Source organism: Atractosteus spatula, chromosome 3 (genome assembly GCF_055471065.1).
Source record: "Atractosteus spatula isolate fAtrSpa1 chromosome 3, fAtrSpa1.hap1, whole genome shotgun sequence".
Lineage (NCBI taxonomy): Eukaryota > Metazoa > Chordata > Actinopteri > Semionotiformes > Lepisosteidae > Atractosteus > Atractosteus spatula.
Window position 1 is genome coordinate 59,975,505 of NC_142708.1, and position 288,358 is coordinate 60,263,862.

At 36.2% G+C, this 288,358-nt stretch overlaps 6 protein-coding genes across 10 annotated transcripts; 4 read left to right on the plus strand and 2 right to left on the minus strand.

Moving 5' to 3' along the window:
- Positions 1 to 9,365: 9,365 nt before the first annotated feature.
- Positions 9,366 to 19,165, plus strand: skor2 (SKI family transcriptional corepressor 2). Its single transcript, XM_088911345.1, has 7 exons — positions 9,366 to 11,120; positions 11,739 to 11,802; positions 12,160 to 12,237; positions 14,791 to 14,856; positions 15,204 to 15,302; positions 16,528 to 16,595; positions 19,106 to 19,165. Exons 1-7 carry the CDS (start codon positions 9,366 to 9,368, stop codon positions 19,163 to 19,165), a joined length of 2,190 nt encoding a protein of 729 aa, XP_088767471.1.
- Positions 19,166 to 22,595: 3,430 nt separating this feature from the next.
- ier3ip1 (immediate early response 3 interacting protein 1) lies at positions 22,596 to 26,145 on the plus strand. The gene is made up of 3 exons (XM_088911638.1): positions 22,596 to 22,721; positions 23,440 to 23,541; positions 24,959 to 26,145. Exons 1-3 carry the CDS (start codon positions 22,631 to 22,633, stop codon positions 25,012 to 25,014), a joined length of 249 nt encoding a protein of 82 aa, XP_088767764.1. The 5' UTR covers positions 22,596 to 22,630; the 3' UTR covers positions 25,015 to 26,145.
- Positions 26,146 to 33,901: 7,756 nt separating this feature from the next.
- Positions 33,902 to 39,262, plus strand: hdhd2 (haloacid dehalogenase-like hydrolase domain containing 2). Its single transcript, XM_088911827.1, has 7 exons — positions 33,902 to 33,918; positions 35,834 to 35,983; positions 36,535 to 36,743; positions 37,348 to 37,432; positions 37,979 to 38,195; positions 38,656 to 38,719; positions 39,062 to 39,262. The coding sequence occupies exons 2-7, from the start codon at positions 35,883 to 35,885 to the stop codon at positions 39,163 to 39,165; spliced, it is 780 nt and encodes a 259-aa protein (XP_088767953.1). The 5' UTR covers positions 33,902 to 33,918; positions 35,834 to 35,882; the 3' UTR covers positions 39,166 to 39,262.
- A 1,068-nt stretch (positions 39,263 to 40,330) lies between these two features.
- Positions 40,331 to 54,392, minus strand: katnal2 (katanin p60 subunit A-like 2). The gene is made up of 15 exons (XM_088911154.1): positions 54,294 to 54,392; positions 52,052 to 52,122; positions 51,709 to 51,875; positions 51,386 to 51,425; positions 50,282 to 50,399; positions 49,154 to 49,252; positions 47,650 to 47,727; positions 46,582 to 46,680; positions 46,189 to 46,252; positions 45,673 to 45,791; positions 43,592 to 43,683; positions 42,286 to 42,396; positions 41,632 to 41,794; positions 41,075 to 41,177; positions 40,331 to 40,537 (listed from the first exon to the last, which is right to left on the minus strand). Exons 1-15 carry the CDS (start codon positions 54,390 to 54,392, stop codon positions 40,398 to 40,400), a joined length of 1,563 nt encoding a protein of 520 aa, XP_088767280.1. The 3' UTR covers positions 40,331 to 40,397.
- Positions 54,393 to 56,236: 1,844 nt separating this feature from the next.
- On the minus strand, positions 56,237 to 60,357 carry sigmar1 (sigma non-opioid intracellular receptor 1). Of its 2 annotated transcripts, XM_088911480.1 has the most exons (5): positions 60,297 to 60,307; positions 60,050 to 60,176; positions 59,331 to 59,531; positions 58,535 to 58,627; positions 56,237 to 57,888 (listed from the first exon to the last, which is right to left on the minus strand). In XM_088911480.1, the coding sequence occupies exons 1-5, from the start codon at positions 60,303 to 60,305 to the stop codon at positions 57,659 to 57,661; spliced, it is 660 nt and encodes a 219-aa protein (XP_088767606.1). In that variant the 5' UTR covers positions 60,306 to 60,307; the 3' UTR covers positions 56,237 to 57,658. The 2 variants fall into 2 exon arrangements, with proteins under 2 accessions (XP_088767606.1, XP_088767605.1); XM_088911479.1 differs by having other exon boundaries at positions 60,050 to 60,357.
- A 744-nt stretch (positions 60,358 to 61,101) lies between these two features.
- On the plus strand, positions 61,102 to 151,181 carry galt (galactose-1-phosphate uridylyltransferase). Of its 4 annotated transcripts, none has more exons than XM_088911037.1 (11): positions 61,102 to 61,260; positions 62,448 to 62,617; positions 64,275 to 64,350; positions 67,894 to 67,942; positions 71,372 to 71,501; positions 72,545 to 72,601; positions 88,778 to 88,900; positions 109,499 to 109,631; positions 115,544 to 115,627; positions 146,725 to 146,879; positions 150,643 to 151,181. In XM_088911037.1, exons 1-11 carry the CDS (start codon positions 61,215 to 61,217, stop codon positions 150,724 to 150,726), a joined length of 1,107 nt encoding a protein of 368 aa, XP_088767163.1. In that variant the 5' UTR covers positions 61,102 to 61,214; the 3' UTR covers positions 150,727 to 151,181. The 4 variants fall into 4 exon arrangements, with proteins under 4 accessions (XP_088767163.1, XP_088767164.1, XP_088767165.1 ...); XM_088911038.1 differs by having other exon boundaries at positions 146,737 to 146,879; XM_088911039.1 differs by lacking the exon at positions 61,102 to 61,260 and adding an exon at positions 61,365 to 61,510.
- The last annotated feature ends 137,177 nt before the right edge of the window (positions 151,182 to 288,358 follow it).

Below are 288,358 nucleotides of genomic sequence, written 5' to 3' on the forward strand. Positions count from 1 at the left end.
TATAATTTATAATAATATAAGGGCTTGTGTACTCCAGTGCAAAATCTGCTCAGTCAGTCTGTGGATACAGTGAGATGCTGGTCACAGTTTCAAGATTTCTGTTCAGTGTCTCATCTGGTCACAGGTCAAATGAGTTTTGTCATTTCAGATGAGACTGTACAGCAGATATTACAAGGTCTTCCCACAAAGTCATTTCAGATTCATTGCAGGTAATCTGAAAAGGTAAGGGTTGAATCACTGCATCATTTTACCTCTCATAGGTCATTCCTCTGGGACGAGCAAAGCTGGAGCAAAATTGGCTTTATGTAATCTTTGCTTATCAGGACACTTCATATTCCAGTGTTCGTCCACCTCCAGCATTTCCTGTGTGCTAAAACAAAATTAACTTCAAACAAATTAAATGGCAAATCTGTTTATTGCCAGCAAAAAGTGACCCATAGTGTCAGCTGTAACTTCTAAGGTCAAGCTGCTTATTCCTTGTTGCTCCTGAGAAACTACCTTGTAGTACTTCTAATACCACCTCAGTTTACCGACACTAGACTATTGACCTTTTGGGATTGTTTTTCCTTCATCACAAACAACAAAAGTGGGTTTTACAGAAATAATCTTTTAAAAAAAAACTTAAGCTGTTTTGTCATCATCATCAACAGCTGTACACTCATCATGACAGTAGATTTTCAAGAGGGAGAAGGTTTTCATTCATATCTTGCACCAAACATTACTTACTTTACTTGTTTGTATTTGCGGTGGGTTGACATGCTTTAAAATGTAAAATGCTTCATTGTAACCACAACAGCACAACCTCAGAAAAACAGAAGTGATGTAGAGGTAACCTCAACATGGCCTTGAAGGTAAAACTAGTAAAATGAGAAATTGAGTCACATACAGTATAAACATTTTTCAATGGTTTTATTGTCCATTAAATTAGGTGTAGAAGTGCCAAGTACAGTAACTGAGCTGAGAGTATTGACTCCCATTCATAATTATGTGTATAAGAACATAGCCTACACTATGCTGTATTCTGTTGTATTTTCAATGTTACAAATGTCTTGTTATTGAAGGTCCTTGGCTTGTACTACTCTGCTGTGTGGTTCTAAAGCAGTGGTTCATCCACTTCATGACCAACACCAAACATTGTAATTCGTATTTTTAACTTATCTTTAGTTATCTCCTTGTCCATGAATCCTAACATTTTACTCTATCACAAGTGTTGACACCTTCTTTCCTTTTACGCTCTTCAGGCAAAGTATTAACACATAGTCTACAAGAAACCCTTTCTTTTTTTGCTATTCAGGCAAAGTATTAACACATCGTCTACAAGAAAGCCTTATCTCCTTAATCAGAGATGTTTAATAAGTACCTGTTTTCATCCAAGGAGGACTGTGTTTTTAGTTATGTGGGTTAGATATCTTCATGAAAGTTCTTAACTGAAATTTGACAGGAATGACGACAATCAGGCCTTTTTTCCCAGCCATTGCAAATCATAATCAATCTCAAAGGCATTTATTAAAGCTACTGTATATACAGTATAATAAGAGAATCCGTTTTCTTTTTGCATTTGGCCTCAGGCATCCCTCCTTCACAGGTTACAAAAAGGCAGTTTGCAACGCTCAAATTTGTAAATGTCGATTTTTAACTTTGTCTAATTGAAGGGCTCAATTTCAAGGACAGTAATTACTTTCAATGAAGACCACCGATTTTAAAAATGAACTGCAGGGTCGAAACGCATGAAATGAGGATGCGTACTGTTATTTCTAACAGCCAATTAATAGCTTAATTGTAAGTGAAAATATGCTTTGTACTCAAAGCAGATTCGCGCGAATAAATAGGGCTTTATTTTAACGGGAGAAATGTGATGTCTTGTTTCAGGAAATCCCCAGAAAGGTCTGTGGTCACCCACATGAGTCTCTGTGTCGCTGGTTGATTTGGTCAGGAAAACCGTCAGCCTTTTTGTCAGTTTAGTAAGGTAATACAAGCTTCCACACTGTCTTGCGCAGGTAGGCCTCTACATTTGCGAAGAACTGCGTGATTTGTTCTTTAAAGTCACTGTAGCTCTGTAAGACGTTACGTAAGAAATGATGTCCGGTCTATACATTGAAAACTCGGAACTGCAACAACTGCAACGTTGTTTCCGAACTAAATTTTAATAAAGTTGTTTATATTTTTATAAGTTTGTAATTTCACAATCATCGTTACCTTCAATGTCATCAGCAGCAGAAAGTATGCCTTCTTACAACAACTCACTTGATGCCTAAACCTGGAAACGAAATTATGAAATCAGCATTTTTGCTTGAAATCCTACTTTCGCGATTTTTTTTCACCGGCTTTTTTCCACTTTCCAAAGACATGAAGGGTGGGTTAATTTGGGTCTCAAAATTGTGGCTGTGTGACCTGCTATGGTCTGCTGTCCATCCCACGTTATAATGCAGCCGTGCGCACCATACTACCGGAATATGATCTGGGATTACCAGGAATAAAACAATGGATGGAACTGGCTCAATGAATAAACTCTTTATTTGTATTATGGGAAGCAAAACAATGACTAAGGCGAACAGCTACTAAAACTGAGCATAAAGTAAATTACGATGTGTGGGAGGCCCCGGGTATACAGTATATAACAGAAACAGCAAATTATACTTTACTGACAACACATTTAAAGGATTAGCAGTTTGCAATAGAGCTACTGTACAACGAGGTGACAATAAAAAAGATAGTTGCATATAACAACGCGAAGAAGTTGAATTAGTTTTTAAGCACAATATACTGTAATTCATTGCTAGGGACACGTACAGGTACAGTATGTATGGTGTGGATTAACAATCGGCGCAATGCGAGGTCTTTCCCATGATTTGTAATGGATATGGCGCTTAAATTTGTTATAACCTACCATAGGGTAAAAATCGAATATCGGTTTCTGTCAGGCTTATTTTATCGTAAATCGTAAATCAGAATAAGGCCTTTAGATCATATCTGTAATTGGCAAACCAATAACTAAATAAACTAAAATAAACTAATAACAATAAATGGTAAAAATTTTATCCGATTTTGGTTCAGGGTCCCAGCGTTATGAAGACTGTTGACCACATCCGCATACTGCATCATACCCCAATTCTCTAAAATAGAATTGTAAAAAAGTAATAAAATATGTTTTGGGTATGCACTATAGGTTAATAGGCAAAAACACAACTCATGCCTACTTTTTCCAATGAAAACGTGCTATTAATGTCTCTTAAATTGCATTGTACGGTAAGCCTTTTCAGAAACGGGCATTATGATTTTGTCATTCTGAGATAGAACCTTGGTATTAAATAAGGATTAGGTATTTTATTGAAGGGGAAGGTTTAAAAGATTTCTGTAATAATGACAGAATCTGCATTTAAATACGAAAGTTCGTCCTTTGATTTTATATATGTAACCTACAGCTGTTTTGAACGAAAAGAATTGCTTCAAGATCAATGACCATCCCTAAAAGTTTGTATGGGTTTTAAATCATAATGAATATAATGTGTCTGCATGCTATACGTGTATAATTGCAAAAAGGGGTACAATTTCACGTCATGCTGTGCAAGGAATTGGAGCACTATGAAAGCACGAGGGATAATGTATCATTTCAGCTGGCAGAGAGATTTCTGGTATTTAAAAATTCAAATGAATCGCCTGGAGCATCTTTGATTTGTTGTCTGATTTCGTGTTAAACGGCTTCGTTTTACTAAGTCTTGTAGCCCTTAATTTATAGAATTTTTATAAGGCTGCCCCAATGGGTCATACAGGCAATTCTTTTAAAACGCATGATTAATTTCTCAGTAGAGTAATCACATAACTAATGTCACCTGCATTAGGAAAAGTGTTTTCCTGCATTCTATATATGGTGAAATTTTAATACCGAAATATGTATGCATATTCTGTGATTGCTCAAAACAACTATATGCAGTTACTAACGTTATCGATCTATTAATCTGTACACATGCATACACTATAATTGTCTTTCTCATGCAAAAGAAACTTCCACACTATAGCGCGCTTGAGCTGTGTTGTGGTGTGTTGGTTGGGTCAGAATCGAGACAAAGGCAAAAGTGATCTGATCTAAATGAGATGTTAGATGGACCAGATGGGGCCCTCTTACTGTTCCGTCAATACCCTTTGGCTTTGAAAAAAATCTAACCTTTATTATTCCACTTATTCATTTTATTAATCACAGAACCACGAGGGGAAAATATTACAAATGCGCATAAAAACCATATTTTAGCAAAACCTTGAATACAGAAAGAACTTCAGTAACCTACATTTGTTGTGTCCTCGTTTTTTGGTTGGTATATTAACATTTATCCTTACGAGTTTTATTTTTTGTGATTCATTTTTTAAATTATTCATAAGAAATATGAAGCCTATGAATGAATATGTTCCGATGCTAGGAACAACTTTCCATTACAAGCTACTGTTGTACGCAATCGTTTTATTATCGATGGTGTGTACTATCGAGGTTTCTATATATTTTATGCCTTAAAATAATTTAGCCTTTTGAAGTGCAAGGAGAACTAAATGTATGAAAAGTTAAAAAAAAGGTTAATCCAAAACTTTTAAAGACTCACGAATTAAAGCTTGAGAAAATCCTGTGCATTATAAATTAGTATGTATTTACGATCTAGTCCAGGTCTAACGTTTATAAAGTTACTTATAACATTTTCTGGATAGTATAAAATATAAATAATACTTAAATTACGATAATGCAATATTTACTTATTTTATATTTAAAATATTTGTCTAAATGATTCGTGTGATTATTGCAAATTGCCCTAAACCTTGAACGCTTCTATCGCGAGATCAGACTATTCTGCATTTCATTATTATGGAACTATTTTGTCATTAACTCATCATTTAGTGTAGTGGTACAGTATTTTTGTTTTGTGTTTTACATAAATCTATAGACTGTGCTTGATAATAGATAATAGACGGATTCGACTACAGTTTGACGATCAGGTTTAACTACAGACCAATCGCAGTAATGTTTTGCTTTGTAAGGAAGATAGGAATATGATGATGATAAAAAATAAAATTTGGTTAAGCATTTGTGTGTGAAGAAAATGAATTAGTGTACCGTTTTAAGGAAACGGTCACTTTGTTGCTGTTGTTTAAAGAAAGTTAAACTTTCTTTTTAATTAAAATATCCTAGAAAAGGGAGCATAAGACTCTTCATAGCGATCAATAACAAGATGATGCGCATTTTTATTGTTGTCATATTAATCGGTTAATGTTAGGGTATGGGTTATAATAAAGTATGTGTCATGGCTAGTTGACCCGCTGAAGGGATTGATCGGTAGTCCTGCGTACTATGTATTTGTCGTTTTATTGTCTCTTTTCTGTTTTCACATGATCTAATTCTCCGTTTTCAAATTGATGGTTGGAGTATCCTATTTAATCTTGTAGCCTATTAAATGATAAACAATAAACAAAGGTCTTTAGCCCCACTGTCCTTTCGTGTCACAAACTTGATTAATTAACTGCGTGTTTATTTTGTTCGTGGAAAACTGCGCGTGAGTGATCGGCAGATTATCATTTAAACCCAACAGCAATGCCAGAGAAAACCTAACTTTGCCATATCGTTTTGAAGCCGATTTGTTTGAAACTCCTGAATCTGTCTCATCATTTTAAAAGATTTTGTACGCAAATATATATAGCACATATTGATTAAACTTTTGCCGCAATGCTCGGTATTAGCCCACCTTCCTATACATTGCTAAGAAATACAATGTCATTATAATGTAGTGTATTAAACCCATTTAAGCCTTATCCTTGACCTATGAAAAAAATACTTTTTTATTGGAGTGGGACTGACGGCGTCCAGTATAATGCTTGAGGCTGGGAGGGGTTAACAAGGCGTTCCTTCGTTTTCTTGAAGACCTGGTCTATTCATTACGGGCCGTGTCTGTAGAGGAGTCTCACGTCATTACACTGACTACACTGCAGTTGCCGCAGTATTAAACTGTCACTGGCTTGCCAATGAATAATTCTGTTTGTCTTTTGATATAATCGGGTGTATGGCGTGTGCAGATCACAATAATGAATGTTAAATTCTTAACATAAACGCAGACATAATTTGTATTCGGCAATTCTGTCAAGGTGTATCGAGGCTAAATAACAGAAATGCCTTGTGCTGCATTTTTACAAATGTGCTTACATTCTCAGATATTTAGTCAAAGGTACATTTCTCAAAAACATTGACGATGGCAAATATGACTCGCAGATTTGCACTAACACTTTATTTACATATTTAATTTCTGACTGAAAATTGATGTATTCATCAAACATGAAATAAAAACATTGTTTCGGTTACAATCCAATGTCTTAAAACGTGTTAATCAACTGTATGTAAATGATTTGTAAAGTTATTATAAAGTATGGACAATTCAATTATTAACCACATAATCGAGCTGTTTACCATTTTTGAGGAAGAAAACTAATAATTTAAATATCACTAAAATTCAACAACTCTTGGCATAGAGACTAAGAACTTGCAGAAATGCAGTCGTACCATTAATAAAGCAAACACTACTATTTATTTTAATTTTATCTTTTAAAACCCGCAGGGATGTTCGTAGTCTTGTAGAGGTCTCAGTTTAATACAGGTAGTTTTGAATGGTAGCTTTATGGCAGGGGCAGGAGAGGTCAGAGCTAAGAAGTTCAGACGCACAACATCATTCACAATCTGGGCAGCAGCTCTCCCGCTTTCAGCCTTCCCAACGACATTCTCCTTTCCTCCTCAACTTTGACAAAATGTGCACACACGGTGTGTGTCGACTGCCGGGTTTCTTCATTCAGATTCGAGGTGAACGGCATCCGAGGTAGCCTGGGGCTCGGCTCATGCATTAGCCCCTCTTTAGAGTGTAAAACGCGTTGAGTGGCAGGTAGTGAGACGTCATTGGTTGCTCGGAAAAGCTCTTCAGCAGCCGGACCAGTGAAGAGGCAGAGCTACGCCAATCAACTTGCAACCCAACACACTGGTACAAGCTCAGACAGCAAACAGATCGTTTAAAGGGAATTTGTAACCTGGCAATGTAGAGTATCCACTCTTAAAGCAGTAGGGGTAAGTTATTGGCACTGGAAGGCGAATAATTGTAATTTGGTTGTGGGGACTTTGCGTTTTTTGTTTTTATTTACAAAGAAGATCATTTTTGATTGTCTGTTTGTTCTTGCATTGGAGAAAATGTTGCCCCGCACTTTCATTTGAGGATATATATTTTCCTTATTGTACTAAAGGTAGGGAAAGGTTAGCTTTGTGTTTGTCAGAATGAAAATATTAAAAACCCTTCTATTCTTTTTTAAAGTAAAACCGCTTCCTCTCCTGTTGTATGCGACTTTTGTACTACATAGACTGAAGTAGGTAAAAGTCTATTGTTTAATTTTTATATAACTTTAGAACATTAAAACATCATCATTATTATTATTGAGCTTGTTCTTTATTTTTACATAACAATTCGAACTGTTCTTTGTATTTTAGACTATGGAGAACGCAACGTATGCTTATGTTTTCATTTTGGAAGGGTGTGCATAATTTTATGTCTATAGACTGCGTTTTGTACGGGACGTTTATAAACCGTCCTGACCGCTTTGCAAAATGTTTTCTTAAATCGTTTCACGATTGTCAATTGAGCAGGTTTACAGTTATATACTGTAGTTCTCGTTTGATAATGATTGAGCAACAGGCTTGAAGTGTGTGGAAATAATTTACATACATCTTTCTGCTTTTATCATTGTTGACTTAATAATTTAATCCAGTTAAATGTGTTACATTAGGGATGTTTTTAATTGTCAAATTGTAATAGAATAAGTGAAAAACCTATTTTTGTTTATACATAAAAAGGGGACACCTCTACAGTTCGCACTCTGAGCAGCCCGTTAAACATACGGTGTGTTTAACAACAAATGCAATTTTTAATAGGTACCTAAAGTAGTGTTTTGTCGTTGCAAAGGTCAACATCTTAAATCCTAATTTTTTTAAAGTGGTTGCAGATTTTGAATAGAGTGTTCGGTGATACCGTAAAGCGCTATATAAAATAAAGGTTATTGTTGTTGACTGAATTTAAATGGTAATGTAAACAAAATTTAATTGTTTAGGATTAAATATTACAATATTGAAAAACATTACGGGAAATCTATTATTTTTCCCATCATTGTTTGATCGTCGTCATTACCAATGAGATGAAATTTAAGTTCAATGATGTATATTTTAAACAGAAATAAATTAAGTCTCACCGAGAGCTTAAAATATAAAATTGTAACCACATATTTAAAACGGCAATTAAACAAATACTCGTCTTCACATACAACATTAGTTCAGTAACTTTTCGGAAAATATTATTGATAAAACAATGCAATTAATATTGGTATGTTCTTTTCAGGTAAAATAAAATACAAGTAATATACTGTACATAGACAGAAATTAAACATATTGATTTTTAAGCACTATGTCTTAAAATGATATATTTTTTTATTTCTGTTTCACGTTTTGATTATTACTAATTGTCTTCGTGAAAGAAAAAAAGAAACGGAGAAATACATTCACTTTTCTTAAAAACAGTCGTTAAATTACTCAAATGTAATGCAAAAAGCAAAATACTTGATATACATCTGTTCTGATAGCAGGATATATCGTTTATGAGAACCCTCATAAAATAAAAGACTATAACATTTGTAATTAAAAACAAAATGAGAAATAGTAAAGGATTTGTTTTAGCACTTAAGAGCTATTTTTAGTAGACAAAAATGTTCCTCATAGTTTAGAATATAGCACTGATTGTGAGCTTGAAATCTTCCCTGGAAACCTGGCAAAGCGTTGTTATTTTCTGTTTTATCAAACTCTTGTTTGTGTTAACCTACATTAAACAGTTTAGAGTTTATGCCTACCCATATTTTATTTATTCAACACGTGATTTTGTTGAGATATTTGATTTACAGTACACTTCTAGTTGACCCTTTCGCAAAAAATAACCAAATGAAAGGCTTATATATTTCTTTTGCAAATATTAAATCTAAAATTGATTGTTGTCCTTCAGTCTTACCCTATTTCTCCTTGAATATTAGTTTATTAATGATCATTATTGTCAGTTTGATTTCAAAGTGGTGGTATTTCTTATGTTTTAATTGGGTTCAAATGAAATATCACTATGAATTAAGAACATCGTAAAATGTGTTGTTTACTTGATACTTCAAATTTGGAAGTGCAGCAGTAAGCATTCAAAACCTCCATTTAAAAAAAAAGTAAGAACCCTAAATCTGGTGTAGCACTTTAAATGCTTGGTTGTAATGATACATATTTGTAATGTTTTCTGCCAGGGGGAAAAACAACTGCATAGAAGAACCTCAAAAGAATGGAAAAAAATCAACTCCCTGGACCAAACGACATCGTAATGACCACACCTCCAAACGCCTACCAGCAAGAGCCTATTACACCACCTAGGACCAACCACTCCTCCTCTTTGAAGCCCAACCAGGTTGGCCAGGTTGTGCTATATGGCGTTCCCATTGTCTCCCTAGTGATCGACAACCAGGAGAGGCTGTGCTTGGCTCAGATCTCCAACACCCTGCTGAAGAACTACAGCTACAATGAGATCCATAATCGCCGCGTGGCCCTTGGCATCACCTGTGTTCAGTGCACTCCGGTGCAGCTGGAGATCCTGCGACGAGCAGGGGCCATGCCCATCTCTTCCAGAAGGTGTGGCATGATCACCAAACGAGAAGCTGAAAGACTTTGCAAGTCCTTCCTGGGGGAGAACAGTCCCCCTAAGCTCCCTGACAACTTTGCTTTTGATGTGACACACGAATGCGCTTGGGGTTGCAGAGGAAACTTTGTTCCTGCCCGGTACAACAGCTCCAGGGCAAAGTGCATTAAATGCTCCTACTGCAATATGTACTTTTCTCCAAATAAGTTCATTTTTCACTCCCATCGCACCCCGGAAGCAAAGTACACCCAGCCTGATGCTGCCAATTTCAACTCATGGCGGCGCCACCTCAAACTGACTGACAAAACTCCACCAGACGATCTGGCCTTTGCCTGGGAGGATGTGAAGGCCATGTTCAATGGAGGCAGCCGCAAAAGAGCCCTTCCACATGGCCACTGTTCCTCACTGGGGCAGGTAAAGGCTGTCAACAGTGCACTCCCACACATGATCTCCCCAGATCTTGGCCAGAAAAGAGCCAGATTCGATGAGGATGAAGACGTTGATGGGACTAGCCTGTCGCCCCGGAAAAATCCACGCAGCTACCCTGTCATCCCAGTCCCAAGCAAGAGCTTTGGCATGTTACAAAAGTTTCCTGCTACCTCTCTCTTCCCAAACCCTTACACCTTCCCAGCTTTCAGTCTTTGTCAAAAAAAGGACGACAGCGAGACACCCAACGGGCAAAAAAATAGTGGACTTTCTGGTCTCCTTTGGCCAGGTAGAAAAGACACTTTCTACCCTCCCTTCTGCATGTTCTGGCCACCAAGGACAACAGGCGGCATACCAGTCCCCACCTACCTCCAGCCTCAGCCCAACGCCCTCACCTCCCTGACGGAAAACCCTACATTGCGCCAGGCTTTCCTAGACCTTTCGGAACAAAGCGAAACAGGGAGCCTGGCCAATCCCAGGAGTGGACTGTTCGAAAATGACTGCACATCTGCGACCAACGATCTCCGACCTGTCCCAGACGGGCGGCTCAAGCTGATGGAAACACCTTCTTTCCAGGCCAGGAAGGCCAGCTACCACTCTGCCTTCCGGCCAGTTGTGAAAGATGCTGAGAGCATTGCGAAGCTGCATGGAAATCTGGAGGAATTTGGCTCCGACCGGCATCTTTCTCCAGGGACAAGCTGCAGCTACCAAAGTGAGAGTGGTGACAGTGATGAGGAGCAGGAGGTGGACGTGGAGACCAAGCAGGATGAAGAGGAGGAAGACTTCAGCAACAGGCAGTGCATCCAGCTCCGAGGGCTCACGGAGAATGGGGAGCAGAGGAATAAAGACAGGGTGCATTTCCCCAGTATTGCTGCAGAAGCAGTAGAGGACAAAAATAGCCTGGCTGTCAATTCACCTGCCAGTCTAAAAGACTCCAGCCCAATTCATGCCTCACTGGAAGAGTCAAGCTACAAAGATGTAAATATTCCCTTAAGGCTGTTTAGCTAATTATTATTTAAATACAGCTTTAGGCTCAGTTGATATATATGCATAATAAGATTGATAGTCCTGTTCCCTGCAGAAATAAAATATTCAGCGCGCTTTGATTCTCCCTAATAAGCCGAATCGCATATTGTTTAACAGCTACATTATATTTGTTCTTCCTTTGTCACTTTTCCCTATTAGCCTTCTTAATCTTTAACCCATGGAAAGACTGCATCAGCTGTGATAGCTGAAGGAGTTGGGCACAGCTGTTGTAGTGGGAAGAATTGTTCTTTCATGATGCTAGTTAATCTGGTAATATGGAGAAAACAGCGTGGTTAAATTAATACTGACACACCTCAAATCACCCCTTATTGTTTACGTCCATGTATATACGCTTACATAGTTATATACATTCACAAGCTCCAGATCTACGGTAGCATTACTGAAGGATTTTATGCTGCCTTTCGTGTAGATTGTTCCTTTTGACGTTTTAGTTGTAGGTATGTATATTACACATATAGAATCCCTCAAGAGTCCTTTAAAGTGTGACTCTGAATTACTACTATTTTTTGTAAAGATATTTCACTATTTTCTCCGCTATTTATTTTTCAGGGGCACAAGAACAGAGGGGACAGTCAAACAGCATTTGCTACCAAAGAAAACAGCAGCCTTTCAGGTGCGGGTGCTTTCATTCATCGTGTCAGATATTTTGTTTTCCAATAAGCTAGCAAGGTTTCTGGTTATTGAAGATATTTTCACACCTTGTAAGCCACTTCCTGAAACAGGAATTAAGGAGGTTGCAATGTTATTTGTTTTGGAAAATACATTTTTTGCCTTAAAAAAATAAAATTTGTCATTAACATCTTAAAAGCAGGTCCTGTATAGAAACGTCTGCTCATTTTTATATACTTTTACACAAAAATAGGAAAGGCGATACAAAGATGTTGTTTAACTCTGGCAATTGCAAAGCAGGTTGTCATGTCCCCAGAAAAGTGGAGGAATTAACAACCTTTTTGGTTTCTTGTTCTTACAGAGGAAAACAAAGAACAGAGCAACTTTTTTGTTTCAGACACAGACACTTCTGCTCCTGAATACTGGAGGGAGACTGGAGGTATGTATTGTGCATGTGAATTTCTGTGTTCTGAAAGGGTTATTAATTTTTACGGTAGAATGTTTTTGCAGTCCAAAAAATAGAAAACAATGAGTAGTTTTGCTTGTAAATATGTGTATATACTGTATCTAACTCATGCATGGACTTAAATAAGAAACCTTTAAACTACCAGCTATAACCAAGAAAAGGGAGAAGCCCTTGATTTTATTCCAATGTCATTGCAAATCCATTCTTCTGGGACATGTACAATTTCAAGAAGAATATCAGTGAACATAAGAAAGGCGACAATCAGTATTTGAACAATATAGAAAGGAAATAATTGCATTTTCCTCCAAGAATCCTTCCATTAAAAAGATCACAGCTTATTGCTTTTAATATCTGTCAAAAAGACATTAAAAGTGTTTTATGACATCTATGCCAACATTTATATTATCTACACGATAATGATCTCTTCACATAATGTATAATACATTTTAAAAATTACATGAAACAAATTAAATGAAACCACCTTTGCCTGATTGCTAAATGTCTCCAAGGGCTGAGAGAGGACGTGATTAGAAGTTTTGATTCCAAAGTGTCTATTGCAGTGTCTTAAGGAGAGTTCTGTTTCTTGGGAGAAAAGAATCTAATTTTCCATTTATGTAATGCAAACTGCTTTGGCTTTGACTATTCACGGTTAATTGACTGTCAAACGAGGTTGTTATCCTCCGGCAATGTCTGCAAATTTGCTTGTCAAATGAGACAGAGAGAGGAAGGGAGTGAGAACACTGCAGTTTGAAATGAAGAAAATGTTAGAAGGCTTAAGGAGGAAGAAATCAAACAGAAAGGGAGATTATATACCCAAATGTGTAGGATTGCTTTTGATTTGTCCATGCCTTTGCATTCACACATTGACATACAGTATAGTATACAATATACCGGTGTAATAGATGGCCAAGTTGTATTATTCACATTCTTCCCCTTCAACAAATCCATGCAATACTTTTTTTTTTCAATCTACTCCAATGGGTTTTACTGTATATACAATACTGCGATTCAGTTGCAGCCTTAGGAAATTAAGTCAGGATTTTTCTTCCTTTTCATGCAGTCACTTTTAAAAGAAGCCCCCTTTAAATTCTGATGATATTAATAGTGAAAAACGTCTAGAATACGTTGTGTTGTAGTCACTTACATCAGCCACCCACAACAGAAATTCCCTGTCACTTGGCTCAGGATCACCTTCAACAAGGGCACTGCACATCATGTTATATTAACATAAAGTTATGAAAATTATTTTTTATAATTTTATAATAATGAAATATTTGAAAGTTTACTGCAGGGCAAGGAAGCCCTTTCTATTAATGAGTGCAGAACTGATAACTGACAATTTTAATCTTGGGGTGAAATATTTCCCCTAGGGACCCTTGGAATCTCTCTGAGTTACCCCATGGGTCCCCCAGATCACATTTTGCGAACCATGCATTTCAGGCAGCGATGGAAGAGAATTGTTCTCTAATAAGAATCAAATGTAAAAATGTAATGTGTATCTTAAAATCAAATAGTCTTAGATATTTGTATCTTCTAAACTTATGTGCATTGTACTATTTTTATATCAGTAAGTCCACTTCATGGGTAATATCTTCTTTGCATTTAACGTGAATAACAGGAAATGTTCGAATAATCACTTAAACTCCAAATTCCTGTCATAGAAACCATTGTCCAGAGGTTTCTTCTGACTAATATCAGGGATGCACTTTAACACTAACAACACTAACATCACTAACAGGCTATGATGCTCACCTGTAATGAGACTGAAGTACTGCTGAGAATATGATGGTTATTTGGAACCTTGCAGAAATCTTATAATCGTGCAGTTTGTTATACAGTAAATTGCTAAAATATGTCTTGAAGATTTTTAATTTTAAGTCCCTCCTGGGAGTTCAAGTGTTTCCTTTTCACCTAATAATACTGGGAGTTTGTTCTTTTCTAAAACAAAAGTATTATTGACATGGTGGGAATATTTCATGAATGAACTGAGACAACACAGTTACTGTATTATTCCATCCGTCCTAAGGAGCCTAACCTGGCAGACACAAGGTGCAAGGCAGGACTGCACCCCTGGTGGGAGGCCAGTTCATTGCAAGGCACAGACACACAGAGCGAGACACATTTCTGGGACATGCATTAACCTAGCCAGCATGCCTTTGAAAGGTGGAAAGAAACGAGAATACCCCACGAAAAAGAAGACTCCACGCAGAAGACTCTCTAATCCAGAATCAAAATAAAGAACTGTGAGGCAGAGGTACCATGCTGTCATCACCATAATATTGTATTAGTATTATTTCAAATACAATAATAGTTAAATAAATGACCGGACCACATATATTCAGCAATACATAAAAATCCTTCAGTAAAATGAGGTTAGTTTCCTTGGCTTGCTTACTGCACATATCATCTGCACCATACTGTGAGGAGAATTGAAGACAGTGTTTTCAATGTATCATGACTTATGTAGTGTGTAATTGCACCTCTACAAGTCATAACAATTACAAACATTTTTCCATTTTGATACAGGTGATGAGAGCCAAGAAGCAAATCCACCAGAATCTCTAAAGAAGGATGTGGAAAACATGGAAAAAGGTACAGAAGATGCCAATAGCTTATAGGGATTTGGGTCAGGTTGGTTTGTTTCCGTAGCAAAGAATAAGGTTTTAATAAGGCAACAAATTTCGGCTTAATGTAACTGAGGAGAAAGCCTCCATTGATGGAGAATTCATTGAGGGGCTCCACGTGTTACTGAAGCTAATATATACATTTGTAATGTATTGGAATTATTTGTTATACATTTGTTATTTGTTAAGAGATCACTCTTATGTATCATTGCTTGTCTGGCTTGAGAAATGGACTCCTTGGTGCTCTGCAGGCTACTGTGTTGTGGTTAGCTTCCTGACTGTAATAGCTTCTTTTCCACTGTGTCTGTCTTGCAGAAGAGCTCCAGAAAGTGCTGTTAGAACAGATTGATCTACGAAGACGGCTGGAACAGGAGTTTCATGCACTGAAAGGCAATGCTACTTTTCCAGTGTTCCGTAAGTAAACTTTACAGTGTCCTCCCACCTTACAATCCTTACTCCAAATCATAATGCAGGGTCAGTTTTTACCTTAACAGTTTTATGTTGTCATACTGTCACAGCCTGAGAGTGAGCCTGTCAAATAATAATGTTTTATGTCCATAAGTGGCCAATATGGTTTTTTTACTATAAATATCTATAGACATTCTGATCATTGCTTCTGCTTTGGTAACATGTAATTCATTGGTCATGCCAATAGAACTCTTTGAATTTGTATGTGAACAAATTATATTTACTTTAAAATGGTTATATATGAACTGCAGAATACACATTTGTCAACTGTCATTGAACATGAACCCTGAGGCTGAGCATTTTGTTCCTCTCAGAACTGACTTACTAAGTAGCGTGGTTTCGCAGTAGAAAAATCCACGACTATTTGAAATACAGAAATGGCTGAGGGGAGCTGCGAATAAATGCCTTGGCATAGTTTTTCATAAAAATGTGAGTTTTTTAAAGATGTAAATCTGTTGTTTTTTATGTTATCAGACAGCAGCTCTAGCAACATGAAACTGTTTTTGTCAAGTAAAGAAAACCTTAAAAGGTTTTCCAGGTGTGCCATGAACCCATTTTAACAGTCAACTGCGACAACTGATGTCTTAGTTCATATGCCAACAGTGACATCTGGTGGACATAATATGACCTGGAAAAACATACTCTGGAGCACAGTGTACAGATAGTTTAACCAGCACAGATATAAAAAATATCGGTGAGCTGAAGATATGATTTTTATTTGTGCTCATTATTTCACATATAATTTACAAAACTTTAGAGTGTGCATAAATGGAAAAACTATAATTTTTTCACTGTTTTGATATCTAAAAAATATGCATCTTGTCTCTTTATTTAAAACTTTTTTGTCCAATGTGTTTGGCATGAAAAAGAAAAAGAAGATTTTTCACATACAAATACAGATTTCATTCATATTCCATAATAACAGAGTGCAGACAGAGAATTAAAAGAATGAGCTGTATAACCCTTATCTTAAAGGTTTATTCCACTCTGAAAAGTAGAAAGCAGAAACACAATGTCCTGGATAGTGAAACTTCAGGTTCCCACTTGTACCCTGTCAGAATAAAATGCATTTTTTTATACAAATGTTTTTTTTTCAATCTAAATGTCTCCATATAGATGAAATTATGTTGCATCCCCAAGAAATCTCTGCTTTTATTTTTTTTTTAACCAGATAACTTTCAGGACCAAATGAAGAGAGAGCTGGCATACAGAGAAGAGATGGTTCAGCAATTGCAAATGGTAAGAGAAGAGCACCGATTTAAATTTTTTTAAGATTTATTATAAAAAAAACTTCCCTTCGTCAAACATGCTTAAAAGAGACTTGTACTATACGTCATCTATCTACGTCATACGGCTATCTAGATTAAAAAACAGTCAATTAAATGTGTACATATCAGACGTTACAGATTTACATTGCTGGGTAAGGTCAGATATAATTATTGCTCCAGCATATGCTGGAGACCAGCACGGATAACAATGTAAGGTAAATGAAGTGAAATTAAGTTAGTGGTAGATGCCTCTGTTCAATAAAAGGCAACGACAGCCTGATTGATACGGACACTGAGTGCCCCTGTCTCAGGGGACTTTGTGATCTAGGATGAGGCAGAGGCGCATTCCTTGAAGAGATGATCCAGAGGTCATCAACCTTACCCCTGCTGTGAGAACAGATGAAGGCTGTCAGATGCCTTGACTGTTAATGCGCCACACTTCACATGCATTTAATCAGGGCTGCCTAAATGGCTTCCAATATAAATTCCTATTATACCCAGCTACATAATTAAACAAACTCATCATGAATTCATCTTTAATAATAATAATAATTTGTATTATTATTTAGTAATGCCTTTACACATGGGAGCTGCAAAACTAAGTAGACTAGTTAAAACCAGATACTACAGTATGATCATAAAGCAACATATTTTCTAATGAAGCAAAAAATACAATACTAAATAAGGCAGCCACAGGAAATGAAGCGAAGGATTAAAATGTCACACTTGAACAGCAAGCTTCGGTCACATTATAAAATGGTGTTTATCAGTTAATAAAAGGATTCATGAAAAGGCCAGTATCTGACTGTGCCCACACTGCAGCAAAAACACACACAGGCATGGGAAGCAATCATGCAGTCAATAACCAAAGTCATTGCTTAACTGTGGGACACAGATTTTTTAAAGATAGGGTACTGAAAGAAATAACTGCTGCCGAGATAAAAAACAATATTAACTTTTAAAAATTGCAATCTGATTAATTCAATCTGATGATTTTGTTGTATATGTAATCTTAATACTGAAAGAGATAAAACTTACAAATGGCATGATTTAGTTCATAGCTTCCAAGCGTAAGATTTTATTTGAAGTAGCTTGCATTTAGTTTAATGTAGTGTTCTATATTCAAGATCAATCATTTCTACATCTGTCGAGTTATACCTTAAGAGACTGCACGCTCTCACTGCCATTCTGTGTATATTTATTCTGCTTCATTTGAACATCATTAGTCAAATCTGTGAATGGAAAAACTGTCACATTTGTGGAGAATACTGTTTGTAAGCATTTGTTGGTGTGATATATTTCAAATGAGTAAAAACATCTACTCAAATTCAGACAGAACAAGGAATGCTTAAAAATATTATAGCAGTTTATCAAATCATCTGTCTGCTTCATTACAATAAATGATATTCCATTCCTTCTTTAACTTAAGAATTTGATCAAAAGCTGAAACTTTTTTGTTTATTAATCATACTCATACATCAACACATAAAGGAATCATTACTAGTGATATCTACCAGATACTATGTCACTACTATGCAATGCAAAGTACTATGCAATTCCCTACTTTTAATAAATGATGAATACTTCTATACTGTATCAGCTTTATTATTTTTTGCACTGCTTTAAGAAACTGAAAAAAAGTTATTTCTTAAACAGAAAGGAAACAGAAAATAAGATGAATCAGTGACTACAGAAAATGTCCTTTCTCCTTTTCTTAATGTAAAATAAGTCAAATTTGGTTAGACAAATGGATGAAATTTGCAAATTGAAGAGAATGCTTCAATTTTGTTTCTTGTGTAAACCAATAGATAATGATAGCTTCAAGTGTAACATGAAATAATCATAATTTAAATATTGGAATCAATAGCTTTGTTTGCATTTTAATCCCTTTCATTATGTATGCATAATTATGCATACATATGGTCAGTCAAAAATGGTCAGTCTCACAAAATACAGTTCAGCTTTATTAACTTAATTCAAAGGTTTATTTTCTTCATATAAGCAGAAGCACCAGCAAACCGCTGACAGATCTACTTGACCTAAAATACCACAGGCATGTTAGGATAGGACTGCAGTGCAGAAAAGCTCAGCTTCTATAATTTCCTGTTTCAGCAGAAGTGACAACAGTGCTTTGCTGTTTCAGCCATGGAAGATCTTTTCTTACATCTATACTTTAATGCAGAGTCTGAATTTCATACAAAACCCCCATAACAACAACCTCTCATGCCAATTCCCAGAGCAGAACTACAGCTACATATAATGTACTAAAATTAAAACCTTTTCCAGGTGTAGCAGTACAGTGTAGTTTCTCACAACATGCAACATTTTTGTTCCTTTGAAATTAAAGAACTGGAAAAATGTTACTGTATTCACACAGGTTTCCATTGTGTTCAACTTATAATGACAGTTCACCTTAAACTGGTAGAATATTTCTTTAGCTATTACTTCATCCAATACATCCTTGCATGTATTATGTTCTAGATTCCCTATGCAAGCCTAATAAGGAAAGAGAAAATCGGTACCCATCTCAACAAAAGTTAAAAGGTATGTGGACATCTATGTATTTTTCTATAAACAGATTCATCTCCCTTTCTTAAACTTGCCTGTACTGTATATGCACGTTTGGGATCTGGGATCTGTGACCATAGAATTGCATTAATGCATTATTAGGTTGCATTATTGGACCTTTGACCTGAATTTCTAATGCAATACCCCATCATTGAAAAAGGACACTGTTCTGTATTAAATTCCATCCTTTGAATGAGACATTAAATCTGTGTTTTGCTACTAGGTCATTAAAGATCCCATGTCACAGTGTGTATGAGCAAGGTGTTAATCTAGGTGTCCTGGCTAAATTGCACTTTAGGCTTGCACAATATAGCCAACTTAAAGTTACTCCTTAATTCAATTGGGAAAAAAATAACAATTCCACCTGACCTGCTGTGTTGTGGAACCGCTGGTATGTAATAGTTGCCAGTTTAATGTACAGTAATTAGCATTTATTGGCTTTTAGTCCAAACTACCTGCATTTAAGAATTATTACATGCTAGTCCTAGAGCGTGTGAGTGAACAGAAAAGAGTTTGTAGTATATAAAAATCAAGAGAAATAATGAAGAGTACATGTGTGATGCAGTGCATTCTCCTCTGTTTCCAGGTACCTGAAGTACACCTGCTATTAGCTACAATCACCTGCCCAGAGCTTCCAGCAGATCTCTGGAAGAAATCATGTTATTAACACAAGGGTTCTCCACAAGGCAACCCAGACACAAGTGACCTCATACCCATACACGGACTTGAAAGTGTAAAATTAGCAAAGTTATATTACAAGGATTTTCCAGTGGTAGGACAGGGAGCACTGGTTCTCAGCTTTGTATTTGTTCCTCTTTGCGAAAACAGGACTCCCCTTTCCTCTTTCCTCCACTCTACACCCTGGTAAGGTCAGCAAAAGTTGTAAGATAGACCACCCAAGCCTTTTCATTTTTCAGACTGATACAGTACCTGTAAAATGAACGCATATCTTTTGTTTGCTTGGTCATTAAACTGAAGTGACAGTATCATCCTGCTGTCATCTGAGGATGAAGGAAGTTCATTTCTGAAGAAAACTGTGCTGGAGTGAAGTGAAATGTCACAGAACCACAGAAAACCCTTGCCCATTTTTTGGGACTGTAATTAAAAAAATAATGATAAACCATTATGACAAACTGTTACTGCAAATGTATTTAAATTATGTTCTTGTAGTTTCTTTACTATTTATGTGGATAAAATAAAAAGTCTATAATAAGAACTTAAAACAACTAACTAGGCTTGCTTGTTTTTTTCATGAAATGTTTTGTCTTTCTCAACAGCACAGATATATTTTTCATGTGTAAATACAGTGTGGAAAAATACATTAAAATTCCCTTTTGGAATCCACAATATTATTAAATAGCTACACATTTTCCCTTGTTAGAGAACAAGTTAGGTTTTAAGTATGTGTGCATAAAAATGTAATTTTCTTTTTCATTTCATTTAAATTACACCAACAAAAGATGATTTGGTGTGTGTTTTTGCAGACAGACAATAGAGATGATTTTAGCCATTTATCACTGACAGCAATATTAATTCAAAGCTCACCCTGAAGAAGTGATTTAATGTCAGAACATTCCTCATGGTAAAGTCAGCATGAATCAAAGTACTGTATGCCCACAACATCTGTAAGGATGTGACAGATTGCTTCTTATTTCCAGTTTTTAAATCTCTTAAAACTTTGTCATATATGTGAATTTTGACATTCAATGACCAGAATTACTTAATTATATTCAGAGCTACACCTTCATTTTAAAGACGAAAATATGGTTGCAGAACCTACAAACCTTTCTTTCTGTATTACATGAATGAATTAAAGACTAAAAAGAAAGCTGCATAAGACAGCACTTTGTGTTCATTAGTTAACCGTGTGTACGGATGTTAAGGGACTCCTGGTTTATACAAATGGATGCCATATCACTGACACAACAGGAAATACAATTCACTGAATGAATTGTTAGCTTTATACTAACAAATACAACAATATAGTACCTATCAGAACTTCTGTATTTATTATTCCTTAATTTTGACTTCTTTTTTTGCAAGATGATGCATTGAAAGACATGCACAGCTTCTTTACCAATTAGATTACACAGGAGAGTAATAGATTACACTGGCAGAGCAGGAATCATGTAATTTCATTCTGAAAATCCTATAAAAAGAAATATGAGAAGAAAATAGCAAAAGACAAAAACTAAACCACAGGCAGAAAAGAAGAACACACGGAGCAAGAGAAAAGGCAGGGAAGAGAGGCAAATTGAGCAGATTTTGAAGATCAGAGAAAGCATTTGACCACACAGTCACACAGCACTAGGAAAAATGCAACCTACTGAAGTCATTCCTGCTCCCAGTTATCATTACATGGCATTCAATGGCTGTGTGTATTTTGCAAATACCTGAGTGAAGGTATTTCAGGAATGTTTTAATGCCTAAGTGTATATCTATTAGTTGACCAACACTAGGTTTCTATAAGTTTCCTATCACGGCACTGTTCAGTTTTAGTCTGGTTTAGCTTCTAAAATCTGACAAAATCCTACCCCGAATTCACACCAGAAGCGACACGTCAGCGTAGCATAAGCGACCATCCGTCCAATCCTCACCAATTCCGACAGTTGCGTTCCGTATTCAAATATGGGAAGTCAAAGGAACATGAGAGAAAAACAGCCGAATTTGGACTGCCTGTAATTACAACACAGTGTAGCTTATTAAAACCCGACACGAGGGGTTGGACAAACAAAAGATGTCTTGTTTTTTGTGGCTAAACAACCACAATACTTTACACATGTCGGTGTCATCAGCTAGCTTGTGGCAAAGTGAAAAGTTGCACTGTATCAATGGACCACTCTGGGCCAGCATGACCATAATATTGTTGTAGACTGTGCTTGTATAGTTTACAGGGTATAGAAAGTATGAGTTTTGTGTGATTTGAATGGATCTCTATGGGGTTTACGCTTCACTCACGCGCGCAAGTGGAAAAAAATAGACTCGGAGCGTAAAAAAACGCTGGAAGACGTGAGACGCGGGTCTAGCGGAGCCGGTGTGGATTGAAACATTGGTTAAAATGGAAGCGTATCTGTTTCGTGAGACGGACGACTGAAAAACTCTTCGGAAACGCTTTCAGTGTGGATTGGTAGTACCTCCTGGGATCTGGTCCATTTCCAAATAGCACTAGTGCCCTGTCTTTAGATTCAATATACATTACCATTGTCAGGAAGCAGAATAGCACATGTTAACCTTTTACAGTCGTGTACGAGCGTAAAAGTAAAAACAGTGTTTTGTGTTTAATCATTCACTTGTTTTCTTTCAAAATAAAATATGTCAGAAAAATGAGATCCACGTTTTGGTTAAAAGAGTAACTATCCTGTAATAGCCCGGATTGTCCTTTGCGAGATGCCGTCCCAGCTGACAGGTACACGTCATAGCTCCGAAGACAGTGCCAGCATGGCGTTCACACTCTATTCTCTGATTCAAGCAGCGATTTTATGTGTAAATGCGGTAGCTGTCTTACACGAAGAGAGGTTTTTAAGCAAAAGTAAGTGTATTTTCTAAATGTATTTCTGTAACGTATATAACAATATGATGCACTTAGCTGTTGAAATAACCAAAGCATCTTTAGCATCTTTTTACAGTATAGTATACAGGGTGAGGCAGTACTAACTTTAATGAACATTATTAAATACTGCGAAACTACTTGGTTTATTATGAGTGTACGATAGCTGCCTGGAACAAGTACTACACGATTTTGACGTGTGTACAAATACCGAGTTTTTAAGAAGGCGAGGAGAGCAGTAGAACGTCGTTACAGACAACTCACAAGTTTTTTTAATAACGCACATGAACTCGAATGTGAAAAAGACCGATTATTTCATAAATTATATTTCAGCGGTTACTAAAAGCGATCTTTGACTGTGATTTGTAGTTTATTATTCGCTATCTAAACTGATTCCTTATTGCTTAGCTTGATATTATTGTATTCTGGAATACGGACGGTGACTTCTGATTATTTTTACTACGATTATCCTTAGGAATGATTTAGCTAATGGACTTAGTACTGTTTTTGGAAAATATTTTAAAAATAAAATGAAAACTCAAATGAAGGCTCTCATTTAAAAAATACTTTAGAATATTATTGAAGCTAACGCATTATAATTTACTGTTGTTTTTAACTATAGCCAGTACAAAAGGATAAAATAGATCATACACATAAACAAAACCTTTGGTCTTAATAATTTCACTTTTGTTTTTGTTAGTTGGCTGGGGAGCAGATCAAGGAATTGGAGGTTTTGGTGATGAACCAGGAATTAAATCTCAGCTGATGAACCTTGTTCGTTCTGTGAGGACAGTGATGAGGGGTAAGTTTGTATTGCATTAGCTGAATCAGCATGTTTGTATCTGATGCTAATACAAGATATAAAGAAAGCAAACTTTATTTACATTCAAGCTAGATCATGTAAAATACAAAGGTCATTACTGTGCACCATTCCAGTTTACTTAACTAGATTTGGAGACATACTTTATGGTGGTTCAGCTTTAATTCTCCAGGGTGTAGTTGTTTCCAACATTTTTAGATTTTATTTTGAGCTTTCAGACATGGACTATGTTGTGGGTTTTGAAACTAATCATATCTATTCTAGGTGTAATGGTAACCTCATTTAACATCCTTAAACTAATTAATATAAATTAAATTTTAGAACTCCTCCATTAACCGTGCTTGAGATTTCTATGAAATAAAATAATCTAAAGCCATATTTTCTAAGAAACTCAAATCTCTTAATCGCATTAGTATAATTATATTTGTCACTACTATTGCTGTTATTAGTTCTACTCCAAAGTATTAGTACTAATATTAAATCTACAGCAACATCACTGATAATTTGTATATATGCCCCATTTAGTGTTTTAAAGTTGAGTTTTTTTTATGACTATGAAAAGGGTAAGTTTATTTATTTTAAGGTAAAAAAGGGATATTTTTATTTTCATGATAAATAATACTGAGGAAAGCTAATGATAATGCATGTTGCCATTTCTTGTAACATTATGTGACTGGATACTTTCTATTAGGATAATGTAATTCAGGGCTGGTACTCAGTGTTACTCTTTAGGTAAATGAAGGGCAGCAAAAGCAATAAAACATACATACTGTCTCCTCTCAGTATTCTGTTATTAATAGTTAGGGTGTTCTATGGCTGTAACACTGAGACCCATAATAATTGCATCAGTTGGTTATGTAGATGTTTTAAAATTCAGAATTGTTGAAATGTACAGCCTGGTTTGCTTATCTTAGCCATACCTTTTAACATTTAAATGTATTTGTTATGTTCACCATGTTCGGAATTTGTTTCAATCGTGTTGATTGGTACCATGTTGAATGAAGAATCTAGAATTTATCTTGTGGCCTTGTGAATGATCATGGTACACACTATCCGCACCTCAAAGTCTGCTGTGATGTCAGTGTGGTTTGCTTTGGCAGTGGTCGTGATATGAGGTTTAGTGTTGGGTAGTGATTGTTTTTTCTTAGCTTGAGGTAGAACAGGGGCTGAGGATTTAAAGAGGTTTGAATAATTCAAGGTATAGGCTTTGCATGAGCTCAGCAGCACTGCCTTTAGATTGTTCTGTAGCTGAGAAGACTCAGATGAAGGACAGTCCTTTTTCTAATGAAAAATCTAACATCTGTAACAGGTGAATTGAGAGAAACTAAATTGCTATCTTTTAAGTCTCTATTTTGAAAAAACAATAATGACATTTTTCTTTTTCTTTTCTCTTTTGTAGTGCCCTTAATAATTGTCAATTCGGTGTGTATTGTGCTGCTTCTGTTGTTTGGATAGAGAAGATCTGGAAGAGAACGAACAACATGTTGGACTGAATTCAAAGAGACAATATTGACTACCTTCACCAAACCCAGGGAGAGGTTTTTGTTCCATGTGTCAAAACTCCTCTGACACACTTTCCAGTTCTTACTCTTTTTTTTCTGGTTTAAAAGTTGCCTAAGAATGCTGTCCAAAGCTCTTTTTTTGTAAACCTTTAAAGAATGAAATAATTGCTCAAAGCTTGTTGTTATGAATTCAGCAAGAGCCATATCATTGCTTGTCATGTGTGCCATGTTATAAACATTATAGGAGGTGAAAACAAAATCGGAATGCGCTGCCTCAACAGTTAAATAGACAATAAAACAGCTAAGAACATTCTTGGATAGTATAACCCATGTCTCAAGCACAGTTTCGATTTTTTTCGCTTCTGAAAATAAGCCTCTCAGTATAATCCCATCGGCTTTGACACAGATTTCCATTACAACTGTGCAGAATTTGCTCAGAGACCCGTTTTCTCATTTAACATTTTGTTGATAGGCAGAGGGCTTCCCGAGACCCTTAAATATGTCATGTGTAGTCTTAAGCCTATAAAACACTGTAAGAGTTTCAGTTGTGAAGAAATAAAGCAAATTTGTAACAAGCACTCCAGTCCCCAGTTGTCATAAAATGTCAGCCTTGGCATTATGGTTTTATGCCATTATCAATATTTTCTTTTAAAGCAGGCGGTAAGTTATTCGCCGTGAGCAAAATTTTAAGTAAAAACATCATGGTGAGCAAATCCATCCTAGATTTCTGGTTAAGATTGAAAGCACAAGCATAATGTTTTATTGTCTTGTCACACAGCTCTTGAGGATAGCTGTTCCTACGGTAAATACCTTGCAAATTGTCTGCTTCTTAGGACAATTTTGAGATATATCTACTTGGAATGAGGAAAGGGAATCCAGCAGCTTAAACAAGGAACTATGTTATAATATAAGAAATACTGAGTACATATTCTGTCCCAGAGGAAATTATAAGGGGAGGGAGGTGGGAGCTGTCTTTGGGAGCAGTTATTTTTCTTAAGGCTGTATCATATCATTTCAGTAATTCCATGTTGTGTTGCTCAGATTTCAAATTTCTGTGGTTTTAATAAATTGTATCACAAACCCTTCATTTAGTTTTCAGCTTTGTTCAAATGGTGAAAGTTTGCTGCTCACTTTCTACTTTCTATAATCCTGTGGGAATCTGCTGTTCTAGCCTCTTGGAAATTAGAATCATGTATGCAAAATATTTTTATTTAACTGTCATAGGGCATCTACTGCTATTTTTTTTAAAAACAGGTAAAGTTTCAGATACAGACATTGTCACCAATTCTGTTCATGAGAAAATGTCATCCACTCCCTTCTGGGTTAAGTAGGTTTTAACTATACCTATAAATTAGGTGTGTACCTATTTTATTGCTTCTTTGAGGTGTATATAGATGAAAAGTTGTCAACACAAACACCTAAGTCTTACAAAAGCTTCAAGCTAATTGTGTACCATCTTATAGTTTGTGTCCCCAGTGCATACACAGTAAAAATGTATTCTCGTCTACATTAAATATCATCTGCCTGGTGTTCTCCTCAGGCTTGAATGCCATCTAAATCTTTTTGAATTTCCTGTACAACTATTACAGTGTTTATTAATTCCCTTTTCATGTTGTTTGTGAACACAGTTTACTAATTATACCAAACTAGATCATTAATACTGATACTCCACTAATTGCATAACCACAATTGGAGTATTCAACCATTTTATACTCTTTGGTCTGTATATCTTACTTCGTTACTTAAAATGCCTACTTTCTGCAGTCTGAGAATTATGAGGAGGTTTAATTAAAAACATTTCTGACAGTCACAATTTCTATATTATGCTCCGCCCATTACTGCAGTTGCTTTTTTAGCTAAATAAGTTAAGTAAATTTATTGCCTGGAATTCATACAGATGATCCTGTAATTTTGCAATTGTTATCTTGCATTAAATAGAAATTAGACATTTGTATCTATAATGACCTTATTTGGTTTTGTCACCCTTTTTATGTTTGGATGCCTCTTTAGCACTTTTTCAATCAATGGGCATTACCACTGACTTGTGTGGCAACTCAAAGAGTTTTCTTAATGCCCAAAAGGTGGCATTTCTCATTCCCTCAAGTATGATTTTATGTAAAATCTTAAATTCTTCTAGTACCTGCAACATATCTGCCCCTTCTGTATTAATTTTTTAATCCTTCATCAGGCTAAGACATGATGTCTGTTTCTTTGGTGTAAACTTGAGTGGGATATTTATTTAATACATTAGCCATTTATTTTTTATCATTTATATTTTTATCTGTACTTTTTCCTGATATTATACCCAGTGTACATCTTTTCAGATTTTTTTGCCATCGTAATACTGAAAAACACCCAATACAAAATTACTTTAAATCTCTCTTGACCATATTATACTTATGCTTGTAATATACAGTATCACATTAATTTCTTTAACTGCATCCTATTCTTTTTTGATCATGATGTAAAGTGCTTTCTTCCAGCTTACATTTTCCTCAGTTATTAAACCCTCTTGGCCATGGCTTGTTAGTTTGAGAGATGTTTTATCATTGCTGCTTTGACTCAGTTTGGCAGCACTGGTGGTTTAGACCAAGCTTAAAATCATAATGTCAATCCATCCTCCAAAGAGCAAACCACGGTCCAGTATTTGATGGACATAATGACACCTAATGGACATCTAATATGTAACTATCATAGCTATCATAAAAAGAAGCTGCCACTGGGTTTTGGGTTTGTAATTTGTGATTAGTGGTGACTCAAACTTTTGAGTCATACCTCTATACCTTAATTTTGTACCATTAACACAACCTGTGATTCGGACTCTTACAATATTAGCCTTTTAATGTGAAAAATTACATTTGGTGAAAAGGTATTATTTATTGCGATTTAATACTTACAGTATATGGTGATTTTGAATTAAAATGTTTTGTTCCTTTCATGACTGTTATTAACTAGAGTATCTGCTACTCTTTCATTTATTTTGTCAATGAATTTAAATTAGTGAGTAATTTACCAGAGACTAAATTTACAAATAGAGACTAGATTTACAAAAGCAGTAATGTATATCACTGCACTCTTGAGTATTCTGGGTTCCAGGATTGTGCTACCTTGTACCATTTGCAGAAGTACTGTATACCATCTCATTAACACAACATTTATAGTAAAATGCACACCAAATTAGAAAGGCCTTAAAGCAATTATATTTGTTTTGTGACTGGGATTATAAATGGGTTAGATTAGCACTAAAATGTCAGCCATAATACTGAAGACCTCAAGAGAGACATTTTTGTTATACATGATCATAATTTTTTAATAATGGAAGTAAAGAGGTCAGAACCTTAGTAGTATCAATTCTGTAAGCTGCTGGCAATGAATTTCAATGACATTTACGATATCTTGAATGTTTAGCCCAGGTCTTCAAATATGGATAATATTTTTTAGAATTTAATTTTTTGGTGTTTGTTAGAGGTGCGGGAGTGCAGTATTTATTATTAAAGCTCACATTATCCTTAATATGTAAAAGTTGGGATTTTGTAGAATCACAACCATATGTTTATGAGAGGGATCAACTATAAAACCCGGTTTAATCTAAGATTAGTTTGGTATTTTCTGAGCCTAAAATAACATGGATTTACTTCTTGCACAAATGTATTACAAGTCAGATCTATGTCTGGGATGTTTTAATCATTCAGACTGTAACCTAGAAATATTAAAATTATTATTATTTTTCTGGACACAGGTGGCTAAATATACTGTAAAGTATAAGTATTTTCTTGTTCTGAGGAACATGAGCTCTGAACATCAGTTGTCACTGGTATTGAGTAATAATAATGTAAGCCACTTTATGTAATTTTAACTGTATTTATCTTCAAACATTTAAATATAAGTGAATTGGATTTTGATCCTTTCCTTCCATGGTGCCTTTTCTGCTTGCTGTTTTTATTCAGTTATTTTATTCAGTTATTTTCCTTTTCAGCATACAGTGCTGTGAAAAAATATTTGCCCTGACTCTCTGCATTATTGCATATTTTTCACAGTGAATGTTATCAGGTCTTCAACCAAAACCAAAAAGGACCCTGAGTGAAAAAAACCCAAAATGTTGATACTTATTTCATTCATTTATTAAAGAAAGTTATGCACCACTCAATGCCCCCTGTGAAAAAGTACTTGCCCTCAGTGATTGGTTACGCCACCTTAAGCAGCAATAACTGCAACCAGTCATTTTGTGTAGTTATTGATCAGTTTCTTACAGAGCTGTGGAAAAATTGTGGTCTACTCCTCCATGCAGAACTGCTTCATCTCAATGCCATTTGTGTGTTTTTGAGCATGATAGGCTTGTTCACTGACATAACATTTAGGTTTGGACTTTCCAAAACTCTTGTTTAAATTGTTAATTTTTTTACAATTTGGCTACATTTCTTGTTCTTCAACCATTCTGATGTAGAGTTGCTAGTGTGTTTTGGATCATTGTCCTGCAGCATGACCCAACTAAGCTTCAGCTTCAGCCTGATATTCTCCTGTAGAATTCTCCGATATGATGCAGAATTCACTCTTGCTTCAGCGATGGCAAGTCATTCAGGTCCTGATGCTGCATAGCATCCTCAAACCATGACACTACCACCACCATACTTGACCAATGGTATGAGGTTCTCACTGTGGAAAGCAGTGTTTGGTTTTCACCAGACATAACAGTGCCCATGTCAGCCAAAACATTTCACTTTTGACTCATCTGTCCATAGAACATTCTTCCAGAATTCTTGGGGATCGTCCAGGTGCATATTGGCAAACTTGAGGCGAACACTCATGTTCTTCATAGTGAGCAGTGGTTTCTGCCTTGCTGCTTTGCCATGTATTCCATTTTTATCCAGTGTCTTTCTGATAGTGGAACACTGGCCTTAGCCAAGGCGAGAGAGCCCTGCAGATCTCTAGATGTTGTTCTAGTGCTCTTTGTGACTTCCTCGACAATTATACTCCTTTCCCTTCAAGAGATTTTTGCAGGATGGCCACTCCTGGGAAGATTCACTACTGTCTCCATTTTGACAATATGGCTCTGACTATGGTTTGGTGAAACTGAAGAGCCTTAGAAATAGCAGGAGGTTTTCAGGTTTTTATTTTGATTGTGGCATAATGTCCCTTTAACACCTATGTGCTAAAAACTGTTGGTAAGGCCCAAAGTTAGTTAGATTTATATTGGGCAGGGATGGCATAAAACAGGCCTGATTGTTAATAAAAATATTCAAACAGCTGACCCTAATTATCCCTTAAATTGGGTTATGTTCACTAGGGGGGCGAAGATTGCATGTTTGATTAGGTTGCACACCAAACAAGTCAAAGAAGAACAAAACTTTGATTTTTTTCTCTCAGACCCTGATCTATTTACTACTTTGACCCACCAAAAGATATGGCCAAATTCAAATATGCAAAAAATCAGACAAGAGACAAATACTTTTTTCACAGTACTGTAGAAGAGTGGATTTTCCTTAAAGAACAGTTTTCAATTTTTCTTATAGTGCTGTCTTATAGTTCAATGTTAATATCACGGATTGGGTGAGACCCAACGTCAGGAATTACTTTACTTTGTAGACGACTATGCCACCTAGCAATTACAAAGGATGCTAGGACTCTTTTCCCCTGTCACGGGTTCTGCTCATCTCCCAGAGTCACCAGTGCACATGCAGACCAGCAACAGACACTAGTGCCATTTTAGGTTTCATTACCACAGCACTTAATACATCCAGGGTACATTATACAAAACCAACTCCAAAAAAAACCACACATTCCAGACCAGCCACAATAGACCCCAGTTACCAAACAAATGTCCCAAAATAATGCAGTCCAGCAGTGCTTTTCTCCTTATAGCTCCCTTGGTGGTTGTTAGGCATCTTCTCTGGTCCTGGCTGTCCTGAACAATATTGCTCTCATGCTCCCCCCTACCTTTTGTTGTCCAGTATCAGATGAGTGGGAGGAAGATGATACCTGAGTCATCCTCAGCCACTCCCTGTAGAGTCCCTAGTGTCTGAGGCCTCTCCAGGGTCCAATGCTGTAATCTGTCACACAACCCTTTCTTCTTCCAAAAGTCCTCTGTTTTCTCTTAATTGGGGTTTTGAATCCTTTTTAGCAAGGGCTCTTGCCTGCTCTTGGAGGTAGAAGTGTTCCTGTGATGTTTTGGATGTGCCCAGGACTTGTTCAGGAAATGGCTGTACACAAATGGCCAGATGTAATGATGTATTGTTCAATTGCAAACTGTTCTTTCTTAGAACTCCATCCCCTTGATCACAGGTCCAGTCAAACCTGTCAAACCGCAGAGGATAAGGCATGAAACTATCAACATTAGGGTGTCAGTGGTCAATCAATGCAACATTAACATCCATACAGTCTTAGACACCTAGTGACCAAACACCCACCTTTTCACTCTGTGACATTAACATGGACAAAATGAGAAATAAATCCACTTAAAACTTAGAAAATCAATAAAATGGTGCAAAAATCATTTAGACAATGTACACATACAGAACAAAAAGGAGTTTCAAAATCATAGAAATGAAGACTGAGACAAGAAAGTGTCTGATAGTATTTTTACACTTGTGTAAAGGACAGAGATCTCTCTAAAGAAAGTTGACATATTTTGAACGAGGTAATATTAACACAGCAGTAAAATTACAATTTTTAAAGTGGTCATGGTACAGTTATCTATGGTTTATTAACTTTGTAAAATTGTATGTGTATAAATTTAATTTAAAAGTATTTCAAACAGCTAGCAATTGATTTATTACTCAATAACTTGCAGAATTATTTAGAAAAAATGTGTTTGAAATCAGCATGTATTCATTCAGCGTTTAGCCACTAGTTGAAGTACTGTAACTGTGATAACCTTATGAATCCGAAGACACCAAACATCATGCCAATCAATCTTTTACACATTACCCAAGAATAATTCTGGAAATAAGAATATAATTTATAAAGAATATGAATTTAATTTATGAGGAATAGTATGTGACTACCATACACTGTATAACCCTTAAACATTGGAAACTTGATTGATATATCTAGCAATTATATCTAGTTGTTTCTGTTCTGAAACCTTGTAACTGATAAAAGTTTAATAACATTTTTTTGCATTTAAATGTATTCCTAGGCAAAATACCTTAAATGCAGCAAATATGTTTGTGATTAGTGGAATACATATGTTTTTAACGAGTGATTAAGCTATCCCTAACCCGCTTAAATGATTAGCAAAGGAAGCTATGAACCCTCTCTGAGCAGCATGAGGGAGGATTCACATGGTGCTTGCTCAGTAGATTTCTTCTTTTGAATTAATCTTTGTGTCTGTATTTTCACAATACAGTAATTAAAGAATTTAGTACTTTGAAACTGATAGGTTTTAATATAAATACAGTTTATGGACTACCAAGTATTTTTTTCAGTTTCAGTTTTATGAAAGGGAGACTGAGTTAGGTAAAATGCAATTGTGTGTAGAGTTATCTGACAAAAGTAATTAAGGAATGTTAATTGGTAATTGGTGTTTGAGGATATTTGTGACATACTGTATCACATTATTTCAGTTATCTCTTGTCTATAGTACTTACAGTTAACTTGGTTTGTAAGTGAACCATCTGTAATGCAGTGGCAAAGAATACCTCCGCTCTGTTTTGGAAATAGACTATAAACCTAAAAATCAAATGATCTTGGTATTTGAAATAACCCCCTACTCCCTTCAGCATTAAAAATTCAGTATAATTACAAGAGCTGCTTCCTCAGAATTAAAAACACAGCTGACAAGAATTACAGTTGAGACATTAAACACAAAGTACAGGCATGTTCAACATAAACCCAATGTCATAAATGAAAAATGGCCATGAAAATGATTTCATTAGCACAAACATTTCCCATTAAAATGGCCTCCTATGAGGTGGTTGTCATCCTACATTGGTTATATTTTGGGTGTCCACACTTAGTTTTTTAAAATACTGAGGCATATGATGCCACTATTCAAAAGAATTGAATATTTTCTTGAATCATTCCATCTATGTTTACAACAAGGATTGGTTGGATATATTTTCTTTAACCATACCATATATATGTTTACAACATTAACATGATGAATATGCTGGATTATATTTGATTATGAATAAAAAAAACTTTAGCACATTTTGCATTTAAACAAAGACCTTTGAAAGGTGTCCTGTTATTACAGAGGCAAATGTTAGGAGCCTGTTGGTGATCTGTATTTACTGGTGTATGCAAATATGTTAATATTCAGTTTTTTGGCTGTGTAAAATTTACATTCATTTGTTCAGTTTGGCATTTTTCTGGAGTAATTGGAGTACCTTCAAGGTATAACAGCAGTGTCCGATCCGGGGTTTTAACACATGATTGTTAAATTCTGAATTTAGAGCCCTAACCAGTCCTCTACAGTTATGATTTGCAAGAGGGTTAAAATTGGATAAATTCATGACATATAATAGCAGTTCTAATTATGACTCCTATTGGCCTGATATTGCCTATTGATCTTTTCTGTATTTTAATGGTTAGACCAACAAAAAATATTGTAGCGCTCTCGGGTTCACATGGATATGTGCCCTCGCCACCTCAGATCGGCCCCCCCACCGTTGGGGACTCGAACCCAGGCCTCCGGCGTTACTCAACAAGGACCCAGCCAGCTGAGCTAAAGGGAAACTACTATGAAATACTAATCAAAACCCACAGAATAAAAAATAATAAAAGTTAACTGCAACGTTCTAATACGTCTGAAAGGCTCGTATGCTGTCGGCTCTTCATAGGCGGCTGCCTCAGCTCAACAGTTCAGGCAGGCTCTTCGGAGGTCTACTAATTAACTGAAGGACCCCGCAAAGAGGAAGTGAGTAACGAGAGATACTGTAGGTGATTGGAAACAAAAACATGTCATTAGCAGGACAGTTGCTTGAATGTTCTTAATAAATTACTGTGGGTGATAAAATCTCTCCTTAAAGTTAAACAAAAGCATAGTGTATAGTTTTTTTTTGAGAGGGCTGCCAAATTTCTGCATTTTTAAGCCGGCTGTGGGAATGGTTGGCGTAATTAACGTGCAGTCGTTCTTATTTAGCCGAATAACAAACGCTTGAAAATATCAGTATATATGAGCATGTATATAAATTTTCTCGGCTTTTCTCTCGAATACACACCCGTAAGGGGGATGAAATGCACCGGGCATTTTATAGATAACTCTCCTTCTGTATCGAGGATGTGTGCTCTGTAAATGAATTTGACACGATATTTTAATCCATTGAAGAGCTGTCAAATTTACATGGCATAGAAAATAATGCATTCATCCCAACCCTTATTGGCAGCTATATATCCTTTATCTAATCCGTGGATTTAAGCGTTGAATAAGAGTATTAATTGTGTTTTCAGTGACTGATACATAAATGCACAAATCCAGCATTTCTAAATAAAACAGGAGAAACCATTCTGTTTTTCATAAACTGATAAAATGTCAGCTGTTAGCATTAAATAATCTGCATTAGAGCTGTCATGCTGTGCTACAGATAGACATTTTAGGTTACTGTCCCCAAGTGGCACAGCAGTGGTCTTGATCACAAGTAAGATTTTTTGTTTTATTTTTTAAAGATAATCCTTTTCACTTTATGTTGTGCAGTGGTTAGCTTTGCTGCCTCACAGTGCTAGGGTCTTGGGTACCATCTGTATAAAGTTTGTCTGTTCTCTTTAGTTTGTGTGGGTTTTCTCTGGGTCCTCCAGTTTCTTCCCACAGTCAAAAAGCATACTGGCAGGTTAACTGGCTTCTGGGACAACTGGTGTGAATGGTTTCCCCTTAAGGGTGTACCCTGGCTTGTTCCTGTTGCTTGCCAGGATAGGCTCTGGCTTCCCCAAAACTCTTAATTGAAATAAACCTGCTCCAATTTTGAAATGAGTCCTCACATACAAGCCTCATAAGACTGACAGGAGGGTTAAGCATTGGATGCAGAACAGGTGCAGTTTGTGCTGGTAACAGTGCAAACCTGCATGTCACAGGCCTTGATCACAGGCCTTCAAACACACGCAGCCTCGGTGACGCTGAGGTGTGTGCTGCTGCCTGGTGCAGTTCCAGTTAGATACCTTATTTTTGTCCCAGTGATCTCTGGTCTGTCTATTGTGGCCAGGTTATAACTGGATGAGCCATACTGAGCACATTCTAATCTTCCAATTCTGTTAAAATCCAAATTATTGTGTTGATTGCCTGGCTACCAAAGATGACAGATTTTTAAGAAAAATGGCTGGACAGACATCTGGTGCTCTGAGATATTGCCCTTCCTTTGGTGAGTCACAAGGCTTCATGTGTCATGAACATGAAGTTCTACACTGTGACTGTACTGACGATAGGATGATTACAAAGCCATTTTAAATGGCAAGATTTAAATTAGATTTTAGTGAGCGTGCATATATTAGCATTTTAGACAAAAACTCTGTATGTAAATTTTGTTTTTTGTTTGTCCACTAGGCAGCATGACAAGTTGTGGTTTCAAAACCCGTGGTAGGTTTGTAGTTCTGAAAGGTGGGGATTCACAAGTCGACATTTTAGGAAATTAAAGTGAGGATTAGTCTAACCCTCATATTTTATTGTCTTTTTCTTCCTTAACCCTGGATTTGGTCCTAGTTGCTATCACAGTTAAGTTCAATGTCATGTTCTAGGAGTAGACTAATGTTGTACCACAGAAGAGCACCCCTACAGTATGTGGAAATTACTCACCACAGTAATGATGCAGCATGAATGATACTCCCTTTTTTCTATCTTGCAGGTCTTCTGAAGTGCAGCTATTTTCATTGTCTGCATAGCTCCTGCTGGGCATGGCGGTTCGGCGTGTTGTGAAGGCAGTGCTGATCGATCTCAGTGGCACTCTGCACATCGAGGACTCGGCAGTTCCTGGAGCACAAGAAGCTCTCGCCAGGTTAGTTTGATGTAATGTGAGAAGATGAGGTCGTTGAGCAGGAGCCATCGAAACCATACCAACCCAACAATGTACACCAAACTTTAATTTTCATTACTTATATCTATTTTTTATCTATCTTACCTTTTCAAAATAGAACATTGTGAGTTTTAGTTTTAAATGCTTGTGAAACTGCATGTATCTGTATTGAGAACCACTTATCGAGAAGTGCAACAATACAGAGATGTTAATGGTTGTCTAGGCATCAGTTTTGCTCTGGTTAATACTCAGTGATTGCTAGTGACTTTTGTACACACACATACTTATTTATATTACGTGTATTTCATGTATGCTGTTGTACAGCAGTCTACATTTCTGGAATAGCACTCACATATACAGTTGCACTATTTTCAGTCATGTGAGTGTAAAACTTACTGTATCTATAGTCTGTTGTTGTCTTGGTGTCACTTCTTATGTGAAGTCCTCTTGGCATATTTGTCTCAGCTGTTTAATAATGAAAATATTTGAGTTATATTGTAATATATGACTTTTCCTCTTTTACTCTTCTTTAGATTACGCAGGGCACCTGTCAATGTCAAGTTTGTGACCAACACAACCAAAGAGTCCAAAAGAATCCTGTTTGAAAGGCTGAAAAGACTGGAGTTTGACATTGAAGAGACTGAGATTTTCACTTCCTTGACTGCAGCCAGGAGCCTTGTTGAACAGCAAAATGTCAGACCACTACTTATGGTGGAGAATAGCGCCCTGGAAGACTTTTCAGGTATGGATGATTACTTCCTTGCCTTTTTAATGTACTTTTCATCCCAGAGGATCTCAAAGCACTTTACATATAGGAAAGGGCTGACTACATCCACCATTGAAGTTCTTACATGGGTGTCAAAGGGTAGCCACTATGTGCCAGAAGTCCCACCACACAATAGGTGATGTGGAAAAGTGAGATATTCCTTCAGCAGATGATCTAAGAAGGAAGTTTAAGAAGGCCAAATTGTTTAAGGCCTGAGTGGGATTTAGCTAGGACTACAGAAATGCAGAGATTGTAATTAAAAATCAGTATATCGGTGTATGTCTGATATATCTATGGGCATTATATATAATAATCAGTATATGTTATTCACTTTGTGGAAGTGTTCTCTTCCAAATCTGCCTTTCTTCAATTTTCACGTGTTCTCTGGTTTGTAATTGCATTTTTCCCTGGCTTAGGTTGGTAAAATGTTTTGGTAAGAGGCATTTGCTGGTCACTGAGAAAACTGTAGAAATAAATGTGACACAATGTTTTGTCGTTCAGTCTAATTTAAGATTCCCTGGGGTTTATAAATTAAATGTTGTTTATAAATAAACAATGTTAAGTCTGTTTATTTCTGTAGGAATTGAGACATCTGATCCCAATGCAGTGGTGATAGGATTAGCTCCTGACCACTTCAACTACCAAACAATGAACAAAGCCTTTAGGTAAGACACACAAATCAGATTAAACTTAATGCAGCTAATCTTTATTCCTCTTCCTCTTTCATTTCACAAACAAATGTCAAAAACATATTGAGCTTTGTCCACTACATAAAAATATCTTAGCATAATTTTGGTTTACATTCTGTGAGTAGTGTATCAGTGGTTAGAATAGTGTGATAATCGACTGAACCAATACTTCCCCACAATTCTGACTGTTCTTCAGCACCAACCTCTTCTGGAGACAGGCAGGTGTCCATATGTCTTAATTTCTGTTTGTATTGCTTTGTCTTGCTCCAATACAGCATGTTAATACTTAGTATTCAACATATCTGTGGTCGCCCTTGAACTGCATCAATATCACACCAAAAAGAGTAGATATTTACTAAGTAAGTATTAACCAATTGCCTATTAAGTGGGCCTGGCATTTTGTATTAGTTCATTCCAATGTCCTAGTTCTCAAGTAGTGCATTAAACACTATCAGAATGACCCGCTCTATCAGAAAAGGGATTTTGGGAAGAATAAACAGTTTTGTGTCTTTTTCCCCCAAGGTTAATCCTTGATGGAGCTCCACTGATTGCTATACACAAAGCTCGATACTACAAGAGGAAAGATGGGCTGGCTCTGGGGCCTGGGCCCTTTGTCACGGGACTGGAATATGCAACAGACACTAAGGCCACAGTTGTGGGGAAACCAGAGAGAACATTCTTCCTCGAGGCGGTCCGAAACCTAGACTGTAAACCCGAAGAAGCCATCGTGATTGGTGATGTGCGTGTTAGGTGCAAGCTAACTGTATTTGGTTAATTTGTTATGGTATTGACTGTGATTGTAAATCAAGAAGCAAAAATATTAACCAAAAGCCGCTACTGTAGGGTCAGTATAAAATGTATGAAAATATTGATCCACAGGGATTTAAGTTATTTAAAGAGTTTTATACCCCATATAAACATTTACATGAAAATAATATTTGTGAAAAACCTTAAAGTAACATTTATGACATTCTATGTGATATATATAAAACAATGAGGACATAAAACCTGGTTTATATATTAGGGTTATTATTAGGGTTCATCAGCATGACCTAGCTAGCTTTTACCTATGAAATAGACTGTATATATGTATCACACAAGGAACATCTTTCAATTTCATGGCATGTTTTAAGAGCCTGCTTTCAGTTTTAATCATGACATCTGTTTCACCAGAACAATACTTCTGCTTATGCCAACAGGATGTACGAGATGACATTGGAGGAGCCCAAAACTCTGGAATGATGGGAATTTTAGTAAAAACAGGTAAGTGGGGTGTCAGCAATAATTTTTAAATGCACCATAACAGTCTGATCAACAGTCTGGCATCTTTTTTTGCCAGGAAGATGTAGTAAAAAAGGCCAACCTACAGTATATCTAGTATCAATGGCTGAACGTATTTATGATGTTTTACAAACACATTAGCTGTTCCATTGATACCATCATTGCAGTTCCTAGATACTGTTATAGTGCCCTTGTGCTTCTGCTAATTCATGTTCTTTTTTAATATTGCATTTGAAAGGAAAATTTAAAAAAAAACTGTTGAATCATAGAAAAAATAAAAGTGAGTAGACATGATGTAACTAATACATAGTTTGCTTTTTTCAGGAAAATACAGACAAGGAGATGAAGTAAAAATAAACCCACCACCCTATCTGACCTGTGACAGCTTCCTTCAAGCTGTAGACCATATACTTCAAAACCTAATATAAGCAGGGAAATGGTAAAGATCATTTTGCTCCTTGCAGTTGTCTGAAGCTTGTTAGTGGGTAATTCTTTGTCATATCATGCCAGGCATGTATATGAAGTACATGTATGTATGAAGTAATATTTTAAGTAATAAATATCTCATTTAACATACAATATGTTTGAAATTTGCTTAATCTGTCCATACAACATGATGTTCCTAGGTTAATGTTCAGTGCCTTTTCCTTATTTAAATATATTTGGTAGATAGGAAACACTGATTTATAAAATATTACAAAGGCAATGTAGAGGTTAAATGTTTCAGGTACTAAATATTGTTATATGGGCTAGTAATAGATGGATTGCTGGATAACACATAGGGATTTTTCTAATTCTTGTGATACAAGAAAAATAATTTCTACAAAGTGTAATTTATCCATACACAAGTGGAACAATATCTTGTTCTTTTCACTTTATTTTGTTAGTTTCGCAAAAAGTATTTTTCCCTGTTCTTATATGTATACTACTCTAGGTTAAGAAAACAAAAAAATGAACATTCAAGTAATTTATAACTATAACACAGTATGAACTAGTCATGTTAAAAATTAGATGCATAGAGTCAAGTCAGTGCAGTAAACGGTACACTTCTTAAGAATGGTTTTGAACAAAATCTAAGGACAGGAGTGTCTAACTCTAGTCATGAAGGGCAGCGTTTTCTGAAGCTCAGCACTCAGTACCTCAGCTGAACTAATTTTTGGTATTAAATGGAGCAGTTTACCAGAGCTACATAGCTCTTAAGATGCTGTTGAGTTAAAGAGGCCTATTTTCCTCATGCTTGAATTTGATAACTTTATAGAAAGAGACTATGATTTCCATTGGTCATTCATCGAATTACATTTTACCAAGGTAATGTGTAGTAAAAAATATTGAGGAAACCATCATATAAATGATAAAGTATAATTTATAAGTATAAATGCATCAATTGAATACTACTAAGAATCAGTACTAAGTGGCGTATTTTAATGTAAAAAACCTAAACCTGCTTGGGTCCATAAAACAGTTTACAACTCAACAGCATCAGCTTTTTATATAGAGATGCATTGTACTGTAAATGCCACTGTCCATCAGGCTTTGTTATCCTGGACTGAAAACGTGGCCTTTACATTCTTTACACTTCAGCAGCCTCTTTGCACTTCAGATGTCCCCTAGATGAGCATGTTGTTGAAGGAAACGTACATCTCTTCACACTGACTCATGTTCACACTGACTCGTACTCGTTCTGCCACGCCATGTATTTTTCATTTAAGCTTTTTGCAGAGGGTTTGGTGTGAGCAATGACGTCCAGGAAATCTGCTGTGGTTACAGTCTCCAGTTTTAGCACAGGCATCTCTGTGTTACCTGCAGTCAGTAAGAAAATAAATTAGACAGGGGTTCCTGTGAGTATCATCATAATAAGACAATGTATAATAAGGAAAAATCAAAGGTTCATTGCATGCTGAAAAGCATAAAAAATAAAAAAAAATATTTTGTACTTCACAGTTGAGCTGTTCTTTCAGAAACTCATCTGAATAATGTACTAGTGTACCATGGTGTGTATAGCGTCTAATGGACATCATACAAGGTTGTGTTTCCAAAGTCACCCAAAGAAAAGCATTAACTATTGATTAACATGCACGATACTTTAATTACAAGCTTATGCAGTTGTGTACAATAAAGTACTGCTTCCTCACCTTTAAAAACAGGTCAGAATACTTTCTCAAACTTCCTTAAATAAATGGCTTTTTTTGCAACATATATGGATGAGGCAAGAATACCAAAGAAGAAATCAGATATGCAAACAGTTATATCAACTGTCCATAAGCAGTAGGCAAATGGCCAGGATAGTTGAAAGCTGTACACAGAAAGGAAGATCTTAGTGTAAGAACTCATGCCTACCTGCATGGTGATTTTCAAGGGCATCAAATATTTTTCGTACAGGTCTCATTGCTGCTTCTTTACACACTAATTTTATGTCAGAGCCAGAATAACCTTCCGTTTCCTGAAAGAAATATCAAAAGTTATTTTTAATTTCAATTGACAGAAGTTCTAATGCCTGTCTTTTTGCATCTGTTCAATTCATGAACACTTTTGAAAAACATTTAATAAAAATGCTGCCCCCATAGATCTCTAATTATGTCATTAAAACTTTCAAGCTACGAATTTAGTCATTTAAATGAAGAATGAGTTTCTGAATGTTAAATCCCCCTTTTGTCGAATGTCACTTCAGAATAAAACCAGTCAAAGGGCATATCACTTGCAAATTAATCAGCTGTAAACAAAAAAAATAATTTAATTTGATTTGAACTTGCAAATTGAAAATAATCTTGATGGACTGTAACTTTTTCCTAAATGAAATGGAATATTCATGTTTAAATAGGAAAAATCCTAAATCTCTGGTAATTCGACACAAATGTAAAATTGAATCTAGTATTGTAGATGCTAATTTTTCTTACTTGTCCAAGAAGGCTGTAGTCTAATTCAGTCCGTAGTTCCACACCTCCCGTGTTACTGGATGGAGGCAGCCAGTGGCTAATCATTGCTTGCCTGGCCTCATTGTTTGGCAGGCCCACGAGAATCCTCTTCTCTAATCTGCGAAGCATGGCATGATCCAGCTCCCTGCATCCCCAAAGGATTGGTTGGATTAAAGTCTAATATACTGAATCACTGTGTCAGCAAAGTCACTGCAGTCAACAAGGGAAGTGTACAAGTTCTGATTCTGGCAGAGATTGGACATCATTTGACTGCAGCTTCCATCCCAATGGAGGAAGAAAATCTGTATATGAAAACCTAAGAAATTCCACACCACATTTAACCCTCATTATAAACACTGAGGCGCAACTGTAAAGAGTTACCATTCTAGACCGAACAGCTTTGACATAGAGCTATAGCAACTAAAAAGGTGGAACAGACACTGCCCCATGGAATTACATAGGGCCAATGCATATATATACTGTATATAGAAGACTATATGCTAAGGATATAGAAGTACTGCGAGTTGATTCCTCATCTTTTTTCTTTTGGGTGGGGTCAGAGTTTCTCATTCTAATATGGCAGGACTCTTGAATCTGTAATCAGGCCTTTTATTTTAAATGGAAGGAATTTTTCACCATGGCAAATTGGATGCAGCCAACACAAAGACGAGGTCATCGGACCGTGCCAGGCCATCCATCTGAACAAGAAGCTCTGTTTTCATTCGACGACTGCCCTCGTGTTCGCCCCTGAGGGACCAAAGAGAAACACAACACTGAGTTACTGGACTACTCCCAGTCTCAAACTCCGATAGCAAGACAAGTTTCATTATGATGAATTTTGTCTGTGCACCACATTGTCCCATTACTCAGCCATCTGTTTTTAGTGTGCTTCTCCATAACCAGTGGCCACTTAAAACACAGCAAAGTAGCCAAAAGGACTGAGGGGACTATGCAACGCTTAACACTGAGAAGTAGATAAAAACATTTTTTAGCATTTCCTAACCAAAGTTTTAAGAGACAGCTAAAATGATTTGTAAGCAACATGTATACCATTTAATTCAAAACAGTCTGAACCACACAAAATAGATGATGATGTATGTCAGGAATGAAATGCATTATGTCAAGGTGGTAGTCAAAGTTCGACAAGAAGGAGAAGGCCGGGAAAAGGCAAAAAAAATATTGTTAAAGATATTTATCAAAATATAACTACGGTAATACACTACCTGAAACACATTAGCCATATTAATACTAAAAAATACCTTGGTCTTTTGTTGCATAGGTTTAAAATGCTATGAATCATTGTAAATCCCAGATACAATAGGTTGTTTTTTGCATTTATGTAATTAAGAAAATTGAAGAACAATAAAAAGGCTATCCAGTCCATCATAGCTCATCTTTACAATATTTTCTTTTGCCTAGTCTACATCTGCAAATGACTCTTAAACTGAAAAGCCCTTGTTTGCTTAGGCATGCAGTCATTCACAATATGTCTACTTCACCTTATAAGTTGTAAATCTTTCTTTTACAGGGTGCTTACAGCAAAGGTCACAGGGCACCTACCAATGACATTTTACAAATCCATTCAGTTTTGTTGTCCAAGATGATACTGATCACTACAAAAATTGAATTCATTTTTACTTGCTTGAGATAGAAAATGTCACTGAGATTTATTTAGTCTATTACACTTCTCCCTCCTGGAGAGTAATTAGAGCAATGTGGTGCCCATTATAACCTAACATCTGTTCAGTCGAGAGTTAGGAACATCATAGCCATTTCATACCACTCTGGGAGGTCACAGGAACTTACAGTATGGGAGCACTTTCATCTGATCTCAGCAGCAGGTAGAAATATGCCCAGGAGAAAGACAGTAGCTCATTTGGTCATAAAGCAGAAACAAGACTGCTTCACTTTGGCTACAAATTATTAATGAGATGTCCCATACCCTGGCCCAGTTCCCCTCTGACCCATCACAGAATCCAGCTCATCCAGGAAAATAGTTGAAGGGGCATGATACCTGGCCAGTTCAAAGAGTACCTAAGAAAAGAAAAAATGCTTATTTTACAGAGGCATTTTTCACGATTGTCACCGCAGGAAAATACTTTACACTGAGCTCTGTTACCCCAGGGTGTGAACACAAGGAGGAAGATAAAGAGAAGAGGAATTGACCGATCCTGCTCCTTACACATGTTGTGGAGATAATTATGCTTACCAGCGCAGCTGCTGTTTCCCACCTACTCTCACCTAGTGACACGGATTGTGCAACAGTGTGAACGAGCTATCAACAAAGCACAATGTGGTCACCAAGTGCAAATTTTCTTCCCAATTGTGAATAAATAGAATGGCTGTATATTGTCACATACATAAACAGTATTATTCCCTTATGGGTGGTTAATTTACATGCTATTCATATAAACCAATAGCGATTATGTGGGGCCTGATCTAATGCTTAGCATTGGGAGGTATCCTCACATGCTGTGCTGGTGCATTGGCATATGGAGTAAAATTACCCGAATCATTCTGCAGATGCAATTTCTTTCAAGAATATTTGATTTGATGAGATCCTTGGATCACAAGGAACCAGATGAGTCTCATGAACTGAAACTTTGTTTTTAACTCATTTATACAGTTCAAGTCCCTCTTGTCATATATTGTAAAATGCTTCATTCTGGGACTAGTAGAGACTAGTCCTTTATTGTATCTTCCCTACAGATAAAATGCAAATAAAAAAAAACATGAGTTGAAATGAGTTTTGAGCCTGAAGAAATACTAGAAACTACTACAGCTGCTTATAGCCAGATAAGTCACAACGGCATTGATATATATACTGTATATATGAGCAGAAAAACCTTAAAATCCATTTGAAATTTTAGAGGGGGTCTGTGTAATTATAAAGGATGAAAGTGTGCAGATGTAGAGTAATTTTCAATCAGTTTTTGGTCATACTGAAGTCAAGAAACTACCTTTGTAAATATCCCAGTAAGTTAGGCATTAGAGCAGTCAAACCTTGATGATAAAGATATTGCTGAATATTTGTATCAAAAATACAAGGAAAGAGCAAAGACCATTACCAAGCAATGTTATGAAGGTGGAAAATATATAATCCTTGTGATGTTTCCATCATGAGCTTCAAATGACAACATATATGGTCAAAAAGGTTTACAATAGTATTTCCTTTAACTTAAGTGATGCTACAAGAGAAATGATAAGTGAAATAAAACATATACAGGGCATCGAAACAACTGCAAATAATTCACAAAGTTATCAGGATAATGACAAAATCTTTTGTAACAGGTGATTTTATATTTTACTGAATAAACATGTGATAAATTATTCTAATTTGCCATCTGAAGGTTTGATCAATAGGTGGTCAACTAAGACAGTCACGGATTTGTAGCATGTGTAGCCACCACTGGAATCAGTCATGCTTTGCACCAGGCTATAGATGCTGTCTTGTGGGATTCTGTTCCATTCTTCTCCTAAAGCCTGGACAAGCATGTGCCTGTTTGCTGGTCTCTGATCCCTAGAAGCCACTAGGATGTCAATAGCGGTGAAGTCTAGGTGAGCAGGGCCAACATAGTATTCTCATGTCACAAGAAAGTTATTGTTACACCAGCATGATACGGATTTCCTGCTGAAATGTCATGTCAGCATGAGCCCAGAGAAAGAGCTTGATTCAACACCTGGAATTGATTAGCTTGATGCTGTGAAGTCAAGATGCCACCAGTCACCAAACTTGGGGTTTTATAGTGACTACACACTCCTGTCCAGAAAACTGCACTTCACACATTAATCATGAAAAAGAGTGCTGAATATGAAGTTGAACTGAGTTATTCTCACATCATCATGCCAATTACTTTGGAGAAATGTTTCTGGACGCTCTTTTCTTCCTGTAACAGTGAGGTTGGAAGGCAAACAGCAATTGTTGTAGAATAAAGAATCATTCATAAAAAGTACTTAACAAGACGGGAGGCATGCAAGTGTTAGAAACCCCTGCCAGGAAAGTACAGAGCAGTGCAACCTTACTCGAACCAGCTTCTCGGAGTCCCCCCTCCACTTGCTAACGATGCTGGATGCGGAGATGTTAAAGAACGTAGTGTGGCATTCTGTGGCCACAGCCTTGGCAAGCAGTGTCTTTCCAGTGCCTACAAGACAAGACACTTCAGGGTGAGTGGAAACCATATATAGAGATATTGTATTAAACTCACATTAATGACAGGGAAAGGAAGCAACTACCACTTTAAAAACGGCACTCTGATTTCCTTCATTAAAAAAAAAACTACGGAAGTCAAATAATGTAAAGAATCTAGTAATCTAGTAGGGCTCATAATGAAGGCTTCTAAAGTACTGAATTTAGCTCACATTTTCTGCTCTTTTATTCTATACAGGTAGAGCAGTCTACAAAAGTAGTTTTCTGTGTTGTAATCACAACTCTGCTACATAATCCTGCTATCTCAATGTATGGTATTTTAAACGGTGAACTAACACAGTTATATTAAGGAGATCCAATTCATAGCTTATTGTCAGTCAATCCCTAAATACCTGGAGGTCCATAGAGCAGCAGTCCTTTCCAAGGAGACAAAATGCCTGTGAATAGCTGGGGATACTAATGTGAGAAAAAGGAATAATTCAGAATAAGATATATATGTACATTATATTTTTCATTGCTTTATTTCTACTCAGTTAAAAGTGAAGGAGCAACTCATAGAAGTATATATTATTCTTTCTACTAGTAAAATATTCTTCCACATTTGATTATATAAGTACAGTACTCAAGCAAAAATACTCTGCCATGAGAAGTTTTTTTTTTTCCCGGCATGCACTAAGAAAAAACTCCAGTGTCCTTCCCTGTATCTTTTAGTGGACATACAGTACAATATATAAACACATCTCCAGAGCAGTTTAAGAAATACCACAGCATCAGCACCTCCTTACCTTAATAGGATAGACAACAGCTTCTTTGACTAAACGCTTTGCTGCGTCTACTCCAATTATGTCTTCCCACCTCACATTTGGGTTGTGCAAATATATATCCTTTAAAAGAAGAAAGGCAGTAAATGGTTTCAGAGCTGCGTTTACACAGATCCTTCCAGTGCAACCAGAATGTGCTGCAGCGTTAACACAACAGTAATGGTTCTTTTCTGCCCTCTAATGGTACAACAGCAAAATTCTCCACACATCCTTTTTAAGATGTTAACTCTCCCATTGTTTTTTTTCTTTATTAGTAAATCCAGAGTAGTCAAAACATTAAGACCAATCTACTGTCTAAACCTTTTGGGTCTGTGTTATAATACTTCTTAATTTTTTAATTTTACCTATACTTTAATAGACATACAATGCATACTGAGACTGATAACGGTTCTGAAATATACATACATTCCATTATGTTTCTGGGATTGATTTAACACTATACTCAGCATGAAGCTCAAGTCACCTGACTGTTCAGTACTGTACTGTCATCCCATTGTCCATCATTCTTTGACCTCCAGGCTCAAGACCACCAGAGAATAATTTCAGGATGTGATGTGGGAGATCAGTGGAAAGTGTATTCTCGATTTATCCAACTGTTTGTCCATCTGCACACATGACACAAGTCCTACAGCTAATCCTTGGTGCAACTCAACCAGAAGACTATCCAGGAATTGAGTCTGAGACCCCCTTAAACAAAGGTGGTGCGTCCAAGCTGCTGAAGACTTGAAAATGTCAGTTCTTCCTGAGCAGGACACTAGATGGGCATATGACCTACAGGATATGAATGTCATGTTTGCAAACATGATCACCGTTGGATGTGAGCTCTTGCCGTCACAAATATGTTGACAGAGATTTTTAAATCTGTGCCTTTTCTTCTACTTTTCCTTTAACCTCTACTTCTTGTACATTTTTGGCTCAAACATTTTTAAAATATATGAAGACTGGAGTAATTTCAATGTACTGAAGTCAGCTTTTAACCTTGTCAACAAAACAATGATCATTCTGGGAAGCCATTTTCATGGCCCGTCTCACCCGACTTATTACAGCCGCCAGCTCTCTCATCTCACTGTTCATTCCGCTGAAGGCACTGATAGGCTTCATCAGGCGCTCCTACACGAAAGAAATATATAAAAAATTAAGTCATTCTTTGAGCCCAAATCAAAGAGAGCTCATTTGCCCTAAAAATACTATCTGTGCTTTTTCATTCAGATAAGCAAAAATACTAAAATACAGACTACATACCATACAATATTACATTCTTCTAATTCTTTAAAAACTGGTGCTGTTATGTAGCAGAAAAACCAGTAGACACTAATATTTACTGCTAAGGACTTTGGGAATGTTGGTGTTTTAAATTATTTTTATTTCTTAAAGTTGAAAGATAATAACTTCTTTATAGAATTTTTTTGGTGTATGTTTATTTAAGCAGAGTTTTGAATTGAAGCAGGGTCTCCTGAATAAAGAAGAATTACATTATTTCTTGCAAAGGTAGTTTCTTTTGAAGGAGTGCTTAGGATATTGATGTTTCTGGATAACCCTTTATAGCATTCTACTTTTTATAATCACTCCCACATATCATTTCAATTGTATCTCTTTCCACATCTTTAGAAATGAGATCTGCTTATGGTTTAGTCACAATCAGAATTCACAAGGGTGACAACCTACCGAAGGGTCTGGGTTACTGATCAAGCCATTCATTGTTATTTCATTAGAGGCTCCTTTCACAGCATCTTGAATCAACCCACGATAGTCAATCAGCTGGCCCTGAGCAAAGAAAAAAACCAGGGAGCTTGAGTAAATATGTTTTAATTCTCATAGCAAAGAAAAAGGAAGTCACCTCTTGTATAAAGCAGAGACAAAGCACATGCTGTGTGTTTTATGCATTTTTTGTTGCTTTCTAAAGTGTTTTTTTATAGAAGATATCCAGTCAAGTGGCATCAATAGCATTAATTATATAATTAATAGCATTATCTGATTCTAAGCAAAGCTTTCGAAAGGTGTCCCTGTATAGCCACTTGGCAGAATTCCCTTGTACACATTTGTGCTTCAGGAACTGACTCATGCTGACTTCACCAACAAGGAAATATGAGCAAACCAGCAGCTGTTAGTTTGTCATTTGCTGTTATTTTTTGACATTTTAACATGACCTTTTTCATGACCAAGGGGAACACAGACACAGACCAAACTGTAATTTAATACAAGATTTATTTTATATTTTATTAACTGTTTAAGTGACTCAAAACAAGCTTTGCCAGAATTGATTTTTCACTACATTATTCACAAAGAGTGTGAAGGTTTTTTAGTCTGTGAATGTAAGGGCATGCTTACTCTAATGTTTAATTGGATTACACATTTGGCATAATAGAGTAAAACTTTTCAGAGAATGACAGATCAGTAAAATAAGGTAGTGTGCTCGTGTGTATATATTTGGGTGTGTGTGCACACGTGTTTGTATGTGTATGTATTTGTGTGCATATATGTGTGCTTGTGTGTCTACAGTATATGTGTGTTTCTGCAGTTCTATAGCAATATTTACTTTTTTAGCATGTGCACCCTCCCCTCCCCCATTTCTACTGATCGGGGACACGTTCAATCCAAAATCAGCTGTCTCTGGGGGTGTTGACCGCCCATTCTCCTGCAAAGAGAAAAACACTGATTGAAACAAACTTCCTTGTCATGTTACAGATGGGGATGTCCGATCCTGGTCATGGGGAGAATGGTGTATCTACAGGTAGTTTTCATTCCAAATCAGCTCTTAACTGAGGTAAACACTGGACTAGAGCAATTTAACAGATTCCCTCAGCTCTCTAAATGCTGGTTCTTTAAAGTGTCCTTCACAACTTGCAGATATACCAGCTCCAGATTACCAGAAATGGACGGGACACCCCTGTAGAAACTGATTCACTGGTGCTCTTCAAAAGCCATTTCAAAAGATCTTTCATCCGTAGGTTACTGGAGATTTCACCTGAATCAATGTCTGTTCCCAGTACCTTTTGTTTAAAGTCAAAAAGTGTTCTTTGTAAACTTGAAGTACTTTGCAAAGTATCTGTATCTCGAATTCTGTTTACATAACATTGAATAGTATTATTAGCATAGTACCTTTTTATATTTAGGGTTTGTTCTCCATGGAAACATAAACAATGGTAAAGTGGCTAAGTACTCATTAGTTCTTGTGCACATACTGTATGAGATGAACACAAAGTTAAGCACACAATTGGTTATGAGGCAAATTATACCCACTTCTTTGTAGCTTTTCTCATGCTGTCATGAGATTGGTTTTGTTTGCTGTTTTTACCCATATCTGAGAAAACCTTCACCCATACTGTATGCAGTTATTTCACATGTTCTATTTGACGGTAAAAAGAAAGCATATTTGTTATTAGAATTTCTAGACAGCAGTTAATTTCCCAATTAAAAACTATAGTATACAATGAAATCCTTTTCATCAATAAATTAAAGTGTAACACTGGTTTTGGGAGTGTTTGAATGATATAAATTCTTTGCTAATTGTTGTCCAGAAGTGCTAGTCTTTCAGAAATAGCAGTAATCTAATAATAAACTAGAACACCTTAAGCTCTCTCCTAGATGCTGATGGAAAAAAGGAAAGTGAAGCCCACCAATACTGAGCCCAGGATGATGTACAGATTATGACAGAAACACTCACAACTTTACTGGTGTCCTTTGCTGTAATTTTGGGATCAGTCTTCTTTGCACCCATCTTAGAACTGGGGCGGTGGGTCTGATTTATCCTGGGCAGTGTGTGTGTTACAGAGCTAGAGGATCTGTTAGATAACACATTATTGTAAACACACTGTGTACTTACAGGAAAAGTAAACAGATGGCACTAGCTGATTATCTGCTTGGAGAGTTTTACAACACAGCACAATCCACCTCTACAAATTCTCCCACTTTCAAATTCTGTTGTAGACATGACTCCACAAAAAATACATCTACACAAAAAATAAATTACAACTAGACAGAAAGTCAGGTGAAATATGAGTCTGAGGGGATTATCTTCCCTCCCAAACTTTCATTTTTGAAGTTTTTAGATGTTTCTGTGAATGTAGCGCTAAATTTTCTGACATGATAGATTGATTGTTGAAATGGTGGTCATTATTCAGTATGATGACACCCTGTACATTATTGTATGCACATGCCTGGCTTTGCTCAAACAAGGATGACTCATGGATTGCCTTTTGTTTGCTTAGTAAGATATTATTTAGAATATTTTGTATGATTCTGGTCATTACATAATAAGATGGTACAAAAAGGTGAGATATGGTACATCCCCAGGCTCATACCAATGTCCTACACAGACAGAGTAAAACACCTGAATCGTTTCAGGCTTGATGAACACAGAAGACAATAAGAAACTTGACTGAAGTGTTTAAAAATAAATTCAAAACCTATGTGGAAGTCAAACATTTTCAGGATCAACAGTGCAACATGAACCAGAGGACACAAGTGAAAACCAAGGAAAAGTGCATCTGAAACTTAGAACCTGAGTTACTTTATATTATACAAAAAATGTGGGAGTACAGAACAAGATACTGTGCACAGCCATGTCTTCAAAGCTGATACCCTGGATTCTTTCAAGAAGCAGCTGGATAAGACCAGTTAGCCCCTAGTATGCAAACAAACTAGACAGACTTCTAAAGGTCAGACTATCTGACTTGGCTTAATGACCTCTTCTTGTTTCTAATGAATTTAAAACTTCTCTACATATTTTGTAACCAGAGGAAAATACAAAAATTAAAAGTCCCCTTACCTCTTTAATCGACCACTGATCCGTGGTTGCCTGGTTTCTCCTAAAATGGAAAAGACACATAAAATATATCAAGAATGATATACAGACATTAAGTCTACCATCTTGGAAATTAACAAAGACATCTAAGCCCATTCAGTTGCAAAAGTCACATTACAGAATCCCTGTACTTTTAAAAAAGATTAAAACTTAACACCAACCATTTTAAAATGTCATTCAAGTATTTATCAATGAATGTACATCCAGGGGTAATTTTGTAAATCAATAATAAAAGGAAATATTACAGATAACAGAATTAAAGAGGCCAGTTTAACCTAACTACCTACCTGATTCTGATGATTTCTTAGTAAGCTTGGGATATCTCTGAAATTTAATGAAGTAGTAGCTTTCATATTCCATGACGATAGTCTCTAAGTCTACATTGTCACAGACTTCAAAGCGACGCAAGCTTAAACTAGTCTCCTGTTCGAGTACACCAGCTGTATCCAAATACCTGTGAGGAAGACAAATAAATAACTTTTCACCTTTAAATTTCAGTTAAAACTTTTAACCTTCAACATACAGTAAATGGCACCAGTAATGCCAAACACTCTTGTCACATTTAGCAACAAAGTAATTCAAACTTTTAATAATAATGCTAGAAAATAAAATACTATCCATGTTATTTACCCTTCCTCAGAGAGGTAATGGAAAATGAGAATCAGCAGATTTCTTCTTCTGGCCTCAGTTTTCATTTCATCCTGCACATGCAAGAGAAATACAGTAAGATCAGAAGAATGCTTACAAACAGGAGGGAACCAGTTGGTGCTCTTGCTTTTTTGATGCTAGTAGCTAAATGAACTTTTCATTAAAGGATAAAGGATTGTTAAAGGATCCCCCCCGAGTCATCTTCAGCCACACAGCTGAAAAGTTGTCTCCTCTTCTCTGTCTTAAATTGTGCGAAAGTTAAATTCCCACTTCTGTCTCAGTGTTCCTGTGTTTCCTGCTGGTCTTGAAAACATTTCCCAAGTTGAGGTGATCAGTGCTTTTCAGGAGTATTTGAATTAGATATCCACATAATAAATTCATGAAAGAATCCTGATGCCTTTCAGAGAATCTTGATCTCCATGTTACTGGTAGATACTGGATGGTCAGCAATAAAACATGGATGCTTACATCCATACAGCACCACTTACAATAAGTACTTATCTCTTTATTACAATTTCAAATTATTAAATGCTGTTTACAAAAGGAGCAATGCATACAGTCTTGAATTTCCTGTTGAACCTATTATGTTTTCTGCTTACTGCTTATAACATCACATGGTCTGTGCAGCTTTGTGCCATTTTGTTTAGACTAATTAAGGCAAAACACAGCTTCTGAGAAGCCTTGTGACAGATGTTGAAACAGTCCACTGGGGATTAGCTGGTGTATTGTGAATATGGGTCTCTAGCCATCTGATCCTGGATCACCAACTGATCATATGTACCTTAAATCTCATCTTGAGCCTTTGCGTTACCCGTATTTCGATTTTAGTTTATTTTATAACTGTATTTTTTTATTTTTATAACCGGGTATGTTGTTATAATTTTGTGAGTTCTTGTTCCCTTTTTGCTAGGCAACCTTGTTTTATTGTAAGTCACTCTGGCATCAGTCAATCACTAGTGCTATCACCATCATCATCATCATTATCACTGTTTAAATTATAATAACCCCACTTATGGTGATATAGTTACATTTTCTGATAATTTTATTTCTCTTTCTATTTCGTAACAATAAAGTCTTTATTAGCTGCTCTGATTTTTCTTTGATAGGTCAAGGGCCTAGAAACTTAAAACTACCAAATTTTGATCTGCACATTCGAAGATCTGCAAAATTAGGATGATGACTGGCACTACAACAGCAGTGCTGGAAATTCAAAAGGATTCAGATCACCTCTAGAAATGAACAGATACAGAATTTCAATTAATGTAAATAAATATAACGTATTTAAGTCACGTCATGCTAGAATGAACTTAAAATTGAGTATGAATACTGAACTTGAACAGGACATGCCAACTTACATTGACAACATCCAGAAAGTACAGGAAAGCAGTAAAAAGGCCTAACAGAATTCTGGGATATCCCGTACAAAAGGCGTGAGCTCAAACTAGAATCCAGTAGTTTAGTTAATTCTAATTTTCCAGTACAACTCCATTTAAAGTGGTAAATCCAGACTTTACTTTTGGTGGAAAAAAGAGACCTAGTGGTCATAATAGTCTGAATACTGTACCAGCCAAGACAACATGACTAAAATACATTAATTACTTGGTTTGACAACTTAAAAATAACAAAACCTTTCTGGATTTTTTCTAAATTCTTAATAAAATATAATATACGTAGCATAGAGAACAGTTACACAACCGAACAAAAATCATGGGTTTTCATCGAATTTCGTAGCTCAATTATTTTAAGTCCAAAACCAACCAAATAATGCATGTTGGACCAAGAATATTTGTAAACTTTTTTGCTTTACAGCATACGATACAGTTCGATAGCCTCTCCTACAGATGGCGCTGAATCTCGCATCTGCGCCTTGAAATGACACAAATATCACGTGACAGTGAAGGATTACCAAGGCAACCAAAGACTCCATTTATATGTCTAAAGAGTAGAAAGTGTGGAAAGTAAAGTTTATTAACGTATTGCCGTAGTTGTAAGAAAAGGTTCCAGAGAACACGTTCATGCTTTCCTTCACCACAGTCGGGATTTTTTTTACCACCATTTGCATTTTAAATTGAGAATTTGCTATTTTCGACCAGTCATTTTTTTCTCTGAGGCTAACATAAGATAGTTCATACTGAACACGTTATGTTCCGTTTACTACAGTGTAGTACATACAAATACCTGACTCACTTCTTACTACTTACTGCAAAAACTATAGGAGCCTCACCAGCGAAAGATTCAGTGTTGATAACAATAAAATTTTGCACGCACTCACCGCCTCCCTCACTTGATTTGCTGTTTTGATGGCTTGATAAGAAAGCTCCATTGTCATGTGTTACGTTTTCCAACTCCTTCGCGATGTATTCAAATTCAAATGCATAGCCCCATGCAAGAAGGAAATACTCCACTCCGCCTTCCATTCATTATACGTGCTCTTCGTAGTTCGTAGCGTAAACCTACATTTTACGTAGTTTAGTTACTCTCTCAGTCTGCACTGAAACCTCCTAAGGTACGTCAGGTGCGTACGAGTGCAGAGCCTTAAATGGCTGGCTTCTAGCCAACGTTAAAATTTAATAGGGTTTGACCTTTACTGTGAAGAGTGAAGTCAATTTATTGCATCCCGCAATCATTTGAGAGTATAAATATAGGATAAGCTTAGCTATGTGGCGAGAGTAAAAATGTAATGTTCCTTATGCGTGTCAAAAATATTTGCATGATCTTTTAATTAGAAATAGGCGGAATTTTTATACTTAACTTTATTAAGTCTTTTTTGGTAGCAGTGAACTATTTTTGTGTTAATTATTAAATTAAATAATCCTGTCAGCATTTAAGTGTGATTTTATTTATTCACGATATACCTTATGGTGTTTATAACTGTGAGCAGTAAGAATGATTGATATGAAATTCATATTTCGAAACATGACCATGAAGCTGACCAGGAATCGTGTTGTTACAAATCCTTTCCTGTTGAGGAGTGAAGGTCACAACGATCGATGACGCAAAAGATTTTCTAGTTAACACTTAAAAAATGTTACAAGACTGAGAAGAAAAATGGCCAAATGATCAAATAAATCTTAAGGTTACAGGGCTACCGAGAATGATTCTAGATTGATTGTATTGCTACAGCGAATTCGAGTTTCTATATGTGCTCTCGGGATTTTGATCAAACAAACTTTAACTGGTTAATTGTCCGATTCTCACCAGCCTTTTTCCAAGTCAGTTGAGGAGTTAAAGACAGCTGGAAAACTTGCTTTATTGTGCATTACCAGGACTGAATGCCATAGGGTTGGTGAATACCTCCTTATTGTATAGTTTATTTTCTCCCTATAACATCACCAGTGCTGTACACAGGTGACTACCAATGTATTAGCGTTCCAGTGCAAGGGTTTGGTAGATTATTACATTGGTATAAACTGAGCCATATGGTTAAAGCCAATACCCTGGCTTCTTTCAAGAAATTAACTACAACCACATGAGCCTCATTGGGCAAATGGCCTCTAAAAGCGTGAAAACAAGTTATGCAATTACAACATATGTACATCACATATCCCTATTACAAATTGATCTTGCAGCGTTCACAGACGTCTGACCTTACCTGAATCATTTCATGTTTCTTGGTTCTCTAACTTTAGTGTAGAAACATTGGGGGATTAAAAACTAAAACAGGATTGTGCAGAAGCAGTTTTTATTGCTTTTCCGTTTCCCCTTATATGTAAACAGTAATGACTTATTATCTCCTTTATCTTAATCTGTTATGTTTAAACCAATTGCTTTAAATGTCTTTTTTAGCATTTTGACAGCATTTCATCTAATTTGAAAACAATTAAAACGACAACATAAAGCCTTACATGATATAAGCTCCAAGTTCAAAAAAACAATTGGTAGGAAATTTATTAAACTAATAGCATGCTCAAAATGAAAAATGTTTCTGGTTATATGAGCAAAACAATAGGACTAGAATATTTCTGGAATTTGGGAACAATGCTGCCATAAGCTTTTGTAAGTCTTAATGTTGTTTTTTACACTTCAGCTCCTTACATTTAGTAATACGTTTGATGTTTTTACTAAGTGTTTAACATTTTCTTCAGTGGATTAGTCTTCCTCAAGACATTGATTACCACATTGGTATGCGTACTGAAATTGAAAAAAAAAAACAGTACTAAATACGAGTATGTATGAATGAGCATTTTATTAGTTATTTCCCTTCAAGAGTGAACCTAAATGTTTTGATATACATAGATGCTTGATGCAATATGTTTAACATTTCTTACTTTGTATTACAAAATAACATTCAATTATACAAACAACAGTGCAGCTGGTTAAAATCTATTAATATTGTCACAAGAGGCCATAATAACCTTAAATAAGATTAGGTTAATTCAGATATCTTAACGGCAGGCTGCACTCATATTGTAGTTAACAGATTGTATGAAATATTAAAAACTATAATACAAATTAAGGCCTTCAACTAAGGTTTGTAAAGAACAATAGCTAAACATTTGTTGAAGACAAATGTTTGGGTAGTCACAAGTAACCTTCAGATGTGAAATACACTGACAAATCTGGATTAGGCTGTGTCTATCACCAGAAAAAAGCCAGAAAACAATTTAAAAAAATGAGAATTACAAAAATGCCTAAGTGACCTATGCACTGCATAGAAATTATATTTTGATTACTTCATACACAGTGTAATAAAACATTGCAATAAGGTTTTTATAAGTGTCTACACAGTGTTTTTGGGAAAGTAAGTCAAACCGAGATCCTGAGAAATAATAATAGGTATTCCAAAGATAATTCTCCAAAGTTTTCTATCAGGACCAATGTCCAAACAAGAAAACATTCATCCTCGGTAACCATTTTCTATTACTCATTCAAACAAATTGTTTCCTTGGTACTAGACTGCATATATAATCAAAGACAGTAGGTCACATTTTTCCTGTAGATAAATGACTAAGTGTCTATGACATTGGCCCTCAGGGCACATCAACATCAAAGGTGTTTTGAGCTTCTTTATTCAAACAATCTGCTTCCACTGAGAGACAGGCATTGCTCAATGCCACCTACAATGTAACAGTAGTGTTAAGCCTCAGGGGGTTGTACCCATGAAAAGCTGTTCTGAATGAAGCCTGAGAAACCATGCTGAAGAATTAAATCATACAAGGTGGCTTAGTCTGTTAAATAAGGGATCTGATTTTTCCATTCTATATTTTTTCCCATTAGGGTTAACTGTCCTCTGTTATAGAGATGCACATTTTTGCATACAGTGGTTTTTCAGGCACAAAGTGTTTGCAGGCCCCACCTCTGTAATTATTTCTAATTTATAGATTTTATCGAAAGTGACTTATTCCTATTTATACAGCTGGGTATTTTACTGAAGCAATCTGAGTGAAGTACCTTGCTCAAGTGCCCAACAGCAGTGCCACATCTGGTAGTTGAACACAGTCTTCCATCCAAACGAATTTAAAAACCTGACTGGGCCCCGATACTCATAACATGACAAAAAAAACTGGAAAGTTTATTGTCTTCAGAATAACCCACAACAAACATTAAAAACACATGGCAGTTTACTTGGCGGTTTACTTCACAGGGAGTTTAAAAGAACCCAGCCTCGGTGAGGTACGTGTTGGTTTCTAGGAGCATGCCTTTGATATACACTCGAACGGTGTAAAAGAGTGTGAGGAAGTCCTGTGTGCTGAACACTGTGTCAGCCAACGCAAACCCCAACGTGGAAGGAATGAAACCCCGCCCGTATTCCACCATCCATGTCCCGGCGCTCCACTGCACCGAAGCTGCTTCGCCCACCGCGTGCACGATAGTGTCACCTGGACACAGGAAGAAAGGACGTCACATAGGCAATGCAAACCGTTTCATCGTATTCCTCTCAGAGTAATGTTCTCATGCAGAGAACAAATAAACCCAGAATTCTAAAAATGACTCATTTCATATTTTGTTGAATGAATACACATATAAATCAAACAAACATTTAAATATGCACACATAAGAAAAATAGACACATTCAAGAGGATTCATACCAGCTTAAAAATAAAAACAAAAAAACCTACAATATACACTTGTGCATGATTGTAGATATTTTCAAATGATAATGGCAAGAGGCACAATATTTAGAATATTTAAGCATTACACCTTGTGTTTAGTTGACCATTTCACCCTTTAAGACACATAGTAAGTGGATTTGACCACTCTGACAAGAACACACTAACTGGTTTGATTACAAGCAGCTAATTGATCGGAGGATCTCCTCCAGCTGATGGTTAACAGAAGACAGGGTTTAAGACAGCATGACTGGGAGACTTGTATAAGATACCCAGAACTCTTTGTGCAAAAAAGCACACCCTCCCCTTAATTCTAAAAGCACTTCCTTATAGCATCCACTCATGTCCTCTACTTATTGTTTCACTGTTGGTTTTAAAGATGTTTATGCAATTATAAACTGAACACCCCACTCACCTGGATAATACACCTCACTCTTTGTAGTCCCCTCTTTCCATTGTCTAAATGTTCCGGAAATAATGGTGTCCGAAATTTCAGCCCAGTAGCGACCTAAAAAAAGAAGGTTCATCTATAGAACAGGTTTATTTGTGGAGCTGTTAAAATTAAAACCCGATTGTTCTTTGGAAAGACCTTATTGCTACAAAGCACTACAGCACTGCAGTCTACCAAAGCAAAAGAAACTCAGAAAAAAACATTATGCTGAATAACCATCAGTATTAATGCATGTAAACTGTAAACTTACACAAGTACACAATGTTGTCTTACAGGAAATCGCACACTCAACGCGTCTGGTCAAATGCATCCTGGTCTTTGCTCTTGCTACACACTAACTGTGTCAAATAAGCAATGGCAAATTGCAAATAGGCAATTTTCATATTCCTCAAAAACTTACATTTTTCTGGTCTTAAGCAGCAGATTTGCTCTCTTAAAGATGCAGTCAAAACACACTGGACTATGGTCCACTATAACAGGAACCCAGTACAACTGTCGTGGATAAAGATATTTACTTATGTGTGAACAGTGAGCTTGGAGAAATCCACTTTTTTCAGGTTCATTGTACTTTTGGTTATATATGGGTCTTAATGAGATAAATGACTTTAAAAAAATCTCATACAGTCAAAAACTGTTTCAGTTAAACAAAGTCTCTAACTGCAGGTTTGGTGACCTGTAAAGGCAGAAGCATGTGGAAGGGCAGAGGCAAAGCATTTTATTTATAGGAGATGGACAAATCCAGATTTGTTGGGATTCTCACCTGAATGTCCGCTGGTATCCACTGCTGTTCCAAAGAGCAAGACATATTCAGTGACTGAGGCATGAAGCAGACACATGGAGCCCATCCACCCTCCAGCATTAACAAACACCCATTGCAGGTCCTCATCTGGCAAGATGTGACCAGGGTACTTCTTCCTCAGCTCAACGACCACCTTCGAGAACGCCTGCTCATGATCCAGTCCTGTTTAAACACATACATACGGTATAATACCCCAACAAACAGAAAACTAGTACCCTCAATAATACAGAGAAACGCCACTCTCTTGCAGGAACGTGCGGAGTCGGGGACGGTTGTACATCTTGCAACAGGTAAAGCCCAAAAGATTACTTTTGCGTTTGCCTGAGTAGAAATTTCAGATAATGGAAGAGTGAAAAGGCAAAGCCGCCAAAAAGACAGTCTTGTGTATTTAAGTATATACATTACTGAAAATAGTTGCATTGTGTAAAATCAGTATGTTACAGGGTTTAAATGTAAATAGTATTTAAAGGAGCCAACGACGCAGATCAGTGTGACAGCACAGACCACTAAACTAATTCAAACTTTTCCATAATGACTAGTCAAGAACAGACCACCTTCGCGAAATCTCCTGGTTTTCTTTCACTTGTCCAGGCGTTTAAAACATGTTTTTGGTATTTTCGTCATCACTTAACATGAACAATATGAAGAAATTATCAAAAAGTTAGGAATACTGCACTTGCCTGCATACTGTTTGGCCAGCTTCGCGACATCTTCTTTATTAAAAACATATTTTTTGCTCCCCATCCAGTACTGCAAGAACTGGATTGTTAACACTAGGACCCCGACCGCCACCACGAGTTTTAAAACCTTCGAAGTAAAAGACATTGTTGGACACTGAACACGTCTAACTCACCAAACGCTAATGGCGGTAACCATAAAAGTTAAAAAATACTACTTTAATCAAGAAATCTGATCGACGGGGCTTACATCAAACATTAACTAACCCACATTTTCTGATACATTTTCCTGTCACGCCGGGTCGGTCTGAACCTATCCAGTCTTTAAAAAAATGACGCGCTCTGCCACCAATAGTAAGTAAACGAGGCTTCATTCGGCTCCAATAGTATGGACTCACAGTCTGCCGATGGGCGGAGAGATTTTTTTCCTCCTTAAAGCAGATGGACGAGCAAAATGTAATCCGAAATTTCTCATGTGCTTTCCACATATCGGCATATGCAATATTGTAGGCAACTACGTTAAAAAATATTGGTTTAAGAAACAGAATAATAAAAATGTCCAAATCAACCAAATACGATGGACTGTTGTAGGTATAATTCAAGTAGGTATAGATACACTGTAGTTCAGGTAGGTCTTTTGACACCTGAAGGGTCCTCAGCCGAAACGTTGTCTCTTTTTCTTTTCAACATGGAATAAACCTTTACTAGTTCTGCTATAGATGTATTTGAAATGATAATCTTTTTACATAAAATAAAGTGCTTTATTACGTGTAATACTCATATATTTGTATATATTTTGCAGCTTTGATTGATTGTTTTATAGGCACTTAAACTAGTAATGCTGTTAATATTTCACATACTGGGCAATGAGCAAAATAAATAGTTTTTCATCAGAACCACATGGACGATGAAAATTAGATAGCAGGAAGATGACAAGTCTTGGGCTTTGGAGAACGCCTTCTTTTTACTTTTTCGCGTGGATTTAACCTCTGCTTCTTGTTGCACGCTGACGCAGCTTCTCGCTAGTCTAACCCAATCAGAATGATGTCCGGTAGTTTCCTGCTGGAGACGCAGTCTCAATCTGTCCTGCCCCATTTCAGTTTTTTGCTTCACTTCACAGAACTGCATTCTTGAGACTGGATTTTGAATAGGATTTTTTTAAAGAACGATGACCACAGAAAATAAGAGCGAGCGCACCGGTTTCGACCCCGGAGGTAACCTATCGTTTGGCCAGATTTGTTCCTGCAAGTCATATGGTCTAAATTACCTTTTGAGCAGCTGTGTTGTCATTCTGGTTGTATTGGAAATAGCACTGAGTGAGAACAGAAGATACGTGGTTCGAATCTCATAGCCTCCAGCATCTTAAAGATACGATAAATGAACAAGACCATTTTAAGATGTAGATATCAAATTGCTACTATCGTTAAAACTGGTGATGGGAACTGTTTAAGGAAGTTGTTCAAGGTACTGTTGTATTTCGTGGCATCATGGGAGATGAAGTCGGAAGGAATCTTCTGTCACTAAACAGTGGCTACCTTTCTTTATATTATACCTGTAGTGTTTGTGGAACTTCATATTTTAGCCATTTTATTGCTGCTTTAGTTTTGTGTACACTTTACTTAATACAAAAAATACTTAACACTAAAAAGGCTGTAAAATTAAGTAAATGGATCTGTTTCGGGAGGATAAAAACCTCTGTTAACTCCCTAATAAAAGATGAATGAAGCAAAAACTCCCAAGGTACAGTTAGTAGAACTTGGTGCATAGGACCACAGAATAGAAAACACAAAGCTAAAGAATAAACATTGTCCTTCTTTCCCCAAACAAAGATAAGTTATGAAGTATCCAAGTCTCGTAAAGGACAAAAACTGTTCTCTAGTTATTTGTGTTGAACGTTAGATGGGCATATCAACACTAAGTCTTCACCTGTACTGTAGATTTTTGGATTCTAGAAAATTAAAGGAATTAAACATGTTTTCTAAATGGTACTATCAAGAAACTCTGACTTTTCTGAGATTTTAGTCAACTGACATAATCATCTCTAGTGCGTCTTCCTTCAAAAAGGCTTTATCCTAGTCTTGCATTTTAAAGTAGTTTTAGTTAATATATCTCTCACACAAGATACTAAGTAAATATTTTTCAGTTTAGACATTGTGCAAAAACTAATATGAATATTTGGAACTATCCTTTACAATACAATTGCTTGCATGTTCATAATTATAACCCCTATGCTATATATACGATACGGGGTATTAATGGATTAAGCAGGCTTGGCTGTACTGACGTAATATGTGTAATAGTGTGTCCGCCAGACCTTTATTATACTTTCTTCAAGTTTCAAGAATAGACCGTGAAATCACAAATGAGAAGCGACATAACTGCATTTGTGCCATGTCTTTAGAACACCAGCACATGCGCTACAACCCCCTCAGAGACTCGTGGGTCCTGGTTTCTGCTCACAGGATGAAGAGGCCTTGGAAGGGCCAAATGGAGAAACCCCCAGAGGACAATATCCCCCGCCATGATCCCTCCAATCCACTTTGTCCAGGCAGCACAAGAGCCAATGGGGAGGTAGGGTATACTAAGCACCTTGTGATGTGCCTTTAGGCTACATGAGAAGTGGTGCACTTAACCTCTGAGGGGGCTTCACGTGCCAGTGGGTGCTGGAAGAAACCAGGGCCTTCGGATACCCTTCACATTTCTAACCTGCACTTGGAAAGCCAAAGCTCAGCATTTTCCATGTTGCAATTCAGCTGGTGTAAATTATGTCTGGCCAGCACTGAAATCAAGCTAGCAAACATAATAGAATTCCCTTTTGATAACTGCTGTCTCCTGAGTTTTTTTTTTAATCTGTTGACTGCTGTGATATACTGAGTCCTTCTGCGCTTGAACAAATTCCTATATCTCACTCAAGAAATGCTTTACTACCGGCTATCTTGTGGTTATTGAGCGTTCTGACTGAAAAATGCAGTTAGTTCCTTTAGAAACTAACTTGTTTTTCATCTTGCTTGCGATTTTTATGAGTTTTTTTTATAAATATTTTCATTTTATCACCAAAAAATCAAATTCAAGGACCAGCAGGAGATTTGATTATTTCTTCTTACTCTCTGCATAGTGCTTTCATGTAGTTTCCACTTGTGTGCTCTGCTTTGTGTTTCACTTTATATACTGTTTAAATAGCAATCAATTGTATGGCTGATAATAACAGGTTATTAACATATATAAGACACTAATCAAATTGATATTATCAGCAGATTTCATGCTGTCAGGGACTTTTCAATTTAATGATAATCGGCAAAGGCTGACACTCAACAATCAATAGAGGTATTACATGGGTTTGATTGTATATAGGGTGGCTCAGAGGTGTTAGCACTATAGCCTCACAGCTCTTGCATCCTGGGATCAATTCCAGCTTGGGGTGCCTTCTGTGTAGAGTCTTCATGTCCTCCTCATGTCCAAGTGGATTTCCTCTCTCTTCCCAAAGTCATTATGGACAGGTTAATTGGTGTTTCAGATTGCCTCCCGATCAGAGTGTCGTCCTGCTACTTTCTCCTTGAAGCAAAAAAAAAATGTTAGTGTTTTTTAATCAGACCTTTCTGTATCAGTATGCTCTTTACACAGAGAACACCCCTCAGGGAAACAGAATAGTTAATTTCTTTTTGAAAGGAGCCCAGATCCTACAGAGGCAGCTGCCACTCTGTCCTAAGGAGAGTAGTAATTCCACTGATGTACAGAATGTGTTGCAACATGTGTTATCAGAGATGCAATATACAGTGTAAGTTTGTAGACAACCCATGTAATACATGTTCACTTTTATCAGGGAGAAGTTATGGAGTTACACTTAACTAATAGAACCTGCGTGCCCACATTAGTGAAGTCAATGAAGTGAAGTGACAGCGATGTTTAAATTTGCTCAGTGATATTCCTACAGAGTGTAAGAGGTCAAAGAAGAAGGACATTTCATTTTAAGAAATTGATTTCTCAGGAGAAGTATAGAAAGCTTAAAGTATGTTTTAGATTTTTTTCCCTTGTGGTTTAGTGAACTATGAAGAGAATAATCTTGAAACCTGGGAAATATCATAGAAGATCAGTAGCACAGAACACAGATGTTTTTACTTTGCCTTTAACCAGCGGCTGGCTGTAATGTTTATTCACTGATGGACAGATTAAAACAAATCCCAAATCAAATTGTCTTCTTGGTTTTTGCAGCTTGTTTTATGTGTTGCAGGTTAACCCTGACTATGAGAGCACTTTCTTGTTTGATAATGACTTCCCAGCACTTCAGCCTGATGCTCCAGAGCCAGGTTGGTCTACTTTCCTTTGTAAGAGAAATTACAAATTATTATTATTATTTTGCAATCCATTCGCTTACAGTAAACTCAATATCCTTAGAAAAGGTTCCTAAGGTTCCTTCCTAAGGTCTTAGTGTGTGCACCAATGTCCCCTATGTAGAAGGAAGTCAAGAAGTTCTCCTTTTTCTGCCTGTATTGTTTCTTCCTTACATTAACACATTTAAACATAAAAATGCTTTCAGAGACTGACCACAAAAATGTTCAATTCTCACTCTGCACTCTTTAAAGACATCTATAATAATTGCTTACACTTATATAGCGCTTCTGGACACTCCACTCAAAGCGCTTAATGGGGACTCCCCTCCACCGCCACCAATGTGCAGCATCCACCTGATGATGCGATGGCAGCCATAGTGCACCAGAACGCTTCCCACACATCAGCTATTAGTGGGGAGGAGAACAGAGTGATGTATGCAGTTTATAGAAGGGGATTATTATAATGCCATGATTGGTAAGGGCCAATGGGAAATTTGGCCAGGATGCCGGGGTTACACCCCTACTCTTTTCAAGAAACACCCTGGGATTTTTAATGACCACAGTGAGTCAGGACCTCAGTTTTACATCTCAACCGAAGGACAGCACCTTTTTACAGTATAGTATCCCCATCACTATACTGGGGCATTAGGACCCACATGAACTGCAGGGTGATCGCCCCCTGCTGACCCCACTAATACCTCTTCCAACAGCAACCTTAGTGTTTCTCAGGAGGTCTCCCATCCAGGTACTGACCAGGCTCACACCCGCTGAGCTTCAGTGGGTTGCCAGTTGTGAGTTGCAAGGTGATATGGCTGCTGGAATTTTTACATGTAATGTGTTATTTCAAGGAAATAGTGCAGGGATAGAATTATGTACTAAAATTGGAGATAAATAGTTTCAGCATTGAGGACTGAAACACTTCCTTGGCAGATGAGGAATTGAAGAAGTGTTTAGGATAAGGGCATAGGATAGAGGCAGGCAACACAATCTCAGTTACATTCCACTCTATTGAGACATGCTGTATACTGCTGGAAATTGAACTTGATTTCCTTTCATCAGCTTAGAAATATTGCCAGAGTACAATTATATCTATCAGCTGTAAATTCTGAGAAATGCATTCATGTTTTTGTTACATCTAGGCAGGGCTATTCTAATATTCTTTTTTTGGTTCTCTCTATCTAAGCTTTGTTACATTTGCAGATTGTGTAAAATGCTACAGTACATCTAGACCCAGAACATACTTTTGCACTCTAGGTTTTCTGATATAAATTAATTATTTTTTATTACTGTAATGGAGTTTGTAGAATTTTTATTTTTGGTTGGTGCTATATAATTGCTCTATTGATCCTGCTAAATTAATTGAAACAAATATACTACATTGAAATGTATCAGAAGAGCCATTAGTACCTAGCTCTTTGGGGGATATTTGTGTCCAAGGCACAGGACTTGTCTTGATGTTGATGTTTATACTACTATAACAATTTAATCAATAATTTAGATATATAACTGTCTAAATAACTGTCCTAGCAAACAATGCTGGTGTACATGCAATTGCAAACTTTCTTAGTCAACTACATACACATTTATAGAAATTAAAAGTAAAATATATATTTTTTTGTTTTCTTTTGTACACCTTAGCTCCAGTGTGCTGAAAGTGCAGCTTCTACATACTGTCAGATTATGTCGGAGGATGAATATGAATCTGTGTGAAACAGTAGTGTTTGCCATTGACAAAGCTATGCAGAACCTATGTTAGAAGAACAGGGTAAAATGGCAAGTAACCATGCAAAGAGAAACATGAGAATACTTACAAGGGGGAATGCAGGTGGGAGATGAAATAACAGGAGAATGATATTATTTTATTTTTGTCTTTAGTCTAAAGAAAAGTGGTTAGTAACAACTTATTGGCATATACTGTGATAATCTGTCTTCTCCAATGTTTAATCTTCAAAATACAATGTTAATGAATACATCTGGATGCACTGAATTAATTTTTTAAGGGTATGTGTTACAAAACATTGAAAATGAGTTTAAAAAAAACAACAGATCAAAACTTTCTAAAATTCAGGAATAAATGTAATGTGGAGTGTCTTGTCTTTTACGGACTATGGAGCCCACTTCAGATACTGCTATGGGTAAAGGGGAGCTGTACAGTGTGTTTACCCTATCTGTCTTACTCTTTTCTTACTGTCTTGTTCCCTCAATTAGTTAATTCATTAGTCCTCACTGAAGTTTGAAGGCTAAATTCGAACCTAAATGTGTCTGAACAAAGTGATGCATCTCTGCTAGATTAATGCAAGAGAAGACCTTCTTGTTATAGTGCAAAGACAAAGCACATGGCAAGCAGTTTACATTCAATTTTAGTGTGAGGTACCAGTATAGTGGAACTACTACTACTTATTTGAGGCTTGTTTTTTTAACAGGTAAGGATGTGAAAGAGAAAGGCTTACCATTAATAACTTTGTACTCAAGAACAATAAATTCTTACATGACAGGCAGAAATATGCATTGCTCCATTTTAAACAGTATTGCTGTGTACACCTCCATTGCTAATATTTCCCTCAGCTCATTATGAAAATGAATTTTTCTCCTTATCTTCTACATAGGTGACCGGCAGGTAGAGGTAATGCAATAGATAACTTTGATATAATATTGAAATTGAGCTTTTAAAGACATCAGCATGCCTCTCAGACATAATATGGTGCATCTCTTTTTGTGGATTTCTTTCCTAGAAAACTTTGGGGTTGTCTTTTCCCCACTGTGATAACTTTTTTCGTTCCATTTGAGAGTTTTAATGATGTAGCAAATTGTTCCCTGTCAGGGACATTAGTGGGGGAGGGGCAGCAGTCTACACAGTCCAAAATGACTTTAATATGGGAAGAAACATATGAGAAACAGCTATTTGTAGTAATTAAATATAAGAGGAAAGAAGTGTAGGAAATTCTAACTAGGCAGCATAAGTATTATGAAGATTTCCTATTTAAGGACTGCAAGTAGCTTAGATAGGAAAACTCTCCAGCTTCTGCATTACGAAATGATCTCAAAATCCCTTTAAATTTAAGTACAATAAGTGTTCAGGATAGAACTAATACTTTATGATTTCATTGTACTTTGGAATAGTTACACCTGTGTGAAACAGTTATGTTCTTCCCCAGTTATCTTCATTTACGTTTGATCAGTTTGCAGTGGACAAATGGTGTGTGCTACAAAAAGTACATTTAAAAACAAGTGCATGATATTTGCAGAATATTTATTTTCATTCAAAATGAATACCACTCTCACCTAAAAAAAGAAAAATCAATTCTTTGATTGTGACATTTGTAATGAAAGCAGCAGTGCTGCTTTTCTGTCCTGGAGTTCACCCTGCAGGAGGTAACATGCTCTCTTTAAGCGCAGCTAATAAATCGGAAAGCATGAAACCGGCTCCTTAATCACTGAACTGTGAACAGGCATCTAATTGTGCTATTAAGTACCCATTAACTAAAATATGTTTAATCCAAATCAATTTTCCCCTGTCAGGATCCAGCGACCATCCATTGTTTCAGACGAAAGGTGCCAGAGGTGTTTGGTAAGAAGAATTAATTATTTTTTGTCATGGCTGAATTAGTTTGCATTTATTTTATGTGAATGAGCATGTGTGTGAATTCTCACATTTAGCAGCAGAATCTTTTCTTGTTATACCAATCAGGCATGTAACTGTGACATTTTGTACTTTCTGAAAGCTCGGGTAACAGATATAGCCAGTAGGGTATGGAGCCAATAAATTATGGAAAAGCGTGCAGCTAAGGATCTTTAATCCTTGAAATTGCAGTTCTATGAAAAATAGTACATAGGGTGAATACCCAATATTCAGAATGTAGCATTTACTCATGTTTAATGAAAACTGATAGCGCATTCACTCTGGTACTGTAGGTATACTGACAGAAATAAAACTAATAAACCAGTCTGTTTTTATTTCATGAGAAATTTTCTCACTGTATCTAGGACTACGTCTCAGACTTCTGGTGACAGTGCTTTTTTCTGTAGTTGCTCCATTGTTATGGAATGCCTTTCCTCTGACAAATTATGTGACTCTTTTCAAATCAAACTTAAAACTCGTTTTTTGACCAGGGCCTACTACTGACTACCTTACAGTTTATCTCCTATGTTCTTGTTTCACACCTACATGCACATAAAATTATTACAGAATTGGGAAATGTCCTCAAAAAGACATCTAATGAGTTGAAATATGTTAATAAAAAGCAATTTTGCGCAGATAAGCCTACATGTTAAACATTTATGTGCATATTTATTTATATGTATAATAAATAATTACATACATTGATTAGTATATGCTAGGAATCATATACTTCTACATATAAACTACTGAAATTGTGGTTATTCCCACAATTGTGGTATAAAGGTATGCTGTTAGCTTGGATTGTTGTTGATTGAAAATGTTAGCTTGCACTGAAAATGTTAGCATGTCATCAAAGTAATTGAAAACTACAGATAAAAGGTTAAACGTGCAATTTTAGAAATATGCATAATTTGATTGTTCGTAACAGGGGAATTCTATAATTCAATGTTATAACATTCTGTATTTCTGGTGAGAGTTGTGGTAACCGAGCTTATCCCTCAAGCACAGGGCACAATACAGGACCACACCCTGGACAAGACGATAGTTCATCACCACAGAGATTGATATGTCAGAAGCTTGTTAACTAATATAGATTGTCAAAAGACACCTCCACATTATCATTGTTATCAGGGCAGACTGACAATACCAGAAAAGGGGGTGATTGTCAACTAGAAATCTTTATGATCATCTGACTTAAATACTGTTTTATGTTTATTTAGCAAAAAAAGTTGCATATCCCCGTCATTTTGAAACTAACTTTCTATTTTAAGTGACACCTGGGTCAGCTTAAAAACTGTGATGGAACACAGAGATATCGAAGTTTAAAATCTGTGTCGAATGCGGTGATGTGCACCTGATCATAATTGCGTGCTGGATCATGTCCTTAACAAACTTTGTAGTCGGCTCCAGTGTAAAGTAATTAGGTATGTCGGATCATTGTATTACGAGTTGATTTAATCAGTCTTGACCAAAATTCCATCATCATTATTGGATTTAAAAAGGCCTTGCGGAGTTACACTGGGCTGAGATAAGTATCACTGTCAGTCTTGGGAAACTACACCTTTAAAACACATTTCTTCTGCCACATTAGGATGGTGCCTTCAGGGTATTAAAAGTACTAATTACTAAATAATAGAAGAGATAAGTTATGCTTTGTAATAAGTGTCATTACTGAGGTTCTTTTAATAAGATACAATTATAAGTGTGGGCAGCATGGTGGCACAGGGGTAAGCAGTGCTGCTTCACAGCGCTGGGACCCTGGGTTCAATTCTGGACCTGGGGTTCTATCTGTGTGGAGTTTGTATGTTCTCTCTGTGTTTCTGTGGGATTCCTCTTACACTCGAAAGACATGCTGGTAGATTAATTGGCTTCTGGGAAAATTGCCCTCAATGTGAATGTGTGCATGCTTGTGTCTGTGTGTGCCTGCGGTGGGTAGTAATCCTGTCCATGATGTATCCTGTCTTGCTTGCTGGGATAGGCTCCTGTTTCCCCCAGACCCCGTCAAGGATAAAGTGGTTAGAAAATGGATGGATGGATTTAACTGTCATCATGTCATAAAATGAACAAGAAGCGTGGTATTCTTGTTACAAATTAAGATTGATTACACACAGCACATAACACAGAGATGCTAAAATGTATTTCAGACACCCAGATTACATATGGATTATGATTGATGAGACATCTGTTTGACTGCAGTAGATTGCAATTACTACATCATGGAAGGATAGATAAATCTTATTTTACAGAACCTAAGAAAAAAAGGTGTGATTTCCCCCTATATGTTTTATAACCACCAGGTGGCAGTGTAATGTAAAGAACAGCTTTAAAAATTGTATATAAGTATCTTAAGACTTTATGAGCTAAGAAGATGTATATTTCAAAGCATTCTACAGCTGTTAAGGAAATAGAGAAACTGTCCCGAAATAGTGTTCATAGACAGAGATAGATTACAGGGGTATCTAGGGAAAATGGTTTATAAAGGTTGGTTAAAATTACTTCTGGAAAGATGATACTTAACACATTTAAAACCTTTTTTTCTCCACCCAGATGATAAAGGTGGAGGAAATTCACTCTGCTATGAACCTATTCCACATATATGCGAGAAGTTCTATTCCTATTCTAATAAAAACAGAAGGAAATTTTGAAAAGAGCAGTGGATAAATGTTGTGTGCAACACTCATATACTTACTCCTCCCATTTCCCCACGTTCAGAATTTTGAATTTATTGTATTGATTAATCGGACAGGTAACATGGGAAAAATATGCTGCATCACAGAAGAACATTGAATTCTGTGTACTCCCTTCCCCAGCATGTAAGCATTGTACAATCACTTTCAGCAGCCAAACCCTTCACTTTGGCTCATTCTCATGTATTATGAACATGTTTTGAAGACCTCACCTCCTTTACAAAGCTGTGCTCTGGATACTGGAAGGTGTATCTGAAATTGCACTGTCAGTCTGGGACTGGTCACCAATGAGAGAAGGCGATTGGCTGTTCAATAGCTAGTAGCTCAGTATTCTGTGGCTCTCCAACCAGGGAGTCAGCTTCCCTTATTTGGCTGGGTAGTTTTTCCATACACCCTACAGCTCTTTGTGTAGAGAAATGTAAAGAGGGTTTTGAATATTTCAATCATGTCCTCTCGTGTTCTTCTCTCTTCAAGACAAGAAGTTTCAGTTCTTTCTGCCTGTTGGGCAAATGGGGGAGGACATTTACTTTATAAGAACATAAGAAAGGTTACAAATTAGAGGAGGTCATGAAAAACATACAATTTAAGGCAAAACTACTTACAGTAGATAGACTGCTGTTGCAATGCTGTGCATGTCTTTCTCTTTGGAGTACTGCACCCTGACAAGCATGTCTTTTCTTTGTTTTTGTAGTAAAGTGATGTGCTTCCACCCCTGGTCAGACATCACCCTGCCTCTGATGCAAGTCAGTGAGATCAAGGCTGTGATTCACAAGTGGGCAGAGCTGACAGTGGAACTGGGAGGCACATATCCCTGGGTGCAGGTAAATGCTGAAACAAAATTGAGAATTGCAGCATAAATAGGTAGCTAACCGTGGCAGTAAGTAGGATTAGTTTTGCTCTTATGCAGCTAATTTGCAAAGAGTTGATATCTCTGTGTCCTCTTCTGGTCAACTCCATTGGAACGTCTCAGAACTCGTATACATTAACTAAAAAGGTATTTTTTACTTTTATGCCACAAGAATGCCATACTGTAGGTTCATAGATGAGCGGTTGGCCACAAGGGTCTTATTAAGATAAGACAGAAGAAAGTAATTTGTATGGCAAATTTAATCTCTTTTGTGTGCTTGTTCTTAAAAGTACCCAATTGTAACTTAGAAAGGCATGACTTTTTACTTTCAAAAGGTGTTGCGTTGAAATTCCTCATAATCTGATTCATAATCCTTCATGCTGTGTCGTCTGAAGTGACACTAACTGATAACATAGTGTAATTACTCTTCTGAATTAATTGGATCAGCTGGATACCAAGGCATGCACTCCTCTGAAAATACGAGCTCTCTATTTTACAGCTCCTCTCTCTGCTGTTGTAAAACTGGAGTAGGATTCTCAGAGCTATGTTTTATCACCGTGTAGCAATGAAAATTGTCTGATCTTAATACAATAATTTGAATATTCCGTACATTACACATAAAGATTCCATTTTTTTAGAATTGTGTGCAGCTTTTGAATTTTCCCTATGCACTGTAAGCCAATGTTGATTTTAAAATAAATTATTGAATGCTGGTTGGAGAAAAAAAAAATTAAATAAGAATGTCCTCTCAATTGGAGTTGGAAAACAACTGTTGGACATTTCAAATTAAACACACATTTTGGGTCAGAAACTTGAAATCTGTACATTCTCAGCAGAAACAAATGTTCCTGTTAAGGAAATGAATAGTACAGTTAAGTTCATTTTGGTTGAATCTCAGCTAGAACACTGAGTTATGAGGCTAGGATTCTGAAGGTCCAGTCTGGAGCAGAATACTGCAGTTTGAAAACTGATCATTTCTGATTCTAGGTAACATTGCAATCCACTTTTGTCTTGCAGATTTTTGAAAATAAGGGTGCAATGATGGGCTGTTCCAATCCACACCCACACTGTCAGGTGAGCTGGATGAATGAATTTATACAAATACATGTTTGTGTTTTGTAAACCTGAGGACATTGTTAAAAACAAATTTGTTTTGTGTTTTCCTCTCAGTCCACTTTCTTCAGACTTCAATATGATTAATGTCAAATTAGTAATTTACCATTTTAGTACTTCAGGATGTGTATTATTTTGTTAAGCACATTTGTTCATTATAGTCATGTAGATGTTATATAATGTTTTATTTGTATGTTTCTTCACAATCCTCGGCCAGGAGATTACTAGTTCGAATCAGGGTGTGACACTAAGCCCTCTGCAGTTGGCAGAGCCCATAGGCAGCACATAAGTGGCTGAGTACCACTTGAGTTGAGCTGAGTGAAGTGAAGTGATCGGAAGAACCCTTTGCCTATTGCACACCAGCAAATATGGGCTTTTCTGTTCTGTTATTGCAAAAGGAAGCAGATATAAAGAAGATGAATCTTTTGGAGGATGTACTGTATGTGTCTTTTCTTCATTTCTCTGAGCAGACGTGTGGAAATAATGGTAACAAATGACTGTCAGTTGCAAAAGCAAAGGGTCACGTCATCTTATGTAGGAATAAATGACACCTGAATGTGTGACTAAAACAATGCAAAAAAAGTCTATTAAACCTTTAGCTTTTTGTTTTACCTAAAACATTTTCAAGACGTTTATCTTTTTGAATCCAGAATTATGTAAGTCTATAAAACATACATAATAGGAGAGATAGAGGGATAGCTCAAATGAGATTTTCAGCTTCATTAGAACATGAGCATGGATATTTTTTCAGTTTATATTTGTCTGAGTTTCTGCTGTGAGATTATATTGTGTTTTCTGCTTCATTGTCTTTGGTTGCACCTTTCTGGACTGAAATATTCATTTAGTATTCATTCGTGCTGTTTGGAACCTCATTTCCATATTTTTTTGTGACAAATTTGTTGCGAAGTTATTTTGCTGCAAATGTAAAGTAGAGCAGGTTACAATTAATTGGAACAATTGATGCAAACAGAACTGACCAGTAAAGACATAAAATATTTAGAAGAATGTAATAATAAAAATCTTTATTTTAAATGGCCTTTACAGGTCTTATGCTATTCCTCAGTGACATAAACCATCATTACCTATGTCTCCTTATCCATGTTTGTTCTTAGATGCTCTTTAATATGTTTGATTTTGAGTTTTGACCTCAGGTTTTCATAATTTAGAAATACGCAAACCAAAGATGTTGGTGATACTCTGGGAAGTAAGCTGGAAACTTGGGCCACAGTCTACATTTTTCAAGAAACTCTGAAACATGAGCTCAGAACTATGGAAAAAAATGACGCCTGAAAGTGACAAAACAAGAAAACAAGATATACTGTAGGTTCTGGCACCTTGGACAACTTCACATTATTATTGAACATTCAGTAAACTTAGAAGATACCGTACATCTTTGATGCATAGCTTTTTGAAACAATATGCAATACTGTCCCTTAACTGAATTGTGGAAGAAATATGTCCAATAAATGTTTTACTTCTAGGTTGTCAGCATTCGGTCCACATATAATTTTGCTGAGTTTACATAAGACATGTAATATTCAGTTGTGTTGTTCTAAATAAAATAAAAATAAAAAGTGACAGCTATTGTTTTTGGTGAGGGATGATGGCGCAAGCCTTACCAAATTCTTCAGCCAGTTAGTTGGGGATCTAGCTATGTGACATGCTCCTGAGATGCCACTCTGGCTTTGAAATGATTTTGAACACCTGGGGGCAAAACATGTGAGCTCCACCTACACGTGCAATCAGATCCCCTGAGAAGGGCACTAGGGATGAACTGCCTAGACTGGACCTTGTAAATAATGTCTTTATATTTTACAGCAAATGGTGTGATGGGTCTTTGTTTTTACTGCTCCATTTTAATTACTAGACACTTATTATTACCACTGGAACAAACACATCCCCCGGGCTGTAAAAAGTCAGGGTTCCCTGCAGGGAAATTCAATCCTCGTTTTCCAAATGGTTGCCATACCAGGAAGGCCCACTAGGTGGCGGAACAGTCATGTCACATGCGTTATTTCTGACGCAAGCTTTGCTCTCACCCTATACAATGACACCTGCTCTTATTTTCCTTTCACCTTTGTAATATTGGTGAGGAAACCTTACCAGAATAAAATCCACTGAAACGGATATACCAAATGATTACAAAAGACTTTTTTTGCTTCCAATAGTTATTTTAAAGCAAGGAGTACATAGTAAATCGGTGAAGTCTGTAACATGTATTAAAACCATTACTTTTAGGACTAATTTGAATTTAGCATTTTAAGAAGTGCATTTCTAAACATGGTTCTCTGGCTGTTCACAAGCATTATGTGCTGTTCCAGTGGTTTTCAGTCTGTGTCGTGAGCACTGTGCAGTCAACTGCCACAGCAAAGACACAGCTCTATGCTGTGAGTGACAACATGCAATGACATTTAGCTTTACGAAACCTATACAGAGGAGGTCAAAAATCTCTATCTAGTGCACTGTTGTTTTGTTCCTTAATTTTAATTTACAGACACAGGGTGAATGTGTCTCCTGATATTACCAAGCTTCAATTGAATATGACAGCCACCCATTTCTTTCCCTAATTTTCTCCTCTACCATGCATTGCTGAGTAGATATTCAACCTCTATTTTTCCTTTGCCTATGCTTGAAAAGCTCTTTCGCCTTCAGCACAGAGCATATCTCATGTAACACTGTGAACATAAAGCCACTAAACAAGCCCAAATCTGCCAATTTTCCAATAATGCCACCATTACCTGTTTAGGTCTTAAAACTGAAGATATTGATGCTATTGGCAAGGGCACCTTATTGATGTGAGCTGAATGGAGGGTGGAAAAGTGCCAGGAATTATATCAGTCTGGGTGCAGCCTCCATAGCAAACAGAATGCAGTGTTTCCACAGACATTGTACCTGTAGCTCAAATCAAGTAAATTGTAGTTTGACTGAATACAATATGTAAACACTTCAGGTTATGCTATGACTACAAGCAATAAAAACAGGAGAAGAGCTGTGAAACTGGCTACATCTTTCGTGAGCTTTGCTTTTATTACTTTTTAGGATTTATTGAATTTGTATTGTTTTAAATCCTGGGGTTTGATAAATTATAAAATAGAGAGGTTATTAAATCAATATTAAAGATGAATAATTCCATACCCTAAAGTCTGGGATTACAGCATGTCATGTGGCATTTTCTCTAGCTCAGTTTGATAAGAGAGTAATAATTGGACCCAAACATAGATTAGAATTAGACCCAAACTTAGACAGACAAAAGTTTACAACTATACGACATATACAATTGTTATACTGTAGACATGTATGTACATTCAGAAGGTTTCAGAGTTCTGTTTTCTATTGACATTGAAAATCCAAAATTCTGCCCTTATAAACTGAATATCACAGGCACTTTAATGGGTCAAATAGAGAGCATTTGTTCTCATAAAATAAGCCTTAACTAGAACTAAATCTCCATCTCTAAAATGTGGATGCACATACTGTAAATGAACCAATTTCCCTGTTCTACCAATATATAAATAAAATAGGTGTTTTAGTTTGCGAATACTACAATACAGGATGTTATCTGGAAAGAATCTGGTTCCACATCTGGTTCAAAAGAAGAGCTCTCCCACAGCACACCTTTGATGATAATGATAATTAGTGATAAGATGTTGTTCTCTGTTCTTGTCTTGTCTACCTTAATGTTCCTATATTTATGCCATGGTCCATTTAATTTGGAGGCTCATTTAATGATCACACAAGAAATGCAAAGGAACAAGTAAAAGTTGATTCCATGCTGAAAAGAGAAGAAAGGGAACACAACGTTTTGGCTGTTAGCCGAAGAAGGCTCCACAGCCGAAACATTGTTTTACTTCTTTCTCTTTTCGCAGCTACCTACTTGAACTACTTCATGCTAGAAATGGCCTGGTCACTTTTCAGTTTGTATGCTTTATTATGGCTGACTTGATTTACAGTAAAGTTAATTAACCTGAGTAAATTATTAGGACTTATTTTGATAATCTGTGTCCTTTTGCATGTTTACTTGCCTCATGGTCCCAGGACAGCTTCATAAATACAGCCAAACAATCCAAACCTTCCGAGTAAGGCAATCATGTTGGGAAGACCAACTGTTGCTAACCTTGCCCCCCCACTGGTCACAACAATATTTAAAAAACAGTGAAATACTAATCAGACAGTGGGATGTTGTGTTACATGTACAAAACTAAACTGTTCTTGAGAGAATGCTTATCCTTAATCTCTTAAGCAATACACAGTGTTATTTTTTTATCAGTTCCTTTTAATCAATTCAATTCTATTGATTCCTTAGACTGGGGTGTTTAAGCGTTGTAGCCCTTTTTTCAAATCTGCCTCTATGTCTGGTTTTCTCCTTGCCCTGTAATCTGCTTTTATGAAAATCAGTAAGTACCTCAGCAAAAAATATACATTATTGTCTACTGTACATTTACTGATATTAGCCTTTGAAATGTGAATGTATAGTACAAAAGAAAAAGATATGGAAAGCTTTTTTTCAAGATTATAGAATTTTCAAAATTGAATACTGCAAGAATGCAATTTAGGATTTTTAGTGGTAAACAGCATCTCTCTTAAGGTTGTCGAACCTGTAAACATTTTTGTCTCATTTATGAGTAGAATTAGCGTAACAATAGATGATGTCAATACTTTGATCTAAGATTTAGGAAAGAGCATGAGTCACACTGGTAATTTATAAATGGAATTTTAACTATGGAGAAATGGTAATAAGAGTGTTTCAATGGCATATTTAAATTAAGGGTATAAAATCTACTCAGTGCATAAAATAAGACTAAATGGCACTGGTGGTGATCAAAGCCAAAACAGAAAGGTTACAAACAAGAGGAGGCATTTAGCCCATCTACTGTAGCTTCTTTGGATTTTCAGGAGCTGATTGGCTGGGACAGCTCATTTGGCCATGAGGAAGGTGGAGTATTAGCTTAAACAATGTAGCTGAGTAGTATTTTCCACAGTCCCACAACCATTTGTGGAAAAGAGTGTAAAGATACAGTATGCTACTTGTTCTCAGTCTTAAATGCACTTACGTTTCATTATTGATCCTGAAGAAGTCTGTTGGGTTATATTTGTTGATACTTTTAATACTTGAATCCTCTTAGTCCTTCTCTGTTTAATTTGAAAGCTATTACTTTTTTAGTCTATTAGCATAGCGTGCCCCTTAAAGCCTTCAAATGTACTTGGTCTCTCTGCTTTGAAGTAATTCCAGACCATCAAGATCTCCATCCATCCATTTAGGAACAGTATCCATCCACTTGTTCCTTCAGTAGTGCTAGAAGTAGTGTTTGACCCATTGACATCAGTAGGTCGTATTATAGTATGCTTTACATTACAATTGCTAAGCTCATTGTAAAACATAAATGTCAAATGTACAAAAAGAAGCCCAGTAAAATACATTTAAAATTCTTAATTTTCCCTGTTAGTAATTAGTGGCCATTGTTGTACTGTAACAAGCACCAATCCTCAAAACAGCATTTTATGAGTGATGTTTTTATTTTTTTATGATATGTTTTGTTATTATTATTTTAATTATGTACCCATAGTTTTAGAAAAGAAAGTTGTGTTTCATTTTATTGATTTTAGTCTTCCCTTTTAATCTGACAATAACTTTTGGTTTTTGATGCAACTTTAAATGTGGATGTTCTTTATGTAGCTGCTTTATTAACGCAGAGCTGTACTGTAAAGGCAGTTCCAGTTTAGATTTAGTGTATTTGGTTCTATGTGTCTTTTCAGTGATTTGAGGGAAGCTTATAGTTTTTAAGTATGATATGAAAAGGATGATAAGCATAGGTTTATTTCTACATTCAGATGGCATACATACTGGTTACAAGTATGGGCTTTGCACTCTGAGATGCAATCCTATGCTTCTGAAGGTATCGCTGATTAGAGCTACAGTGAATGCATGCTGCAGGTCAGGCCCTACCAGACAGGGCCAGCTCAGATACATCTGGAGAAAAGCTGTGGTAACATGGTGCAGGTGTGTCTCCTGGATTCAGGCTCTGGACTTCTGCCCCAGGCTGAAGCTTGTTTAACATGAGTACTCCTCAACTCTCTCCCCCTGCCCTGTTCAAGTGCTATGGGATAAAAGAGAAACAGAGTAAAAAAAAGAATCTAATCTACTTTATCTCTTCCAAGTACTGCAAGCACTTCGCCTCTGTTCTTGATTGACATAGTTGTCATTCGGAGGGTTTTGTGTTATATCCTTTCGCTCAGCATGGAAATGTCTTTCTTTTTTTATTCCTGTGTGCTGACAAGTAAAAGATGGCGCCTCGGGTTTCCTAATGGGTTCTGTCACTGGTGTGTCTGTTCATTTGCCATTCTGATAGGGTTGTTACTGTAGGGCCCCCCTGTGTGTGAATGACAGGCGGCAGGGCTTTTGGAATATTAAGATGTGAGTGATGGGAGTTTGATACTCTGCCTCCAGGTAGCAATTGGTTTCTTAACGGGAGTCAATAAGCCGCACACAGGGCAAGCAATAGATCCTGCTGTGGTGTAATAGCATAAAGAAAAATCATCTTGGAAGGTGCCAGTACAATATGATCATAATGAATGAAAGTGGAAACATTTATGCTTGGCATCCCTGCTGTTCATTTTCCTTTGGGTTATTAGAAAGCTCAGTGCAAGTATTTTTTTTATATCAAGCTTTTAAAAAGTGCCCCCTGTTGGACAATTTTTTTTACTTATAAGACATCTCTTTTGTTGTTTCAGCAAGGCAGGACAGCACTTACAGAAAGGGTCTGCAGCAGCTCCCTTAATGCCTGGTTTAAGCATTTCTGAGAGGCCGTAAAAGTTTCTGTAATCACTCCAGGCACAGACATTATTGTTATGTGCAGGCAGCCAAAATATTAAAAGAGCTACTCCATTGCTGTGAGCTGCTCAGGTTGGTGAATTACAAAGGGGAGTTGGCGTGTAGGCATAATATGTGTGATAATAATCTTGAATGTCTTGGCATTTCCTCAAGATGCAGCAGAGCAGAAAAAAAGGTCTGGCTACCTAACGTTTCTGCTATTTCACATCACTGCTGAAGCTGGAGTGCTGAATACTTTTCTTATGCCATTTTTACTCCCCACACTCATACACTTCCTCTTTAGGGAAACAAAACGTGCTTCGTTCAGTGTTTATTGTGGGTCAAGTTTAAAATGGAGGTTGTAATTCACTTACAACTGTGTAAACACTACCTGGTAAGAGGCATCAAGATTAAAGCCCTGTGGGATACTCAATGAGATACAGTTGAGAAGAAAGCTGGATGAATATGCATTCTTTCTGTAATTGTATGGCACAGTTTAGTAATCATCTTTATCTTAAAGTGACTACATATGAAATTTAAAATAAAAAAAAAGTACTTTATTTATGTAAAGAAATGTCTCTTGTCAGAACAAAACTAGTAAGTGTCCCGGTAATGAAAAGCCTTTCTTTAGATCCACATCCAAATATCTCAATGCAACAGAAAAATACTGTATGTTTTTTGCTGCAGCAATTTTAAGACACGATTTAATATGATGGACTCATATCAACAGAGAACTGCAATATATATATATTATATTATATGTTTCACTGTGGAAAACAGCTGCATGGAAAATTTTGCCACAGATAATGACACTTTCTGTTGAACAGAATTATGCTTCTGCAAGAAACCTTTTTTGTAAACAATGTAAATCACATAACACTACCAGTTGTTTTTCAGTAATAATGAAAGAAAGTTTTTTGATATTGTTGGTATCATCTTAAATGTTTTTAGGACTGTTCATAGTATATGGTCTTAACAGGTCACTGATGGAGTCACGAGCCAAACCATTCTAAGCTTACTGCCTTAAAGATGAACAGCAGTATTTTGTAGGAGGATAAAACAGGTGAAATGCTGCTCATGCAACAGGCTAATTTTGGTTAAAATCCAAGCAGCTGAATTCTGGACATGTTTGGAAACACTAGAAAACATTCCATTACAATAACCACACCCGGCAAAGACAAAAGCAGGCACTGACTTTTCTGCATCAGACTGGGAGAGATGTGCACAGATATGGACAGTGTTATGAAGATGAAATCAAACCCCCAGAATAAACCAAGATTCCTGATCTGAGTATTTGGAGTGATTCTGGGGATCATCAATCAAAATATGGTTGACACATTTGTGGAAATGATAAGGAGAGCCAATTAACTTAACCCCAGTGTTTTCAGAAATTGAATGTAAAAATGTTGGTTGCATTTGATTCTTTGCACCATCTAAGCAGCGTGATTTGGCAGAAAGTGTTTGATTAACGTCACGTCACATACCTGTGAGGAATGTAAACAATAGTAAAATGCAGCTACTGAAGAGTTGTAAACAGAACCTTGGAGGATGCCATATGAGACCAGCTTTGTAGAGGGGCAGCAACAACTGTTTTGAACAAGTTGTTTTCTCTCATTTGGATAAGATTTAAACCAAATCAACAACTGCTTCAAATCTGTTCAGCAAGATGATCTGATCAGCAGTAACAAAGTCAGCACATGTCCAGCAGGACAAGAATGGATCAAATCCAGAGTCAGCCCATCATCAGCAGATCATTAAAAACCCTAACAGGAGTGTTTCTGTACTGTGCCTTGATCTGAACCCAGACTGAAGAGGCTCATGCAGCTTATTTGCAGATAAGTGACCTTGTAAGTAAACAGCAACCACCTGTTGCAGAGCTTTTGCCAAAAATGATACATTAGATATTGGCCCACAATGACTGAGCAGGCTGGAATGTAAAATCTGCTTTTTTAATAGTGGGACAATAGCTGCAAGGGCTAGAGGAAAAAGTCCAGACCTTAATGATTCATTGATGATAAGAGTGAGAATGGGACAGGGATTTGTAAATTTTGAATGCAGCTGGGTGACAGGAATATGATTCAAGGAGTAAGTGGTAGGATTTATTTAAGCGATCATTTCAGTCAGCTGCTGAGGAAATACTGTATAAAGCTTTTCAAGGTGAGAAGCACAAAGTGCATGTTTTTTTTAAATTGAATAAAAAGATACATTGTGAATCCTGATGTTTATGTAATTATAATGTTGATGTGTTTTTTTTTTGTTTACAGAGAACATTTTTAAAGTGCCCTACGTTTATTTATCAGGAGACTATCTCCTGATAAACTTTGTCAGGCAACATTATCAGCAGACTGACACCTTGTTAAGTAAAACTAATAGGCAGTGTGTCACATTTAATGAATAACAACATGAATGCGACAGATAATAATAATTCCTGACACTTATACAGCACTTTTCTGCACACTTCACTCAAAGCACTTTACAGGTAATGGGGGCTTCCCTCCACCACCACCAATGTGCAGTCCTACCTGGGTGATGTGACGGCAGCCGTAGTGCACCAGTGAGCTCACCACACATCAGCTATCAGTAGTGAAGAGTGAAGAAGCCACTTCATAGATGGGGATTATTAGGAGGCCATGATTAGAAATTTGACCACGTCACTGGGGTAACAACCCTTACTCTTATTGAGAAATGCCCAGGGATTTTTAATGACCACAGAGAGTCAGGATCTCGGTTTTATGTCTCATCTGAAGGACAGCACCTTTTAACACTATAGTGTCCCCATCACTATACTCTGGCATTAGGACCCGCACAGCCCCCTACTGGCCCCACTAAGACCTCTTTCAGCAGTGACCTTAGCTCTCCCAGGAAGTCTCCCATCTAGGTCAGGCACACACCTGCTTAGTTTCAGTGGGTTGCCAGTTGTGATTTTCAGGGTGATATAGCTGCTGTTAGATGGTTTATGAAAAGATTTTTGTTAGGAAAAGACAACTCTTCTCTTTTTAGAGAAGTGAATACATAATTTGTAAAATTATTTGAATGCAAAAGGAAAAGCATATCAATCCAATTGGGAGAACATTAAGATAAAACAAAAATGTTAAATGGTCTGAAAGGCAAAAAAATGAACCTTAAAACTTACTCAAAGTTATAAACAAAACAGGGAAAATTACTTGGATGAAGCTGCTACCCAGGAAATTGTAGTCCTAGACAGTTACTGTATTTGATTAATTAAGTAAAAAACTTTAATTGCTTAAATTACTGAATTGCAACACATCCTCTGAAAGCATTACGCAATGTAGAATGGTACAGCAAAAAGTTTATCTGATGAAAATTCAGAGAATGGAAAGAAAGTTTAGCTCTTGAAACGTTGAAAATCAGTGTAAGAATGTATTTAAAAAAATCTAGTTAGCATATGCTTTCATGACCTTTACTCAAGACGTTATGTGAATTTTCTAGTTTTGTAAGTAGTGTGTTCATCAGTCACTCACATCTCATTAGAAGAAATGTACTGCAGCTATATGTGTGAAGGAAGGATATTGTGTCGTATCGTTATTAATGATCTGATCTTAGAAACACTATACTGCTTGTGTATGTACATACAGTATACTGCCCTTGTGTACACGTGGTGCATTTTGTCCTTCCATTTCCCATCCACTTTACCCAATACAGGGTTGCAGTGGAGCCAGAGCCCATCCCAGCACGCAGTAGGTGCAACAACACCCCAAGAATTGAGCCCAAGACACCAGCAGTGCAAAGCAGTAATGCTAACCAGTACACCACCAGTAGAGTTTGTTAAATTTATTATTGCTCTTGTTAGTGTCAATGAGAGTAATTCATTGGCATCTGAACATTGGTAAATGTGTGTTTAAATCTAGATTCATTCTACAGCAAGAAAAAAAAAACAAATCAATGGTTTTGTTTTAAATTTTAGTCTTTATTGGTTTTGCCAGTAGTGGAAGGAGTAGTTTTTTTGTATTATTATATTGAACCAAAGATCAATATAGCGGATAGTACACCGCTGAAATTTTATTATTTCTGCCAGATTTCTGTTTGAATGTTACAGATGGTTAACTATTTACGATGATTTGCAGTGCCATTATGGCTCCTGATATTGGAATTCATCTTAGAAATGGCCAAGGCCTTTCTAGATAAGCTTTTCAGGTAGCCGTCAGCATAAAGCTGTTTTTCTTATTCTACATTTTTATTCTTACTCTCATTTTTTTTCAGGCGTGTATTTTTTTTTGTGTGCAGTACAAAAGAATAAGGTGATCGGGTCAACCATGTGAGGAGTTGTAATTGCCTTGTCACTTTTGGAAGAGAAAGATTTTTCAGTACAGGTTCTTACCAAGGAAAACAACAACAGCAACAAGCAGGATATTAATTTTTTTTATTCACACAGCTTTTTCTGTTTTTTTGTGGAATGCGACATGCAGGTGTAGTGTGCTCTCTGATGGCACCAGTTCTGAAGGGTTTGGGCATTTACGGGGACAATTATTAATTGTAGCCGTAAATCACAAAATGATTCTTTTAATGGCTTTAGAATCCAACCATGCGATATAATTCAAACAATGCACACACACAGGTACTAATACACGAGGATACATTTATTAATACATAGAATATGCATGTAAACCTAACAGATCTTATCGAGAGGGTTATCAGAATACAAAAGGTATATATTCAATCAGTTACGAAGAGTTACATATATCAAGAGGACATATGTTCAGTATATCATTCATTTAGACCGTTTCGTAAGTGAACTTGGCTACAACTTCTACGCTAGATAGTCAAAACAAGTACATAACTCTTAGGAATTAAATTGATATCAACTGGTTGGGATAACAATTGAATTCTCGAGCTGTAATGCATTGAAGTTGAATACTCATCCAATCTCTGGGGATTCAGATCTCCTGCAGGCACAAAGAATCAGCTGCAGGCTTGTTGCTGTCCAATCCGCGCTCTCTGGCTCCGTGTCAGGCTGTGCTGTGCAGCTTGCGACGGTGCGCTGCTGATGCTCACTGACCGGCTAGTTAGTGTTGGCTTTAACTAGCAAAGTTTGTGCACAGGAGAAAAGATGACTGTGGGTCCCAGCAAGTCAGGAAGAGGACCGGTTCGTTCCTGATGAAGCGCCAGTTCTGAATACTGATTCAGCTGTCCACAGTTCCGACCTGTTCACGAGGCTTGCTGCTGATGTTAACCTCGGGTGGATCCTCTGGTTACTCTCTGGCAACCTCCGCTCTAGACTCTTAGAACAAAGGAAAGTTCTGGCACTCGGACACACTGGCCGTTCCGTGGTTGTCCGGGCTGAGTCTCAGGATGGTCAGGAGGCGCGCTGCGAGAATGTCCTGCCCTTGGGAGCCTTCTGCTCCTGGGCCGTCCTGCCCTGGAATTCTCCTTTGAATTCCCTTTAGAAAAGTCCACAGAATTCTCCCAGGCCCTCTGTGTTGCCTGTTTTTACCTGGAGGAACTTCAGCTCGTTCATTGGCTGAAAGTTCCATGGGCATCAGAGTCCCACTTGGGTTACTCGGCCCTACCAGTCCCTGATTGGTTGATCAAGGTGAGATATGAGTCACTTACTCCTGACACCTAGGAATGCAGTCCAGATGTCCATCTGGCACTCCCTAGACAGATAGGCGCCAATGGATGACCATTGATCATGATAGCCAGGCTTAGCTAAGTGCATCCCCCTTTGGGAGCTGTCCCTTATCAAAAGAAAACATCTTTAAATCAGCCTGCATGAATAGCTTCTCTGTGGCTGCACCACAGAGATGAAGAGGGAGATGGGGCCTCATTTGGGAAAGCACAGCAACACTTAATTCTGTCTTATTGACAAGCATTGCCGCTACACAGGCTTTCCACAAAAGAGATTAAACATAAGATATATAGGAGATGCACTTGTTGTTACCCTTGATTTTCTTATTGCACAACGAAACACACAGAACTAGATACAAAAAAAGGAAAGAAAGAAACTGCCAGTGACTTAAAATGTTGTACAGCCAATCCTGAATTTTCATTTTAGAGCTCCTAAAATGCTAAATCCATGAAGACTCTAGTTTTCAACTCCCCATCTGTAGGTCACATTTGTCTTAGAGAGAGGCTTTCCATTTGCTTATACAGTAAAGACAGAACTCTGAATGAGTCTCGGAGAGCACGTCAAATTTAATGACTGCAGTTGCTGAATCTTGCTGCCTTTTCTGTCCTAGAGGGTGTCAAATTATACGACTAGGAACCGCGGGGGGTGACTAATTACACAATCCCCTCACAACTTTTCATCATGGTTCCAAATCTTGTATTGCGCTTCGAATGTGTGGCCTCATAAGAGGAGGAGCAGTTAAAAATATAAAAAACCTTTAAAATAAATATTGTAAACATGTTAGTATTGTGCTATAACGTGTAATATAATGGGCACATTAACTCACAAGAGCACATCTGGCTCACTGTCCACCCCTATGACTTGCGACTTGCTACGAGAAAATCAAACCAGTTTGATTTTATCGTAGCGAGTCGCAGAGAGTCACAAGAGCTATTAAGAGCACTATGACTGAGTCGCTGGGGGTGTCACACTACACAAGTGGCGCACGCTGCGACCCTCTACAACTCACAGTGATTTTCTTACGATTATGTAAAACAAGATTATGACTGAAAATTGTAGGAAAAGTTGTGTAGAGTGACGCCGGTACAACTGGCTTTTGAAGAATTTTGATGGGGCAGTACGCAGCTGGCAGACCACAGCAGTTCTAGTATTTCACTACAAACTAGACAAAAAGCACAGTGAACCCAGACAGCAAGTTTGTACCCTGGGAACATGGTGTATAATAAAAAAGGGTAGCTTAACACATTTTTGAGGAGAATTTTTGTCATTAAACTTTGGCTCATGTGGAGATTGTGAAAGAGATTAGGGCTGAGTAATACTTAGCTGTCCTTTAAATAGGGGAAACAACCAGTATTTTCTAAAAATACTGATTTTTAAAAAGTATGCTCCTAAAGAGACCTGAAAACTAGAATTTTTGTGGAGGTGTTTGCATCTAGTGTAAAGAGGAAATCTTTTTCCTTGGATTTCCCATCTAGGCCACAAAAATCAAAATGACTTCCTGTCGTGGCTGTCTTACTGTATTATTATTGAGAATGCCTGTCAAGCAGTTAGGTTCTTAAACAGATTCTTTTCTGCACTTAGTCCTTAAGTTAAAAAACTTTTGAGTTCAGAAATTCTGGACTGTTTCCTTGAAATGGGAAACAAACATGAACAAACAAACATATGGTTAGTTCCAGATGCTCTTAGAGAGAAAATTGTGCACTGTACTTGAGCTGCTAAAAAATTGGACATTTGGCTTAATTTATACTTCCTACAAACAAGACTAATAAAAAGCATACCAAACATAGATGACTAAAACGATGGACAGTCATAATTTTAGCTCCTATAATTTGTGAAGATGTGGCTTGATTTTATTATCTCTGAAATTGAAAATGAAGATGCCTTTTTGTCACAAGACATCTGTCAACATTCTCTTTCAACTTGTTTATTTTTTAAATTTAATGTTGCTTATGGGTGGATTTTTTTCTTGAATTTGGCTTTGCATATTTGGCGTGTGACTGTGAAGCTTATTTTGAGCACAAATAAGAATTTGTTTTTGTTTGGCATCTCTGTTTAGTGATACTGTAATTATATAGCGACTCAACACAAAATAATGGAATGATTCTTTTTTACGCTTGCAGATGATCACACAATTAACCTCTTCTGCTTTGAAAGGCTCAGAAAATTAAAGAGGCAGGTTCTTGTTTTTTTTCAAAAGGTTATGTAAGCAAGCATTTGATGAGTCAAGAACTTTCAATAATTTTGCGGCACATAAAAGGGAGGTGCTGTTTAAAATGACTGCTTTGTATGACCGATGAGACGTAGTGCTCCAAGTGTAATTTTTTGCTTGAGTGGCCTTGCTGTGGACCATAAATCACCTACTGAGAAAAGGGTAGGAAAACTGTCATCCATTAAGTAATGTCAGGGCTTTTCAGTGGTTAACTCTGCTCTCTACCGTAGGAAAGGAATCTGGATTATTTATTGAGAAACTAAACATTAGTCTTGCATAGCTCACAGAAATTTGTGTTGATGGTTCCACATATTCTTATTTATGTTTTGATTGGTTTACTGCGACTCATTTTATGGTTGGCTTTGATACTTAAAATAAAATCTGCATGAGTGAGAGAGCGACTTGATTATTTTTTTCTTATTATTGGTGGTCATATTTCCGTTGGTGATGATTCAAAGTCATAAAGACAGAAACATGAGACTTGTTCCTTGCAAATTCACCAAATCAGGATCAAATCCTGAAACTGATATTTCTTAATTCTCTACCCTGATACGGTATGTGCATGCGTCCTCTGATAAGTATTATATTTTTTAGTCAGAAATATTTTGTCATAAATTATGGTGAGATTAAACAACAATTAAGCTATTTGGAAGTGCTGATCAGTGTTATGTTTGCTGTGAAAACATAGAGGCTTATGTCAAGCAAGCACTCATGTCACTATGAAATATAGTAGGGTTCTATCACGTTTTGGGGTTATTTGGCATCCTCAAAGTCAGGAAAAGCAGGTGTCTGTCCATCTAGGACTCTGAATCCTAGATTCCACATTGTTCTTCCTCATCCCACAGTTTTGGGATGCTTAACCACTGCATCTAATGAATTTAAAATCTCGCAAAGCACTTAAAAATGTAGACCAAAATATTAAAATATATTTACAGAAAAGTGTTTTTTTCATTCTTTTGATCCTGTCTCTGGGATATTAATCTAATCAAGGTAAAACCATTTTAGAGGTCATAGCCAAACTCCAAATATCACAAAGCAACCATACAGTTCAGCACAATTTAGTGTCCATGGAATGTGGTTTAGGAGAAAAGGCCAAGGAGTCATGAGTAAGAACACTTGCAGCTGCCCAAAGCTGTAGCTTATTTGTGGCTAGAGACGTGCCCAGTGCTTTCCAGTCTTGTACCATTCAGCAGTACAAATAAATAAAGTGCTTATTAAGTTAAAGAGATTTCATGCACTGCTTTGTCAAGACACATAATTGAAGCTTTTTCTCTTGGCAATTTGTGTTTTGCGAACAGCCAGCCAGAGCCAACTCAGTGGGTGGAGATATTTATACACGTGCACCCATTCACAGAGTGGGATTGTATATCATTATTGATTTATAGGCAGATTTAAAAAAAAAAAATCGTGTTTTTATTTTTGACCGCGCAATGACGTGGCCCCTCTTTCTGCCAAGCCTTAGACTCCCTAAGTGTTCCCACAATCCTTAATGGATTGAATGAAAGGACTGTAAGTTATTTTTTTATTTTCTAGGTGTGGGCCAGTGATTTTCTTCCCAGTGAACCAAGACTGTCGGATCGCTGCCAGAAGGACTATTACAAAAAGCATGGGGTGCCGATGCTGCTGGAGTACTCCATGCAGGAGGCTCAAAGACAGGTACCGCTGTGGGAATCAGGGTGTCTTCTTGTCATCTGTGTGCTTGTTATATTGAAGCCATACGCATCATCTGTCGGGGTACGCAGTGACAGTTTTTAAAGGAGGTCATGGAACCACTCACCTTTTCATTAACAGGAAGTTTTCTCAACACATTTCAGCATTGATTTACTGATTTCAACCGCGTCCGTAACTGGTTTGCACCTTCCAAATAGGCTCTGTCTTCCATCTGCCGCTGTGAATGAGTTCAGTGGCTCCCTCCCTCCTGGGCTTGTGCCCAATGTTATGCTGGCACAGTGGCGCTTGTAGTTCATTTGTGGCCATGTTTTGGTCAGCAAAGATAATTAGGTTTTTTCATTATTTTAGCAAAGAGAGGAAAAGATTTTGGGATCAAATCTGGTATGATGTGTCCTCAGGAGCAGCAGTTTTATTTTTTTACATTCCTCTGCCTCTAAGTAACAGCATCACCCTGGCCACTATTTGCAAGAGGAGGAGTGGGGCGACAGTATGCAAATTAGACCTGATTAGACACCTCTGTGGTAATTCTGAATCCTTTCGGAAGGTTTTGGGACTTGTGAAAATGAATAGGTGTTACTTGGAGTGTTTGTCGTCTGTCTCCCAGGTGCAAATGGAAAAGCAGAAATGTTATTTCTCGTTGTATGCCAGACATGTTACTTGTTTAACAAGAGGTCTATAATGGTGACAAGGTGCTAAAGTGCAGGAGAACTGAAGGAATAGAAATAAGGCTACCGATACATAGCAGCACATTCTTATTAAATACAGGCTCTTGTACAAGTTGTACAGAAGCAGAAAAGCAAATGCCATATACAAATTACATTTCAATTGTAAGCCCAGATTCTGTATATGTGCATTTACACAAAAGAAGGTTGCAAGCAATGCACTATCTAGATATTGTCGTGAGCTTACAGAGACGAGTCTGTAGAGTGTCAAAGCTGAAATGTTTCAAAGTGCTATCCACTGAGACCCATATCTCTTTCTCTGAACAGCGTTTGTTTTGCTCAACCTGTTCTTCTGATGCTCCCCCTCATGTGTTTTCTGACATTTAAAAATGGGTTGAAATCAGCTGCTGTGCAGGAGGTGCTGCACAACTCTAGTACTATAGGGACAAAGCTTCGTAGGTTTTGTGGGTTTCCTTGTATCTTCAGAACTGGAAGAGCTGGAGACAGAAGTCAAGTTGATTCATTTAAACCAATAATGATATCTATTTTGTACTTTGAGCATGAATGGCATGAACATCTGCAAATTCAGTGACCCAAAGCAGTACAACTATGCATCTATCCCTGATTTGCATTAATCCAAACCATGGCTGCTTTTTGCTGCTACAATAGTCTGTGCTTCTGAAAGGCTTTCAGGGCTTTTTTGTTGTTTATTCTTCTAACTTGGCTTTTTTATCATCTGTTTCCCTACTTGAACGCATCTTGTGCTTTTCACAAAGTTGTCTGCTTTCTTTTGTTGGGGATAAAGTGAAAACAAAATAATACACCACGAGGTGAATACAAGTAGAGCTCTTGACAAATGTGTGCCGATGAAGGAGCAATAGAGTCCCCTTTAAACAGAATGGGATGAGCAAATACATGCAAACTGAAAAAAATAATACAAAAAAGTGCCTCACTTTCGTTTAATTTTTTAATCAAAAATTGCAGGGAAAAGACCTTGTGATGAATGAAGTTTGCTAAATGGTTATGAATATTTAGGAATATTGAGAGAATGAATATTCCCACTCTCAGCACTTCTATCCCTTTCTATCCATCCTTCGCTAAAGCTGCTCCAGGTCAGCCTTGCTGGAGGGCTGTATGTCACAGGACAATGCTCTCTGGAGCAGCAGTGCTAGTGGCCTTTGTGGGTCTGTACGAACGAACAATAATTTAATCATATTTTTTATTGTGTTTAGAAAACAAGACCCAGGTTCTCTTATAAAGATTTCTTAATAAACAGTTTGTGTTAAGTGTATAAATCAACCCTTAACTTCCCCCTACCTATATCCCCTTTTACACACAGCCTTCCTCCACCCATCACCAGGGACCCATTCTCATTTTTAAATGCTTTTTATGTGTAAGAACAAAAAGACTGGGACACTTTTTTGTCTTTACTGCCCAGAACACAGTGTGTTGTCTTTCTTGAGGAATTAAACAAGAGTTTGAACAAAATATGAAAAAAGGAAGCATAGAAAATAACATTTTTTTTTACTTTTGTGATAATTAAAGACTGAAATGGCAAAGCCAGCTTTGGCTCCTTTTCATGATGATTATTGCCAAACCAGTGTCTGGAAGAAGAATTTCCCTTCTTTTTTTTTTCCCTGAACAGCAAAGCCAAAAATTAGCTCTGCACCAGCTCAATGTCTTTTGCCCTTTTATGTGTGCAACCAGAGAAACCACAGCTATAAAGTCCATGCACATCCAGCACACAACATATTGAAACACATTATCACAAACCGATTATGTTTGTTATAACAGAATTTTTTTTCAAATTTCAATTTGCTTTGCATTATTTGTAGTTATCCTTATATGCATGCATGTGGCTTTAGGAATTACAGTGGAATTCCTGGTGTATTATTTCCCTTTAAGCATTGTGCAAAACAAAGGAAAGAAGAGATTTTAGAGCCATCTAGTCTGACTTAATACAAAAGAAGGATGCTATTAGTACTTGATGGATTCACCTTTGAATATATAATGTAAGGCTTTTGATTTTTAATGGAACAGTATAGCATCATGGTTAATATTAATCTAAGATAAAGCAACTACTGAGCCTCCAAAAGTCAGGACACATAGAATGAGATATGCAACAGATATGATATATCTGGAGCAACGCAGATTATATAACCTGTTTAAATTTAGGGGGATCAATTTAAGTTTTTTTATATTAACTAAGTGAAAATTGAAGGGGTTTTGGAGAGTTGCTGCAAAGTACAGTTGGCTATTTCATGAGAAAGTAATCAGTGTTTCTAAATGGCAAGAACACCACAAAAAATCTCAGTTTGAAATTAGTTTGCCAGTGGGCAGTGGGTTCTGTTTCAAATGTTTTAGATAGCCAAAACAATAGCTAAAATGTACTGGAAAATAGCAATGATATGCAAGCAAGAGAAAAATTCTCAGAAAAATAGAAAGGACTCATCTATGCATGGCAGAATGCTTACTGTATCCCTGTGTTGAAAATTGAATTTCCCAAATCAGAAAAACATTGAAAATTGATTCACTTGATTAGTTACAGGGGAGGAGGAACTGGTTATGTTGCCATGCACATTTGGTGCATAGCTCCAGATTTTACTGTATCCAGTAGGAAGGCATTTGAAATCAAGAGTGTGTAGCAAAGGTGCCTTTTAAGTCTTCTCATTCTATTAGGCTATTGAAAACTGCATTAACATTCCAATCCCCAGTCCATGTGTAAAGATGTTTTAGGGTAGGCTTTAATGAGATTCTCCTTTGTTGTGAACAGAGGGGTTTTGTAACATTGTGTTGACTGTATCCATTTATTAGTTTGACTGAGCTGAAAAGTGTCTTGGGGGCACCTAGAAAACAAAATCTCCTACCATGTATTTGTAATACAGGCACTCATGTTCAAGGCTGGCATCAATATTCTAACACCACAGGCAAATTGTGTGAAAGGGAATATGATGGCCTTGGGCTTGGAATGCTATCAGTCATTTGTGACCACAGGAATCATATCTCTCTTTTAATTCTACATTTCATTTTTGGTCTCTAAATTGGCCCTGTACACTTGTTTGTGTACAGGTGTCTGTGTGTGTGTCCTGTAATGGACTTGCATTCCATCCAGGGTGTAGCCCTGCCTTGTGAATACTGCTTCTGGGGGTGGGGGCTCTGGTTGCCATGATCTTTAGTATAACAAACTTCTTGACATTGGATGGATTCTGTTTTTTTTTCTTGGGGTGGCAGTAATTCCCAGGATTTCCTAGATTCATAATTCCAAGGTGTCAGCTGTCGTGTCATCTCGCCAAGCTCTACAAGTGTAATTTTGAAGTGTCTTAGGGATCCTTGATTTATATGAATGCAGCAATTGATTTTTTTGGCCAAACAACACTGTTGTTTAGGGCTTTCTGTGTTTTAGAAGGGAATCCTTTATGATTGCACCACATGCTGTTTGGAGAAGGCTTCTCAAATCTTCTTTTCAGAGACCCTTTTGGAGAAAGATTAATTCTTTCCAATGCTTGGTGGCTGTTTTTTTTTAAATGTACATTTGAAACTGTCTAAAGTCAGGCTAACTGTCAATATGAAAGCTTCCTTTGAAAGAGCATCTTAACCTCACCCTGCCTTTCAGTCATTTAGAATAAAAAACCTGATACTGGTGGTGTTCAAGAAAGACAGATGCAGTTGGGTTTAAGCTGAGGATTAAATGGAAGCTCTATGGAATGGAGCTTCTGTTGGACACATTTCCCTGAGGGGCTTAGATTTCTTCCTCAAACTGAATAGTCAATCCATTCCTGGTCCCAGGAGGAGGATCCTTGGACTGTCAAGGTTCAAACTTTTCAGGAGAGGTGTTGCTTCACCAAGTCAATGAAATCAATTCAATCAGTTAACTCAATCAATCAGTCAAGGAGTCTTGATGTTTATAAAGCATGAACATATACAGTATACTATGTTAGGTCACTTCACCCACTCCATTAAAATCTTATCATAGCTTTTGTTACCTGAAAACATCACTATGTTTAAACAAATGCCAAATGGGAACACACCTGATATCTTGATTAAGAATGATTCACAACAACTGAAGGAAAGAGTTCCTTCCTACATACCCACAGAAGGGCCACAGAGCCAGAAAAACACATCAGAGCACAGTGATATACTGGAAAGCAATGGTGTAACCAAACTGAAATGAATCTGTAATTCACCATTGTAAGATGTTGCTTAACAATTCCTCTGCGATCAAATTCAATAGACTACAGATACAGTGTACAAAATGGTTTTGAATCTTTGCAATGCCTGTCTATAAAGGTAAAGATTAATTTTAAAAGCCAGATTGTAAGACCTTGAATTTTATGGCTGTGGCCTTCTAACAGATTTGTTTTCTAGTTGCTATCCTTCATGTAAGCTACTAACTGTGGAATGGGGATATTTATGTATACACAAGGCAATGCATTCTGTTCTTTAGATGAAGGATTATGAAGTACAATTCGTAAGGCTATTAGAGACCAGAGATGTACTTAGACATGTCTTAAAAGCTATGTACACACTCTTTTCTGTTATTGTTTATCTGTTTTTCAATTGTACAACATTGAGAGATATGCTGTGGATTATAAAATAATTACACATTCTAATATTATTGTTTCTGTTAATCTACTACTGCAAAGTTGGAAATCTGAAAATACTGAAAGAATATATTGGCTAATACAACATTCCATACTTATTCTTTGGTTTGTTTACATCTGCATCTTTCTGCACGCACTCTACATCAAACTGTAGGCTTTATTTCTGGTAAAGAAAGACGTCTACATCAAGTTTTGTGATGTTTCTTTGTTTTAGGAGCCAAATCTTATTGCTGGATTCTCACAAAATTCATTTGCACCTTTGCTTGTCTCTGTCACATCAGAAGCTTTGGCTTAAGATGAAATATAAAGTAAATTTTTAAAATTTGCCTTACATGCTTTGACTTACACACTTTTTGCTTTTGACTGCTGAATTGTTATTTTGAATTTTGTCAGTTCAAATTGGACAACTGTGCTTATAAACCCCGAGTTTTTTAAATTTATATATGAAATGATGCCTCACTATACTCAGTGTAAAAACATTTTATAATGTAAGTTTTAAAATATATGGGCTTTCAGACAAGATTGGCATTGGTAAAATTAATCAGAATATTAGCATCAAAATTTTTGAAAATGTCCTGTTTTGTGTATTTAGCTACTGAATGCAAATATGTGGGGACACATTCTATGCCTTGAATAGAACACTTAATGAATATAATTAATATAATTATCCTGATAAGAGCACTATTGTACTAATCCTTTGATTATAATTGCAAGAAATGCCCTGCTTTTTTTCATGGAAGTGTTATCATTACCTGCCTCAAAAAAGGAAAATGTAAACATTTAGCCATCTCATAAATCAGAAATCAAGGTGTCCTTTGCAGATTGTGTTATACATCCATTAATCTCTCCGGACTATACTGGCACAAGAGTGAGAGGGCTTTGCCGAATCTGCCAGGATTGAGCTTGTTAAAAATGAAATGGCCTTACACTGGCAGGAGTTTTAAAAAGCAAGGTGTTTATTGTTTGTGAAATGCAGCCAAAAATAAGGTTCCTGTTCTAGGACTAGGTCTGAAACTGACTATACAAAGCATTCTTTGTATCTGTGTGCATTTGCATGCATATAGATAGATACTTTATTGATCCCGTGAGGGAAATTGCATATGTGTTAGAATATGTTAAAAGTGTTTGGTTTGAAGTTAGGTTTTGTTATAACCTTTCTCTCCTAGTTATTTGCGGTCTGCTGTCCAGAGCCATTCTGTTTATAGTGCAGAGGGGGAGCTCCTGGGTTTGATTTTGGTCTCAGGCATCTGTGTGGCGTTTACATGGTCTTCCTGTGTTTGCGTGAGTTTTCTTTGGATGCTCCAGTTTCTAAATGCCTTCTGAGGACATGCTGGTTTGGATATTGGTTTGGATATTCTAAACATCATTTTTTCTCTAGCCCTGTGTTGGACAAGCATTCTGTCCACGGAAGGAGGAAAGAGCCGTGTTACTCTGTCAGTCCCACATTGCGCCATCTGCTTCTGACACAGACAGTCACCAGGCTCCAGCATTCTAGACCTTGATCAGGATGAGCAAATTTCTGTTAATGCATAGAATGATAGTCCAGTGGTAACCCTGTGCATTTGGCATGACTGTAATGAGTGTAACAGTAGTGTTATTGATAAAAAAATGTTTAGTTATTGAAAAAAACAAAACATGCAAAACACAAATTGCTGTCAGTGGTACACTATTTTAGGAATCTGGATAGAAAATATATTATCATCATACATATTGTACGCAGAAAGTATGAGGTGGGGGTATTGAGCAAGGTACTTTATATAGTACTGGCCACAATATCTTTTAGAGTATATCACTTTTTATAGACTTGCTTTTAGTGCACATGGTCTACATCTCCTTGCAGCTGTCTGTGCCAATTAGAACACATCAGTCTTCCCCTAGATCCCGACCTTAAGGGGAAATTTAGCATTTTTCTTAGCTGAAAATCTCATACTGTAAAGGAGAATTCGATCAGATTTTGAAATGGGTTGTAATCATTTTGGGTCCGAGCTGAACTGTAGGGTCAGCAGTTCCTTATTTGAAGCTGTATTTATGATAGTTTGCATGACCACAACATGACCAATACCCACCTTCTTGTCTTCTTAATGACTTAGCTGCGTGGCATAACCATGTGCCATGACGCTAGTTTTGAATGGCATATCATTAGCCAAGACGACTCTGAATCCCAGAAAAAGGGAAAGGTGATCTTGGGTAGTAATGGTTCAGTGTACAAAATATGCAGTGGTTTGGATTCTTGGGACTTCTACAGTATTGGACCTTTGTTTTTGGCTCGTGACACCAATAATATGCCCATATCTCATTTCTCATATCTAGTTTCTGTAGTCAATAAGCATGAATGTTGCCCAAGATCTGAATAAAAGCACATTTTTGCCTTTCTTTAGTTCAGTATATTCCTTGATCAGAAGGAAGAGGTCAGGTTGCTGAGTAATTTACTCTTAATTTTCATTCAAACTGTTTGTCCCTAGGTAAGAAAAAAAATCATACCAGAAAGAATATCACTGAAGTTTTGAAACTGAAGCAAACAGAATATTCCATTAATATGCTCTTAGGTCTTCAGCTTATTTGTACTTTTGTGCCATTAGTAGACAACAGAAAAAAAGATCATTCCTAACTTCATACAGGGAATTTTACGATTGCTGGAAAAATACTGTAGATGTGACTAAATAAAAGGAGTCATGTCATAAAACACAGTTGGCTTTCGTTTGCTGCTGTAAAAGACAAGAAAAACTAAAATTATTTTCATAGCTCTTCCCCTAAATTTGAAACTGGAGGGGCTGTAATAACAAAAACCTCTCTGCTTTTTATCATATTCTTTCATATTTTTCTGCTCCTTTCAGTGAGCATTGACAGCCCCTCTCTGTAGACCTCAATTAACCCCACTTGTGGTGGCAAAGGAAATGAAACATTTCCATTTAATAGGCCATAGCTTATTAAGCACCGTTCTTCACAGTTTTGGTGACCATCTGCCTCGTTTAAATACCGTCAAATATTTCCTGACTTTATATAGAAATTCACTTTTTTTAATCTGCAAAACCTCATGAGCTAATTAAGAGGATATGCAGTCTTCATGTGCAGTCCCTCGTCATTTAATTATCATGTGAACCAATCAGGTAGACTCCATTTAGGCTGTATTCAGAAAGAATGTGGCTTTGAATATGTTGTTGAAATGTTCCTGTGTGAATTCTAGGTAGCTTGTGTGTTAAATCTCTGGTTTGCATACCTCATTTTTCAAAGTGAACCTCTATATACTGAAAACAGTAATTGTATCTACACAGCAGAAAGAAACTAATCAGATTTTTGGAGCCTTTATTTGTAAAGTGAAATGATCAGTCTAGGATATACCACTCTTCAGTCTTAGCTGTCATCTAGGCAATGATGTGGAGTGTGCAGCACGTCAATTTCCAGATTTTTTACAAGTGATGTGTAATGGTGTTAGTGTGCTTTACTTTAGTGGAAGATTAAGCCTTTATTAATTAATACGTTTATTGTTAAAAAGAATAAACACATTCATGCAGTCAAACTGAATGTTCACCCACAACTGTTATATTTCATGTCTTATATGGCTAGGCTGTAAAACTACAGAAAAGAAAAGTACTTGAGGTTCACTCAGAAAAGCTGCTTCATAAGAGAAACCCTCTTTATTGTTATTTATAATAGTACACAGGACACTCTAATCTTAGACACACCCTTATAAGGGCTGAAACCTATAAGGGCTTCTCTCAAAACCCTCAAATTGAAGTGTGTTTTCCTGCTTTTAAAGTATATATTGAGTGCCTTGTTTATTGAAAGGGCAGTTATATTGAAATTAAAACATACTATATGCTACCTTACATTGTATACCATTCATTGTATACTAATTGTTGTACAAAACTCCCCATATAAGGGCACACTGCCAAAGTTCCAAATAAACAACATTTAAGCAGCCTCAGCCTTCAAATAAACTAAACAAACTGTTTGTGAACCTCAAATTGTATAGATCCAAACTAATGTGGATTGACCCCTGCCCATTTTCCACACTATTAAATCCCAGTGGCAACACCTCGTATAACAACATGTTGCAGTAGTGCAGGGTTAGTGGTTGAGAAAAACAAAACAAAACAAAAAACAAAGACTTAGTTAAATTTGAAAAGAGTTTTAAAACTCTAATGGGAAAAGTTTCTACAACTTCAAAATTCAGCTTTCTTGTATAAAAGCAATTTCAATAAAATGTAATTGCTTTGAAAGTAAAGCTTGCTGCAGATCACACGGTTATGTAACTACATAAATTCATATTGTAGATGTTAATCTAAGAATGTAAAATCATCCATTTCATGGAATCTTTATTGTTTTTATTAGATTTAATTTTACTTGGTTTAAGTAAGTCTGTGTATTGTGTGATATTTTTCTTCTGCTATAATGATAATAATGATAATGTTTAATGATAATGTTTCTTTATTAGCCCTATACAATTTCTTGCATTAGGAATTCGTCTTTTTGCATACCCCAGCTTTTCTCCATGAGACACACAGACAGGGAGAGAAGCTTGGGGTCAGAGCGCAGGGTCAGCCATTGTACGGTGCCCCTGGAGCAGTTGGGGTTAAGGGCCTTGCTCAGGCGCCCAACGGAGTAGGATTCCTCTGCCGGCTGCGGGATTTGAACCGGCAACCTTCCAGTCACAGGTGCATTGTGTTATGTGTGCTTTGAAGTCTTTTGAAAAGCAGTTAGAAATTTAAGGTGTTTTTATGAAAAAAAAACCCAAATTATGTCAGTATGACTTCACCTCAGTGGTTTGAATATATGTTCCTCAGTGTGCAAAAAATGTTAGCGTTGTCACTGTTAATAAATATCAGGACTCTCAAAGGCTTTGATAGATCAGTATCTATAAATTGGTGGTGAAAGTGTAATGTTTCCCTCTAGGAATGAGACTATGACTCAGTGGCTCTTTCATCTTATTTACCAATATTAGTGGTAACAGGACTATAGCACTGTGCAAAAATCTGGATTATCTTTTTTTTTGTGAATTCTGAATTTTTCCAACAGGATAATGATCCAAAACATTATTGATATGATTAAAAGATATTTAGAAACTGAGGTGGAAGTGGGTACTATAGAATAATAATCTTTTATACATTGCCTTTCATGATACATCACTTTAAAGGACTTGAATGGACACTACAAAGTCCTAATCTGTATTTGATTGGAACAATATGGGATTACCTGGAGTCATATAAGAGGAATCCCACATACCAGACTTGGGGATGCTTTAACAGATATTTGTTGTAGCATTCCTGAAGAGCACAAGTTAACAAAAATGATTAAATGTATAGAGAAGCTGACACTGCTAATCCAAAAAATCTTTCTGTAACATATTTTAGCATTTCAAGTGTAATACACTGTTTTACAATATCTTTAAAAAGTATACTTTTATACAATCAAACCTACTGTATTTTTGCAGGGGGATGAAGGTCAAAGTAATTTAAAAATATTTAATGATCAGATAAAGGTGGAGTGAATGTGATGTGAATACAATATATTTCCTTTTGGGAAAAGATCTAGTGTATAAGAATGATTTGCGTTAAAGATAAAGCCATGCTACATAGATTGTTTTCTCTTTAATTCAGTTTATAACTTGCAATGTGACTTTGCAGAATGACATCTTCTGTCAGATGTCATTCTGCAATGCAAAGTGACATCCTTGCACTTGTGTTGGAAATTCAATTACCATATGCAAACTGATTATATATTTATTGTATGTATGCATGCATATGTGTAGTGTGTGTGTACTGTACACACGTATGATACATATGTAGATAGAAATTATTAGCATTCTGGGAGTCAGGCATATTTAGGTTTGACCCACAATATCTTCCTTCACGTATCACTAAGTACACAAAATTGCATATCTGAGGGGAGGAAGGCATGCACTTTCTAGAAGTCTCTCAGGCAGAAGAAAATGCCCTATAAATGTCAGTTTCCTTTAATATGGGACTACAAACACATGCTTCAAAGTCATTCTCTTCTTCTTTAGACCAATGGAGCTATGTTTTCTGTAATTATACTCAAGTGGGTATTAAAATTTGATGGGCTTTGTTGCACATTCATCTTGGAGTAAACAAATTATTTTTGTTTTTCTTTTCCTCCTCTTTGGTACTGGGATCAGTCTTAGGGTTGTGAAAACAAAGCAGGTCAATAGACTACACAGTACTGAACAATTGAATACTACAGGACTAAAAAATATAGTGTGTGACAGTGTTGTTAGATCCCCTGATGGATATTATAAATGCTGTCAGATTCAATCTGGATTTTTCTCACAATATAGTGTTTCAATTGGTTTTTTTAAAGCTTCATTTATCATGTCCGCATGTTACTGCAGAGCCAGTCAAGCAAGACAAAAATTTAACAAAAGAGGTGCTCAAATCTGAAGCAGAAATCATGTCTTTTTAGTTATAGTTCATTAGCACAAGACAGCAATGTCTTTGTTAGATGTGTACTGTACTGTATTGTGCTGAGTGTTTAGTAATCTTGTGATTTTTTTTTTTCTTTTTGTATTTGGGCTCCAACTTTATCTCTATGAGGGTTTCAGTGTTTTTTTTCTCCAGGAACAGGCCAGTTTCTATACAAGTTTCATAACATAAAATCAAAGTAGCAAGAAGAGGAAATTATTTCATAATAATTATTATATTAATAATATAATAGTTAATATTATAATTATTTGACAATACTTGAGCATTTGTTAGTTAGTCAAAGAAAGTTTGCAGGTTGTCTGCTGTCAGTTGATTGGTTTAGAAGAAAATGGATTAATTATTTTTTATCCTGGGTTTTGATGAATGAACCATTACAGTTAGTAATGGTAAGTATTTGCTGTGTTTTTATTTTTTTGTAACACCAAAGTATCTTCACATTATTCTTCTATTAAAATTTACATGTGAGTATTAAGTATTTTTCTTTCATGTGTCTAAATTTCATGTATCTCTATCTTTTGAAATCTTAAGAGTAACTGAAATGGGGCTCTCCAGCATCAAGGTTAGAGACCCCTGCTGGCTTATGTCACACCATAATGTTGAGTTTGTGTTGGTAAGGATCCTGGAGAGCAGTGACATTGGCATTGGTGGTGGTAGGGCCTTCCAGCCACAGACTTTCATGCTCATGTGGCAAAAGCTTGTTTTCAACTAAATCACCTGCTAAAATAATGGAATAAAAAAAAGTTCATTGTTGATTGTAGTTTAAAATCAACAATGCTTTGATGTGCCACTTCCATTCAGGGACCACAATTCTCATTATTTGTATTGAGTGGCTGTTAAGCTGTTGTTCATTTTCCACTGACATGGAGTATAATAAATACAATAAATAGATATAATAACTGCTAATAAATTCAATGAAGAAACTTCACAAAAAAAGAAGGGCTTCTTGAAGGTATGGTTGGGGTTACTTGTTTTTTTCTTTATCTGTATGTGTGTCTCATTTACAATGGCATTACTTGCTTTTTTCCATGCAGTTTTAAATAAAAGGAGAACATGGTGGTGTGCTTTTTCAAACAAAGACTTGATTACTTTAGTATGTGGATGTGATGCCATTCAGTAAAGAAGTAAAAACACATTTCTCATTATGTCTTTGGAAGTCCAGATACAAATGACTGTTTCTGTTTTACACAATTAAAGCCTTGAAAACAGCATCTTATGGACAAAAAGGAAGGGAAAACAATCAACATTCAATAATGTCTTGTGGTTACAATGTTGATAAGCGCAGGTTATGTAATGTTAACCTTGTATGCATACTGTAGTTGATACATGCTATGGTTCATTGTACTAAACCTGTGCATTTTGTGAAAAATATACCTGTAGTCTGAACAGCACATTTAATATGTTTTGATTATTTTAATGTGTGGGTAATGTCCCTTTTACAGTCTTTAAAATGAAGTAAAACTTAATACTAGAGAAATTATTCTTCTATCATTTGAAAATATTATTTTGGAATTTATGTTGTTTCCCTGAAATGCTTTTTGAATGGTAGTGCTGTATTTGAAAACCAATATTAATAGCATACAAGGACAGGATAGTTTAATTGTGCTCCTGGTTATGTGGGACTTACATTTATACAGTGTCTGAAGTTTAGATTAAATCAAAACTGATTTGCCACTTGCAAATTAAAAACTCAGTACTAGATGGCAAATGCAAGATAACTTGGCATGAGCAAAAAAAATCTCTAGAAAACAAAGAGCTATCATCAAACACCAGACATAAGATAAGAGATAAGATCACTTTATTGGATTGGTCATATACAATATCTTGCATTAGGAATTTGTCTTTTCGCATACCCCCACAGCTTGCTTTCCATGAGACACACAGGCACACAGATGGGGAGAGAGAAGCTTGGGGTTAGAGCTCAGGGTCAGCCATTTTTATATGGCGCCCATGGAGCAGCTGGGGTTAAGGGCCTTGCTCAGGGGCCCAACGGAGCAGGATTCCTCTGCCAGCTGCAGGATTTCAACCGACAACCTTCCCCTTCCAGCCATAGGCACAGATCCTTAGCCGGAGTGCCACAGCTCCGCCCCATGCATGCACATGCACTCCGCGATTAATGGGTGGGTTGAGATTTTCATCCAAACTCATCTTACATTTGAGCTGTCTGTAAGTGTCCTCTTGAAGCTTGAGAGGATTGGTATTACTTTTTCAACAAGATGCTCTTTCAGTATCTTTCTTGTGGTGCTCTCTGTCCCCAGCTGCAGAGTCAGTTTACCCAGAATCCTTTTCACTCTTGCGCTAAGCGTCTCATCTAAATGACAGTAAGTTCCTCTGGAGATTTCCTCATAGACCTTCCATTCAAGTACTCACCTGGCCTAATTATTTTCTGGGTCTGATGAGAATTAGTCCTTCAACTGGTTAAGGTGCTATGTACATCAACACTACTTCAATAAAGCTGAAGCTGAGGTTCTCTCTTTTTGCCTTGAAGGACTGTCAGTGCAAATCTCTGAACTGAATTACAGGTCAGAAAGCAGAAATTTAGTTGCTACTAAATTGTTGAAAATAAAATATTTTTGCTTGAAAACAAGTAGTACTTAATGACGGGATACATAAATTCCAAATTATTCTAATAAATCCTATTAGTGTGCGGTAATTACATTTAAAAATCTAATTTTACCTTACACCTGAAGAAGGCTCCACGGCTGAAACGTTGTGTTTTCTTTCTTCTCTTTTCAGCATGGAATAAACCTATTACTTGTTCCTTTGCAGCCTACGCATACTGACGCAGCTACCCTGAACTATTAAAAATCTAGCTCTACTATTTTACTATTTGTGTTGCAAATTCAACCAAAGTTACATTCTCACATTATTTAGTATGAATTATATAGAAAACATAATATAATATGTATATTAATTTAGTAAAGGTGTTTCGTAGTAATATCTTAGTAATATGCATGTATTTTTGAATTTAAGAAAAGGTTAAACTTGCAGTTTTTGACACCTAATGTCACCAGTTAATTCTAGTCCAAATGTATAAGATTCAACAAAAAGCATTATGTTTAAAGCATTATTATAAAGTTTTAAAAAACAAAGGGATAATATATTTCAATAATGTGTGCAAAAATAGAAGTACATTTAATTTTGTGCTTCGTATGGAATAGCTGAAAAGGGCTGCCACCGTGGTGACCAGCATGATTCCTTTCAGAAAATTGTTAAATAATGCACTTGCAAAGGAGTTTAATTGCAAATGTAATAACCTTCGATGCAGCAATAATGTATTTAACAATGTTGTTGCTTTTTACATTCAATCAGAGCAGTGGCAATGAGCCAGAGAAGCTTCTACCTCCATTTGCTTCTCAATGATCAGTATTTTGTCTCTTTGTGAGTTTCTTTTTGCTTGCTGTACATATTGAAAATAAGCACAAGTATGAAGAGCATGCACCACAAAATAGAGCAGTGGACATTTTGCAGCATAAAGAATTCAAATACTATATAATGATGTAATTTCGGAATAATTTGAAAGCAACTTGTTGATTAACTGTGTGCTGGGAAAAACAGTGAGCAATGCAGTGAGTATTCAACCCTGAAAGCATTGTTATTGGAATTCTCGATGTTGCTGATGTATTCTTCAGTAAATACACATACTGTAGCAAGCTTTAGGCATGTCATTTTTACCCTTTGTAATAAATACAATCCTAATTTTTTTAAATAATAATAATATTTTTGGTCCTATTTAGGAGAAAAAATCAACAAAATGTTTAACATTGAAAATCTTATTCTTTCTCTCTACTAACAACAATTTGGACATATTTCTTTTGTTTGTTGGTTATGGTCACTAAATGTAATAGTCAGTACCATGTTATCATCTCATATTCACTAGAATATACAAGAATTTACATTCAACTAGTCCAAGTGTGGAGTAGAGAGATAATTTCTCTCTTCTAAGGATTATCGAGCACAGTAAGCATTAATGCATCAACATAATATCTTTGCAACACATTTAGTCACGTATCAACAAGCCTCTTGATAGGGGATAGGTAGAAAATCCATTTGGATGAGCAAACAGCCGCATGCAGTTGTTTAAAACATCTAAACACCTGTTTTTCTTTCAACCCTTGTCTTTCATCCAAGCGAAATGGCAAATGTTACACAGTTTTTGCATTAGAAACCTTTTCTGGGATAACAAGTGCAACATTTTTTGGTAAGGAAATGTTAAAAAATAATAATGGTGGCCCACTAGCAGATTGGTTAGCGGGTTTTTGGGAAAACTGGCCTTGTTGTGAGTGTTTGTGTGTCAGTGTCCGTGTGTGCCCTATGATGGGCTGGCATTCCATCTGGGGTGTCCCCTGCCTTGTATTCTGTGTGATGCTGTATTGGATAAAGTGGTTAGAAAATGGATGGATATAAAAATATTTTTTTCCTCTTGAAAATTTTTATTTTTAATAATTTATCTTTTTAACAATTCTGTCTAAAAGAATAAATCACCATGTGGTGTGATTAACGGTAATACTTATTCTCTCTTTTATGTGATTATAACATGCAAGGGTTTCACATCTGTGCAACATGCTGAGGATGACAAAGTATTTGAATAAATTGATGATTTAATAAGTTCTTTATTGAATGGGTTTATCTCACTGATAATAATTGCTGTTCAAGCAAACCATCAAGACAAGGGGAGTCAGAATATCTAATATAGCTTCAGCTGTTGGTTGTCAGGCCTGGAAAAGAATAATGAAACCACTGCAATTAACAAGATCTGCTGTAACAAGCACTTTTTTTTACCTGAAACAAATAGTCATTTATCTGCTGTAACCTGAGGAAAGCAGTTTTTAAAATATGTGGGGGAAAAATGGTAATTAACTGGAAATTAGTTTTGATATTCATGGCCAAGGTTAGTATGCCCTTTTCCAATCAAGGAGTGCAGACCTTTTTGTTTAAAAAGAAATAAAGAAACACTTTTGAAGTGTGATTTCACCGGTTTAATATGCATAGGCTCCTTTTATTGCCTTTTATTTTATGACAGTCTTCACAGTGAAATTTCATAGGAATCTGAATTTCTAGGTTTTATGGGTTTCAGGACATTGTATATTTAGAATTAGGTCCTGGATGTCATGTGCATTCAAGCGTATTTTGGGTGCATTTCCACAGACAATTTTTAAAGTGAAAATGTTCTTGTGTACTGAGACTCCTAAACCTTAAGTGAATCAGACTTTTATGTATAGGGGCACGTCAGTCTCTGATGAACAGTAAGTAGTCTTCTTTTTACTATTTTTTTTGTTAAAAACTTTCTGCATACTGCATTAGCTATTTTCTGCAGCAGAATTATGTTTAAAGCAATGCATGTTGTGCTCACTTTTAGAAACTGAAGACGGGTTTTTCATTCTTTGGTACTGCACAGGACTGAAGAGTGCCAAACAGGACTGCTTAATCTCTTTTGCACACACCATGCTTGGCATCTGTCAGCTTAATAAATTTTGTAATCCATCATTGCCTGTCAGGCATCCAGTTATCCTTATGAGCCTTCCAACTCTGTCCTTGAAATGATCGCGGGTTTTCTGAAGGAGTTTGAGGGTCATTTTAATCAGGATTCCCTTGACTTTAAAATAGTGCAGAAGGTTAGACTTCACAAATTAACTTGACTTTTGACCTAACCTGCATTTTACCTCTGTCCATCCTAAAATGTTTTCTTTCCCTGTTATTAAGAAAAATGCAAACCTTAAGCCTGAGTGTTTAATTCATGATACAGTAAAATAAGAAGTTTAATTCTATGTTTACCACAAAAATGAGATGTAATGCTTTAATATGCTAGTTCAATTTGCTGCTGAAAGCTAGAACAGTGCAGTATTACGCAAAGGAACAAGTAATAGGTTTATTCCATGCTGAAAAAAAGAAGAAAGAGAACACAACGTTCCGGCCGTGGAGACTTCTTCAGGTGTGAGGTGCAGTATTCAGTGCAGTATTATGCTAGTTGTTTTCACAAGTTTAATTATCTGTGTTTTGCTGACTTTGATTGATTAAATGATGTACATTATCTTGAGCACAGTTTAGAGTTTCAACACATATGATCTGCTTTGCTTGGTTTTATGAGGTTTTCATGGAATGTGACAGAGGAAGTAAAGTGTATTATGACCACCATATATCAGTCTATGAACAGAAACCTTTCTCCCCCTTAAAATTACGTACTTGGGTTCATTCAGAAGTCCTCATTTAAATTTAATGGTATTTCATTTCATCTATGTAAGCAGTATAGTCAGAGATGGGTCTGTGGTGATTGATCATCATTTAAGGAATGGAAGGAAGAGAAAGGCTGTGGTCAGATCCTTCAGTCACATAATTTATTAACACAAAAAAAAAACTAAAGTGCTGTTATGTACATTGAATTGATGGAATGTCTAGCATTACCCACCTGAAGTGCTTATTTAATTTACTGGCACCACTGAGCAGAAGGTTACCTTCTAAAATGCAATGTTTTTTAAAGATGTTTTCTGCACCATAAACTTTCCATTTTTGTTTATTTGTTTAGCAATTCTATACAGAGAGCTATCACTGATTGTCAAGTACAGTAGACTATTTACTGTAATAAAAGGAAATATCATCACAATTCAGGAGCAAAATCTAAAGTACTCTACTTCGTAATGGTATTAAGTACAGGTTTGCAATCGTGCCTCATACAGTGCCTTTTAGTTTTTGACTACACCAGTTCCATTTATTTTTTTAAGCTTCTATTCCTGTATCCATTAAACAATGGAAATGGAATCCGCCCCAGTTCTCAGGAGAATCTACAGTTCTTCAAATCTATACAGTGCTGTTTCAGCCTTAGGGACCTTGGTTTTCACTTCTTGAGGGAAAGGACATCTGAAATTAATAATCACACATTTTCCTCTCAGAAATGAAAGAGGAAAATGTGTTTGCATGTCATCGTCTATCTTAACAGTCCAGCATACTTTTCCGGCTTCACTTACAGCATTTTTTTTTTACCAGAAAACCAAGAGCTGCAGATCAATTGTGGCTATTCCTTAGCATGCTCATTTTCCCACAATAGACATCTCAAACTCTCTCTGTATTATTCATTCATTTGATCATTTTCCTGCTGCATACTACATCTGCTGGATACAGATGTCAAAATGCAAACTTTATACTGAAGACAAGAAATCTCTGAAATGTACTAAGCTATAAGGGACAATTAAGTGACAGTAGTTTACTAAGGGAATTTAACACTTTTGTTCTGGATATAACTAATAAAGCACATTTAATATATACATTTTAGTATATATGCCAATGTTACTCCTACCATTACTTATGAGGCAGAGGAGTACACTGTAGGATCTAAAAGGACAGGCTACACAGGAAAGGTAATGGCAGACAGCTCTGCAGAGTAAAATGTAATTCTCTTTTCCTTTTATCCAAATGTTAACATAACATCATAAACATTCTAAATTTGGAGCATCCTGCAAACTCTTTGACTTCTTTCAAAAAGGTTGGCAGGGCGTGAAACTGTAATTCTGTACTGTGTCCACACTGCTTGAGACCTGATTTATCCTTGAGATACAGTGCCCTTCCTTAGTCCAACGATAACAGACTTGATGCAGTCAAGACTTGAGCTATTACTATTATTATTTCTAAAACAGTACAACAGCTAAAAAAAAAGTGACATTTTATACTTTTGTATCATACTCATCTTTTCATCTCAAATCCATATTGCTTGAGTATACATGAAAAATAGTAATTTTGACTTCACTGTCCCAATGCTTTATGGAGGGCACTATATGTCAAAGCATGAGGCTCTGTTTTCTTCCAAAAACAATATTGATCAACAGAATGGATGAACACAGGAAGGTAATGGATTATGCAAACAAATGGGGAAACAATCAACCAAATAATTATTGCCAGTAATTTAGTTATATAAACGATCATTTGTATTTATGTGGAGCCTGCAACTTGACCTTCCTCTGAAGTAAAATTATCTTAATTTCTGCATTTGTCATGCAGGCTAATGTACTGTATTCCGAGACATGCCTCTGGAAACCTCGCACATTTGCATACTCATGCTAGAGCTCCATTTTCTTTCTCACCTTTTCACAGCTGCCCTCATGTAAGCAGCAGAGACAACTCCTCTGACTTGAAATAGGAAACTTGGATTGGTTGAAATACATAAAGATATATGTATTGCTAATGGAAAAACAACTTAAATTTATTCAACTAGACTTAATGCAAAAAATCAAAAACAGCATTTTTGATTCGAGAGGTCAGTGGTGAGGAGACAAACAAGAAAAACACATTTCCGAGAATTAACAAACAAACAGTTTGCAAGATGCTTTCTGAGGTGAAGCAAATCCAGGATAATGCGCTCTCCTGGCATTTTTATTTGTATCAATTGTTTCTTTTTCAAAAGCTACTGTTTAAAAAGCTTAAGGTGTTGTGAATGTCTGACTCCTGAAGTTATAAGGTCCAGAATTAGAGTTAAACATTTTCAAGCATTCTTTTAGTGGCACATATCTTTCTATTTTTTTTTTCTTTTATAAAGTTGTTACACTGAAAACTTTTTATTAAGGCAGCTCCATCCATCTAAACAGCAAGGATGGTATGGCTTTGCAAGCTTGTATTGCAAAACAGACAGTTTCAGTTGAACTAAGTGACTAGAGATCTTTGTTAAAAATGCAGCAATTTAGCTGCACTTGTGAAAATGCACAGTACTAACAGTAGATTTATTTCTGTTTTACAGTATACAGAGATAGCCTGACAGCTTGGCTCTCATGGTTTGTCATTGCTGAATTGCAATGCCTATTTCTTATGAAGAAAATGCTTAAAAGCAAGATTTGTGATTTGAGAGGTCAGTGGTGAATCCATGTTAATTCCTCTTTATTTCCCTCCCCTGACTGGCAGGAACGGCTGGTGGTGGAGAATGAGGACTGGCTGGTGCTCGTCCCTTACTGGGCAACATGGCCCTTCCAGACTCTGCTGCTTCCTCGCAGGCACGTGCTGCGCTTGAGCGACCTGAGTGACAAGGAGCAAGACAGTAAGCAACAGTCGCTGAAGGAAACTTGTACTATATTCTCCCGAGCCTGCTATTGTCTTGCTTTTTTTCAGGGGGGACGGGGGGAGAGTGGTGTGGGGAGTTGGATTTATACCTTCTTAATTACCTCTTGCAATTTCTTCTATCCTGCCCTCATGCCCCAGCCCAGGCCTGCAGTAATTAAACTGGAGTTCTAGGGAATCTAACAACCTCTTGCCTGGAGACCTACTGTATGAACTTCTGAGGATTTTCTTAAGACCATAAGAAACATTACAAATGGTTTAGTAGATAGAAGCTTTTTGATCCAAGAATTTCGCCTAGCTCTTTCCATTAAGGAAGCCAAAGTATGGGCGTAAACCACAACGCCAAAGTTTCCACTTATGTCCCCTGGTTCGTGGTTTACTGTGTCAACATTGTCAATGTCTTTGAAGATTTTGAATACTTGTATAAGTGTATTTGTTTTCCCACTTGCAGTAATACGGTAAAAGTTCCATGTGTATAACAGTACTGTACAAGTAATGCTATTTTTTCTGATTTTTTTCCCTCCTTTCTTCAGACACTTTGAATTTTTTATTTTGAATTAGCTGGATAGATGTCAGTGTTTAAACGATTTGCATTTCATGAACCCTCTCCTTCTGTCATTGATTTATCTTTGTTTACATCGATATTCATATTTTATTGATGTTCAACTGAAACTGAGCAGACGAAGAAATACATAACACTATTATATCCACAAATCATATTCAGTCTTTCCCTATACAGAAGATGTCTGTTGATACTGAGAGTAAAATCAATGAGGTACTTGCAGAAAATGTAAACTTGGCTACAGTACTCAGGAGTTGGTGAGGATTCTTCATAAAATCTTATACCCCCCCCCCAAAGAAATAGTATTTCAAGCCTTGATATTAAAAACAGATTATCTTAGATTATCTTATTTTAGATAATTATCTTGTATATACACTTTTTGCAGTTAGGATTTTTTTAAAATTAAAACTAATTACTGTATTGTATATAAATGTTTCTAATATAGGGTTTACTGTGAAGCTTTGCAAGTGTCTTTTATATCCCTCAGCTACCAGGAAACAGATTCAGGGTGTTGCCTTCCTGATAATTAACTTGCTGTTATTTGATTGGAAATGATAAAGACGTCTTTCATTTTTTTAAAAAGAGATCTTTTGCATGAGGAGCAAATTTCATGTCCTCTTTTCTCATTGTCTTACTTCGGTGATCTGTGCTTTAGTTTTGCCCTTAGGATACACATCCATTCTCTAGAGAACAGTAGAGGGTACAGAATGGCTGACTAACTACATTGCCATGAAGGCTGATCCTGTCAGATCTCAGAAGTTAAGAAAGTCTGGGTATTATTGGGATTTGGATGGGGAGAAATCTAAGGAAAATGAAGTTGCTGACCAGCAGATTTTATTTTTTCTTTTGGATTAGAAATTCCAAACCAATGCTCAGGTAAGGTGACAAGGGGACACTATGCTGCCGTAGATGCCGACATGATAAACTGAGGTTGTGATTTATTGTGATCAATAAAGGTGCCATGGCAATATTTGAAAGAGTAAGGGTAGTAACTACAGTGCCCTGGCTAAACTCCAGTTCGGGCTTGCTTAAAGTTTCCTGTCTAGCTTAACTAGTCAAGCAATTCTTCATGTTTCTACCTTATCTGTTGTGTATGAAGCTGCTAGGTGAGTCCTCTCCCATATAAAGATTCTCAGGTTCCTTTCAGATGAAAAGTGCAATTTAAATGTGAAGTATTACTGTGATTACTCTGAAAAGAAGGTGGTGTTGAAGCTGAGAATCGTGGCTCTCAGAGAGCCTAGTGATGAGCTGTGCTGACAGGGAACTAACTCTTCAGAACCGACAGTAGGTGCAACTTATGAAAGTGAAAGCAGATGCGTTTGAGATACAGGTAGGACTGGGATAACACAGTCCTGAGCCTCAGCTGAAGATAAGTAGAAAACACTGATGAGGTGAACCAAACCAATCTGCACTTAAAAAAACTAGGAATTTGAAAGTTTTCAGGGCTCTGGCCACATGGGTAGGGTAGGGGTTAAAAATATCTGGACATATGGAAGATGGCTTGTGTTCTTCAATCCCTGGTCAGGAAGGGGAAAGTAATGACATCAGCGAACATAAAGAAAACCCATAGCCCCAGTACCCCAGTCCACTGCATGCAATGAGAAAATCTGTGCAGCTAAGCAAAACGCCTGTGCTAGTATGAATACTGACTAGACAAATGATGGGAAGGTTTGAATTGCAGGAATACCACTGCATGGGTAATGGTCTGAATATAGTAATGTACAGTGTAATGCATAATGTAGTTATTTTTTTATTGTAGAGCTCCATGTAAATAAAATATGAGAAACCTAGGCACTTGGCACTTTTGTTATTGCTGTGCTGAAATGTGGTGAAATTGCAAGAGCAAATGCACATCTTAGTTACAAACGTATGAACCTCATGCCATACTTTTGCCGTATTTTGCCATAATTTTATATGGATCCCTAAAACAAAGGGTCTGATGCTCTGACATCTGTGTATTTCAGTCATTTCAGTGAACTGCAATAAAAAGAACAAAGATTTTTTATATCTAAGGAAACAGAATGATCCTACTTTCTCCAATTATCCAGTTCATGTTGTGCGACATCTCCTGGTTGTATTAGTTTAACCTTACACTTGAAATTATATCAGTCAATTCTTTTTATTTTAGATGTATTTTCATAATCTTTTCGATTAGGATTTCTACTGACCCACTCCCCATCTATGAGCTCTAGCTGTGTTGGTCATCAAAAATGCCTGAAATAGAAGATAAATATTCAGCTCATGAATTGGGCTCCTTCATCTCTGTAGTCATCAGTGTCTTCCCCATGACAACTGCAATCCAGAATGTAAATAAATGTCAGAGAAATTAGAGACTCGGCCATTCAGGGATAGCTCCTGTCAGCAGTGTTGTCAGTAAGCCCTGAGCAGTACATTCTTTGAAAGCAATTAAGCAGTATGGCTTCCCAATTTACTGCAATTCTGCAAGCTGTATTTGCTAAACAATCAGATTTCTCTTTTAGCAAAGCATTTGCTTTCTAGTAAGATCACTCTACAATGGCGGTTCAATTTATCTCTGACTTGACTCGCCAAGTTCAGTCTGACAATAAAAAAATATTCATTGAAAAATACCTCAAACATTATCACACATCGTCCCACTTGTATTGCAAAGAGAGTTGAATTGCTACTTGCCCTGTTTATTCATATACTGTGTATCAGTTTAAATATTTTATTGGTGACATATACATTATATATAACACCAGTCCACTACAGGGCACACGCACACATATGGGGTTAATTTAAAGACACCACTTAACATAACTTGTCTCTGGAATGTGAGAGGAAACCGGAGCATGCAGAGAAATGCACACAGGCAATGGACGAACATGCAAACTCAAACCCAGGACCCAAAAGCTGTAAGGCAGGAGTGCTAATGGCAACAACACTCTGCAGCCAATAAATAAAAAAATATATATTTTCATTAATCAAAATGAAGCTGTGTTAAACTAAGAGCTTATTAAAAGGTTCTTTGTTTCACTGTGACAGATTTAAAGTAGTGGATTTTTGCAGTATTGTAGCTTACTATTTGCTTTCTTTAAAATGTTTGTTTTGTGTGGTTTGGCTGTAAAGTTGTGGTTGAATTGATGTCTTTAAAAACACATTTTATATAGATATATGATGTCTTTTTGCTGTTGTTGTTGAAGCTTTTAGACTAGACTTCTAGACTCTCTCCCCTCTACACATATTAGTCTTTAATTGCACAAGGCCCTGTTTTGAGCATTCAAGTCCTTATATTCACAAAACCGAAGTGTTTTCCCAGTTAGAACATTTCTTTTCAACCAAGGAGCTCAGTATGCTCCTGATGTCTGCGTTTTTTACTTATTTTAAAAGAGTCTTTGGCTTCATTTATTCTTAGATGGAGTGTGATTCGTTGTCTTTAAAAACCCATATAGAAGGTAAGACAGCATTCTTACAGTTTGTCTTTATATTTCTTTTTGCTATACACAGAAGCTCCTGTGCCAGCACTTAAAAGGTTCAGATTCCACTGTCAAGCAAACAAGATTGTCAGCTTTCCTTCAGAAGGAGCTGTCTTTAGGGATAGTGGAGAAGTTTCAAAACACTCTGGGTTTATCTTGGCCCCTAAAAGAGTGGGCTACATAAATTTTGTGTGTCTTTCCATGTCCCACCAAATTTGGAAACCAAACAGGCATGTCTTTGAGTTCCCTTTATTCCTTTTTGTGCTTTTTCCATTCATATACAGTACAGTGCTTTAAATGATTTAAGACTGGAACTCATTCCTTTCTCATTTCAGTCATTTGATTTTGAATTCTTTCAATGTGAAGGTTGCCTTTAATTGAAAGCCAGCAACAAAAAAGCCTTAATTTTAAAGTCTCCATAAGTAAAAATAGTGGTTAAGCAAGGTGATTTAAACATTGAGTGTACTTTTCAAATGTTAAAATCCTTGTTGGGGAAATGTGGGTTTTGAGGTTAAGTCTATTTTTCATGCCTAGAGCATTGAAGAACATGTTAATTTGAAAGGAGTGACTAGGAGATTGCTTTGCATTTACAGTCAACTCTGGGCAATGGGTAATTTAGACTGTTGTAGACATTAGGATTTACACTCTTCATTCCACCAATGCTATCACTCATTAATTCATTGTAGTAAGAATGTTTACTAAACTGCACTTGTACCTGAATGATAACTCTTCTTAGTTTATTGCAGATATGAGTGTTTTCATGCTTTGACTTAATTCAGTTTATTTACTAGTCATGTCCACTTTCCAGACTGTATGCATATTTAATAAATGTTTTGTGCTGGTCAAACCCTTATGGTGGAGGGCAATTTATGTACACATCAGACGGACAGCCACAGCCTGTTCTTGGCACAGAATCTCTATGTGGTTTGCCTGGAAAGACGTTGAACTGGGATTATGTTTTACACAGGGTTCAGTTGTTGACCGAAGTGAGATTCACATACATTGATCGAGCCTCGCCACATATTTGTGATACTCCGAATTTGTTGGGACGGGGCACTTGATAGTGTCAGCTAACAAACTGCTGTATAGCTTCTGTAATATATCATTATTAGCTGAGAAGGACTTCCCATGTTTATGCCAGTTGCAGTCTTTCTAAATGCGTGGATTATTTCAATGCATAAAATGTTGCTGTAGTTGAAGAAGATGTGGGCTATTCTCAACCAATGTGAAACACAAAAAAAATATGGTTCCTGGATATTAATTATTAAATATAATATACCAGTAACTGGATGCAGAGCTACAGGGTAGAATAGCTGACCTCATCTACACTGTGCGTATGCATTGGTTAGACAATATATTACCCTGGGACATTTTACACCAGCATGAGTATGTTTCTAGAGCAAGTATGTGTTCTTTTCACATTCAGGAGTGTACTGTATCTACTTAGGTTGTGTGTCAAAAATCCTGGGATTGTGACATTTGTGTGTGTGCGATCTTGAGTTTTATGGCATGATGGTTGGTAAGTATTTCTTGGCTGTGAATTTAGGAGGTGCAGTCCTAACTGTCATTGCAAAGTATTTAAATTTTGACCATACGCTGTCCTTGAAAGGCATTTTCAGTTACATTTGGTATCAGCAGTAAATGTGAAATCATTTAACTGTTGTGGTGCAGGACAAAAATGCGCAACCTTATTTTCAGAAATAGATTGGCGTGAAGTTGCTTATTTTAATTTTGTTAGATTAGATGGGCAATTATTTTCCATCACAGTCGAAAAGGAGAGATATAGAAGTGCCTTACATTGATAATGAAAGCCTTCTGGAAACATCAAAGTAGATTATGTTAGTCTGGATTGATGTGATGCTAAACTCATTTTATTCTTTTTTTCCTTCTTCCTAGATCTGGCTTCAATTATGAAAAGGCTCCTGACTAAATATGACAATCTGTTTGAGATATCTTTCCCCTACTCAATGGGATGGCATGGTAAGAGACATATGCAGTGTCAAGATTACAAGAAAAGTGTTTGCGTGGAAGATCAAAGTGGCACTAATAAAGAAGCCTATAGTATTATTTATAAAATGGAATGGCAGGGAATAGCATATGCAAAGTGCCTCTTTATACCTCAGTCAGGTGTCCTGAAGTAACCTTTGAGAACACAAGACCAGAAAAAATGAGGAGCACAGTTCTTAATTGAAACTCAGCTCACATGCAGTTTAATTAAGGTTAAGGTAGCAGTTCAGTGAGACTTAATGCCTTCTACTGCAATAAGTCCATTTTTATTGTTAGATGGTTTTTTTTATTTTCAGTGTGTCAGTTTCATATTGGCATGTTTTATGTTTAGCACTTGAGTACAGTATACTGGTGTTAAAAATAGGTTATTTCTAGCTAGGATCCTATTTGATCCTAATTGCAGAGATAGTATAGTTTTCTCTGTGAAAGCACAAATGGATTACATTGCTGAACTGTTCTTAAAAATATGTAGAATTGTTTAAGTGTTTTGTAACTTAAGAATTCCTGGCAACTTCAGAAGGTCAAAAGATTTTGTCATGATTGTATAAGATTTGTGTAAATTTGATAGTTTTGAGAATTTGTGCAATTTACTTAAATCGAAATGCTTTAGAATCTTTTATGAAATATTTATAGTATGTAAAGGAATGTTTTTAAAAAGGTTCCAAGGAAATATTACAAAGGATCATAATTACTTTCGTAAAATGTTGATTACTGGTAAGTTTCAATTCATGGTGATGTATTTATATTTTCATGAATTAAATTTTCTGAATGAATGACTACCAAAGAGGCCTTGCACAATTACTCTCATTCAGAACTTTATTGTTCATCTTTTGCTCTGCACCATCATATAGTGATTGTATTCTGTCTGGAGCATAAAAACATAAGAACAATTATAAATGAGCAGGCTACCTAGCTCATTTTTCTCGGTTTGGCTGCTAGTAGCTAATTGATCCGAGGTTTCCATCCAGCTGCCTCTTGAAAGATGTCAGGATATTGTCTTTGACATCTTGGCTGGACAGTTCATTCCAGAACCCCCACAACTCCATTGTGTTAAGAATTGCTTCCTTTTTCAGTTTTAAATGCACTTCCAACTGTGTCCTATTTATTGCATCTTGATTCTGAAGTTGTCTATTGGTTCACTTTACGAGTGCCTTTTAGTGTTTGACCACTTGATTCCTTCTTTCACTGTCTGTGGAATGTGACTAAACTGAGACTTTTGCAAGAAGACATTGACACTGTAATTCACGTTTCTTGTGACACTGATCAGTCAGCTCAGTCAGCCCACCTGGCAGTTCTCAGACTAAATTGATTGAAGTTAATTTAATCCTCACTTTACAGAATACTAGGCCACATTAAATGGATTGTACAGTATATTTCCTCAGGCCACATATACTGTACCTTTACACTGGATACCTAGGAAAAATGTGTCTAAGAATCAAATAGATTGCTCCTCTAATTGAACAGCCTTGTTAATTCCTTATATACTTAGCTTTCGCCTGACATGTTTTTTAATTAAGAATCCTGTTCAATCCTGTCCTTATTCTCACAAAGTGGTTCATAGGCTAGTATGTCAGTGATGGAGTACTTTTGCTCCATTACACTGTCCTTAAAACATCCTTGGTTTTGTTTTTAGGAAATGGGCCCCTTAGTGCTGGACTGAAACATGGTGAACTCAGTGGTCTTAGTACAACCCTTTATGGTATTGACTTTAGCCTAAAGTGTTTTTAGAAATATGTAAAGACAAGCATTGGCTGTCTTTATTTCCATTCATTTGGAGGATTGGGATGATTTGGCCTGATATGTTTTACATTCACTTATTGACAAATGAATTCCATTAAGAAGTGAGTATCTGGGTCCATTGCAACATTGATCAATGCAAACCAAACCCCCCCCCCAAATAAGATAATTTTTATAGAAATAAGTTTATGTATTCTTCCTTGCTCAGTAAAAATATTATTCATTGTTTAGCCAATAATAAATAGTTGAAAGCTATCTTGCCTGTGCTCTGTCACCTTTGTTTAGGTGCTTTTTTACAAGCTTTTGTGCAAGTAAACGTCTTGCATGCTGGCCCATTTTATCTCATTCCTGTGCTTCATAGTATTTTTTTATCTGGCATCAATGTCTGTCTTCCATCATGTCACTAAAATATTCTGTGACACTATAGACTTCCTAAAAATAATTCAGGAAGGACCTATGTTTTTATTTATCTGTAGACTTCACCAACTAAGCCATCTAGTACAGTTAATAAAAATTGACATTTCTGATTAAGGATCCTAATGAAACTTTGAAAAATTGTTGGCTCACTGAAGGAGGAAATTGGAAAGTGACTCTTGGGGGGCTGTTCTCCTGGAAGAATGGCCTGATATTGATAACTTGATGTTGAAAGGCAAAATACTGTATTATTTGTTCTCTAGATGCTGCCACTGTGATACATTCAAGGTCGTACCGCTCTTTAGATTATAACCATTCGGGTTGTACTTCAATTAAAAATCAGACCTCCTTTGATTACATTGCGCTGCTTGTGAGTCACATTCTTCATGAATTTTCAGGAGCTTTTTTCTTAGCAAAAGAAATGCTTCATGACTTTCACTGTTACGCAGTATTTCTCTTTAAATTATGCTTTGGAATAAGCAATAATTGCTGGGTAGCACTCTGAGCTAGAAAATAACACCCACATGCCATTTCAGAGTCTGGGCTGAAGTCTGACAAGCTGTAACATTTCCTATATTATACCATCATAGTGGGGATGATGATCAGACACAAGACAGGGTTAGAATATTGTTTCTGTTTGATTCAATAAAACTTCACAAGGCACTCCCACTTTCCTCTCTCACTTCCTTCTTCTCTGCGTTGATAACTGATAGTTTGTGTCATTGTGATCCATACGTGTTTTCACAGCCAGTCCACTTTCACACTCATGCTTATGGGCTGTGCTTTGTTCCTGGAAGTCAGATATCATCCACTTGCCAGTCTAGCATTTTCATTTGTAGTCATGGTTTACAGTCAGTAGTCTTTTCCTGTTCCTACCATTCAGGATTACAAGTCAACAATCATATCATTTCAGTAGCAATGATTTTGTTATAATAGATGCAGGTTTTTTAACCAGTCCTGGTTTGCTTGTTTTTTTTGTTTTTTGGGGGGGAGTGGGTAAGTAAAGCAAATAGTGCATTGTGTTTAATATGCTTGGGCAGATTAAGAAACAAATAAATACAAGGGTGACCTTTTGTGAGGCAGGTAAAATATACATTTCAATGATTTTATTATAGATTGCTTTATAACATCATTTACTGGGCAGTGCCACTGCATTAGTGTAGCATTATTAAGCAGTAGTTGTCTTAAAAACCTTTTACTTGTACGTAATAAATATCCTCATTACATGCAGTTGACAACACAGTAAATATAAAGCAACTCCTTCATACATATATATATACATACTGTATTATATTTGTATTTTTACTGTTGTGCTAATGTTTTAGACATTTTTCTGCACTTTTCAGTCAATATTTTTCCTCCTTTATTACAGAAACACTATACTCTGGCAATCCTCTACTGAGCTTTTAGCCATTATGTTTTAAACAGTAAATCATGTAAGATATGCATTTTGTAGCACAAAACATTGCTTTTTAGCTTCATGAATGTATAGAGAGAAACAAATAATGTTGACAACAAACAACAGCTGACAATGAGGCAATTAGATTTGATTGGTAAATGTGATGGATTATCTGCTAAAACACTCCATACTGTATCAGTTGCTCATGTACAGTATAGGTTGCTTTCAATTGAATTTATTAAATGACAAGCTTTGTTTTTCTTCTCCCACACTAAGTTGTATTAATAACAGTCAAAGCTATTATTATAGTAGACAATAGTGAAGGCTTTGAGTAAATTGTTGATGCTCGTTACATACAGTACTTTTATTCTAACTTGACTGTGTCTACAGTGCAAAAATATAAAAACATATAAAGCAAAAATACATAGCATCAAAATGGTATTTCATGAATTTAGGAATAAATAAGCTGTTACCATTAAGATATTTTGTGTCTTGCTCATACCCTAGAGCAAGAATATTGCTCAGTATGTTTGCTTTATTGTTTCTTATAGTATACGGTATACTTATGCCAGCAACATTAAGAAATCACCTGGATAGCTTTAATGGAATGGAAATACATTTTATGTGTTTTGAGAAGATTTCAATCTGAGGGGAATTTACTACCGAAAATGCTGAGAGGCCTGAAAAAATACTAATCAAAGCCCAGAAAAAAAGCTAGACTTTGGTGTTCTTTCATTCTTTTGTTTCTTAAGAAAATTATTTGAAAATACAGTAGCAAAATTTAGAAGAGGTTCCTGTACCAATGTTGTACAGAACCTCTAAAAAAGTGTGGCTCTGTTTGAGCATGACATTAGACTCTGAAAGTGTAGTTTAGAGAATATTTTTCATATTTATATTTATATGTATATTTATACTTTTGTCTTTTTGTCTTTTTTAACTTGGTATGTTGTATTGCTCTGGTAATTATTCTATGCTCTTTCCAGAAATATTTAAATATACTTTAAATATTTCTGCACTTAAATTGTTTTTTGGAGCATCCAGGCTGAGGTATTTCTAGACTGTGTAATACAGTAGTCATTCTTCAATTATATCACATGGCTGGTGGTGATAATACTTTATGCTTTTATAATAAGTGGAACAAAATGCTGTGATTAAGGTTTGTAGTTTTTTCTTCTTTATTCTTTTCTTTTTTAAAGAAATCTCAATAAAAACATCGTCCTAGTCTTCCAACATGAAAAGAAATCAATGACAGTATAAAATTTTCATTTGATAGGAGCAGCTGCTTCATTGACTTACTAGCCTGCTTTTTGACATTATATAATGGAACACAACGAAGCTTAACAAGAACATAGGAGGATTTATGAGAAGAAATGAAAAATCTTTTCTGTCCCGTTAAATACCTCCAGACCATTAATTCCTGCTCCCTATACAATGCTATTTAATTCTGGGCCCTAGCTCTGAAGTAAGTGGAGTCTCTATCCAATTGTTGTGTTGTAGATGTTTTAAAAATGTCTTTGAATAAAAAAGAAATTCTACATCTTCCTTAAGAAGAATTTATTTACTGCAAATTAGTTTTTGATGATTATGCCAGAAATTTAAAAAGAAACAATATGACCTGAGAAAAATGGTTTGTTAACAGTGAAAATGGGCTATCGCCCTGGATATAGTAATTAACTATTTGATATTTGTCTATAAAATAATGCCAATTGTTGAAGGAAGCAATCACTTGAAGGAAGTGTGCTCTTTCATTTAAGAGCTATCTATTAAACCCCTTATTTGATCATTTGTCTGCAATTATTTCTGTAAAATTAAGTTATCTTCCAAAGAGTGAAGTGAGCATTCACTACATTTGTGCAACATTTGTGCAATTTAAACTGCATGTGTATGCACAATACAAGAGGCAGCACCAATAACTGGTAGAAAGCTGAATTAGGCCACATTAAAGGGAAAAAAAAAACGTAATAATTTCTGTGTTCTTTATGTGTTCATTGTTCAGGGCTGCTACAGAGATCTGTTGAAAAAATACTTCAGAATGAAAAGAGGCTGAAATTGTGTTGGTAATCGTAAGCCTATATGTGACACAGCAGGCAGGATCTAAATACCGCTGTGCTGCTGTATTCTACTGACATTTCTTTTGTGTCTTGATTGCTTTCATGTCCCACACACCCTTTCTTCGTGGCGGTTTGATTTGCTGCTTTGTGATAGCCCCTGATTCATCATTTTCTGTGTGATGACTTCATTATCTTCTGAAAGCCTGATGTTATTATTATCACTTTTATTATTTTTATTTTGAACCAGAAAGGATTAACATTAATTTTTCATAGCTGGACACGGTTTCTTCATTCTTTGCTTTTCTCTCCTTATTTCATAGCCATGTTTAGTCAATTTTGTACTGAATTTCTGTACTGTTCTGGCAGCTCACCCAGGCTCTTGTACTTCATGCAGCAGACAGATAATTGCACAGTCCAGTCAGCTTTCAATTGCTTTCATAATGTTTGACATAGAAGCAATCCACATGTTGATTTTCCTTCATTTTAATGCTAATAACAGACTGCATGAACCAGTTTGATAAAAATCCATTAGAATGTAATTATCTGAAGAATTACTCTTCTAGTTTGAACACAGTTTGGCCATAGTAGGTGAAGTCTCCATTATACTTATAATGACCTCTGGAAAGTGGCACTGAAATTGTTCATTGGATTTTTTGAAAAAGAGGATAAAATGGCATGAACTGGACTGACCAACTTGTACAGCTTTATAAATCTTGGATTGGTCCCTGTGCCTTTCTCTTTCTGTACAGTCAAGCAGAAAGGGTAATTGAATACTCTGAATGGGTATTTGGGTTTAAAAAGAATGGATGTTATTCTGGAATATATCTTACAGACTATGAGTGGCTTTAACATTCTGTGGGTGAAATGACAATCCTAACTTGTATGACTACAGCCAATTCCTGGTACAGAAGTCATTTCCTGGGGTATCCTGGAAAGTGGTTTACTGGGATACTTTCATAGGAATCTTATTGAAGCTTGAAATCGAATGGTCCACCATGATGGTCACTGAGGAGACCTTACTCTACCTCTATTTACTTATATAAATTATTTTTATGTGTTTGTTTCTTTTTGATTGCCCAGTGAATCTTTTCATCTTTGTAAATCTGAAAAGTTAAGTCAGCCAGGAAACTGAAAGAGCAGATAACTGAAGCAATGCTGTTACTTTTGTTTCTAATTATTATTTATTTGCTTATCCATTGTGACTTACACTGTGTATATGATGTTTACATTAGGCAAGTACAAGGCACAGTCATGTAAGTACAACAAGAATACATTAACACAATGACAGTGAAGCTAACACAGTGTACTGTAAGTGCTGTGCTAGGCAAAATAAAATAAAATGAACTAAAACAATATACAGGCAGTGTGAATACAAAGCAGTAATGAAAACAACCTGATGTTTTTTTCATATTTATTGTGGATAAGGGCAATAACCAAATTACATTGCCAGCTTGAGAGTTAAGATCATTATTGCAATACTTCACTTCTACACAGTTAAAAAGATGAAAACTGTTTCTCCTAAGAGAACATTTTTCTCATCTGCATTATGAAAGGCATTTTAACAACAAAGAGTTTCCGAAATAAAAATGAAAACTGTCAGACCTTTTTGGTGTATTAAACTTCCATGACACAGCTGTTTTTTTTTTCACTTTTGTTTCAAACTTTACTGCATGATTGCAAGTATTTCAGAGAACAGAACATTTCTTTGATACTTCAAAAAGACGTTTTCATTTTTTAAACTAAATTGTAGTGCTCTGCAGTTTACCACTCTTAACCGAAGTAACTTCTCTGAAAAACATGGAAACATATTTCTTGTCCAGGTTTGAGGTAGTACTCATTTTCTGTTTGAGTTGGCAGGCTTGAAGAATAGCTGCAGGCCCACCAGCAGAGGTGTAGGAGTTAGAGTGAATAAAAGAAGGCATCCAGGTCTTATTGACAAGTCTGCTAAAATGGAAAAGAAAAAGAAATACAATTTAAACATACCGTCCACACAAAGATTCTGACCAAATTAGTACTTGAACTCAGTGTTACTACTAATATTGCTGGGAGGTGAGACAGTGCAGACAGTGCAGGAATAGCATGCAGACTGGAATTAGCTTCTAGTGCTGTGATGGTGTGTTTGTAGGATCAGAACAATATGGGTCTTCTTGATTTTGTTATTTTAATTTTCTGACTGACCTTACCTCAATTAACATTTTTTTTATTTAACTAAATCACTTTAGAATTTATTAATTATTAGGACACATGAGGACTGGAGTCCTGATGTTGTGAAAGTAATGCAAGTCAATTGAATAATTTTGTGTAGATGTGCATATGCATTCTGGAAGAGAATTATACTATTCTAGACACAATTTTTTAATTGTATTCTTAATCACAAATATAAGTAGTCATTTGCTTTTCAAAATTTCTTTAAATGTAGTGCTTTAAAAATAAACTGTCAGTTCAAGTTATACCACCTGCTGAAAGCTACCCAGTATTCACTGGTATTGGGGTGGGGGAGGGGAGATATCTTAGCACATCCTTAATTTGCTTTGGGAGGAGCATTGGAACCCCTAATGGTAAGACAGTTATATAGGGAATAGGAAGTAATAATGAATATTGTATGTTTATTGTAGAACAAAATATACTGTTACTTTAGGCTCCTCATAAGCCATATCTTTTTATTTGTTTTTTATAAAAGTTTACGTCTTAGGACATATTATGAATGATGTGCAAATATGCACAGACATTTGTGTCAGTTGCTTCAGTTCGGATTTTCACCACAACAGTGAAGTGCTTTGATTATGAACCTGTATGTCTAGCATAAACTCACAAGGGGTTATATCCAAACATTTATTATCCAAGTAAAACATGTTTTAAAGACATCTGCTTTCAAATCCAATAGAACCTGTATCTTGAAAGTGAAGACAAATTGTCAGCCGTTCAGTACCTGTTGAAACTGAGTAAATGTGACTGTGTAATTGTTTAAACTGTGCAACTGTGAGTGGGAAACTAACCTTTCTCATAATGCATGGCTTTGTACAGTATCTCTTCCTCCTACCCTGACTGCTTTTGCAGCAGGTGTTTGGCTTACACACCAATTGGACAGGCTCATTTAGTATTGTCCTCATAACTTGGATACATATCTTGTATCCTATTAGCCAAACAACTTGCCTATTTCAGTGTCACTTTTAATGTATCATATACATTTATTAAGTAGAATGCAGTTTTAGAAAATCACCGGTACTATATAAAGTTGTTGTACCTGAGAACCAGGTGTTACAAAACATTGATGAACTATGCTTTGTATAGTTCAGGTGGGTAGCTGCGTCAGCATGCGTAGGCTGCAAAGGAACAAGTAATATGTTTATTCCGTGTTGAAAAGAGAAGAATGAAAACACAACGTTTCAGCCATGGAGCCTTCTTCGGGTGTCATATATACTATTGTAATGTTCTGGGGTTCACGTGGGTATGCGCCCTCGCTGCTGCCGCCTCAGGTCGGCCCCCACCATCGGGGACTCGAACCCGGGCCTCCAGCGTCACTCAACAGGGACCCAGCCACTTGAGCTAAAGGGAAATCTCCCGTCAGCCTGATGGCCTCTGTCCCTGCTATTCACAGGGAAGGGCGGTGACGTCACCTCGCTGTTAAGCCAGGTCGAACAACCTGCAATGGTGGCCGTATGCGTTACACTATACTTTGTATAGTTTGTGACACAGTGCATCACTGAAGTCGCTTTTATTTCAGCCCTATAATTAGGCTCACTCTTCTTCAACGTCAGTGTTGGAAGTAAAGCTTTTGCTGCATCAAACACCTAGCTTTTAACATTAATTCCTTTGTTTAAGCCATTTTCGGCACATGTCAATTGCAATACAATTGTTGTCATGGGAGGGGGCTTGTTAATGTAACGCAAATGATTTTCAGTATAAAATAGACAATGCCTTGCATCTTATTATTTTGTCAGATTGGGACAGTGAAGCATCTCCACATTCTTTTCTAATATTGCTGCAAAAGGAAGAAAATTATTTAATGTTGACATCACATTTTCAGATGATGGCTTAATATTCAGTATGTTTTTGCAGTGGTGCTACAGGCTTGTATTATTCATATATATTTTTGAAATGTAAAAGCATAACAATCATATTGTTTGCACTAAGCTATCATATTACACAGTATATGTGTCTGAGAGAAAACTGAGCAGCACTATACAGTATATATCAGTAAATCTAAAACACTGCAGGTCATTTTACTTGGTTATCTTACAGATACATGTTTGCTTTGGTACTGAAGAAGCTTAAAGACAACAAAAAGATTTTAAGTGTCGCACAGGGCTTTAAATTTACAAGAATAAGTGTAGTATCACTAATCAGGACATTTAAACATTTAAATTGCCAATCACTCAAATAACTTTCTTAGTAAAAAGACTTCAGATCTATTGTTTTATGATAGTTTGAAATATATTTGTTAAAGCAGGACAATCCTAAATGTAATGAAATGTGTCATGCCCAATTTGCAAGTTCATTTGTAATTTGATTTTACTGCAGTTGACAAAATCTAACATGGAGAAACAATATTTCTTATTATTCTTTGTGTGAAGTAGACAGAAAGGATTAACTCTGATGAATGGTTTCATCAAACAGTTGGGTGCAAGCTTATTGCACTTTATTCATTTTTTCCTGATTATCTTCAGATTTTATTTAAATTACAAATAATGTGACAGCAGAAGCACAATGAAGTCACTGTCACTAAGGTTGGTGTTGTGTACTATTGCAGCAAACTCAAGTTCTTCCTATGCACCACTGTGAGGCTTACAGCCCTGTTGCATACTAAACAATTGTGTGGCTGGAATACCATTGTACTTATTGGATTTAAGTTACTGTAATTAAAGTTGTAAGATCAGAAGTACATGTTTTTTTATAAAGCAAGTAATGCTGTTTGACATTGAGCCAGACCCCTCTTGAATGACTTTGTACTAGACAGCTTAGTGTGGTGCTGTTGGCAATTCAGTGGACCAATGACCTATTGATTGCCTGGATCCATAAACAAAGTAAACGCAATGATGAATTGGTCAGACTCTTATTAGTTAATGTCCCAGCTAAAATCAAAAAGGAGAAAGCCATAATTGGAATGTGGAGTGGTGCATAAGATTAATGTCACCAAGTGTCTTATGAATGGACTTTGTAATAGAATTGATCTTACATACAAAAGTTTTCTGGCAAGACTGTAGGTACTGATTAAATCTGAAGATTCTTTTGACGTTCATAAAAAGTAGAATTCTGATACGATGTATTTTAACTGGAGGCTCTGCCTGACATTTTCTATTTGAAATAGAGTATGTTTCTGAATAGAAATACAAAACTTTGCTTTATTAAATTTGTGTACATATCGTCAAACAGTTTAAACAGATTTTTGTAAAATAAACCAAATGTTCATTTCATCTCAGGATTTCTTTTTTTAAAATGTTTGTGTAGAAGAACAAAATTAACAAAAATAGACAGTTATCCAAGATGTTAAATATGAAAACCTTTTTAGGATGCTGTTTTCACTATACCACTGTTTCAGGGGAAAATGGACCAGATGAAGTAAAACCTGGACTCACCTAACAAATGGAGCTAATGGCTATTGTGTAGACTGATTGAGCCTCAACAGAAAGGGCCATCATATGACACATTTTGGAATTTCTTATTGGTATTTGAGTTGAAGTTTGGATTTGTTCTCTAATTCATAACTAAGGTTTAAGAGAAAGACAAATGCCAGATCCTGCCAATCATCTGTTGTCACTAGGTATAAATGCGAGGCTTTAACCTTTACTTCTCAGAGTCAGCTGCTCATTGTCCCTCCACCAAGCCTGCTGGTGCCACTCTTGTAGCAAACCTATTGTGTTGTCCCATAGGAGGAGTCTGACCACTAAAACTTTAAGTCTACCTGTACTTAAAGTCCAGTGGACTAAAGCCAATGTCCCGAACTTCTCATTTAAGTAACACTCAAGGACTTTTGTTGTTGACCTGGCTTTGTTATCTCCTGAATCTGAATCAGAACCTTTGGCTGCATTATAACTACAGACATTTCTTTGCATCTCCGTAGAATATATTTATCAAAAGTATTGTATGAATAATATTATATAAGAGACAGTTAGAACTTTTGGTCCTGAAGCACGAATAAGCTGTTTGGTTTTATTTAGAATCATCAGTTATTTCTTCACAGTTAGTAACTTCAATTTGGAAACTGAACATGTTAATAAATCTGTCTTGCTAGCACAGGTGAGGATGAAGATTACAAGCATGCATGCTTGGAGCTGCAGACATCTGCATCTTCATGCTGCTGCCCACACAGCAGAACAAATGCTTAAGAAGGAGGAGAGTTGCGGCTCTGACATATTCCAGATATGTACAGTAACGTCAGATTTCTCCATTGCAGGGCCCAGCCTGTAATCTCAGACAACACCTTCTCTGATTGAGTCATTGAACCCTGAAAACAACGTTAATCAGCAATGCCTTTATGTCATAAACAGGATTCGCAACCAAGTTTGGTACATTAGAGGTGCTTCACAGAGGTTAAAAGCAAAGAAATAAGACAGCAAATTTAAAACAAAACCTACATTGCTAGGTAACTCAATTAGGAATGAGAAATGATCTAAAACTTATTATTTAGATGAGAAATCTCAAAGAAAAAAGTGTATTATTTAAAAAGAATACAGAATCCGGTAATGAGCTCAGGCTCAGGCAAGGTTTGTATGCACACACAAAGAGTGATCCATTACAATGGATGTGCAACCTGAAATTAGGAAGAGCAAACAAACCATCTTCAACAGAATACCAAATATCTGAATATAGAAGTCCAGATATCTGCTTTCACTTTTAGTAATGTAATTTGGGTTTCCAGGCAATTTCATCTCAGGGAGATTCTTTTTTTAGAATGTAGTGGTTCCATTAATAATGAAACCCTGTCAGGAATGTTTAAATGAGCATTGAAACATTCCAAATTGGCTTTTAATAACATTCCCTTTTCTGCACTCAAGAATTGAGAATTAATTAAAACAAATTTGCAGATTTTGCTTAATTGTGTCAGTTTTCAAACAGTGCAACAGAGATCTGATGATGGAGAAGTGTCTGGTTCTCCATCACAGAGTAAATAGCCTTTTTATATGGAATCTGCGTTTACACTCATTTAGTGGCTTAATTAATGTATGTCAACATTAGTCGGAAAGTACTTTTGAGGAGTGATTCATTAATAATTCTGTAAATGCTTGTAAACCCTGACCATATGAACACAGATGTACTGTAAGGACAAGTGATAATTTCTCCTATCTGCAACTTTATTTTCGGAGACTTTTGGCTGCTTATACTGTACGTTGCAGCGTTCAGTATTTGTATTCCAAAACCAAGAAAACCTTTTAAAGGGGGTAAACTCTCTTAATTTTTTTATTTAACATGCAACTAGATGTATGACTAGAGTCAACATGTAATGGTTCTTTTTACCCAAAGCCTACAGGGGCCGGTAATGAACACTAAGTTCAATATCTTTCATGTACTGTAGCATTTTACATCTGATTGAAAATGTGCTTAAAGAAGATACATCATTGAAGAAGATGAAATTCCAAGAGCATTTTCCAGTGGTTTTGATTGTTTTAGTCATATTTTTCAGTTTGAGGAACATTTACAAATCTGGTGACTGGAGAGCTTCAGAGGCAGTTTGCAGGAATGCTCTGTTGAAACCCCAGCTAGGGTTAGGGTTAGCATTCCCACTCTACTTAGACATTTTTTACGCTCAGTGATGGATTTTGGGTCCCAGGTTGATGTTAGGAGAAGTGATGGTTTGCTCCTATCTGCAACTGTTTTTTCAGAGACATTTGGCTGCTTATATTGTATGTTGCACTGTTCAGTATTTGTATTCCAAAACTGAGTCATATGAAAATTTGTAAGAAAACCTTTTACAAGGGTTAAACTCTCTTAATTTTTTCATTTAATGTGCAACTAGATGTATGACTGGAGTCAACATGTAATGGTTGTTTTTACCCAAAGCCTACAGTGGCCAGTAATGAACACTAATTTCAATATCTTTCACATAGTGTAGCATCTGATATTAAAAGATTTTAATCAATTTCTACCATGTGCACTGTTTGCCCCTGAGTAATGCTTACAAGTAACAAAATAGAAACCTGAGGCAAATGAACAAATCAAAACGACACTTTAACATGAGAGGAAAAGGGAAAGCTGCTCAGTGTCTGCAGGGGAAAGCTGTGTCATGCAATCCAAACACATTGACTCTCTCAGGTCGAGCACTCTGTCTTGCAGCCCATCTAAACATGTGAATTGCTTCATTCATGCAAGTAGAGGAAGTGAGATCCTACTGCAATTAATGAGCTGGAACAGTAACTGTTAGTCAGTTTGAGGTCCATGAGAAACAACTTTGCTTTTGCCCGGCCAGAGACCACATTCTGTTCAATGTCTGTGTTCACCAGAGCAGCAGGAGACAGAAGGCTTCTCTCAGCTTGCTATCCACACAAGCAGTTTTTTTGGTACCTTCCCAGCTCTTAGATTAACTTGCCAGGCCCTGTTGTTATGAACATAAGGTGTTGCGCCTGAATACACTGTTCATTTAGTTTTTAAGTCCCAATCAATATCACCTTTAAAACTTCCCTGGGGATTCTGTATGCACTGCAATAGGTCCACATACTGCAGAACAGAATGCAACAGAACTTAAGCGTGTGTTTGTGTTCAGAAATATGAAAATGTGCATTGATATATATCAGTATAGAAATGACAGCCTAACCTGAAAAATCAGATGGTGTCCTTCAGTAATCTCAGCCACAAGTGCCTCAAGTCAGGCTCCTGAACAGTTAGGCTAGCCTGCTCAATAAGGACGTGTTATAACTGATTAACTTCACTTGAAATTGATTTGTCCATTGCAGGGATTTGCTGTTATTTATACCTTGGTTGTCTTTATTCTGTTTGACTTTGAATAGCTTATTATGTACATCAACATTTTTGTAAGTGGTACACTTTTATAAAACAAGCCTCTTTGCTTTACCTTATGAAAAAAATCAGATATGAAGCTATGTCTGAGAATAACATGTAGATCAAATATTTTGTTATGGGTCCTTTAAAAGTTATCTTTAAGAGATTAGTAGATAGAATTAATCACCTTATATGCAGAATACACCAGTAAGGTTTTGGAAGAACACAGAATATATCTTGGCCTTGAATTACTTTGTATAGAACCTGTCAATAGTACCCATAACTCAGGCACTATTTTTCTTCCTCTGATCTTTATTATTCTTGCTTTATATTTAAACCTACAGTACATTAGTCTTTGGCTGTAGATGGTAAAGAATGTAGCAAACTTTAGCACTTGCTGTGCCAAAAAATCAAAGGTAGGAAATTATTTTTTTAACATCTTGAAAGCAATGTGTTACAGCAATTTTGCATTCAGAATTTATTTAATTTCTAAATATCAGCACTGTATCGGCTTACCACTCTGGACAAAAGCTTTAATTCAAAAACAAAATGTATTAAGGAAATTAAATATGCACGTTTCCTTTTCAAACAAGATTATTTTTCATTCCTTGTGAATTGTGGAAAATATAGTAATCTAATAATAAAGTATATAAATAAATATTTATGAGCAGTTTTCAAGACACTCAAAGTCTTGACATTGTGACAGAAGAAGAAGACAGCAGGGATATAAAGCATAAGTCCTTCCTCTTTCTCCATCACACATGAAAAAGACTCAGCAGCTGAAAACTTTGTGTTTAGTCTTTGTACTTTTCAGCATGCAAATAACCTTTACTTGTTTGGTAGAGGCTTATTGTACAGTTAAACAAAAAAAATAAAATTTAAAAAAGTACATTTGTAAAGTGTAATATTGAGAATAAAAACATGGCAGTCGGTTACTTTGAAGGTTTAGTTATGAAGTATTTGTCTGAAACCAAGAAATATTTCCTCAGTTCATTTCTCCCAGGTTCAGCTGAAACAAACTTGTCGCCACTCTTGTTACGTGACTATAAAAACTAACCCCTAACAACAGAGGGTACCAGACAAGATATAGAGATATTGCAGTACATAACAACAAGTTGCAAATGATAGAAACAACTTCTAGAAGTTAAACTATTGTCTAGTATAAGTATATCTCTTAGCTAAAGGTTAGAGATGTTTATGTGTTACTTGTTTTATACTTGACAATGATACGAGATGCAGAAAAATGGAATTTTCCAAAGGGCAAATGAACATGAAAGCAATTTGTAAGAATGTAATTTAAACAATAAAGAGAATGTTACTGTAGATGATCAGTCCCTGCACTTCTCACAAGTATTTTTACAAATCTCTGTGTAGAGTGATTTGGATTTCACAGTGGCACAACAATTATCCACATAGTTTTGTAAATCCATTCATCCATTTTCTAGCCACTTTACCTGTGGGGAGCCAGAGTCTATACCGGCAAGTAACGGGCCAAAGCATACTATACATACTTTCTGTATGCATTGCATAAATCAGGTTCCCAAGTACAAAATTTGCAATATGTTAATGCACAAATACAAAATTGAGTCATTTGTATAATGTACAAGGCCTCATTGAAGAATTTCCCAGAGAAGAAAAGACACAGAAGAAGCTACACAAAAAGGTGGGCAATTCAGTGGTAAAAGTGCTGGAAATAAAGGAAAATACTTTTACTTTCTAAAACCTTTTCAGCACAATCATTTATTCCAATGAGTTTAAGTGTTTCTGTTTAGTACAGATGGACAAATGAAAGTGTGAAGAAAGCCATACGGAGAATTTAGAGAACAGTGTCTGCATCTCACCATGAGACGTGATCATTCAGGGACATATGGTAGTTTCAGGTGTCCAAGTACTTCTACTAATAGAGACATAGAGAATAGAGAAATACATATATACTGTAAGAATGTTTCATAGATGTGTATATTAGACATTACCACCATTTGAATTGAATACAAAGAAATAACCATTATTTAACATTCAAATTCTGTATATTACAAGAACCTGAGAAATGTGTGATTCATCTTAAATAGTTGCAACAGATGCAGTACAGCTGAGTCCAACATTTTTGCAACTTTCCAGCACTATATAAAATGCTGTAGTGAGCGAGGTTTTAGTCTTTTAGTTGGAGATGATGAGAATCTTTTAATTTACAGATGATTATAAGCATATGGTGCCACATGTGAGTAAGTTCCTCTCTGGTCGCTGTTTCACCTTCTGCAATGATACCACCCATCTGCCACTGCAGTTTAGTTCAACAATTCAATTTCAGTGTTGTCAAGCCAGCACTCAGTGCTGTCAGTGCCATCTGCGTGCTATAAACCTTTCTCTCTCAGGTTGTGTGCCAAAAAAAAAAGCTTAACATCTTTGCTTTAATTAGACTGGTCAGTCGTGCACTGTTCCCCCTTTTTATACCCGATTTGGAAACAGATACAGTATGTAAGCAGGCTCTCTTCTGTACTCCCAGAGTGACCCGAGGACACGCTAGGCACACGGATCCTATGAGACATCTTCCTTGTCAGCACTGAAAAAAAATCAGAACTTCAGTGTCAGATTGAGGACAAAAACAGCACCTGCTGAAATTTTCTTATTCCTGCCAGCGAGTCTAACTCACTGTGTAAGTTTCTTAACAGAGGGCAACTGAAGGACAACATACCTCCTCCTTTCTGTCTGGGTTTGGGGTTCATTGAAACAGGTAGTGGCATTTTCAAGTTCCTGCTATCACACTTGCAGTGGCAGGCAGGAACACAGCGGAGACCTATGAAACCTGCCAATCTTCAGTAGCCTCCATTCACAGACACCTACCATTACATTTTGCAAACCTCCCATTAAGAAATTCTTCAAACTTCTGATGCACAGCAATAGCCATTTCTCTGATTCCCACTTAGGGTTTCAGTTTGTGAGGAAATAAGAACTAATCCACTCAGCTCAGCTAAACCCACCATTCTTTTTTCATCTGCTGTTATTAGTAGATTGGTGGCCAAGGCCTGTGGTCAATTATAAAAACTGTCATGCTTTCTGGAAAGTACATAATTATTGATACCAATTCGTGTCACTGATGTACAGTATTAATTGCAAGCACTTCATAAGAGTTTAACAGCCATTACAAGACCATGCTTTAGTTAGAATCCCAGCCCTCTTTTTAGGTTTGTTCCTGCAGCAGTGTGCTTTTGCCTTGGTGGTTTGTGGTACAGATGTACAATGGACCAAAAGCAGCACACTTATTCTGTAAATCAGCTTTAATGTGTTTACTCAGGGTTGGAGCTTCGCATAGGCGTAATGATTAAACAACAAGGAACAGAGGAACATCATTAGCATCGCTATCTAGTTCATATAACTCAAGCAAAAAAATACATTACTTTCTTGCCTCTGTGGGTGGTAATAAGCATAGTTTACATCTCTAGCAGCAACTAATGCTTGCCTTCAAGGGCTTTAATGTACTGCTCACCATGAAAGAAGTGTGCATGTGAATGTTAGTGATGTGCACTAGGACGTATTAAGTCGATTTGTGATTATTTATGTGTCCAAGATTTATTTATTTAGTGATAGATTTACTTAATTAGGTATTTGTAATCTATAGTGTCTGCCAATATACCAGTCTGGCAGACTCTGTAGATATATCAGCAATTACCGTCTGTTTCAAAAGAGGTTTTATCACATAGCCATCTAAACTTTATGTAAACTGTCATAAAAGCGTATGTAATTCTAATGCAATTAAAAGGGCGTAAGTATCTGTCGTAATCCTGTATGCATAATATTATGGTGCAAGCATAAACAATATCTTGTGATTAGAAATTTTTTGGGATGTGGACAAAGTGAATTCTGACATTTAGAAACTGAACTAAATGATTACAATATTTTGGTGTCCACAGTTTCTTGCAAATCTCGCTTCATGCTGAAAAACTGGGAATATGGGGAAAGTGGCATTTTTAAAACTTATGGTTAGAACAATTCAAACTGCTTAAAATGGACACTAACCCATAGGAATAGATCAAAAGAACAGTGCAGATTTGCTAGAGTTTTTAATATCCATAAAGTAAGATGCATGCCAAAAAAAAAAACAGGAAGGGGCATGAAAAAGTAACACAATAGTTTCTTCACTGTAAATGAAGTAATAGTAAATGAACAGTATGATTCTATACTTTATCATTATGTAAAATATATTTAGAAAGTTAATCTTTGTGCCAAAGATCTAATTTTTCACCAAATAAATATCATTAACACACAGCCAGATTACGCCTAAGTGTGTGAATTCAATATATTATTGATACAAATGGATTTATTTCACCCCCTGACCTTAACTCCATTAAGCACCTGTAGAACAAACCTGACAGAAGAATGTAAAACATTTTTAGCCAATATAAGATTATTTTGGGAGATCATTATGACCGAATGTGTAATGATTATGGTTATGGTTATGACAAAAGGCATTTATGAGACAAAAGGCCTTGAATATGTGTATCTGCAGTTGATAATAAGGGAGGTAGTATTCTCAGGAAAAGGTTTGCAGTAAAATTATACCGAAACACATTCTGAAAAGGTTTTCATCAAGAGTTTATTCTACATCATTCTTAGTTAAAAATATGAGATGCCTATTTTAGATTATATTGTCAGATGGGCATAGTTTAACACACAAAAAAGATACTTAATATATTGGTGAGTAATACTGTTGGAGATAGAGGGTTCTAATACTTAACTGTGATTTCTGTAATATAGTATGTATGCACATGTTTATATTTAAGATTCATATGAGGTTATTCACTCCCTTCAAATGATGTCACATTTTTTTTAAATTATAAATGATGTATACACATTTTTAAAGCGAATATTTTCAATCAAATCCTGAATGTGCAAACTGCAGCAAAAACTGCAAAGAAAAATCAAAAACTAAAATATATTAATTTCACAACAGCACTGAAAGCATTTGAATGATTCTCTCCAGACCTACATATTTATTGCCAAACACATTCTTCTGCCAGGCCTGTCTGTCTGTTCTTTGAAAAGCAGTGCAGGTGTGGGACATTTAAGTGCATTTTTCCAGTAAAGTATGGATAGGGAATGTGTGGAATAATTGATGAATTATATTGAAACTCAGAATGACAGCAGGTTTTCTACAGGAATGTCAAATAAACATGTACATCTCAGGGGTAGACTCTGGCTTAAAGGATCAATAACCGTTAAGTGTAAAATATTAGTTAGGCTCCTGTGATTACTGGGCCAAAAAATCCAATGTAGCTGAAAAAGCTAAGGTGGAAAAAAACCTGAGCTATTTATCTGTCAGTGTACTTGTTAATGATCAGCTTGTGAAACAAAATTGCATACTTAAAAGCCCTGGCGTTGTTCTGCATCAGTAGCTCATTCACTGTCAATATTAATTAGGTCTGCCCTCCATAAACTGGGGGGAAAATGCTATCCACCATTATTTTAATGGCATTCTGGTCCTGAGGGCCAACAGCCATCCCATCTTGCCTCACTGGAATGGATCTGTGCTTCCCTATTAACTCCTGAAAGTATTACTTCTTTTACATTTACTTTTGTAAGTTACCTTGGAAGGTTATCAAATGAGCACTCTTACACTAGATATAAAAACATGGAAAAATATTCACAGGTATCCAAATACTGTATATTGCACACAGTACAATCAAAACAGGTAAGCCACTGTATTTGCTCCATAAGCAGCATGCCAAACTCAGTGCGTTTAGTCAAGGATTAACTGTGTTTTGGAATCTTGGATGGCTCCGAGCTTTTCTGGTAAGGATCATTTTCTCGGTCACGTCAGAGGAAGATGAACGTGATTTAAAAAAAAAAACAGTTTTAATGAAGGGGCAGCATCAGCATCTTCATTATAAAAGCAAACACCGATCTAATACAGTCTTATCAATAGCAATGAACAAGCCTGTATGGACTAGCATTTGCATTAGTAAACTAAAGTAAAAGAGCGTGTGATCAATTTTTCGTCAATAAGTGTAAGCACTGCAGTGCACAGATGTTCTTCTCTTTTATAAGAACCATATAATTGTTGTTGTGTTCGACAGAAACACATAACATTTAGGTGGGAGTAAGCATCATATTGTTAATGGTCTTAGTAGTTTCTCACTGTGGTGTGCTTATGTAATTAAAAATATATATTCTCTGTGTACATTTTGGCTCTAATTTCTAAACTAAGTACTCAACCTCCCCTGAACGTCTGGAAGTGAATTTGCTGCAGGTCAGCCAGTAAAAAAGAGTGCTTGTTAGGCATAAATGAGTCACATTAAGTTTGTTTGTGAAATGAATTATGTTTGTAATTATCCATTATACAGTAGCTGTATTTTCAGTGTATTTCAGTAATTGACCTCCTGCACAACTTGATCAGCACAGAAAAGGCTGTTTGATACTGCCTTACAGGTATGCAACTAATTGACCAATGTCGATTTTTAAATACACACAAAGGCAGAAATTAAATCTATCAAGGTGATAATTTTGAGCACTTCCTCCTTTTCATTGCATCTCAGTGCTTAAGAACGTGAATGGCATTTCTGTTTCATAGAAAAAGGTGTCATATCATACCTTATTTTCTGTTAGATTCGAACAGGAATTTTTACATAGTTATTTCCTGTGATATTGTAGTGTTTTGGTATTGTCACTGTATATCTGATAAGGCTTCCAGAAGACTTTGTTTTGTATCTTTGCATGCAATTAAATTTGCTTATGGAAACCAATTGTCTTGAAAGAACACATTTAAATTAATTTAATTTAATCTTTTTTACTTAAAGGTAGTCTGTGTTTGAATCTAGCCTCCCTAAAACAGAAGACACAGAGCAATAATTTGATGACAGTGATAAGAATAATCAAAATAAATGAAAACTACAAAGTGATGTATGTTTAAAGGGTGTTTTATTTTGTCTGAGGGGTGAAATTGCATGTGTTTTGAGCCATAAGAACTGTTGAGCTTCACTTCATGGATGTTAGTTGCAAATTATGTGAGATGACACCTCTTTATAGAAGAAGATTCACCCTTTACACAATGTAATATCCTCTGTGGAACCTTTGACCTATTGAGCCATTTAAGGCTTCTGCATTATTCTGATTTAATCTTTTCCATCTGATTGTACATGGTAGTAGTGTATTAAGGATGCCAGACCCTGTTCCTCTTTCTCTCTACCACTGATCCCAGCTTTAGAAGCCTATCTGAGTCAATGGAAACAAGTGAAATGAGCTACATTTACAAAGACAATCAGTTGTTGTTTTTATATTGCAGCTTTTTATATTTGCCAAATACAGTCATTGCCTTCACCACAATTTAATCTAAAAAAATGCCTTATTCCTTAAAAGAGAACATAGCATCATAAAAAACAGTTTAAGACAACGCTCCTGTTCATTGAATGAAAACTTGATTTTCAAGCTGCACATTAGCTCAGTGGTAATTTTACATACTCAATATAGGGATAGGGCAGGGTTAATTGTTGAAAAAAACGAGAGTTTATTGTGTATTGGATGACACATAAGAAATAAGATTAACATAGAGGAAAGTATAAATCTGTACAGTAAAGGGAGATTAAATTAATTATTTCCCTCCTGATCCTGCTAAGCAAAAAAAGAAATATGGTGTATTTCAAAGGTCAAACTCGCTTTCTTATATTAAAGTTAAGATACAGCAGTATAGCAATAAAACAATACTCCTAAGTGGAAGACAGCTGATGTATCAGTTTTCTTAATGTGGAAGATGTTGACAGAATTCCAGGATCGAAACTAGAAGAAATTGAGCTACAGGAACTGCTTCACGCAGGGCTATATGAAATATAGCTGTCAAAATGTGACCTGTTAAAAAAACTGGCGCGAGTCAACAACAGACAGGAAGCACTGGTCTGTTGAGCCTAGATGTTCCTCAACAGGTGAGATAAAAGCCAAATACGCTTTTACTTAGATTTCAGTAGAAATACGCTTTTTTCTCAGTTTATTAATTCATCAGGCATCTCTTCATGTCATTTGAGGGGTTCACCCTGCAATATGAATACACTTTTCTGATTAACTAAGGTGCATGTACAGTAGCATTCATTTTTGAGACATCTGGTTACACCAGATGCCAGTCACTGGCAGTAAAAAAATATATTCTAGTCCCATGATATATTACCTTAATTTCTAGTTGTTGTTGATGAAGAAAGCAGTGTGCCAAGAGGTTAAAAATAAATAAATGAGGAGAAGTGTGCAATGGTGTTCAGCTATGCATAATGTTAATCAAAAATAGTTTTTTCTTTCCCATACGTGAAACAGGATATCTTAGATATTCACTCAGGCAGTGGTTTGTTTTTCTGAAAATGAGCATCACACACGGTACTGATTTTAGTAAATCACCCCCTGTACATTCAAGATGATCCCCAGTAAAGACAAATCACTTTTGATTAACTGATTTTGGTATCAATACATTTCCTAAAGGCTGAAAGGTAAATGGAAGCAGTTACAGTCATGGATAATGTTTTAGAACCATTCAGGCACTCTCAGAAACTTGAGACACATTTCTAAAGCTGTTCTGAATTTTTTCCTTCAGCTTGATTGGCAGCTAAGATTCCATATCTGAGATCAAGCCATACAACTGCAACAAGATATTAAAAAAATGGCATTAATATGAAAAACAAACATAAAAGGCATTATTAAAAACAGTGCATGAATGAATTCCAGTAATTATGAAGAGCATATATTTCTTGGATTAGGAATATAAAGATTCTGTTTTTTGGAAAATGCAAGTTAAATAAAACTCAGCAAAAAGTCCCAGCATTAGTCTGTCATAATTATATATTTACCTGCTAATAGATTCAAGCATTTCATCCAGACATTTTTTGAAAGAAGTGATGGTTCCAGACCTCTCTAATCTATTGCCTAAAGTGCCTCCTGTTCTCCATTTCAAATGCACTTCCATGTCGTTTTTATACTCTGCCTCTGGTTTGTGTTTCACTGTTGATTCTTTAGAAGTTCATTGGGTTGACCACGTCAGTGCCTGTGTGGAATTCTTGAATCAGGTCTTTTCAAAATATAAAGCAATTACATCTCAGTGTAGGACATTCTTTTAATCCTGGGAATGAACCTGGTCACCATGGATTTCAGATCACTAATGTTGATTTTGTGTAGTGATAACCAAAAAAAGAACAATTTTCAGAATGATTGTACTGTAGGGTTGTAACATAGAATTTCATTGGTTTAGATTCTGTGCTTTTTACTGTGTATCCTAACATTTTGTTTGCCTTTTTTATTACTTACCACCATTATCTGGAATAAAAAAAGTCAGTCTTTTTTCTTAGGTAGCTTCCTGAAGTCTAGTGCTTTCCATTTTATATTTGTTGTTTACATTTTCGCTATCTGTATGTAAGATCCTGTACTTGTCTCATTTCATTTGCAACTTCTGTAGTGTTTGCTAATTCTCCATGTTTGGTATAATCTCTGATCCTTGCTTGTTTAGTAACTATTGTTTACTAGAACCTAGAACATTGGTTTCTTTACTGTTATTTCTTATGTTTATTTTAAAAGAGATCAAATAAGTGCCATTTAATGTTTGTCTTGAAATATATTACTATCTAGAAAGGGAATACAAACTGTTGCAGGTGATAAATAGTTTGAGATGAAAACAATTGCTGCAAAATATGATATTTTATTTTTAATAAATATTATTTTTTCATTCTAAACATGTCTTTAGAAAGTCTGATCTCAGATTCATACTCCATGAAGGGGGAGCAAAATGCAAATAGTCTTAACTTATAAGACTTTCTATTCCTCCTTATATATCTAACACATGCAGGCTTATTTATCAAAGAGGAAGATTAGGAGGGTTCATTTTCACTTTTTTAGACGCTGCTATTTTCCAGCTTTAAAGCACCAGTCCTTTGCAAAACCCAACTTCAGCATACCAAAGATCCATGCTGATAGCAAGTGTCAGTCACTGCATGAGTAGCGTGGAGGCTGTTACTCTCAAAAGTCACTCAGTGATGGTTCTTAATGGACTGACACAATGTTACTTTATACAGTACATTGTGCCAACCCATTACTCATTCTTTCTGTTTCCTAAAATTTGAAAGGATGGGTGATGGAGGAGGAAAAGAATACTTCCAGGGATGCAGTGATAATATTGTGAAATATAGATGAGTTCAGTACAAAAAAAAACTCGCACATGAGGACATTAAAAAAAAAATTTGATCAAAATTACCACAGCAGAAGATTTAGTTATTGTAGTTAAATAATGTTCATGGGGGAAAATGGAGAGTCAATAGGTACTGGAATTTACTATTAAATTATGTATCATGCAAATGGTAAATTACATATTTAGTAAGATTTGAATACTTTTGAACATCTCAAATGTCTACAGAAGGATAATAGACAGAGCAGGTGTGATTAGAGCTATTTCCTAGTAAACACATAAGTATTTATTTAGTATTTCAGTCATTTCGCTTTCATAGTATAGACATTTCCCATTACCATCCTTGATACATTTTCACTTTACTCTTTATTGTTACTTTGCTATTGTAATAATGAAATAACCTTTTATTATTAATATTAGCCTCTGTAATGCACAGAAGCATGCCAATAAGTACCTGAGCAATTTAGCCTTATTATTATATGAAATCGTTTATATATTTTAACAACGCAAAAGCTGACTATTGTTTCCTGAAAACAGACAACATTTACATTGTGAATGAATGCATATATGACATAATTTACTGAGTAAAAAGCAATTTTTATCTTAAATTGCTACATTTTCATTATTTTAAGACGGTTCACATTTGAAATATTCCTCCTTTTAGACTAAATTGCTTTCTGTTAGCTCAAACTAATGCTGCTTTTACACATTTACAACACAAATGCAAAGCAATGCATAGCCTTCATTATAAAATAACCTTTAGGTTATTTCTTGTCAGATGAAGCAGGATCAATCCTATCTCACTCTTGCCCTGTCTGTCTTTTATTCTCCTCAGTATGCATACGAGTGTATGATTAACATAAAATGAAACCACAGGACCTTATTTACTGCCTCATTTTCAAAGCATAGGAATTGTGAATTATTTTAATGACTCAGATGGGGACTTTCTGTAAATAAATAATATACAAGCCTTTTTGTCACCAAGTGATATACCGTACACTACTTGCCCATTACAGGAGAGAAAATATTGAGTTTTCATTTACCTTTAAGAAGGGACTGACTGTCTTGAAAGCTGTTGCCTTTCTAATTTAATTTGAGCTCTAGATTTTTGTAGACCAGGCCAAAGATAATTTGGCTGTGACCTTTGTTTAGGGTTGGTTACATTTAAGAGAAAGTTTACAATTTTGTTTCCTGTGGAGGTGAAGCTGCGTTTGTCTACGGTAGCGTATTAGCGCCACAGATATTTTTTTTTACAAGATACAGTAATATTGCATTGAAATCAGAAAATTATTTTGTTTACATGAGATAACGTTGCGTTAAAAAGTGATAGTTAATTTGTAAACAATATTACTTTCTATTTTAATATCTTGCATTACATATACAATAATATTGTCCCATGCAAAGTAGCATTGACTTTAACAACAGAATATCGTCACATTCCTGTTTTTGGAAAAACAATAATCTAAAGGAGCATGTGTACTGTCCTTTGTATTTGTGAAGTAGAACACCATGTCAGTGAGCATTCGTGGATTAAATGTCAGTCGTTTTCACCATTTCTGTAACAAGTAGAAATGATACAGCTTTCCAAACATGTTATTCTTGATGTGAAACTGCAGAAAAAAAAGTACAAATTGTAGGTTTATGCCTACTCTTTAAACATTGAACAGAATGTTTAAACACAATACTATCTTGTATAAATGCAAAAATATTTTTTTACATGGTGCTAATGAGCTTCCATAATTGTCACGACATATGCTGATTATAAATATATTAGGACTTACATTTTAAACAATATTTATATTATTTTTGCTTTTTAAATAAAAGATGGTTAAAATTACATACTGCATGCTATCTCTGTATTGCATCTGACTATCAAACAACCATTTTCCACAACAGACTTGTCCACTCTGTTATAAACTAGTGGAGTTTTGTTTACAGTTTACTTTACTGTCTGTCACCCTTAAGTTTTTCCATCAATAAAAGTTTTTTTTTATTCATGGGATAATTTCATATTTGTAATAAACACTGTTATAACAAACTTACAAAATATTTGATAAGCAGTTAAATAGATATCTTCTGTTGCATTTTAAAGATTAATATTGTTTTAAATTAGCTTGGTGGTGTATTTTGGAAATATTATAAGATATCCCAAACCTAACACCAACTGCTATGAATTAGCTTGTCACCTTTTGTATAAATTAGGAAAATGTTTTATAAATGCAAAAGTACAAAGCTTAAAAATTAAAATAAAATATAAAATGTCCCATATAATTAGGAATGAAAATCAAACAACTGTATCATGGGTGGGTTTTGTTTCCTGGTGGAGGCCCAAACTAGAGTAGCATTTATTCACATTAAAACATACATTATTATTCACAATTTTAAAGACTGTGAGTTTCTTAGTCCAGACCTTTTACAGTCCAAAGCTACCCTCACTCTTCCCCTCCAAGACAGACCAACCATAATTAAGAACATAAGAATATAAGAAAGCTTAAAAATGAAAGGAGGGCATTTGTCCATTTAAAAATAACAACAGCTTAGGTAGGCAATGCTGGTTTCTAAACAAAAATGACTCTACAGGGAATTCCGCTCTCTATAACTGATGATGAATTGTGAGGAACATTTCTCCAAACCATTTAATGCATACAAGCGATACAAACCCTGTCTGGCAGACACTAAAAGGTAATAAATCTCTCTAGACCTGCTAGGTTTCAGTCCTCAAAAACCAGGTCCAAATTGTTGGAGGTTTACCATGTAAGAAGGTGGAACTCATTCACTGTGTCTTGCTTCTTCCAGAGGATTCAAGTGAGAGTTGTGGTCGACCCTACCTCTGATATAAACATAAACTTGACTTAGGCTTAGGCTTAGAGACGTAGGCTATGCCATGTTTACGTTCAGTCCTAGCACCAACTTTCCTATTGGTGAGTGCTTGCAGAGAACCCACTAAACAACCCTCGACTGGACTTGCGAGGTCTTCCAGTCTGCATAACTCTAGACGCACAAGAGCCTCTCAGCAGGTGGGCTGCTCATGCAATCTGTATTTATCCCCGGTTACTGGTCTGTAATGGCTAAATGGTATAAAATATTAAATGGCTATCATAATCCATTAGATATAACCCCAGCATACAACAATATAATTGTCTGCTCTATATTTATCAGTTAAAATATTTGTCTGTTCATAATTTATAGATGCTCAATCCTATTCAAGCATCAGTTTGTCTTTAGGATATATACTAGTTCAACATTTGCAATACACTGTTAATGTAACAGCCGCACTTCGGATGTTCCTATTTTGATATTTCCCAGGAACTGAGACATTTATTGGTGGGTAAAAGCTGAAAGTAAGTTAATGGATGGAACATGTCAATGCATTCATAGTGTCTGCATGTGTTTTGAAAAATTGACATAACCGGCACCTTCTTAGATTTGTCCCAAAGCGAAATTCAGCAGAACTCCAGAGATTTGGTTTATGTGAGTCAGGGTCAGATCTGGAGCTCCAATGTCTTGACCATATTTTATTTGTCCCCAGGCAGAGTGTATGGTTAGGTCAGCGGAGTATGGGTACTGTAATAAATTGCTAGTGACTAAAGGTCAAGTTCCCAAGGTTTGACACTTACAAGAAAAAAAGGGTTAGAAGTGTATTTTGTTGCCTCTTTTTGCTAATTTCACATGTGATTAAATTATAAAGTTAATCAGAATTTAATGGCACCAATGCCAGTTTCCATTCCATCTTTTTATGTCAATATATAATCTTATATGGACATACAATGGTTACAAATGACAGAAGACCAATAATTCTCCTGTAATTTGTAACCATTTGGGAGGAGCACCAATTTTCATTTTGTTGTTCTTTTTATTTAATTTCTTTTTGTGTTATAATGGTATACGCCTCTTGGCCAGGCCATCAGGTTTCTGAAAAAAAAACAAGAATTTACTATAGTTGCAATTGACCTCTCTTTTTAGGTAAAGGATTAAATAAAATTGTCTGTTCTGGACCCCCACAACCTTTCGTATAAAGAAAAGCTGTTTGGTTTCAGTCTTAAATGTACTCCTTATTAATGCTGGTTTTGAATCATATGTTTTTATTTTAAGTCTGCTGAAGTCGTTTCATGGTGTTTAGTTAGTCAGTGTTTCCTTAAATAATGGTATTGGCACAATAGGAAAAGGACTATAAAAGCTGCTTCTGAATAAAATAAAAAAATGTTATTTTCAGTAAGTACAGTATAAAATTGCAGGTATGAACTTATGTACTATGAACACTGGGTCTCCTACAGATGCCAGTATTCAGTATATTTTTTGAAGAACGCTAAGGGCATTTGAAGGAAGTTTAATTGTTCTGTTCTTCTGTTATCTTTACGAACTTGGTTTTAAGATGAAACTGCTGTTGATGTTTGAATCTGTAAGCAGTGCAAGTGGAGTTTTTATGTAACTCAACAGAGACGTTAGTAATATTTCCCTATTTGCCTAATATGGATGGTCTTCTGGAGGCAAAAAACAACTTTTAGTTTGTTTACTTTGGCCATAGCTTCCTCCAGCTGTTCTTTCTTCTTGTTCTACCCTCAAGAGTTGCAGAGCTAGATTGTTGACCCTCGTTTATATCCTGAAAACCTGAAGTGTGATTGAATGATATTAGGTTACTTTGCACAGTGAATTCCCTCGGCGCCCATGGATGTTTAAACACAGACTCCCAACTGCACATGAAATTCCTGATGTCAGGCGTGTAATTGAATAAGTCGAAATCCTGCTGTACAATATGGAACGGATGAAGATATGGATTTCACTTACCCACCCTGCATTTCACTGGACATTATAATTGAATCCATACTTCTGCATAGACAGCACAGCACTTTTGTCACTAAAAGCAGCACTGAACTAAACAGAAAGTTTTTATTTTTTGTACATAATACATTTTATGAATTTTATTAATGGGATGCTAATTCCCTGGTCTGTGTTGTTGCAATATTAAAACGTATTTTATCAGCCGAGTCCTTCTAATTATTGCCAATAGTATCTTTATGTGGCTTTAGCAATATAATTAGATAGATGATATCGCTGAGTGTGGAGTAAGCCACAGTTTTTCATCAGATTTACTTTTTTACCAAGGGTTGCCTCTTCCTTTTTCTCTAGTCCACTTTTTTTTGTCATGCTTCTTTTTTTGTTATATAATTGCACAGTGAAAGCACAGATAAAGCAAGGTTACCAACAGTAAAATACAGAAAATGATGTACAGTAACAAATGCAGTGAATTTCCCAAGATACACCTCATCAAGAGATTTTGCCTACTTTTTCCTTCCTAAGATACTATGCCTGAATTTTTCCAGAGTTCCAATGGAAGCAATAAGTACGTATTTTTTTATTTTACAGCACCATAGTGGTACAAGGCATGATTAATGGGTTTGCAGCTTAAAGTTGTCTGATCTTTCCTATCTTTATTAAGGTACACGTACCATATGCCCAAATAGCTGTTTAATTTTGTGTAGATACTGTAGGCCCCACTTATGTTTTAGATGGCTAAAAACAGAAGAAGCATACAAACAGAAGGTGTAATAAGCAAACAATAGTAAGACAAAAGAAGCCAATAAACAGAAATAAATTAAAACAAAGAAGCCAAACTGCCAAAGATAAGGAAAGAAAAACAAGGTAATTGAGAAGACAGAGGGAAGAGGGGAGGAAGAAAATATCAGCTTAGGAAATCATCTGCTGTTTTACAGAAGCAGACAGGATGAATCAGGTTTAACTTATATGATACGCTTTTCATTCATTATATGGGGATGAGAGGAGGACCTCAACTGGGAGCAAAGCCAAACCACTGAGATTTTTATGTGCTCACAACCATATTACATCTCAATATGCACTGCGAAACCTCATAGCATGTCTTCTATAATAATAATAATAATAATAATAATAATAATAATATTTTATGTAATGTAACACCTTTCAAGGTTCATCATCTTTGCGAGAACAATAAGATAACACAACAATAAAACAATTGAGACAGTGTTCTACCTGTTGATTTGTTCTGAACATTTTATCTCTTGCAGAATAAGAATATGGTGTGTGCTATAAGGTGTTTTGAAGAGCCTACCTTTCACTGAATGCTGTCTTCTTTGTTTATATTTAAACTGAAGACCCTGGGAATGTTAAGTGCAGTCTACAAGAGGGTAATTTACAACATACTACATAGCGTAGGCACAGCTCTGTAGCACTTAACATTCAAAATACACTTGCTAGCAATTTTACCTTGGTGGAGGATATAATGTACTATAAAACAGTTAATAAAATCCATGTGTGTGTTTTTTTGTGTAGGGTTTGAAGGTTATGATCATCTTCACTTGATTTCAGCTTCATGCAGACTCTGTACCACATATGCACATCAATACACTTTGTTTTGTAGGGGCTCCCACAGGCCACTATCTGAAAGAGGATATGAGCTACTGGCAGCTTCACGCCCATTACTACCCACCACTGCTGCGCTCTGCCACAGTGCGAAAATTCATGGTGGGGTATGAAATGCTGGCACAGGAACAAAGAGACCTTACGCCTGAGCAGGTAAGGACCTGGGTGGGGGAGCCACTGCACCATATCTTTAGAAGAAGATTGTTTCTTCTTTTCTTTTTAGAGTTATTTTTAATTCCCCCTTTGACCACAGGCTGCTCTGAGGAAATCTGGCTTCTAGTGTTATTTGACCAGGAGATGCATACTTGGATATACTGTAACTGAGCATAATTTTTTGGTTTGGGGGTTAGCAGGACAGTATATATATGTATTTGTGCTTATCCAGAATATACAGTTTAGATAGGTTTTAGAATGCACATATGAATGTTATAGGTTGGTAACCCATAATATTGTAACGCAATGGGGGCTCAGGCGGGCGCCCTTGCCGCATTAGGTCGGCCCCACACCGTCCGGGGGCTCGAACCCGGGACTCCCGCGTCGCTCTGCAGGGACCCAGCCCGGTGAGCCAAAGAGAGATCTCTCTACAGCCCAGTAGCTGTAGTCCTGCTATCACAGGGAAGGGCAGTGACGTCACCTGCTCTGGTAAGCCGGCTCTTACACAGTACCTGTCGGCCGTAAGCGTTACACTCTCCCCCGCTTAAATCGCCGTCCCGGGCGAAGGGCTATCCCATCCCACTGCTAACACCAATGTAACGCAACGGGGGCTCAGGCGGGCGCCCTTGCCGCATTAGGTCGGCCCCGCACCGTCAGGGGCTTGAACCCGGGACTCCCGCGTCACTCAGCAGGGACCCAGCCCGGTGAGCCAAAGAGAGATCTTTCTACAGCCCAGTAGCTGTAGTCCTGCTATCACAGGGAAGGGCGGTGACGTCACCTGCTCTGGTACGCCGGCTCTTACACAGTGCCTGTCGGCCGTAAGCGTTACACTCTCCCCCGCTTAAATCGCCGTCCGCGGCGAAGGGCTATCCCATCCCACTCTGACACCAATGTAACGCAACGGGGGCTCAGACGGGTGCCCTTGCTGCATTAGGTCGGCCCCTACTGATCCAGCAGCATTTGCAGTCTACTCCCTTGCACAATTTTAAATAATCAGCAGTATCAGTGTAACAGCTGAGGTGCTGATTAATGGTTTGGAAGTGGCCCTGACTACAGGGTGTTCTCCATTTCAGGTCTCGTGCTGTTCATATCCTTGTATTCTGAGCTCACTGCCCTCAGATCCTGAATCCCAATATGCTGTACACCAGTACTGCTTAACTCACTGCCTTCAGTCCCTCACTGTCTAACACTCCGACACACTAGAACACTGCAGACCACACTGGTTTCTCCAACTCAGCTGTTCTTTTTGGCTATTTTCAAAAGGATCAGCCCTTACCAAGCTTTTCATTAATATTTCTTGCTTTCACTAAGCTTTTCTAAGGTTTTACTGTCATAGACAATTATAATATCAGAAATACTCAAAGGAGCAAAGAATTGCCACCATTATTAACATTCCCTAGCACTATAATGGTCTAGGTTTCTAAAGTGCAGTCCAACCAAAAGAAAGGAAAGAGAAGAAAATTAGTATAAAGTGTGGAGGAAAACCATGGTAACAAGAAGTGTCAAAATTACCATATAAATTTGCCATGATGAGCTTTCATTAGGGTAGCTCAGGAACACATATAAATGTCACCTGGTGTGAAAGTACAGATCCTCCGAAGCTGTACTGTCTGAAGAGTTATTTGACAATCTAATTAAAACCAGGCAACAAAGTCATATCCACTTTGCAAAATTACCTGAAAGCCTCAATCTCAGAGTAACTAAATATTAAGGTTGCCCAGGGTGCTTCTTTGAAAGGTCTAGCTTTCTCTTTTGACCTCCTGTTGTACATAAGACTTATTCATAAGACTTATAAGACTTATTCATAAGACTTATTCTTCAGTGGGGATGTCTTGTTTAATAGAGGCTTTGATTGATTGATAACATGATCCAGTGACACCTTTCTGCCAAGCTACCCCTGCTCGGCACAAAGAAACCAAGAAATCAATTGATTTTTTCCCCAACCCCTTTTATAGTCAAGCCTTACAAACTGCCAGCATTATCCCATCCTCAGATATGGTGACTGGACATTCTAAACTATTTTAGAATGTACTATTTGTTTCCTTGGTACTGAAAACAAATCCTAGGCATGTTCTGGGGCAACATGCATTATTGACATAACATGTTCAGCATAACTAGATTGTTTTTAATTACTCTAATAATTTGCTCTAATAATTGAACCAAAAATAAAGAGAATAGTTGCATTTTGACAACCTCTTCCCCATGCTAGGGGGTCTCCCCATGAACTGTAGTTCCCTATAATTCACCCATACACTCTAGATGGTACAGTAGCACATGTGCCGAGATAAGATATTCGAGTAGGGAGTGCAGATTCAAACCTGCCACTGCCCTGTGCTGTGACCCACAGAAATGGTATTCATGACCCGCTTTGGGTCCTAACCCAGAGTTTAAGAACACATGCTCTGAACCCATCCTGCTACTTCTTAAATCTCCTGGTTCCTGGGTAGCTATCTGTGTGAAAGCAGCATGAGTTTTTACTGGGTGCTTCAGTGTTCTGTTATCAACCATGGATTTGTGGCCCAAGATATACAAATTATAATACAGAAAACATATTTTAAGGAAATAGAATACTTTGTGTAGTACAGCACAATGGACAGATGTCTTAAGCTGAGCAACAACAGATTTCTGTAAGCTTCTGAAGACGTTATGCACCCAGGTCAGTCACAATCAGTGGAAATAAATATATAAATAAATATGATACAGAGTGATGAATATGTGTATATGGAATTGAACCTATCTAAATGTCAGTTCTGTACTGTATAATCCAACTAATCTCATACGAGATTTAGGATATCTCTGCTTTCCTTGGGCCAATGGGAGAAACTTTAAAGCATTATTAAAGTGACCCTGTTTAAATCTCTAAGCCCAAGAGAGGTATTCAACAGCTCTGTAGTGATATGGTAAGATATTGAATTGTATATAGCTGAATAAGATTGGATTAAGTAGTGAGAGACACATTATGTTTTTAGCTCATAGTACACCAAGGAGAGCTCAACTAAGAGATTTTTTTCCTCTCTGAACATTGAGCTGAGATAGAATCTTATTTTTATCATTGCCAGAAGCAGCATCTATGACTACTTATTAAAATTCATTATGAAAAAGAAAATCCATAGGCAATTTTTTACCTCACTGGTCCTGCAGACAGTTTTCCCCTGTTGCTGCAAATGAGTGCAAATATAACCATGGATAAAATACAAAAATTTTATACAAAAGTGTGTATTAATTATTCCTGTTGGTTTTTTGTTTTAAAGTATGGAGTTTCCTGGTTTGTTTTTCTATAAAAACCTGCACGCCTGTAGTACTTATTTAGTATATTAAAGTGAACAGCTATACAGTTGCAATATGTAACAGCAGGCATGTGCCTAGCTTTGCTAGGTGTATAATGTATGGCCTGACATAGAGGGCTGAAATGTGCACAATAGCTGTTGTTTAAAACAGCTCAGTTGTTTTGTGATACCTATTTTGATATCCAATATAGATGTTTACGGTGTTATGCCATAGAAAAAGCAGAGTACACTGCAAAGAGGTATGATCCAGAATGATATAATGACACATATCTATGACAGCTCAAAGTAAAAGCTCGGCTTAAGTGTATAAACAGCATCAAGTAAGAGAGTAATGAAATCCAAGTGCAGCAAATCTGATAACCATACTCTAGGTGACTCGAAACGGGTAAGGATCGTAGAAGGCCACATCATTAGAGGCAGCCGAGCCTAGAGAGAGCAGCACTTTTAATCCTTCTTCTCAAACAATTTCAATGCAGGCAGCTGAGCGCTTGAGAAACTTGCCGGAGGAGCACTACAAAACTGCAAGAAGCAATCTGGGGCGGGCTGCTGAAGGAAGGTGAATGGGCAGCTCACACACTTCCCTGCTCACTGATGAAAAAACCGCAGGATGGAAAGCCTCTCCATCTTCCATCAGGCAAATCCATCCTCTTTGCGGCATTAATCAAAATCAAACTGAAAGTTACCTCACGGGTTGTTGTGTCGATTGTGTGCAGTTCAATCTGTGATGAATGTTGTACTGAAGCGAAGGTGCCAGTTGATTGTTCCTGAAACAGAAATCCACAGGAGAAATATACCCTCTAAACTAGTGGGCAAGTTAATTCAGGTCAAAATCCAGGAAAAGCTGTCTTTGTAGCCTCTGCCTTGGATGAGGATCTTAGCTCAGGATTAAAAAAATATCTCAGTTTAACTAGATAGTGTGATTAAGATAAATACTAATGCAGAATAAAAGTACATAATTTTCCTAAAAATGTAAACAATTTAAAAATAAACTACATAATAGCAAATAAAATGTATTCATAATCTCCGAAATGATGTTTTTTGCATTGTTTTTTGTTAAGCATATTATAACCTAGACAAAAACATACAGTATCTCATAGCCACCTACTGAGGTTAAAGTAATTTTTTAAGATAATACAATTGCTATGAATTTTGGGTGTGAATATTAGTTCTTAACACTTGCGAGATGGAAATGTCTTTCAATTTGTTATACATAGAGTCAATGTTTTTAGCTATGGACAATTGTTTCTTAAGGGTATCACACAGGACAAGATGCAGTCCTGTCTCCCAGACTAATTTATATTTTGGTACGGAGCTGCATGTGAAATTAAACTAAACTTGTTTCTAATTTATATTCCTACCCATAATTCATACCATAACATACCATACACCTGAAAGGTATACCTTGCAAGATACTGTACATTTGTATTCCTGCTTCACTGGTCAGTGTTGGCTGCATTGCACTGATGAACCTTAATAAGGTAAAACAGGTGTCAACTTCTATTTACGTATAATGGTGTTGGAGAAATGTCCCCGCTTCCCCTTAAAAGACAGTCTGTCTCAGAAGTTAAAAGAAGTTCTTATTTAATGCGCATGGGAGTGAAAAATACAGGGATGCTCGGTGTATTTTTCTCAAAGTGATTAAATAATTTTCTACTATCACACTTCCCTGTGCTGATCAGATTGGCAGCATTCCAAGATCAGGCACATCTTCCTCTTCCCTATTTGCCAAAGATAACTTCTTTTAACACAATTGGTTACTTGGTTACAGTAGTTTCATAGCACATATTCCTATATATAACACAGTATAGACCTACATATTAACCCTTGTGTCCAACATTCTTCCATTCCAGTTCAAACCAGTTCTGTATGTTCACCTTATAAAATACTGCAGCGTCAGCAGAAAAAAATTATGTACAAAGTACAAAGACGAAAATTGGAATTCTGAGTCAATTCTATGACATTCTAGTCATTGGTCATTCTTTTTCCCAAGCTTTGCAGTAAGGCATGTGATATTTCACACCCATGATATAATAGAGACTGTACTGTATATACTGTATATTCAACTAAGAATTCATAATAGATTTGCCACTTAGTCCCATATTGCCAGGACACTCTTGATACAGAACAGAACTTGAAACAAATTGAATTAGATTAACTTATAAATTGATCACTAAACTTTTACTACAGGCCTTGCATGATAATTCAGAGGTTTAGCTCTCATTTTTCCAATTAAATTTAGTTCAGTTTCAGGACAACTTTAAAATCCCCTTTTGTCTTAATGTGTCCAGGAATTACTGTGCCAGGTGGCAGCCGTAGTCCAGAAATGGCCTAATGTAATCAAAATGGAAGACTGTACAAAGACAGAAGTTTGTGGATGTACCTTGGGAAGACCCTTATCCAAAAGTGGATAGATTATGTTTTGAAGATAATATAGAGATAATAGTTTTCTTTAAGTCCAAGAACGACATTTTCCAGTACATTTTTTTTTATCAGGATCTGTTTCCCCTGGGCTGGGAGCAGATCAAGTCGTGGCGTTGTCACTAACAACCAGTGTATTCGCAGGAGGTCTCAGTCTCAATCTGACCCCATGAGAATGCAGTTGGTTGTGAAACGTTTCCAGAAGGCCGTTAATTTTTCAGTCAGATGGCCTACAGTATAATTCAGTTATCTGCTCCAGGAGCAGACTATTTAAGGCTTTCTCTCTGCTCACTTCATGGCTCTGACATTCTGTTATTCTGATTAGGGCTATGATGAATAGCAAGGCTCACTCCATCCGAAGATCCCCAAGGTTGGTCTGAGACCCTGTGCTTGGAGCTCAGCTTGTATTCACCACGGCCCTGATCTTCAGGGACCACAGCAAAACAGGAGAATCTTTTATGTGGTTTTAGTAATATTTACACTGGAGTATCAGTGAACCAAACCTACACATTGACTTATTTTTGTTTTCAATTTGACTTCTAACATATCATTCTCTATCTAATCTGCTTGCCTTGTTTAATTTTGAAAATGACAATATGTGGTTAATCTCAGAAACACATGCATAATTTATTTACAGGAACACAAGAGTTAAAATAAGGAATTACCAGGCTGTTCAGAAATTATTGACATTCTGTGAGCCCCAGTTATAAAATAAATAAAAAAACATTATCTGCTTTTCTTATTGGCTTAGGGCATCTCCATTTCTTAGTTATTGCCATTGCTCACTTACTGTTTGCCTGTGACAGCTTTAGCTCAGCTCTGACTGAGCTGGCTGTACAAAATGATAATCACCACAAACAATTGGGAACCCCATACTGGAATTTTGATTGTATTGAATTCAGCGATGAACTCTATGAAATACACTGATCCCCTTCTTATTTTCTCCTTTATTTTATTTCTTGGCAATGAATTATTAGTGTTTTGACATATAGACATATGCCTCACTGTGAAATGTCTTTTCATACGTCATGTCATTTCCACAAATGTCACAATTGAGTTTTAATGATGGTGCGCTAATTTTCCTTATGGACGGAAGTCTTAGTACCTCTGTGTCTTAGACAGGGCAAGTTCTGATTTTTGTTTAGAGGTTGATAAGCTGAGTTATCCATGGGAGCCTCAGATTTTCTAGTCCTCTGGACGGAGAATAAATGGTTATGAAGGTTCTGGCACCTAGTAAGGATGTCCTCCCTGTGAAGTTTCCCCTGATGCTCGACCAGACATATCCCACTGGGCAGAGACCTGAAAGCCGACCAAGGACACAGTGGAGGAACTATATCTTTGTCCTTGTTTTGGAATCTCCCAGGAAGAAGGAGAACAATGTCCAGTCCTCCATAATTGACAGACTGTCACTGTAATCCTCACCATGACAAGTGGACTGAAAATGGTTGGATTAGCATAAGGACCCCTTAATGAAATAGCCTGAGCATTATTTCTGTCTGTATCACATAGTTTGTGTTGTCATTGTTTATTTTGTTTAACATTTTCTAAAAGATGACAAATGAAGTGCCAATCTCACTGCTGATTGCAAACTCAGTGTGTGGAGCTAAATCCTGTTACTCTGTGCAATTCAGAAGTGAACTGGAAAATCCAATCTTAAATTTATGTTAGTTGTTAACAGCAATGCTGGAAAGGTATTGCAGTTCAAGCCAATATTTAGTGTGGTGTGTTCAGAAAACAACAACAGTTTTTATGGGGTTTAATTGCACACTGAAACTATAAATTGCTATACAGATTTGACATAAAATGTTTATTTACTGTAGTAGGGAAAATAATACAGTACATACGCTGTTCAAATAATGAGGAATGTTAAATTTCTGACAAATATTAATCTGTTCTGCAAGAAAAATATCAACCAGGAGATCATAATAAAATAAAAAGTGTGTGTGTTATTCAAAGTCACATTTTTGTGTTTTTTGATATATGGTAATGTTTCCTGTTATTTGCAAAAGAGTGGTACATTTTTATCTACAACTGAAGAAAAAAAGCTATGCTGACATATTTTCTCTAATGTTTAATACAGTGTCTGTTGTGACATTCTGCTTTTGGCAACATTCTTTTTTCATTACATTCTGCCATTATTTAAAGTTGCATTTCAGGTAATATACCAATCTGTCATTGGAACCGGTGTAAGTTAAAGAAAAATTATTCACATATCGTAAGCAGTAGTGTGCAAATTTATTAGAACACTTTAAGATTTGTCATTACATACAAAATTGCCTTCAGTTACTGCAGAAGTTGGTTAGGAATTTTTGCAAAGTCATCAAAAAAGTTTTGTATTTTTTTAACATATAAAATCTGCGGCACATGGGTTCTTCCCACATGGACTGAAATGGTACAGTAGATCTGAAGGCTGCAATACTTAAGCAGACCTATGATTCCATCCATTTTGTGAAGATGCCTAACACCAAACATGTAAGTCACGTGCATTTGGTTATATTTTGCAACACAGTTCTTTTTCTCTTACCTTTCACTCTTTTAAAAGTCAGGAAGTTCCGTGTTTACAGGACTCAAGGATTTTCTGTTACAGTGGTTCCTGAAGTGACATTGTGATCCTGAGTTGATTTGGTAAACTCCAATGGAAGTCTGAAGATTTTTTTCTACTAGGGTTTTGGGATTCCATAAAATTGCCACTTGGAAAAGGAAGCACATTTCTGGCATGTGACAGTGACAGTGTGCAGAGGGGAATGTAGCCAGGCTGCCCAAATACCCGACTTCAATGCCCTTTTTTTAAGAAAGCCACTGTTAAAGCTTCTTAATTAAAGCTTCTCACTGGACTCATGCTTTGCCAGTTCAATTACAGGCTTGACAAATTGTTTCCTTTTTTATTGTTGTTAATTACTTTCTCCCTTAATCCCTTTAGCTTTACCAGCCCAGTTACTTCGGTCTGGCTGGCTGTACTTCTCATGCTGTTTTCCTGTTCCACCCTGCAATTGCATGTCATGCCAGGCAGCCAGCCAACTTGACGTGTTGTTCCCAGAGGCTCTATTTAAATCGCATTTGAAGCCATGCAGTAGACCTTTAAAGATGATGTAAGGAGCAATTTTCTTTCATTTTGTTTTGATCCCCAATTATTTTGCATTTAATACCTCCAACAGGTTTTCAAATCTGAAATTGTTAATCAGCTTGGCTTCACTAGGATCTTTGTACCAGTACAGGAGGGGTGAGGACCAAACACAGTAAACTTTCCACTAAAACAAGAACTTGCCTGGGTCATTGTGCTTTCACACTGTGAACCTCATAGCACCTACAGGAAAGTTAGCAGTGATTGGAGAAGTAATCTGAGTCTTCCTGAATCAGAATCCTGTTTCTGGTGTTGCTGTTCTGCAGCGAACCTAAGATACCCTATTAAGCTCAAGTCTTCCCAACCCCTGCCTCATCTGCACTGACATTGGGACAATTGAATGTTGACAACTGGGAATCCTAGTCACAATCATATCATAAATGTGCAGAGCAGAAAAGAAATGGAAATAGTTCTACTATATGGATTAACCAGCATTCTGAGAGTCTTTACTGGTTGGACTGCTTTGGATTCAAAGGGAAGCAAAGCATAGACTAGAACTGCAAACAGTTTTGATGGCTCCTGAGAAATTTCCATTGTCATGAAGCTATTGTAAAGTAATGTGGCAAAAAGATTGTTAAGGAGTGGATGTTGGAGATCTATATGTTTCTGTGGATAGGCACTACAACTGAAGTAGTGACATTCTATCCTCTGATAGCTAAATATCACTGTAGCTGTGCAAACACCTCAAATCATCTTTGATCATGCCCCTTTTATCCCAGTTATACTGTGGCCTACAGTGGAGGAAAGTCCTTTTCTAATATATGGGACACTATTTATTAGAAGACCCTTCAGCACACAACAGTATTAATTTTCTAGAGGGTAGTTTGCTGACCAGAAAATAAAGAGGGGTGCTGGTAAATTAACAAAGTAACAAATTTGTATTAGTAGTGACATTTTTCATGTCAAATGACCCCTTTATGGGACTTGTAATGGATAATTGCCAGTATTAATTGGCAGGAACAAGCATAGATGATGTGCCACTGTGAGGCCTTTTGCATTTTTATGAATAAGCCCTGGGCAGTGCACCCTGGGATAGCTCTCCATTACCTCTCTTCTGCTGAACATTTCAGGCATGAAGAACTTCAGTTTTTCAGAAGCCTTTTCATTAATTCTGTGGTACGGTTAATAATTTTCACTATAAATTCTTTTTTGACAACTACTGCTTGTGAGATGATTTATGTAAAGAACAATGAGACAAGACACGCTGCAGAACAAGTGATCACAGGTCTTTGGCCTTTTTGTATTGCATACTTTACCATACATCAGCTATTCACATAATGTATAACATCTCTGACAGCAGCTGTTTATAATATATCCTTCTCTTGACTCTAAATAATATTTTATACTGCTCTACATGCTTTCAGGTAAGGAATTGGATGACTAAATTCAGAGTCTGAGTGTCCCTGGGCATGTGTCCTCTATATTTTTGTGCTTTATGTCCATGTTCTTAACCTCTTTCAATTTAGACCAGAGGGTTTCCTCTTGGTTTTCCTGAAAATTGTATGTCCAATTATATGATGCATCATCACTTTTTTCCACATCCTAGAATATGTCATGGAAATTAAGTCCTGTATTTTTCTATTTTGAGATTTTTCTCTCTCTGGTCCTGCCTGCAGTACCTTGAAGAGTTCACAGTTACTTTATATGTCTGCTTATGATACTACAAGAAAGACCATTTGACTTGTATACTTTAATTATTGTATCACCTATGATGTTCTAGATTAAATAAAAACATTCTACTTAGAAGGATCCTCTGAATATGTTCACAAGTTCACTTATACAGGAACATGTAACATGCAGAGACCTTCGGAAAAGAAAACAAAGATTCTTTAAGTTTTATTCACCTGTACAAATATAACTATACTAAAAGCAGTAAAGTGCAGTGTTTTTAAATTAAATAACACAGGAAACTAAAATCATGCATTGCAAATGCAATTCGCATGGATTGCAGATGTAGTTCAATCTTCATAAGTATTATTACCGTACTATCTGATTTTTGCTTATCCCCTGATTGTACTTAACTTTTAAGTAAGCTTCTTGATAAGATTACAGATTCCTTGCAGTTTCTGTGCTGTAGTGCTGGTGATGATGTGACTGGGCACACAAACATTAAAGAATGATACATACTGTAACAGCATCACATAATTTGTAATCCCACAGGGTTCAGTCTATTAAGATTTTAATGGTCCAGGCAGGGGACATTATTAGGCCATTACACACAATTTAAGACGCTCTTTAAAGCATATCCACATGACCCATTTCATTTCAGCTGCTACATGCACCACAAGCCCAATCAATTACATGAATCATGTATACATATGCTTTGTGTTCAAAGTTGCCTCCTCTCCATTCATTGTTTGCTTGTAGGCTTTCTTGGTTGGGGAAATGGTATCTAAACTGCCCCCCTTTCAGGGCTAGTCTAAGGACAAGTACATTAGGCATCATCAAATAACCTGATCTTAAAGTAATAGCGAATCTTAGGTTAGTGAAGGGAATCTCTTATGTCCATACCCGAGGAGACAATAAGGCAACCTAATACTAGTGTTTAATGTTTAAGCATTTTACAGAGGCTACATAGGACTGTATAGTGTTATTCACAATCCTTTAGGATACGTTTTGTGAAAAATAGAGTATAACAGGCGATTGCCATGACATTTAGCTTTTCGAGTGGTTATGCATCTGCATTTTGCTCATTAACTCATTGCTGCCAAAGCTCCTGCAAGATGAAATTAAAGTGATAAAACTATGCCTTCATCAAGTAGAAATTAACTGAAGAGCTTGACTACATCCACCTGAATAGGCAACTCCAATGGACAAGTATTTCAGCAGAGAATTAATGCCACTTGTAACAAAACGTGAAATAATGCACTTGTAGTCTCCAAGCTCTTTTCTAGAGTGATTAAGAGATCAATTTTCCTAGAAGTATTATTTTTTTAGAAGCTGCAAACAGGAAGGAACACTTGTTTATGTCTTAGTTTTTCTAAGATGTTTTTTTCACTCAGTCCTCTGAATAATTTGTGCTTCCTTCTTGGCAGTCATTAAATATGGCATTTAAACATTCAGCATCTATTAAAAATGACATTTCAACACATTTGCTTTTCTCAAATTCTTATTTCAATAACAGGGTAATTCTGAACTGCTTAAAGAAAACATTTTGAGTTTTGTTTTTATCAGGTATTCAGAAATAAAGTTGTTTTCTTATGCATCAATGTTTAATTTAATTTATATTTTTCACAATTGTGTGAAAATAAATCTCAGCCTAATGAAAAGCTTTTACATGTTTGCACACTGTTTTTACACCATAAAGATGACAGATATTGGTATTTTATTTTAGTGACACGGTGGCAAAGTGGTTTGCATTGTTACTTTGCAATGCTGGGGCCCTGGGTTCAATTCTAGGGTGCTACCTGCATGGAGTTTGTATGTTCTCCCCATGTCCATGATCCTGGTGGGGTCCCTCAAAGTGCTTCAATATCCTCCCACAGTCCATAGACATACTGGTAGGTTAATCGGCTTTTGGGAAAATTGGCCCTGGTGTGAGTACAGTATGTTTCTGTCTGTGTTTGTGTGTGTCTTCTTGTGCCCTGTGATGGACTGGTATCCCATACAGGCTGGATCCTGTCTTGCAGCCATTGTGTGTCGGATAGATTACGGCTCCCCTGCAACCCTAATGGATGAATGGTATCTTATTTAATAGTGTAAAAAAGTTCTCAATTAGTATGAGTTCAAATTTAATTCCTGGTAAGAAGATAAGAAAGGTTACATTGAAAGAAGGCCGTTCGACACATCTAGACCATTTGGTAGTTGGTAGCTAATTAAACCAAAGATCTCATGCAGCATTTTCCTGCAAGAAAAAACAGGGTACCATCTTCCAGAACATGGCTGGGTAGCTTGTTCTAAACTTTAACTGCACCTCTACATATTTTACGCTTGTACCCTCTGGTAAGCTAAGTATTTCACCGGTCAAGGTAAAAGTGTTTAATGCACAGAGCTTCCTGGCATGTGTTGCTGAATTCTTGTATGGTACCCTGCGTAAGTAAATGAAATGTTTCCCTGTTCTAGGCCTTTCAACAGCAACTGTTGATGCACAGTTCATGAGTTCTCTGTAAACTGCTTTGAATAAAAGTGTTTCTTAAATTACTTATTTTTATCACCAAATCATAACCATCCTGCGGCAAGAAGTATATAACCAGGAGGCAGTGAATATCCAAGGAGTGACATTGCAATTTCTCTGCAATTTCACCTCTACTCACATTGCAGACATGACTGCCATGCTGAGAGCTGAAAAAAAAACCCAACAACTTTCTACCCAATATCTAGAAACATCAAGGATAAAATAATACAGTGAATTACATTTAAAAAAACTTCACTGTTAAACTCTGTGTGTGCCTGTAGTCATATATGTGGATTTCCTGTATGGATCATTTAATCAGCATGTCTTTAAATTGCTCAAAATGACCACGGGAATGACTTCAAAATAATATAAAGTAAACAATTTCATTACTGAATGAAATTTACAGTAATTAACCTATTTTTTATGGGGCTTAATTGTATTAATTGCAGTTTGAACTTGAATTGCCTTCCCAGTTTATAAAAATAGAATCGTCTTTTATGAGAGATGAAGATAAGATATACACAGCATTTAGTTACACAGTCTTCATCAATATTTTCATCATAAGAATAATGTATCCAGAGTATTTTTGACCCACAAGATGCAGTACTCCAAACTTTCAAGTTAAATTCACATATATATAGAACATGTGTGATCTTTTGTTTTAGGGACAAATGCACAAAGACTCTTTCTCAATATTACTGTTTGTTTTTGAGATTTAAAAAATATATTGTCTAAACACACATTTGTCAATTAATGTCCTTTAGGGTAATCAGGGCCGGCCCTAGGAGAACTAGGCGACTGCCTAGGGCCTCCGGCCGCCAGGGGGCCCCCTCAATGTGCAAAACAACGTGTTTTTAATCGGCTCGTTGAATAGTTAGCGAAAAATTCCTACAGTATATTGCGGCTCTTCCTGTTACTGGTACGGATTATTGTAATGATAATCCAGTATTTAATGTTTCTGAAGCGCAGAAGAGAAGAGTGTGATAAGCGATCTCAAAACACAGGTACGCCAAATCAGGTCATTATAATAATGCACAATATGCGTAATAATGTAATAGTTTGTATTTAATTTGGTTTTGAGTCTGTCAGATTCACGTAACTAGCGAACGGTAGACATGTCACATTGTCAAGCTAGACACGTAGACTGCTTGAAGTGTTTTTACTAAAGTTTACAGATTCGCGTTTCCCGCAATGGTACACATGCCGTGTGGGTCGGCTGGATGAAAATCGGCGCTGGCCGGCCATACTGAATCGCGAAAGCAAATGTACAGCACAAAAGACTTTAAAACGCACTGTTTTCCTTGCGGTTTCTCCTGCATTTCATTAAATGGGGTTATGTGAACTCAACCTGTAGCCCTTCGGATTGCAGTCTCTCTGTGACAGCGGCAGGAGCAGAAGAGGGGCTTTTCTGAGCTCACATCAATTAAACATACCTGAGGTCGACAAGATAGGGAAATTGATTTATATAGAACGTTTTTTAATATAAGTTTCCCAGCTGCCGAGCCTGATCTCACCTCCCATGTTATTGAATGTATTTGTTTTTTTATGTCTTACTTAATTTCATATCGATTTCTGCAGTTCCTTTCTGCAAAGGTTTCAGTGCAGTAATTTGTAAGTTATCATTTGGTAAAATATGTAACTGTTTATCATTATTTATTGTTATTAATATTTCTTTGTATAATTTATTGTTACTAAAATAAGGTTTCACAGTATATTATAGTAAAATAAGGTTGTGTTTGGAGCTATTAATAGTTGTGTATGTGCAAATAGTGATCTGAAGGGGCCCCTTTCCGGGGTCTCGCCTAGGACCCCCAAAAAGCTAGGGTCTGTCCCTGAGGGTCATTAACATACCTTAGTGTCAGTTGCTCCTCTCTTCATTTTATTTACAGCTGTTCAAATGATCAGCTCTCGCATTCTAATCGATGGTGAGCTGAGGGAGAGGCCAGCTTTAAAGGGATGTCTCAAAACGTACTTAAAAACAGGGCAAAGGCGACCATGCCATCAATTAAGTGTAAGTCATAGTTTTACTGTATATTGCAGTACATTGAAAATGCTCACAAACAATCACTTTTACACGTACTGTATTTAAATCCCCCCAAAATAAATATCTGTTTCATGTACTGTATGATGAATCCTGATTCTGATGGTGTTTCGTGAAAAAAGTCTCCAGGATCATATTATGTAACAATTTTGTAATAAAACTTTAATATTATGTTGATGTCATAAAGGTCATTATCTGTGTTGAATAGTAGTCGTAGTTAAGCAGTAAAAATACATATACCAAGGAATAATAATACTCCTTTGTGCATTGATTCTTGGTGAAATTGGCTAATACCAAAACTCAATGGCATTTTGCATCATTGCAGAGAGAACACAAGAAACCACTGACATTTTTATATCCATACTATCAGAAATGTCCATGAGCCCCTGGCTCTGCTTTAAGTTGGATCATCGATGGACAAATACAAAAATATGCAGACCTAATTATTTTTCCAGTTAAAGCAAATTTCGAGTTGCCATAAAATTGCTTGCATTATCGGCAGCAATAAATTGGCAAGATACATATTACTGGAATTGCCGGCAATACTAAAGGAGTAATAATGTAACATCAGAAAAGCAATAATCAGTAAAACTATTTATAAAAGATTTATTAAAACATTATTTTGCTTTAGCTTTGCGGTGGTGTACAGTTAATGTATGGTTTTCTACACTTGTCAACCATCTGATGCAATGCTGGGGGAAGGCTGAACCCAATGGACTTTTTCGGGATCAAGAGTGAAACACAAACCAGAAGGCACAAACAGGAGCTACTGTATGGGAAAGCACATTTAGAACTGAGAACAGGAAGCTCTGATGTACACAAAGGTATGTGGGAGACTGGATCAAGCTACTGTACCTAGCCACATTGTTGATGTTGAAACCCTGGCTTCTTGGGAGAAATGAATGGATGAGCTCCTTGAGTCAACCAAATGAGCTAGAAGTGAAGTAAACGCTCTTACTGTACTGTGTGCGCTTCTGTTTCTGCCTGATTCAACTACGGCTCAGAAGCTGCTATTAAAGATTAGGCAGCCATGTTTGAATAAATGTAAGTTGGGTAGCCCGATTTGCCCACACATACAGTACATGTGGGTAGTGGAAATGAGTAATTCAAATTGAGCCAGTCTCAGTATTCTTTCTTGAGAGCCTTTCTAGACTACAGTAAATGTACTTAATTTGAGCAGCAGTTCTTTCTAAAGCTAAAGAATCAATCCCTCAGTCAAAAAAACCCATTACCAAATCCAAGAATTTACTGAAGGACAATGAGGGAAAGGATTAAGCTTTTAAAAAAGCAATTTCATGTGAAATGTTTGAAGCATTCAGACAACGCAACAGATTATAGAGTATATTTGTTCCCTTTTCAATTGCTTTCAGTGTTTTCTGAGTAGAGTATACAATATTTTATTCCTTAGTCAGCTTAATCAACAGTCAGGGGGGTATATTCACTTAATTAGGTGGGGAATAAGAGCTTGATGCCATAAAAGACTAAAAAGTATAATGTCTCTTTACAGACTGAACTGTTTTATTGAATTGCATTCTGCCAATTTCCCCATCTGTTCTCTATGCAGACTGGTACATGGCTTTAATAATGTTTGTTTAGAGCAAGAACCAGCCAGCTATTAAAACATAATAACATATTTCCTAAACCTCTCTTGTAAAACATAACTGTCATGAGCCTAAATACATGTTTATCGGTTAGAGTTTTACAGCTCTGGGAATTCATAAAAGGGAAGTATCATTAATTTTGACTTTTAAGCAAATTGATTCCTATTGCATCTCATGCATTGCTAATCGGAACATGGTGTCCTGGTTTAGTGTTAAACTTTTTTATTAATACATTCTGTACTTTGTGTTCGAATTGCAGTGTCTTTCAAATAACTACACTTATAACTGTTAAAGGATTATGCACTTTTATCCCCACATGTGTCCCAGTTATTCTAAAGTAATATAGCATGAAATAACACAACACTTATATTCTTAACAAAATTCTTGTTTACCTTGGTATGACTGTGCAAGAGATTTCCTAACATTGACTTTTTAAGGACTGAAGTGTCAGCATATTGTTAACACAATGACAAAGATGCTAAATGGCAATGATGTAAAGCAATGCTGGTATATTGCATTTATTTTTTATGGATTAAAGCATTTGTTCACACTTTTACAGTCCTTGTTTGCCTGAGAGCCTCCTGGGTCCAGTCCTTCTGTGCTCCTCATTAATTTAATTCAACCAATTAGTTACCCCACTGAACTCATTTAACACCTTTTCAGGCCCTAACAAAATGTTATTTAAAGGTACGCCATAAAACAGCCCTAGAGGATTGACTTGATTCTTTTCCAGAATTTATGGAGCAATTTTTTTTACTCTTGGGAAAAATTTGTGGAAGTGGCATTGCATTTGTGTTGTTAAACTTTGCCGTTTATCACACAGGTACATTTCATTTACAAGGTGTGAAAACTGCAGGTGTCCCTGTAATAATGATCTAGAGAAGGTACACTGGGAAAATGAATGTTTAGTTTAAGATCAAGATATACCGTACGTCTGTTCCTTAGAGATACTAGGCATGGTTGTTATCACCAACATAAAATTAAAATCAACAGCTGCAGATGGTAAGCAAGTAGCACTTCAGTACGGGGGGGGCGGGGAATTCATGCATAATGCCCTTATAGTCAGTAATACCTGAAAAGGCTTATTTATGCCGCGTCAGCAGCCTGATATTAAGTAGTTCTTGCCAATGATTGGTTATTAACTGAAGTCATATACTGTATTTGTCATTTACATATATTTTATGAATGCTTATTTTGGTACTAACAACTGTGTTTGCTATGTGATTATAAAGCAAGATTTGCACTTAAAGCAATATCAGAGAAGCTGTAGACAAAGTGAATTATTGGTCTTCAGGATTGAACTTGTTCTGAGTATAAAATGACTCAGATTTCTAATGATAGCATCTTGGAACCTGCCAGTTTTACAGGGATTCTACTGTAGCTCCTTTCAGCTGTGTGCTAAATGATTTCTCCAGTAATCTTTTGAGGTAATTTAATTACTATGCTGCCCTGTAACTGTACTTTTAGTACAAAAGTCATTCCACTGGTTATGAAGGGAATACAAAACTGACATTTGTTTCAAATTAAATTTGTGAATAAGATTATATTGAACTCATTTTTACTTCTCCCTCATAAAATATTTTTGATATTTCTGATAATCTTATTCTTTATTCTGACAGATGTCAGTTTGCTGTTCTGTTTACTAGAAATGGGTAGGTACAGTAGTTAAATATCCAATTGTGTGTACTGCTGGCAGAAAACATTTAAAAATATCTGAAATATTACCCCAAATCGGGTAATTTGTTAAAGCTCTGAAAGCTCTATGGCTTTTACTACTGTATATCTCAGTTCTATCACATTCTGTAAATAGTTCAGGTTTTTAATTCTAATCAGGTTATTGTCTGTTTTGTTGAGGGTATTTAATGAATACTGCTGTTTTTCAGTTGTTCCCCCACTAGAACAGAAAAGGCATCACTTCAAAAGCATATGTGACAAAATAATTGTGAATTCAAACCAGAAATCTAGTATGGTGTACAGTATAATTTACTTATTAATTCCATACTTTTCTACTGACTTTTATCTATACAACATTTTAGTAGAGTTAGGTGGAACAGCTAAAATCTGAAAATGCCATCTAAAATGACCTTTTGCCTAACCCGTTAAGAATTACGAATTCTAATCCATTTTATCACTACAAAACTTGCACCAGAATGAGAAAGGTTAGGACCATGCTTGCTAAATATTAAAACTATAACAGCTGCAGCAATGAGTAAGACCTCATTTAGAATATGGTGAACAGTTTTGGTCATCGCTTTGCAAAAAAAAAAAATTGCTGCTCTGGAATGACTCCAGAGTCGTATCTAATTATAGCACCGATAAAATAAACCATTACGCAAAAGGCGCTGGGAGTATGGACAAACTATTTAGCCATGTTGATGATGAAGATATCATTGATTCTTTCCAGAAACAGCTAGAATTGGATTGGAACACTGGATGAAATCCTTAGTTTCTATTAAAAAACCCCAACTATATGGACAAGTGACCTCCTCTTGTTAATAACGTTTTGTGTATTTGTATGCTCTTTCCTATGAAACAGTCTCTATCAATGCCAGCCACTGGATTTCACAATGGGAGCCCCACAGTTAGCAGCAGCTAGAGGAAGTCATGCAGCTGTCCTTGTCTGTACTACAGACTCAGAGGCACCAGGTGAATCACAGATGTTACACAGCTAAGCCCAGAGGACCCTCAGTGACTCAACTCGCTTATCTCTGGCACCAGTTGGGCAATTGTGTGCTGCTGCTGGAAGATTCTAAGTCACAGCTGACTAATTACATAAGCCAGACTTAACATTAGTTAGTGCCTAACTGTGTTATGTATTTTAGAAGACGTTGTTGCAGTTTGCCATAGAAATAGCCAAACAACTGTAACATTTGGTAACATGACAAGAACTTGAATATTTGAACCACATTTTAAATCCCTTTACAAACTTTGTGAAATCTGAACGAATATGAATTCCTGAGTATACCACTAAAGATTAATTACAAGTGCAGTTAGGTTGGACGTAGGTATTTTCTTACATACCAGGTTGTAGATAGCAAGAAGAAGCCCTCTTGCCGAGGCTGATTGCTGGATCCTTCAAGAAATGGTTTGAAAAGATTATGCAATCAATATGTTATATGAGAAGCCAAATGAGAAACAAAGGGCATCAGCTGCCTATTTGTCAAGTCATATCTTTCTACAGAAAAGCAGGTGGGTATCCAGGCACTGACATACTTTTCCAGAGAAAATTTCACAAAGCCAAGTACATTCAAGCATGTACAAATATTAATAACTTTTATATTTTGTATATACAGTATATTTTCAATATAATCCTCATAACAAGTGCTTGGGTATGTGTAACTGTGTTATGTAATTCACTGTACGTGTAATTCAAAGCTCTAGATTAAGTGTTAGTGGTGAACTATATACCATTATGTGCCTAAGATTATGTGTGTGAAAGAATTGTAGAAGTAGCATCCATAACATTTTAAAAACAACAGAGATTTTGGTTTTAGTGATCCCTGTATGAATAATCATTGAATAGAAAGACATTGCTTCTTTTGCAAATAGTACTGCAAGAAGTACATTTTTTTTCAGTGAGGATTTCCTGAAAAAGTGTTCCTGGCTTGTTATCCGTGATGTGGGCAGCTTACCCAGATCTAGCATGCGAGCAATTAGAAACCCGTGTGAATTATGTATGACCATTACCATCATGTTAAAAGCAATGCCACCAGTGAGACGGCTATATTCCTACTCCGAGTGGGAGTATTAATGATACAGTTTATGCAATTCACTTTCCAGGGAATTTACGTCGGGAACTGCCTGGGGGGTTTAAGATAAGGGGGGGGGGGGGGGGGGCTATCTGTGACATCTGTTTACCCCCCAGTGCAGCTTTGAAAGCAAAACCACAAAACAAGCAGTACCTAAAGGATCTCATAAGGAGCCCATGCATTACGGAGAGACCCAGACCCAGCTGCTGCTGTGGGGATTGAATGCATTTTAAAGTAATGTGCACATGTTGCCTATCAGATCGTGTCAGTGTTAAATGAGGCAGGCAGTCACACACTTGCATTGCACCCTAAATACAGATAGTTAAGAAACAAGTGCCACACAGGCAGTTGAGGAAATAAGCGATTAATTAAGATGGGGAATAAATGGCAATTAGCTACAAAATACTCCTTCAAAGCACCTTTTAATCTGTTAGATGAATCTGGACCACCAGAGTTACATATCCAGACCTATTCTTTTCAATTCCTAAACATGAAAATAGTGTGCGTTTCTGTTGTACTGTACTGCATTTGTTAATTGTTGTACTGCATTTGTTAGTATTATCAAGGTATCCTAAAATTTTCTTTATAGGTTTGTTTGCTATGGCTTTCATTCCAAAATATAATTTAAAATCATCCTTAACCTTAACTTTGCATATGCTGTACAGTGGGTATAGAAAGTCACCACTCCCTTTCAAAAAGTTCACCTTTTGTTGCCCTAAAGCCCAAAAAGAAGACAAATAAAATCAGACTTTTTCCAGTTTTATTTACAAATTGTACTGTAGTGTGCTCTCTGAAGGCACCAGTTCTGTAAGTTTGGGCATTTACGGGGACAATTATTAATTGTAGCCGTAAATCACAAAATGATTCTTTTAATGGCTTTAGAATCCAACCTTGCGATATAACTCGGACAACGCACACACACAGGTACTAATACACGAGGATACATTTATTAATACATAGAATATGCATGTAAACCTAACAGATCTTATCGAGAGGGTTATCAGAATACAAAAGGTATATATTCAATCAGTTACGAAGAGTTACATATATCAAGAGGACATACGTTCAGTATATCATTCATTTAGACCGTTTCGTAAATTAACTTGGTTATAACTTCTACATTGGATACTCAAAACAAGTACATAACTCTTAGGAATTAAATTGATATCAATTGGTTGGGATAACAATTGAATTCTCGAGCTGTAATGCATTGAAGTTGAATACTCATCCAACCTCTGGGGATTCAGATCTCCTGCGGGCTCTCTGGCTCCGTGCCAGGCTGTGCTGTGCGGCTTGCGACGGTGCGCTGCTGATGCTCACTGACCGGCTAGTTAGTGTTGGCTGTAACTAGCAAAGTTTGTGCACAGGAGAAAAGATGACTATGGGTCCCAGCAAGTCAGGAAGAGGACCGGTTCGTTCCTGATGAAGCACTAGTTCTGGATAGTGATTCAGCTGTCCACAGTTCCGACCTGTTCACGAGGCTTGCTGCTGATGCTAACCTCGGGTGGATCCTCTGGTTACTCTCTGGCAACCTCCGCTCTAGACTCTTAGAACAAAGCAAAGTTCTGGCACTCGGACACACTGGCCGTTCTGTGGTTGTCCGGGCAGAGTCTCAGGATGGTCAGGAGGTGCACTGCGAGAATGTCCTGCCCTTGGGAGCCTTCTGCTCCTGGGCCGTCCTGCCCTGGAATTCTCCTTAGAATTCCCTTTAGAATTGTCCGAAAAAGTTCACAGAATTCACTTGGAGCTCTGTGTTGCCTGTTTTTACCTGGAGGAACTTCAGCTCATTCATTGGCTGAAAGTTCCATGGGCATCAGGGTCCCACGTGGGTTACTCGGCCCTACCAGTCCCTGATTGGTTGATCAAGGTGAGATACTGTATGAGTCACTTACTCCTGACACTTAGGAATGCAGTCCAGATGTCCATCTGGCACTCCCTAGACAGATAGGCGCCAATGGATGACCATTGATCATGATAGCCAGGCTTAGCTAAGTGCATCCCCATTTGGGAGCTGTCCCTTATCAAAAGAAAACATCTTTAAATCAGCCTGCATGAATAGTTTCTCTGTGGCTGCACCACAGAGATGAACAGAGAGATGGGGCCTCATTTGGGAAAGCACCGCAACACTTAATTCTGTCTTATTAACAAGCATTGCCGCTACAGTACCTTGCAACATCCAAGTGAAAAAAGAAAGGAAAATTTCTGAAAAAAGAATAACTGGGTTGGATAAGAGAACACCCCCTGAGTTAATACTTAGTGGAAGCACCTTTTGCTTGAATTACAGCTTTGAGTCTGCTTGGATGCATCTCTACCAACTTTGCACCTAGAGAGAGGAATATTGGCCCATTCCTCCTTAAAGAATTGTTCAAGCTCAGTCAAATTGCTTGATGATTGTTTATGGACTTCCCTCTGAAAGTAATTCCAAAGACTTTCGATGAGATTGAGGTCGGGGCTCTGACTAGGCCACTCAAGGACATTCACCTTCCTGTCCTTTGAGCCACTGTTGCTTTGGCGGTGTGCTTTGGGTCATTGTCATGTTGAAGGGTGAACCATCTTCCCATTTACAACTTCCTGGCTGAGAGCTGCAGGTTTTCTTCAAGAGTTTGCCTGTATTTTGCACATTCCATCTTCCCTTCTATCCTGACAAGTGCCCCAGTCCCAGCTGAAGAAAAAACACCCCCACAACAGGATGCTGCCACCACTGTGCTTTACTGTAGGAATGGTTTTCTTTGGATGGTAAGATGTATTGGGTTTTCACCAGACATACTGTTTTGCATTCCTGCCAAAAGGTTCGATGACCACAGCACCTTTTGCTACTTGGCCAAAGAATCTTTAAGGTGTTTTTTAGCAAAACATAAATGAGACTTGATGTGGCTTTTTTCTTGCCACCCTCCCATCCAGGCCAGATTTGTGGAGCGCTTGTGATATTGTTGTCACACGCACACAATGACCAGTCTTTGCCACAAAGGTCTGTAGCTCGTTTAAAGTTGCTATCGGCCTCTTGGTAGCCTCTCTGATCAGTCTTCTTCTTGCTCGGTCATCCAGTTTGGAGGGACGGCCTGATCAAGGCAAGGTCTGGGTGGTGCCACACGCATTCCACTTCTTAATGATGGTCTTAACTGTGCTCCATTGGATACTTAAAGCCTTTGAAGTCTTTTTATACCCATCTCCTGACTTGTGCCTTTCCACAACTTTATCTCAAAGTTCTTTTGAAAGCACCTTTCTGCCCATAGTGGATTCTTTGCTTTGAAATGCACTTCCAAGCTGTGGAATCCTCTAGAAACAACTGCTTTTATTCTGAACTAATCAAAATCACCACAGTTGATCACAGGTGGGAGCCAATTAGTTTGTTGTGTGATCTGTAAGGTGATTGGTTATACCTGAGAAGGTTTACAAATGCAATTCTAAGGGGGTGTTCACTTATCCAAATGACGTATTTTACTGTTGTAATATTAATTTTCAGAATGTTTTAGAATTTTATTTTCACTTGGCTAATGTAGGTTACTGTGTGTAAATAAAAATTATTTTCAGAGTGTCATACAACAAAAGGAACACATTTTTAAAAGGGGGCAGTGACTTTCTATACCCACTTTAAATCTTGCACGTAGAGGAAACATTTGTTCGCAGTGCTTATGTTTTAGGATACAGATTTATAAATGTATAGGTTTTTTTAAAAAGTTTAGACATCAAGCCAGAAACTTTGCTGTTAAATGATTTGAATAAGCTTGCAAAATGAATTGAACTTAAAAGAAGTCTATCCTAAATCTGTTGTTTTTTTAAATCAACTCCAGTCATGATGGCATTTTTTGTTTGATTTTAATCTGAAAGTTATTTGAGCCATCATAATATGCTACATTTTTATTTTTTACAAATTGAATTCCAGACTCTTGGCATGAAAAGCAATCTAGTTGTGAGTGACAACACTGTGCTGTGATAATGAAATGTTGTAACAGACTGATGTCATCCAAAAAAATCAATTTCTTTAAAAGCCTCTAAGGTGCACTTTTATTTGCACATTTTGAAAACTGTATACAGTATTGCAATATTGACAGTGTTGTTAGTGCAAAAGCCTAAACAAGACTAGCTTAAAAGAATCTCCAAAATATAGGCAATACTGTATATATCATTATGCACATTTTTTTGCAGCATAGAAATAATTGGTTGCAAAAAAAAATTGACTGGAAAGAAATGTGATTTTGTCCAAAAAATAACTTTATTATATCAATGATACAATTTTATCCTTGTGTCTAATGGAAAACAAAGATTTTTTTCAACTCAGTAGGATTGTTATACCTTTTAGTAACCTTCAAACTCGGGGATGTCTAATTAGATAAAAAACAACACAATTAGTTGAGACCCGATGACTGGTCAACATGTACAGTAAGTATGGCCTATAATTTATGAGGTTGGAATTTCTAGAAGATGACAAGCTCATGTGGCCATGTGGTGTAAAAAAGACAAATAGTAAAGAACAGTAAGATAGAATGTAAAATAAGAAAGGAAGAGACAAGGCAGGTGTGGAGTAATAGCTTTATAATGCATCCTTACATTCATTCTTGAAGAACCAACACCTCTCAGGTATTAAGCACTAAGGGGACAGGTTTAGGGAAAGCAGCTGTATTTTCATTTGTGGAACTGTTTAAGTTTCCTTTTCAAATCTGTCAAGCGGAGTTCGTTAATTTTAATGCATGTGATATGCATGTGGAACATGTGATAGGGAGCCAAGAGTTTCTCTTCTTTTTAGCATCCATTTAGAGGGCTGGCACACTTGTGCAAGATTGTTTAGTACATGAAAGCAGTCCAAGTTACTTATCAAAGATTTATGTACATGTTTGTGTGGGGAGAGTTGATGTTAGAGATCCAGTAAAATATTTAACTATTACGTAATCTCTTCAACCTTTTCTAATGCCACTACAGCCCCATCAGAACAATTTTGTAGCAATACATACTGTATATATACTGATAGGCTTTACAAATGCACTACATGAACCTTAGTATATGGTGCATTTTTAATGCCTTTCAGCATACATACATTTATAGAGGGCTCTGTAGGGTAAACTTGATGGACTGATCAGATGATTATGTACTTCAATCAATTTAAGAACATAAGAAGGGTTACAAAGAAGATGTGGCCATTTGGCTCATCTAGCTCATTTGATTGCTAGTGGGAAACAAATTGAAAGACTTGTGGCAAGTAATCTTTCCACTGCAAAACAACAGTACAAAACCTGTGAATCGAATTTTGTCTTAGAATTTTGTCATCAGCTATATTCAACACCACTAGAACATTTTGAAAAATATGACATGCCAAGTTTATATGAAACAGAGATGTTTTTGGCTAAATAAAAAAAAAGATTCGATTAATGTGAAATGGGAAAATCTGATGTTGCCAATCTTCTGTTTATTTTTTAAAACATTTTTCTGCAGGAGAACCTTAATTTCACCTAATATATTTAATAGAAAATAGGAAAAGAAAACAGAAAAAAAAGATCAGTGATGTTTTAGCATGTATGCTAGACAGATGGAAATTCTATAGTTCATAATAATCACTAAACCACAGGTGTCTGGTGTTATAGCTGCTGGAATTTCTGGCAACATGTTTTTGGAACATGTGACAAACTAAAATGATCAATGTCACAGTCTGGAATTTTGGGTAGACTTGGCAATACCTGAGATGTAACCCTGCTAAAGGTTAGAAATCACAGATGTTTGGAAAATTAATGTTAAGAAATTAATTCACCTCAGTACCTGTCTGACCTATTATCGCCCTACTCCCCATCCCGCAACCTTCGCTCCTCTAACTCTGGTCTCCTAACTGTCCCACAAGCCCGTCTACACTCTATGCGTGACAGGGCCTTCTCCTGCGATGCCCCCAAGCTCTGGAACTCTCTCCCCAAGGATATCAGAGACTCACCTTCTCTAAACTCCTTCTAAGAAAGTGGTGTGTAGTGAGATTTAATCATTTTTACAAAGTTTGCTGCAGTTGGAAAAAGGTTGGAATTGTCTTAAGAGTAAAGTGAAGCTGTGTGTGGTAAACAGACCAATAGATACTATGGCGAATCAAAATTAGTATTAACCTGTTAGTGTTAATATTTTCACGCGTTAATCATACACTATTTGATAAATCATAACTTGTTTGTTGCTAGTGTATGATTAAAATCGTTAAATGGACAACTGAAAGAGTGGGCCAGTGGGAAATTTAGTTTCTTAGTTCATGTATTTAGTGCTATATTAAAAACTACAACCATTGTTTAGTGATGTGTTTATTTGATAGAAGTTTCATTTTCCATTACACTGCAAAGAAACATTAGATATAATGTATACCTTTAAACCTTATATAAACAACAAATAATTAAGATTGCATGCAATTTAACGCCAAACAGCTTTTTGGCAACTGCTGAAAACATTTTGAACGGGGACAGGGAAATGATAAGTAAAGAATGAAAATGAACCCAAGAGTAAAAGAACACAAAAATGACCACATAGATTAATTCCAAATGAAAACAGAAGCTGGACCTTGCGGGAAAGGAGGTACAAACAGATAAGTACTGAGGTCTTCATCCAGTAGATAAAGTGGATTGTGAAAAGCTGACAGTGATGACAATGACTTGCAATTTTATTCCCTCCCTCACAAAACACAGGTGTAACCCACCATTACTAATGGTAATACTAATATCTAATGGTGCTGTCCCACTACTTACTTTCACTTATTTTAATACTACTTTACTGTTTGATATTTGTTTCTAGATTTTTGGGTATCACTAATTCTCTTGGAACTCTCTCTGTGTCAGTCTTTGAGCAGACTGTTGATTGATTGGTTTAAAAGTCAATTAAAAACCCTTCCAAACCCCTGTGTGACCATTTCACAAGATTGCCAAAAAGGAATCAGCACAGATTAGAAGCAGCCATGATTAGAGTGAGAAAGATTTTTGAATAAAATAATTGCAAGAGGGGTTTAATTTAATAGTCCTGAAAGAAATATTCTCACTGCTTGCTTTTTTCCCCACTGCTTGTTAATTGTATGTCAGTTTAACTTCTGTTTTTTTAAGTATTGATTTTTAGATTGATTTTAAACAAGCATAACTTATGTGGTAAAGCTGTTTTCTTTTAATTATTGTGAAGAAAATATACAGCTGTTGACTTTTAATTGCACTGTTTGTTTTAATTTTTTATGTTATTTTAAGTAAAATTTAACGTAATTGCTTCAGTCGTTTGGTTACTCTGCCCACATGATATAGCTTGCCCAAATTCAAATAACTTGAATTTTGGCTTTAATGTCTGCAGAGAAAAAAGGTAATTTTTTGCATACTCACCTGGATCTTGGGTGTTATAACAAAAGAAAATAATTTAAAATATATCCTCATTCAACACTTCTATAAGTTAATTTCTCCTTTTTAAAAGATGATTGAAATCAGTATAGTCATATGAAATGACGATCACCACCAAATAAAAACACTGGAACTGTGCTCATTTTCCACTGTTTCATTTTTCACATTCGTGCCTGTGGAAGAGTATCAGCCTCCTGCATGACTGTCAAAGCCAGCCACCAGGCCAGCCTACTACATAAGGAGGTGTTTGGAGCCTCACCATTATTTTGCTTTGAGAGTTGCAGCATGTGTGTTATTTTTATGTTAACGCTACTCATTTTCACATACTGCTGCATTGTATAGTAAACACATTTTTGCCTTCTGCTCAATTGACTAATTTCCATGACAATTTAACCAAGCTGTTCTAATTGGCTTTATTAATCAAAGGAAACAAAAGTACAGAACAGATAAATTATTTTTTGATGATACTGGGTTACAGAGTATAAAAGTATTCCTTTCATCAGGTTAAACATTAATTCAGTATAATTAATGTTTTTTTTGTTTCAATATAAAATCAATATATGCGTTCATGCTAAAGTCTTATGTATTTTAAACAAAATACAGTACACAGTATGTATTTCATGAAACCAATAATTTATTGAAAGGCTCCATTAGTTTCATATAGAATTATAACAACTGTGATTGTAATTAATACACCAAAATTTGGGTGAAATGCTTTTCATTGGCATAAGATAAACTACTGTAAACACAAGGAGCCAGTAGGAATTGTTTCCAGTCCAATCACATTTACCAGTTATATCTAATTGACTCATTGTCAGCTGTTCCTCATCATTAACTCAATTTGTTTCTGTGTACACATTGATAAAGTTAAAAGGCTACTTTTTATATCCCAAAATGCAGATCTTTTTGGATTCATTTTTTATCTTAATGCATCTAAAACCTTTACACAGTAGTGTAAAAGTAAATTTAAATAATATTTTAAGTATTTTTTTAGATATGTTTATTAGTCATATTATATAATTTATTCTGTTATAGAGAAGATCAGGAAGTCACTGAATAAATCAAAATCTTCAAAATGTAATACAAGGCATGTTAATACTCCATGAAGCCCTTAAGTCTAAGTCAGAATTTCAGCATACTGAAGAAATTCAATAGGCTTGCCTTCTGGAGCTTACTAGCATACTAATGAAAATGTTAATTTGCCCAAGACTTCTGAAACAACTTTAATACTGTTGTTTCTTCTTCAGTTTATAACCAAATTGCTTGTTCAAAAGCATTGAGATTTTCTAGGTAAAAATTAACAGTTTTTGTTTATTTACCATGACTATACACAATTACAGTAGTTTACCTGTTGACAAAAGGCAAATTAAATCACACTACAATGGGTGATTCATTGTAAAACAATGATTACACACAAGTATACAGTACCCTCAGAAGAATGCTGCTGCTAAACTGAGGAATTAAATTAATTAAAAAATCATTTTAATGGATACATTACAGTTATGCTTTCTGATGTTCAATGAAGCAAACTGTTTTGTATAAAGGAGTTTCAGCACATAAAAACACTTTTCAGTAATAAAGGGTTTTCAGTAATACTGCATGAGATTGGCTTAGACATCTCATTCTCTAGTCTCTTTACCTGTAAACATTACCTTTGTGTTGCCCTTCCTAAAATAATGTGCGAACATAGTACCTGCTAAATTCTGATTTCAAAATGATATTAAAAAGGTATAATTGACGAAATTCCAATGGCAGATGGTAAAAACTATAAAAGCCAGTCATATATTATATATCACTAGCAATGATTAATCCCCTTTCAGCTACACAGTACATAATACACTTGGTTTCAATTGAAAAGCTTTCCATGTGGTCCCATAAAAGTCCCACAATCACCCAAGTTAATAGGAAACATTCACATTATGGGATACATTATAAGAGAAGAATTGTCCCATATATTAAGCCTGGAAATATTTGCCTGAAAAACACTTTACATCACTGGCTGTGGAATCTGGGTATAATTTTTAGGTGAAATCAAATTTGTTGTCCTGTTGTTTGGTACTTAGATCAGTAAGGGTCTAACAAACATTTGTGAAACTGTTAATGGTTCAGAACTAATTCAATATAAATGAGTGTAAAATATTTGATGTTTTCCACTTGCAATATATATGTAATGAGTCCAAAGTTGTCCAAGCATGTACAGTAAATGTTTATTGCTATTTACCTTATCACAGAATGACATATATACAGTATACTGTATATATATAATATTACTATTAGCAAGAGAGAGCATGCAGTACTCTGCACTTGTCTAAACCCATTGACAGGTCTCTACCTAGTCTTGAATTTGGGCTAAATCCTTTTGAATTTCATTTGCAGTGAACTCCCACAAGTTATACAAACACATTTGCAAGATCTGTGTTGACTATTCTCTAGAATCCACATAGAAACCATGCAGATAATTTTAATTCTAATTATAATTTTCATTACCTTTAATAGAAAATTTTAATGGCCGAATTTATTTGGTTTGAATGAGTGATATATTAATAATTTTCCCATCAAATGATATTATACTGTTTTCTCTGACAATTGGATGAGTTTTGTTAATGGTCTATGGATAATGTCATTTGTATGATTTTATAGACTTTAAAAACCATTTGCACATTGTTGATTTCTTCCTCAATAATCACCTGAGTGAAATATTCATTTAAAATATTAGTAATTTCCCTTTCATCATCTATAATATGCTTTGAAATTGATTTTGTTATATAATTTTTATTTTTATACAGGTGAACACACAGGCACTGCAGTCTGCAGCCTTTGTTCATCAAGCTAGCCTGCCTGTTCATTTTTCTTCCTTTTACTTGTCTGTCTGTGTTCTCTCAGAGCTCACTGAAGTCCTAAACTTGGTTCTCGACTTTTCCACTTGCTGCCAAACTGTTAAACAGCAGCTACTACATAATACCTGTGCTTGGACTCTAATACTAGATAGGTGATGTGCTCATAGAGAGCACAGACTCTCCCCCCAGGATAAGGCACTAGTCTACCACAGAGCCTACCCCCAGAAATCCTCGTTCCCATTCATACAGCGGGATGGACTGGAATGATCAGAGTAAATTACTCACTCAAGGTACAACAGCAGCGGATTTAGCAGAGACTTGAACCCACAACTTTCCAGTTCTGGGTCAAAAGACTTGGTATGCAGGCTGCCCCAGTTTTTAATAGTTTAAAACTAGATTAATACAATCTACTATTAATAGTTACTTTCACAAAATATGTAATAAAGTACAGCCTGAGTTCATATTTGAATCATGAATGGGACACGCAAACAAGCAGACCTTCAATACTGCAAAGGAACAAGTAATAGGTTTATTCCGCGCTGAAAAGAGAAGAAGGAAAACACAACATTTCGGCCGTGGAGCCTTCTTCAATATACTGTACATTTTTCTCGGTTTTTATTCACATTTTGTTTTTGCGCTTCATTTACATTTTAAAACCTACTCTCCTGTAAATTTTCATTTTTTAATTAAAATTAAATTCAATTTAATTTTCTTGCTTTCCTGAAGCTTTTTTGAATCATTTCAGCAGTCTCTCAAAAAGGGAATTATAAGAGCTCCATTGAAGCCAGTAAAAGATGCTGTTATGCTGTGGATGCCCTGTTTGGCAGACTGGAGTCCCACTGAACCTTTGGGAGCTGAGGTGACGTGGTGTCTAGGGCTCAGAAACCAATGAACAGAGACATGACTTTTTCAGTCTGTAGGAGAGGAATGGGACAAAAGACAGTATCTAAAACAGGTGTATATCATGTGTCACAGGATGTTGTGTTGCTTTTAACACACTATTAGCCTGTGACTTTCACAGTAGAACCCCTGTTGATCAACTCTGTTAATGACAAATGTTATCTAGTCAGAATATACCAATGACATGTACAGTGGTGTGAAAAAGTGTTTGCCCCCTTCCTGATTTCTTATTTTTTTGCATGTTTTTCACACTGAAATGTTTCAGATCATCAAACAAATTGAAATATTAGACAAAGATAACACAAGTAAACACAAAATGCAGTTTTTAAATGAAGGTTTTTATTATTAAGGGAAAAAAAATATCCAAACCTACATGGCCCTGTGTGAAAAAGTGATTGCCCCCTAAACCTAATAACTGGTTGGGCCACCCTTAGCAGCAACAACTGCAATCAAGCGTTTGCGATAACTGGCAATGAGTCTTTTACAGCAATGTGGAGGAATTTTGGCCCACTCATCTTTGCAGAATTGTTGTAATTCAGCCACATCGGAGGGTTTTCGAGCCTTAACTGCTTTTTTAAGGTCATGCCACAACATCTAAATCGGATTCAGGTCAGGACTTTGACTAGGCCACTCCAAAGTCTTCATTTTGTTTTTCTTAAGCCATTCAGAGGTGGACTTGCTGGTGTGTTTTGGATCATTGTCCTGCTGCAGAACCCAAGTGCGCTTCAGCTTGAGGTCACGAACAGATGGCCGGACATTCTCCTTCAGGAATTTTTGGTAGACAGCAGAATTCATGGTTCCATTTACCACAGCAAGTCTTCCAGGTCCTGAAGCAGCAAAACAGCCCCAGACCATCACACTACCACCACCATATTTTACTGTTGGTATGATGTTCCTTTTCTGAAATGCTGTGTTACTTTTACACCAGATGTAATGGGACACACACCTTCCAAAAAGTTCAACTTTTGTCTCGTCAGTCCACAGAGTATTTTCCCAAAAGTCTTGGGGATCATCAAGATGTTTTCTGGCAAAACTGAGACGAGCCTTTATGTTCTTTTTGCTCAGCAGTGGTTTTTGTCTTGGAACTCTGCCATGCAGGCCATTTTTGCCCAGTCTCTTTCTTATGGTGGAGTCATGAACACTGACCTTAACTGAGGCAAGTGAAGCCTGCAGTTCTTTGGATGTTGTTGTGGGGTTTTTTCTGACCTCTTGGATGAGTCGTCGCTGAGCTCTTGGGGTAATTTTGGTCAGCCGGCCACTCCTGGGAAGGTTCACCACTGTTCCATGTTTTCGCCATTTGTGGATAATGGCTCTCACTGTGGTTCGCTGGAGTCCCAAAGCTTTAGAAATGGCTTTATAACCTTTTCCAGACTGATAAATCTCAATTACTCTGTTTCTCATTTGTTCCTGAATTTCTTTGGATCGCAGCATGATGTCTAGCTTTTGAGGATCTTTTGGTCTACTTTACTTTGTCAGGCAGGTCCTATTTAAGTGATTTCTTGATTGAGAACAGGTGTGGCAGTAATCAGGCCTGGGTGTGGCTAGAGAAATTGAACTCAGCTTTCCAAAGATGTGATAAACCACAGTTGATTTATGTTTTAACAGGGGGGGGCAATCACTTTTTCACACAGGGCCATGTAGGTTTGGATTTTGTTTTTCCCTTAATAATAAAAACCTTCATTTAAAAACTGCATTTTGTGTTAACTTGTGTTATCTTTGTCTAATATTTCAATTTGTTTGATGATCTGAAACATTTCAGTGTGACAAACATGCAAAAAAATAAGAAATCAGGAAGGGGGCAAACACTTTTTCACACAACTGTATATTCTGTTATGCCATGGCTGGTTGTTGTGGACTGCTGTGGTCAGAATGACTGGCTGAGATCTAACTACAGGACCTGGGTTTCTCTGTGAGGTGTAAACCGATGGGTGAGAGAAGCGGACCTGGCTGATGAGGACAGGCTGCCAGAGACGCCCGGAGAGTTGAGGCTTAAAGGGAAGCCTGGCGTAGTCAGGCAGACACAGGTGCCTGGCACAGTTAGGCTGAAAGTGAAGCCTGGAGAGTTGAGTCTGACAGGGAATGCATGCCTCTGGAATCAGTGCTGACTGCAGGTGAAAATCAAGAAGCTGAAACAGAGCAGAGTTTCTGAAATTCAAATCTCATAAAGGAAGGTTTCTAAAGCTGGTGGGGAACTGCACTACTCTAGGTATCTCAATGTCAGAACACCGATCCAGCAGGGTTTCAGGACTTAAATGTGGTCCATAATTGGAGGAAAGATTGGATGATTGGTTCCCTGCTTAGAAGGGAGACAGATGTATGGACAGCAGCTTGACCTGGTCCTCATGGGCTTGGATGCTATGCAAGTGCCTGTGGGAATGCTGAGGTTGCCAAGGGCAACTGCAGGCTGCTCTCAGCCATGGCCTGACAATGTTCTGGTTTGAGTGCAAGGGAAAAGTGTGATCTGTACAACTCCTCAGCTGTTGAACATTCATCTGTTCTGAGAATCAGCCAAATCATAACTCTAATAGAAAAGAAAAATAAGAATATCAGTAAGTACCTTGTATAACGTGGACAAAAATAAAAATTAAGGCAAAATAAACCAACATCACTCAAACATTAGAACTCTTGCTCATTTTTATCTTGAGACCATTTCTCTTTGGAGTAAATGGCCTGAATGTTACAAAGAAAAAATGCTTTGTTTATAAAATTCCAGTGCTAGACAAACAAAAAAACTATCAATGTAACAGGGAACTCTAAAGTGCACTGCCTCATTCTTTTTACCCTCAAAATAACAGACCACAGACCATAGTCTTAGTGGATTACTTGTCAGTGCCATTTCACTGATTGTATAGTATCTGAACTACTATCTGCCGGATTGCAGACAAGGGTACAACATATATTTTACCATTTCATTTCTTGGTATATATATTTTCTTCTTCAAATGCATTGTGATGGCTAGGCTTTCTTATATAATTATGGCTTCTCTGTGGGTAAACAGAAGCACTGTTTTCAAAGCACTGAATTTATCTAGTGTTGTAAGCTGTGTAATGGTATCATGTTGCTCCCACTGATTTTTTTAATTCATATTATATTACAATCTATCAAAGGATGAGAGATTATCATAACTGAAGAGACACAAGAATCACCATCTCAAGGAAGAACAGATCATTGAATGACAGTTGTAGAAATAAATCTTCATACCACCCTGAGAACTGAACCAAATCCATGTCAAATCACTGATAACAACCAGCTCCGTCATTTATATAATTAATTATAAGTAAATATGCTGTATATTCGATAAAAGCACCCTGCATTGTCAAAGCTGTACTGGCCTGTCAAAATCTTGAAGACTGCTTCAAACATTATCAATAATGTCTCATGCATACTACTACTATCCAAAGGCAGGATTCATTCACAAAGAGCTGCGCTACTCTTCCGTTTCCAAATCACAAAAATTACACTACATTTAGGTTCATTCAGTTAAGGGTGGGTGAGTGCTTGAAATCTTTGTGGGAGGCCTTTAAAGCCAAATTCTTTATAGGATTGTGGATGCATACATTGTCAGGGGGGTTCCAAAGTTTTGTCCCACATTTAAATTTGCTACGAATTTCACAATAGTTTAAATTATACCAGAATTAAATTCTAGAATTTTGCTAGATTTACTTTGAAAATAAGTAGAATATTTGTTTTAAAAATCCCTTCCTTTGGTATTCCTATCTATGATAACTTTAGTACCAAAATAATGTTACATTTTGTGATCTTTGCATCGGGCAGGAATTTGTTTAATATACAGTAGATGGGGAACAAAATGTTAACCTAAAGAAGAATACATAAGGAGTGAAATTCCTGTTTCTTTCTTAACTTCTGAATTAGAGGATATGTTTTTGTTATGAAAAAACAAGTGATACAATCCTTTTGGTAATCTTTTTAATTGAAAGCAGACTATGAAACATGGGCTTCTGTTTTCACTACAGGCAGAGGTTTCTAATATCCTTCTGATGTTAATATTTGGAAGCACAATTTCCTGTTTGTTGCTAAAACCGGGAGCTTTTTATTTATTTATTCTCATGAAATGGATGAAGGAGCCCATTGGAATGACAGGTGAACCGCCTGAGCTCTTCCCATAATGAAAACATGGGGAATTTTGTAAAAAAAACTCTCTTTCTCTTGAGGTGGTCAGCTTTACAGAGTGGCCCGAAAACTGAGCATTTGTTTGCAGTGGAAAATTTCCAGTTTAACAGACAATGCTCCATCGAAAATAAAACCAAGAAAAAACAGAAAGCTTCACTTCTGGTCAGTGTGTTTTATGTTTCCACAGTCCTGTCAGAAATTCTTCTTACATATATACAGTACCAGGCAATTTTCTTGAGTGTACTGAATTACATCAAATACAAGATGTCTTAGGTCTAACAAAATGTTTCTTTGTTTGCTTTTCAGAGTAGCAATTTTGAAACTATTCTTTTCTGAAGCAAGATCAGCCTGTAAGAACGTACAGTATATATAGATTTCTGTGGTGTTATGTATTCTCACATACTCTCAAGTATTCTCACCTTTAGTAGTCCTGCATTACTAAATGCTACATGCTGGGATTCTAAAAAATGTAGACGAGATCTCACTTTCGAACTAGTAGATATTTTTGAAACATTTTTAAACATTTTGTAATTATTTGCTAACCTAATGTGGAATTGCCTGTTGTTTCTTTTTGACTTGGCCCAAAGCAATGGATCATGGCATTCATCTTCACCCACAAGCTGCCCAGTATCTGATAGGAGAGCTGGCATGGACAGGCAGAGTAGTGGGTCCCTCAGTGATGTCACTGCCAGCTGGCACTTGCCCATGAAGATGCGGGAGCCTCTTTTTCACTAACAGTTAAGAAAGCCAATGGCAACTACAGTAATTCCAATCCATCTATTGTGAGATGATGCTTGGGAAATCTCTGTCAAAAGGGGCGTATAGTTCAACAGACAACATTTTGCACTAAATACAGTAAATAAGGGAATAACATGGCTGGAAACTGAGGATGCTAATACCTATATTTATAACTGTTTAGTACAATACTCTTTGCCAGTCATGCATGTAGGACTGTTGCATTAGTTATAGATATAAAATGTTTTTATTTGTAAGAATTTATTGATGAGGCTGAGATGAAGTAGGCACTGTTAAACTTTGCTGAAAAGAAACATGTTATGACTAAATAACAAACATTTTCCATTCTTGTTTATCTAATATCAGTTTAATGAGTACGCATATTTAGTTTATAAATGTGACTGATTATCTATTTGGTAATATGTTTACTTATATATCAATCACAGTAAAAAAAGTTATTACAGTAAAAAATAGAAGTTATAGTTTAGCAAAAAAAAAAACAGCCTGATCAAGAAAATCCAAGTAAAAATTAGAAAAAAAAGATTGGTGAAAGGGCTCTAATTCAAATGAGTAGCCAGATGATACTACATATTTTCTAGCACAGTCTAAAAAGGCTACCGAAACATGATCTCTGAATTCTCCTGTGTGGTCTCCCTGAATAAACACATAATACTTTTTATCTGATCTCGGTAGAATCAGATGAGCCCTTGTTATTAAATGTGCATATGAATAATAATAATACATACTTGCCTTCTCCTCCACAGGTAATGCTCATAACTAATAAATGTTTGTACAGAGCAAATGAACATTCCATTTGGGTCACTGTGCTCTGTGGAGATTTGAAGAAAGATGAGGCTTTGTGAAATGTCCTATTCTGGAGTCAGAGCTTAAGCTCCTAGAAGGGCCCAGAACACCATGTGGGATGTAAAAGAAATATCTTCATAAAAAGTTTCTTGGACCAGCTAAAAAGGGTTTCATTGATCACTCGTGATAATGTGGGAAATTGTAATACACCTAAGCTAAAAACAGTTTTGCCAAGGGATTAAGGTGATTCCTCACAGCACACAGAATTAAAGTCTGTATTTGTAGTATTTAGTGTTTATGAGTGTTTTTATTTTATTTTTTGGACAATAAAGACAAAGCTGTTGGTCTGACAGGTGCACATCTTTATTTTAAAAATGTAGTTTCCAAAGAAGAATTTAAAACTTCTTTTTATATTTTAATTACTCTTTAGAGCAGAATGTTTTTTTTTTTAATATCCAGCTGTTTTAGAATGGCCATTTTTTTTATTGCATCTTCTTTTCAAACTTCAAGCCCATAATAGATAACAGCAGAGCTTGAAGTGTAAGATGGGGGATTTGAGAGTGCTCCCACTGACAACAAAGCAAATCCACATTCACCTGACCCACAGACAGGGTTTGTTGTTCTGCAGTATTATGATGAAACCCAGGCCTACTGGTCTTTGACCCCACCCAACACCAGTGTCAGGCAGCCAGCTGTGCACTGCCTCCTGGGGGCTGTAAGTCATAGCTGTTCAATGGCATAGCCCAGATTTCACCCAGCAATCTCTGGACCATTGAGCCCATCCTATTCTCTGAGCAGAGGCCTTTAAATAATTGAGATGCTCCTCATTCTTTGGCAGCTAGTTTCTGTTAAAGCAGAAGGATGTTTTTTATGACTTAATTAAAGTTATCTACTAGTTATCTTTGCAAGACAAAAGTTATGGGGGAGGGGGCAAATGTAATTTTTATAGGTTTTCCAAATCAGTGTCCTTGATGTACCACTGCAGTCTTCAGATGTCAACCCAGTGTAGTGTTTGTAGTATGAACCAAAGAATGTAGTACACAAGCATAAGCCACATCTTTAGAAGCTGGGGATGTTCTGCATAGAGGAATAGTCACAAATACCTTCTGGAAAGTACATGAGCATATTAAAAGCTTCTCTGTGTTATGAAAACCAAAGGGAGAGCAACAGAATATGTTTTACTGCATATGGCATAATTTTGAACCTTGAATACAATATTTAGAAAATTATGTCATCGCCCAGTACTGATAATGTTTGCTTAACCTAATATTGATAAGTCTAATATTTTTATGTTTTCTTTTACTGTACTTACTAAACAGATACTGAATTCACACTTGATTTTTTTTTGCTAAAATAGACTTTGCATTACTTTATATCAAGGTTATGAATAGATTTGGACCAAATTCTGTATTGCCTGATGGACCTCTGCAACCACAGGAAACAAATATCCACTTTAATGTAAAAGACGGCCTGCAGCCAAAAAGATAGCTTAAGGCAGCAATTCATCCTGTGACAGTGATGTATCAATGTCTCCATGTCCTGCACTGTCTGATTGACTTCATTAGCCATAGAAATGAATTGAATGTCACAGGAATACAGTTTGCTAACTACACTTGGCTACAGTAAGTCTTAAAGAAAATGTATTAGCTTTTTTTCCCCTCTTTTGGTGAAACTGTCTTAAACTCTACATTTTAAACTCAGCTGTATAATTAAAAATGCACAAGGGAACATCCTGTAGATTATTGTAAATTCCATTTTTATGCAGGCAGCTTAGTATGATTTATTTCACTCTGTTGACATTGACAAGATGATGTTCTATAAACGATGGTTAAAATCTGACCTTAAAGGCAGCTTTTATTAATCTGCATGAACAAGGCAAGCAATTCTGTGTTTGCAAACACTGTCCAAAATATGAAATGTAAACTTTTTTTGTAATTGTTTATTGAAAAAGGAATTACAAACATGACAATTTCACATTTTAAAAGATCATTTAAGTGGAAAAAAAAAACATCTTCAAATATTTCTATTTAATTTGCTTTTATTAATCAGTGCTAGGGACCTTTTTTTCTGTTGTAGTAACTTGTAATAGAATACAGCTTGTCAAGTTAAAAAAATTCTAAAGCCAAAGAATTCTAAATATCATTACATATTTTGCACATTAGAGAGAAGCAAAATAATTCATTTTTAGTTTAGTCATTTTTTCCTTTGAAGTCCGCATAACCTCAAACACACAAAATAAAACCCTGACAAAAATAATTTCTTCTCATACTCAGTAAATATTCCATGCTTTGACTAGTGTAATACTGTCATCTTAAAATGTGTTCCAGTTAACTAATGTAGTTAAATGAATCACTAAAGTTTGAAAAACAGATAGTGTACAAAATGAGTCAATAAATCTACAGACATGTCTAATACTGGATTTCCATTTGATTACAGTTTTGTCACATATACAGTAATACCAATCTGTAGAAGCTACTGTACAGTAAAAGGCTAAACGCTGGAACACAGTAAGGGGGTATCTTCGTATTAAATCTAAACACCTCACCATGACAAGCTTCCGTTGAAAATCCAGCATGGGTAAATTATCACATTGAGATCACCCTGTTGAGCATACTTGATAAAGTTCTGATCCAGCAAAGCTACATTGTGCACACTTTGCATTTATCATCATTCAAGGTTAGGGCCTACATATTTTTAGTATTTGCTTATCAACACCGTCTAAATTGCATTTGCATTGACCAAATATGTATGGAGTTATCATCGGGGTACTTTCCATAGAATAATACCATATATCATGCACTTTTTTGTGTTTACAACAAGTGTAAATAGAAGGACTACAGCAATCAGAAGCCTCCTAACTACTAGAAAATGTATTTTGTAGCTTTTCTGTTGCACCTGTTGAAGGACACTGGTGGCCATCAATTAATTCCAATTTATAATAAAAGACATCCAGTACAATAATGGGTTCAGTACTTATACCTAGCTTCTAGTTTTGGTTTAATCCACTTAGCTAAGGGTCAAACACTTTCCAGTAGGAAGAGGAGGGTAGGACCCTGGTGCAGTGAGGGATATCTCCCGTGAGTGAGAGGTTAACCAGGTTGGAGCTACAAAGGAGTAGATGAAGTGAAGCAGGGATGCAGAATGACAAATGCAACACAGAGAGGGGCTGACTATGGTATTTATAGGTTTTCAAGAATTGAGGAGGAGAATGTGATAATCTCTCCTAAACCTTCATTAAAAATGCCACTGCGTGGCACTAGTAAGACAGTCAATCACAAAATGTGTGTCTGGGTTTCTGAGTTAAAAAAACTGTTGTGAACAAGTGGATGCAGCGCAAAGGAATGGAAACAAAGGAACAGCATTCCTTTAAAAAAGATATGAAGACTGCTGGAGATCCCTGACCTGTGTGTTGTTTTAATGATGATGGTGTCTGCGAAGACAAATTGCTAAACACCTACAGTATATGGATTTTCCCGTTAATTAAACCTGTGGCCTTTTCACCTTTCATTTCAGTTATTTCCTAATTCAAGAAGTAATTCAAAGCACACAGCCTCTTTAACAGAAACACGTTTCTTGTTATGGTGTTTACCTAAAAGATCTTCCCATTTAGGTTTCACTGGCATGTCCAAGGGCAAGGATAACTACAAATCGTTTTCAGAGAAGCTGGTATTAAGTCACTCAGTTGAGATTCAAAACCAGGTTTTGAGTGGCTATATTGAGATTATAGGTCTATTGAAAGGAGCCATTCTGCAGTTAGACACTACCCTTCAGAAAAGAAATAAAGCAAAATGGGCAGGTGGAACAGCAAAGCAAAAATTAGAAAAGTACTGGAGCTGTTGACACAAACTCCAGTTTGAAGGCATACAATTTTGTGAAAAGCAAGTTAATTATCAACAAAAATGGTAACACATTGACTGAATTTAAACAAAAGATGTTGTCCAATTACACATACTGTATATGTCAATATATTACTTTTTTGTGGTTTACATTTTCACTTAAATTATTGTTTTACTTAGAACACTTGTCCCGAATATCTTCATCGGGTAGCAACAGTACTGCTTACTTTCACTGGTCAATCACCATCTGTGTTACTCCATATATAAATGCTTTTAGTCCTGTCTATTAATTTTAACCAGCTCTCCTTGCCTTATGTTCTGTCTCTCATGAGATAACATTTGTATTATTTTGATGTATTCCTGGACAAATCTGTGTCACTGTTTGAACACACACTGGGAAGATTGACAGCTTTATTCACCATTGTTGTTAAATGTTTAGAATAAAATAAAGAGAAGTGGTTTTCAGAACTGTTTGGAATTGAGAGAGACTGCTTTTTGCATCTTCAAATGTTTTTTTGTTTTTCTCACTGCATTAGTGTATGTATTATTTTTCCATGCAACAGTAATGTGAATACTTCCATAATGTTTTTACTTATTTTGCTTCTCACAGCTGGAACTTTAGTTATTTGAGCAGCAAAAATAAATTTCTGTATGAGCCCATGATTTCTAAATAAGGGAGTGATCATAAAAGCTCAGGATTTTCTCTGGGATGATAAAAGAAAGCTCTTTTGTGACAGGTTTCAAAAAGCAGGTGGCTCAAGTCTTTACATGTTCTGTGCAACACAATGGATAGAATTGGTTGCAATAAAATACCCATACTGGCTATCAGTACGAAAACGCATGATTCTTAGAATACTATTTTACATATTGTGGTGAAATGTTTTGTCCTTCAGTAAAACCAAAAACTATTAGCTATCACTATTCCTCTGATAACAGAACAGATTTTCTGACCCTCCAAAGAACTGATTCACCATGCAGTATCGGAATATACAATGCTTCTGGTTTGGCCAGCATCCAAAGTATGTCTCTGTAGCTGATAAATCAATGAGGTAAGATTTATCCACCTAACACTGGAATCCTTTTGTTCTACTATGTGTTTAATATGGGGAGAAAAAGACTTTGTCTTACAAAAGGCGGTGTCCTCAGTCTAAAAGTTCAAACTGTCCAAGTGAAAGCTGTAGAATTGTGTGTGGGAGAGATACAACAGACATTACACAGCCTGCTTCTGTCTCTAATAACATTCCATGGACTTAGTGCTAAGACATACATATGGAAAAAATAACAGCATAATGTGAAAAAACAACAAGGAGGAAATAATTCTCACCCTCTTAAAAATGCCCCCACCCACTTCCCCACCACCAATCCCTTGACCTTGCTGTCTCCTATCATTTTACATAATGCAGAAAAAAACTAGAATTTTTGCTCTAGCCCTCTTTGCTGTTGTGGCATTCAACAGTAGGTTTGTTTTCCAGAAGCATATGATGTTTGCCTTGGCATCACCAAACCTTTTTGGAAAAAAAAATCACTCATATATTTCCTTGTTCCTATTTTGTTTTCCTTCACTTTTTATACTGTACTGAAGGTTTGTTTGTTTAACATTTATATTTTTAGAATTACCAGTTGTATGAATTTCAACATGCTCTGATTGTATTATCTATATATAATATATATTTATTTATTTCACATTTATTTCCATTTTATGTGTCTCCTTGGAAAAGGAAATGAGTACAGGAATTATGCTATTTATAATATACTAAGAGGTAATACAAATCCAACAAATTTTATTGGTTGCAATACTCAATTGTTGTATTTTAATGCCACTCAGCATGTACAGTATACTGTAAATAAATGACAATATATCCAAGGATATCACATTTCTATATAACTACACAAAGAATAAGTCATAAGAAATGAAATATGACCATATGCTATAAAAATGAATACTTCTGTTAATATTCTTTAAATAGGATAAGTTATTTTCTACTTGACTAGGCCTGAAACCTTAATGAAAGTAAGCCTATGATGAAGAGCAACTATATCCATGTGCCATAACGTGTAACATATTTTTATAAGTTCTTTAAATGACCACTGGAGGTGGCAAATGCGATTTCAAAATTCGCAAAGCAGCAGTTCGGTAGTTGAGCGAAGTTGGATTTGTTATTGACATTGAAAATGATAGAAACTGTTGTATTTGGCAGAGTGAATTATAAAATAATCACATCTGTCTTTTGAGCCCCCCCCCTAAAAATGATATTGATGAGCATAGGGACACCAAAACATTTGTTGGCTTATGGCATAAAAGAAGATAAGCTTTGCATGTCCCTAGTTTTTACACTCAAATAAATGTCTGATGTGATTAAATTGATAATCGGAGTGAAAAAAAAACCTCTGGGCCTTGAAGACGTGCAGTTTATTTGAAGACTAATAATGGGCAAACACAGCAGTATTTTAATTGCCAATCTTTCTTATTAAAGATTTTTTGTATATATACAGTATATATGCAGTGGGGAAATGGTTATCTGTTCAGTAATCCTGACATAGTTAGTATTCTTATTTCTTCAGTGTTAAGAACTTCATATTCTCAAGCAGGAGAGTGCTGAGTTTCATGACTTCAGGCTTAAACTATCTCTGCAGCTCACTGTAGCAGGAGGGAAGAAGGCACAGATGCAAACAGGATGCCAGTGGATTAATATTACCCTACTTTCTCAGAATGCTGCTACTTTTGTTTTAAGAAAATCTTTTATTTTAAGATTTGTTTACTTAATGAGGGGAATCAGTCCAATTCAGGGATACATGGTTTTAAAGATTGGATTGGGGGAATGGTAAGACCTAAGATGCAACCGTTTGCAAATATATTAATTTGCTGAGCAAGTTCAGTGAGAACAAGCTGAGGAAAGCTAAAATCGTGTTTCAAATGTAGCATGGTCTTCTGGCTCAACAGTGCCATATACTTGGAGTTGTAATTACAATATGAGTACATCATTATACCCAACATTGAAAAATACAGTATTACAATATAACATGCAGTATATATGGTATATACAGTTGTAAGAAAAAGTTTGTGAACCCTTTGGAATTACCTGGATTTCTGCATTAATTACTCATTAAAATGTGGTCTGATCTTCAACTAAGTCAAATAATAGACAAACACAATCTGCTTAAACTAAGAACACACAAAAAATTGTACTTCTTATCAGTACTGAACACATCGTTTAAACATTGGAAAGGTTGGGAAAAGTCTGTGAATCTCTAGGCTAATGTCTTCTCCAAAAGCTAATTGGAGTCAGGTGTTCCAATCAATTAGATGAGATTGGAGGTGTGGGTTAGAGGTGCCCTGCCCTGTAAAATAGGCACACAAAGGTTGGTTACTGATAGAATCTGCTCTTCTCAAGAAAGAGCTGTTCATGTGAACCATGCCCCGATCAAAAGAAATATCAGAGGACCTTAGAAGAAGAATTATAGAGATGCATAAAGCTGGAAAAGGCTACAAAAGCATTTCTAAAGGCCTGGGTGTTCAGCAATCCACAGTAAGACAAATTGTCTAAAAATGGAGGAAATTCAGTACTGTTGCTACTAAAGAACCCTAGGGTAACAGCAAAGGACCTGCAGAAATCTCTTGAACTTGCCAAAAAGTCTCTGTTTATGTGTCCACTGTAAGAAAAACACTGAACAAGAATGGTGTTAGTGGAAGGACACCACGGAGGAAACCACTGCTCTCCATAAAAAAATTGCTGCACGTCTCAAGTTTGCAAAAGACCACCTGGATGTTCCACAATGCTTCTGGGACAATGTTCTGTGAACGAATGAGACAAAAGTTGAACTATTTGGCAGAAACCAGAAACGCACAACACTATGTTTGGCGGAAAAAAAGTACTGCACACCAACACAAAATCTCATTCCAACAGTGAAGCATGGTGGAGGGAGCATCATGGTTTGGGGCTACTTTGCTGCCTTAGGGCCTTGACAGCTTGCTATCATAGAGGGAAGTATTAATTCCAAATTGTATCAAGAAATTTTACAGGAGAATGTCAGGGTAGCGGTCCGTCACCTGAAGCTTAATAGAAGTTGGGTGATGCAACAAGACAATGACCAGAAACACAGGAGTAAATCAACAACAGAATGTGTGTTTTGCAATGGCCAAGTCAGAGTCCAGACCTCAACCCAATTGAGATGCTGTGGCATATGTTCACGCAAGAAATCCCAGAAATATCAATGAACGGAAACAGTTTTGTAAGGAGGAATGGTCTAAAATCCTCCTAACTCTTGTGCATGTCTCAGCAGCAGCTACAGGAAACGTTTGGTGGAGGTTATTGCTGCTAAAGGAGGTTCTACCAGTTACTTAATTTTTATGAGTAATTAATGAAGAAATCCAGGTAATTCCAAAGTGTTCACAAAATTTTTCTTGCAACTGTACACAGGAGAAATAGGCAAATGCCTCCCCCCCAAAAAATGTATTTAATTATAATTAATTATATTAAAATAATAATATAAGAATAAAATACTTTATTTTTTATTTTCACTTTTCCCTTATACTTTCCTTTAAGAATTTGTGTGCCATTAGCACTGTACATCTCATTTCCAGTTGAGAATCTTGTTAATAGCAAAACTGGTTTAAATTATGAGTTTTGCTTTATGATAAGCAGACTGTCTTTTAAAACCAGACAAGCCTTACTCTTTTATTTTACAAGCACAAGATATAACTGGCCTGCACAAAAGAGCATAGCTTTTTTATAAGCAAGAGATTCGAGAGCTATAAACTTAAACAAATAAAAATGCTATAGACCTTATTAAAACTGAATTGAGCAGCAGTCATGTGAGTGAGGATTATTTTTTTTATTATTTAATTTAATTATTATGCATTCACGTATCCCAAGTAGATACGAAGATTTTCGTATAAAGGTTCTTCAATGCGGGCATGATGGTGGTGCGGTAGTCAGCATTGTTGTGTCGGGGCCGTGGGTCAATTCCTGAAGCGCTATCTGCATGGAGATTTTATGTTGTCTACACATGGGGAGAACACAGTCCAAAAATTTACTGGTAGGTTAAAAAATAGCCCTGCTGTGAACATGTGTGTGTTTGTGCCTGTGCGTGCCCTGCGATGGACTGGTGTCTTGTCCAGGGTGTACAGTATAATGCCTTGTGCCCATTGTTTGCCGATAAAGTCTCTGGCTCCTCTGTAAACCTGTTTTAGATAAAGTGGTTAGGAAATAGATGGATGGTTCGTAAATGCTAGAACTAAGACATATTTACATAAAGATGATATAACAACATGAGATTAAATATACAAAGTATGAGTCAGAGTAGAACAATTTATCATTTGAGGCACCCAATACAAATTTATCTGGCATACAAATACTCTGTTCATCATTATAATCACAGCCAGAACCCAGTTTTAGAAAAAAAACTGAGAGCCATCATGTCTCTTTGAGTTTTTTCAACTCAAACAGTTTTAGGGAAAAATAATTCTCTTTTTACAAGTAGTCTCTTCAAATGATCATTTTTAGCCTACATACTGTAAACTCTGTTGTGGAAGAGTAGGTTCAGGTAACATGAACATAACCCTCTTAGCTCTTTAGAAATCACTGCTGGAATCTCTGTATCAGTGTTCACTCAGATTTGTATATGTATTGTACCTTTAACAGTGATAATATTTATGACTTTATACTCTATTATTCTATTTTTAACGTACTATATATATATAGATGGATAGTGAAAATGTTTTTGTTTTTATGTAAGCACCTGTTTTTTACATGTTTTTATGTATGTTTAATCTGACCACACAAAGTACAAATCACATTTGTTTTAAAGACTGGATCTGGCATGAAACATCACATGGAAATGCTTGGGGCCTTAATTGGATTTCTTGACTGAAAAATATCTCATTTGCACCTGTTCTTCAGGCATTCTCCACTTGACTGAGTACAGCTGTGTACCTGAATTCTGGCTACATTCAAGCAGAAGAACTCCCAGTTTAGTTATGGTAATTGGTACAAAGGCTGGAGGGTGCATAGACAGAACACAATTGGGTCTTTTAAAGCAAACATTAACTAAATTTAACCCTCTGGGGTCACAGTGTTTTCATTTTGTTGTCAGTCTCTTACCTAAATTCTTTATTAAATCAAGCATAAAATATTACCTTTACCAACCTGTTACCTGCAATGATTTAAATACTAATTAAAACATTCAGCATCATTGTGGACTGCATTTGCAACCCTCCTGGTGCTGATTCGGCTAGTAAAATATGGTTCAGCTGACCTGGCAATGGTGAAAGGCTCTCTTCCAGGCTGTGTCTGTACCAGCTAAACAGTATCAGTATCATACTGTATCATACCGGTATCAGTATGGCTCTGGGTTCCTCCCATAGTCCAAAAAGTTAATTGGCTTTGGGGAAGACTGTCCCTGGCATGACTATGTGTGAGTTTGTGTCTGTGTGTCTGCCCTGCATTGGACTGGCGTCTCATCAATGGCGTATATTACCTTACTCCGCTTGCTTGCTGGGATAGGGTCTAGTTCCCCCATGACTCTGATAAAGCAGTTAGCATATGGATGGATGGTATCAGTATGTGTGCTTGGGAGGCTAGGAATGGGGTGAACCATTTAAACAGAGTTTTATGGAAAACATTTCCTACTTAAAATTACACGCATCCCTGTACTATTTCTTTACTTCTTTTACTTCTCATTATTTGTAAATGATAATGTTAGGTTTTGACCTAACACATTTACAGTGTATTTAATTATTCGGACTTAAATATGTCTTAAATAGAATGAATAGGAGGCACTGATTCTGTTCATCATGAGGAGGAGAACTAAAAGTGTACCATGAATTGGAAGGTATCAGTTCCTTTCAAGCATGAGATAAGACACTTTTTTAGACTTGGTCCTTGTTCTTAATTTTTGCCCCTTTTAATTATTTAAACTTACAACACTGACCGCGGGGTGCATTTTACTGGTGACTTTCTTTTATTGCCATGTTTTATTAAATGTTTTCCTTCACATTTGCATTTTCTATTTATTTCTGAGTTGTAATTTGGAGTGGCCAATTATCAATTTTTATGAATGTCCTCTGCCAATACAATTCTTGTTTCTTGTTTGCCATTGAGGCCCAAGGTACCTTCTGTACAAGACAGTTAGTACAAACTGACCAATGATGTCTGGATGTACTTATATTTCAAATCTTATATCCTACATGCAGAACATCATTTTAAACACCCTGGAATTATGACTGTATTTCTTTCTGTTATGCATTTAAAGTGCTGTACTGCTGTGCTCATCGGTGTATAAATGTCCCCCTGGTTTAGAGCTGTGAATGAATCAAAAGAGTGGAAAAAAATTGTGTTTAGGCTCATTCAATACATTTTTTCCCTTTGTTTTGAAGCAAGAGCCAAACCCACACAAGAGGGGTTTGATGCCCGCTTGTGTTATATGAAGCTGGGACTTGGGAAGTATGCCAGAGATGGCAGTATTGAAACCAGCAGTGTTGACTTCATAAGCTACATGCCATTTTAAATAAAAGAATACAGGTCTTGGCCCATTGTGGTGTACTGAACATTTATTTAGGGCACAGATGCAAAGCCTCCCACATAAGAGGCCTAATGCTATTTACTTAGCACAAGTGCCTTGTGCACATATTTGTATTTGTATAGTGAAACAATCTCCACATGCTGAATTTCATAAGTTAAACCACATGGATAAGCTCAATCCATTTTACATTTTCAGTTTCCTAACCTCTTCAGTTTATAGCTCTAAAATCCAACCCACGTGTCTTTTGTAATGGCGTCTTTTAAATCTGTTGATTCAGTATGTTCTATGAGAAATTCAAGATGTTTAGTTGTTTAGGCATTGCCGTTCAACGTTCACTGTGAAACAGTTTTGTTTTATGCAGTTTGTTGACAGCCAGCACTGAATTTAGAATTGCTGTCATTGATGATCTCATGATCTCAATGAACTGTTGAATGCAGGTGTCAAACATAAGTCTTAAAAAAAGATGGACTATTCTCTAAAAATCCTCTTTTCCCAACATCCCTCTTCAGTGTCCTATCACAAGTGCAATCTCTGGTCATCTGGCATGCAGACCTTGCTGATCTGAAGTATTTTCATTAAGAAGTCTTTTTTTCTTCCCATGGCACTTTTCTTTCATTCCAAACATTCAAACATGCATTAAATCTGTGTTTTTATGAGGTTAAGTTGCAATAAAGCCAAAAGAGGACTTCAAATCTCTGGGTTACATGTTTTTATTTAGGAAGTGCTATATGTGCCCAGAATTCAAACCACAGAAACAAAATAGGAAGTATTTTCATCCTGGACTTGTCGAATTCTTTTAGCTGCAGCTGTTCCAAATTAAAGATGCTGCAGTTTCTTTCTTTGGGTCAGAAACCTCATTCTAGAGTAACTTTAAAAATAGAAGCCAAACAGGTTTAATACAAAAAGCTTCATCTCCATTTATCCCACAAAGAATGGGCAGGCATAGTGTCTGACCCAATTTTTTTGCCCAGCTGTGAATCCATCTATTAATGATCCAAGACCCTGTGTTATTTGCAATGCTTTTGTATTTTTCTGTTAGTAAAACCAACAAAATGTATTTCAACTGGTCCTTTCTTCAAATTGAGCATGGAAAACATTATTTTTACTAACTCAGATACCATAAATTATACTTTTTCTCACATGATTAAAAGTGATACATGCATTTTACTAGATATTGAAAAGTCTAAATCTGGTATTGTTATTCTACAAGGATCTTCAAATATTTCCCAGCCTATTTGATATGCTCCACATATCTTCTTGAAGTTTATAATAACATGATACAGCATTTACCCAAGCTAGATTTTTGGTAATATACTTAGGTTTATGGGTTGTCCTGTGGACGGTTTTAGTTTCAAGGTACTGTATGAAAAAAGATTCACTGTAGAGTTTAACTTTTATTATTGCATTTTTATCCCAACCTCACTGTCTGTCCATCTATGGAAGACTGCCCAAACAGTTGACAGGAGTCGGCAAAAGCTGTCAAAAGACATGGACTGCAAGACTACAATAAATGTAACTTTGAGCACTGCAGCGGGTCTAGAGTTGATTAATCAATTAGAACTTTTACAATGAGAACTTTATAAACAATAGAAGTGATCCTTGTTGAAACTGCACTAAGAAATCTAAGCCTTCAACAAAGCCTGTAGATCTATTTGTGGATCTGTAGATCTACAATATATATATATTGATCTAGATATATTTTAAATATATTTTATATTCTAGATATATTTTAAATATTGAAGGTTTGAATTAAAGTGTATCAAAAGATTCTTTTTGTGTTTAGCTTTTAGAATGTATTTATTTTTTAATGTATTGTTTTCTACATGTCAAGATTGCAGGAATTAGTCTCCATGAATACATTACCTCAACTCAGACTGAAAAAAAAACTTTTTAATTGAATTTGCTCCCAAAGTTTTTGTTTTACTGAATAACAGCTGGCAGACTGTTAAAGACAAAAGGTGCAGTGACTCTAACTCGTCCTGTTTATGTATTTTTCTATGCACAGCCTACGCATTACGTGGGCAGTCTAGTGTTACTGTAATTTACAGATTACAAAGTTATATATTTACTGAAACAATTAAAACCCAGGGCTACAATTTATTTGTTCTGTTCCACTCTGCAGTGAAGAGAGAGAACTATTTACCTTAATGTGTTGTTGTGCTGGAAGGAGTTGAATACTGTGTTTAATTTCTGTCACAGACAAAATACACAGAAATAATAAGAATAAAAAAAAGAATAAGAATGAATGGTCACAAATCTACCAAGACTCTCATGGTTATAGTGCAGATTAAAATGACAGTATTAATCATTTAAATGCACATTATTAATTTGTCATTCCATATGTACAGTATGCATTTAACAACTGGTTTCCTTGTGATTACATCATGGACTTCACATTTAGGACGCTGTGTTCCAGATACTGAAGAAGTCAGACCAAAGGCTTTAATTATGGGACCTGTAATCTCTGTGCTTGTCAGTCAGTATATTGGGTCATTAAAATCCAGGGTGGATGCCTGGTCTCCTTGGACATTTCTTGCCAACAAGTGGTCACCTTGCTACTGAAGAGTGCTGTTGTTGCATAGATGGCAGCTTTTACTTACACACAAGATAGCAAGTAACCTAGTGCAGAATTTCTGGAATGATTGTTGATTGCCATTTTGGAACTTGTCCTTTCTTTATTCTCTAAATAAGTACATTTAGAAGATAAACATTGTAATCTGCATTCATTTAAAGAAGTAATTACACTGAAATATGAAAACCACTGGTACAACTAATTGACTCTCGACCTCAAATAATTCATGTCCTGCTTGTTGAAAATGTGTCTCGTATCAGGGGTAATTCCCTAAGGCAATAATTGCTATTGCTTATAAACAGTACTAAAGTATTGTTTCATTAAGCAACATAATCTCCAATCACTTAACCTTGGTTCTCTGATCAAAAGAAGGTTAACACTGTCCATTCACAAAAATGGTTCTTAAAGAACAGTATGACTGTTACATTTTGCTGGTGTATCACCACAGCTGAAATGTTGTGTATACTTTTTTTACATTTTAGAGGCAGTTAACCACTGTTTCAAATTTGATGAGGCTTATGTTAGTTTTAAGGATCATGTAACCATGAAAACAATGTTTTTTTATGATTTATGATTTTTATTTTGGTTTGCCCAGACACAGTGGGCATCTATGAACACAAGTTGGAATCACCACAGTTCACCAGGATCAGAATTTCAGAACAAAACCTCTTTTACAATTTGTTTGTTTTGGAGAGACATCTCTATACTTGTATTCATGTTTAATGTCACTCATGAGGAAAGCAGTATATTTATGCTTACACACATGCAATAACGTTTCAATTCAAAAGCAATTCAATTTAAAAGCAATTCAAGGCAGGTAATGTTGCAGGCTCTGTCCAGCAAAATAAACAGCTGTGCATTTTTATAATAGGATAGCATGATCACCCACATTGAACAGAAGGAATCAACAATCTTTCCTCCCTCAGTGAACACATTTTTATCAGAGATTTCAAGTAACTGATGCTGAAAGTTTGCATTAAAATCTAACTAACTCACAGTTCAAGCCCAGTTTAAATTTATCTGTTGCCCCTTGCTGGATTTTATCCAGTTTATTCTCTCTGCACCACTCGATATGCTGTGTCATGTGTCCTAGCACATGCTGTCAGTTGTTTTAAACTAATGTCTGTAATGATAAATTACACTTTCTGTACTATCTAAACAGCATGCATCATGCTGTGTAATCACACCAGGTTGATTGTATCATTATGATCTTAAACAAAACACACAGTAAAATCAGTGACAGTGTTAATTTCCTTTTCAAAACAACTGTTAGGTAGTCTTCCAACATTATACTATGTTGGAAGCTTTAAGAAGCAGAGCAAAACAGGCTAGGCAGCCTTGGTTGCTATCAGTTTCTGCAAAAGTATGACTGATTTGCATCATGTTAGGGGCCAGTGTAATGTGGTCAATTTTAATTATTTTGGGCACCCTACGACGCTTATCTGTAGAACAAGCATTAAACCTGGCTGTGTTGCTCCCCACCTGCCATCAGGAGTTGCCAGTCATGCTATAAGTTTTGCTACCTGGCTGACTGGTAAGGATATCCTCTGACAATAGCATTTTAGGGAAAAGGCAGGACCTTTGTTTTTGTCAACTGTTAGGTATCAGTAACTTGCTCTGTCACCACTTCCAAATTCAGCCATTACCTACAGTACTTCTCAAGGCAGTCCTAAGTTAGCTTTGCTGTTTTAATAGTGAAGCAAATAAGAGATACTGTAACTCATAATGGTTTTTAAAGACAAGGTGGAAGCTATTCAATGTGTAGAATGAATGCAGATTGTCTGGTGTTTGATTCCAGCAAGTTGCCCAACCTGTGAAGTAATAGAGCTAAAGAAATATTTAATCCAATACTGTTTTTCGCAAAGTACATATCAGTTCTATTTGTCATTCAAGTTCAACATAAACTACATATTTCATCTTATAAATAGATTTTGTGATTTACAATACTAAATGGGATATTGCAAATTATATATTTTTGTTTCTAATATTGCTTAAAAATACATTAATTTAATTAATTGCTTTCTTAAATAAGCGTATGGTATGAATTCACAAGTTAATATCGTAAAAATATAAAAACTACAACCTTCCAAAATGAACACTCAAATAACAAGCGCTTAGTTACAGAAATACTGACCTTTCTTTAGTCTATCAGATTCCTGTCCTAGATGTTAGGGTTAGGAAAAGCGAAGAATAAAACAAGAAAAAAAGGTTTTGTCATCTTGGAAAAATCTGTAATAGTCACCAAGGAATTAAAATAAATTGGCCTACAATATGTCGAAATACATGTTGAAAGTTGAAGGTAATTCATACGCTTCAAAGACATTTATTTTAAACAAAGCTATACATTCTATGTATAAAATTGTGTCCAGGTTTATGTTTAAATTTCATTCAGTTTTGAGAGCTTATGTCTTGTTTATTTTTCTTGGCTCTGAGAACAATTTCATTCCCTTAGTCCCTATGTAATAGGAAGTAATAAAAAATAACACACAATAGAGGCAACTGACAAGAAATATGTTCTCACTTTTTTTAAATATTGAAAAAGATACTTGAGATTGATACTTATTGGAAACTTTTGTTTTTTTTTATAAGGGTGCATTATATTATATTACATCTCAAAGTGTCATTTATTTATTTTCACTTTCATACATTTGGAGTGTTGTGACCTTCTGAAACTAAAAGTTATCTTTTCGTAGATTTAAAGTTCTTCACTGCTTTCTACTTTGTGGTACTGGTTGCAAAATAGAAAGTCAAAGCCTTGTATCAGACTGCAGTAATCTCTTTTCAAATATGGCACATGTAATACTGTTGATCCCTTTTCAAATGGGACCCTTGTAATGACATCTCAAGGCTGTTATTCATGCTTTACTGGAGAACTCAACCCCATACTGTACATACATTTTTTGTTACAAATGTCTTTTGTACCTAAAGCCCTGGGGCTCTGAGTTTAATTCTGGATCTGGGGTGCTTTCTGCATGGAATTTGTATTAATTTGGGGATGTGTTCATGTGGGTTTCCTCTGTGTGCCCTGGTTTTTTTCCACAGTCCAAAGACATACTAGTAGGTTAATTGGGTTCTGGGAAAATTGGTCCTGGAGTGAGTGTGTGTGTCTATGTTTGTGTTTATGTGTACCCTGTGTTGAACTGGCATTCTATCCACATTGTACTCTATTTTTCACCTTTTGCTTAGTAGGAAAAGCTCCAGCTCTCTTGCAACCTTGTATTAAATAAAACAGTTAGAAAATGAATGGATGTCTTCTATATGGACTGGCGTCCTGTGCTGGATGTACCCTGTCTTGTGCCCATTGCTTGCCAGGATAGGCTCCGGTTCCTCCATGGCCCTGAATTGGAAGAGGCTGTTATAAAATGGATGGATGGCTGTCTTTTACTGTCTGTAGAACATAATGGTTAAAGTAATTAAAAAACACCAGCTTTTGTTGAAATTCTAATTCTACAGATACTAACTGCTTTTACCTTCATTATCTAGGTTCCAAGCAAGTTTTGATGCTTTGAGATTTTCATGGTTTTGTGGGGCCAAGGCAGGAGTAGTACAGTGCATCCCAGGAGTTCAAAATACAAGAAGGTATCTGAGCAGTCTGCCAATTATGAGTCTTCCTGGAATTTTCCTTAGAATTATTCTTATGTTTTAATTTATTCCCATTCTCTTATCAACTATCCCCTGCTCCTTGGATATCTAGGCATACTAACAATGTGGTTTCAGAGTACATTACTCTATATTAATTGGTAATTTGAGATCCTGTGTTGTTCAGCAGATGTCAATTCAATAGTACTACACAGGTTGGCACCAGATATTCTAAACAGTTTTTTTAGAGGGTGACGGTTTTGTTTTATGTCAATGATAAGGTAGCTGGAGATCTTAAAACATGTAGCATGTTTTTTCTGCAAAATTCACAAGAGCTGCCTTGGCAGACTAAGATATGGATGTCAATATCATTTGACTTATGGCTGGTAAATTATTATGCAAAAAATAGCTGAAGAAGAATGCATATTTAAAAGGATTTGGTGGATTCTAGCCAAGGCACAGCGACACCCAGGAGATAAAATTGCATTCTAATAGAAAAGGTCTCTAATGATATGGTCATCAGCCATATCACTCTGCAACTCACAACTGGCAACCCACTGAAGCTAAGCAGGTGTGAGCCTGGTCAGTACCTGGATGGGAGACCTCCTGGGAAAAACTTTGGTTGCTGCTGGAAGAGGTGTTAGTGGGACCAGCAGGGGGTGCTCACCCTATGGTCTATGTGGGTCCTAATGCCCCAGTATAGTGACAGGGACACTAAACTGTAAACAGGTGCCGTCCTTCAGATGAGACGTAAAACCGAGGTCCTGACTCTCTGTGGTCATTAAAAATCCCAGGGTGTCTCTTGAAAAGAGTAGGGGTGTAACCCCAGTGTCCTGGCCAAATTTCCCATTGGCCTTTACCAGTCTTGGCCTCCTAATAATCCCCATCTATGAACTGGCTTCATTACTCTGCTCTCCTCCCCACTGATAGCTGATGTGTGGTGAGCGTTCTGGCGCACTATGGCTGCCGTCGCATCATCAAGGTGGATGCTGCACATTGGTGGTGGTGGTGGGGAGTCCCCATTTCCTGTAAAGTGCTTTGAGTGGAGTGTCCAGAAAAGATTATTAATAATGTCACACACCTGATTAATACTTTGTACCATTATGATTTTAAGGGAGTATCTGAAATGTAGCACCATGATTATAACTTTTATGTTCAAAACTACAAGCAAAATAGCTATTGCTGTACCAAATCCCCAAGCCCTTAAAACTGGTATTAATTTTTATGAATAAAAATACTTTTCTCCATGTTTTTTAAAACTACGTCATTCCACCTCATTCATTGCTATATGTTATTTGAGAGCTTAAACATTTCCTTATATATATTTTCAGGTAATACATACTGTACATTCTTTGAGTTTTATGGTAATATTTCACTGGTTGCTTCAAAAAATTCCCAGACATCTCATGGGAAATATCCTCAGCGGGTATGGATTTGTTGGAAAATATTTAATGAAGTGTTTTTGTTTTGCAAATAGAAATATATTTACAAAATATGTACAAGAACTGAAATATTACTGATGATAACAATTAACAAATAAATGCTGACATTATGATTTAAATATATAACAGCTGCATTTAAAAGTAAAATTCAGAAAACTGCTGACATGATCATTTAACTGTATCTCTGCTGTGGTATAAGAAGAAAAAAAGCTGTAATTGTCTTATTTTAATTTTTATACAGAAAAGGAGAGAATACTGATATTTTCTCACAAGAAATAAACTAAGAAACAAAACCTGTTAGACACTTACTGTACATCTCTCTCAATTAATTTTAATTCCTCCATACTTTAATCAGCTTCTCTAAAACCATTTATCGCCTTTACTAAAGACAAATAACAGTTAAATCAGATAATGACTGCTGGTAAGAACAATACCATCCATCAGCCAATTGTCTTTAGCACATTTTCTTAGGTTTGATAAATACCAGTTTAGGGTTCTGTTACAGTATGTTACGTTACTTCCCATAAACCACTGAGCATCACTTTTGGCTTTGGTTAGGGCATTTGACATAGTCTTAATGTACAAGTAATAGGTTTATTCCATGCTGAAAAAAAGAAGAAAGAGAACACAACGTTTCGGCCGTGGAGCCTTCTTCAGGTGTGATCACACCTCTCACCTGAAGAAGGCTCTCTCTCACACCTGAAGAAGGCTCCACGGCCGAAACGTTGTGTTCTCTTTCTTCTTTTTTTCAGCATGGAATAAACCTATTACTTGTTCCTTTGCAGCCTACGCATGCTGACGCAGCTACCCACCTGAACTACATAGTCTTAATGTAATGTTTGAAGACCTGACCTAACTGGTCAAAATGTTCCTCACCTTTAATTTCAAAACTAATTGGATTATAAAATACATTCATATATTCCTTGTACTTCTTCTGTGACATGCATTGTTTGCAAAGTACAGGTATAAAGATGCTACTAAAGCCACATTTTCATTCCATATGTTGCTGAAAAGCTTCTATGTTAATGAATTTGAATTACTCAGCACTTTCTTTCAAATATCTTTTGAAGACACTGCCTTTGCAGCTCTGGCTCTGGGAATATTTGGACACGTGTTACTCTGTGGAAAATACAGTTTGAACTTGAGAAAAGGAGGCACTTCTTTATCAAGTGGATTATGAGAATAATGAACACACTAACCAGCCATACTGTTGAAGTTGGTACCCAAGCTCTTTTCAATAAAGGGATGGCTAAAATCTTTGGATACTTTACCTACTGTACTAACTACAAAACGGGCTAAATGGGTCAAATTGCCTCTCTTTTGTAATATTGTACAGTATATGTGTCATGCTTGGGCAACCAGCAGCTCACAGTCCAAGTTTGCTCATGGACACAGTAACACTTCCATGCACCCAAAAACACTTGTGGCCATTTGTCAGTATGACCCTCACCCTACCAATCATCCAATCCATCCACCTATTCATTCTATTTAATTCTGTTTTAATTTAATACCGATTATGCCACTGGAATGGTGCTCTGACACTGAGTTTCCTCAGGAAGGGCAGCAGTCTGCTCTGTTCTGAGAGACACGTCAGCCTGAAAACATGGAAACCCAAAAGATTCTGAAATCTGAGGCCTGGAACCTGAAAACTGCCTGAATTCCTCGCAACTAGCAACAATCTAGTGGCATCGTCCTGTAACCGCCTGCCAGTCTGCAGATTCCACAATTCCTTCATGCTGTATGCTACAACTGAACTGCAACTCCATTCGTCTTTGGCTGTCTCTGGTGAGTCCCGGCTTTCTCCACCAGCTGCCAGTCCCTGCAGTTGGACTCCTGTCTATCAGTAACCGCAGCTGTCAGCTTCAACTAGCTATGGTGTAACAATATGTATTTATTTCATTAATAAAAAACCACAATGACAAAAAATAATCTTCAACAAATGTTTTAGCTCTGCTGTTGTGGTTGTTGTTATTGTATTAGTTGTCAGCAGAATTAAGTGAAATGACTATAATATATACAAACATTGTAAGTTACATTATTGTTAATAAAACTAGTTTTTTTATGGGCTGCCTGTGGCTGCCACAAAATCAAATAACATTAAGGACAACTATTAAAAGAGGTTTTATTTTTATAATTCACACACACAATTAAAATTCACATTCATTCAGTTAAAAAAATCTCGAACCTCAGTTGTTTCGGAGAAGTTGGTTTCACAAAATTTGACTAGAAACAATGTTATCTGGTTTCACATTAACCACAAGACACACTGAAATCACCCCAGGACCTCACCAATGGCCCCGATTGAATTAAAAGTGAAATAACCATAATTGAATTTGGGGACCGTCAAATTTCTGAAGTGAAAATTCTTGTATCAGCAACTGCAGAGCTCCCTGTAGAGAACATGCTCCTATAGAACAGCAGCAAAATTGCAGAAACGGCAATTATAGTAACATTAGAGCAGTAAATTATAGTCCTGAAAGAGAAATGTAAGGAAATTGTACAAACAGCACAAAATAGATAATTTTATGAAAGATGTACAACTTACTCCTTACTGTTCTCACAAAGTTGCCTATTAATAGTTGTTTTGGCATTCAAATATTCTCTATTAAAATATCTCAGTACTGGAATGCATTTTTATGGTGTTAATGGTTTTCCAAAACCACAGTGCTAAGTGCTTAGAACTTTTATGTTTAGAAAATTCAAACCTGTTCAAGTTACATAAATAATGCATTGTTGCAATGACTTGAATCGAGTCTTATTTTATTCATCATTCATTATTAGGTTATCTAAAAATGCCATTATTTTTTCACATTACATTTTAAACAAAAAAAAAAACTTCAACTTTCAACTTAGCATAATGATAACTGGTATAATGTTGACAGAGCATTTTTTGGCTGCAATATCATCCAAAGTTTGTCATAACATGACTATGAGACAGGACATACTGAACAATTAATGAAATGGGTAGTCAGCCTTACACAACTTGTAAATAATCTGTTCTGCTGTTCTTACTATCCATTTTCAGTGAATATTTTATGTTCAAATGTCCCTAAATCTGAACCCTGACGATACAAGCTTACCCTTCAGAATTACATGGAGGTATTATAGACTGCCAACAAAGCATTGATCAGTCCAGACTGCTTTATTGATTAGGTGTTTCAATGTAATTGGCACTAATTTAGACTGAAAAATAAAAAAAACTTATTTTTATCCCTTGCTTACAGTATGTCACTAGTTCTTGTTCACTACAGTACTTACTATTTCAAGTACCGCTGAATTGAATATTTTTCAAATATACATAATTGTATCCTAAATTAATACTTTCTACATACATTCACATACATTATTTGATGTACTGTTACAAGCATTATTAGCATGCATTAAAAAAAGTCAATGTCTAGGTGACAGTAGAAATCTTTTTTTTAAAACTGAAGTTAAGTAGGATAGATAGCACCTAGATGTTTCTTTTTCTTTTTTCTTTTATTCTTTTAGTTTTAGTAGTTTCATATTTGTATGTATTAATATTATGCAGGTACATATTTTTACCTTGAATATGACGTTTAATTTTTTTAAAACCATAAGAACGGGTTGATTTCAGGGAACTGAGTAGTGAAAAGAAGAACAAAGCAAAAGTGTTGCCTGGTACTTTGCTCTGAGCTTGACAATGAAATGCAAACCAAAAATTATATTCTCATCTAGAGTATTAATGAATACCGGAAAAGTCTGCATAATCTCTAAGAAGAAAAAAAACAGTGGGAGTGCTTTAAATGGAAACACATGTCCAGTTCATACTGCAGGTCTCAACCGCATAAATAACAAGACAGTACATTAACGGGAACCCACAGAAACGTTATAATTTACACACCATAAACAAATTATCTACTAGTTTTACAAATGATTTTTTATGCTTTTCGCAGCTGGACAGTAATTATAGTTCATGAAGAAAACTAGAAACATAAAAATGAATAAGAAGAATAGATAGAATAATAATAAATCTTCACATTAGTTCTGTTCAAGTGGCAATACAAGAAAACTTCAGAATAATACTGGGGTAACAGACTTGAAAGCTTGATATGCTTAGAGTGATATGCAAATTATTATTATTTCTTTTTTGAACATTTATTTTATTTTTATTCAGACTTTCAGTGTTCAGAATTTAGTGTTCAGTTAATTTTAGGCACATTTCCTTTGGTTTAACTTTTCTTTTGATGCTTTTCAGCAGAATGAAAATGTGTCTAGATCAAAAGTAGAACAGTATAATTTATATATGACACCAGGGTAGTCCAGCTTTTAGATTGTTGCCTGCTTTTCACAGGAGAATATCTTGTTTTGCATTTAAAATTAATTTTGGGTGTATTACTTTGAGAAAGCTAGCATGGAGCCCACAAAAAAGTATTTTTAACATACCAATACTTGCCGTATTTGTGCTTGCAAATATAATCATGACATCGTTTTGCTATAAGTAAGCTTCTCAAAGCAGCTCCTTAAGGAATTGACATCTGACTCTATCAAAACTGATAGAACACAAGGAAAAGTTGTGCTTCTACTTAATTTTTGTGGTAGCTAAACTAGGGAACTTACACTTTGCTTTTAAAGAATAATTCTGTACTAAATACCATAGCTTACAATGTTAACCTCTATTTTGAAATTTTGTTTCTTTGCACTTTGCCTATGTTCAAAGAAATAACTAAAATTGTTAATCATTTATGAGCTCATGGATGTGACTGAAGAAGCATGCTTAGTGATTTTACCAGATGCAGCCACTTTCCCTTCATTCTAAAGACGACAAACCAAGGTACACCGCTTGTCATAAAACATAAGTACATTACAAAGGTTAAGTATAACAGGAGGCCATTCAACCTCCTTTGAAAGCAATCAAGTACTGTAAATAATTGGATGGATTAATGATGCATGTACATTAAACGCCACAGAATGTAATATGGCATGATCCAGGATACAAGTACATGGCGAATCACTTGATTATTACCACACCAACTGGATTATGTGAATTCTGCACTCCATTTAACATAAAACAGAATTAAAGGAAAACAGCTCAAAGAACATTTTGAGTTGTTTGGTAATAATGAAAAACATGAGCTGTCAATATTAACAGATAGCCTGCTTAGTACTTTGGTTTTTAACCAAATCAGCACTGTCACATATCTCCAAAACACCGATGCAGATTTCAAACACCGAACTAAGAGCAAACTCCAGATGGTGCTGCAGAAGCAAAAGAGTAGCCTGGTTTTAAAAATGAAAGAGAGTTGCTTTTTGTTCAATTCAGCCAGACACTAGGAACATATATTGAGCCTTCTATTGAGCCTTCTTCTGAAAAGAGAAGGAATATCAGCAATGTACATACTGTACAGTAGCTCGAGGTTTTAGGAGGGGGAACAATCAAGGGCCAACACTGCCCAGTTGGTCACCAAGTGAAAAACTGAGGGTAAATCTGGCGGAACCCGTTGCTGTAGCTGCTAGGCTACATGCATCATGTTAGGGACAGTATGGGGATGAACGAGAAAGCCTGGATTTGGTACAGATGTGTCCTTGCACCCATAGGGCAAGGTGAGAGTCAGTGAGTGGGAGCACTAGTGGTGGACAGTAAAAAGAAGGATGGGGGAGAGAGAAAAAAAAAATAACTGTATGGGTCCATAGAGTTCTTGTGTTGGACATTTGAAACAGAGAGAGAAAGGGGGAAGGAAGGAGAATGGACCATGGATTAGAATGATTAGAATTGATTAGAAAGAGGAAGGGAAGGGAGGTTCAGAACTAAATCATTTAACTGCTGCTACTGTTGCTTGGAGTTTCTAGGAGACTTATCGACATCAGCAGACCAGTGGTTGGAGAGTGTGAGAGCAACTCCGATCCTAGATAAATGTGATGGAGATAAGGTCCCAGCAATGTGGAATGTGAAACACACCAATCTGCAACAAAGCAAGATGCATAGTGCTAGGATGGATGTGCGCAGTGTTATGTCCTACCAGTGAGCTTTTACGTGCAGGGACGAGAAAGTATGTGATTAAAAGACCTCCACTTAACCTTCTGTTCAAGAACACCATTAATAAATGTATTATTCATCATAATTAACATCGTTTGCCCTCAATGCATTATTATAAGACTAAATGAAATTTAGTAGTTGAGAAACATTTTATTTCTTAAAATGGTACAGTACAAAAGTACCTTACTAAAACAATCTACAAAGAATTCTCATTATTAGCGGTAGTGATGGTGTTGTATGTGGTTGGGGTAGCACCAGACTGCTACTTTGGTCTTTATCCAAGGTACATGGTAGGCACTTCTACTGTATATTCACTGACAGGAATGTGACATTACCACTTTATTTCTTAGGAGTTTCCAAGACCTTACAATACATTGCTTGCCTTGTGTATTTCCCTGTTTATGTGTGTGTTGATTTTACCATTTAGGTGTTCACTATGTTTTTGCTACTTTGTGTTTTGGTTGAGGGTCTGTACATTTTCGCCTCAAAACAATTAGCGACAACTAATTACTGTAGTAATAGTTTCTTGCTTCTCCCTCTGATCTGCTGGGTAGTGGGACTACTCGCACATAATGGCTGCAGCACATCAGCTAGTGGGTGCTGTTATGCAGTGGTGAATGGAATGGGTCCTTTCCTACAGTATATGTGAATCACCTTGGGATGAAAAGCCTTATATTAATATTATTAAGATATTTAATTTAAATTCCCAAGGCTAGTATTGGCTCTCTGTTCAAACCAAGTGCACCAGAAGTCATTATGTGGATTTCACTTCTATTTTGTTGATTTAACTGTATTAATTTCTTCCTGTTGTATTGCCAAGTACATGCATTCAATTTACATGTCTTTTAATAGTAGGTATCATAGATGTGTTTCTATTCTGCAAGTGATGTAAGGAAGGGGAATAATCTCATCCCATATAAATTATGACACTTCTCTTTGTTCTACATGAGGTGTGTAAGAACCCTGGTGATCCACTAGGGAAGGCCAAGCCCTCATCTAAGGTCAGCTTCCTCTTCACATTCTTGTGCCAAGGATCCCGAGGTGTTGATGGATGTGATGTCACCACCTGCTGTCTGAGAGGTTTATAGCTGAGAGGCAGTAAAGGGATTTCCTTTCTGAAGAACTACTTTTCAGATGCAATACTCTCAGCCCTCAAACAGATGTGGCAAGAAAGCACTTCCCTGCTGCTATTTCTCTACTGGTGTGGTTTTAATCACATGGAATAATATATATATAATATATACATATATTTTTTATAAGTGTGAGAGTGTGTGTCCTGTATACTTGACATTTCCACAATAGGTAGTTTTTTTATCCTTATATATAAAACATCAATTGACTGTTCTACCAGATGTTATTCTGTTCTATTAGTGTAGCCTTTTCTGTTATGTTCATGGTCTTGAATTAGTTTAAGAGCTATATTTCAACTTATATTTTTCAGGATTGTACAAGGGCTTCAGTCCCATTCCTCACTTATTTTGCTTAGTAAATCACACATTTTGACCTCCAATCACCTTTTCTCATGATCCTGACAAGGTACTGTATGCCTCCCATTCTGCATTTCATTGTTGAATTGGATTCAGCATCAAATGTGTAGCAAAATGTGAAAGGGTGCCGCTGTCATCCTGTCTAAATATAACAACAAAAGAAACTCACAGGCATCATTGGAAGGTACAGAGATCATGCAATGAATAGGGAAACTGCTATGATAGCAACACTCTGCAAATCATTTTGTGAGCTCCAGAGATTTTACCTGGATGTCTAGACTTGCTCCATAGTTATCCAGTAACTGCCATTCGTGTTAAAATATTTGAGCTTATTTGTCAAAAGCCTATTGAGGCACAGTTGACAAAACAAAACAATACAGAACTGCAAGGCCTGATGCTTTTTGATGCCTTTTTTTTAGGCAAAAATCAGACAATTAGTGGAAAACAATGATCGGAATGATTATTTCCAATTAGAAGCACAGAAGATTGTAAAGCAAGCTTTTTCCACAGACTAAAGTGCAGCTAGGATTCTGGCAGTCCTAGTTTAGGGTCAGTAATATTACAGTGAAAGAAAAATAATCCAGGGTACTGCTATTCAGACAAGCTTAAAGTATGTCTCTGCAAGAGCTGTCCATAATGAACACATTTTTGTTTTTCTCAAAGAACCTCAACAAACTCAAGGTTTCAATCATCATTAATATTTGGAGTATATAAGAAATGACAACTAAAGACTACTCACCCTAAAGACTACTCTGCTTCAAAGAAATGTTTCCAAAATACAATCAGCTTGCTATACTGATTGTTCTGCTTTCACCAAGAATACACTTTATGATCAGAAAGTGATATTACTGGAACTGTAGAGCAAAGAGAATGTCTAAGAAATGTAGGTACATTTATCAGAATGTTACAGTATCAGAATGAGTAAAGTGTTTAATCACTTTTACACACTGAAAATTCAATAATCAGATGTATAGGCTGAGAATGTTATTTGGAGATGTCATAACTCTGGTGCTTGAAAAACATTACAGTGTACATGGTTTTGTCAAAGCAGCTTGGCAAATGTTCCTATATATAGGTGTATATATATATACCTATATATAGGAACCTATATATATAGGTTCCCTTCAAAACATATTAATCTATATATATTATATATATATTAATATCAGTATATTAATCCCTCTTCTCTTCTTTTTTGTTTTAATTTAGAATTAATGATGTGGTCATTGCAGCAGTTTATCACATATTCAAGATGTTGTGTTTGTATGTCTATATTTCTGTTTTACAGTATGTGTAGCTATACAACACCTACTTTTAAAATATAGAGGTGAGCTGCATCAGCACGTAAGCTGCGAAGTAGCAAGTAGAGGTTAATTCCATGTTCAAATGTAAAGAAAGAAGATTGAAAAAGTAAAAAAATAAACAATGATTTGGCAATGTAATCAGGAGGAAGAAAATGTGGGAAGACATTTGGGAGTTAATAGATAGCTAAAAAAGGGATGAGGACTTGTGAGAATGGGCACAGAAGGTCTGCAAAGAAATTGATACCTGGGAGACAAGTTCTTGGGCACACAAGATGAAATTTTTAATTGAATACAGAGATGTAAAAAAAAAATAGTTGATCACTTATATCTTGGTGAAAGTGTGAACCTACAGTATCTTTATGATAATAATGAATTTCCATGTATTTTTGGAGTGGTAAAATTATCTTCCACAGCTCTCATGTTGTCCATTCTTCATATTATTTCGCCAATGCCCTTTTACTGATGCCTCAAAGGACTTGAGTCTCAAAGGACTTTTACTGAACCAAAGCCAGACTGAACTCTACAGCCTGGTTTCAAGCTTTACCTAAGCTAGTCACAGCTCACATTGTCTTGTTATATGTACATCTTATTGTCAAATCCTCATTTCCAGAAGCTGGTGAATTAAAGGTGAATTCCTTAAGAAGCTGTCAGACAGGGAAGGCAAGAATTTTTATTTAACTTACCACACTCGTTATTGTGCAATTTTAAAATATTCAAAACTTGCAATGTTTTGCCAGTATTTTGGAATTGAGAGAATTTTATTTAAAGAGTCATACTATTATCCGTGGAAAGCCAACATAACCATACATTATAAAGTCACAGTCAAAATTGCTGGCTCCCGTCATATGATGCAATAATATACAGTATGCAGTTTCAGATGTACTTTTTTAGCATGCCTTGTCTAAACAGAAATAATTCACCTGGAGTTTTTCCTACTACTCCCTAGGAAGAATTATTGTTAAATACATTTTGAAAAGTTGTCAGTGATAAATAAATATGTGTGGCAGAGTGGGGCTTCCAGGGACATAATTAGGTCATGGGGATGGAGAACTGACTGATTGTCTGGTTGACCGACATGAGAATGTAGACATATGCCTCATTCTCATTGTTTGGTCAAGCAATTCATTAGCTTCTCAGAGCGCGGTCTTCAATCTTGGTAAAGTCTGCAGAGTAGCCTCAGGGCATTTATTCATTTAATACAGTGAAGAGAATTGTTTTGTCAAAACCATTTCTTCGTATTTTAAACTTAAGCTTCATCCCCAGTTACGTTTTATGCACTTTTATATTTATTTTTATTTTTGTGTTAAAAACACAGTCCTGACGGTAATTACCTCCAAGCTCTGGTTGTTTCCTGACTAACCGGAGAACCAGCTTGTCACAGTATGATTTAGTAGACAATATTTATTCAGTAAAATTGTGATGAGTGCTGGAACTGTAAGTGTAAAGATTAAGAAGAAATCAATAGAATAACAACAAAGATGATAAGTAGTTCATTATTATTAGCACTTTCCCCCAGATATTAACGCATTTTAAATTGGCATAAACCTATATTTAAATGTACAGAGATTCCATGCTGCTAATTAATTTATTATTGAAATGTTGATCTTTAATGTTTTAAGCAACATACCATAGCTGCTGTAAATAGCAGTACAAAAAACATTTTCTTATTTTCTTCCTTCCCCCATGTTAGTAAACACACTCTTTGGCATTTTAAGCAAACATTTTTTTTTTTACCCTGAAGAAATTTTAGGACAGTCTATGTAGTCTAATTTCTTTCAAGACATCAAGCAGTGGAGGGAATAAAAAAATTTGGCAGTTAAGTTTCAGAAGGACTGAATGTGCTCCTGGGCCTTTGTGTTGTACTTGAAGAGACTTCTTGTACTTTCAAGATTGATGAGCATTCAGTTCTGCTGGCAATACTGTTAGAAACCTGCCTCCTACCTTGGAGTCCGAATTAACGTTTAATAAGCCTTTTAAAATGATTGACACTATTCAATAGTTAGAACTGTTTTCAAATGCTTGTTGTCTCCAAACAGATAGACCAATCTTTAATATAAAAAACATTGCATGATTCAGGTTTGTCTTCACCTATGTGTGGGAGAACTGGAAAGAATTTTGCCTTTAATGTTGCCTTCTAAAATGACAATTTTTCAAATGTAAAAAATGCTGGCATCATTGCTTGTGGTATCATTTACCATGTGATTATTGTGAAGAGTAAAATAATTCATTTCACAAATTGGCACATAACCTTATTGATGGACTATGTTCTTTCAAAGAACTGTAAACAATGTAAACAACTTTGTACAGTATATTACCAGACAGAAGAATGTAATTCTTCCCTATATACAGTACAGTATTCAGCTTGTATTGATAGGAGACGGCATATCAACATTCCTTAATAGCTGTTAGGTTATCCAGTGGTTTAATCAAAGATTACAGAAAAACAAGACAAATGTAAATATTTCAAATAATTGCATTATTTCAAACAAAAGAACTCAAGAGAACGTGCATTTGTTAGGCTTTGTAGATTTTTGATTTTGCAGTTGCTGGCTTTGTCCCTGACCTCTACAGGCGACACATCGATGACTGCATTAGTGTAACCACATACTCTAACAACCAGCTAGAGCATTTCCTGCATCACTTCACCAACTTCCATGCATTCCACAAGTATACAGTTAACATATCTTCCACTACTCTTCCGTTTCTGGACATAAACCTACTGTATCCATTAACCATCCATGACTCTCTGTTTCTGTCTATTATAAACCCACAGATTCACACAACTATCTCCTATACAGTTCCTTTCACCTACACACACTAAAAAAACTCTCTCCCTTTTTCACAGTTCTTCAGGCTCCAAAGACTTTTCAGTGATGACATGCATTCCATAACCAAGCCCTCAAAATTATTATTTTTTTTCATTAAGAAAGGATACCCTACCCACATTATTGACAGGGCCTTTTCTAGAGCCAAAAATAGCCCTCAGATCATCAACCCAATTAGGAACTCCCACCCACATTCCATTGGTGCTTCCCTACCACCCTAAAACCCTTTCTATCCCCAGGACCATTAATGACAACTTCCCCATCTTATAGGATGATCCTTCCACTTGTACCCTTTTTTCTGACTGTCCCATCATCTCATATCACCGACCATCTAATCTCCGTAACCTTCTTGATCACAGCTCCCTTGACCGCCCACAGCAATCATCCACACCAGGCACTTTCCTCTGCAACAGAACTTGTTGCATCACCTGTAAATAGATATCCAAACCACACACATCCAAGGCCCCTCTGGACAATTTCTGATCACTCAGATAAAATCTTGAATTTCCAGCAACCTTATTTGCTGCACACTCTTGCTGAAAATTCCCAGCTATCTGCCTTGGTGAGTCAGGAAGTAAACTGGGAGACTGTTTCAGGGAACATGTCAGGGCTGTGAGAATCAAAGATCTCTCCAAACCTTTAGTTTCCCATTTTACCTTTAAGGGCCATGATCATACTGTCCTCTCTGTCTGCATTCTCACATAAGAAATACTTTCCCCCTTCTCTCAATGACAGACTTGTTTCCTAATCCTCTCTATTCATTTGCAGGTTTTGACTTCACACCTCTCTTCACCTCTTGACCTCACACCACCTGAGTGTCCACACTGCTTCTCTCCTGCTCCCACCTCCTCTCCACTCCCAGCTTGTATTCTCCCATGCTTTATCAACCACCAGTTTTCCTCTCTCCCCCACAACTGACGAAGGCTCCACTGTTGAAACGTAGTGTCTCTTTTCTTTTCTTTTCAGCATGGAATAAACCATTACTTGTTCCTAATGAACAGGAGAATGAGGGAAACAAGAGATAGCATGAAGCACAGAAGCAACAGTGATAGTATACAAATAAGAGGAAAAACTGCAAGAAGAGAATGGTAGGAGAATAGTTGGATAGAGATAAGTTAGAATAGAGATAAGTTGGAAGGAAAGGTCCTGGGGATGGCATGAGGGGTAACTCAGGTGTCTTAATTGGTGATAAATGGCATCAAGATGCATGCTGGGTGATGCGATTCAGGGAGGTGAAAATATTCTGAATGACAGAGAAATGCAAGAAACAATGTACTGTATGCAGTATATATACCAAAAGTCCATAGTGATTGTGATTTTAAACAGCTGGGCGAAATTATCTTTGTACAGTATGTCATTCTGCTTCCTGAACTTGTGTACAGTATATACTTGTAAACTTATATAATTGTGTACATAATTACAGTATATATTGCATGTGAAATATGTAGGTGCTGGTCAAGATTCAGGATTAATGCTTTAAAATGTCTTTGCAATATACTGTATTTCAAATAGTTTCTGGTATTTGAATTTTTTCACCGTATCTCTAAAATATATGAGGTTCATATAAGAGAATGGTAAGAAATATTGTTAATGTTTGACTTGAAAGAGATTTTTTTTTTCTTTTAGGTTGTATCCAAAAACTACACACCTCAGTTACAATACTATTTCAATTAATTAACGCTAATATTTTTTTTTCTATGTGATAGTTCTAGGGTTGAAATTGTTTAAAAACCATCTCAAAATTAAATAAAGAGTATCTTGAAATGTAAATGTCTGCTGGAACTTTAACCTTTGCCCTTGCATTCAACACAGGGATTAATTTGGAAGGTACTAACACGTGCAAAATCCCTGTAGTAATATTCTTTCTTTTGATGTAGTTTCAATCCACATGGTGTGTCTGAAAGGTAAGATGTGTGGATAGACCCTGTCAATTTCTTGTTATGTCAAAAAAGGATTAGTGCATCTCCACAGCAGGGCTTCATGTAAATGCATGGGTCTGTAACATATAACAATACAGCTCTCTTTCCCTAGATGCCATACTCAAAATGCATTGCAATACAACTCAAATAACTAAAAATTGATTTATATGTTGTACAAGGATACATTTCTTTAACTCTGCAAATAACAGTGTACTTTATAGGTGTTGTTTATAAATAATTTAGAAATGTATACAGATAATGTATACAAATGTAACATCTCAAAATTGTACTGTATAATGCAATAGATTTTCCAATATAGAACAAATTAAGTGGTACAACCTTATTCATTTAAAGTACATTTGAACATACAGTATATACAGTAATTATTATATATTGTAATTATATGTTAGATTATATATAATTCAGCATTCATTGACCCATATTTGGTATACCTTTAAAAAAACATACAGTATGCAGTATAAACCTTTTTTTAATATTGCATAAAATATATTTACAGGGGGAACATATACCTTCAACTGACTTCTCTCGTCACATAGATAGATACTTTATTGATCCTCTGAGGGAAATACAAGCAGTCACCGGCAGACAGACAATAGGATTATGACTAAAATGATCAAAATTGAGTTTAACAAGAAATTTTTTAAAACAGTTTTATCTTAAGTACGATTTTATATATTTACATAAATAAGCTTTATATTTTCATCCTTTGTTCTAACATTAAGGTCCGCACAAAAACATGTCAGTATTCAACAGTTATTTTTCTCTTGACTATAACAACAATCCTATAGGTCAAAACTAAACCAACCTATTGACATTAGGCATTGGTAGGTGTTCAGAGAATATTGCCACTTTTTACATAAGTTTTAAGGCATGAAAAGCAGACCTTGATATGTTTGCAAAAAAGGAAAGGTTGCTTTCACACCTGTTTGACACAGGCATAATAAACTTCACAAATAAAGCTGGTGAATGGACCATGTAAAAACGTTTCTTCTGACCTGCTCATGTTTTTTTTTCACCAAATTTAGTAGTTAATGAACAATGCGCTGCCACCGTAAAGTGGTTGGAGAATATGTGTGCATTGTATTGATTTCAATTTTTCCCCATTGCCATATTAGAGAAGTCGAATTCCATTTGTCTTGTGACAGTCCTGGCAGCTGCAGAAAGTGACAGTCCTGGCAGCTGCAGAAAACATTTTAATAGACTTGTGATCTGGATCTGTCTGTGCTGGAACAAATTCAAAATGGAACCCCAGATTTTTTTGCCTAGCAAACTTTACTTTACTTTACTGTAGGCATGTTGTAAATCTGTGTTCAGGGACATGACAGATGGAATCCAAATTAATCCTAAAGCTATTCCAATGGACAAGACACATACTATACAGTACGTTACTGAGGAAAACACTGGCTATTTTGGTTTGGTTTTCAGACTACATCATCTAACTTGTTTTGTTGTTTATGGATTAGGGGTTAAGGATGTGTTTCATTATGGACACAAAAAACAATACAGTATTTCAGTCTCCATGGACAAAATGTAAGAAAACCGTATCTCTATAAGTATTATTAGAAGTGGTTTTCCACAGGTAAAGGTTGGATTAATAGTTTGTCCTCTGATTCATCTCTGTAGTCTAATGAAAAGGGCACCAAGAAGATAAAATACATTTTTATAAGGTGCCGTTTAGGCCATTATTCAAACTTTACTTCTCATACTTCTCTCACATACACACAAAATGCTCTCACACTCTCAGTTTTACCTCTCACATTCTCCAATGAGGTGCCATTCAGGCCATTATTCAAACTTTACCTCTCATACACATTGTAAGTAAAATTGCTCTTACTTACAAAATTTTGGGGTATCATATGCAATTAATATAGGATATAAGGGAGGATTCATGACTCAAGATATGTAAAATACATAGAACTGAAATGGTGTATAGTTATTAGACCTGCATAAGAAGATGCTATTTTTATTTTATTACTATTGATTGATCAACTATCAGAATGCTTACAGTCACAAATGATAATTCATACTTTAAATGCTATGAAGCATTTTTTTCTTCTAATTTTTACATAAGAATTCCTTCTTTCAGGTCTTTTTGAGTAAAAAATTCAATAAAAAGATACACTTTAGTATTCCTTTCTAAAATTTAATATGCTTCTTGGCTTTTGCGATTTTGAACAGACAGAGAACTGTTTTGAACACTCTTTCACTCCCAGAAGATTTTTTGAATCTGTAACTCAAGTAAAACACCTTAGTTGATTTATTTATGAAACTGAAGTTAAAAATGAAGTGTTTAAAAATAAAACAAAGACATCCTGAATTCAAAATAAAACCTAAATCTCACATTAAATTTTAAAATAATTGAAATAGATCTGTAAGATGGTTCATTAAGGAATATGAAATTAATCCATTTAGGACCTTTACTTGAAGTCATTAGTGATTTTTTATTATATTTTTGTATGGTGGTATTTGCTCTTACTGTTATTATTCCTTTCTGCAAGGAGGTGTAACAGAAGGTGGTCTAGGCTCCCATGAAGCATAGTTTAGGACCCTATGCAGACGGTATAATCTGGAAGTAAGTGGAGAAGGACATCAGGGGAGGAGATGAAGAGGATCAGGACAGGTTGACAGACGGGGGCATCAATATGGTGATCCAGTGCTCGGGGGGTGTGGTGATGGCAAACAAGTTCAGGCAGTCCAAGAGGGGGAATCCAAGGCGCAGTCCAAAGTCCAAAACCAGGGGATCCAACCAAGACGAAACAAACACAGTTAAAAACATGGAAAAAGATCCAGAACAGGCACAGGGAATAAAACCAGGATAACGAGGCTAGGCGCTCCGAGCCCCGGACTCAGATGGTCAGGACAGCGTGATGAAGCCTATGTCGTCGGGTCTCTCCTGGACCTGCTGGTAGGTGGGCTTCCGGGCGTCCTTCTTCCAATGTTGAGCCAGGAATAGGGGGAGCACTAGGCTTAAATAATAACCAGCAAAACGGGGGGCAGGTGCACGTAATGAACTAAAATATGAAAGGGTCGGAGGGCCCTTAAGAGGAGGGATGATGATCGTGACAGGAGGTTTACTCTCAGAATGATTACTGAAGGAAAAGAAGCTGATAATGTTTTATAGTTTTATAGGGGAGACTAGGAGAACAGATTCACATCAAACATTCTCTAGAATTAGTAGAACAGCACAAGATATAATAGGTACTGAACAATTAAGTGCACGTGCTTCCTAATTGTGAAAACATTAAATATGAACATTTGACCATCTGTGTTGGGATTTAATGCCACAGAAAATGTACCTGAGTTTCATCTTTTGCCTTTTTGAGACTCCTAAAACACCAATTTGCTTTAAACAATAAACATGAAGTATATTTTTGAAATTATGTATAAAGTATAAAAGAAAGAATTTGGTAGTCAGAGATCAGAGCCATACAGTACAAAAACTCTAACATTTCATTTTATTATTATTGTAATCATTAAAGTATCATGTTATAGGCACGTTGCCTGCTAAATAACTGATAATTGGGCCATGTTTAAGTTTTTCTATACTGTATATAATGTCATTTCCATCAATATCCACTTCACATGCAGAAAAATATAATACAAATTTCCAATGGCTTTTAATTAAATTGCATCAATTCTGTAAGGACAAAATTACAAAGAAAGAAATGCTCATTCATGAAATAACCTAGCTCCATATTATTCCATACTGTTACAGATATCTACAGTATATTGAAAATTGTTTGAATTGTTATGAAACAATTGGAGATTATGAAATAATTGACTTTTTAATTAAGCTTCTAAGAGCCTTAAATGGGAAGAATGAGTGACAGCATAAGTGGAGCCTTGCACAAAAATATTTTCTTTTGGGCTCAAGTGGGTGAAAAAGGAAACAACAAATAAATAAAAAATGCTATAAGCTAGCCAATATTTACTCAACAGCTCACCATACCTCTAAAAAAACAATTTTGCTGTTTTTGTCAACATACTGTAGATGAGGTTCTGCTGAAGAAATGAAAACACTTTGATAAAGCACCTTCATCTCCTGACTGACTTTATTTCACTCTCTGAGGTTGAAACATAAGGCTTCATTATGCACAGCAACAAAAAAGTACTGATTCAGGCAAGCAGGGTGAGATAATAAAATATTTAACTTTAAGGTATTTTTATACATCTCATCTGGGAAAACTAGTAGTGTAATGGAGATTCACCTTCGAAAATGAATGCCAGCATTTATGGTCTTCTCATTTTGTTTATTATTATTGACTTTCAGTTTTCTTTCCTCCTATTTAAGTGTCCTCTTTGGTCTTGCTTGACTGGTTGAGTCCTTAAATCACTATTGATCCTTTCTTTCCCTTTTTACCACTTACGTGGTGGCATCCTTTTCAAAATGATATTCTCATTTTTTGGACCATTTCTTGGTGCCTCTTTGTCATCTGAATCTTTTTCCACAAGGAACCCAGTATCCTGGACCTCTGTAGCTTCTGTTCCTTGTGCTGCACAAGGACACCTTATACTTCCTACACTCCTTGACACTACACATTCATGCTGCCAGACTTTGAAGGGTCCACACATGCTGTACTGTATATACAGTACACAGAGATGCTACAAATCTTCATATAGAAAACATGGTACTCTCTGTATATCTGAAAATGTCATGCTACATTAAACTTCACAACATTAACATGAGAATAATATGTGGATCAATGTCAAGAACAAAAACAGCAACATCTTACCACATTTTACCTAAGCATCATAATATGGATCAGACAAAACTGTTGTGGCAAAGCTTGCAGCTGAGGCTGAGGCGCACGTCCTAGTATATATTAAGTCTCTATATTACTTTCCACATCAAGAAAACTTAAGCTGGGGCAGGCACTGACATAAATGCCCTAGAGCAGGGGTCGGCAAACTTTTTAGAGCATGGGCCACTAAAATGTTTTTATTAACCTTGCTGGGCCATCTGAGTAAAATCCTCTATCTAGTCGATAAACTCACCGACTGGAATAGGTCGTGTTTCTCCAGGCACATCTCCTCTGCAACCACTTGCATACACTGCTTAATAAACTCACCATCCGTGAAGGGTTTGCCAGCTGCTGCTAGAAACTGTGATCGTTGATTGGGTAGCCACAACATTTTCTCCGAATTGTCTCTTGAACAGTTTTTGCTGCCCCTGAAGCGACTTTTTCAACTGTTCTAATTTTTCCCTCCGTCCATCTCCTGTGTATTCCAAAAGCTTAGCTTAATGTTGATGTCTCGTAATGCCTTTTTATATTGTATTCTTTAATCACAGCAGCGATTGTTTCCTGACAGATAAGATGCATTACCTTTTCTTTCCAAGGGACACAAAAGTACTCTTCTGACAATTTGTCATTGAATTTTCAACCCACTGCGTCAATCTTTCTTTTTTTTCGACATGGCAGGAATAACTTACAGTTAGCCTCTTGTCAGTTGTAACTTCTAGAATCATTTGAAATCATGACCTGCTTTCAAACAAAATAGGATACACTAGATGTCATTTGCGTGACAGAGCCAATTACAGTAGGCAACAAAAATCCAAATGAATTTATGGTAAGAATCAATTGTAGCACAGGCATATGTAACCTAGGCTAAAGCTGACATCTGATAGGTTAAAAGTAAAATGCATCGTGCAATAGGTGTTGTTCTGTGATTGACCGTTACTGCTTAGAGAGCAGCAGAGCTAACATGTAGAGGCCACTGGCAGAAGATTTTCAATATCTGATGCAAAAAGTGACCCCCGAGATTCAAACAGTAGTGAGCTGCGGGCCACTCAGAAAAGTTCAGAGGCCCCGCGGGCCGTAGTTTGCTGACCCCTGCCCTAGAGTGAAAGATTGCATTGCAATGCTTACCCTTAAAACTCATCAGATGGCCCAACAGTTGTAGGGTATTTGTAACACTGATGGTCGCTGAAGAGTGAACCAGGCTCTAAGACGTGCAGAACAATCTTTATTCTGCAGAGGATCTCAGGAACGTCCAAGGTAAAGAAAAGACCAAATCTTTTCCAGAAGGACAAGAGTCAATTGGTTTTATTGCACTTCTTATTCTACAGACTGAGATCATGTTTCACTTTCCTCCCCTAAATTCTGCAACAACCTCAGGTTCTGGAATGCATCATTTTACTTGATGTAAGTCATTCAACTAGTGCAGTGTAGGTACTGTATTTGAGTCCTGGTATTACCCTCTGAGGTAGATTTCTAAGTACACACTGTAAGCTGCATGACTGAATTATGTATGTAATCCATATGTACATATGCATTTTGTATTATACATCATAATCTTTAGCAGTCAATATAATAGATTTTGACATAGTATGCTTTAATTTAGAAAATGTGAAATTCTACAAATCACAACAATGACAGCAAAAAAATTCCTTGGTTAATGATTTTTGAACACACCATGGAAGCAACTTGAGGCTCCTTCAGCTGCAGTACATGTAGTGAAAACAGCATTTTGCATCTATAGTTTAAAGAATGTATAATTTCCTCCCTCTGGAAATGTTGAATATTGCATTCTTATTCTAGTCTTTCTTAGATGGAAGTTCAAACATCTAGTTTATTTATGATTCTCACCTCTATGGTGTCTGTGTGAGTGGTGGATGGGGGGCTTGGGTTTGGGGGTAGTATGGAGATTTTATATCTGATTTCTGTCTTACAGCTTTCAGGTGAATTCAATACTATTTATATGAATAATGCAACCTCCTGGCAGTACTGACAGATTAGGCAAGAGCTACTACATGGCTAGTTACACTGGGGCATCTATGATTGACTGTTTTATAACATTTCTTATATTACTATAATAGTGTTCTTTATTTGGTTTTATTTCACATGCATAGAAGCAACCAGAATTAAAAATTGCCAGACCACCAGATTATGTCAGTCCGTCCTCTAGATTGTTATAAAAACACGCTGATGCTGTAGTGTAATGTGCTGTCATACCATTAGTTAAGCTGTGATCAAAAGAATAACCTTCAGGGTGATGCTTGTCATTATATCATTATGTTGTATTTACTTCCATTACTACATCTTCACATATTGTGTACTATATGTCTTTTTTGAAGCAGAACTGGTTTGTTGCTAAAGACTGTATTTCTGTCTGAGAAGAACAATAATTCTAAGTTTTTTTAAAAAAGAAAATGTGTTTTTACTTCACATAAGGTTTTAACACTTCATTAGTCAAAATGGCTGCTCATGCCCTCAGGTCCTTTTGTTAAGAACAGCTGAAGGCAACCAATGCAAAGTCAGATGGAAATGCAGCCTACAAGTACAATGCTAAGAGTATTAGAACTTGTAGGCTGTACTTTAGTCCATGAATATTCCATTAAAAATTAAGGTCATAAACTGGTATACTGTACATTTTTTTTATCTCGCTTCACCTTCATTTCCACAAAGGGATAAAATAAAAAAACAAACATAAAATGCTGTAGTTGCAAATTAAATTTTGAAAACAAAAATGCACTGCACTTTTAATGTTTGCACCTTACAGTACAATCAAAAATAGTTTTATATGTAAAGCAAGCAATATGCAGCTTTCTGAGGTTTTCTTCACAGGCAAAGCTATACATTTAGGTCTGTAATTAGTTTTTGGTATGCAGCTCTTTAATGAATGGATTCAATTTAAAAGTCAGATTTACATTTATTTTTTTCTTCGAACTGTTGGGGGTCCTGGTGTCAAAGAGTTTCTGTCGACCTACCACATCGACCTCTTCTGTGGTAAAACCTGGAAGGATCATGAGTTTATCTCCTGATCCGTTTGGAATGTGGCTTAGTGTGGGTTTGCAAGTGTTTAGTTCTCGGGTTAGACCAGTGCTGAGAATACTTGCTTCACATGAAATTTAACCATGCACTGCCCAGGGGTCTAACTCCTTGCAATAGCCATTTCTTAAACAATGCTTTGTGCGTAGAACAATTCCAGTCATTTCTTTCACATATTTCCCAGACATTTTTACATGCAAAGGATATTTGGGCAAGTGTGTGCACAGATGATCTCGACATACTGTATGGCCTTATTTGCTTTACCATTAACAAACCCATTAAATATGCTCACCACATACTGTTGGTTGCAATGCTAATTTTGTTGTGTTTTTAATGCCTCTCCATATATCCATATACAGTATGAGCTTTTGCAGAAAATATGGCAAGCTCATATATAATTTTGAAATTCCCTGGAACTCCATCCAAGAAAGATCATTGGTGCTGTGCTAACATAGGTTTTGTCATTGCTATCTGGTTTCCTCTTCAGCTGGAAAAAATACATGTATCCTGAGAAAGCAAGGTAAAATAATAAAATCAAGGATAAGAAATACAAGACATTTGCTAATAAGAGGCCATTCTTCGGTTGTTGGTACCTGCAGTAAATGATCTAAGGGTTTCATCCAGACATTTCTAGAAGGAACCCAGATTAGGAGCTTTTGAAAAGCTGAGTGGCTCACTCCAGGCTCTCACAACCCTTTATAATGTACAATTTTAAAGCAATTTCCATTTTATCCTACCACCAGTCCCAATTTACAAACCATGTACTTGATGGTGGTATTTAGTTTAACAGAGGCTCCTTGCTTTTACACAACAGAATACCTCAAGCACCAGGCTTCTAACTTTAGCCTCTTTTTAAAGCCAGAAAATACAGTGTATTTCAAAAAAGGAAATGTAATTCTTCATGCATGACGTTTATTCACTGCAACCACAAGAGCAAAATGTGGACTTTTTGATAACCAAGCGTAGTTTAGAAAGTGGTGAATCTGATTTGAAACTGAACAATTTGAGCACTTTGGTATCAGTCAGGAAATGGTAATTCACTCTGAATGAGGACTTCTTGCTTGATTTCTCTTCTCTGAAAATAAGTCTGAAAAACTAGAATAAAGTACAGATTAGATCACAATATTAAACCTACTGCCGCAAGACTCCAGTACAGTGCTGTTACTTGAGGTCCAGATTCCTTTGCTCATGGTTTGTCATACTGTATATGTTGGGTGGGTCAGCTTTGAATTTAATAATCATGTATTGGACATCGGTTGAAAAAATAAAACACATTTAGCCTCCACATGTATAACAAGTATAATTTATATTTCAGTAACCCCAATTTTAGTTTTACATGATATTTAGAAAGGAAAATCACTGGGGTGGGTTTAGATTCAGAATCTGAGTTGTGTAAATTCATGCATACCTATAACTAGCTCTTGTTAGGAGAAGAGAGGCATAGTCAGTGGGTACAGTTTGTTTTCTGTTTGGATGTCTGAATTCATCTGTCTTTGAGGAAAAATTGAACATTGGGTGGGACAAGCACTGCCTGGACAATAGAGTCTGGCCTGAGTTCCCAGAAGAAGCTTACACTAGCTGAAGCATTAAGGAGTGTTTTTCACAAAGTATATGTGGTATCCCTGCAAATGTTTGTAAAACCAAGGTATTAGACATGTTTGAGAACTTAAGAAACCTAAGCACATATAATAACAATAATATTTCACATTAATTAAGATATCACAGACATGGTCATTTGAAATGAATATAATTATTACTTGTTGTCAAATTTTTTGCAAAATCATCATAAGGAGAGTCAGGAGATGATTAATGAGATATACAGCATGTGTCGCTGAATTTAATCTGTGAGGATGAACAACATAAAGCAATGTGTTCTGGTGCCAGAAAATTCTCATAAAGAACAAACAGTGAAAGTTTTGTGGTAAGTCATTTGACTTGAATGGTGGCCCAGACTGCTGTGCAGCTGTCATCTTGGATTGCATGTGTTTCTGTTGCAGTGAATGCTTAGTTGGAGCCTCACCAAATCTGGCTGAAAGGATAATGATAAGAAAAAGCCTGGCTCAATAATTTCAGAGTCTAGCACAGACAGAAGCTCCAAAGTCCATTAATGTTGCTGCAGTTTATGGTGCAAGAGGAACAGAGGTCTCCTACACCGCTTGTGGAGAGCCTCAGTCCTGCAGCTTTTCTGTGTTTTTTCTAGGCAAATCATCCATTGCTAACACTTTTATTGTGATTGTGTGGTTGTACCAAATTTTTTTCTTTTCCCCTTTTACCCATTTTAAGATAAGAGGGTTCAGGCTACCCTTTTTCTTTTAGATTCTGAATTAGTCTCTTTAATTTTTTTTTTCTTTTGAGCAGCAGTTTTCTATTGTGTAGGAAACCAATAGGAGAGGCGATTTATTTCTTTGTGGTGAACTAAAAGAAAGTGGATGTTTGCTTATTAACAATGCACCCAGCCCTCAGTTGAACTCTACCTGAAAGCACCTACTATGAGGGAACAATATGTAAATATGGTTTTCAGTGGTACAGTATAGCAGACCTATACAGCTTGTATCCCCCATCCTTCTTCACCTTGGTTCTTCTGTCATTGATGCCATCTTGCCCTCTTTTATAAGACCTTCTTCTATATACTGTACATCATTTATTCCCCACAAGGGATCCAGTTCAGTGTATTTCCAGTCCACATTTTGCTCTTTTTTAATTTCAGACATCTGATTTTCTGCTGATGATATTAATGAATTCAATTAATGGCTTTATTTTTATTGTGCAGTGTAGCCAACAAAGCAATAACAACAGTTACTGTAGTACCAGAGAATCAAGAATATGCTCCGCAAGCAGTCACAAAGTTATTTAAGTTTAGACATCTTGGTAATATTTTCAAATTATACTTTTATGCACAGCAACTAAGATGCTTTTTTGCAAGACAGATGTTAAATACAAGTCAAATGTTGACATGTTTAGTGAATGTAGGTAGTCTGGCATTTTAAATGCCAGCCACTAAAACATTAGTCATAATTACTGCTAAATTGGTTGGATTCATGCTAAAATTAGATGAATTAAATGTGTCCTTATAGAGGCACTTTATGTGATTAAATTGCTTGTACTGTGAATGTTCCCTTGTTTAGTATCCCCATTTTATTATTTTTTCATATTGTGCTACTAAAGTTACAGAAATTAATTCTGACACTTGGAGGCCTAATTAGGAACATGTTCTAGTCACAGATTTCAAAATACTATATCAATGAGTTACAAAAAGTAATTCCCCTGTTGTCTTAACTTGGAAAGTGTAACTTGGATGGTTTATACAATATTAAAAAATCCCAGGGTATTTTAAACATATAATAAAATAAGAAACACTGATGATAGCAATAAGAAGCCCAGGATTTCAGATAGAATATAAGCTTAACTATGTGTTAACTTCAGCAACCTGTAAGACCCTCTTCCATCAAATGTATGATTTTTTTGAGTGATAGGGTAATAATACTAAAAAATAGTATTAATGTGAGGCATATTTAATATTGTTATGCATAAATGAAGAGATTTTCAATTGTTGGTGTGTCACAGAAGCATGTGTAATGGCAGCAACTAAAGTCAATCTTTATATAAGGTGTCACAGCCATGTCATAATTGTCATGTCATCTGTCCTTTTAAATATGCTTCTCTAGTCTTAAAATTAGAACCATTAGAAATGTATTAAGACTTTGGTCAGTGTGATTGGACTGTTGCTCACCCTTTTGCCTCCAGACGTCTGCATAGCTAACAAATAAATGCACTTAACGAGACATGGTTGTCATTGTAAACTGAATAGAAAAATAACATGGTAATTTCTGTTACTCGTGAAGATTACTGCACAGTATGTGTACAGATTATGATATGATTATATTTAGATATAAATTCACTTTACTGAATTGTTGCCTGATTGCATCTCATTCCTGTTGTCCAGTTTTTACCTTGAACATGAAGTACCTCTCTGCAGGTTTTAGTTCTAAACGAGCTTTTCCATGACGTAAATGAACCCTTCATTAAAATAATAATTTACTTAATTACCCCTTTTTGTGTTTGAGTACTTAAATAGTTGGCTTAAGGTGTACATTAAATGTTTTATATACATTTGGAAATCAAAGGAATTCCACTTAAGGTGCTTAATTAAGTAAGTCGTTAGTGCAATTAATATTTAAAATATGCAATTGAGAGAGTCTAGCTATCTCAGAAACACCAGTAGACACAGTGGATCTTTTACCATGCAGTTATGTTGAAATATTAGTTATGTACATTCTTAGAACCATGTGCACAATAGAAATGTATCCTATTCTCCTCCCATTGTTTATTGCTATTAACTTGTAGGAAGTAGTTCTTATATACAATGCTTACACTGCTAAAATACACTACAGTGCTTACACTACTAAACACTGCTGTGAGTAATATCACAGACACAGCTCAAAACAACAAAAAGTTGTTAGTATGCTAATATTATCTTATAAGTTATCATATGTTTCCTTTAGTAGGGTACCTACAATCTACAAGATTTTCACAGTGGTACTCACAAACAGACAACATGAAAGAAATGGATTCTGTCCAGCCAAGAGAACAAGCAGGATCTAAATGGAGGAAACAGTGAATATCTCCCTAAGATCAGGCAGATGTTGTCAATTCTGTATAAAACACAAACTGTTCACTTAGTCTTTCTATATATAAAGCCTCACATAAAAAATATGGCACCATTTCAAAGAGAAACTAGGTCACTTCCTTGAAATTCCAACAGAATTCCTTTTCTGTTGTTTATGACAGAAAAGGCAAGACTGTTTTTACACATGTACTTTCTAAAACTACAATAAATGTGTGAAATGTGATTAAGAGCTTGGTAAACTTTACCACTTTCATTATGTGACACAAAATGTATGATACACTATATTTGAATCATCTGAGGCAATGGGTCTTAACCAGGACTCCAAGGAGAGAATCAGGTATTCAAGGACTGTCGAAGAGGTTCCAGAAACAAAGACAAACTTTTCACTGTGCAGTAATGAGGATTGACATTCTCACGTAGTAAATCAGCTGACAGGGATATATGCTTTGCTGAGGGGGTACTTCTAAACTGAAGGTAGACTGAGCTGTTTACATTTTAAAATGAATATAATGTTACAGTGAAGAAACAGTTTAGTACTCTCACTTATTTAACATTGCCACTAGTTTGTATCAGAACATATTACTAATTGTCATCACATCACAATTCAGTTATTAAAATTCGATATCTGTTAATTTAGCTCTAATTGAACCAATGATCTCCTGACTAATCTCATTTCATTTTATATAAATATTAAAAACAAATCATATTACTTCATCCTCATAACTGTAGACTTTATTTAATGGCTTTGCTCTGTTGAACAACGAGGCTAATGAGCACTCCACTATAAATCAACACCTTGGTTTCACTTCAGAGGTGAAGGGTTCATAGTAGGTTAAACAGTTTAATTTACAAAAGGATCCATGGAAGGCTCTTTTTTATCATTAGTGCATGTATTTAATTCACAAGTATACTCATAGTAAATGGTTTTAATTAGCTTCTCAAATTTACATTAAAGGTATTGGAATTCTTGAAGGTAGTGTAAAAATCTTTGTTTTCTTTAATTAACACACAACGAGAGGACTATTGTTTCAGAAGATACAGTACATGCAATGTATTTCTCAAGCTCCATTATGTACATTGCATACAGTACATATTGCAACCTTAAAGGTTGGTTTTAAATTAAAAACTAAAAAAAAAAACAAAGCAGATCCATAACTGTAAAGAAAGAGCCTAACTGCTTCTGGTTATGAAGTCAATATTTTGACTCGGAGTTGACCTGCTTGTGTAATTGAGTACCTGAATTCTATTTCCCAGGTTCTTATAGTTTTAACTTGATCATTTCATATCTGTCCAGCTCTGTTGTTACTTTTGATAAGCTCACGCTGCTGACAGACTCTTTTCTAACTCTATGTGCTCTTCAGGATAATTCCTTGGAATCGTAGGTTTAGTTTTCTCATATTACCTCATACCTCATACATCATACGTCATACTTGATGTTATCAGCTATTGATATCATTTGCTTGGTCACCAGCATACACCCTGTGGGGGGGGGGGGGGGATCTACAGTATGTATATGTCCAGTGTACTTTGATCTGTGCTTTATTAATGAGATTCACTAATATCACACTTACAGTATGTAGTAAATATACTATAGTACAGCATTTTACTTTCTGGGTTAAGAAAGACTAAGTTAGTTACCTCAGTAATGGGAAAGTGCAGGGTTGTCACTGAGTCCCTTATCCCTGGATACTATGTGAGACAGAACAGGATTTTACAATTTTGCCCTGAAACTCACCTGAATGAACATAAAAACTGAGCAATAAAACTTGCTACCAGTGTTTAATGACCATTTGGGGCCTAACAAAATATATACAGTATATTTTTTAAATTGAATTTGAATTCACCCATAATTTGCAGCCATCCTTTTTAAAAGACATCATTTACATACAGTACTTAGTCTTCATACTGTCCTAATTTGTGCAGTGTGCTAATTAAATAAATCATTAGATGTGCACTGTATCTTTCACAGATGAACACATTACATTGGTACTGTATCTGATGCAAATTAAGATTATAAATCAACTAAAACAATTCACAGACAAAAATGATATCTAAAAATTATCAAGAAAAATGAAAATGAAAAATTACTGCAAGTATTTTTTTTTCACATTTCTAGAAGACTATTTTGTTGTATGGCCCTACATGGTAATAAAGATGCAATATTGGTTTAATAAAGGTTCGGAGTACAATTTATACATTCATTTAAGTCAATTTCTGCACTACCTTAAAATTTTATTCTGTCTCAAAATTTCTTGAGATTCCAGGACCAAACCTAAGAAAGGCATCAAATGTCTAACAAAAAAAAATGCCATTTCTTGTGAAAGTTCTCAGATCTTGACATTAGTCTTATACCTTTTAGTGTTTATACTGTATTTATATTTTATATAAAATATTCTCAGTTTTAATGTTTTATCTGTTGACAAAATTGGTTAGGAATTAGCAGCCAAAGCAGCTCTGTGCCATCTCCAGTATAATGTAAGATGGCTGCCAGACTGAGAGGCCTCTCAGGCACAAAACCTACTTAGTTTTTATAAAGGAAAGTATACTGTATACTGCAACTCATACCCATACAGAACAATTACAAAACTGATTCAAGTGATTACAGACCACTCGGTGACAAAATGGAATCGAAAATGAGAGATGGTGCAGTTTTACAGAACATAGTTTTAACCTAACCAATCTATTAAGGCATCTTAATAAAGCACTAGTCATAGGAAATATTAATGGCACTTACAATATTATCAAGGCTCTTTAAAGATTTTAAGGAAGTATTGAGACTCCTGAAAGGCACTAACTTTTGCTATTCAGATTATTATATTATGTCAAACCTACTTTCTTGTATTGGTGCTATAAATTGATTCAGATATATGCACTAGAAATAAATGCAATAATTATCAAAAGAAATTACAGTACAACAGTGGAAGTATAAAATGCCATAATTTGCTGCAAGGGAAATCATTTTTAATAACCAATACAGTTTCCTTTTCAATAATTTTAATGATAAAATTTTTATTATCAAGGTACGTAAGCCAAATACCAATGTTAATTAAGGTTTTGCAATACAAATAGGTTTTTCAGTGCTTCATTATTTCAAACAATGCTTTGTTTTGCCTGCAGGCAGCTCACATTATTAAGTAGCCTTAGGTATAGTTAGTGTTAATGGGGTATACTTAATAATTGCCATCTAAATGTGTGCATTATAAAATCAACTAGGGGCACTATTTTTGTAAGTACTGTATTAATATTATGTTTACTTATGGGTTAAGATATCTTTTTAGTTGTGTTTCTTTGGAAATAATTCTTTGGATAATTGAGTTATTAAAAGTAACATAGTGGTATACTGGTTAAGTGTAGGGATAGCTTACCTGCTACGAAAGTAATAATATTAGAGGATGTGTTAGATTTTTTTCTTTTCACCATTTAAAAACTAGAGACTGACTGACATGTTCACTGGAATTCAGCCTTGTACTTGAGGAAGTACACATTGAGCAGGCTGAGCTCTAAGTTTTGTTTAAGAATATAGTCATGTGTGATCTAGTAATTATAAAAGTCTTTGGTTTGACCGCGTACACTTTGTGCAGTAAGGCTGTCATGAGCTACAAAAAGACAGTACTCAAACTTTAAAGTCCATGGAGAGGCAGGCTTGATGTGCAGTGTTCTTTAAGAACAAAAAGTGAAGGACAAAAACTACATTCAGAATCTTTGATAGCAAATTTAATTTTCAGCACCTGTCCTGTGTGCTTGACATTAAAGAAAAAACAAACTTCAATGTCAGAATGTCAATGTCAGATTTGCACCTACACCAATATGGAAAGTGGATGTTTCTGGACTTTCAAAATGCTTTGGGTGATTTATTTTAATAAAAATTAGAAAAATGAGCAAATTAAATAAAATGAATGTACATGCACATTTTTAAACCAGTTATTCATGAGAAAAAACACAAATTTATCTACTCTTGTACAAGTACACAAGTTTAACTGCTGTTAATGCTTACAGTTCTAGCATGCTTTAGTACCTCTATGTTTGTTTTCACTTGATACAGCTGTTTCTAAAAGGAATCACCAAATAAAAATTGTGACCTAATTCTCTTACAGTGAATGATGCTTTTTTTAGTTCTAATGTAGACCAAGACCAATGACGTTCCTTAAACAAAAAGGATAGTTAATGATAACTATAATGATATGATGATAAAAAAGTTACCAAAGTTCACTAGCCTTTGGGAGGATACATTTTCTTTTATTTTTAGAATTTCAATTTAACAATAATGGCTCTACTACCTAAGGATGTTAGATCATTCCAGCCTTCATAAGGCAGAACAGATAACTGAGATTCATCTTGTAATGATCACTGATCTGCTTTTTTTAGAGCAGCATTCTTTGTGAGAGGCAGCTATGTTGAGTGTCTGTTGTTTTGACTCAATGTATCTCATGTGCTATGCTTGTTGATGAGTTGGCTGCCACATTCTCATTGGAGGAAATGAAGTGAGAAGTCTGGTTGTGTGGCATAAAAAAGACCTGATAATCTGGAAAGCAGCAGATGGTTTTACTGAAGAGTCATACAGTATGTATAGAGCTGAGGCTGGAAGATCACCTTCTGCTTTGATCTTTGCTCCAAAGTGAACACCTTTGTGTGCTCTTATTGCTCAGCTCTAATTCCTATTGTTCAGCTCTGATAGGACTTCAACTTCCTCATTTTGCACATCTTTGTTTTGACTTTTCTTAATCAACAGAAAGTTTAAAGTACTAAATATTTTAATATCAAATATATTATGCCATACTGTACTATCAATGTCTTTTTCCACAACTAACCAGTGTTGTCTGCATTTGACTATCCTGTTAAGCCACATGAGAGGTACTGTATATTTCACAGGCATTGCTAGATATAGAAGAGTGTTCATTTTGGGGGAATATTTCATAATCATTAAGTATTCACTGAAACCTGTTGCTTGGACACCAATTCCAAGCCTCTATAATGAGTTCCCTCAGTTTCTGTAAGGCTTTTGATGTTTAGAGAAGTAAGGGCAGGCAATTAAAAAGCCCTGTACTCAAAGGAATGGTAATATGGATTAAGAGTTCAAGGCCATTAAATATATTTTTCTTTTTAATATGGCTTAAACGCACACAGGATTATATCCAAGAATAAGGTTGTTTGTCAGAGAATAAGGGTGTCTGTCAATAACAATTCCCTACAGGCATCTTATTTAAATACAAATCATTCTTTTGTTTTTTCAATGTCTAGTCACCTTTATGTTTGCAGTTTGAGAAAGTAGTTATATTTTCACTTACTGTGGTACGTTTGACACACACATAAAAACAGTTTTGTGAGCTGATAATGCATCTCGTAGATAAGCAGTGTGCTTGGGCATTGCAATCTAATTCTAATTTTATAATCTAATTCTATTAGATTATAAATCTAATTTCATATTTGAGTAAAATGATAATTCAGATTCTGACAGCAGTTTCATTGTTCCAATTAAAAAATAACAATTTTGTAGCTTTACAGTAATTACACTGTCTGATATTATTTTTAATCAATTTATATATCTTGTAAGGCTGTGTTTGCAGGGATAAAAGGATTCTCAGCAATAGCTTAATGATATATTAAGGACATCTGATTATCAGTATTAATAGAAGACTTATATACAGCAAAAGCTCCTTCAACATTGGTTTAATGTATTGTATATTATAATACTGCAATAAATTCTTCATTCCAGTTCAAATGTAGGTTCGGGATAATTAAATAAAGAACATAGTTATGCAGTACATTTCAGTTTTTTTCAATAACCACTGAGATTTCCCTCCTGAAAATAATTCTAGGCTTAATTTTTATCAGTTTTGACAGCATGTGAAATAAATAGTAATAAATGCCTTACTTTTTATCTTTTACTGTCTGAAGTACTTATACACACTATAGAATTTTACATATTAGTTTAATGGAAAAGTATTAGATAAGCATGATAGCAAATCTATCAAATTTGTGGAAGATGGCACTGCATTATAGATACATTTACTCTGTCTCCAAGGTCTAAAATGTCCCAGGAGAGGGAGTAACCTAAATATAAAACAAATCTAGACAGCGATCTAATAATCAAGAACAAAAAAACAACATCTACTGTATATTTCAGACAATGCTGACAAGCAAAAGTCAGTCACTCCTTATAACTTCATCAGTGGACCCCAGCCTTCATGTTCAACTACCACTGCTTGTAAATGAAAATCATGGTGCTTAACAACTTTTTTCACAAAACAAATCAATAGAGTGCACTAGGGAAATCACTAAAAGCTAACCCATTTCAGCTTGCTCAAACCCAGTAATTTCTGCATTTCTGTAATTTCTTTTCTACTGAGGGGATAGCTATTTCAAAAACCTTTTAAAACTCAGAAAACACTTTATCAGTTTCACAGATGCTGTTTAGCAGAAATTTTATAGTATCTGCAATCCCTCAGAACAATCAAAAGATTACAGATTTCACAAATTTCAGGCATCACATAATCCATTGCTCTTACTGTAAGTGCTCATATACTGTATGGTGAATTTATAGGTATATGTTATTACTGTATGTATATACTGTATATGTGTTTGCTTGCTTATATGGATAAATATATAACTTTACTACATCTGTGCAACTATAGGTGGCTCAGGTAAAGTTATTATTGGATTTTGTGAATATTATTTTTGTATATTTGGGTTCATATTTATAATATGTATATGTGTACATGTTAAATCACTGTTATTTTGCCTTAATGGTTATACTATATATACAGTATTGTAGTGTATATACATAAAAGATCAGCGATACACCACTATAATTCCTGTAAAACCAAATACTAATCACAGCCAGGAAATCATGGAAGAGACTAAAAATGGAAAATGAAATGAAAAAGCCTGATGATCCCAAGTTAAAAAACCAAATGCATAAAGATATGCAAAACAGCAAGGAAGTTTATCACACAGGACATCAGGCAATTCAACTGTAAATTAGTAAGGAGACAAAAACAACCGAAGCATGAAGAAAGCCAAAGACTAATGAAAGGGAGAAGGCACAGAGAAATGGGGCTCACAGTCACAGACAGATGATTGTGAAGATAACTGCTAAAATTTGCAGGGCATCATACTGGAATGGCAGCATTGCAATAGATAATATAGGGGAAGACGTTTCAGACCCAACCAAGGTCACAAACAAAATACCAAGCATTCTTCCAGAGGCAGTGAAACAGGCTATCAAACACATGAAAAATGGGATGGCACATATGATGATGGCTTTTCAATTGATATTATGAAAGAAGGTGGAGTTGAACTGTCAAAGATATTGACTCAGGCTTTCACAAAATGTACAAAGAAAAATGTGAGTGCAGCAACACAGCAGAGCAATTAGTTTATTGCCTGCAATCTACAAGATTTTCACAGTGGTGCTCACAAACAGACAACACGGAAGAAATGGATTCTGTCCAACCAAGAGAACAAGCAGGATTGTGAAATTAACTCAATTAATCATATGAAAGTAGTAAGAGAAATGCAGTAATTCAACCTTTCAGTGCATATGCAATGCCATTATGTGTAAGTTTCACTAATTATGAGAAACCACTTGACTTTGTTTTCACAAAAGCTGTTTTGTCATTAAAGGGAAAATCAACCCAATGGGCACAAATTATAAGAGGGTAACATATTCAGTAACACTACAAAAGAGCAGTGACTACAAAAACTGAGATGAGAGTTCAGAGTGGGAAACTGCTAAAGCAGAAGTTAATTCCATGGTACTGTATCTGAAGAAGGCCTCCTCAGACAGTCAAAATGTTTTTTCTTTCTTAATATTTTTCAGCATTAACAACTGCCTGTTCTCTATAGAGAGAAATATCTACCAAGGGATTATCATTTCTCTTAACTAATGTGTGTTATGAGGCTAGCATAGTGTAAAGCATAAGTCTCTGGTTTCATAACTGGTTAATTGTGGGTTCAAGTCCCTGCTGCAGATAATGCTACTGTATCTTTAGAAAGGTACTTTACCATTTATACACCACCTCACCCAGCCTTGCTGGGGGTAATGTCCATGAAGAAGCAATGTCCATGAGAGGGAGCCATGTGCTCTTTGTACCACAATGTTTTGGAAACCAGGATAAGCTCTGGTCTAATGAGCTTCTGTGGCTCTGAAATGGAAATGACCTGTCTATTTCAAGACGAAAAATAAATTTCAAAACATGATAGTACTGTACAGTTATGCCTTCAAGTGTCTTTTTCTTCTTGAAATAATCTTACTTTAATATTTTTGGAGTAGAAATATCAAGGAAAGGTGCAGCATGCTTCAGGCCTCAGTCTTTATTTGCCAATTCAATGAACCTGAGCAAGGCTGAAGCTCTTGCAGTATTACGGTGTATAAGGAGGACAACTTCAACAATACCTCCTCCTGATCGAGGTCTCTTATTGTTTTCTCAAAGCCCTTCATTCCCAAATGTCACATAATCATTTCCTTGTCAGGTTAGGAACATATAAGGAAAGCTCTGATTCAGCTCAGTGCTCACCCTTTCAGTATACATTTTCAGTTTTTCAGCAAAAGTGGACCATATATTTTGAAATAAAAAATAAACTAAACCATTTTTGTTTCACAATAAATAAAGATGGCCTTCCATCACTGTTTGTCTTCTTTTTTAAAAATAGTATTGCAGTTACGTTTAACAACTAGCACAATTCACACAAATTTTCACATGAACCTAAATAAAACTCTTATAATTATGGCATTTTATAATTTTAATGGATGTAATACATTTTCATGCTTTATTGCAGAGGCTGATACACTGAGATCTTTCAAAATTGAGCCTGAAGCTATGATAGAATCATTTAGCGTTAAGGGAATGCAAACTCTTATTGTCTGGTTACTTATAGTATTAAAATATTCTTATTTTCTTATTGTAATCATACATTTTGTTTGAATGGTGAAGCATGTAATCAAATGTAACTATAAATGTTCATGCTTAAGCATGTTAGGAAAATTTGCAACAACAAAAATGGTGATCAAAAGGGACTTTGATGTTCCCAAAATTACAGGTGGTGTTTTAGAGTGACAATATACTGTAGGAAATAAAGCAGTGCCTCAAAAGAAACAAAGAGGTCTCTAAATAATGGTAAAGTTATGTCTTCCTATTTGTTGGCAAAGATGTGATGCATGCTAATCCAGTTAAATAATCCATCTTTATTTACTCTTGCAATCTGGACCTTTCAATCTTTAGTAGCAGGAGGAACTTCAGCAGTGCCATCTGTGAAGCATTCTGAAGATCACAAGGCAAAACTGTACCTCGGCTATCAAGATTCCAAAGTACTTACAGTACATACTGTACACTCAACATTTCTACAGTTTTGTAGAGAATTTAGCTGTGCTGGGCGTACCCCTGTGTCTGAATGGATGCTTCAACAAATCCAAGGATCATTTTATGTTGAGCTAACAGTTAGAAAGCAGGCTCAGAGCAGTGAGAAAATACATTACAAAACCACCATGAAAGCTTACACTGTAGATAGTTGGCAAGACATAGTTTGCTAGTTTTAGTGATAATACGGAGATCTGAATGATGTGCATTTTTCAAAATCCTTGAACTAAGCTGGGCATTGCTTCTGGGCCCAGAAGTATCTTGAGAACAGAAAAAAATCTGTCAACTATTATCATACCATCTAACTCTCTTTGTTCTAAAAAAGTCACTTTAAATATGGTTGGTGCTAATCAGGTCAGTACTATCAATGGGCCATTTATGCTAGAAAATCCATGAAAATAAGAAATATGATTAATTTTGTGCTTCATTGTGTATATATATGCATACAGTTGTGAATCGCTCTTATGCTTTGAAAATAACAAACTGCTATATAATCAAAAATAAAAAAGAAAATTGCATGTAGCAGCCTTCTCCGAATACTTTACCTGGCTCATTATTTTGGAAATTATACCCTGTATTTTATAAAGAATGAGCAATTTTCTGTCTTCTTTTATTGTGACTATGATTTGAATGCAATAGATTAAGTTAATAGCCAGACATTCCCAGCATAATTGGAAAAGGAAACAACGTAGACAAAAAAACTAGTAGACATAAATCCTAATGAATCCTTTTAGAGTGTATAGTACATGTTATTGCAATTGTCTTTAATTTAAAAGAAGCTAATAGCAAGATGTTATGGTGGTTTATAAAATTGTTAGCGAGTTGTGGCCGCAGTTCTTTCTAATGTAAAGCTTTTCTCTGCTTTGTATGTTAATTTATTCAGCAAATATGAAAAATTGCTAAATCATATTGTGTTTTCAAAACCTAAAACCACACAATTGCAGTTTAAGAATATCAGAATATACAATTGTGATGTCATCTCTGATTATCCAAAATAGTTACATATATAAAATAAAATGTAATTTTCTTATATTTATGATACGATATTTTTCATTTTTTATATTTTTGTATCTTCACAAAGGAGTAACAAAGAACCAATACCTAACATATATTTTTAATTTAATTATACACATTTTAATTATTATTACAATATGGCATAATAAGCAGTTTTATTTATTTAGTTTCCATGTGGGTATTTTAAAGTAATTAAAATCTGGGGGTGCAATTGTTAGGTCAGTAAACTGTAAGTTGAACTGTAGATATACTGTATAATTATATAAACAATGACGTATAATAATTTAAGGATATACACAGTACACTTTAGTAATGTTAAATATTTCTCCTGGAATTTATTTAAGTAAAATTAAATTAGATTTAACAGCAGGAAACTTTGAAACCCAGCTTGATGTAGGCTTGGGTCTGATGGTGTTCATCAACTAGAATTGTATTAAACGTATCTGTCAGATAAAAGGCATTTTCTTGGTCACAAAACACATCTGTTTCTTTCACTTGACACATGCTTAACTATGGTTGTACTACAGATGTATTGAGACACATGAAATAAACATTTTAGGACCCCTTGAAAGAGAAGTTCGTGTGAAATTAGTTTTTTAATGAGCCCTCAAAAGACTTTTAATATACTCCAGAAGTAACTGGGATTAGCACTGTGCAAAATACAGTGTACAAAAGAATAATCCTATGTTAAAATAAGAGTTTACTACCGAACCAAATAAATTCTGGAATGATAAGATATTCATGAGTCAAGGTTTACAGAACATTGCACCAAATTAACCAAAATCAACCAGTCAGGACATGATTGAAAATAAACTTCAAATTTCCAATCTTAAACAGTGCATTTAACTATCTAAGAAAAGCTCACAGTAAAAATAATTTTCATTGAGATAACTAAGAGACAACTATTATGCTCAGTCTGCACACCAAAGGAGAGTGTTTATTGTCTGAGCCACCTGGGATCCCCAGTAAGTGCTTTTAATATCGGCAAAAAGAAAACTGCATTTGGAGTGTTTTTGAATGTAGATAGAAGTGAAAGATGTCCCAACCATTAATTGATTTTATTTATGATTGAATTTTGTTTAGTTAAGTGGTTATTATCTTCCATTTGTCTACTTGTATGTTTTGTATGAAATTTATAAATGTGTTTTATTTAATATACATCATCTCAATGTATACAAAATTGTACTCCTGGTAAGCAATGAAGACTAGTTGTCTGGCATTATGTGTGTACATGTATGTGATGAAATGGAGAGTATTAGCTGCTAAAATAATGCAAATACAGATGCAGCCATTCAAAACAAGCGAGGTACACTGCGGTACAATGCAGTGGGCGTTTTGCATTTAAACGCATCATAACGCGTCATGCCTCATTATACCGCATGCAAATTAGATTATGTTAATGTATGCTTTTGTTTACTCCGATAACGAGTGTATTCGCAGAAAAGGTTAAAACATTATTACTTTTCACAAAGTATATAAACTTAATATGGTCAGAAGGAGCACGTAAAACGTTTCCGAAATAACCACATGTAAGACTTTGATGCTTAAAATGTTTAGGAAGAATGCAGAATACTGGTGTGTATTTTTTCTTTAAACTACCAATACCAGCCATTTACAGTTTACATAATATGTTTATGTTCCTAAATTAATATAGCTTATGATCATCAAACGCATTATGCTTCTCTTCTTTTTATGCTCTGCTTCTAAAATTTCCCTTTAGTAGTAACATTCCGTATAAATATTAAATACTAAGCGAATTAAAATGTACACAGTAAAGAGATTAAATGATTTCACTAACCAATGCACCAAGACTGCCCTTGTCGGTCATTTTGGCCAGCAAATCACATATCGTGGTACACCGCAGTGGATTGTGGGTAGTTGCATGCGGTACCGGTTTTTACCATGCATTTATATTTATATGCATATATATTTCAGATAAAGATCTTAGACCTAGACCCTAAGACTGTGACCCACACATCTTTGAAACTGTCCTGTGACAGAGCGCATTTGGATATATGTGATTAACATAATTACAGATGTGACAGTCGTGACTGTGCTCCTGAATCTACAGCCAAAAATATTTCACGAGGCTGAGTGGACTGTGACACCCTTAAATCGCTCTTTGTTGCATTCATTTGCTGTAACTCTCCTTATGAAAAGAAATATAGCTAGATTACATTTTGTTGTAACCTTTTCCCCTTTTGCTGTGAAGTCCTATTTTTGTATGCTTCATTATTCCTGTATTTATTTATTTCAAAACTAATAAAATTGTATTGGGTACTGTAAATAGTGAAATAAAAATGTAAACCTTCTTGAATAATGGATGTTTTTGAAGAGCTTAGCCCATGGGAAAAATGACTCATGGATTGAAAAATATTGAGTACTGTTTCCTTAAATCTTGATTACAATGTTTTCAGAGTCAATATTTCTTAGATTTTATAGCATAATAGGATTAAAATGAATTAAACAACTTCACATGCAAGATTCTAACACTGAAGTATTATTATTAATAGCTAGGCAATTCAGTAACATTTGCCTTCATCAGAGCTACAGGGTCTTTGAACTATCATTTTGCTGGATGTTCCTCAATAGGTTTATGCAAATCAGTGCCAGCGGTCTTACAATAAAATATACGCATTCAACAGCTTCCTTAATAAACAGTATTCTGCAATTCTATTGTAATGTCAAGAAGCAGCAGAGAAATGTACCACTCTAACAGCACTCATCAGGCCACAATGGATTCTGAAAAAATGCAGTATTTAATTTATTTCCTTTTGAAGCTATTCTTATTTTCGATATGGGTGCCAAGATCATTATGGAATCTTATTATGTTAACTTTATTTGCTTTTTCAAAATTTGGTATGAATTATATATCTGAATTTCCTTTCACAGAGGGTGAGAGGTGGTAGCTGTATATTGAAGGGATGGATAAAGAAGTTAGTCTCATACAAGATGAGTAACTCTTGTTTTTATTACTGAAGTAGGCTTCTTGAGAAATTTCTTTTAATACATGTGTAGTTATTAAGCCATTTAGTCAGAGCTTTATGATTATTTTATGCATGTTGAAATGTATCTTGTAGTCAAAGAAAACCTTGAAACAGAGTAAGTGCTGTGGTGGTTCCAAAGCCTTGGTGAATTAGCAATTAAACTAGGTAGCTACAGTACAATAGCTGTAAGACATTAATGAAATGTTAATGGAGAGCCTTATGTGTTGTTGGCTTTGATGTGAAGTCCAATTAGTATAAGAAAAGAAAATGATGTGCAATTGTAGCCTTTTATGAAATACTTGATTTCATTTAAAAAACCATGACACATTTCCACACTTTATTGTCCCCCACGATTCTCAATTTACTTTGAGGACCACTAATTAATCTATGGTAAAAAAGAATTTAAGTATTATGCATTTTTCATTAGTCCACTCTGGGCTCTTCTCCCACATTAGAACAAAAGTGAAACAACAAACTAAATGCTGAGCTGTATTGAAATCAAATGGTGGAAACTGTAATACACTGGATGTCCCCAGCTCTTAACATTATACACTCAGACTTGAGAGGCGGTATTATGCTTCTCTTTTTGTGTATAAAAAGCTGGATCTCCTAAACACGTGCTGATGTTAATGAAAAGAATAATAAAGTTTGAGTATGAAACGGTGCCATGTTGTTGAGGTCAATACACTGGCTTATTTCAAGAAATGGATGAATGAGATCCTTGGATGAATTAGCTACTTACAGGCTAGGTGGCTTCCTATCATTTGTAATCTGTTATATTTTTGTGTTCTTATCAGTCTTGTGAAACCTCTTGACTTCTCCGCTTAAAGTTACAGTATTATTGTGCCACTGTGTCAAGTCAATTTTAAACAAATACTTCCTACATACAGTAGCAATGTCCCATAGGTGTGAAGGGCTGAGCAGAGTCTCAACACATAAAATATTGAAGGAACATTCAAGGAGCAAGTAAATGTCTCTCAGATTTACTAAACCATGCACAAGTAGTTGTCAAAGTTATACAGCCATGTTGCATAGGCAAGGGGCAGAGAACTCATAAGTGAGGGGAAAGTACAGTATTCCTAAATTTGAGATCAGACAGCCTGGCCATTGGGAACTGAATATGAAAGTTGTCACCACCTCAAAGACTTATTTAAAACTTCTTCAACTGAAATGTGTATCTCAACAATAATATTAAAATGAGGTATATACTGTAGCTCTCTACTCTGGAGGGGCTATAGGGGGTTGGTGAGCTGCTGGCTGTTATAAGAGCCTTCTGTTGTTACTAATTCTATTTTCTAGTGGGGAAATTTGTTCAGGTTGTGGGGAGGAATGTACTTCAATAAAATGTTTGTGAACAAATTAACAAGATGCTTTACTGTGAAACATTGAAGTGAACAGTGCATCTTAAAAAATTAAAAGCACTAATACACCTGCAGTATCTAAGAAGAGCTGGAAGAACATTTCATAGCCTAAGGGCAAAATGGAGCAGAACGCACAATCTCCAGAACATGGAGGAAAATACCCCCACCAGTGTTAATGCCATGCAAATTCCTCCACAGGCCCGGAGAGTTAAGGTCAGTTACTGTAAATCTCCTCTTTAACTGGAAAGCTTTCCTCACAAAAAGGAAACAAACTTTTTCCCCTTTTTTCATTGCTGTCACAAACAGCTTGCTTGCCTTCCAACATAGGGAGAGGCTAAGGTGGTAACTGCTCAATGTTTTTCAGGTGTGTAAGAGTAACTTCAAGACAAGAGAGAAGGAAAAGAAGAAAACATCTCAATTATCTTTTCAATCTTAAGCTATGATATTCAAGAAAAAAATGAGGAGGTTTTACCTTAAATATATCTTTATTAAAAACGAAATCAATATATTAAACGAATATTCTCTAAAGAAAGAAACTTTCCCCTTTCACTCTCAGCTGAAATCTAAACAAAAATTTGCTTTTGTCATTAACAGATGGATTTACTTGTCTGTCTACCAAGCTTGAGAGGAGATTTGTATAGACAAACCATTCAAATACAAACATATTTTGCAGTAAAACTCAAACCCCTATTAAATCGAACTCCAACCTGCCAGTCAGAAAATTTCAAACCCAAGATTTCATAATATGTTTATTCTATTAAACTGAGTAGAAGCAGAGATCCTTTAGCAAAAAAAAGCTCCAAATATGAATTATCATAGGCTTTGTTACTTCAGCTCATCTTTGCCTATTTTTATCTTTCATGATGTTTTATCTTTCTAATTCATCAGTCTATTGCTGTTTGGTTTCATAGCAGTGCAACAGCATTTCCTCTTAAGCACACAACACCCACTGATCCTGAAACACTTCAGGATTACCTGATAGTATGCCTGCTGTGAAGGTCTCAGTCTATCTCAAGAGTTCCCTGCAGCAGCTTTTCAGTTTTCATTTCTTCCACTGCTTGATCAACTGACTCTGCAGTTTTGGAAATGTGCTGTTTTCAATGGCATTTTTTTTAAGTATTACAACATTACAGCATATTGCATAGTATATACTGTATAGTATTGTTTTGTTTACTACTGTTATAAAACGGTATATGAACTACTGATATATCTCACTTACACCTACAGTAAATGGAGCCTTATATTAGCACAAAATCTAACCTGTGTCCTCAGTACCATCTAAACTGAACAGATTTTTTTTCTTTGTCTTTCTTTCACTTGGGTAGGGGAAGCAATCTATGATGGTAAAGTAGAACTAGGTTTTGCATTTATATCATTATTGTATTAATAAAAAATATTTTATATTGATTGAGAACAGAGTTTGCAGTAATCCTCTGCTCGATATCCATGAAAAACAGTATGTTGACAAAAGAGAGGAAAGTATTACAAACTACCAATAAATATTTGCACATTATCATTATGTTTGTATAATTCCTTCCCTGTACTTCCCTGTAATTTTTATATACAGAAACCTATATAATAAACATAATTTCCATAATTATATCGAGTTGCAGAACATGAAAATATACTTAAATTATATTCTAATATGACTTAGAACAGTGTTCTGATATGCAATAGTCATGAAGGCTAGGTTTATGTAAAATGCCAGTTGCATGCAAGTCCATCACAGAAGACCTAAGGAAAAAGGTCAGAAAAATCAATTAAACACAAAGAATTAGAAAAACACAAATCCCATTCATTTAATTTATACCGTTAGTTTTCTAAGACTCTAAAATATTTAAAAACATAACTTTAGGCTGTTTGATATTAAGGTGAAATCATCATGTGTACTGTGTACTGTTTATTTCTGTTGAGTACTTGGTCTTAGCATCTGGTTTCTGGAGCTGGAGATGGGTGGGATATTTCATATGTTATAAAGTCACTATGTGTATTAAAAAACAAGAACTGATATCTGGATATCTGAAAGCAAAGGTATAAAAACTGCAATACCCCCTTTCTCTTACTTTTATCTTGCTTCACAAAGGAATACAATCCAGACACAGGCCTCCCCCTGTATGAACTCAGAGTGCTATTCCTTTTTGCTGCTTGGTTTTTCAGCATGTGAATGTAACTTTTTGATCACTGCCACATGTTTTAATTAATCCGTACTGCAGGAGCAATATTGTTTACTAGCATGTGCCAACAACAAAAAACTAAATAAATTTCAAAAGACAATATAATGCACATTTTCTTGATGATTAACTTGTTACATTTGCAGTTACTTATGGTTTCTTCCAGCTCTTGTCTCTGATGGGAACAAATCAGAGTAACCAAGATTAACTTGGTGGATAAGCTTTTACTTAAAATACCCCATGATCATCTTCATGTTAATCCTGTTTTAAAATCACTTGAGGTCTTTATAAACCATCTTCACCCAAAAAACAGATAAAAATTGTTAAATGGTAGTTAAATGGAAGGAACCATTTTTAATTTCTGTTATAATGTTTCTAAATATATTCTTTAATAATTATCTTTACCACTTCATTGGATAGGCCTGAAACCTAATAATCAATCTTCTCAAAGCTGCCATAAATATAGATGAGTTCCACATTTATGGAATCTGAAATTATTTTAATTCACCACTGTGGTTAAATCAACAGATGCTACCCAAATACCTCACTAATTCTATAAACCATATGTGGTCCTTACTCATATTTGTGAAGGCCCATCACTACAAGATACCTCCTTGTGAGCAATTAGCCAAGTGTTCAGAAAATCCATTTAACCACATCATGCGCTGCAGAAACCACTGAGGTTTTTCAAGATCTTGAGGCAATGGGATGGATGATCATGGTGGTCCTTTCAAACACTCCAGCCCTTGTTAACAGTTTCCAGGGCAATGCCAAACTGTCATGCAACCCATTCATATTTTATAGTGTTAAATGAAAGCCCTGTTAGCTGAACCACTGAGAATTGAATACAAGCAAAGCATATTTAATTATGCATGAAAGGTAAAAGGACTTCCTTATACTGTCATACACTGTCAGCTCAAAATAGCTCCTCACCTACAGCTGTGTTTGTATTTGTAAAACTGACTCTAGGATTTTAAACCATCTACTCTGCCAATATGTTAAAACCAGTTTAATTTTAAATTAAATGATTTGATGATCCTGATTGAACACTTGCCGCTTTGTTTTATCTTTTTCAACCAGCATTTTTCAAACTTAGCCCAGATCATGGAGAGCCTTTATTCTTGAGGTCCTCCGGGTATCTTTAGAGAGTTTTTAAGGACGCTGCTAATATTATTACCTTATTAACTAAACCAAATCTTTGTTCAATTATGGAAATGAAAACCAGAAGACCCAATGGCTTTCCATGGTGTAGACCCCTTCACTACCCAATATAAACTTTTCTGTAAATAATTTTTTATACTTCATTTTTTCAAACACATCAACAAACAGAATAGTGTATATAATATATATCTTACCATTTAAAGATTGTTTAAATTGTCACTCAGTATTCTTTAGGGTTTCTTTTAGGACTGCATATATATTTAAATAGAATAATACAATAATATAGAAACAAATTAAACTGACAAAACGAAGTCTTCTACTTTGATGGTAAAGCCATGAGTATTGTATTTTTAATGCCAGAGATACAAAAGCAATAGTTATTTTCACCGACCACAAAAAATGTGACATTTTTAGTGTCCTTTTGATAAATGTACCAAAAGCACACTGGAAATTGCACTGTCATTTAAAAGCAATTTGAAGATGACACTTGTTTCCATGTTTTAGAGGCTGAAAAGCAGAAAAAAAGCAGACGCAGGAATAGGCCAGTGTAAACAAGACAGAGGATCACATGAATGGTACAAGCATGGGGCATATCACAGAGGTTCTTTTACGTCTTATGAATATTGGACTTAATTTTTAAGATTAAGACTAAATGTGCAATTCATAAAATTCAGAGTAGCAACATTTGATAGTTGTAAAACAATTACCTCTTGTCCAATATGTTTTATTTGAAGAAGTACTGTCCTGTACAGAATTGTACTGGAATGTTATCATATTTTATTTAAAGGACTGCAGTCTTTCACAATCAAATATACTAACTAAAATTTAAGAGAATCTTTCATTGGTTGCAGTTTATATTTAATTTTGATTGTGCATCTGGTCTGCCTAAGTTAATTAAAGGCAGTTACAATAGGTACTGTAGCTTGGAGATACTTGGAAACTATTGGAGATTGTAGATAAGTACACTAGATTAATTATACTTGCCTATTTATTACACACTTATGTACAAAGTATCATTTGCAGTCCCTGAACAAAAGCTGGTGTTGCACAATTTTCCAGATCAATTGATATCATTTTCCAGAGCATTGAATATTTCTTTAAAGGTCTATGTGCTTTGCAAGGAACAAGACCTTCTCTTATCACTATTTGCCCTTGACTTTTGTTTTATTTTTCTGCTTTTGTACTTTTATGGAAGTATAACAGTAATTGATGGCCTACTGCTGCAGTTCTGTCTCCCCACCAAGTTAGGAAATAAGAGGATTCTTTGTAAGCCAATTTATTATTTAAACTACAGCTATAAATCCTACTGTAGCTGTAACTTTTACAGAAACAGTATACTTGGTAACCTGTAAATTACCACCACTTGTGAATCATGAAAAGAACCACACTGACAAGGGTAATAACTTAATTTTTTTCACTTTGACCTGCTGGCATAGCTTTTGGGAAGGCCTCAGAGATTATTTTTAATACGCATGTTACAAAAAATATTTGATAATGGTGTGTGACAGATGGCTAACACCTGCTAGAGATGTGCAGTTGTAATGCCATATTCCCTGTTGATAGACTGGAGCAGAAAAGAGTGATATGAAATTGTTAACCATGGGCCAATATGTGTCAAAGACATCCCACGAAACATTAGAAATACCATAAATATATAATCTAATATTTCATCAAATTAATGTACGTAAAGTATTATGTGTTAAATTTTTTTTACTCTTGTTAAAATGTTAATTTTGTTGAGTCTTGTTAATTGCTTAACTTGGAGCGTGACATCAGAAAAATGTTTCTGCAGTATAGCCAAACACAATACAACCAGATCTTTTCAAGTGCCATTTAATGCAGTTACGCATAACATCAAAGAACATGCCTACAAAATTCTTTACATGTGTATGTGAAGTACAGCATAAGTATTGTATAATAGAAGACATTGTATAGCTCGCTAGTAACTGTGGAGCAGTGACAATTGCTTTGTGCCCATAATCATATGGTTATAGGTTCAAATCCCTTATGGAGCACTGATGTTGTAACTTTAATGCGGAAGCTACTTTACTTGAAATGATTCAGTACAATTCCCATCTGTGAATGTAGATGTTGTAATATATAAAAGCATTTGGTAAGGATCTTACAATATTTAAATATCCTGCTAAAATAAAGAAGGGACAGTAACATCTGAATGTACTTCACTCTTTTAATATAGCAATGTCCAAATGATTAAAACAATTACAAGAAGAAGACTCAGCAGGTCTGGGGGAAATGCAGCACTCTTTAAAAGCATTTAATAAATGGAGTGATATGATGCCCCTGAGATATCATATGAGATTTGTTTTGAGCTGCCTCAGGAAACTGAGTGAAGATAATCGAGAGAAATGGCTTCCAGAGTGTGAATTCTGCTATGATTTTTGACAGGACGTAGCCAACAGAGCACATATTACTCCAAAGAACATACAGTAGGGATGTATGAAAAAACCCAAACACAAATGCAGTATGCTGTACCTGCATACAATATAAACACCACAGGAAAACTTTTGTTACCCTACTGTATTGTAGATACAGTAAATATGCAGGTGTTCTATAATATACAATAAACAGCAAATTGTTATTAATAATTAATTTCCACTCTCACCCACCACCTTCACCCTGCTAAGTTCCCATCTTCTCCCCCTTACTCTGCTGTTTCTTCCTCCTTGTCCTCCTTCCCCCTCCTCCCTAATTTAAACATACTGTACCTTCCTTCTTCCATGGTCATAAACACACCCCTTGAATTCAGGACCACTATCTCACCTAGTCCAGGCTGCTGTCTGTAATATTCACTATATTTTCTCACTTCCTAGTTCCTTTCTCTCTTGGGCTAGTTTACCTCTGTTTAAGAACAGGCATACATTACAAATTTCTTATTGCCCCCATGCCACCCCTGAACATATCAAGTTTCTTGGTGAGACTTACTGTATTGAGTGGTTATTGTCCTTGGTCTCCAAGTGTCCCTTATTGTCCTTGGTCTCCATGTGTCCCATCGCTACACCTCTTCCTTGGGGCTCATCTCCTTCCATAATGTTTTGTATCATTGTTCTGCTGATGTTGTCCAAACCTTCTACATTTTTCCAATATTTCATGTTATAATAGTAAGCATTCCTTTTAAGAGTATTTTTATATCAAATTATTTGAAACTGAACTTTTAAAATAAGGGTAACCATAAAAATGACATAGAATAATGTAAGCAAATGAGTTAACTGAAGGATGACAAAAAATGGCTGAGTAGTGAAACAAAGATGTTAATGATTAAATAAAGAATTTTCATTAGACTGTGAATGATTAAAACACTGTGGGCATACTTTCTGCGGGTTGAATTAACAAATTAGGCAAATTGGGGCGAGCTTTGAGGAGTGCAGTGCTTGAGTTAGGTTTCCTATTCTGTCACTTTGCAGAAACTTATTCTGAGTAGTATCACTATTGTCAGATCTGAAACCTCTTGTGATCAATGCCTTAATACTGTGATAGAAAAGCAAAGAAAAACGTTAAGTACCACTTTGAATGTGACTGCACAAGGGGGAGTTCCATTGGAAAAGAAGCAATTTGCAAAACAAACTACAGTATATCCAGGCACAGTTTGGGTAAACAGAATTATTCTGTCACAATACATAGTGCAGATACTGTGTAGAAAAAAATGTGGAAAAGCTATCCCTTTCATTGATCATTAAAATAATTAAGCAGTATTTTGCTTAACCTTTGCCCCCTCATTTTTTGCTGATGTTCCAGTTTCTAACAGTTTAAAAATTTAGAAAATATCTGAAATGAACAACGGTTGTGTGAATCACAGAAGTCTAATTTTTGTGGCTTTAATCAAAGTAGGAACATTAGGTAGTGGGTCTATTACTTTAACCCTTCTCTCTCATACCTCAGCCTACAATTCTCACTGTCAAATAGCCTAATGGTGTAACAGTCTAATAGTCAAATGGTATATTGAAAAAAACAGGCATCAGTTTCTCAGCAGCTACTCAGTCTTATGGACCATAGAACAATACTTCAAAACTTTGTGTATTTTTTCCCTGAGCTGTGTTTTTGTGCACACTCTTCAGCTTGTGAGATTTCCAAAGTTGTCCAAAATCTCTTCATTGTAATTTAGCATAAACAAGTCCTGAAGAAATTCTTTAGTAACCATGTTGAGCTCCATGTCAAAGCAACTTCTAAACCAGGGGTGGGGAACCTTTTTTCTGCCGAGGGCCATTTGGATATTTATAACATCATTCACGGGCCATACAATATTATCAATTTAAAATTAGCCTGCTACTGTATATTTGGTCAAACATTTAATTAACTCACCCCTAATGTGATGGCTAGAACTGCTTCTCTTTGGTGAGGCGTGTGATGTTAGCTGGTATTGATGATGTTGCTACTTGCAACTGCTTTTCCAGGTTTGCGTCGGTCAGTCTGGAGCGCAGTCGATCAAACAGCCACTTGCTATCATTGAGTTCCCTCACAGGTTTTCCCTTAATCTCCATGAACTGCTTGACTTCATCCTGCAGTTCGTAAAAAATAGTGTGTTAACACTTTCACAACGTATACACTCCCAGCCTGCCTGGCACTGACTGTCCTCTGAGTCACCGCAATACAGGCAGACGGGCCGCGGGCAGCTGACGAGAAGCATGTGTGTCTGTCCCGTCATGTTATCACAATATCACGATAAAAATTTTCATATTAGTCGATATCAATAATTATCACGATAAATGTCAAATCATTATTTCTTTCAAGTTTAAAGGCAGATTTTTTCTCCTGAGTGAAAGTTGAAGAAACCAGACAGTTAATTGGTAAATTAAACAACTCTTTATTTTAAGAACACAACACTTGCCAAACAGCAGAAACATTAAACAAATCTGTTAGCTGCCCGGTCCGCAAAAACACACGCGTACTCGCGGAGTATTTTGTGCGCATGCGCAAACATGCAAACAGAAACATATATATCGAACTTTTGTTAAAATTATATCGAGGAAAATGATATCGCGATAATTATCGTTATCGAATTATCGCCCATCTCTACGCCTGCGGTTGCCTTGGCAGGGCCAGACCAAATGATTTCTTTTGGTCCTTGGCGGGCCGGACGTTCCCCACCCCTGTTCTAAACAGTCTCTTTAATTACTGCTGATGCACTTGGTGTGTAATATGAATTGTACACACTCCAAAGAAGACCTTACATTTCAAGCAAAAGGGAATTTCTAATTTTCACATTCAAATGACAGTTTTAAATTATGCAGATCAATCAATCAATTAATCAATCAATCAAAGTTTATTTATCAAATGCACTACAATACAGCATGCAGCAATAGTTGCTGGTAATGAAATGTCTTTTCTACAAGCTCACTGGGGGGGGATAAAAATCACAAAATTAAGGTTACAAAATAAGGTTACATAATAATAGATAATAATGCAATAGAAATTGAATAAAATAAACTCAGACAAAACTCAATATAAATAGACCTGCTATGTGTCCAGGGTGTATTGAATATATTATGTCCAAGTAGTGTAGTATGCCGAATACAATGAAAACTGTACAGTATGTCCATGTAGCCATTACAGGTGATTTGCTGAAGAAGCTGCAGGTTGGCTATTTAGCAGTCTTATTGCCTGGAGGTAGAAGCTGTTCCGTAATCTGTTGGACTTTGACTGAATGCTTCGGTACCGTTTACCGGACGGTAGGAGAGAAAACAGTTTGTGCCTGGTATGACTGGGGTCCTTGAGAATGGACCTGGCTTTAATAATACAATAACTTCACTTTCTGTTTACCTGGTGTAAAAACAGTTATGGTAATACTAAATCGTATTATGTACAGCATTAATACATAGTATATTGAGCATAATTCAGCAAAAGAACATTTTAATTCATGAATGATAATAAGTGAATGAAAACCTTTTTTAACAAAGCCATATAATTGTTAGGAAACAATGTGCAGTTTTCTTCATTATGAATCGTAACATTTTTTTCCAAATAGCCAGTTGAGGTCCTTGTATATGTCACATACAGTACAAATGAACAGTGGTATATTTTACAGTATAAAATACATAGGGTAAGCTGTAACAATCAAGAAAAAGGAAGCCATAGCCATGCTTCATGCAAGTACATTTCTGCTCCAGACGTGTCTCTATAATGCAAACATTGCTATCTTTTCAAGTAGCAGGATTTGAAGACAGGCAGCATTTTAATTTGAAAGAATATTTCTTATCACAATATAGATTAACATTCAGACTCCATGTTATATGTCTATCATTTTTATCCTGAGGGCTCATTTCTATCTTTCTGTATAGATTTTTAAAATTTATTCTGAAGTCACATATCTTTGTCTTTCTCAGCACAAACGTTATCTTTTTTCACCAGTATCTCTTTTTGTTTCCTTGGCATCTTTAATGAATTTCTGTGACCTCTTCATCATGTTATGAGATGCACCATGCCATTTGATTATTGTTTACTTGATATTTTGCAATAAAAGGAATTGCAACTGTAAGAAAAAGAATAATTAATATTTTCCCTAGGAATTTTCCATTCCATACTAGGGTCTAGAAAGGCATTTCTCTGTGGTATGAAGTATTTATATATATTTACTGTATATATGGAAAAACTGATTCATTTAATATAAGTTCTATTTGAAACCCATTCACATAATGTATTCATATAAAGTTTACTCAAATTGCATTTTCCTAATATAATAGAAATAAAATATGTTTGAAATAAAATAGGTATTTGCAAACTAGCCAGGGTTGTATACTGTAGAACCATTTGTATTTGTAGAGGTCACAATAATACATTAAAGAACCCTGTGAACACTCATGAGAAACAAATACTACTGGAGAAAGAAGATATTTGCAACACTAAAAACAAGATAAAGATATGTGACCACAAAAGGAAAGGCAGAGCCGACATTTTAAAAATGTGTGAATAACTCTTGCATATATTACAGATTAAAGATATATGCAAAAGGTTAGAAATGAGCCTTCAGGCCAAAAATGATAGATTCATAGCACAGAGTGTGAATATTAATCTGTATTTCGATAATAAAGAAATGGTCCTCTCAATTACCATCTTCTTTGTCTCTAAATCTTGTTGAGCTTCCAAGAAAAAGAGCTTGCAAAATTATTAAAGAAGAGCTTGACTCACCAAGTGGAAAAATGTGTAAGTGCTGGGCTCATCCTACAGCATCCTGTATTTCACTCCATTCCACTTTTAAATTAATGACCTAATTTGATTTTTTAATTGAGAAAATAATGAGTTCTAGAGGCATTGCACAATACAAGACTAGGGGAATTTTGGAAAAAAGAACTTACTGTATAGACAGAAGAGACCAAGTAAATTTTGAAGTAATGGAAAGGTATGGAGAAAGACTTCCAAAGAATATCACTGTTTCTTATTTGTGACACATGGTGGAAGTAATGTCATTGCTTAGCCATAGAAGGGTGACTCTGGAACTGTCTCACTCATCTTTATTGATAATATATTTATAGACTGAATGAATTGACACATTTTGCCTGCTTACACAGATTTTTTTTCGTATTTATTGACAAGGTGTAGAAAAACAGTGGAAAACGTTAGACTAAGTCCTGTATTCAATAGAGTTTTAGTTTATGTACTGACTGAATTACTAGTAATGATGGGACAGGTCAGGAACCTGGTGGAGTGAGGATAATCTCCCCCTCAATGTCAGCAAAACCAAAGAGCTGGTTGTCGATTTTAGAAAGCAGGGTGGGGACCACACCCCTGTTCACATCAATGGAGTGGCTGTAGAGATGTTTAGCAGCTTCAAGTTCCTGGGTACCTTCATTACTAATGATTTAACATGTAACCGGAGCTACAACAGTGCCTTTACTTCCTCAGATAGTTAAAAAAAATTGGTCTATCTTCAACTATTCTTAATATATTTTACAGGTGCGCTATTGAGAGAGTGCTCACATGTGGTATTACAGTGTGGTTTAGCAACAGCTCATTGTCTGACCGAAAGGCATTACAGGGAGTGATCAGGTCAGTCCAGTCCATTATTGGAGTACAGCTCCCCTTTATTGTGGACATTTTTACAACTTGCTGTCTCAGGAAGGCTGGAAGTATTGCTAAGGATAACAATCATCCTGGTTTCTCACTTTTCTCTCCTCTTCCCTCTGTTAAGTGTTACAGGAGCATAAAAGCACGTATCTCCAGACTCAGAGATATCTTCTTCCTGCAAGCTGTAAGATTATTGAACTCTACCACTAACTCGCACTGATTATGCTGACTTGTATTTAAGTTTTATGTTATTTAACTTTGTTGTTGTGTCTGCTGCTGTTCTATGTTTGTTTTGGTGTTTCATTTCATTACATAAGCATTTCATGGCACTTATGCATATGACTAACAAAACTGACCTTAAAGGGTGAGCTCAGTGAAATGCAGACCTCATGCAGATGCTGTCTCTAAAAGCTATACAAACATGATATTTTTGCTACTCAGAAACATATTTAATTGGAGTAAAATGTAACAGTTCAAATATACACAGGAAGAAATTGTAGTTGGGTTATTGTGATCTATAAAAATAAAATTGGGTTTTTGTTTCTCTTTCAACTTGTATATTTTTGTTTGCATGGTGCACAATAAATATAAACTGGCTGATAGTTCTCGAGTGAAGTAGGTAAATAACTTACACTATGAGTTACATAGTCTAGGTTCGTAATGTGCTTGTAGTCTGAGATCTTTCTTGTGACCACAGAACATGGTTTTCCAGATGGTTAAACCCTCTCTTACAAACAGTAGCCTGGTCATTAAAAACAGAAAACCAGGAGCCCACACAAGCAGACCCACTTCCACACAAGAATGGTGATTAAAACAAGCAAGCAGATGCATGTGATGCCTACAGATTCTTAGCCTCAAATTACACATTAAAACTGGTTCAAGATTGAAGGATATGTGCTAGTACAGAGAAATGTTGCTTTCATATATTTACACAAACAGCCTTTTTCAGTGTTTTGAAAGCTTTCAGTGATTTTGATCTGTCACTAGATTGATAAAATCACATTTAGCATGCTCTACACTTCCAACCTACACTTTCTTTAGAAATGCCAGCACATCTAGTATAACAAGTCTTACTAGGCCAGAAAAACAATTGATTGCAGCAAGAAAGCTCTGATTATGTCACCCAACTGGAAAATCAATCAATCATTTAGTTCCAGCTAGCAGTCATTGCATGACAGATCCTGGCAGAAAATGGACCACAGGCTTCAAGTTAGATGTGTATATATTTCAATGCAGACCTCACTTTTTTTTCTCCAAAAAGTTTCACACTAATCTAACTTTAAAAGTTGAAAGCAAAACAAAAAACACCTCCAGTAATATCAGTGAAGACTATCATGTCATATACCCAAAAAGACAAAGGTGGTCAATTTCATAATGTTCCCATTGGAAAAAAACAGAATGTGAAACATAGAACAAAATGCTAGTCTACTTTGAGATATGTTATGGTATGTACTATTATGCTCATATTTGACACTTTAAAAGCCTGTCATACCAGGTATATGGCCTGTCATACGGACATCATCAGTGATACTTACACCTAGTAATGCCACACTCTCCAGATTTAATTGATTTCACCTTAATTCTTAATGACTTAACCAAATCCATTATTAACTTAATGGATCAGAAGTACTGATGCATCCAAGTTTTATCCCCTCTGGCAGGTTTGACCTACTCTCTAGAGCCCCAACTCAACGGGTTTGTAGTCAACCATAAATCAACAGTTTCCTGACTTCAGACAATTTAATTGGCATCAACTGTGTATGTGAATTTTTAAATAATTTTAAACGAATTTAGGGAAAACTTTTCCTGGATAGATATTGTTAAACAAGTCTTATACAGTTGGTCACCATAAATTGTTGTTCTTAAAGACACAAACACATATATTTTACTGAGTAATTAAACAAATAGGTTGTTTGAAAGTCCTGAAAGGATAAAGGGAATTCAGTTATGTTCCCAAAGACTTCTAAGCATACCCATTTTCCTTATTATTTAGTCACAAATTTTATTGTATATTTACAATAATTATCTATAACATCTGCTGGATAGATAAGCAGGAGAGGATATCCCTGCTTTTCTTAATTTTTTTTAGTTCATCAACTACTTCTACAAATGAACAAGTAATAGGTCTATTCCATGCTGAAAGGAAAAGAAGGATAACACAAGGTTTCGGCCGTGGAGCCTGCCCTGTCTTCCTCCCACCTGAAGAAGGCTCCACGGCCAAAACGTTGTGTTTTCTTTCTTCTCTTTTCAGCATGGAATAAACCTATTACTTGTTCCTTTGCAGCCTACGCATGCTGACGCAGCTATCCACCTGAACTGCTTCTACAAATGGATGCTTCCGTGTGACCTGTAAAACTCGGGTATGGAGAGATCACACCCATACACAATTTTCACATAACCCAGCAAAATGCAATGTACAAGGAGGTATCTGAGAGCTAAAATCCCGTTTTTAATATTAAATAGATCAGGGAATCTTCTGGTATTCATCCCAAATTGAACTTGTCAGTTCTCTTGATTTGGTTACTGATTCAATTTAGCTTCATATTTTTTTCAAGGTATATTAAAATTTCAATATCTTACAGATTTTCTTGATTGAAAGCACAGTGTGTTCATAATTTTGAAGCCCAGGGAAAAGGCTCTGCATGGCTTGGCACCTCAGTACCTGTCTGAACTATTAGCTAATCAATTAGCTAATTAAAGGATGCACCTTAAATGAACCTACTCCTAAGTTCTCATAGGTGAATGGTCTCTAGTAGTTCTCTCCGTGCTCGTGTGTGTTTCCTTTGGGCACTCTGGTTTCCCACAGTCCAAAGACACATTGTTAGGTTAATTGGCCCTGGTGTGAGTGTGTGTCTGTGCCCTGTGACAGACTGGTGTCCAGTCCAGGGGGTACCTTGTCATGGGGGTACCTTCTTGTTTCTTGCCAAGATAGGCTTCAGGTCCACTGTGACCCTGAATTGGATGAAGCAGTTAGAAAACAGTCTCTAGTCCTTTTCAGGTCAGCTTTAACTCCTGTAACTCTATCCTCCCATCCTGACCTAACTCTAAATTATGTAAATAAAATAATTATTTATAATTATAAATAAAAGTGGAGCAATTTAGCAATTTCAAACTAATGATTATTTAAAAATGTTTAGAAAAAAATATGCAATGTAACTGTCTGGTGCCCTTAAGCATCAGAGTTGGACTTTTATTGATAGGTGATGCCTCTGTATGTCCCGTAAGTGCATTTCTGGAATAATAGTTATATTGGTGTTAAATATAGTTAATTCCCTTATTAATGGAGTATTTGCAGATTTCAATTCATTATGCCTAATCTAATCACTTTTCATCTCTAAGACTTGTTACCCAAAAGCTTTTCAGTTCCTCTTAGTATAATATTGTCACTGTTCAACTTTTCCAATGCTTAGCCATTTTAGTACCAACTGTGCATAAAAGTTTCAAATCAAAACTGTATGATTTGAAGTTTCAAATCAAAACTGTATTATGAAAACTCATGTTCCCTTTCTTTATAAAAGGGATGTAATCTGCAGCTGTTATATATATATAGAGTATTTCTTTAGTGATCAGCGTGACTGAGAGTATGAATTCCTTCACAGCTGGCAGTGTAGTCTCTTAAAAGCTAAAACTGATATTGTTTGCAGGTGCTAGATATGCTCCAAAACAAACTGAAAAGAAGCAGCGTTAATAGGAAAATGAGAATCTCAAAGACAGCATCTTGTGGCAGAGCACACAAGATGAACAGAAAATGTTACTCCTGCCATACTGATCGGCTTTCACCCTATGCAATAGGATATAAAGTGAAATACTAAGAGCAAGAAAAAGCAATCTCACTTGAGCATATTATGTACTGTTTTATGTTAAGATGTACCAAGATATTCTGCATTTTGGTATTGGAAAATATATTCATGCACTCCTAAGTTTAGAAAAAAAAAATCCCCCTTTGAATGACTCATGGTACCCTCAAGGTGTAGTAGTACCCCAGAAAAACACATTCTTTAATGCTTCAATATACTATAGTTGATCACAATTATACAGTTAATTTTCTGGAGTGTTCAGGTGCAGCAATGTTTTGTATCTGCAAATCATTTAGTTAACTACTAATTTATAATTTAGTTTAACACTTTAGATTAGGAGATAAAATTGACTTATAAATACTTTATAAATATCATACTGTACAGTATATGAAGAGAGCATAAATACAGTGACATAAATGTAATAATAACCAGCCTTTACTGTAGATGAATTGAATTTTAGTAACAAATCCTAATTCTTAGCTATTACTAAAACCAAACTCCAACCCTAACCTCCGATTATTTCTGTATATCCCTTAGAGTTAGCATTGGCTTTTACATATGGGAACAATCTGACTTTTATAAACACTCATATTCTTATTGGTAGAAGTCAGTCACTACCAGGGACAACAATCTGCTTACTTTATCTTATTGAGACTTTCAGCCAGCAGCAGATGCTGCAGTCCCATCCTGACAGTTATCTGTTACAGCTGTTAAAAAAAGATGCTGCAGCTAAATGGTGACATGCTTGCCCCCCAAAACCAGAGAAAAAAAAGTGTTAGCTCCTTTTTGTGGCTTTGCATGGCAAGAAATGTGGTGAAATAGCACCGCTCGGTTTTAGCAGTCCTTGAGAAAAAAAAAAGGTAGCAATTAACGTCTGCACACAAAACCACATTAAGGGAGGAAAATATACATTCCCTAATGCCTGCTTTGTGATTGAATATTCAGATTTGGGTGGTCTTGGTTTTATATATTTGTTATAATATTTATGTATCTAATAAAAAATTTTGCTCACATACGTTAAGAACAGAAATATGTTCTGTATAGCTACAACAGATAAATAATACTGATACTAATTTTCTTCGCATTTTACCCAACATTTTTTCAGGTAAAGATCATTTCGGCTTTACGCTGAACACAGACCTCAGTGTCAGTTTTGGATCATGTTTATTATGTAAAAAAAGCTTTCAGATTTCCCTTCAAAGTAGATCATCAGAAGGTAAAAGCTTTTAGACCATTATTTGCAACATTTTTAATTTTTTATCAGCTGCACCCATAATGGTTTTTTGGAAGTGAAGTGGATACCGAAATGCAAATAATCCTCTAGTTTAAGTCATTAGTTATTCTAATAATTCACATCATCTGGACATACAGTAGGTTTCATGATGGATGAAAATATATATTTTTTGCCTGGATTAAGTCATTAGCTGACTGTGATTAGTATTCTCCAAGTGGCAGTGTGGTACTGGCTGAGGAACAGTGAAGGTGGTTTATCCTCAATGTACTGTATCTTCATCTTGCCACCCAGTTTGACTCTTATAAATTAACTCTTTCTTGTCAGTCAGAGTTGCATCACTCCTGCAAATGATGATGCCTCTTCTGTAGCAGCAGCATGGGACTTTCAGTGCAAAAACCAACAGCTCAGCTCACATTTCCAAACCATTTCAAAAATATATTTCTGTTTGGAATGTGCATAAGCTTATACTGGATGGTCCAATTTAAATATTGCACTTATGCTGAGAATCTTTTACATATACTGATCATCCAAAGGGATAGATTTATAATTGCAGTAAATTATCAAAGATATCAAAAAATGACTGGACAAGAAATCTTTCGCTATAACTCAATAGGTAATTTAACTAGACTGGTGCATAACAATGCTACTAGGAATATAAACTGTGGTTTGGAATTCATGTAAAACACCAGATTGCAATTCCTATCTTAGGGGGTTCTCTCCCGTTTATCTCATAGAGCCTGAAAAAGCTTGTACCTATTCATCAATCCAAAATTAATCTTTACACATGGAGCTCTGTAGCAATGTGTTTGACCTCCCCATCTATTGTTCTGTCATACACAATGGCTTATCATTTAAATGACTGCATAACACTTGCTTGTCCATCAATGTTGTCAACACAAAATCTTGACCCATTGCAAACGAGTCCAGCTGAGATGTTGCTTCAACATATCAACAACACAAAGACATTGCTGTCTTGATAAATGAGGCATCATATTTTTCTTTCTTAATTTGAACCATGCTTGACATTCAATAGATTAGATCACCTGATCACTTGTGTCCAATCAAATCTTTCACTAAAGTGATAAAACACAACAGTCAAAGTTACTTGAGAGTATAACAGTCACTCACCAAATACCAAAATATTAAAAATATAATTTATTATATTTATTTTTGGGCTCAGTATATACAACAGCACGAACATCTTTGCAACGTCTTTGTATTTTTTTAATAACAGGGATATAACAGCAGTATTAACACCCCTCTGAATTGTAACCTTCTCAAGGGCAGTACTTATTGGGACCAAAAGGCAGGTAAAAGTCAGGAGGGATACTATTAATGCTAGGTGATTTACCCTTTGTCATGTCCTGTATTGTCTCCCTTAGTTCCGACAGATAGTGAGGCTGTACTACAGCCAACTCTGCAGAAGAAATAATACCCCCTGTGCCAATCTAGCAGCAGGAATATCTGCAAAGAGTCTCTGAGCAATTAAATAAAATAAGAATTCTAGTTATTTATGAATATTTGTTTAGAAATCGATTAACATGTTATTAATGATGTTATAAACATTTGGATTAGAGTTAGGCGTATAGTTCGAACTATTGTTAGGATTAGGGTTTGTTACTAACAATGTACAATACAGGTTGCATATGATCACATTTGCCACTCTGTTAATGCATTTACAAATATATTTATATATTTATAAATTCTATTTGCATTTTCTAATGTGTTAACAAGCAAACGTGGTTTCCAGTTCAATTAGGGTACCAAAACAAGATTTATGCAGCTGTGAAGCAAATACAATATGCTTACCTTTTATGAAACCTTTCAATGAATTTAGGAGTCACCGATGGAACTGCAGTTCAAATTAAGTAACTTTTCCAATTTGGGGTGAAACAGAATCCAGAATGTCTTATTCTGTACCAGGGTGGTATGAAAATCATCCCATAAAGATATAGTAGTGACCTGTTTAGAAAACAGGTGTACAACTTATGTCTGATAAAAGGGAAAGTCAATTATTTGACCAAGGCATTAAAAAGATGCTATATGTCTATCAAAATGATACAATTTGCAATGCTGTAGATACCCAAGATTAGACATTTGTCTCATTCAACTTTGATCTGCCAGCTATATGAAAATAAATTGCTGCTCTGGAATCCATCCAAAGAACATCCATTCCCTGTCTCAAATGAATGTCCTCTTCTGACAGGTTAAAAGAACTAAATTGTTTTAGTCTTGAACAGAGGGTATTGCAAAGAGCAGATGCTTCAATCTTACAAAATCCTCAAAGGCATTGACAACCCAATAGATTTCTCAATAATCAACAGAGAAACACAAACCAAAAATCCCAACTGGAATCTATGAAGAAGTGCATTTAGAACAAGAGGAACTTTTTATACAAAGATTTAAGGTACTGAGCTACATTGCTGAAGCCTAGACCTTGGCTTTATTCAAGAAATTGCCTGGATGAGATTCTAAAGCCGATTAGCTACTAGCAGCCCAGAAAACAAACTAGATGTGCCTAATGGCTTCTCCTAGTTCCTGAGAGCCACCATATTTGGATGATGGTATGAACATCCTCCTACATATTTTTGTAGGAGGGTACCATTTGCTATTTACAGGCCAACAAAGGATTGTGATGGTTATGCTGCATTTAGACACACAAAATTGCATTCACGCAACCATGTGGTTTGATGTGTATTTTCTTTTGTTCAGGCTGCAACTATTACAATAAAAACTTTGAGCTGAAACCACCTCATGGACTTCTGGAAAAATGTCCATTTTAGCTAGTTCAGGGGAGTCATATACCTTTAATTCCTTTTTTTAATTGGAAACAGCTCTGATTTTTTTGGATTAATGGTGCTCAATCAAAGGTTATTTGTATTGAAATTTAGTTTTTTTTATGAAGGTTTGCATAAAAGCTGTAAAGTTGTTAAGATTACTCTTCATGGTTACAAGTATAGGGAATACAGAGCTAGTTTGTTTTATGTTACACAGAACAGCGGTGTTAGAGATAACACCAATGCTTTCTAGCAGATCTGATAGCTCTATGATAATAAAGATATTTATTTTGATAACACAGAAATAGGTCCACCTATACACTTTTACTGACATTGATATTATTTGCTAGAATATCTCACACTCAATCCCAGCCCCTTCCTTTGCTTTGTAAAACATTTTTAATCATATAAAATTGCACATTGCCTTCTCTAAGGACACCGAACTCACTCTTTATGTTATTATTTTCTGTGCTAAATTCTTAAATGTACTTTGCAGTAAGATACTTTTAATACGTTTTCGCCTAATACCAGTTACCTGTAACTGTAAACTGTAAAAAGTAAACCTAAACCTAAACCTAAGCCGGGCGCGTTGTCCTCTCCCTCTGTTCTGGTCACCCTGGTAAAACTGTAACTGAGCCATTTGCAGCTGGTGAAGCTGATAATTATCCTTTCGGGCTTTTCGCTCTCTCTTGTCTTACAGCATGATAAACATGGCGACATACTTCTGCTAATCGGGCAGTGTCCCAGCTGATACAGGTAGCTTTTACCATGCCACTTATTTCTGGAAGCAGTCCCTCTACAAAAAGGTTAGTGAGTTGGGTTTCATAAACTGACCCTGCCTCTCCTGCTGGGGGTTCAGACAGACCACTAAGATTACTGAAGAGAGGAGTCAGTCTCTCCAAAAAGTCATTACAGGTTTCCCCAGGTTTCTGGTTACTTCGCCTCAGCACTACCCAATCCACTTTCCCCGGGTATTTTGCCTCTATTCTGCGACATATGGCATTAAGCTGGGTCTGATAGTCACTGCCAGCATCACTGCTGTATGGGTGGTCAGGGCTAAACTCATTTTGACCATCTCCCCTTACATCGCCATAATCAAGCTTCAAAGTCTTTATAAAAATAGTCTCTAGCTCTCCGCTCATGGGTCTGCTTTGTGCTACCAGCCGTCTCAGGGCTGTCGTGTACTTACGCCCATTGGTTTTGGGGTTTGGCAGCTCCCCAATAACTGCTGCCAACTCAGTTAATTTCCATGGGCGATAAACGAGAACAGTAGGTTCCTCATCATCACCGGTGCGGGGATTAGGACATTCAATCATTGGCATGTGGAGCACCCCCTCTCCCTCCTCCATGGACTGGGGACGCGGAACGGCAGAAGGATCTGCGGAGCGACCCCCACCATACCGCACTCCTCTCCTTGTGCAGGACGGAGAGAGCATCCCCTCCGTGTCACCCTTTCTTTCATCCCGTCGCCTATTATACGGTGAAGCCGGTTGGCCCTCCCCATATGGTGGAGGCGACGGAGGGGTAGTCACAGGAGCAATAGCTACTGCAAGACAATCTAATTCGGGATACACTTTAGTAGTGCTCAACATCATCTGTTCAGGTTTCTTACCCCATCCTGATTCATGCCTCTAAGCACATTCCTCTCACACACTTACACATCTGCACATATATTTAAAATCCCACCCGGGATCTCCCTCTGGGTTAAGTGAATCTGTCATTTCGTGTAATAATCGTATGGCCCATGGCTGAAAACTACCTGCACGGGGCCATCTCTCATTTGTCCATCCTGACATATTATCAGAAAAAGGTTGACAGTATATTAACCCATATTCTCTTCCCACTATATTCATGGGTGTTTCAGTTTTCTTCCCACTATTGTCTAACTTACTTTGTCTTTCTCTAACTTGCGCCTCAATTTTCCACAACTCAAAACACTTCCAGTCGACTTTCTAATTTCCCTTTTTCTCTTTTTCTTTTAACTGTTCTTCTAGTTGTTGTATCTGCCTGGTACTAAAACTACCATTTTCTGGAAAACCTAACTTACTCCACGATGGAAGACACTTTATTCCCCTTTCTCCAAATTCTTTGTACATGTACTTCGCTGGACCGCTCGGTCCTGTTTCCGTCTTTGAATTTTCATTTCCCATTTTTACCGATCAGTGCCTTACTTTAGAACCTTATCACATTAACTACTCCGCAGAGCAAAAACCACACGTCTGTATTAAGATAAGTTCTTTATATGAGTCCCGGACTCATCAAACCCGCATGAGAACATCCTCACCGGCCTCCTCTCTTTCTGCAATAAAACCACAGAAAATATTCTAAATCATCTTTTTACTTGAGTCCCAGACTCATCACTCAAGCCCCAGGTTTAGAGCAAGATTTCTTAATCGTAAAACAAAAGGTTCGTTAAAAGGATCACTTACTGACGTCAGACAGCCATGAATTCTCCAGACGCGTCTCTGGAAGGACAAACAGTTTATCTTCCGAGGTTCGTCCAATTTGCTAAAATTGTCCGGGCCAGGATGGAGTTTCAGCAGCCGTCCGCGCTCAGGTTAGTGTCCCATCTGGGGTGCCAATCTTGTCGTGGAAATTTACCTATCAAGGAAGCCACAAGAGAGAGTTCTCACCTGAGTAAGGTCTTTATTTCAGTATTGCAATATTGGGAGCCCTGTTGCCACTTTGCAAAGTGCAACCAGAGACTCAATTTGTTACAAGCAGTACAGGGTTTTTATAAGATGTTGCGCTGTAAGAGAAAGCTCAGCACTTTGTCCCTTCTAAAACTTCCCCTTTCCCTAAGACAAAACAGATTACATCATAAAACGAAAGAAGAAGCACCACTTGATTTGTTATTCAAAGCTTATCAGTTACTTTCGGCTAATCTAACGACCCAGACAGCATATATTGTTTTGGTACATTGTCTTCTAAAGTAACCTAAACAGTGTACTTTGTTGACACACAGTTTTCTAAAATTATGCACGTACTGTAGCACAGCAGTTACATCCTTGATATATATTTTCTAAAAGCACCAATATATTTTTTTTCATAGCTCTCTACATTTTAAGAATCAATTTACTTATTAGATTTCCATTTCACCTTTCTGACAAAGCTTATGTGCTTTGTAGAACACAACATTAAATTAACTTAAACAAAGAGAAAGTTCTTTATACAGTACAATAACATGCGCCTGCATGTTACTGTACAGTATATACAGTACACAATTAGATGTATGTATTCCCACTTTGGCTGTTAGTTTACGGTCTAAGAGATCTGTGTATGGGTCAAATTAATATCACATTTATATTTCCCCCTTATTTGCCTTTAATCCTTATTAGTATTTTAAGTCACATTATTCTTAGCCATTGGTGGATGTTTCCAATGAGTATATTTGATTTTGATCTTTTGGTGCAGTGACTCACTGGAATTTATCTTTATTTCTTAAGATAAGACTCCATATACAATAATGGATGCAGTATGATCATCCAATGAATAAAACTGTAATAAATAAGACATTTGAAAAATGTCCTCTTATTTACAGTGACAACAACTAAAAATAACATCCCACAATTACGAGTATAAAGCTATGGGGAATATGTTTCAGAGCTGAATTTTCTTTCCCATTTAATGATGACTTCAGTTAAAAGCCAGAAGTTCTTAAATCCTAGAATTTAGTCATGGATAGGCTTATTCAGTATGTCAGGAATTCAAGAGCAGCAGGAAATGGCATTTCTTGACTGATAATATGCAAATACAAATTTGCCAAAAGGTTTTGGAGTTCATGCAAATTGCTGTCTGTAAAATGCTAAAATCTGCAGTGCTTTAATCTGAGACCTATATCTGTGATAAATTAGCTTCATGACATTTATTTTGAAAGCTGATCATCATTTGATTGTTGTTAAAATGTTTTACTCCTTAACTTTTCTTCCATCTTTATAATTATGCTCTATTGTGTCATTACTTTTTGTAGATTGCTCTGAGATAGCACATGAGAAAGCCCTGATAAAAACTGGATAAAATGTCCTGATGAAAAATATATCAGATCCATTCACCAGATTTTAATTTTCAGTAGGAGATGCAAAACATCTCTTACTGAAAATTGTTATCTGTAACAAGGAATGTTCCCAAATGGTATAACAAACTTTACAGTTACAGTACATGAATTTTAGAAGCCATAGATGGAAAAGATATTTTGTGAAGCGTGATTAGTTTTGTTCACTTTTCTGTTTTTCCTGTCAGACTTCTGTGCAGGTTGCTGTCCCCATATGGCAGCCAGCCTTTTGTGACCTTAGGGTGCGTTCACATTGATATTAAAGTACTCTATTTGTCTGATGTTTTTCTCCAAAGCAACTTAAATGTATGTACTCGTATACCCATTTCTGCATCTGGGCATTTTACAGAAGCAGACTGAGTGAAATGTCTTGGTCTTGGATGTGGTAGAAATCTTCCTGCTCAGGACTTGAGCACACAACATTCTAGTTACAAATCCAGAAGCCCTAGGCACCACTCCGCGCAATGAATAATTGTTGGTTTGGCTTCAGCACATACAGGAAGCAATATGAAATTTTTAAACATGAATTCTGAATTAACTGTAAGATTCATTCACCCATGTGAACACAATGCTACTCTTTTTGGATCTCATGCATATTTCTACAGACTGGAAATACTAACCACAAAGAGTCTAACATACTAACTTACAATAAAAATAGAAAATCTTTTCTACAATAAGTAGAAAAAATAGAAAAACAGCTAGATCTTGCTCCATGTATTTTTCTTTACAGCTTGATTTCTCCAAATGATCATAAAGGAAATGCTGTTATTGCAGATTTGTGAACAAGTTTTACCATACAGAATATAATTTGTAGGATAACCAGTAGTTTTTCAGTAAGTAATATGAAAGAGGAAGTTCCTTTCTTATTTTCTTGGACAATGAAGCACAGTCAGGTAAAATCAAAGTGCCTCTCATGTACAGAGCAGAACATTCACAAAGCTGGACAGAGGCAATTTATTCCACTGCTAGTCTGACTAACATGCCCTTAAAACAGAATGTAATATAACCTCCTCAATTGGAGGTCAAACTGTAGGGTAGAAAATGAACGACAAAACGAACAACAACAAAAGAAACTTTGTTGTACACAAGGATTGAATAATTGAAAAAACAAACATTTGTTTCAGGATATTTCCAGAGAAGGATATTTGTCTGAAATGTCTTGACAAAATAATTAATAATAATTTATATCTTATGTAAAAGCATAATATTTTTCAGTTATTCATACTGTATATATATTCAGTGAGCACTGCAGATTTAAATAAGTATGCAAGATTTGACTTTAAACCATGCATTCAGGCCCGACATCACACTTCACTTTAAATAAAGATTACACAATGGAACAATGAGCCTTTTGCCTGCTGTGACACTTCTGATGGCAAGCCAAAGGCATTAGAACAGAATAAAATTCATCAAAGAGATTTCAGAGTAGCCTCTTGCAATGTACAAGTCAAGTAAAAGGAATCAGTGAATCAGTGCTAGCAGCTCTGATGTTAGTTCTGGTCTATAACTTGGAAGAGTAATGTAAAATCCAAAAAGACACAGCATAGTAATTTTCCTACATGGTGTTACAAAAGTGAAAGTAAAGACTTTTTACTTGTAGTTTCAAAATTTAAGCTATTAAAAATTATGGTGAAAAAAATAATTTTAGCACAACCAGAATTTACAGAGCAAATCATACACCAACATCTGGTCTGTAGTCAGACACCAGTATTTAATCTGATTCTGTTTCTTACATGGATGGTAATCAATATGAGGTTTTTGAGCCACGCCAACATGGAACCTTTTAACCAAAACTATCAATCCACGTAAGTGTGACAATAAAACCAATACCAAATCCAGACATGTTGAAGTATGGTTTTGCTTACTTCCTTAAACTCATCCTCTTAATCTATTGATCTGCTTCATTTATTTTTTAAATAAGCCAAGTGTATGGGTAGTCAGCACATCTTACTGGTTTATGTGATTTTTTAGTTTTTTTCAGGTTACAGTACGTCATGAATTAAATCACTATAGACTGATGCTTTACATATTGCCATAAATACAGTATGTGTGAATTTGAAATTCGAACTCCAGCACATGAAACAATTAAATAAGCTGCAAACTAGTTTGAAAGAAAAAAACAGAAAAATTCTAGTCATAGGAAGTCATTTTTATATAAATGTTATCCTTAGTACCGTATAAATTCTAAATTGGGATTTTATAAAAATTACAGGGCATGTGCTACACTGTATATACGGTACTGTATATGCAATACTCTTTGGAAACAGTTGAAGTCAATAAAAGCAGAATGGCCTCTTTAACCTTTAGCTGTCTTTAGTCTTCTTTAAGGATGAACTTTACATTATGACCACTTGGAATGCAGTACTATTTTTCTTTTCAAAGCGAGAAGTGGCTTTTTTCATGTAGCACACTATCAATCACGGGGAACTCAACTCAATGGGGAGAAGGATCATACTCTGGGCAGAAATGAACTTCAGATTCTTGGCTGTGTGTTGTCTGATGGGCCAGATGTGCACCAAAGAGATTTCTAAACTCAGTCCATTATCTTTGTTCTTTCAAAAGCTGTATTTTTCAAATGACTTTGTAACATCTCACTCTTCCTGACAGGAAGCTTTACTTTCTTCAATGTAGCATTTCACTACTGAATTGAATATGTTTATTTATTCATAATTTCCTTGACTTTAAACATAATCACTGCTTATTAAATGTAGTTGTGTTGATGTACTTATTTTTGATCATTCTGACCCAGTTTAAAACTGTCATTTTATGCTCTTGATTTAACTACCTACCACTTACACAAAAAATAACCAAACAAAAATTAAATAAAACTGATGGTGACCTAATCCCCGTCATGCTCGTAAACCCCTCCTCTTAAGGACACTCCAGCCCTTCCTTGTTTAGTACTCATTCCCTGCACCTGCCTCCGGTTCCTGCCCCTCGCCCTATAAAAGCCAGGCGCTCACTCTCTTCCGGGCTCTGCATTGGTTCCCGTAGCAGGTGAGTCCGGGACCTGGAAGCGCCTAGTCCCGTCAAGGTTTTAGTTTCTCTTTCTGTTCCTATTCCCGTTCCCGAGCCGGTCCCGACCCGGTTCTTGTTTTTATCTCGTCTGTCTTGTATGGATCGCCTGGCTTTGGACTTTTGCCCTGTCTTGGATTCCCCTTTTGGACTCAGCTCTGGATTGTTTGCCTCGGCCACACCTCCCCCCGTACACCAGCGCACCATGGACACGCCCCCTGTTTTCATTCCAGACTCCTGCATGCTTTTTCCCCGTGTTTTCCTCACTTTACCCCGGATTGTGTCGTCTGCATAGGGTCCGGAAAGAATGCTTCGTTACATTCCATGATATAGACAATCTTTTTACCATTTGTAACATTAGCAAATGTGTCAAAAGTGAAAAAGAATGGGATCTGAAAGTTGTTGCTTTACTGTACCTCTCCCAGAGATTTGCAAGTGTAAATAGCCTTTCTAATCACAGTCTAGTCACAGTTGCTAGCCAAAATCTGTAGCTTGGATTTCTCCTGTGAACCGGGCCCTTTATAATCTTCTTGGGTTTCCCGAAGGAGACATGTATTGCTTTTTGCAAATCTGAAAGATTTGTAGGATATCCTAATATCCTGTTATAGGGATTGTGTGCATGAGGCAAAACTAGCATTTAAACTGTAATCATCCAGCTTCTGAGACATTAATAATGCATGCTTATTTTGTTCAGAAAGTCATTAACAACACATTGATTGATTGTTTTGTAGTTATAACATACACCCAATGTGTGACTTATAAAACAAAAAAAAACATAACATTATGTTTGTACATTTGTATGTACCCATCTGATTTACCAAAAAATAGTGATGAGTTGTATTGATCATGAATGTACACATTATCTTTGTATTTTCTTTCTCCCTGTTCAATGTTTTATGCTTTTGATTGCACATTCATTGTCTGTTAGTAGGGGGTCATATTATAATTCTTTTGGTTGATTAAGTCTGTTATACTCTGTGGAGGGTATTTCTTTGGAAGAATGGCATATGATGAGGCAGAAAATTTGTCAAACCTTTGTTAAATACAGTACACACATTATTTATTATGCTGATCTTCCTGCTTACAGAAAGCCCAAGATGTTAGTCAGGGCATCTATACATATGTTAAAGCGTGCTCAGTGTGTGGGGTGGCAAACCTTTGCAGTTAAACATAGTCAATCAATGAAAGGCCACAAGAAAGAAAACAAGAAGTCTTCCAGAGAAGAAGTAACGGCACCTCTCCAAGATTATTACTCACATGTGATGGTCTGGGCAGGAGTGTTACAACAGATCACTATTTGTAATGAACAACATAGGTGGGAATTCACCTACTGCCCCTTTCTGCAAGCTTAGTAGCTGACTCTGATGTGACAATATCCCAGTGGATCACACCATGTCCTGGGTAACAGAGGCTTTCTTGTAAGATGCAAATATAATGGTTTTGCTGTGGATGCCATACTTGCCAGATCTAAGCTTCCTTGAATATTTAGTGTGTGAGTTGAGATGACTTGTGGCATCTAGGGTTCCAAGACTAATGCACAGACACATGCTTGTTCAATCTTTATGGAAGGAATAGAACAGAATCCCAAAAGACAGCTTCTGCATCTGGTAAAAAGCATGCATCACAGCTGTACAGCTTGTATTGAGTCTGACAGCAGTCAGACATATTACAAATTTGTGACGTCCACAGTAGAAACTAATTTTGATGTACCATTTTGATTTGTTGATGACAGATCTTCATCACCATAATGATTTACCTATATTTTGTGTGTTCAATAAAAAAGTAGATGCATCTGATACAAAAAAAGTTCAGTTTCCTGATTAAACCTATATTAAAACTTGATTGAAACCTATAAGTGATATGTTTCTTCTAGTCTTTAATAAATATAGATCTGTTTAAAATCTATATAACATAAGCGTGCTGTTCTTCAAGACACGGTCCTAAAGAATTTTGTGACTTGATCTTAATAACTAGCAACAAATGTACTCTCACTCTTGGGAAATCAGAAAATTTGCTTTTCATCTGATGATACAGTATTATATTTAACTTGGCAACAAATATTTAGAATTGATCACAGGCAGAACTCTGATAAAATCCCCATATCTATACATCTTCCTAAATGCCAGCATGAAAAAATTGTTATCTTTTAAAAATTGTCTGGATCTAAGAGGCTGTGTAATAAATACGCTGGAAGCTTTGAAGATGAGACCATGCCAGTTTTCCGCCTGAACACTCTGGCACGGTCTGCTTTATGTCTGGCATTTTGTGAGCAGTGTCAGGGAGGGCTTCTTTGCAGGGCTGTTTTGAGTGGAGTAGTGAATTCCTTCTTAATTGACCCCAGAGCTCCAGTTACCACTTATAACTTTCTTGTTTTTGGTTTCCAGCACTTTCTTATCCTTGCACTTCTTCTGCTTCTTGATACTTTTCTAGACCCTTGTAGTACTTCCTAATTTTCCTTGTCTTTCTTCAGTGCAACATTTGCATCGTGATATAATTTTTCACACACATCCTCCATGGGATGGTGATATAATATTTGTTTATGGCCTTTATTATTATGAAAATAATAACACTTGTGTTATCAAACACCCCTTCTCATAATTCTTTTAGCACAGGCCCTTATCTAGTGGGTAAAAATATAGACTCAATACAATAAATCAGAACCTTACAATATATTGGCAGACTAATAATAACACTGTAACAGAGTGCAGGTGGGCCGTAGTGGGGTAATTGCAACGAAAGTCTAGAATGAGGGATAATTTAACATCACAAAGAGCAATACAAATACAGTACATACATATAAAAAGTAGATCGTGTGCAGTGCCAAAAATCTGCAAGAAGAGCAAACAATAAAGGGAAATGCAGATGCCAAGTGTGGGAAAGCCTTAGTGCAGCTGGAATTGGTATCTGCAGTCATTTACACTGTGGAGTGTAAAGAGATGTTGTTAACCAACTGACGCCGAGAACCTTTTCACAGAAACCTGACACCTTGAATCATTCTGTGGCTAGATGAGATCCCAAGGCACCCCACCAAACTCATAAATTTGAATTGCATTCTTTAATTGTTTGGTATTTCTTATTCACCAGATGCCCTGCCACACTTTTAATCACAGAACTCAGCTTGGTAAAGCCCTAATGTTTCTGCTGTTTTTCACTTCTGCTCCCACATTACAATCTCGGAAACAATAGTTATATAATATTCTGTTGTTCCAGGATTCTCCAGTCCTTCAGGAGGTTTTGCTTTTGAATATGCTGCTACAGAATGTATTAACATGCAGAAGTATTTGTGAATCACTATTTTGTTTTTTTTACCATTTAAGCAATTTCAAAATTAAAACAATTGAGATCACTCACAATATAACACATATCCAAATAACTCATCTGAGTCAAGTTAATCATTGTTCCAATCCAGGAGACAATCTAATGATCCCCTACACAAAAAGCAAGTGACAGTTTGCTTGTGTCAAACAGTAAGTTCTTCTTTGGGTGATTTCTAGTTCATGTATATACTGTATGCTTTATACCTTTGTGATTACTGTAGGTCAAGATCAGCTGTACTATATTAAGGATTTCCAGTCCTAGTTTTCATGATCCCCACAGTATGTTTTTAACTTATTCTAGCTGTTGGTTATGTATTAAACCCTTGTCTTTCTTCGGTGCAACATTTACATCCTGTCTGGGATGAGGGACTAATTGCTAGCTTGGTCAGAACCTTTTTTTTTTCATGTCGCTTATAAAAGTTGATGGTTTACTTCAGGGGTGGGGAATGTCCGGCCCGCGGGCCGTATAAGGCCCGCGAAATCATCTGGTCTGGCCCTGCCAAGGCAACTGCAGGCGTAGAGATGGGCGATAATTCGATAACTATAATTATCGCGATATCATTTTCCTCGATATAATTTGAACAAAAGTTCGATATATATATTTCTGTTTGCATGTTTGCGCATGCGCACAAAATACTGCGCGAGTGCGCGTGTTGCAGACCGGGCAGCTAACAGATTTGTTTAATGTTTCTGCTGTTTGGCAAGTGTTGTGTTCTTAAAATAAAGAGTTGTTTAATTTACCAATTAACTGTTTGGTTTCTTCAACTTTCACTCAGGAGAAAAAATCTGCCTTTAAACTTGAAAGAAATAATGATTTGACATTTATCGTGATAATTATCGATATCGACTAATATGAACATTTTTATCGTGATATTGTGATAACATGACGGGACAGACACACATGCTTCTCGTCAGCTGCCCGCGGCCCGTCTGCCTGTATTGCGGTGACTCAGAGGACAGTCAGTGCCAGGCAGGCTGGGAGTGTATACGTTGTGAAAGTGTTAACACACTGTGTTTTACGAACTGCAGGATGAAGTCAAGCAGTTCATGGAGATGAAGGGAAAACCTGTCAGGGAACTCAATGATAGCAAGTGGCTGTTTGATCGACTGCGCTCCAGACTGACCGACGCAAACCTGGAAAAGCAGTTGCAAGTAGCAACATCATCAATACCAGCTAACATCACACGCCTCACCAAAGAGAAGCAGTTCTAGCCATCACATTAGGGGTGAGTTAATTAAATGTTTGACCAAATATACAGTAGCAGGCTAATTTTAAATTGATAATATTGTATGGTCCGCGAATGATGTTATAAATATCCAAATGGCCCTTGGCAGAAAAAAGGTTCCCCACCCCTGGTTTACTTGAAAATCTCAATTTAAAAACATAATTAAACAGTTGCAATTGGGAGCTCAGGTAGAATAAAAAATTGGATACTGGGGTTCAAGTTTGAGAATCCTTTGTGTGTCCAATAAAAGTAGTAGAGCTGCAGTATGTAATCTTTTCTATTGAATTTCCCATTACGTGAGAATGCTCTATAATGGCAGCTAACAGTCTTAGATGATGGTCCACTGGATTACTACTTGAGAGGAAAGAGGTGAGAGTTAAACCAAATCAGTGGTGTTTATGAAACATTAGACTGCATTTTGAAATGCCCCATGATTTATTTTACACATTTTCTGTTACTGTTTATGAATATTTTATAAGAATAAACTACTGCTGCTAATAACACCACATCTGCTGCTCTGTCTTGAAAATGCATTCCCCTAACGTCATTCAATAAGAGTGTAGTCCAGCTTCTGTGTCCTGTGGCAGTGTGTGCTGCTTATTGTACTCAGTCCTGGTCTGTTTGTTTTGGTGTTTTTGCATTTCTTTAAAGTTTTTTAAGATTTGATTTGCATCCTGATGTACAGTAAATGGTTCTATGTAATTTGTAATTTGTTGATTTCAGTACTAGGATATCTTTGAATTAATATAACTATCAATAACATACAATTACACATTGTACAGTATTCCCTGATAGAATACACTGCAGAATAAAGAAACACAGGCAGTCAGATAAGACATTACCCAATAAGTTCAGAAATAATTTTCTTTATTTCAAATTGACATAATACAATTTTCTGATTATCAATGAATTAGTATAAACACATAGCAGGGTCAGTGATTTGATTATAACTTGTTCTCTTCTCTGTTGGTAGCCAATTAACAGCTTATTCCATGACACTAACACAGCTGATTAAGAATGTGTGATTGCTTCACAGAAGGATATCAGGCCTTTTGATCTGTGTGTGTGCAGGTGTAAGAAAAGTCAATTTCAACACTTTTAACAACACCTAAATGGCAGGAAAGTACTTATTTGGGTGACATTCCCACCGTGGCATAGTGTGGCATAGATCTTACACTAGAATTGTCACAGAACTGTGGTATACAATAATTCAAGACCAAGTAATTTGTCCTTTCTTTACATAGCACAATGGCTATTCATAGAGTTGCAGGTTTGGTGTGTGCCTCTATGATTTCCAACCAGTAATTCCTTATTTTATGCAAAATTATACTAACAGTTTAAACAAAAACACAGGCATATACAATACACACATATATACATGCATATACTATACATACAGTATGCATTTTAATATTAGAAAGCAGAATAGTATATAAATACAAAGAAGTAGCAGACCAGGCCTTTTCCCTTAGTATGCTGATCTACAAGAAACACGGCTGATGTAAGTGACCTTACAAGAAGTATGATTATTGGAGATTGTACCTCTAGTTTAATTTGATGTATTTTTCAAAGTGACTACAGATCTGGATCATTCCGACAGGTTTCTGGGATGTGATTGGTGAACAGAAAATGTCAATAAATAGCTTACTTCAGGCAGCAAGAAGTTACTGAACTGCCACCCACAGCTCTTGTAGAAGCACATCATGTATGGTTGGCTGAATAGTTCCTTATCGCCATAGGCATAAACGAACATCTAGTGGAACTCATGTAGTGGCATACTGCAGCTTTAGATCAAATGTGCTGCTGTGGGTGTTCTCCACAATTTATGTAGGGCACCGTAGCATATCATATGTACAGTACACATGCCTAGAAAACTACAGCAGAGCTACATCTTTGCAACGGATTTGGAATAGTTTCTGGTTCTAAAGAAGAATCTGTTCTGGACAGAGAGACCTACATCCTCAAAGCAAGGCTAAAAGGAGGCCAAGGTAAATAGAGCACAATGAAAATTTAACATTCATCAAAAGTCCCTTTAAGAGAAGGCATGAGAAATCATGTGGTAGGGGTTTTGGTTGGAAATGCTATCAGTTGTGAGTCTGTGAGAAACAGACCTAAAAAGATCACAGACATTTTTCCACTGAGGAAATGGGAGAACCACAGAGCTCACTGAACCACAGGAAAACAATGTGTGGATATTACAGAAGTTATTGATTTGTATTTTCAAATTTATATGAAAAAGTGAAGAAATACTAGTTTGATGTGGTTTGCGGAGTAATTGACTTCTTATTTCTGTTCCGTTACACAGTTTGACTAAAGCCTTCATCTCTCCATGTTGCCATCCAAAAGAAAGGAGATTTGCAATTTTTCACTTAACGTCACTGAAGTGGATTAACTCTGTGCTACATATGGACCATCTGTTTATATTTCAAAGCTAATTTACCAATAGGTGAAAATAGAGGCAGAATGCTAGGTAGATTAAAACTTTCTCATGATGATGTGATGCATTGTAAAGGTTTTAGGTTCAAAAATACAAATAAAAATACAGTATACAGTATTTTAAAACACTAAAATTTGCAGTATTTCTTACAAATGCAGTATTACTCTTTCCATAGTTCTGTGTTGACTGAAACATACTGTAATTGATAAATGCAGAATTAACAGTTATGCCATCTTAATCGAACTGTAAATACTGTATCTTGTTGATCTAGGAGAAACGAGAAGAAAAGGATCTGATTATTTTTAGTGCTTTTCTTATTTCTAAGACATCACAAGAGCATTAGAATTAATTTTTGGTGCTACTGAGCAATACTTTAAAATGCGTTAGTGCTAGAATTTTATTTTCAATTTTCATCTCCAGAGGAATTTACCAAGTGAAAAGGCTGCATGCTGTTTACACGCAATAGTATATTGGGATGACTGTGAGAGCCCTGCCCAGTCAAAGTAAAAAAAAAGATTTGTTTCATTTCATCATTTTGTGTGTATGTGGCCAAGAAAAAAACAATGGCATTTTTCTAGAATTGCAATGGATTTTGTAGACACAAAATGTCCATTCAAGCATTTTATCCTTACAATTATAGTACAGTAAATTAGTCATATCAAATTAATCCTACTATGTGTCATTATCATATTAACTAATGCAGTAATGGGACATTTCCATCAACTGAATGAAGATAATTGGCTCGTAAAAGAGGCAATTATGCAAAACACATTCATGTAGACAACTAGATGTTTGACAACTTCAACAAAGAACAATATAATATAAAAAACAATATAATGTGTGTCCTGATCCTCATCAGTTAAATTTAGTGAATGACAAAAAGGACAGTAAGCTCATGTTTCAATCCGCTTTGTAATTATCAAGCTTATGATGACTAAAAGGTCACTGATCTCAAAATATGTTGTCAGACACCTCAAACATGAACTGCACAAAAGAGCCTTATTCTATGCCGCATGAGGAGCTAACAGTGTATGAATGTTATTATGTCGTGCATATTTTGTTGGCTGTGAAAGAGCTAAATGGTGTAGACAGTTTTGAAGAGCATCTTAAAGTTGTTTTAACACCCAGCTTTTTTCCATTGACACAATAAGCACAGAACACTTTCTAATGCTTAGGCTAAAACCATATGGACTGGATTTTTGTCAGCATGGTTCAGTTTATATCCAGTAATCCAATTCTGAAGCTGATCTTAGAGGCAAAGGAAGGAGTTCCTACTTGCCATATCCTATCAGGTCTTATTATTCAGTGTTGTTTTGTAGAAAATATGGCAGATTAATGAATGAACCCTTTACAGTAGCCTATTAACCTGTCTGCATGTCTTTGAGAGGTGAGAGATACCAAACTATATGAACAAAGCCTATTGAACATATCAAGAACACACAGACTCTACACAATAAGACATGACAGCTACGAATCAAGCCCAGGATCCTTGAACTAGGAGGCAGCAATGTAGTTGATGAGTTAGATCAAGATCTCTAGGATTTAAATTTCCTATGATTTTTATTGACTTACCGTATAAGGCTTATAGGTATATAGGTCTGTATCCTGCACAGGTATTTAAAGCTTGTCTCTCAAAGCCTCAGCATTGTAGGAATGCATGATGGGCTGTACACATGTGTATTTGCAGTGGATTGTTCATTTCAGCACTGTGCATGCTCTTTTCAGCCTGGCTCCAGAGTGAGATAAGATTGTTTTTTTTAAGTTGCTACTGAATTAGGCAATAACTGACAGCAGGTACTGTATAAGCAAGTCTGGCGAATATCACTGCTTAATTGACACATCCTATAGTTCAAGTAGTGGGGTTTTCATTATAATGATAAAAATCATTATGTGTTGTCAGGTAGTGACTTTAATGTGCCACTAATTTATTTTATTTTTCTTATAGGCTTATTACTGTGCTCTCTGATATAACTTCATAATGTTCTTATATAATAATAATACATTTTACATATGTATTTACTAAAACAGTGGTTCTCAAACTTTTTGGACCAAGTACCACCTACAAGTCATCATCTCATAGGAACCCCAGAAATTCTCAATGACCAACATGAGCGCGCGTGCACACACACTCACACATACATATAATACATATTATAATAATAAACTTTATTTCATATAGCGCCTTTAAAGGTGGCTTCTCAAAGTGTTTTACAGAAAAAAAACAGTAACAACAACTAATAAAAAAGCACCATTTCAGTGAGAGGGGTGAGCCTGTTTAGTCGAGTATCAGCCTTGATACAATTCACAACAGAGTCTAACAGATTTTAAATCGTCAGGCATTTTCTTGACGGCAAAGGTCTCTCGGTGGATGTTGCAATGCGCCCATTAATTTCTGGAGCAACCTCTCTATATCGTGCAACTACACCGCTGTGTCGGCTTGTCATTGCTCTAGCACCGTCTGTACAAACTCCGACACATTTTATCCAGTCGATGCCATTCTCTTCGATAAATTTATTCAGAAGCTGAAATATGTGCTCTCCTGTAGTTCCTGTTGGTAGCGGCTTACAGAACAGAAAGTCCTCATGGGACGTACCCTCAAACTCCTATCTAACGTAAACGAGCAAATTGGCCAAATCGGCTACAGACTCATCTAATTGCAGTGAAAAACATCTGCTCATCTTAACGCGCTCTATCAGTGTACTTTTGATATAATCCTTCATTTCAATAATTCTATGAGTGACTGTGTCTTTCAGGGGGAGGGGGGCAGCAGGTCGAGCTGTTTAGCAGCTTTTTCTCCACACATAATACGTGTCAGCTCTTTTGCCAATGGTAAATACGGTTCTTCAAACAGTGTGGCTTACCTGCTTTAGCAATCCGCAAACTTGCATTTTTCCGCGTTTCCGTTTTTATTTCCGTATTTATTTAAAGTTTTTATTTCATGCGCATGGGAGCGAAACACAGAGACGCTCGGTGTATTTTTCTCAAATTAACTTAGAACAGTTCTTAAATATTTTTCTGTTATCTATCACGCTTTCCTGTGCTCACAAGATTACCAGCGTTCGTAGCACGTATTTCTATGCATTCCTGTGTTTACAACTTGGCATTGTTCCAAAATCACGCACATTCTCCTTCCTCCCTATTTGCTGGAGATACAGTAGCTTTTTTAAAATACAATTGGTCACTTGCATCCGTAGCACGCATTCCTATAGAGTGGTATAGAATTACAGAGTATCTCTTGTGTCCACTGAAGTATTAGCGCGCACTGTATCGTAGTACGTAGGCTGCGTATTCGACACGTTTAAAATACAAAATACAAAATATGAAAACCCGTCCCGATTTTTCAGCGCACACGACACAGTTCCAGGATCTTTTGGCGTACCACCTGGCGGCACTCCACGTACCACTGCTGGTACGCGTACCACAGTTTGAGAGCCACTGTACTAAAACATATATAGGACTGCAGTGGTCGCTGAAGTGAAGGCCAGGGTAGTGGAGAATGATTGCCAGGTGTCTTTGAAGATGATCTGCCAAACCATTCAATGACTCAAGAGGGGAAGGTGGGACATATGCCCAGCTTGTTCTCAGCAAGATAAGGGAAAAGTTTACCTTGACAGGGGATATCGTTTAGAGGTGGAAGGAGCACTATGAAGAAACTCCTGAATACAGAGGACATTCCCTCCTTTCAAGAGACAGTGCCAGATGCCTCTAGTGGGACTGGGTCCACTTCTGTAGCTGAAGTCACAGCAGTGATTAAACAGATCTGTCGTGGTAGGGCTGCAGAAGTGGATGAGGTAGTCCTGGAAATGCTGGAGGCACTGGATATTGTAAGGGTGTTAGCGTGCCTCTGCAATGTTTCATGGAAGGTGGGGACAGGAGGAACCTTAAGAATTCTGTCCTGGCCTTGGAAAACTAGACCAGCTGTTTATCCTCATGGACAGGATATCAAGGCACAGCTGAGGTTTGGAGTGTGCTCTATCCATTTTGGCAATCTCAGGGTTGTGCCTCTGTTATATGCATATGACGTTGTTCTCTTTGCCTTATCTCCGACGAGGAGTTTAAGTACCCTGGGGTCTTGTTCACAAGTCATGGTAAAGGGAATCGTGAAATTGACCACCAGATTGGTGCAGTGGTTGCAGTAATGTGGAAACTGTACCAGACAGAGGTGGTGAACCAGGAGCTGAAATTTTAGACAAAGATTTTGGTTTTCTGGTTGATCTGCATCCCAATCCTCACCTATGATAATGAAGATAATGACTGAAAAAGTGAGATTGCAGGTAGAATTACAGTGGAGATTGAAGTTTTTCTGTAGGGTTGCTGGGCTTATGCTCCATGATAAGGTGAGAAGTTAAGTAATCAGGGAGAAATTTATAGTGGAGTCAGTTCTCCTCCGGATCAAGAGAACCAACCCGAGGTGGCCTGGACATCAGGTGAGGATGCCTTTCCCACATCAGACACAGGGGTGTGGAGTGTATCGGGCATGACCCAATGGGAAGAAACCACGGGGCAGACCAGGGCATGCTGGAGGGATTATATCTCTCGACTGGCCTGGGAATGCCTGTGATTTCTTCAGGAGGAGCTGGGAAAAGGGAAGTCTACTCTGCTCGCCCTTTTACCACTGTGAGCCTCACCAGGAGTAAGCAGTTGGAGAATGTTGATGATTTACTATCAAGAGCATTGTAAAAGCAGTGAATATAACTATTTTCTGCACTCAGGACAACGTTTCTGATATTATCTCTTTTATGTGTATTATTTAAAAAAAGAGATCTTGAGGTTTTATCGCCTCAATTAAACAACTCATAATGTTTAATTAATAAGATACAAAATCGGGAGCGATTGAGACTTCATCTAGCATACCCATAATACACATTCTTAGGGTTGTGAATGTGTAGACTGTATTGTTAAATTCAAAGTGATTCAAATTTAAATTTAAAAGTTATCTCCAAAAATATTGTGCAATTATTTAAAAAGGAAACAAGCAAAGTTTCTATTTTCTGACTTGTTCACCATCCAAAAAATAATTATTTTAAAAGTGAATTTTCTAAATAATGTATACTGTATGCTTATTGTTGTGTCTGTATGTTTTTAATTAATTTTCTGCTTAGTACTGTACTGTATGTGTCTTCTTTTTTCACTACTCTGTATTTTTAGCTATTTAAAATCAAAACAGAATGTTTTTTTGCCTTTACAGAATCTTATATATTATACTGTATGTTTACTTAAGCATGATAGGTTTGTATGTGCAAGTCTATTTCAATATAGTCATCTTTTGTATTTGTGCAAGTTATTACAACACAGATGGGAAGATAATAGGTAAAGTAAAATGACAAAATATTTAGAAAACTCAATATGCTTTACTTATGAGGTTATCAAAATCCCTCATCTTCCTAAATCCCAGATTGCATTCCAGACTTGTTTTCTCCGGAATATAGGAAGCTGAACAGATGGCATTCTGAGATATTCCCATTGGTATGGCATTATGCCAGCTTTTGTACTCATTGACCAAGTTTACTTCACACATCATAGTTTATGTCATAATTCAGTGCAGTGCTATAACTTGGACTTGGTCTCATTTTTATTAACAGAGAATGTGTTCATGTATTTTCAGTAGTTACACCTGGTCCCTGTTAAAATAACTGTTTAGATTTTTCTGTATCTTAAGAATAATCATTGTACTGTATACTTTGTTAGCCTACTGTGTATGTATGCCATAATTTTTCAGTTATTGAAACGACCAAGGCAAGAGAAAATACATTGGTAGAGTTTTGAAAATGACAACTAAGTAATTAACTGATTAAATAGTTAAATTTTAATAATAAAACATTGTTTTTTGTGCTTTCTGTATTTAACTTCTTAACCTTAAAAGTGTTTTTACATTCAAGTTTTGATTAAAAAATCATTTAAAATTTATAGATTATTAGTAATTCAAGAATTATTCATTCTTCATTGGTATGATGTGAATAAGTCTGCAAGTAGCTGTATAGGCAGTGATACCACTGTGGTGTTTTAAATGTGTGGTGAACACTAGGAAGGAACTCTTACATAACAAGAGAGCAGAAATCAATTTTAGCTAACAGAGACCACCCCTGTTGACAGATTTCAGGATTCATCCTGTTTGTTTTGTTTCCTCTCCTCTAAAAAAAGTTTCGAAATAGCTACACATCCACTGAGAACATTTTTTGCTAATGTGTACTAAGTAACTAACATTCTGTACCAAAAGAATCTAATGATTTCCTCACACTGTAATGTGAAACTTGCATCATATACCCCATTTCTCAATTGTATATATATATAATACTGTATATACAGTACTACATTAATGCCAAGTGGAATCTTTAATTTAAGGAAAGGATTGAGTTGAAATGGTGTATTATGTGGATTGTTCAACAACATCAATAAACACTTCATACAGTATGTCCAAGTTAAATCTTCTGCAACAACATACATCTTCATCATGAAGGACGGTATGGTTTTCAGGTTTTCTGTGCAGGATTCTTCTATTCAGAGATCTATACAGAGCCTTAAGTGTACGATCACTGACCCTCCGGCAAACCCAGGCAACTCATTTAATATGAAAACACTAATATTTTCTAATGATGGGAGAAAATATAGTCACAGATCATTGACAATGTGATTTTTTTATTCATAAAATGCTTTCCTTTTAAAACAGGAACTTTACAATTGTCCCACAGGGTATCTGAAATGCAAAGTAAAAAAATAGTCTTATGTGTTTAGTACAGAAAGTAAGGTTACCAAGTGATCCACCTAACAATAATCCTCAAGAACATCTCAGCATGACTTCAGTTCAAAGTGGTAATATTGAGTTCAACAGGCCTTTGCTTGAGAATGTGGTTTATAGGGCAGCTCCTTTTTAACTTGTAAGAATAAAGTGACATTGCCTTGAGCAAAAACAACTCTGCAATTCTTTCCCACACCAGTACATTTCCCTCTTTCCTTCTAACTCCTAAATCCTGTGGAATTTGTTTAAAATGGCTGTATATCATCTTAACCAAGGACATGATTTTTTATTTATTTTTTAAGCATTTACATCCTGTTGTGGCTTCTTTAATATGTAAACTTTTGTTCGTTTATTATGGTTCAGACATTACAGCAACAAGAGGCAGTAAATCCAAGATCAAAAAAAGAATACAGCTAGTCTCCAGAACCTTTTTTGAGTTGCAGTATGTAATAAATAGATAGCCACTAGCTGTAAACTTAGAAGCACTACAGATTTAGGACATTTAGCCATACCAAAAGATACTGCATCACAAAAAATAGCTTCTGGCCTTTAGAGGACTGATTTTGGGGAAAACAAATACTCATAAAAAATCTGAAGTTAAAAATAGCTCTTCAACTTACGTCAATGAATAATGTATAAGGCTGATGTTTTTCTACAGGTGGTACAATAAGGTGATACATTCCTCACCTCTTTTCACTTGAGGTGTGTGAAGCAGGGAGGAATTTCATTTAAGTCTACGAAATGAAGAAAAACCAGAGTGACTAGAAGATGTTAGTCTGTATAGGAAGACAAAATGAAAATAGACTTAACACTTTTTTTTCAGCTTCTACTGCTGTCTTCTATCTTCTCCTAAGCCAGGATACCGTCCTTTAAGCCAAAACCAGCAGGATAATGATTTTCTTGATTTTTATAGGAATGTTGCATGCTGGGACTCAAAACATGTTTTGGTTTCTAGATCCTTCGATGCAAAAATGAAACAATTTGTTTTTCTGTTACATGTCACAATAATCGGTGGTACTAAATTGCTTCAGTCCAATCTAAAGTTTGCCATGTTATATATCTTATGTTTGATAAAAGACAGAAAAGGAACAAAAGCTGACTGGAAACATGTATATTGGTATTTCATTTTCTTCTAGGAAAAAATGTACTGCTATGCACAACTAAGAATAAAAAGAAAGATTTTGAATAACAGATCATTTTCTTCCCTTAAATTTGAACTTTTCAGTTCCTAATCACCTTGGTTCACCTCCACAGTCGTCATACGGGTATGTGAGAAATGATGACTTTGCACATACTGTTCCTATGCATTAGCCATACTATAGAATGGCTTGATTTCTCATCAAAAGAGCTGCTTGTTCAAAGGACAAACCACAGGGGTCGCTGTAGAACAGTTGACTCAGGCCCACCCAACCCCAGCTGAGTGGGGAAATGTCAAGGTCAAGTTTTGATTTGCCAAAAGGATGCTTTGTACTCCAGATTTTAAGTTGCAGGAAAGCAAACTTTATTAACACTAAAACATATAAAATAAGCCAGTTCTAAAGTAACTCTTAGGCACTCCTTAAACAACCAAGCTTTTGTTAAGTGGGCTCACCACCTTCTAAGTATTTGTTACATACTGAACCCAGGTCCCTTGAGGCTGTTCTCTCATAAAGGATAATCTCTCTCATGTTTTTTTTTCAAAGGAGGGGAATTATCAAAAGAAACATTAGTAAAAAAAAATGTTGTTGCTAATTATGGTTTACTTAACTCTTGGCCTGCTGTTTGTGAATGTAAAAAGCCAATTTGTTATTACAAAGGCTTCAAGTGGGGACAAAACAGATTATATACCTTCTAATTACGACCTTTCAGTAACCTTTGTGCTGATTTGTCAGTAGCCGAAATATTAAAATTCTGACTGTGATTTGTGGTAATCTTTAATACACATCTGATCCTCATGTCTTTAACTTGGGATGCATTTTAGTATCTTGAATGAGAACAGGGAGAAGGTAAGTATTGATTCATTCCCCATGTGCATTGCGTTCACACATAGATATGTGTGAAGAGAAAATGAAAAATTTCTGGACTAAAACTAAATGCTGTCACAGGCCTATTGTGTGGTGTAACTTGAGAATCTCCATTCATAGTATGCTGAAGACATAGCTCTGCATTTTCTGCACTACAGGAATCAAATGGTTCTCCACATGGGGACCTTTATGGCTGAAAGAAAATAATTTCCCATATCAGTAACCAAATTAATGTCAAACAAAAATATCAAACTCACACTGCAATGTGGAGAAAATAAAACTGTAATTTATTTAGTTTAATTGTATTGTGCTTTTAATTTTTTCCCCACATTGGTATGTCATAATATATAACTATTTATTCTTGTAAAACCAGTATTTAACACAAGTTTACAAAGCTGACTTTCAATTTAGTGGCTGGCATTATTTACATTTGAAGCATCCACTGATACTTTTCTGACTTGCAGTTTTTACAACATTGTACACTGCCTTGAGATGATCTACTGTACCATGAAAGGCACCATATAAAATTAAGTGTATTATTTTTACTGAGACTGAATCTCCTTCTGCCTCTCCTGATTCGATGACGGCCATGGTGACTTTCTACAGAAATCCATTTAAATTACTGTGGCTATTTTTAATTCTCAGTGCAATTTGCCATATCAGATTCATGATTAGCTTATATGTCAAGCAGTCAGTCTAAGCAGTCAATCTAAAATAATGTTAAATAATTTAGTAATCTAAATAATGGTTTCATTTCTCATGTGCTGGAGACACCAACATTGAAATATTTTTGGGTGTAACATACACTTACAGAATTGCTAGTGGGTGGGACATTTTAGGTTGAAGCTGGTGGGGTACAGTGTTTCCGGGTGACATTATAGAGAGATGCCAGGAGCTTTTGCTTTTTCTCTCAGCCTTTTCTAATTTTTAATTTGTCTACTTCCAAATCATTCATGAAAAAAATGCCCTTTTGGTGAAAATATTGTTTTTAATATATAAATATATGCCTGTTATGAAGAGACATGAAAAAATGTCATTATAAGGCTTTTCAGGTGATTTCTTAGAAAGTTCCACACAAAGTTATAATAAGTCACATCACTTCATATGAAATTGATCTGTAGTGAATGACCTTAAAAACCTTACTGTAATAATGAAATTTGGTGGAGAGTACTCTACAGCAACAAGTAAAACAGAAGTGAACATGTTCAAAGTTATTGAAATTTTAAGTTTCAATTATCATTGTCATTTTTATGGCGTTTAAGTATAACTCAATTTTAAAGTTTTATGAATAGTACAAGTACATGTAGAGGTACCTCACACCCTCATCGAGCTGTATGTTTACACATTTGTACATGTAAATTAAATGTTAACTTCATTAAATAACCTGGAAAAAATAAATATAACACTTTTTTATTGCACTGAATAAAAACACATCTAATTTCTTTGATCTGATTGTGTGACTTGGATTTTCAGCACTTTATGTTAGAACATACAGTGAAATACAGTATACAGAAGAATTAAAGTGTAACTATCTATATCTGCTAAAATAAATTACAGTTTTCATTGAGACAATATGATATATGAGATCTAGAAATTTATTTTTTATCAGTCTAGCACTTTCCTTTGATCAAGACATGCCTTGGCTCCATTTCCATTCCTAAGGGAGCTTAGACTTGTGAGTTATTAAGACTTAATTACGTTTTTGGCTGGAACTAAAACTGCATATTCATAAAAGTGAACTCAGCAATGATTTTCTTTCTTTTTGAAATAAAAAAATGAACCCAGAGACAGATGCAGTTTTAAACTAAGTTGCTTTCCATCCAGAAAGCTTATTATTCACTTGAGATCTTCGGTGCTACTTGGGAAGAAATGTTAAACTGTTTTTCAGCCAAAAAGGAATTTGGCTTCCGTTGGCTTTACAGCCCCCTAGGGTGGTGTTTTGGGTCTAAAAGGAAAAGGAAATCAACAACATACTTCTGGTCTGCCATCTGCACAGGCTAGAGATACATGTGTTGCTCTCCTTCTGCAGGCCAAAGGGCAATTGTGTCTTGTTAATGATGTCAAAGGCCAGTGGCCATAAAACTACTTCACCTCATAAAAACACTGTCAAGGAAATGGAAGATGGCTAGCTAAAATGGCTTGTTAATACCCCACACTTTAACTGTCCTCATACAGAAACCTCTTGCTTAATAAATAGACCCTCAGGTGAAAGTAAGATTGAACTGCTTTTGGATACCAAATGGCCAGTGGGTGCATTGTTTCCTCTCAACCTTTAAAGCAAACAGAAACAAAAAGCAAGTAGATTTTACAGTAGCAAATGCTGTCAACTTTTTTGAACTCTTTTAAAATTAATCCTCAGATTTGATATTTATTTTATTTTGCTTTACATTTTTCATTGACATTACTTTCTGGCCGTGCTCTAACCTTCCCAAACCTTTGCAAAATAGTTTGTTCATTTCGAGTGTACTGTACCTTTTTTTGGCACAAATGTGTTTAACCACATTTCCCATTCATAATATAATACATTTCTAAGATTCAATTTGTATTATAAGATCAACTAAAACCGTTTTGTATGATACCAAATAAGCAAAACTAACTGGTCTTATTGACTTTTACAATATTGCATTAATCTCTCAGGCTGAAATAAAATTGAGAGCAAATTCTCCTTAATCATAGCCTCTGATAGTATCTTTTAAAAGTGCACATTAAAAGAGTATTTGACCTGTGTAAAACAACTGCTTCCTATCATTCACTGCTAATTGCCTGCTGTCTAATGTATTTGGAACTAAGAACACACATCCTATTGGTGTATTTAAACTTTTTAAATTAAAACTGAAACACCAGGTTTAATGAA

What these genes read in the sequence shown, in the direction of transcription:
- katnal2 (XM_088911154.1), bottom strand. Translation starts at nt 54,392, where the DNA reads ATGGAGCTTTCTTATCAAGCCATCAAAACAGCAAATCAAGTGAGGGAG. An exon ending in TGGCGGCTGTAATAAGTCGG is followed by an intron (nt 46,681 to 47,649) that starts GTGAGACGGGCC and finishes CTTCTTTTAAAG; the next exon opens with GATATATATTTGCACAACCC. An exon ending in ACTCCGAGAAGCTGGTTCGA is followed by an intron (nt 43,684 to 45,672) that starts GTAAGGTTGCAC and finishes TTCTTTTCTTAG; the next exon opens with GTACTCTTTGAACTGGCCAG.
- sigmar1 (XM_088911479.1), bottom strand. Translation starts at nt 60,194, where the DNA reads ATGTCTTTTACTTCGAAGGTTTTAAAACTCGTGGTGGCGGTCGGGGTC. An exon ending in GGATACCAGCGGACATTCAG is followed by an intron (nt 58,628 to 59,330) that starts GTGAGAATCCCA and finishes TTCTTTTTTTAG; the next exon opens with GTCGCTACTGGGCTGAAATT. An exon ending in GAGTGAGGTGTATTATCCAG is followed by an intron (nt 57,889 to 58,534) that starts GTGAGTGGGGTG and finishes TCCTGTGTCCAG; the next exon opens with GTGACACTATCGTGCACGCG.
- hdhd2 (XM_088911827.1), top strand. Translation starts at nt 35,883, where the DNA reads ATGGCGGTTCGGCGTGTTGTGAAGGCAGTGCTGATCGATCTCAGTGGC. An exon ending in CGCCCTGGAAGACTTTTCAG is followed by an intron (nt 36,744 to 37,347) that starts GTATGGATGATT and finishes TTATTTCTGTAG; the next exon opens with GAATTGAGACATCTGATCCC. An exon ending in GGGAATTTTAGTAAAAACAG is followed by an intron (nt 38,720 to 39,061) that starts GTAAGTGGGGTG and finishes TGCTTTTTTCAG; the next exon opens with GAAAATACAGACAAGGAGAT.
- ier3ip1 (XM_088911638.1), top strand. Translation starts at nt 22,631, where the DNA reads ATGGCGTTCACACTCTATTCTCTGATTCAAGCAGCGATTTTATGTGTA. An exon ending in AGAGAGGTTTTTAAGCAAAA is followed by an intron (nt 22,722 to 23,439) that starts GTAAGTGTATTT and finishes TGTTTTTGTTAG; the next exon opens with TTGGCTGGGGAGCAGATCAA. An exon ending in TGTGAGGACAGTGATGAGGG is followed by an intron (nt 23,542 to 24,958) that starts GTAAGTTTGTAT and finishes TCTCTTTTGTAG; the next exon opens with TGCCCTTAATAATTGTCAAT.
- galt (XM_088911037.1), top strand. Translation starts at nt 61,215, where the DNA reads ATGACCACAGAAAATAAGAGCGAGCGCACCGGTTTCGACCCCGGAG. An exon ending in GCACATATCCCTGGGTGCAG is followed by an intron (nt 71,502 to 72,544) that starts GTAAATGCTGAA and finishes TTTGTCTTGCAG; the next exon opens with ATTTTTGAAAATAAGGGTGC. An exon ending in CTACTCAATGGGATGGCATG is followed by an intron (nt 115,628 to 146,724) that starts GTAAGAGACATA and finishes TTTGTTTTGTAG; the next exon opens with GGGCTCCCACAGGCCACTAT.
- skor2 (XM_088911345.1), top strand. Translation starts at nt 9,366, where the DNA reads ATGGAAAAAAATCAACTCCCTGGACCAAACGACATCGTAATGACCACA. An exon ending in ATACTGGAGGGAGACTGGAG is followed by an intron (nt 12,238 to 14,790) that starts GTATGTATTGTG and finishes ATTTTGATACAG; the next exon opens with GTGATGAGAGCCAAGAAGCA. An exon ending in TGGTTCAGCAATTGCAAATG is followed by an intron (nt 16,596 to 19,105) that starts GTAAGAGAAGAG and finishes ATTATGTTCTAG; the next exon opens with ATTCCCTATGCAAGCCTAAT.